This window comes from Anolis sagrei, chromosome 7, assembly GCF_037176765.1.
Source record: "Anolis sagrei isolate rAnoSag1 chromosome 7, rAnoSag1.mat, whole genome shotgun sequence".
Lineage (NCBI taxonomy): Eukaryota > Metazoa > Chordata > Lepidosauria > Squamata > Dactyloidae > Anolis > Anolis sagrei.
In genome coordinates this window covers 21,810,102-22,053,801 of record NC_090027.1, presented here as the reverse complement: position 1 = coordinate 22,053,801, position 243,700 = coordinate 21,810,102, and the positions used below count along the sequence as shown (strand labels likewise).

General features: G+C 43.8%; 5 protein-coding genes across 5 annotated transcripts; 1 reads left to right on the top strand and 4 right to left on the bottom strand.

Moving 5' to 3' along the window:
- Positions 1–51,749: 51,749 nt before the first annotated feature.
- Positions 51,750–86,867, bottom strand: STARD7 (StAR related lipid transfer domain containing 7). The gene is made up of 9 exons (XM_060786951.2): positions 86,728–86,867; positions 77,062–77,514; positions 69,296–69,498; positions 65,943–65,992; positions 64,457–64,567; positions 64,250–64,332; positions 62,611–62,710; positions 62,379–62,463; positions 51,750–55,130 (listed from the first exon to the last, which is right to left on the bottom strand). The coding sequence occupies exons 2-9, from the start codon at positions 77,481–77,483 to the stop codon at positions 54,940–54,942; spliced, it is 1,245 nt and encodes a 414-aa protein (XP_060642934.2). The 5' UTR covers positions 77,484–77,514; positions 86,728–86,867; the 3' UTR covers positions 51,750–54,939.
- A 10,371-nt stretch (positions 86,868–97,238) lies between these two features.
- TMEM127 (transmembrane protein 127) lies at positions 97,239–119,689 on the bottom strand. The gene is made up of 4 exons (XM_060787010.2): positions 119,551–119,689; positions 115,162–115,546; positions 103,694–103,858; positions 97,239–102,492 (listed from the first exon to the last, which is right to left on the bottom strand). The coding sequence occupies exons 2-4, from the start codon at positions 115,403–115,405 to the stop codon at positions 102,185–102,187; spliced, it is 717 nt and encodes a 238-aa protein (XP_060642993.1). The 5' UTR covers positions 115,406–115,546; positions 119,551–119,689; the 3' UTR covers positions 97,239–102,184.
- A 380-nt stretch (positions 119,690–120,069) lies between these two features.
- Positions 120,070–139,233, top strand: CIAO1 (cytosolic iron-sulfur assembly component 1). Its single transcript, XM_060787483.2, has 8 exons — positions 120,070–120,124; positions 123,878–124,043; positions 126,689–126,837; positions 127,830–127,941; positions 129,972–130,060; positions 133,262–133,463; positions 136,514–136,601; positions 138,643–139,233. Exons 2-8 carry the CDS (start codon positions 123,905–123,907, stop codon positions 138,878–138,880), a joined length of 1,017 nt encoding a protein of 338 aa, XP_060643466.2. The 5' UTR covers positions 120,070–120,124; positions 123,878–123,904; the 3' UTR covers positions 138,881–139,233.
- Positions 139,234–140,434: 1,201 nt separating this feature from the next.
- On the bottom strand, positions 140,435–209,974 carry SNRNP200 (small nuclear ribonucleoprotein U5 subunit 200). The gene is made up of 45 exons (XM_067470729.1): positions 209,866–209,974; positions 207,344–207,507; positions 206,206–206,377; positions 204,558–204,750; positions 202,640–202,695; positions 201,252–201,350; positions 199,479–199,631; positions 196,927–197,026; positions 196,556–196,692; positions 195,125–195,208; positions 193,294–193,467; positions 191,234–191,371; positions 190,308–190,463; positions 188,505–188,675; positions 188,100–188,293; positions 185,832–185,955; positions 183,312–183,461; positions 182,303–182,413; positions 181,545–181,676; positions 178,173–178,361; positions 177,771–177,968; positions 174,863–175,015; positions 174,568–174,648; positions 174,326–174,409; positions 171,946–172,052; positions 170,939–171,057; positions 169,268–169,422; positions 168,882–169,071; positions 168,362–168,535; positions 167,061–167,221; positions 164,230–164,457; positions 162,078–162,269; positions 160,205–160,383; positions 158,508–158,659; positions 157,809–157,917; positions 157,424–157,532; positions 156,227–156,416; positions 154,415–154,579; positions 154,158–154,279; positions 147,829–147,972; positions 145,414–145,590; positions 145,126–145,286; positions 143,615–143,696; positions 143,429–143,521; positions 140,435–140,941 (listed from the first exon to the last, which is right to left on the bottom strand). Exons 1-45 carry the CDS (start codon positions 209,908–209,910, stop codon positions 140,798–140,800), a joined length of 6,411 nt encoding a protein of 2,136 aa, XP_067326830.1. The 5' UTR covers positions 209,911–209,974; the 3' UTR covers positions 140,435–140,797.
- Positions 209,975–214,162: 4,188 nt separating this feature from the next.
- LOC132782700 (pituitary homeobox 2-like) lies at positions 214,163–227,597 on the bottom strand. Its single transcript, XM_060787587.2, has 3 exons — positions 226,984–227,597; positions 220,768–220,967; positions 214,163–217,259 (listed from the first exon to the last, which is right to left on the bottom strand). Exons 1-3 carry the CDS (start codon positions 227,084–227,086, stop codon positions 216,744–216,746), a joined length of 819 nt encoding a protein of 272 aa, XP_060643570.2. The 5' UTR covers positions 227,087–227,597; the 3' UTR covers positions 214,163–216,743.
- Positions 227,598–243,700: the final 16,103 nt, after the last annotated feature.

The following is a 243,700-nucleotide window of genomic DNA, read 5'->3' as shown; positions in this document are numbered from 1 at the left end:
GCAGTCCAGGCCGAATCTCCGAACCAAACTGGCAAGGAGTCTAACGTAGATATTGAAAAGAAGAGGGGAGAGAATTGCACCTTGGGGTAACCTGCATAGGAGGGGGGAACTTTCGGAGACTTGGTCCATATATTCCACGCACTGACTCCGATTTCGGAGGAATGAATTGAACCAATTGAGGGCCTGACCACAAACTCCGGACATGGCGAGACAGTGGATCATTAAATCGTAGTCAATGGTGTCAAACGCTGCGGTAAGATTGAGAAGTACCAGAAGCACCGATCCGCTGCTATCAGACTGATGACGAAGTTCATCTGTAATAGCAACCAGGACCGTCTCCGTCCCATGACCCGCGTGAAAGCCTGACTGGAAAGGGTCCAGGCCGGCTGTGTCATCCAAAAATTGCTGCAATTGTCCCAATACAGCCCGCTCTATCACCTTACCTAAGAATGGAAGATTAGAGACGGGATGATAATATCTGCTTTGAACTGGAATAGTTGAGTCCACACTTCCTAATAATCCAGTTCAATGTGAAAATTATACAGCTGGAAGCTGATACGACCCAAACTGAGGTTGTGACACTTTGGAGAAGTCTTAGTAGACTATAGGAGTTGCTAGAAAAAGATGATAGAGCTTCGAAAAGTAGAAGAACACACTAATGGAGAAACTCCATCAAGACTTGTGTCTTCCAGACCTGGATTATGATTGACAGAATGACTTGGAGATCTCTCATTCATGGGGTCAACTTACAAGCCTTATAAGTTGATATGGCCAAAGTCCAACATCCTCAGTGCTCAACTTGCTGTTGAATGTATCATGAGAATATATATCCAAAACAATAAATAGAAAAGTCCCTTGGAAAGGTGAAAGGCAGCTTTAAAAAGGAAGACCACATTCCAGATGGGGAGACTCCATGAAGACCACAACTATGGATGATGAAGTAATTTGGAGATCTTTCATTCGTAGGATCACTGTAAGTCAAAAAAGCCAAAATATGACACCCCCAGGTTCATCATTTTTTGGTTTCAAGTTTGACTTGCTCTTGGATGTATCATGAGAAGACTCATAATATGCCCAAGACAACAATGCTTGAAAAGGTAAAAGGAACAGAAGAAGACCATATTACATTTGCAGAAAGTCCATCAGGACCATGGATGAACTATGGATGGTTTGGTGACTTGGAGATATCTCATTTTTAGGGTCACCATAAGTCTTATAAGTTGATATGACCAAAGTATGACAGCTTCAGTTTCATCATCTTGGCAGCTAGGGTGGCTTCAGGCTTGACTTGCTCTTGGATATATCATGAGAAGACACGATTCACAACATTCCCAAGACAAAAGACAAGGAAAGAAAGATATGAAGAATGCATTCCAGATGAATGGACTCCACAGAAATCTGAGTCTTCAAACCAGAATAGAACTGTTGATGATGAAGGGAGCATGGACACCTTGCATTTATTGCTTCCCATAAATAAGCTGATATGTCCAAAGTACAACAGCCTCAGCTTCATCATCTTGCGTCGTGGCACAGTGGGTTAAACCCTTGTGCCAGCTGAACTGCTGACCTAAAGACCTGAAGGTCAGCGGTTCGAATCTTTGAGATGGGTGAGCTTTGAGAACTGGTCATTCTCAAAGGCTTGTTGAAACCACCAGGTCTTCAAGCTCTTACGAAAGGAGGGGAGGAACGGGGCCTGTCTTATTTCCCTTGGAAGGGCATTCTAGAGGTGGGGGCCACCACTGAGAAGGCCTTCTCTCTCGTCCCCACCAACCATACTTGTGATGGTGGTGGGAGTGAGAGGAGGGCCTCCCCGGAAGATCTTAGAGTTTGTGCTGGTTCATAGAAGGAGATGCGATTGCAGACATATGCGGGGCCCGAACCTTTTAGGTCTCTTCTGAACTTAACTCCACCCCAGGAAAACCAGATCCTTAGGCCCATCATCAGGAGCATCATCTCCATTCCCATTATGCACATCAATAAGAGGATCATCATGAGCATCATTCCTATCATGAGCATTGGACACAATCACAGGCAGAGCAGCCTGATATACAACAGATTTGCTCTATGTGTTGGTCTTTTGGACAGTCTATCGCATCCATCAAACTCTTCTCCCCGTCTCAAAGGGCTTGGTTTCTTCCCTATTTGCTTTCTTTCTTTGTCAGATGGCATGTGCCTTTTGTTGTAGGTGGGAGAGAAGGGCGAACGTACCACAAACAGGGCATCAACAATGTGCCTGAACTGGATTTCTGTGCCGAAAGAAACCAACTCCCTCCTTGTTGGTCTCCCCTCCTGCCTGAAGTCAGTGATTAGCCACTACCCTCAGGACTCTCAGAAGGAAAGGAACCAACACATTGCCATTGTTGTGTGGTGTTCGTTTTCCTCCGAAAAGCCTGTAACGCAAGATGCCTTTCTGATCTCTCTCAAGATAGCGGCGAGGGCGAAGGGGAGGTTGCAGAAAAGGCGGATAATCCTGCATTTTTCTCCCGGAACCGGCTCTGTGGCCTGACTCAGGCCTGAGCCAAAAGGTCTAAAAGTCAAAAGAGAAAACAGATAAACAACTCCCATATCCACCAGGGACACACTTCTGATCTGCGCCTGAATGCACCAAACCATGGATAATAAATAGCGAATCCTGTTGAAATGAAGGTCTCTTAATCCAATAATAACATAGAATCACAGTGGAGGACCTAGAAAATGCCTAGAGGACAAAACTTATCAGATGTGGATAAATGAAACTTGTCCTTCATAAATGTGCACTTAAAACTGAGGATTTCACAGAAAACCTATTACTTCCTTGGATACCTGGTGATTTTTTATTTATTTTTTGGTCATGTCAGGAGCGACTTGAGAGACTGGGATGTATAGTTCACCTGCAATCTAAGAGCACTCTGAACCTCACCAATGATAGTCGCTTCTGGTGTGAGAGAATTGGCCGTCTGCAAGGACGTTGCCCAGGGGACGCCAGGATGTTATTGATGTTTTATCATACTTTGTGGGAGGCTTCTCTCATGTCCCCGCATGAGGAGCTGGAGCTGACAGAGGGAGCTCATCCGCGCTCTCCTTGGATTCAAACCTGCAACCTGTCAGTCTTCAGTCCTGCCGGCACAAGGGTTTAGCCCACTGCGATGCCGGGTTATTTGAATCCCAATTTGCTCTCGATGCATCACCGGTGGGGTTCAGTGTGCTCTCTGGCTGTAGGATAAACTACAACTCCCACTATGGCGAGTCACCCCCTCAAACCCCTCCAGTAGTTTGAGATACTCATAGGAATTCTGTGTGCCAAGTGTAGCCCAGGTCCATCATCAGTGGAGCTCACCATTTCTCTGATGAACTACAATTCCCAGAGAGGAAGGTCAGTTTCCCCCAGACCTTTCCAGTAATCAAATTTCAGCATATCAGGTATGTGTGACAAGTGTGGTCCAGATCCATTGCTGTTTAGGTTCACAATGCTCTCTGGATATAGGTGAACTACAACTCCCCCAAATCAAGGTGATTTCCCCCCAAAGACCTTCAATATTTTTTGCTGGTCATGGGGGCAATGTGTGCCAAGCATGGTCTAATTCCATCTTTGGTAGAGTTCAGAGTGCTCATTGATTGCAGGTGAACTAGAAATCTCAGGGCCTACAACTCCAAAATACCCAGGCCAATTTCCCTCAAAACCCATCAGCATTCAAATTTGGGCATAGCAGGCATGCATTCCAAGTTTGGTCCAGATCCCTCATTGTTTGAGTTCACAGTGCTCTCTGAATGTAGGTGAACTACAATTCCCCAAAATGAAACTGACTTTTCCCCAAAAACCTTCAGTATGTTTTGTTGATCATGGGGGTTCTGTGTGCCAAGTTAGTTCCATGTCTATCATTGGCGAGGTTCAGAGTGCTCTTAGATTGCAGGTGAACTATGCATCCCAGTATCTACAACTCCTATAAATCATGGTGAATTCTCCTCAAACCTCTCTATAGTATGTTTTGTTGCTTAAGGGAGAGACAGTGGGTGGGGTCATGGAAATTCCACACCAATGGAGAGAGTCAGAAACACTGGGATGCCTGTGGTAGAGGTAACTTAGGTAACTTAATGGTATTCTGTTCAACCATATCTATAGGTTTAGCTAACCTCACTCTAGCTAGGAGTATATCCACCAGGTTTTATAGGACTGAGATACAACAGTTAAAGTGGTGGCCAACTGCGTAGATGGACTCATAACTTGCCATCAATCGTGGCCGAGTGGGAAACCTACCAAATTTGATCCATGATACCATGGAAGGCTTAGCCTTTCCCTCGATACCTGGCAATTATAATTAGCGACAGAACCTAATTGCCGCCTTTCTGCTCCGTCTTCTCTCTGCATCTATAATTAGGAGATGGGAAACCGAGAGGAGCAAAAATCAAGTTTCATCTTTGGAAAGTCTACTGGTCAGGAGGAAGGTGAGAGGTCAGTGTCTGGCCCTGCCATCCGACAGCCATCTCCTCTTCTCAAGGTTTGGAAGAAGCCATGGGTCCATGGAGATCCCATGATGGCCTCCATATTGGGTTGCAAGTGAATCCATTGGGGCCATGCATTCAATCATGACCCCCATCTCCTATTTGGTATACAATGCAGTCCTATTGGTATACATATACAGTGCACTCCTATTGGCATACAATACACTCCTATTGATATACAATACACTCCTGTTGGTGTGCAGTACACTTATATTGATATACAATACACTTCTACTGGTATACAATGCACTGTTATTGATATACAATGCACTCCTATTGGTATACTATGCACTCTTGTTGGTATACAGTACAATCATGTTGGTATACTTTTACTGGTATACAATGCACTCCTATTTGTATCCAACATACTCCTATTGGCATATGATACACATCTGTTGATATACAACACATTCTATTGGTAAACTATACACTCCTATTGGTATATAATACTATCCTATTTTATACTATATAGTTCTGTGGGTGTACAATACAATCTTGATGGTTTACAATACACCCCTATTGGCATTACTATTCAGTGTACTTTTATTAGTATACACTCTGATTGTTATGCGATACACTCCATTGGTGTATAGTACGTTCCTATTGGTATATAATACTCTCCTGTTGGTGTACAATACTAACAATTGGTATACAATACCCATCTCTTGGTGTACAACACACTCCTATATAGTATACTTTTATGGGTATATAATATACTCCATTGATACCCAATACACTTTTGTTGGTATACAGTACACTCCTGTTGGTATACAGTATACTTTTATTGGTATACAGTACAATCCTGTTGCTATAAAATCCAATTGTTGGTATACAATACACTCCTGTTAGTATACAATACACTCCTATTGATATACAGTGCAATCCTGTTGGTATACAATCCAATTGTTGGTATACTGTATACTTTGATTAGTGTACAATACACTCCTGTAGGTATACAATATGCTCCTATTGGTGTACAGTACAATCCTGTTAGTATACAATACACTTCTGTTGGTATACAATACATTCCTATTGGTATACAATGCAATTCTTTTGGTATACAATCAAATTGTTGGTAAACAGTAAACATTTATTGGTGTACAATACACTCCTCTTGGTATACAATACACTTCTGTCAGTAAACAATTATACTGGTATACAGTACAATCCCATTGGTCTAAAATGCAATCTTTTGGTATACAATCCGATCACTGGTATACATTATACTTTTATTGGTATACAATACAGTCTTGTTGGTATACAAAACATTCGCACTGGTATATAATACACTTCTGTTGGTATACAATACACTCCTGCTGGTATACAACACACTTCTGTTGGTATACAATATGCTCCTATTGGTATATGGTACAATCCTGTTGGTATACAATACACTCCTGCTGGTATACAATACACTTCTATTGGTATACAGTACAATCCTATTGGTCTACAATGCAATCCTTTTGGTATACAATACAATCGCTGGTATACATTATACTTTTTTGGTATACAATACACTCTTGTTGGTATACAAAACACTCCCAATGTTATACAAAACACTTCTGTTTGTATACAATACCCTCCTATTGGTATATGGTACCATTTTGTTGGTATACAATACACTCCTATTGGTATACAGTACAATCCTGTTGGTATACAATGCAATCCTTTTGGTATACAATCCAATCGCTGGTATACATTATACTTTTTTTGGTATACAATACACTCTTGTTGGTATACAAAACACTCCCAATGTTATACAAAACACTTCTGTTTGTATACAATACCCTCCTATTGGTATATGGTACCATTTTGTTGGTATACAATACACTCCTATTGGTATACAGTACAATCCTGTTGGTATACAATGCAATCCTTTTGGTATACAATCCAATCGCTGGTATACATTATACTTTTATGGGTATACATTACACTGCTGTTGGTATACAATACACTCCTGCTGGTATACAATACACTTCTGTCGGTATACAATACGCTCCTATTGGTATATGGTACAATCCTGTTGGAATACAATACACTCCTGCTGGTATACAATACACTTCTGTTGGTACACAATACACTCCTATTGGTATATGGTACAATCCTGTTTGTATACAATACCCTCCTATTGGTATATGGTACCATTTTGTTGGTATACAATACACTCCTATTGGTATACAGTACAATCCTGTTGGTATACAATGCAATCCTTTTGGTATACAATCCAATCGCTGGTATACATTATACTTTTATGGGTATACATTACACTGCTGTTGGTATACAATACACTCCTGCTGGTATACAATACACTTCTGTCGGTATACAATACACTCCTATTGGTATATGGTACAATCCTGTTGGTATACAATACGCTCCTGCTGGTATACAATACACTTCTGTTGGTGTATTGTATACACTGCAATCCTTTTGGCATACAATCCAATCGCTGGTATACATTATACTTTTATTGGTATACAATACACTGCTGTTGGTATACAATACACTCTTGCTGGTATACAATACACTTCTATTGGTATACAATACGCTCCTACTGGTATATGGTACAATCCTGTCGGTATACAATACGCTCCAATACACTTCTGTCGGTGTATTGTATACAATGCAATCCTTTTGGTATACAATCTGATCACTGGTATACATTATACTTTTATTGGTATACAATACACTTCTGTTGGTGTACGATACGCTCCTATTGGTATATGGTACAATCCTGTTGGTATACAATACAGTCCTATTGGTGTCCAACATACTCCTGTTGGTATACAATGCCATAGTGTTGGTACACACTCCCTTCCTATTGGTATACATGTTCCTTGCCTCTTTAATTGAGAAAAAGGCGAATAGACAGAAGGAGCAGAGGGGAACCGCATGAAAGCAGGTTCACCGAAAGGAGAGGGAGGCGGGAGTGGAAAAGGAAACAGAAGGGAAAGGATTACAGATAAATAACCTAGCAAATCCCCCTCGGTAATCGGATCAGCAACTTCCTCTGCGGTTAAAGTGCCTTTTTCGCTGACCACAGGGCCTCCCTGTGAGTCATTAAGGCACAGCTGCAGGCGGCTATGCCATCCTGAGAGTTGTAGTTTAGCAAGGTCTTGCACCTTCTTTTCCACAGGGCTGAAATGTACTTCCTCATTTCATTAAGTGCATCTACAGTGCAGAATGAATGGAGCCTGACCCCACTTGGACTCCATGTACTTCGGGAAACTACATCTCCCAGGACTCCATGGCATCATGGAAGTACAAGTGACATCGAACTACATTCATTCTATAAGTGTAGCTGTGCCCTTTATCAACTTGTCATTTTGAAATAACTTTAAAAACTACAATTCCCATGCATCCACAGCACTGATTCCACGGCAGCCAAAGTTAAGTGTGTGAGGCTTGGAGGTGGGACTGAAACCGATGTAGTTATTAGGAGGCGCAACCAGATTTTGGGGTGTCGACTGCTGGATCTTAATGATGCCGTGGCCTCATTCCTCACCGTCAATGATGCTCCTGGCTTCCTCTCTTTAAAAGCCACAGTCTACAAGCACGCCATCCTTGGACCCAATGGAGAATGGAGTCATTCCCAGTGCAAACCTCTTGATTATTGCTTCTCCAAACACAATGATGCTATGGAAAGGAAGTCATTCATACACATGAAACAGGTCTGCATGCACGCGCATGACAAATTCGAATCAAATGCAAGTTCAAGAAAGACCAATTGGGTGCATCTATAGAATGAATGCACCTTTCAACCACATGCAATGGAGTGCTGGGAGTTGTAGTTTTGCTAGGGTTTTAACCTCCTCTGCCAAATAATGGAATCTGTTGTTGTCTCGGAGTCCTCTGGGATCTTCTCTTTTCTCTAGATGTTTTAAAGCAGAGGCAGGATGGCCATCCGTCAGGAGGGCTTGGATGGTGTCTATGCCAGGCAGAAGGGTGTACTGGATGGCCTTTGGGGGTCTCTTCTGATTCTAGTGGAAAATAGACTGTCTCTGTGTCTCGAGGTTTATCAGCAGAGGCCGAATGGTCATCTGTCAGGAGAGCTTGGGTGATGTCTTCCTCCATGCTTCTTGCTAGAAGTGAGGAGGAACAACCCAGAACTCCCTGTCTTCAAGCTGATGTGACCTGCAGCAGGGAGTTCCGCAGTTCTCCATTGCCTGCTTGGGCCAGCATCCATGGAAGTGTGGCCACAGCAACAGCTTCAACCCAAGGCTCTCTTTCTGCTTCACTTTCTTCCCTTACCTAACATTGCAACAAATCCCCCCAATAAAGTATCAATTAATTGTAACTTTTCTCTCTCTCTAGTGTTACTTTGTGTCCTTTACTGCCTCCAAACCATTCTTTGCATGCACTTTCTCTCTCCCGGGCTGCAGATGGCAATTTTTGCATCCCGGGGAGGTCGAAACTGCATTCCTCTGAACCACGAATACGGAAACCCATCAGGTCCCCGTATCCGCGAGTCAACAGATTGCTCCAAAATCAGTGCCATTCTTCTCATGGGCTAATTCTAAGACTAATTGCTATCTCGCTTTTGCTCTGATAACCCCTCCGCATTGGGCATAACCTTTTTTGCCCCAAAACTCAACATGGAGCCCCGCTGGCTCCCCGCTGCCACAACCTCACTGCCCCCATCTCTGTTGGCCTGGGGAACCTGCTGCGGTCACCCCTTGGGACCTCCAGGAAACCGACGGGCCATCCTGGTCTTTGACGAGATGGGATCTATAGTTTTCTTCATTTCCCGACTTGGATCTCGACCTCCAGCGCTTGCAATCACTTCCAAAAGACCCAATGGACTCTGGGGAACCCTCCCCAGTTTACCCCCATGGATTCTGCAACTTTTCTTGAACTGGGACAAAATAAAGACAATTTGGTGACTTTTCTTCAACTTGGTGAGACTTTTATTGTGAAAAATCAGGGGAAATTCTTTGGGTGCTTCTTTTTGTCTTGCTAGGGCAAACAGACTCTCTTTGGTGGGTCTGACTGGTCTCTGTCTCCTAGCAAAGTCCCCCAAATTCTTGCTCGATATCAGAAGCAGGCTGGTTGAATTCCCCTTCCAACTCATATAGCATCATATCATCCACACAGTGATACAGAATCCAAGCCCTCCCAACAGATGACCAATCTCTGTTGACAAACCTTCAGCAATGGAGATTCTGCCCCACTTTGATCCTAGCGCTTCAGAATATCCATTGCTGGAGGTTTTCAAAAGAGGCCGGTCATCTGTAGGGAAGGTTTGGATTGTGCATCCCTGTGTGTGCTTCTAGTTCTATTTCACTACAGATTAGAATATCAACAGAGCTCTGAGTTAGTTAGTGATAGTTCTCAGGTGATGGTGAACCTGTCACACACTAAGGAACATATTAAATCTACCATATTTATTTACTCAAATCTAATGCTCACCTCTTCTTTTTTGGCTAAACAACCTTGCCAAAATTGGGATGCGCATTAGATTCGCATCATACAGTCATCTTAGTGCGGAGCCAAAGCCATAGGAGAAGCTGCTTCGAGAGGGACCTCATCTCTTATTTAATGGCCAGGGCTCAATGCTATGCATTGCGTTTTTTTTCATGTCAGGAGTGACTTGAGAAACTACAAGTCGCTTCCGGTGTGAGAGAATTGGCCGTCTGCAAGGATGTTGCCCAGGGGACGCCTGGATGTTTTGATGTTTTATCATCCTTGTGGGAGGCATCTCTCATGGCCCCGCATGGGGAGCTGGAGCTGACAGAGGGAGCTCATCACCGCTCTCCCCAGATTTGAACCTGAGACCTGTCGGTCTTCAGTCCTGCTGGCACAAGAGTTTAATTCACTGCGCCACCAGGGGCTCCTTGCATTGCTGGGATTTGTAGTTTGGTGATCCACTGGCCTTCTTTGGCAGATAAAACACAAGATCTTGCAAAGTTACGTGATTTCATAACATTGCACCAAGACAATTAAAGTGGATTCATTCTACAGCATTGATGCGCAACAAAGTTTTCTTTCTCATCGCTGGAAGTTTTGGTGTCCTAACACAATTGTTTATGACAAAGGAATCCTAAACAAGCAGGCTTTTTTGCTTTTAAAAGCCAAATTAGAAAGAAGACACACTTTTTGCCAGTGTGCATTGTATCTGGGAGGAAATAGAATCATAGACTTGGAAGAGACCTGGTGGGCCAGAATGGTCCAATTCCATTCTGCCAAGATGCAGGAAATACGCATTCGAAGCACCCCCGACAGATGGCCATCCAACCTCTGCTTAAAAGCCTCCAAAGAAGGAGCTTCCACCACATTCCACAGCAAAGAGTTCCACTGCTGAACAGCTCTCACTGTCAGGAACTTCTTCCTAATGTTCAGGTGGAATTGCCTTTCTTATAGTTTGAAGCCAATGTTCCATTGCGTCCTAGTCTCCTGGGCAGCAGAAAACAAGCTTGGTCCCTCCTCCCTAAGACTTCACCTCACATGTTTCTACATGGCCATCATGTCTCTTCTCAGCCTTCTCTTCTGAAGGCTAAACATGCCCAGCTCTTTAAGCTGCTCCTCATAGGGCTTGTTCTCCAGACCCTTGATCATTTTAGTTGTTATTTTTCTGGTTTCAGGGTTTCAGAAATGTAGGCATGCATGAGATTCAATGGCACATTAGACTCAAGACGGGTGTTTTGGAGACTTTTGGAAGCAGCGGTAGGAACTCAAAGCATGTCCAGCCCATAATGCAATTGAAGACCCTTCTGGTTGTAGCTTTCGTGGGACACATTCCCGAGGTTGACTTCACAAGGAAGTCCATGCGCCCTTTGACCTTGCTATCGTTCACTGGGATGAGATGAAACCATTGCACAAGGTGTGGAAAGCACACTGAGGGCCACGTTGGGGAGGAGCAGGGAGCGGCTACCACGTGCGGAGCCTCTCGTCCCGGCCTCCAAATACTGGTTTCTCTGCCCTTGGCCCCGTTTCGCCTTCTTGCAAAGGTTGCGGCACATTCCTTCCTCCCGGAACATGTGCCTCTTGGACGGAAAGGACATTTTGCCACAACGCTTCCCCAGAAACAGGGACACCGCTTGCCCTTCTTTGTTACCTTTCACGTTCCCAACTGCATGCACATCCATTGGATAATTCATGCAGACTGGCACTGCTTGGAGTGCAACAACTCAGTGTTATGGAAGTCTTGTAGTTATTAGAGAAATAGGAGGCTTGGCTTTTAATAATATATCTATCTATCTTATATCTATCTATACACATAATAAAAGTGAAAATCTGTATGTATGTATGTGGCTGGGGTGTCCACTTACAGGGACAAGCTCCTGCCTCCACAAACAGCTATTGTTCCCACCACTCAGGAGACACCAATGGCCCTCCCTCCAATGACATTGCAGGTTATAGCAAGTGCCATGAACATATACAAGTCCTGTCAGTGTCCTCCGCAAACACTATACTGCCTAACACCCAATTCTAGGCTTTCATACGGGGATCATTTCAACCTAGATTTTATGTGTTTATTTATTTATTTATTTATTTATTTATTTATTTACATTATTTCTATCCCGCCCATTTCAACCTGAAGGCGACTCAGGGCCTTCCTCCACCACAGGCATCCCATTGTTCCTTACTCTCTCCATTAGTGTGGAATTTGCATGACCCCGCCCACTGCCTCTCCTTTAACCCTTTCCTATTCTTTTCTATGGCACACAGCAAACAGAGGAATTGTTCAGCAACTGAACAAACTAGAGAAGTTTGGGGTGAAGTCACCACGATTTATAGGAGTTTTAAGTCCTGGGATGTATAGTTCACCTGCAATCTAAGAGCTGCACTCTGAACTCCACCAACAATGGACCTGGAACTAACTTGGCACACACAACTCCCATGACCATCAAAAAATAATGGAGGGCTTTGGGGGGAATTCACCTTGAGTTGGGGGAATTGTAGTTCACCTACATGCAGAGAGCACTGTGATCCCACATGATGATGCAAACGTGCCTGATACACCAAAATTTGAATAGTGGGAGGGTTTGGGAGAGATTGACCTTGATTTTTTGAGTTCTTGGAGTTTGCTGGTCCTACAACCAGAGAAACGGTGAACCCCACCAACAATTGACCTGAATGAAACTTGGCACACAGAACCACCATGACCAACTGAAAATACTGGAGGGGTTTGGGGGAAACTGACCATTTCTGGAAGCTGTAGTTCACTTACGCCCAAAGACACTGTGACCACCACCAATGATGGTTCTGTACCAAATTTGACACACAGAGCCCCTATGACCAACTGAACCTACTGGAGAGATTTGAGGGGACTAACTCACCATCCATCCTGCATCCAGAGAGCACAGTGAACCTCACCGATAATGCATCTAGAGCAGTGTTTCCCAACCTGGGGGTTGTAACCCCTGGGTGAGTTGTGAAGGGGGTTTCAGAAGGGTTGCCAAAGACCATCAGAAAACACATATTTCTCATGGTCTTAGGAACACTTTTGGCAGAGAAGGCTGAAGATCTCTCTGCCTGTCCTTCTCTTCCTTTTTGGTGTTGGTGAACTACAACTCCCAGAATTCAAAAACAACCCCCTCACCCCAGTGTTGAATGTTGGCCATGTAGGTAGTGTGCCAAATTTGGTGCAGATCCATTGTTGCCTGGATTCAGAATGCTCTTTAATTATAGGTGAGCTATAAACCCCAGCAACTACAACTGCCAAATGTCAAGGTCTTTTCCGCCCATATTGAGTATTCATGCCAAGTTTGGTTCAGATCCATCATTGTTTGAGTCCACAGTGCTCTCTGGATGTAGGTGAACTACAACTCCAAAACTCAAGATCAGTGCCCACCAAACCCTTCCAGTATTTTATGTTTATCATGGGAGTTCTGTGTGCCAAGTTTGGTTCAATTCTATCATTGGTGGAGTTCAGAGTGCTCCTTGATTGTAGGTGAACTATAATTCGCAGCAACTACAACTCCAAAATGACAAAATCAATCCACCCCGCCAACCCTACCAGTATTCAAATTTGGATGTATTGGTATTTGTGCCAAATTGGGTCCAGTGAATGATAATACATCCTGCATATCACATATGTACATGACGATTCATAACAGTAGCAAAATGACAGTTATGAAGTAGCAATGAAATTAATTTTATGGTTGGGGGTCATCATAAAACATGAGGAACTGCATTAAGGGGTTGCGATATTAGGAAGGTTGAGAAATATTCTTCTAGAGCAGGTCTCGCCTTTCCTCTCCTCAACCACTCTGCAGTCACTTCCTATGATGATCCTAAATCCATTGGATTAAATTAGATGGCCTCAGTAATCCAGCAGACAGTCTGTCTGTCTTGATGTTGTCTTTATGCGCATTGCATTCAAAGAACCAGCCTTGAATCTACATTTCATGAACCACTCTGGGCTATAGCAAACCATGCCATTCGTGTGTACCTTTTTATGCCATGAGCCTATTGTATATCCTATCCTTCATTTAGCAATCCATTCTTGTCTGGAGTCAAGGCGACTTATGCATGCAGACATTCCCAATCATCGTTTGAATGCAATGTATAATATTCTTTGCTGCTTTGGCGTGATCCAGTTTCTCTCTCCTTCTCCTGCTTTGCTGACTCCAATTGCTGCAAAGTATAAAACAAAAGTATTTTGCAATTCAGCGCAATGAGGGGAAGAGAGAAGATGGTAAAACGTGGCTCTTTTATTTCAAAAGCAAAATGTGCATTGTATCTGGCAGGAAATAGAATCATAGACTTGGAAGAGACCTGGTGGGCCAGAATGGTCCAATTCCATTCTGCCAAGATACAGGAAATCCGCATTCAAAGCACCCCTGACAGATGGCCATCCAGCCTCTGTTTAAAAGCTTCCAAAGAAGGAGCCTCCACCACACTCCGAGGCAGAGAGTTCCACTGCTGAACAACTAATGATGTCGAGCACCCCCCCCCCCCAAAATAAGGGATAGTGACTTATAGTTCTGCAAAGGGCAAGGGCACCAGACTACACAACAAGGGTTAAGTCTTGGTCACATTGCCAAGGCACTGACAACAACAAGGACCCCACGAGGCTTTTGGGAAATGGCTGGATCTTGGGACTTCTGCCCTTTGTGAGAGTTGTAGTTTCCCAAGGACCAAAGCGTGAATCAGTTGCAGGACAGCTGGGGTTTCAATGATCATGGACTCTCTGCCTGCATGTCTTGGACTTCAGTACATACAATCTCCCTCATGAACTTTCCTCAAAGACCTTTTAAAACATTGGACTTCTGGGTTCTTCATGAAAATTAATCCTCTTATTAAATATACTTGGGATGTGGGACAAAGATGGGGTTTTGTTGCTATGAAATGCTTATGATTTGAATGTATGTATCTTGCTATGGAATATTGCCTTTCCCTTTGCCCTTTGCCCTAAAAGAAGTGACCAAGGATTGTTGCAATGCCCAAGGGAGGACCCCTGCCTCCCTCAAAACTCATTTTGATTAACTCATCAGCATGGACAAATAACAATTTAAGATTTCCTTTTTCTCGCTCTCTGAGTCGGTCTGGCGAGATGAGGAAGTCTATGTGGACATGGACATTATAATTGATTTACAAAGGGCAGGGTTGATCCCCCCGAGGTCCCCTGCCCCGATCCTGTTTGTTTCCATCACCAAAACCCATCATGGACAGGAAAACCTTTTTTATGAAGATCGCACCTTGCCAGCCAAAACAAAGCCTCACATTCCAGCTGGCTGGCTATCTATAATCCCATCATTTCCCCCCATTGTCTGCGGTCGTCCCGCCTCCTCTCTTCTGATTCGTCCATCCTCGGAAGCGAGAGAAGCACGCCGATTGGCCCTCCAGAGAAACTTGCTAATTGGCCCAGAGCAAGGCGGGCCGCCAAGCCTCCTCCCAGCTGTTCGGGCTGTCAACCAATCAGTGCGAAGCCGGGCGGAGAGGGGCGGGCGGGAAATTCAAAAGGTTTTGCTGTGTTTTCTCTATAAATATGCTTGTAAATTCTGTAGCGGGATGCTTGTAGTGGAACTATTCCTACAATACATCCTATCTCAGCTGAATCGCTAATAAAGAAACCTCGGTGCCACTTCTTCGCCTTGGCAAGAGTCTCACTTCAATTATTAATAACAATAAAATGGCTGGAATCAGGCTTCCCTGAAGGCTTGCCAAGGTAGCGTTCCCTCTTTGGTGGGAACTAAGGGTCATCTCTCCTTGGAGTTGACCCCCCTAAAGTCTGAGTTGGCTTCATTTTCACAGTCAGGAAGTTCTTCCTAATGTTCAGATGGAATCTCCTTTCTGGTAGTTTGAAGCCATTGTTCCATTGCGTCCTAGTCTCCAGGGCAGCAGAAAACAAGCTTGCTCCCTTCTCCCTATGACTTCCCCTTACATATTTATACATGGCTATCATGTCTCCTCTCAGCCTTCTCTTCTTCAGGCTAAACATGCCCAGCTCTTTAAGCCACTCCTCATAGGGCTTGTTCTCCAGACCCTTGACTGTTTTAGTCACCCTCCTCTGGACACATTCCAGCTTGTCGATATCTCTCTTCAATTGTGGTGCCCAGAATTGGATGCAGTATTCCAGGTGTGGTCTAACCAAGGCAGAATAGAGGGGTAGCAATAACAATAACAACAACAACAACAACAACAACAACAACAATTTTATCTTCCTTTCAGGTAAAGTGAGGTTGGACTAGATTGCCCTTGGATTCTCTTCCAACTCTTGGAGTCTCAACATCATCATCATCCCCACCCCCCATTCCCTTCCACTCAGTCCCATTTTTTTTTGTTAGCCATAGTCTATGGGGATTCCTCCCTTTTTTTCCCATCTACTTTTGGAGAATCCTGTATTTGCCAACAGGGAGTGGAAATTTGATTTGACATCTCCTTTAGACTCCTGATATCTTCTGAGATGTCTCCCAACTTTATTTGAAATTTTGAATATTTTGTCTCTGGATTTTTTGCCAAGGGTCCCATCATGGACCGCTTTCAAGCCAAGTGTCATCCATCCAATATCTGTGCAGAGATGTCTCCCAATTGAGTTATGTTTCCTGTACAGTCCTGGGTTTTATGTACACCGTTTCCCCCATTTCCCACTCGGTGTGGCATGCCCAACACCTCCTGATGCCATGCCTGGCCACATGGAAAGCCACATGGGTTGACAACTCATTATCCTCGCCTCTTGGGACACCACACCCCTAGAAAGTGGCCAGAATGAGGTCACTTTGGAAGATGTCAATGGAGACAGAGATTGCAATAATAGTAATACTACTACTAATAATATTAGTTATTATGCAGCCAGAGGAAGAGTTAGATCAATAGGAAGCAAGGGATGCAACAAAGTGGTGTGAAAATCCCCAGGCCATCACCCTTTGCTTCCTCGCCAAGCTTTGCATCTCCTCCCCAATGCATTTCATAAGGTGCCATTTACACCCACTGGCCGGCAATTAATCCAGGCGTTTCAACCCGGAGCAGCTGCAATGTGGGCACGGCTTTTCTCTTTGTCCCAATGGTGGCTTCACGCCCTTGGCCTCTTCCCCTTTCTGTTTATGACCCGGCGTCAGCTGCATCAACACGTGAGGACACGCCTCACTTTCTCACCCTCCAAAGGCCTGGTTTCATAGAAGCCTAGGATCATAGATTTGGAAGGGGACCCCAAAGGCCATCCAGTCCAACCCTCTCCTGCCAGATAGGGCACCATCAAAGCCCTCCCGACAGATGGCCATCCAACCTCTGCTTTAAAACCCGATACATCACATAGTCCTAGACCAGTGGTTCTCAACCTCCCTCATGCTGTGACCCCTTAATACAATTCCGCATGTTGTGGTGACCCCCAACCATAAAATTATTTTCCTTCCTACTTCATAACTGTCATTTTGCTACTGCTATCAATCGTAAATATCTGATATGCAGGATGTATTTTCATTCACTGGACCAAATATGCCACAAATACCCTATACGCCCAGATTTGAATACTGGTGGGGTTGGGGGGAGTTGATTTTGTCATTTGGGAGTTGTAGTTGCTGAGATTTGTAGTTCACCTACAATCAAAGAGCATTCTGAACTCTGCTAACGATGGAATTGAACCAAACTTGGCACAGAACTCCCATGACCAACAGAAAATACTGCAAGGGTTTAGTGGGCATTGACTTTGAGTTTGCGAGTTGTAGTTCGCCTACATCCAGATAGCACTGTGGACTCAAACAATGATGGATCTGGATGAAACTTGGCACGAATACTCCATATGCCCAAATGTGAACACTGGTGGAGTTTGGGGGAAATAGACCATGACATTTTGGAAATTGTAGTTGCTGGGATTTATAGTTCACCTGCAATCAAAGAGCATTCTGAACCCCACCAACGATGGAATCGAACCAGTCTTGGTGCACAGAACTCCCACGACCAACAGAAAATACTGGAAGGGTTTGGTGGACATTAATCTTGAGTTTTGGAGTTGTAGTTCGCCTACATCCAGAGAGCATTGTGGACTCAAACAATGATGGATCTGGACCAAACTTGGCACGAATACTCAATATGCCCAAATTTGAACAGTGGTGGAGTTTGGGGAAAATAGACCTTGATATTTTGGGAGTTGTAGTTGCTGGGATTTATAGTTTAACTATAATAAAAGAGCGTTCTAAACCCCACCAACGATAGAATTGGGCCAAACTTCCCACGTAGAACCCCCATTACCAACAAAAAAATACTGTGTTTTTTGGTGGTCTTTAGTGACCCCTCTGACACTCCTTCATGACCCCTCCAGGGGTCCCGACCCCCAGGTTGAGAAACACTGTCCTAGACACTTGGGAAGTGTTGGGTATGTGATCAAGTACAACAGCCAGCATAGTGATCTTGTTTGCTGTGTACTAATCTTGTTGTGTTTCAAATAATAACAATGATAATTGGAAGGGACCTCAAATGTAATCTAGTCTGACCCCTTCAGCCATGCAAGCATACACTCCTGAGAGATGTCTATCCGGTCTCCATTTAAAGACCTCCAAAGATGGAGAATCCAGGTCAATCTATTCCAATGTTGATCCATTCTTGTAATTAAAAACACCCTTAATATTTAAATAGAAGCTCTTTTCCTTGTCATTTGGATCCCTGGCTTCTTGTTCTGGTCTTTGGAACAGCCCAAATCAAACTGGATCCATCTACTCCATGATATCCTTATTGAAATACGGCTGTCGTGGAGCATCTATCTACCTATGTTTGTGCATCCATCTACCTATGTTTCCAAACCAGAATATGAGCTTTTGTTCTTGAATACAGGTGTCTTTCATAGTAAATGCCAATAGATTGTGTTGTTGTTGTTGTTGTTGTTTGAAACACAACCAAATGAGTCCACAGCAAACAAGATCACTTTGATGTTGATGATGATGATGATTATTATTATTATTATTTGCTGCTTTTCCCTCTCTCTAAAGAGATACTTCCCAATCCCTTTCCTCCTAAACACCAGCCGTAGCCCTTTGTTTGTTTATACCCAGATGCAATGATTATTCCCGCTCCAGATTAGGCAAGAAGCGAGGCGTCAGAGTCCCATTTGAAATAATGAAATATTCAAATTCCCAGGCTCCTGAGAGATGGGTGAGACAGAAGCCTGTTGAATAAAACATCCTCCAAACCTGCAAGACGGGCTCCTCCAGGACCAAAACAAGGCCTGGCGCTTCGGTGGAGGCCAAGCATTCCGATTTGCATGGCACTGTTGTAAAGAATTAAACTCTCTTATTCTTAGACTCGTAGAGCTGAAAGTGAACCCAAGAGCCATCTAGTACAACCCCAGTCTGCCTGAAAGGAAGATAGAATAATAAATATTATAATAAAAAATATTATTATTATTATTAGACTCTTAGAGTTGGAAGGGAACACAACAAGATTAGCACATCAAACAAGATCCCTGTGTTGGTTTTTGTATTCATAGAATCATAGAATCAAAGAGTTGGAAGAGACCTCCTGTGCCATCCAGTCCAACCCCATTCTGCCAAGAAGCAGGAATATTGCATTCAAAGCACCCCTGACAGATGGCCATCCAGCCTCTGTTTAAAAGCTTCCAAAGAAGGAGCCTCCACCACACGGCAGAACGGCTCTCACAGTCAGGAAGTTCTTCCTCATGTTCAGATGGAATCTCCTCTCTTGTAGTTTGAAGCCATTGTTCCGCGTCCTAGTCTCCAGGGAAGCAGAAAATAAGCTTGCTCCCTCCTCCCTGTGGCTTCCTCTCACATATTTATACATGGCTATCATATCTCCTCTCAGCCTTCTCTTCTTCAGGCTAAACATGCCCAGCTCCTTAAGCCGCTCCTCATAGGGCTTGTTCCCCAGACCCTTGATCATTTTAGTCGCCCTACTCTGGACACATTCCAGCTTGTCAATATCTCTCTTGAATTGTGGTGCCCAGAATTGGACACAATATTCCAGATGTGGTCTAACCAAAGCGGAATAGAGGGGTAGCATTACTTCCCTAGATCTAGACACTATGCTCCTATTGATGCAGGCCAAAATCCCATTGGATCACACATTGGACACTTCCCAAGTGTCTAGAACTGTGTGATGTATTGGCAAATAATGCATACAGATCCGAGTAGGGTAACCTTTTGCAGCTGACAGAAGGTAATTTTATCAGCACCAATTGTTTTTAAGTGCAGGCCAAGGTCTTTAGGCACTGCACCCAGTGTGCCGATCATCACTGGCATCTCCTTGTCTGGCTTGTGCCACAGTCTTTGCAGCTCGATCTTTAAATCCTCGTATTGTGTCAGCTTTTCCAGTTGTTTCTCTTCAATCCTGCTGTTTCCTGGGATTGCATCATTGACGATCCATACTTGCTTTCCCCCCACAATTGTGAGGTCAGGAGTCTTGTTCTCCAAAACTCTGTCAGTCTGAATTTTGAAGTCCCAGAGGGGTTTGATGTGTTCATTTTCTTTAACTATTTCCAGCTTTTATTATTTTTTATTATTGATATTATTGCTAATTGATCACACCAGTACTTTGTCGCAGGCATTCGTGGCACAAGCTCCAGTGGATCATCTGAGCAATGGTATTATACTTCTGCTTGTAGTCTGTCTGCACAATCTTCTTGCAGCCGCTGAGGATGTGATCTATTGTCATCATCATCATCATCATCATCATCATCATCACCACCACCATTATTATTACATGGAACCCAGATAGATGATCTAGACCAGTGTTTCTCAAGCTCCCTGATGCCACGACCCCTTAATCCAGTTTCTCATATTGTGCTGACCCCGAACCATAACATATTTTAGTGGCTACTTCATAACTGTAATTTTGCTAATGTTATGAATCATAATCTGATATGCAGGATATATTTTAATTCACTGGACCAAATTTGGCACAAATTTGAATGCTGGTGGGGTTTATGTGGAGCAGGGTGTTTATATTTATTTATTTATTTATTTATTTATTTATTTATTATTTGAACTTATATGCTGCCACTCCCCTGGGGCTCGGAGCGGCTTACAAGAACAGGCTAAAATTGAACACAATTTAAAAACAATTTAAAACAATTTAAAAACAGCAATCAAAGATCAAAGGCCTGTCGAAATAGATATGCCTTACATGCCCTTGTCATTTGGGAGTTGTAGTTGCTGGGATTTATAATTCGCTTATAATCAAAGTGCATTCCGAACTCCAGCAATGATAGAATTGAACCAAACTTAGCACAGAGAACCCCAATGACCAACAGCAAATACTGGAAGGGTTTGGTGGGCATTGATCTTGAGTTTGGGAGTTGTAGTTTATCTACATCCAGAGAGCACTGTGGACTCAAGCAATGATAGATCTGGACCAAACTTGGCATGAATACTCAATATGTCCAAATGTGAACACTGGAAAATAGACATTTGGGAGTTGCAGTTGCTGGGATTTATAGTTCACCTACAATCAAAGAGCATTCTGAACCCCACCAATGATAGAATTGGGCCAAACTTCTCACACAGCACTCCCATGACTAACAGAAAATACTGGAGGGATTTGGCAGGAAATGGCAGTGATTTAGGGTAGATGCAGTTCTCATACACCCAGAGAGCACTGTGAACCCCCAGGTTGAAAAATGCTGGTCTAGACCCAAATAGGACCTTCCCAAATTAGATGGCTTTCATTTGGCAAGGTTCTATTGGCCAACCCAAATGCGGAGAAAACAACATGCAAACTTTCAAAACTCTATGGGTTTCTTCATCCGCCAAAAGACATTACAAAGTCACGTGTGCGTCTGTTTACAGTCAAGTCATATGTTGGCTTATGATGACCCCATAGATTTGTTGGGTTTTCTTTGGCAAGGAATACTCAGAGGCAGTTTTGCCAGTTTCTTCCTGCTTGGTATTTGTTGTCAGTTTCCCATCCAAGTCCTTATCTGGACTAATCCTGCTTAACTTGCGAGATCTGTCGAGATCTGGTGCATTTATGATATTTAGCACTGACCTAAATAGGATTTTCTTCAACAAAAAATATTCAAGTCATTTCCTTTATATGATAGATAGATTTATTTATTTATCATGTCATCACCAACCATACCATTGTGTTACAATTCTAACAGAACAAAACAAATACACAGTTTAAAAAGAAAAGGAAAAAAAACAAAAAAACTCACAGATTTTGCAAACTTGGTAGTTGGTTAAATGTCCTTTGACTAGTATCTGGCCACTTGGAGTGCCTCTGGTGTTGCCACAAGAAGGTCCTCCATTGTGCATGTGGCAGGGCTCAGGTTGCATTGCAGCAGGTGGTCAGTCGTTTGCTCTTCTCCGCACTCGCATGCCGAGGATTCCACTTTGTAGCCCCATTTCTTAAGATTGGCTCTGCATCTCGTGGTGCCAGAGCGCAGTCTGTTCAGCACCTTCCAAGTCGCCCAGTCTTCTGTGTGCCCAGGGGGGAGTCTCTCATCTAGTATCACCCATGGATTGAGGTGCTGGGTTTGGGCCTGCCACTTTTGGACTCTCGCTTGCTGGGGTGTTCCAGCGAGTGTCTCTGTAGATCTAAGAAAACTATGTCTTGATTTAAGTCGTTGACGTGCTGGCTGATACCCAAACAGGGGATGAGCTGGAGATGTCTCTGCCTTGGTCCTTTCACTATTGGCTGCTACTTCCCAGCAGATGTCCCAGCGAGTGCAATACCGGCTAAGCAGTGTAATAAATAATAGATAGATAGATAAATGATAGATAGATAGATAGATAGATAGATGATAGATAGATAGATAGATAGATAGATAGATAGATAGATAGATAGATATTTGGTCGTGTCAGGAGCGACTTGAGGAATTGCAAGTTGCTTCTGGTGTGACAGAATTGGCTGTCTGCAAGGACTTTGCCCAGGGGACGCCCGGATGTTTTGATGTTTTACCATCCTTGTGGGAGGCTTCTCTCATGTCCCCTCATGAGGAGCTGGAGCTGATAAAGGGAGCTCACCCGCGCTCTCCCCGAATTCGAACCTGCGACCTGTCAGTCTTCGGTCCTGCCAGCACAGGGGTTTAATCCACTGCGCCACCCAGGGCTCCAAGAAGCAGGAATATTGTAATACAGTAGTCATTTCCAGTCTCCCATCCGAGTACTGACCAAGGCTGACCCTGCTTAGCTTTCAAAATCAGACAGGATCTGGTACCTTTAAGGCAATTAAGTGAAAGGCAAGGAATACACAGAGGCAGTTTTTGCCACTTCCTTCCTTTAAAACTTTCCTTTGTATTCATTGGCGGTCTTCCACTCAAACCCTAACCAGGGCCAACCCTGCTTAGCTCCTAAAATCACACAGGATCTGATACTTTTAAGGTAAGTAAGTAAAAGGCAAGGAATACTCAGAGGCTATTTTTGCCACTTCCTTCCTCTAAAATATTGCATAGTATTTGTTGCCAAATACTATACAAGTACAGTATTCACAATCCAAGTACTAACCGAGGCTGAACCTGCTTAGCTTCTAAGATCAGATGGAATCTGGTGCCTTTATACATATTGATCACTGCTCTAAATAGGATTTTCTTCAGAAAAAAAATACTCAAGTTAGTTCCTTCCTTTAAAGTATTGTCTTTTCTTCATTGCTGGTCTCCCATTCAAGTACTAATCAAGGCCAACACTGCTTAGCTTCTAAGATCAGATGGAATCTGGTGCTTTCATGATGGTTAGCACAGCAATAAACAGGATTTTCTTCTGCAAAAAATACTCATTAGTTCCTTCCTCTAAAATATTGCATAGTATTTGTTGCCGGTCTCCCATCCAAATACTAACCAGGACCTACCCTGCTTAGCTTCTAAGATCAGATAGGATCTGGTGCTTTCATGATGTTTAGCATTGCCCTAATAGGATTTTTTTCTGCAAAAAAACCCTTGTTAGTTCCTTCCTCTAAAATATTGCATAGTATTTGTTGCCAGTCTCCCATCCAAATACTAACCAAGACCAACCCTGCTTAGCTACTAAGATCAGATAGGATCTGGTGCTTTCATGATGTTTAGCATTGCCCTAATAGGATTTTTTTCTGCAAAAAAAAACCTTGTTAGTTCCTTCCTCTAAAAAATATTGCTTAATATTTATTTATTTATTTGCTTTATTTCTATACCGCATTTTTCAGCCCAAACAGGCGACTCAATGCGGTTCTAATATTCTTTGCAAGTCTCCTATTCAAGTACTAACCAAAGCTGACCCTGCTTAGCTTCTAATATCAGATGGGATCTGGTGCCTTTAGCACTGCCATAAATAGGATTTTATTCGGCAAGGAATCCTTACTCTGAAACATTGCCTAGTATTTGTTGCCGATCTCCCATCCAAGTACTAACCAAGGCCAACCCTGCTTAGCTTCTAAGATCAGATGGGAGCTGGTGCCTTTAGCACTGCCATAAATAGGATTTTATTCAGCAAGGAATCCTTACTCTGAAACATTGCCTAGTATTTGTTGTCGGTCTCCCATCCAAGTACTAACCAGGCCTGACCCTGCTTAGCTTCCAACTTTAGAATCTTCTACAGGAGAAGAAAATGGCATGACATCAGCATTACAAGCCTACATTCGGTGTCATTTCCATTGTGGTTTGTTTGTATTCCGGAGGGACTGCAAGAGGCTTTCCGATGGACTCCAAAGAAAGTCCATCGGCCGTTTATTATTGATATTATTGCTAATTGCCTAAATAAGAGTGATTAACTCCTTTCTCGTCCTGGAATTGCCTCCTCATTGGGTAGCATAACAGGCCCTGCGGTGCCCTTTGGTAGGATCCCAATTCCTCCTTATGGGCTCTGATCCTATCTGGGGAGGAGGAGAGCGTGAGTCAAAAGTGGGCATGGTTTTGGATCAGTGAAAGTGTTCATTTGTCACTGCCTAGCAGGGAGGTGGTTGGATGCCAGGTTGACTCATCGCCAGTGCCAGCTTTGCCCACATGACTCATGCCAGGGACGCTAAACTCACTGAGAGAGTTCAAAAGTGGAGCTGGGAAGAAGGAACCCTCCAAAGGGACAAACCCAACCAAAAGGTCTCCATTTTGGGCACAAAAAGCCTTCCTGCCTCCATCAAAAGAGGACTCGGGGTCTTATGCCCATATAATCAACCTTTTCTGGCTGCATTGCATTTCACATGTGTTGAGAGCCTTTTCACTATCTGACGTTGCACGCCTTCAAATCCTTTCCAACTCATGCCAATCCTATTAGTTTTTGAACAAGATTTGTTCAGAGGGAGTTTGCTTTTGCCTTGCTTTGGTAGACCTAGACCTAGATCAATATTCATATCTATCCATATCCCTATCTCATTCCTAATCTATCCATATCTATATCCATATCTATATATCCCTATCCGTATCTATATCAATATTAATATTCATATCTATATCCAAATCCATATCCATATCAATCTATATCCATATCCATATCTATATCTATATCCATATCCCTATCTCTATCCATAGCTATATATCTATATCCATATCTATATCTATATCCACCCATATCTGTATCCATAACCATATCCATATCTATATCCACCCATATCCATATCCAACCATATCCTTAACCATATATCTATCTATATGCAAAACATACTTATCTATATCCATATCCCTAAGGTAAAGGTAAAGGTAGTCCCCTGACATTAAGTCCAGTCATGTCTGACTCTGGGGTGTGGTGCTCATCTCCATTTCTAAGCCGAAGAGCCAGCGTTGTCCGTAGACACCTCCAAGGTCATGTGGCCGGCATGACTGCATGGAGCGCTGTTACCTTCCTGCCGGAGCGGTACCTATTGATCTACTCACATTTGCATGTTTTCGAACTGCTAGGTTGGCAGAAGCTAGGGCTGACAGCGGAAGCTCACGCCGCTCCCCGGAATCGAACCTGTGACCTTTCGATCAACAAGTTCAGCAGCTCAGTGCTTTAACCCACTGCGCCACCGGGGGCTCCCATATCCCTATCCATATCCCATATCCCTATCCATATCCCTATCCATATCAATATCCATATTCATATCTATATCTATTCATATCCATATCTATTCATATCCATATCCCTATATCTACCTATATTCATATCCATCCATATACCATCCATCACCATATCCCTATGGCTACCTATCCACATCTATATATCTATATCCATATCTATATCCATATCCACGCATATCCATATCTATTTATATCCATATCCACCCACATCTATATCCACAGTCATATCCCTATCTATCCATATCCATAACCATATCCATATCTATCTATCTATATCCATATCCGTATCTCCCTATATCCATATCCCTGTCCATATCTATATCAATATCCATATTCATATCTATCTATATCCATATCTGTAATCATATCCATATCTATATCAATCTATATCCTTATCTATATCTATATCTATCTATATCCATATCCATCCATATCCATATCTATATCCATAACCATATCGCTATCCCTATCTATCCCTATCTATATATCTATATCCTTATCTATATCCATATCCACCCATATCTATATCCATAACCATATCCCTATCTATTAGGCCTGGGCAATGCATGGTTCTAAATGATTCTAAAGTACTTACAAAACTAGAGTTCTGGTGGTGAAAATTTCAGAACTCTAACAAAACTCTCAAAATTGCATTATAAATGGCAGTTCCTAATTGGTTCTGACATAAAAATCACCAATAATGAAATAATAATTAAATTTTGAAAGTTTTGTTAGAGTTCTGAAATTTTCACCATCAGAACTTTAGTTTTGTAAGTACTTTAGATCCATTTAGAACCATGGATTGCCCAGGCCTACTATCTATCCATATCCATGTCTCTATCCACCTGTATCCATATCCATACCCACATCTATCTATATCCATATCCATATCCACTTTTATCTATATCCATATCCACCCATATCCTTAACCATATATCCATCTATCTCCATATCCTTATTTCTATCCCTTACATATCTATCTATATTCATATCCACACCCATATATATCTTTTTCCATATCTATATCCCCATCTATATCGTGATCCCTATCCATATTCATATCTATCTATATCCCTACCCATCCCTGTATTCCTATCTATATATCTGTATCTATATCCTTATCCTCACCCACATCTATATCTATACATATATCTATATTCTTAGCCATGTCCATATCTACATCTATACTTCTATACCCATCGACGCTACTGGGTTATAGCAATTCCATACCACATTAACCGCAATTCCATACCACATTAACTGCTATGGCTCCATACAATGGAATTCTGGGATTTGTAGTTTGTTATGGCACCAGAAGTTGAAGTGGGGTCAAACTGCATTTATTCTACAGTGTAGATGCACCTGTACTGAACCGATCCTAAGCCTACGGAGGCTTGCCTTTTCCATTTGGGGCCAGAAAGAGCACATATATGTATAGCTTTGTAGCCTTTCTGCCTGGTTGCTCCCAGAAAGTGTCTATTTACAATTTGTCTGCCTCTAATCCCTTGCCTTTTTTTCCAGCTCAGGATTGGCTCTGAAACAACTTGCAATTAAAATCCAAAGACATGTGCAACATAATTAATCATAGGCACGTTTGTTAGGTGCGGAAGGGCAAGCCGTCCCTCTTGCTCTCGCTACACATTCCACACTGGCTGCCAAACCTTGGGATTTGTAGTCCCAAAGTCAAAGCTAATGCTAAGGTGTTGGTTTTGGCCATGTGGTTTCTCGACATTTTTCCGTAGCTGGGGTCTCACTGTGCCTCTGCACTGTAGAATGAATGCCGTTTGACACCACTTTCACTGCTATGGCTCAGTGCTATTGAATCCAGCCGTCTTTGGCAGAGAAAGCAAAAGGATTTATAGAACTACAATTCTCAGAGTTTCATAGCATTGAGCCATGCAGAAAAAATGAAATGCAAAGATACAGAATGGGGGATGCCTGGCTCGAGAGCAGTACGTGTGAAAAAGATCTTGGAGTCCTCGTGGACAACAAGTTAAACATGAGCCAACAATGTGATGTGGCGGCAAAAAAAGCCAATGGGATTTGGCCTGCATCAATAGGAGCATAGTGTCTAGATCTAGGGAAGTAATGCTACCCCTCTATTCTGCTTTGGTTATTTTATTTATTTATTTATTTATTTATTTATTTATTTATTAGTACACTTGTATACCGCTAATATCTCAGCCTAAAACGGCGACTCATTGCGGTTTACAACATTTAAAAACAACAATAATTCCGATTAAAAATATAAAACACATACATATACAATACACAGTATTGGGCCACCAATACAGACCAATGCATCTCTTAATTAAAATCATAATCCAATTTCGTTGTCTATGATTGCCAGTCCTTGATCAAAAACTTCATCGCATCGGATTAGCCGAATGCTTGCTCAAACATCCATGTTTTCAGTTTTTTCCGAAATGCCATCAGCGAGGTGGCTGATCTTATCTCTATAGGGAGGGCATTCCAAAGCCGCGGGGCCACCACAGAAAAGGCCCTGTCTCTCGTTCCCGCGAGCCGCACCTGTGAAGCAGGCGGGATGGAGAGAAGGGCCTCTCCCGAAGATCTTAGGGTCCTGGTGGGCTGATAGGCCGAGATACGTTCGGATAGATATATAGGGCCAGAACCGTTTAGGGCTTTAAAGGCCAAAGCCAGCACTTTGAATTGGGCCCGGTAGCTAATCGGTAGCCAGTGGAGCTGGTACAGCAGAGGAGTTGTATGCCACATCTGGAATACTGTGTCCAATTCTGGGCACCACAATTCAAGAGAGATATTGACAAGCTGGAATGTGTCCAGAGGAGGGCGACTAAAATGATCAAGGGTCTGGAGAACAAGCCCTATGAGGAGCGGCTTAGGGAACTGGGCATGTTTAGCCTGAAGAAGAGAAGGCTGAGAGGAGATATGAAAGCCATGTATAAATATGTGAGAGGAAGCCACAGGGAGGAGGGAGCAAGCTTGTTCTCTGCTTCCTTGGAGACTAGGACGCGGAACAATGGCTTCAAACTACAAGAGAGGAGATTCCATCTGAACATTAGGAAGAACTTCCTGACTGTGAGAGCCGTTCAGCAGTGGAACTCTCTGCCCCGGAGTGTGGTGGAGGCTCCTTCTTTGGAAGCTTTTAAGCAGAGGCTGGATGGCCATTTGTCAGGGATGATTTGAATGCAATATTCCTGCTTCTTGGCAGGGGGTTGGACTGGATGGCCCATGAGGTCTCTTCCAACTCTTTGATTCTATGATTCTATAAGCGGTGGCCAGTGTTTCTCAACCTTCCTAATGCCGCGACCCCTTCATACAATTCCTCATGTTGTGGGGACCAACTACGTCATAACTGTCATTTTGCTACTGTTATGAATCGTAATGTCAGTATCTGATATGCAGGATGTATTTCCATTCACTGGACCAAATTGGGCACAAGTAAATATAAATAAAAATGTAATGTTCGTGTGTGGGATTAACAAAACTCAAAAACCACAGGACGAATTGACACCAGATTTGGACACAATACACCTATCAGGCCAACGAGTGACCATTACTCATAAAACACTGCAAAACACAGCAGAAGACACTTAAAAAGCCAAAAAATAAAAAAAATACATTATAACGCAAGCACACAACCACATATACACAAATACACACATATATACACACACAAAGCACATATACACAGACTGGGCCACAGCAACACGTGGCAGGGGACGACTAGTATATAAATAAAATTGTAATGCTCATTTGTGGGATTAACATAACTCAAAAACCACTGAACGGATTGACTCCAGATTTGGAAACAAGAAACCTATCAGGCCAGCGAGTGACCCTCATTCATAAAAACACTGAAAACATTGCAGAAAAGACTTAAGAAACATAGGCAAACACACATATGTAGACACATGTATGCACATATATACACACACAAAACACACATACACAGACTGGGCCACAGCATCGTGTGGCAAGGGAAGGCTAGCAATAATAATAATAATAATAATAATAATAATAATAATAATCTTTATTTATACCCCGCCACCATCTCCCAAAAGGGGACTCTGTGCGGCTTACATGAAGCCAAGCACAGTAATACTTACACATTTGAATACTGGTGGGGTTGGGGGGGTGGGGGATTGATGTTGTCATTTGGGAGTTATAGCTGCTGGGATTTATAGTTTGCCTACAATCAAAGAGCATTCTGAACTCCACCAACAATGGAAATGAACCAATCTTCCCACACAGAACTTCCATGACCAACAGAAAATAATGGAAAGGTTTGGTGGGCATTGACCTTGAGTTTTGGATTTGTAGTTCACCTACATCTAGAGAGCACTGTGGACTCAAACAATGATAGATCTGGACCAAACTTGGCATGTATATTAAATATGCCCAAATGTGAACACTGGTGGAGTTTGGGGAACTAGACCTTGACATTTGGGAGTTGTAGTTGCTGGGATTTATAGTTCACCTACAATCACAGAGCATTCTGAACCCGATCAACAATGGAATTGGACCAAACATCCTGCACAGACCAAACTTAGCGCAAATACTCAATATGCCCAAATGTGAATACGGGGAAAATAAGCCTTGACATTTGAAAGTTGTCGTTACTGGGATTTATAGTTAACCTACAATCAAAGAACACTCTGAACTCAGCCCACAATGGATCTGCACCAAACTTGGCACACCATTACCTACATGGCTAACACTGAATACTAGTGGGGTTGGGGGTGTGTGTGTGTGCTGTTTTTGAATTCTGGGTGTTGTAGTTCACCAACACCAAAAAGGAAGAGAAGGACAGTTGGAGAGATCTCCAGCCTTCTCTGCCAAAAGGACTCCTATGACCACCAGAAACATGTGTTTTCTTATTGTCTTTGGTGACCTGTCTGAAACCCCCCTCGTGACCCCCAGGTTGAGAAATACTGGTGTAGATGCATCTCTTGCGTTGAATACAGACATTGCATTTGAGATCCGATATGCCTGACCAAATATGTTTGTTCTGTACTGCCATAAAATGCAATTTGAGCTGCATTTACTATAGGACCAATGTAGAACCATATAATGTAGTTTGAATTGTATTCTATGCTGGCCATATAATGCAGTTCAAATTTCATTTTAAGGCAATGTAGACCTAGCTCAGGCTTATCCAATATCAAAGGTCTGTCTATATTCATTATATGGCACAATATGATTTATATGGCAGTGTAGAACCCACCTTAGGTAAGAGAACCTAAGGTGGGTCCCCTGCTTCTTTTGCTGGAGATGCCAGTCTCTGTGGCACATACTCAAGTGTAAGATGATGAGAAATATCATATTTCCCTATATGATCCCATTTGAATAAGATCTTAGGGAGATGGCCTAGGATTTGAAGTTTAGGGAGGCGACTGGCGCTGCGGCGTCTCCACCCAAGGCGTCTTGTGGAGCGTGGCCCGGTCGCTGTGCAAATTAATGCCGCCAGGACTCCGTTCCCAGGGATGTTGTCGTTGGGCTGGTCGGTCAGGTTCTCTCCTCCTTTGCAAGGAGACGCAATGGCGGAGAAGGGCGCCTGGCACAGCCCCCAGGGTCAAGGCCTCTCATGCCAAGGACAGCGCACACACCCAGGTCCCCGCCATGGAGTCTCGGCCCTGCCCAAAGAAGGCAAAGAAGCCCTCGCACGTGCCACATCAATGCAGCAGACCTTGGCTCATTGCATTTGGATGATGGCACGAAATGTGACCTTCCTGGAGATGCCATGGCTCAGTGGCACACACTCTCCAATTGTCCCACTTTGGCTTGGAGAGGCCCAGTTCAGGCTTTGAAGCATTTCATGTGCATGCTCCCCTTCCTTTGGTGGAGATGCCAACCTCTGAGGCACATACTCCCCAATTATCCCAGTATGGCTTGGAGAAGTCAAGTTTGTCCTCGGCTTGGCAAACACCGAACCTTGGTGCATTGCGCTTGGATGCTCCCCTTCTTTTGCTGGGGATGCTAGTCTCGGTGGCACATACTCAACTCAGCAAACCCGAAATCTTGTCGCATTGCATTTGGATGCTGCCCATCCTTTGCTGGAGATGCCAGTCTCTGTGGCACATACTTGGCAAACCCCAAACTTTGTTGCATTGCATTTGGATACTGCCCTTCCTTTGTCAGATATGCCAGTCTCTGTGGCACAAATTGTCCCCATTTGGCTTGAGAAGCAAGTTCATCCTTGACTCTGCAAACCCCAAACCTTGACGCATTACATTTGGATGCTCCCCATTCTTTGCTGGAGATGCCAGTCTCGGTAGCACATACTCAACTCAGCAAACCCAAACCTTTGCGCATTGCATTTGGATGCTGCCCATCCTTTGCTGGAGATGCCAGTCTCTGTGGCATATACTCTGCAAACCCCAAACTTTGGCATATTGCATTTGGATGCTGCCCATCCTTTGCTGGAGATGCCAGTCTCTGTGGCATATACTCAGCAAACCCCAAACTTTGGTGCATTGCATTTGGATGCTGCCCTTCCTGTGTTGGAGATACCAGTCTCCGTGGCACAAATTGCTCCCATTTGGCTTGAGAAGCAAGTTCATCCTTGACTTTGCAAACCCCAAACCTTGACGCATTACATTTGGATGCTCCCCTTCTTTTGCTGGAAATGCCAGTCTCGGTGGCATATACTCAGCAAACCCCAAACTTTGGTGCATTGCATTTGGATACTGCCCTCCCTTTGTTGGAGATACCAGTCTTTGTGGCACAAATGCTCCAATTGTCCCCATTTGGCTTGGAGAAGACAGTTCATCCTCAACTTGGCAAACCCCAAATCTTGATGCATTACATTTGGATACTCCCCTTCTTTTGCTGGAGATGCCCGTCTTTGTGGCACACTCTTTCCAATTGCCCCAGTTTGGCTTGGAGAGGCCCAGATCGTCCTCCAATCAGCAAACACCAAACGTTGGCATACTGGATTTGGATACTGCCTTCCCTTTGCTGGAAATGCCATGTCTCTGTGGTGCACACTTTAGAATTACCCCAATTTGGCTTAGAGAGGCCCAGTTCATTCCTTGGAGCATTGCATGTGCATGTGCATGCTCCCTTTCCTTTGCTGGAGATGCCAGCTTCTCAAGAATATACTCTCTAATTGTCACAATATGGCTTGGAGAGGCCCAGTTCATCCTCAACTTGGCAAACTCCAAATCTTGACATATTGCATTTGGATGCTCCCCTTCTTTTGCTGGAGATGCCAGTCTCTGTGGCACATACTCGACTCAGCAAACCCTAAACCTTGATGCATTGTATTTGGATGCTGCCCGTCCTTTGCTGGAGATACCTGTCTCTGTGGTGCATACTCTCCAATTGCCCCAGTTTGGCTTGGAAAGGCTGAGGTTCATCCCTTCAACCATTGCATGTGCATACTCCCCTTCCTTTGGTGGAGAGGCCAGTCTGTGGCACATACTTGACCCCAGCAACATCAAACCTTGGTGCATTGCATTTGGATGCTGCCCTCCTTTATTGGAGGTGCCCGTCTCCGTGGCACAATGTTCCAATTGTCCCAGTTTGGCTTGGAGAGGCAAGTTCATCCTTGACTCAGCAAACCCCAAACTTTGATGCATTACATTTGGATGCTCCCCTTCTTTGGCTAGAGATGCCCATCTTTGTGGCACACTCTCTTCAATCGCCCCAGTTTGGCTTAGAGAGGTCCAATTCATCCTCCACTCAGCAAACTACAAACCTTGGAGCATTGCATTTGGATGCTCCGCTTCTTTTGCCGGAGATGCCAGTCTCTATGGCACATACTCAACTTGGAAAACCCAGAATCTTGATGCATTGCCTTTGAATGCTGCCCTTCTTTTGCTGGAGATAACAGTCTCTGTGGCACACTCTCTCCAATTGCTCCAGTTTGTCTTGTCGAGACCCAGTTACTTGATTCTGCCATCCCCAAACCTTGGAGCATTGCCCTTCTTTTGCTAGAGATGCCATGTCTCTGCAAGCCCCAGTTTGGCTTGCAGAGGCCCAGTTTATATCTTGGAGCACTGCATTGCATGTGCATGCTCCCCTTCCTTTGGTGGAGATGCCAGCCTCTGTGGCATATACTCTCCAAGTATGGGTTGGAGAGGCCCAGTTCATCCTCGATTTGACAAACTCCAAGACTTAAGCCATTGCATTTGGATGCTCCCCTTTTTTTGCTGGAGATCCCAGTCTCTGTGGCACATACTCAACTCGGCAAATCTTGATGCATTGCATTTGGATGGTGCCTTACCTTTGTTGGAAATGCTCTTTGATTGTAGGTGAACTATAAATGACAGCAACTACAACTCCCAAATGACAAAACCAATCCCCACCAACTCCACCAGTACTCAAATTGACCCAAAGTGACACATTTAAGGTGGAATCAGGTGTCAAACAGGGATGTGTTATTGCCCCAACCTTATTTTCCATCTTCATTACTATGATACTTCGTCTTCTTGATGAGAAGCTTCCCACCGGAGTGGAAATCATCTGTCGGACAGATGGCAAACTATTAAACTTCAGCAGACTGAAAGTCAAAACCAAGGTTACAACATCTGTTATAGAACTCCAATATGCTGATGACAATGTCATCTGTGCACATTCAGAAAAAGACCTAAAAGCCACTCTAAACACCTTTGCAGAAGCATATGAGAAGCTCATTGAACATCAAGAAAACCAAAGTGCTCTTCCAGCAAAAGGCACCAGCCAATCCCTCTCCAATGCCAGAAATACAGCTTAATGGTGTAACATTAGAAACCAGCCAATCCCTCTCCAATGCCAGAAATACAGCTTAATGGTGTAACATTGGCAGCCACCACTCCACAAAAGTCAATATTGACACCGAAATACAACACCGCCTGAGCTCTGCGAGTGCAGCATTTTCCCAAATGAAGCAGAGAGTGTTTGAGGACCGGGACACCCATATGGGGCTTGTTTATAAAGCTATTGTCCTCCCAACCCTACTATATGCCTGTGAGACATGGACTATCTACAGACATCACATTCAACTCCTGGAATGATTCCATCAATGTTGCCTCCGAAAAATCCTGCAAATCTCCTGAGAAGAAAGGTGGACAAATGTCAGCGTGCTGGAAGAAGCGAAGACCACCAGCATTGAAGCGATGGTCCTCCATCATCAACTCTGCTGGACCCAGAGGCAGCCCTAGGTAATTTTCAATGGTAAGCAAACAGTATTTTGCCCCCCCCCCCCCCAACCAATCACTGAAATATATTTTCTGTTCGTAGTTGGAGTTCTATGTGCCATATTTGGTTCAATTCCATCATTGGTGGAGTTCAGAATGCTCTTTGATTGTAGGTGAACTATACATCCCAGTAACTACAACTCGCATATGTCAAGGCCTTTTTCCCCCCAAGAGTGCTTCAAGAACGCCCCTGGGCAAAATCAACTATACTGCAAATACTTATTTCGCGTAATGGGTTGAGCCGCCCCTGGCTGGACTGGCCACGTTATCCAAATGCCCAACCACTGTTTCCCAAAGCAGTTGCTCTACTCCAAATTCAAGAACAGAAAGCGGAATGTTAGAGGGCAGGAAAAGAGATTTAAACATTGGCTCAAAGTCAACATTAAAAACTCTGGCATAGACACAGAGAACTGGGAAGCTCTGGCCCTTGAGTGCTCTAGCTGGAGGTCAGCTGTGACCAGCAGTGCTGTAGAATTTGAAGAGGCATGAATGGAGGGCGAAAGAGAGAAACATGCCAAGAGAAAGATGCGTCAAGTCAGCTTTCCGTCTGGAAACTGATGCCCTCACTGCGGGAGAACATGCAGATCAAGAATAGAGCTCCACAGTCACCTATGGACCCACCGCCAGTACACCAAACTTGGAGGACAATCTTACTCGGTCAATGAGGGATCGACTAAGTAAGTAAGTACTCAGATTTGGCCATATTATTATTATTACTTTATTTGTACCCCGCTAGCATCTCCCAAGGGATTCGATGCGGCTTACAATAGGCCGGAGCCCAACACAATACAACAACACAATACATAGCAAATAAAACAGTTAAAGCAGAAAAACAATAACAATAGCAATACAACAGGACATTATTAAAAACTGAGCCGGCCGGAGTGGGGTACAGGGTTAAAAGTGCTGAAAAAGTGTCGGAGGGATATGGGATTAAGATATAAGTGCAGTGTGTGGTGAAGGTGATCTTGAGTCTACTAAAGTGCTTCTGGGCTTTGGTAGTGGGGTTCCTAATCTGAGAAGGCACGTAGGAACAGCCAAGTTTTCAGGTTCTTTCTGAAAACCGCCAAAGTAGGGGCCTGTCTGAGATCTTTCGGGAGGGCATTCCAGAGGCAGGGAGCCACCACAGAGAAGGCCCTGTCCCGCGTCCCCACCAAACGCGCCTGCGACGCGGGCGGGATCACGAGCAGGGCCTCTCCTGATGACTGGAGTGAACGTGTGGGTTCATAGACTGTGATGCGGTCACGCAGGTAGGGTGGTCCCAAACCGTTCAGGGCTTTGTAGGTAAGCACCTGCACCTTAAATTGGGCTCGGAAAATAAACGGCAGCCAATGGAGCTCCTTAAACAGGAGGGTTGACCTCTCTCTGTAATGGGCCCCCGTTAACATCCTGGCTGCTGCCCGTTGGACCAGTAGGAATTTCCGAGCCGTTTTCAAGGGCAGCCCCACGTAGAGGGCATTGCAGTAATCCAGTCTGGAGGTGACTAAGGCATGGACCACCCCAGTCAGATCAGCCTTAGCGAGGTACGAGCGCAGCTGGCGCACAAGTCTTAGTTGTGCAAAAGCCCTCCCGGCCACCGCCGACGCCTGAGCCTCAAGCGTGAGCGATGAGTCCAGGAGGACACCCAAGCTGCGGACCTGTGGCTTCAGGGGGAGTGTAACCCCGTCCAACACAGGTTGCCACCCTATACCCCGGCCTAGTTTGCGATCGACCAGGAGGACCTCTGTCTTGTCGGGATTGATCTTCAGCTTGTTCGTCCTCATCCAGATGGACACAGCAGCCAGGCACTCATCTAGCACCCGAGAGGCCTCCTTGGAATTAGGTGGAAAAGAGTAGTAGAGTTGTGTGTCATCTGCGTAGAGATGGCACCCAACTCCAAAACTCCGGATGACCTCTCCCAGCGGTTTCATGTAGATGTTAAAAAGCATGGGAGATAAAATAGAGCCTTGCGGGACCCCACAGGTCAAAGGCCAGGGGTCCGAGCAGGCATCTCCCAGCTTCACCATCTGGGTTCGTCCCTCCAGAAAGGACCAGAGCCACGACAGGACCGTGCCCCCAAGACCCATCCCAGAGAGCCGACCCAGGTATCAGGTATTTGTGCCAAATTTGGTCCAATGAATGAAAATACATCCTGCATATCAGATATTTACATTACGATTGATAACAGGAGCAAATTTACAGTTATGAAGTAGCAACAAAAATAATGTTATAGTTGGGAGTCATCACAACATGAGGAACTGCATTAGAAAGGGTGAGATACACTGGTGTAGATGCTCTTCTATTGTCCTAAACTGGTTTTGTTATGCTCCACCCGGAGATGACGGGATCTAGGGCAGGATGTAAATATTTCCAGGCATGAAATGCAAAGAAATCATCATAATAATAAAGAATAAGAGGGTGTCCCTTTTCGGTCACGTTTGAGGCCGCAGGGCCCTGAAGGCGGAGGTGTGCTCTCCAAATCCCAAGATTGCCGATTGCCAGGGCAATCTTGGCCGCTTGCCCTTTTCAAAGCAAAGAGATAGATGATAGGGTTTGGCTAATGACAGCCCTGGCAAACTATTATTTTCACTTCTAGAGCCCAGTGGGAAAAGCGGAGGAGTCGCCTTTCACTGCCGAGATGGGAAATAAATCAATTAGGAGGCAACAAAGCGACGGTGGAGTCGTCATCCGGCTTGGCTGGGTGACCTGCCAGATCCTCCCAGTTCTAAAGGGTGCGTCTACACTGGAGGATGAACGCACTTTGACACCACTTTTGTGGCCTTGGGATCGTGGGAGTTTCACATGCTAATTTCCTTAGTTGAATCTTCAGCATGGAATCTAGCCTTGGAAAAAAAGTATGAGCGAGAGCTGTCATGTCACTCCTATCCACCCAACCTCCATTTGAAATGAAATACGGATTGAGTATCTCTTATTCCGAAACCAAAAGTAATGTGGCTGAGAGAGTGGCGTCTTTGCTTCTGGATGATTCAATATGAACCATTGTTCATGGACAAAATTACAAAAGCTGTGCATAAAATGATGCTATAAGTGGTGGCCTAGGCTGCATCGACATTGCAGAATGAATGCACTTTAACTGCTATGGCTCAACATGATGGGACCCTGGGAATTGTAGTTTGCAGTATAAATCTCTGGGACTTGGCCCTTGTCAAACTACGAATCCCTGGAAGTTTGCCCTTATCAAATTACAAGTCTCTTGGAGTTTCGCCTTGTTGAACTACAACTCCCTGAGAGTTTGGTCTTGAAAAACTGCAACTCTCTTGGAGTTTTTCCTTGTCAAACTACAACTCTCTGGGAGTTTGACCAAGTTGAACTGCAACTCTCTGGAAGCTTGAATGTATCACTCTCATCTCTCTGGGAGTTAGGCCTTGTCAAACTAAAACTCTCTGGGATTGTGTCCTCATTGAACTACAACTCTCTGGGAGTTTGACCATGTCAAACTACAACTCTTTGGGAGTTTGGTCATGTCAAACTAGAACTCTCTGGGAGTGTGTCTTTGTCGAACTACAACTTTCTGGGAGCTTGACTATATCACTCTACAACTCTCTGGGAGTTTGGCCTTGTCAAACTACAACTCTCTGGGATTGTGTCCTCTTCGAACTACAACTCTCTGGTAGTTTGACCATGATGAACTACAGTTCTTTGGGACTTTGGCCATGTCAAACTAGAACTCTCTGAAAGTGTGTCCTTTTCGAACTACAACTCTCTGGGAGTGTGACCATGACGAACTACAGCTCTTTGGGACTTTGGTCATGTCAAACTAGAACTCTCTGAGAGTATGTCCTTGTTGAACTACAACTTTCTGAAAGCTTGACTATATCTGTATCCTGATCTGTATCTGCATTCTGGGGAGCAGTGCACAGATTAAACAAGGAAAGAACAGAAGCTGGTTGACATGGCAGTGAGGAGAGAAGGTTTACTGGTAACTCTCTGGGAGTTTGACCAGGTAGAACTACAACTCTTTGCGAGTTTGGTCGTGTCAAACTACAACTCTCTGGGAGTTTGGTCTTGTTGCACTACAACTCTCTGGGAGTTTGACCATGTAGAACTACAACTCTTTGCGAGTTTGGTCGTGTCAAACTACAACTCTCTGGGAGTTTGAACTTGTTGAACTACAACTCTCTGGGAGTGTGTCCTTGTCGAACTACAACTCTCTGGGAGCTTGACTATATCACTCTACAACTCTCTGGGTGTTTGGCCTTGTTGAACCACAATTCTCTGGGGTTTTGAGCTTGTCAAACTACAATTCTCCAGAAGCTGTGGTTTGACAAGGTCCTTCGCCTTACCTACCAAAGAGTTGTCTTCCCAAACTACAACTTCCAGGCATCCACAGTACTGAGTCATGGCAATGAAAGTGAGATCAGACGTAAGAAACACAGAGGACTGCAAGGTTGACTCTCCTGCTCTGTATTCCCCTCCTTGGCATCTCGGATTCATGTTCCTCATTGTGCTTGTTACACAGATAATATCTAATACAGTAATCATAAAAACGGGATTGGACTGGATGGCCTTTTGGGGTCCCTTCCAATTCTAGGGTTCTATGTTCCAAGACTCACACCTGTTCTAGGCCAACACCAGATTGGTGAATCATCCCTACAGATAATGTCATCATGTTCCTGTTCATTAGCAGGGAACTCTCACTGCTCCTCTTTCGCTTTGTGTCATGGCTCTCTGCAAAACGGGCCACAGATTTAGCCAAGCAAACAAACATTACTAAATAGGCTATGTTTAAAAAGGAAATGTATTGTGTGACCTTGGGGGAGTTACACTCTCTCAGCCACAAATTTGGCCTCATCGGTCAACCCGACAAAGGTCAAAAAAGACGTGAAGGCATGTATGAATGATATCCTAAATCAGCGTTTCTCAACCTGGGGATCGGGACCCTTGGGGGGTCATGAGGAGGTTTCAGAGGGGTCGCCAAATAGCATCAGAAAACATATATTTCTGATGGTCTTAGGAAGCTCTATGGCAGAGAAAGCTGAAGATCTCTCCACCTCTCAGTCTCTTCCTTTTTGGAAATATAGGGCAAATCCTCCCACCAAAAGCACTCCTCCACTGTGAATGGCTGGCCTCTCAACCAAGGGTAGGGCTGTTTCTGAGACTCCAACCACGGAGGGGAGAGCAGGCATGCTCAGCGCACAGCACTATGGTGCGCATATGCGGGCGAGGGAGAGCGTGTGAAGCTGGAGGGAGGCTCACGCCAGCAAGGGGTTCTGTGTGGGAAGTCTGGCCCAATTCCATCGTTGGTGGGGTTCAGAATGCTCTTTGATTAAAGGTGAACTACAAATCCCACCAACTACAACTCCCAAATGTCAAGGTCTATTTTCCCCAAACTCCAAAGTGTTCACATTTGCACATATTGAGGACTGGTGCCAAGTTTGGTCCAGATCCATCATTGTTTGAGTCCACAGTGCTCTCTGGATGTAGGTGAACTACAAATCCCACCAACTACAACTCCCAAATGTCAAGGTCCATTTTCCCCAAACTCCAAAGTGTTCACATTTGGACATATTGAGGATTGGTGCCAAGTTTGGTCCAGATCCATCATTGTTTGAGTCCACAGTGCTCTCTGGATGTAGGTGAACTACAAATCCCACCAACTACAACTCCCAAATGTCAAGGTCTATTTTCCCCATACTCCAAAGTGTTCACATTTGGACATATTGAGGATTGGTGCCAAGTTTGGTTGAGATCCATCATTGTTTGAGTTCACAGTGCTCTCTGGATGTGGGTGAACTACAAATCCCACCAACTACAACTCCCAAATGTCAAGGTCTATTTTCCCCAAACTCCAAAGTGTTCACATTTGGACATATTGAGGACTGGTGCCAAGTTTGGTCCAGATCCATCATTGTTTGAGTCCACAGTGCTCTCTGGATTTAGGTGAACTACAAATCCCACCAACTACAACTCCCAAATGTCAAGGTCCATTTTCCCCAAACTCCAAAGTGTTTACATTTGGGCATATTGAGGATTGGTGCCAAGTTTGGTCCAGATCCATCATTGTTTGAGTCCACAGTGCTCTCTGGATGCAGGTGAACTACAACTCCAAAACTCAAGGTCAATGCCTACCAAATCCTTCCAGTGTTTACTCATATCATCATCATCATATCATATTTAATTACTTATTAATCTCCCTCCATCCGAGAATGCTCTAGGCAATTTACAGCTAAATTGTAAAAGATAAAATACATATACATACAGAAATTAAAAAATAACTGAGATCGAATGCTCTAGTAAAAAGCCAGGTCTTAAGTGCGAGAGTAAAAGGCCCTAAGTCACGCATGGCTCTCATGTAGGGTGGCAAGGAATCCCACAAGGCAGGGGCAGAAAGAGAAAAAGCCCTGCGCCTGGTCCTTTCCAAGTGCACTTCTCTAGGACCCGGTATATAGAGTAAGTCACGTTGGGCTGGTCATTGCGACCTCCGATGATGGAAGAAGGAGAGGCGGTCCCTAAGGTACAATGGACCCTGGCTGTAAAGAATTTTAAAGGTCAGAACTAACATCTTATACAGGCCAGGGTACTTAGTTGGAATCCAATGTAAATGCTGCAGCACTGGTGTTATATGGCATTACTGTTACTGTTGATGATGGAAGTTCTTTGTGCCAAGTTTGGTTCAATTCCATAATAGGTGGAGTTCAGAATACTCTTTGATTGTAGGTGAACTATAAATCCCAGCAACTACAACTCCCAAATGACAAAATCAACCCCCCACCCCAACCCCACCAGTATTCAAATTTGGGTTTATCGGGCATTTATGCCAAACTTGGTCCAGTGAATGAAAATACATCCTGCATATCAGATATTTCCATTATGATTCATAACAGTAGCAAAATGACAGTTATGAAGTAGCAATGAAAATAATGTTATCGTTGGGGGTCACCACAACATGAGGAACTGGATTAAGGGGTCGCAGCATTAGGGGGGTTGAGAATCACTGTTCTAATGGAAATTGAGGCAATTCGTCATAGCCCAAGGATGATAGTCCTCCAAGTGTAGTGTCTTGGCAGTGGGTCAGTAGGTGGCTGTGGAGCCCTAGTCATGATCTGTTTGTTCTCCCACAGTGAGAACATTGGTTTCCAGGTGGAATGCAGTCCTGGTCAGGATTGACTTGGTGCGCCTCCTTCCTCTTGGCCTGTTTCTCCCTTTCACCCTCCATTTGTGCCTCTTTGAATTCTGCAGCACTTCTAGTCACAGCTGACCTCCAATTAGAGCGCTCAAGGGCCAGGACTTCACAGTTCTTGGTGTCTATGCCACAGTTTTTAAGGTTGCCTTTAAGCCCATCTTTCAATCCCTTTTCCTGCCCACCAACATTATGTTTTCCATTCTTGAGTTGGGAGTAGAGTCACTACTTTGGGAGATGGTGGCTGTGTGGTCAGTCCAGCGGAGTTGATGGCGTAGGAGCATATATGGCATATATGGGTATGGGATTGGGAGAGATAAAAAAAGAGTGGTTAGAATTAAGATATATTAGATCAGTGGTTCTCAACTTGGGGTCCCCAGATGTTTTGGCCTTCAACTCCCAGAAATCCTAACAGCTGGTAAACTGGCTGGGATTTCTGGGAGTTGTAGGCCGAAAACATCTGGGGAACCCAGGTTGAGAACCACTGTATTAGATCAATGAGTGGATAATATAGAATGAAGATATTGGTTAAACTGCGGATACGGAAACCCGGGTGGGACTCTGTATCCGCGGTTTAAAGGGCCGCAATCCCTTGCCCTCCGATACGCTGCTAGAGAGGGAAGGTTCATATATTAGAGTCAGGGAAAGACACAATGTATCATGCAGAGAGCTGGAAGTTAGAGAAATAGAAACTTTTTATTAGGGGCTTTGTTACAAAGTGGCTAAGGGAGACCGAAAAGGAGAGAAAGAGGAACTCTTGTTGGAGATGTAACTGGTGCAATTGCGTCGGCTGAAGTCCAGATCAACTTCATACGGTGGAGAGATCCAGGATCTGCGGAACTCCCTGCTGCAACTGGCAGTGGATAGATCAATTTGAAAGCAGGGGTCCTCGTGTTCAGTGACAATATAACAAAATATAACAATAATATAAAAATATTTTTGGACATGATGGAGAGTGTCCGGGATAAGTACCACAGCTACACTGGCACGACCGGATGTTTGGTTTTTGAGGCGCCACGGTGTCCCAGCCGCAGTCACGTTTTCTGACCTACGAAGCTGAGTCCTCACCCTTTGCGTCTCCTCAAACGAATTAAATACGGGTTTCCCCCAAAGGGAAGCCTCAATGGCGACAGGAAGGAGGAAGTCTGTCTGGCCACAGAGGAAGGCTCCTTTTTGCACTTTGGGAACCTGTTCAGCAAAGCAGGGCCCTGAGGCTCAGGCGGCGTTTGGCGACAACGGCTCTGTGTTTTGCACATTGCTTGAGCATCGTACGGCAAGCCAAGAGAGGCAGGAGGCCACATTGATAATGCACCCAAACCAGAATCAGCAGACAGAGAGTATTAGATAAGCATGCCCATAGCCAAGGGGGCGGTTTAGGGGTTCAAGCCAACCCTGAAATTTTTCAGGGCCAAAAATTAAAACAAATCCCTCCAAAACTAGACACAATATCCTTATTGACGCAAACTAGAATGGTGTTGGCTTCTATATAGACTTCCCTAGACACAATATTCCTACTCCCACTAGGATCCACCTAGGATCCTAAGATCATCCGGGGAGGCCCTGCTTGTTGTCCCCCCATCATCATAAAAGCGTTTGGTGGGGACAAGGGATAGGGCCTTTTCAGTGGTGGTCCCTTGGCTGTAGAACTCCCTCCCAAGCGAAATTAGATCTGCTCCATCCCTCCTGACCTTTCAGAAACAAGTGAAATCCTGACTATGGGATCAGACCTTTGCAGGCTAGGCTGACCTGCTGGCAAAGTGACGGTTTTAATGGACTTGAGGGACTGCTTTTAGGACAATGACTTAAATCAGCGACTGGCTGTTTGAGAGTGTTTATACTATTTTTATATTGCTTTTATTTAAACTGTATATTTATGCTTTTGGTTGTTAGTCACCCTGAGACCCTCGGCATAGGTCGAGATAGGACGGGATACAAATGTCCAAAATAAATAAATAAATATTTTTATTGACGCAACCTAGAATGGCATTGGTTTCTATATAGACTTCCCTAGACACTATATACCTATTGACACAACCTAGAATGGCATTGGTTTTTTTAGCTGCTGCATCACGCTATTGCCTCCTGTCTCTGAGTCCACTGTTCATGCCTAGTTTAGCCCAATGGTGCTGCTTGTATTTTTGGGAAAGGGAAGTAAACATTGCAATGCTTTTTCCTCCTCACTTTTCAGAGAGCGCTGGTTTACATGTGCTTTTGGGATCACATTCTGGGTCAATGCTTCCATGTGACACGGATTGTGTGGAAAGACCCAGCTAGCAGAGCCAAATACAGCTGGAATTTATGTGCAACTTCTGGGGCAACTCGTTTTGCGGCTCTCGCCTCTTGCCCAGAATTCAGTTTCCAGGCAAAGCTTCCTTGAACCTTTGCCTTTGATTTCAATGTAATGAACATGGAATGGAGAGGGTTCCTTGAGAGTTTTGGAACTTTTGCGGGAAGAGGAAGTTTCTCTCCAGAGGTCAGGAAAACTACAATCCTCGAAGAATTCCAGGCAACATGAGAGCTGTTGAGTCCAAGAAATCACTCTGCCAAATGCGCTTGCTTTAAAGTATATTCCATCTGACACGAAAAAGCTAAACAAATCCCATCCACTTCCCCTATAAACTCTATAATACAGCATTTCTCAACGTGGGGGTTGCCAAAGACTATCAGAAAACATCTATTTCTGATGGTCTTGGGAACCCCTTTGGCAGAGAAGGCTGAAGATCTCTCCACCTATCCTTCATTTTGGAAACAGATGGTGAATCCTGCCACCAAAAGCCCTCCTCCGCTGTGATTGGCTGATCTCTCATCCAAGCGGAGAGGGGAGAGCAGGCGTGTTTGGCACATGGCAGGGTAGTGCACGTGTGTGGGTGAAGGAGAGCATGCAAGGCTGGAGGGAGGTTCATGCCAGCGAGTTCTTTCAAGGCATGGGGATTCTGTGTAGACCGTTTGGCCCAATTCCATCCTTCATGGGTTCAGAATGCTCTTTGATTGTAGGTGAACTATAAATCCCAGCAACTACAACTTCCAAATGCCATGGTCTGTTTTACCCAAACTCCACCAGTGCCAAATGTGGTCCAGTGAATGAAAATACATCCTGCGTATCAGATATTTACATGACAATTCATAACAGTAGCCAAATTAGTTATGACGTAGCAACGAAAATGGTTGGGAGTCACCACAAAATGAGGAACTGTATTAAGGGGTTGTGGCATTAGGAAGGTTGAGAAACACTGGGCTACATGGTGTAATGTGATTTACTCCTAATGGCACAATGGAGAAGGAAGTTGCAGCAGCCAGATAACGTTTGTGCCCACCTTTCCTCTTGCTGTTGCCCTTTGAAAGTGGGGTCCCCTTTTTCTGATCTTTGTGGGAGGAATTGCCAAACGGACTGCAATATCTGCGGCTTGATGTGGCACCATTGACTCATGTGCTGAACTTTCCCTTGCGCCACAATGGAAACAGGAAGTGAGCCCACACCAAAGGACCCTGTGGGTTTTACACCATGGGGAACATGTTTCCGACATGTATTTTTCAAATTATCTTTACGCCGCCGGCTCATCATTCAGGTGATTTTGCCATTTGGGGGTTGTTGTTGCTGGGATTCATAGTTCACCTACAATTAAAGATCTTTCCGAACTCCACCAACAATGGAATTGAACCAAACTTGGCACACAGAACTCCCATGACCATCAGAAAATACTGGAAGGGTTTGGTGGGCATTGACCTTGAGTTTTGGAGTTGTAATTCACCTACATCCAGAGAGCACTGTGGACTCAAACAATGATGGATCTGGACCAAACTTGGCACACATACTCAATATGCCCAACTGTGAACACTGGTGACGTTTGGGAAAAATAGACCTTCACATTAGGGTGTTGTATCTGCCAGGATTTATAGTTCACCTATATATTTTGGGTCTCCCCGTGTATCATTTTCCAATATTTTTGGGCTTCTTTACAAGTGGAAAAAGCTGCCCTCATGGTCCTGGCATTTCCAACAAGTCTTACTTACGTTTTTATACATAAGTCCTAATTTTTTAGGGGTCATATATCATCTATGAAACATCTTTAAAAAGTTTTCTTCTGCGAAGGTGTTTAGAGTGGCTTCTGAATGCGCACAGACTACGTTATTATCAGCATATTGGAGTTATAGAACAGATATTGTACATCTTCTGAATGCGCACAGATTATGTTATTATCAGCATATTGGAGTTATAGAAAAGATATTGTACATCTTCTTCTGAATGCGCACAGACTACGTTATTATCAGCATATTGGAGTTATAGAACAGATATTGTACGTCTTCTTCTGAATGCGCACAGTTTACGTTATTATCAGCATATTGGAGTTATAGAACAGATATTGTACGTCTTCTTCTGAATGCGCACAGTTTACGTTATTATCAGCATATTGGAGTTATAGAACAGATATTGTTCGTCTTCTTCTGAATGCGCACAGATTACGTTATTATCAGCATATTGGAGTTATAGAACAGATATTGTATGTCTTCTTCTGAATGCGCACAGACTACGTTATTATCAGCATATTGGAGTTATAGAACAGATATTGTACGTCTTCTTCTGAATGCGCACAGATTACGTTATTATCAGCATATTGGAGTTATAGAACAGATATTGTATGTCTTCTTCTGAATGCACACAGACTACGTTATTATCAGCATATTGGAGTTATAGAACAGATATTGTACGTCTTCTTCTGAATGCGCACAGATTACGTTATTATCAGCATATTGGAGTTATAGAACAGATATTGTATGTCTTCTTCTGAATGCGCACAGACTACGTTATTATCAGCATATTGGAGTTATAGAACAGATATTGTACGTCTTCTTCTGAATGCGCACAGACTACGTTATTATCAGCATATTGGAGTTATAGAACAGATATTTATGTCTTCTTCTGAATGCGCACAGACTACGTTGTCATCGGCATATTGGAGTTCTGTAACAGATGTTGTTGTGGCCTTGGTTTTGGCTTTCTGTCTGCTGAGTTAAATAGCTTGCCATCTGTCTGGTAGATGATTTCCACTCCAGTGAGAAGCTTCTCATCAACAAGATAAAGTATCACAGCAATGAAGATGGAAAACAAGGTTGGGGCAATAATAATGCATCACTGTTTGACACCGGATTCCACCTTGAAATGGGCCAGTTATTCATTGAAAAAGTACAGCAAAATGTGCTATAGCAGGATGTCCTGCAGAAACAAAGCTTTTGCAGTTTAAGAAACTTTTTCAGGAATGACAATTAGGGAATGACATTGATAACCCAGGAGCAAAAATCGTGTTGCATAGTGTAATTCAAACACTATGCAGCTCTCCTTGGCCTGGTCTTAAAAACTCTCTGCATTGCAAAAGCACCTTTCCCTTTTGTATCCCTCTCCTTGACAAGTAGTTACATGTCTCCAGGAATTAATTTGGGCATTGATCCAGATTCACAAGGCTCCACAGTTCTCTTAAATAAACCTTCCTAGAATTACTACAAAGTGACCGACTGTGATGATCCTCCATAAAGCCAATTGAGAGGCAGGAAACGGGTCTGACGAAAGCATCCCAGGCTGGAAGGGATCAGCAAGAGTTTCCAGGACAGGATTAACACATATAGCAAAGCCTTTGGGATTATAATGGGATGCCGCCATCAAGCGGCAAAGAGCTAAAATAACGACAGCAAAAAGGAATCATGCACTTGCTGAATGTCTGGGCCTAGTTTCATAGAATCATAGAATCAAAGAGTTGGAAGAGACCTCATGGGCCATCCAGTCCAACCCCCTGCCAAGAAGCAGGAATATTGCATTCAAATCAACCCTGACAGATGGCCATCCAGCCTCTGTTTAAAAGCTTCCAAAGAAGGAGCCTCCATCACACTCCGGGGCAGAGAGTTCCACTGCTGAACGGCTCTCACAGTCAGGAAGTTCTTCCTCATGTTCAGATGGAATCTCCTCTCTTGTAGTTTGAAGCCATTGTTTCGCGTCCTAGTCTCCAAGGAAGCAAAAAACAAGCTTGCTCCCTCCTCCCTGTGGCTTCCTCTCACATACTTATACATGGCAATCATATCTCCTCTCAGCCTTCTCTTCTTCAGGCTAAACATGCCCAGCTCCTTAAGCCGCTCCTCATAGGGCTTGTTCCCCAGACCCTTGATCATTTTAGTCGCCCTCCTCTGGACACCCTCCAGCTTGTCAACATCTCTCTTCAATTGGGGTGCCCAGAATTGGACACAATATTCCAGGTGTGGTCTAACCAGAGCAGAATAGAGGGGTAGCATTACCTCCCTAGATCTAGACACTATGCTCCTATTAATGCAGGCCAAAATCCCATTGGCTTTTTTTGCCACCACATCACATTGTTGGCTCATGTTTAACTTGTTGTCCACGAGGACTCCAAGATCTTTTTCACACGTACTGCTCTCGAGCCAGGCATCCATTTTCCATTGGAAAGTCCATGCAGGGTCTATATCGGCCAGCTCCAGCTCCCCATGCGGGGGACATGAGAGAATTCTCCCAAAAGGATGGTGAAACATCAAAACATCCAGGCGTCCCCTGGGCAACATCCTTGCAGATGGCCAATTCTCTGACACCGGAAGCGACTTGCAGTTTCTCAAGTCACTCCTGACATGAAAAAAAACCAAAACGCAATGCATAGCATTGAGCCCTGGCCATTAAATAAGAGATGAGGTCCCTCTCGAAGCAGCTTCTCCTATGGTTTTGGCTCCGCACTAAGATGACCGTATGATGCGAATCTAATGCGCACCCCAATTTTGGCAAGGTTGCTTAGCCAAAAAAGAAGAGGTGCGCATTAGATTTGAATAAATAAATAAGGTAGGTCCCACCAGAAGCGACTTGCAGTTTCTCAAGTTGCTCCTGACACACACACACACACAAATCTATACACATAATAAAAATGAAAATGTGCATGTGTCTGGATTGTCCACTTACATAAACAGCTATAGCTCCCATTACTCAGGAGAACCCCACTCATGATGCATCGAGCGCTAAACTTGCCCAATATAAAAACTTGTACTGATCGAGTTTTTTGGAGTTAACCTGGCATGATGTGAGTTTTAGTTCAGCCATAACTTTAGGCATTTTGTACAATTACAAAACTGACTTTTTCAAATCACCCGGGCACCCAAGCTATGTCGGGCACGCAATGTATTCATGGTTGTCTTTTGGATTTGAAGAATGGGTTCATGAGAAGATGAAAATGAGTAAGATGATGATGAATATTATTATTGTTATTATTTTACTTACACAAAAGCACAGTATGTCACAGCAAACAAGATCTATATGCTGGATTTCGTATCAAAAAATCAGAAGTCGAACACTTCCCAAGCGTCTAGGACTGTGTGATGTATTTTCAAATGATGTGCGCAGATCCAAGTCAGGTGGCCTTTTGCAGTTGACAGATCATGATTTTGTCAGTATTTATTGTTTCCAAATGCCGTCTGAAATCTTTTGGCACGGCACCCAGTGCGCCAATGACCACTGGGACCACCTGTACTGGTTTATCCTAGTGTTTGCAGTCCGATTTTGAGGTCTTGATAGCGGCTGAGTTTTTCCTGTTATTTTTCCTCAATGCTGCTGTCACCTGGAATGGCGACATCAATAATCCAGACTTTTTTCTTTTCCACAATCGTGATGTCTGGTATATTGTGTTCCAAAACTTTGTCAGTCTGGATTCGAAAGTTGTTGTTGTTGTTATTATTATTATTATTATTATTATGTTTATTTATACCCCGTTTTTTCTCTCCTCAAGGTGACTCATAGGTAAACTGCAACTGGAAAAAGAAGAAGCTATAACTTCCCAATGGACGACTGTATATTAAGGTGCAAATATTGGCAGGGAATGAATTTGGGTCTCTCCTAGTCGCAAGAAGAAGGGGGAAAGCCATCTAAAAGTACCATCGCTGCTGGCTGCATTCAGAACCACCCTCCATTGCGGCTTCCTCAGCATCCGCCATCTTTGATGACGACTTAGGAAGATTGGTCCATGGGATTGAGCTACTTTCGGAGTTGGCGGGTGCCTTCACCTTGCACTTATTTTTACATATTACCAATCTATGGATTGTAGAGATCTTTAATCATAAGATTTTGGAGCAAAAGGTCACAGATCATGAGCTGTTGCATTTTTACTGCTATTCAAACTGGTACTTTAAGGCTTATATATGAATATATTATAGTATTAATATATTACTGATGTGCTGTGCTAATAATATATTGTATACACATATTGATAATGTTATAATGTAATACAATACTAATAATAATACCATATAAGAATTATATATTTTATATTACATGTAATATTACTAATAATATTACCGTACAGAGATACATTGGAGGGAAGGATACTAGAGACAAAGTTGAAGTACTTTGGCCACATCATGAGGAGACAGCAAAGCTTAGAGAAGACAACTATGCTGGGGAAAGTGGAAGGAAAAAGGAAGAGAGGCCGACCAAGGGCAAGATGGATGGATGGCATCCTTGAAGTGACTGGATTGACCTTGAAGGAGCTGGGGGTGGTGACGGCCGAAAGGGAGCTCTGGCGTGGGCTGGTCCATGAGGTCATGAAGAGTCGGAAACGACTGAACAAATGAACAACAAATACTAATATTGTGCTGTGCTAATAATATAATATATTTTATACACATATAATATTGATAATAATATTATAATATAATACAATATAATATTAATAATAATCCAAAATAATAATTATATATTTCATATTGCATATAATATTACTAATATTAGAGTATAGTGGTATAGTGCAATATAGTAATATATACTATAATATTGTGCTGTAATAATATATTGTATAAACATATAATATTGATAATATAATAATTATTATTATTATTTCAGAGTTTTATATACCGACCTTCTCACCTCTTTTGAGGGACTCAGACCGGTTTCCAACCATAAAAACACATACAATTGGTAAAAACATCATAGTTCATATTACAATAACACATTAAAACAACAAATATATCCAAAACTACAGTGGTCAGTCGTCATACTAAAAAACAATTATACATAATCTTCCATCCATGTCTTAAGGTGTTGTCTCACTCATCAAAAGTCTGTCTCCATAACCACATCTTCACCTGTTTCCTAAAAGTCAGGATAGAAGGAGCGGTTCTGATCTCCGGTGGGAGAGAGTTCCAGAATGTAATACAATATAATACTAATAATAATTCAATATAATAATTATATATTTCATATTATATTTAATATTGCTAATATTACAGTATAGTGGTGTAGTCCAATATGGGAATGTATGTTACTAATATTGTGCTATGCTAATAATATAATATATTGCTATTGTTTTAATGTTTATTGCTTGTTTTATGAGTTTATTTATTGTTGTATTTGTTATGCTGTTGTTTTATTGATGTGTTGGGCCTCGGCCTCTTGTAAGCCGCACCGAGTCCTTTGGGAGATGTTAGCGGGGTATAAATAAAGGATTATTATTATTATATAATTATAATTATAATATTTACATATAACTTGTAAGCTGCTGATTCCCCTTCGAGGTAAGATACAAATGTTGTAATAAATAAATAAATAAAATAAAAGCCTTAATTCCCAAGACGACATCCTCAAAAGGAAGGATCCAAAAGCCAGCTGTAACAGTTGTTACCTTTATTGGTTATTCGGTTCTCATAATAAAAAAAAATGTTAAAAGCATCAGTAGTTGTAGTCACAGGCCTGCACCGGCCACAAAAACAGACCCAAAAGGGTCCCACGCACAACTCCACCCTATTCCCAAACCCAAGTGTAACGTACCCTGAACCCGTTACCAAGGTGGGAAGTAGAGCTTCCTTGTTTTAGCACTGGCCCGTCATACTTTCTGCTCCCCAAAAGAAAATCACATGCTTAAACACACAGAAAAAAAGGTGGAAAGAGCCACCTCCTTGTTTACTGGCACAGAAGCGGTTTCCCTCCCAAAGATATTCAGACACTTTGCTTAAGGTTTGTTCGGATTTCTGTTGCCAGCAGACAGTGTGGCTAATGGGAAATTTCCCAGCAGCAGCTTGATTCAATGGGTACGTCCAACGGTTTATGGCGCACATCGTCACTTGGAAAAGGAAAATTCTCCCCATAGAATGCACTCAAAGGCAGTGTGCTTCTATCGCAGGTATGTCTGGAATGATTCCTCTCCCCTCCCAATTGGAGGGACCACCTCCAGAGATAGCAAGCTAAACCTCGCTAGTTTCTGTGGAAGGAAACCAACCCAAGGCAATAAAGAAACCCAAAAGTGTATTGTCGAAGGCTTTCATGGCCGGAATCACTGGGTTGTTGTGCGTTTTCCAGGCTGTTTGGCCATATCCCAGAAGCATTCTCTCCTGACATTTCACCTGCATCTATGGCTGGCATCCTGAGAGGTTGTGAGGTCTGTTGGAAACTAGGAAAATGGGGTTAATATATCTGTGGAATAATGTCCAGGGTAGGAGAAAAAACTCTTGTCTGTTGGAGGCAAGTGCCTGTATGTCGCTCACCGGAGCGACATACAGGGAGCACACCACCCCTCTGCTGTGTCAGCTCCACTGGCTGCCGGTTCAGTTCCGAGCTCAATTCAAGGTGCTGGTTTTGACCTACAAAACCCTGTACAGTTCCGGTCCAGTTTATCTGTCCGAACGTATCTCCCTCTACGTCCCACCCCGGAGTCTGAGATCATCTGAGGGGGCCCTGCTCTCGACGCCACCGCTATCCCAAGTGAGGCTGGTGGGGACGAGGAGCAGGGCTTTCTCAGTGGTGGCCCCTCACCTGTGGAACTCACTCCCGGGGGAAATTAGGACATCAACGTCCCTCCTTTCCTTCAGGAGGAAGGTAAAGACGTGGTTGTGGGACCAGGCCTTCGGGCAATCTGCTAACTAGATAAGGACAACCAGAGGAATAGGACTGACAGGACTGACAATTGTGGAACTGGAATTTGAACTATGAGATAGCGAACGCTAACCAGCAATAAGGAGCAATTGGTTTGTATTGGTTTGTATGGATTTTTATTGGTCTTATTGGTTTTATCGGTTTATAGATGTAATGTATAACTGTGGTTTGATTGCTAATCTATGCTATTTTGTTTTATTACTGTTGTATGATACAGGCATCGAATTGTGCCTTGTTTTTGTAAGCCGCCCTGAGTCCCCTTCGGGGTGAGAAGGGCGGGGTAGAAGTAAACCAAATAAATAAATAAATAAATGTTTCAATTGGGTACCTTGATTAGCATTTAATGTCTTAACAGTTTCAAGGTCTGGATTCTTACTGCCAGGCAGTATTGAGAAACTCTAAAATCCTAACAGTAAATAAAGAACATCATCCAAAACTGGGAAATATGGACAAGAAACAATCAGGGCCAGCTAATCATCTCGCAACAAAGGATTCCCCCAGGCAGTAAGAAGCCAAATCTTGAAACTGCTAGGCCATTAAATGCTAATCAAGGTGGCCAATTGAAACATTCACACCAATCACAAACAGACAAGAGTTCTTTCTCCCACCCTGGACATCATTCCACAGATATATAAACCCAATTTTCCTAGTTTCCAAGAGACCTCACAACCTCTGGGGGTGCCTGCCATAGATACAGGTGAAACGTCAGGAGAGAATGCTTCTGGAACATGGCCAGACAACCCGGAAAACTCACAGCAATCCAAACCCCAAAATGTCTGGGATGAATGCAGGCTGACCGTTGTGCAGCCCTAAGATCCAGCAGTTTGGTTGCTCAGCTTTGTTTCCTTTTCCTTTTCGTGTTTCAATACCTTCTGAACTCATTGCACAATCACGTTAAGGGGGAATCTGAACCTGTAACGTGTAAACTACAGTATTCCAATGCTCTCTGGAAAGACTAGCCAGAAGCACAGCCAACAGTGGCCACAAGGGTGGCTGGACTGATCGGAAAGTAAAGGAAGGGAGCTACTTTACAGCGCCACACATAAGGCCTTTCCCCTTCTAAGACACTAAGGCAGTTGTACATTTTGTCACCGGTTTACAACTACAGAGTCAAATAACCCCACACAGGTGCTGGTATCATAAACTCACGATAGTTGAATACCACCCATCCAAGGAGGAAGAGAACCAAGAATAAGGTTTTCTTTCCAGAGAGGAACACACAGAGCCAGAAGAGGGATATTTATGCCCAGGAGCCCCCATTAGGCCTGGTGCCACCTTCCACTGGTTTGAATAGTGCCCAAAGGAAAACAAGGCACGTTGGCAGCAGATAAAAGTCCTGGCCTAAGCAGAGCGCATGGGATTCACATGCCTGGCCCTCTTCCCCAAAGGATGGGGATCGTGCGGGCGATGTAGAAACAAGAACCGGCCCTAGAAATGAGCCACTTTTCGACTAGCTTCACTCAAAAGCCACGACCGTGAGCATGGCAGAGGCCCCCATAAGCCACAACATCTACAAAAGGTGGAAGGCTGACAGTTTTGCAAGGGTGCCCCCCCCCTCCCCACAAAAGGCATTGATCACGGTGAGCATCATGGCGGTGCAGGGAGAATGATTCCCCCTCCCTTCCTTGAATATGAAATCTCTCTCCAGCACATCCCCATCTGAAAAGAAGCTCACCGGCACAAGAGTGGCTGTGGAAACGTGCTTTTCAACATTGCTGAGCCTGTAGCTGAATGACTAACGGAGGCCCCTTTCCAAGATGGCACCAGAGAAGGGAGCGGCATGGGGCGAGAGGGAATGGAGCAGAGTCAGGCGGAGACTGGCTGAGCGACGGTCCGCAAGGCCTTCCTTTCATGGTCTTTTGTTCTTCCTAGGAAAAGCCCAGGGGCCAAGCGTCTTCGGATGCCACCTCCAAGGAGTCGAGCCTCCACTTTAAACAAAGTCTAGCTGAATGGGGGTACATGCCCCGTCCCGTTTGGGCTCCTGGTCGGGCACGCTGGCCTTCCCCTCGCTGGTGCCACACTCGATGGGCTTAGGGGAGGAGATATAGTCCCTCACAGCAATCTCCATGTTCTTGGCCTTCAGGGCGGCCGTGTGCAGCTTGTCCAAGAAGTCTGGCATCCCTGGGAAGAGAATAATAACAACAATAAACTTTATTTATTACTATTATTTATTTAAAACTTTTATATCCTGATCTTCTCTACCTCTGTAGAGAGACTCAGACCAGCTAACAGCAAAAATTCAATGCACGAATACATCTAAAAACATAATAAAATCACAATAAGTTAAAATACAGAGAGAATAAATACATATAAACCAAATCGCCAAGATAAAATCAAGTTCAACTCAGCCTGCGAATGTGGTCAGTAACTATTAGATTATTAGGTTCTTGTGGGTTTTTTCGGGCTATAGAGCCATGTTCTAGAGGCATTTCTCCTGACGTTTCGCCTGCATCTATGGCAAGCATCCTCAGAGGTTGTGAGGTCTCTTCCTTCCTGATTTCACATCTGCTTTTAAAATGTCTTTAAAATATTAGATTATTGGTTACATCCCGTTTAGATTACTGCAGCGCTCTCTACTTGGGGTTGCCTCTGAAGACTGCCCGGAAGCTTCAATTAGTCCAACGTGCGGCAGCCAGACTACTAACGGGAGCGGGGTACAGGGAGCATACTACTCCTCTGTTGCGCCAGCTCCACTGGCTGCCAGTCAGCTTCCGAGCACAATTCAAAGTGCTGGTCTTAACCTATAAAGCCCTAAACGACTCCGGCCCAATTTACCTGTCCGAACGTATCCTCTCCTATGAACCATCAAGATTGCTAAGAATGTCTGGAGGGGCCCTGCTCTCGATCCCACTGGCCTCACAGGCGCGGCTGGTGGGGACGAGAAACAGGGCCTTCTCGGTGGTGGCCCCTCGACTCTGGAACTCCCTTCCACTGGAGATCAGAACTGCCCCTTCTATCTTAACGTTCAGGAAACAGGTGAAAACTTGGCTTTGGGGATTGGCATTCGACAAATGAGCCATGATCCTGTGACATGGATGGATGACGACGAATAATGATTTTTGATGATGACTGACCACTGTAATTATATGATTGTATTTTGCTATTTTAATGTTTTAGTGTGATTTAGAATATGATGTTTTAATGACTGCTTGTAATATTTATGTTGGAAACCGGCCTGAGTCCCTCGAATGGAGGTATACAAAACCGCTAAATAAATAAATAAATAAATATTGCTGGTCTCAACCAATTATTTTGGGAATGCTTCATCCCATGCTAAAACAGTGGATGTGGCTCTTAATGAGACATGGCACATTATCACAGGGTGTCTGCGCCCTACACCACTTGAGAAATTACACTATCCAGCCGGTACTGCACCACCTGACATCTGCCGGGAAGTAGCAGCCGATAGTGAAAGGACCAAGGCAGTGACATCTCCAGCTCATCCCCTGTTTGGGTATCAGCCAGCACGTCAATGACTTAAATCAAGAAATAGATTTCTAAGATCTACAGAGACACTCGCTGGAACACCCCAGCAAGCGAGAGTCCAAAAGTGGCAGGCTCAAACCCAGAACCTCAATCAATGGCTGATACCAAATGAGAGACTCCCCCCTGGGAACACAGAAAACTGGGCGACTTGGAAGGCGTAACAGACAGTGCTCTGGCACCACGAGATGCAGAGCCAACCTTCAGAAATGGGGCTACAAAGTGGAATCCACGACATGCGAGTGTGGAGAAGAGCAAACTACAGACCACCTTCTGCAATGCAACCTGAGCCCTGCCACATGCATAATGGAGGACCTCCTTGCGGCAACACCAGAGGCACTTCAAGTGGCCAGCTACTGGTCAAAGGACATTTAATCAACTACCAAGCTTGCAAACTTTGTGGTTTTTTTGTTTGTTTGTTAAAAATGCAATACAGCTGTTTTGTTGCTCCTGAAAAAATAAATAAAATAAATCCCAAAGTCAGGATTTCACTAGCTTTCTGAAGGTCAGGAGGGAAGAGGCAGATCTGATCTCCATCAGGAGAGAGTTCCACAGCTGAAGGGCCACCACCAAGAAGGCCCTGTCTCTCATCCTCACCAGACGCGATTGCGAATGTGGCAAGACCGAGAGCAGGGCCCCTCCAGAAGATCTTAAAAACCTTGATGGCTCATAGGGGAGAATATGTTGTCCTTGGGAAGATACATTTACTACCCTATCTTCCCAAGGAGACTCAGGGCGGTTTCCAACATATAAGCCAAAACATTCAATTGACAGAGAGGAAAACCACAGACAAATTAAAAATAAACATCATAAAACATAAAACCTGCTAAAACATACACTTTTTTTAAAAAAAAACATTTTTTTATAGCTCCATCTAATGGGTTCAAAATACCAACGACCAGGATTAGAAAATAGACGTAGCCAACTATAAAAAAGGCCTGGCCAGGGGTAGTACAACAGAATATCAGTGGGCCGGGGAAGTGGATAAAATGCAGAACAGAGTACAGTAGAGTCCCGGTTATTTGACCTCCTCTCATCCAGTTATTCAACCTCCGCTTTAGCCTATAAAGCCCGAAATGTTTCGGTCCAATTTACCTATCCGAACGTATCTCTCCTTACGAACCATCTACCACGGTAGTCCACGCTCTGGTTACATCCCGTTTAGACTACTGCAACGCTCTCTACGTGGGGTTGCCTTTGAAGACAGCTCGGAAGCTCCAACTAGTCCAACGCTCGGCAGCCATGATTTTAACAGGAGCGGAGCGCAGGGAGCATACAACCCCCCTGTTGCGCCAACTCCACTGGCTACCGATCTGCTACCGGGCTGAAATCAAAGTGCTGGCGTTGGCCTTTAAAGCCCTAAACGGTTCCGGCCCAAGCTACCTATCTGACCGCATCTCTGCCTATGAACCCACCAGGACTTTGAGATCTTCCGGGGAGACCCTGCTCTCGATCCCGCTTGCTTCTCAAGCTCGGCTGGCGGGGACGAGAGATAGGGCCTTCTCGGTGGTGGCTCCTCGGCTGTGGAACGCCCTTCCTACGGACATTAGACTAGCACCATCTCTAATGGTATTCCGCAAAAAGGTGAAGACCTGGATGTTTGTGCAGGCGTTTGAGTAATTTAGTGCAATCTGGTAATGGAACATAGGAATTGAACAATGCACGACGAACCTGGACTACGCTTGGATGATGAGAAGATTGGGTACGGTTGTTTTTTGTAATAATTGTGCATTGTAATTGCTTATTGGTAATTTATGGATAATGTGTTAAGTCAATTGTTATATGTTGCATGGAACCACTGCTGTTTCTACTGTTTTTACTGTTTGTGAACCGCCGTGAGTTGCCTTCGGGCTTGAGATACAGCGGTATATAAGCAAAGTAAATAAAATAATAAATAATAAATCTAGGACGTTAAGATCTTCTGGGAAGGCCCTGCTCTTGGTCCCGTCTTCCTCGCAGATGCGTTTGGTGAGGATGAGGACAGGGCCTTTGCAGTGGTGGCCCCTCGACTGTGGAACGCCCTGCCTAGAGCTATAAGATCGGCTCCCTCCCTCCTGAGTTTTTGAAAAAAAAGTGAAAACCTGGCTTTTTGAGCAGGCCTTCCCAAATACGGCATAGCTAAACAGAATTATGGAACTACTTGATAATCCAATGGAATAACAATTTGACATGGAGACGCTCATGATAATGTTTTAAGGCTTTGTACGGTTTTTGTATTTTTTATATCATATGCTATTGTTTTTAACAGAATTTCTTTATTGTTTTTACTTGTTATAATTGTTGAGGCATCAAACTGTTGCCAATCTGTGAACCGCTCTGAGTCGCCTCTGGGCTGAGAGGGGCAGTACATAAATATAGTAAATATAGTAAATAAATAAATAAAAGACACTGTATTCTCTGATGCCATCATGTGGCCAATTGGAAACATTGCACCAAAACACCTGAAGGGGCCAAGTTTGCCCAGGCCTGATATAGTGGAAGACTTTCCTAATTTGTAACATCGTTTAACCTGAGATGTGAAATTCCACACAGGAAGGCAACAGGACTGAGCCACGTCTCTTGTCTAGTAGTAGTAATATTAGTCTTACCACCTGCTTTTTCTCTCTGAAAAAGAGACTCTAAGTGGCTTACAGTAAAACCAATACAGTACAATTTAATAATATAGGTAAAGATAAAAGGTTTTCCCCTGACATTAAGTCCAGTCGTGTCCAACTCTGGGGGTTGGTGCTCATCTCCATTTCCAAAGAAGGAGCCTGATGGAGGCTCCTTCTTTGAAGGCTTTTAAACAGAGGCTGGATGGCCATCTGTCTGGGGTGCTTTGAATGCAATTTTCCTGCTTCTTGGCAGGGGGTTGGACTGGATGGCCCATGAGGTCTCTTCCAACTCTATGATTCTATGATAAGCCGAAGAGCCGGCGTTGTCTATAGACACCTCCAAGGTCTTGCAACTGGCATGACTGCATGGAGTGTTGTTACCTTCTTGCCAGAATGGTACCTATTGATCTTCTCACATTTGCATATTTTTGAATTGCTAGGTTGGCAGAAGCTGGGGCTAACAGCAGGAGGTCACCCTGCTCCCAGGATTCGAACCTGTGACTTTTTGGTTGGCAAGTTCAGTAGCTCCGCAATTTAACCCACTGCGCCATTGGGGGCTCCAAACATTAAAATAGAATTAAATATTAACAGTATTAAAAATTTAGGTGTGGGTACCTTCCAGTTGCCTGTCGGCTTATGGCAACCTCTTCCATTTAATAAAGAGGGTTTGCCAGTTCTTTCAAATAAGGAAAACTCTCAGCAATATACCCTCAAAATGCACTTTACCATTGATTTAGGACTGACTGCGTTCCTTCATCTCTCCTTGAAAATTCTATCCCAGTTATATCCTACCTTGTTCATGACCAGCATTATTTTTAATTTTAATCTATTACATTTGGCCCGGCCATTGGTTTTAAAATGCTTGTGTGTTACTGTTGATTTATTGTGGGTTTTTTTTGTTATGTGACTTATATTAATTGTATTGCTTTGATTGTTTTGTTATTGTTTTGTTTATTGATGTACTGTGGGCTTGGCCTCATGTAAGCTGCACCGAGTCCCTTGGGGAGATGGTAGCGGGGTACAAATAAAGATATTATTATTATTATTATTACTAGCTGTGCCCTGCCACGCGTTGCTGTGGCCTATAGTAAGAATTTTCAAAGTTGAGGTAGATATCTGGACTATTATGAAAGAGAGGTCCCTACCTATTCCTTCCCCCTTTTCCTCCCCCTTTCTCTCCTTTCTTCCTTCTCTACCTCTTTCTTTCTTTCCTTCTTTCACTACTTGGTTTCATCCTTCTCTCTTTCCTTCATTCCCTCCCCCTTTCTTCCTTTGCCTTTCTTCCCTCCCTGTTTGCTTCCTTCTTTCACTTTTTATTTCCTTTTATTTCACCACCATCATAACAATAACAATAATGCAATGCATTGCCTCCGGGACCTGACACCTCTCCCATTCCCCCTAAAAGGGTCTCAGAGGAACAATAGCATAATAATAATAATAATAGAAATAACAACCTTTACCCGCCACGCGTTGCTGTGGCCAACCTTCCCTCTTTCTCTCCTTCTTTCCCTCCTTCCTTCCTTCCCTCCCATCTTTCCTTCTCCTCTTCTTTCTCTATCTCTTTCTTTCCTTCCCCCTTTTTCTTTCTTTTCTGCTGTCTCTCTTTTCTTTCCTTCCATCTTTCCTTTTCTTTCCTTTTCTTCTTCCTCTAACTTTCCTTCCCCCTTTTTCTTTACCTCCCTTTCTCTTTCTTCCTTCTTTCCTTCCTTCCTGTCTTTCCTAGATTTTGACAGGGCGGGAAGGAGCGGGGTGGGGTTTGGAGGTGGCCTGAAGTAAAAGGAGGTAAGATTGGGGCAGGGGAGTGATGGAGCGTGGGGTTGCGTGTGTGTGTGCGGCGGCGGGGGGAGTGATGGAGCGTGGGGTTGCGTGTGTGTGTGCGGCGGCGGGGGGAGTGATGGAGCGTAGGGTTGCGTGTGTGTGTGCGGCGGCGGGGGGAGTGGGGTTGCGTGTGTGTGCGGCGGCGGGGGGAGTGATGGAGTGTGGGGTTGCGTGTGTGTGTGCGGCGGCGGGGGGAGTGATGGAGCATGGGGTTGCGTGTGTGTGTGCGGCAGGGGGTGTGTGTGTGCGGGAAGCGGCGCGGCGGGGCTTGGAGTGGGCACGGTTTCCGCAGAGGGAACGTTGACCGGAAGGCCATGTGCGCGCGCCAGGGAACTTGCGGCTGGGCGCCAATGCGCATGCTCAGTTGTTTTGCCGTTTTGTGAGTATGTTGTTGTGTTGTTTTTCATTTTGAGTAGATATGTTTGTACCTTGTGGGTTGTGTTATGGGCATGGGAATTTTGGTTAAGTTTCGTTGGGGTTTTTTTGAGTTTTGTTGTTTTGCCGTTTTGTGAGTGTGCTGTTTTTCATTTTGAGTAGATATGTTTGTACCTTGTGGGTTGTGTTATGGGCACGGGGATTTTAGTTAAGTTTCGTTGGGGGATTTTTGAGTTTTGTTGTTTTGCCGTTTTGTGAGTGTGTTGTTGTGTTGTTTTTCATTTTGAGTAGATATGTTTGTACCTTGTGGGTTGTGTTATGGGCACGGGGATTTTAGTTAAGTTTCGTTGGGGGATTTTTGAGTTTTGTTGTTTTGCCGTTTCGTGAGTGTGTTGTTGTGTTGTTTTTCATTTTGAGTAGATATGTTTGTACCTTGTGGGTTGTGTTATGGGCCTGGGAATTTTGGTTAAGTTTCGTTGGTTTTTTTTTTAGTTTTGTTCTTTTGCCGTTTTGTGAGTGTGTTGTGTTGTTTTTCATTTTGAGTAGATATGTTTGTACCTTGTGGGTTGTGTTATGGGCCTGGGAATTTTGGTTAAGTTTCGTTGGGTTTTTTTTTAGTTTTGTTCTTTTGCCGTTTTGTGAGTGTGTTGTGTTGTTTTTCATTTTGAGTAGATATGTTTGTACCTTGTGGGTTGTGTTATGGGCACGGGGATTTTGGTTGTTTCGTTGGGGGATTTTTGAGTTTTGTTGTTTTGCCATTTTGTGAGTGTGTTGTTGTGTTGTTTTTCATTTTGAGTAGATATGTTTGTACCTTGTGGGTTGTGTTATGGGCATGGGAATTTTGGTTAAGTTTCGTTGGGGGTTTTTTGAGTTTTGTTTCCTCGTTGGATGCCCCTAACAAATTTATATATATAGATTATTATTATTATTATTCAAATATAAGTCTAAAGACCCTGGTATTTATTGGCAGTTCCCCATCTGAGTAATCGCTGGTGCTAAGTCTTAGCATCCAAGATCAAATGGTGCTTATTGTTTCTCTCAAACTACTTGCAATTCCTACTACTGCAAACCAAAACAAACCATTCACCCCATGACTCACCACTGGAGACCATCCAGTTGACACAGTACCGAGGGAACACGGTTTGAGGGTTGTCGCTGTAGGTGAGCAGGTAGTCAAAGCCATTCTGAGAAGAGAAACGACGTTAGTCCATCCATGCCAGGGCCTACCCCTACCCCTACAAGGCCCAGGTCCCTGCTCTCCCTCCCACACTTCTGACCAGCCTGGACTCTGACATAATGTCTCTCACACACAACAGGTTCCCTGAACTCACCTCGTCGAATGACTTGTGTGGACGGATGACCATCTGGGATTCATAGTTGTGGACACGGACAAATTCAGGATCTTCTGGGACACCGGGATGCTCTACCGCTCTGGCAAAGAAAAAGGAGAAGGGGACATGCGAGTCACAATAATTCACCACCAAGTCTCCCTACAGACAGCACTGTGGGGAAGCCCAAGTCAGCCATGCTCTGCAAACCATTGAAACAGGAGGAGAAGCCTGAAAACCAGGTGGAAAAACAGGCCCAACAGGTGTTTAGGATTTTCTGGCTGTTAGGGATTGTGGGAGTTGAAATCCAAAACACCTGGAGGGCTGAAGTTTGCCCATGTCTGATCTATAGGCATGTTTAAGTGTGTGGCTGTCGCAGCTCAGAGTAGAGTCACCTTGCTCCAAACACCAAACCAAACTGGAAGGGTTTGGTAGGCATTGACCTTGAGTTTTGGAGTTGTAGTTCACCTACATCCAGAGAGCACTGTAAACCCAACCAATGATGGATCTGGACCATACTTGCCACTGATTGGATTTGCAGTGCTTTCATTTGATTTGGCTCCCACAAACCACTGCAAACCCCACAAATGACAGACCTGGGCCAAAGTTGCCATACAGACCCCCTCCATGACCCACTTTACATCCTGGTGTGGTTTGGGGAAGGATGGACCACAAATGATGGGATTTTCAGTACCTTCATTCACATCCAGGGACTACTGCGACCCTCATGAATGACAAGCCTGGACCACACTTGGGAAACAAAACCCATGTGACCGACATAACAACTGGAGAGGTTTGTGGAACTGACCCACCTGCTTGGGAGTTATAGTTCATCCTGCACCCAGAGCACTCTGAACCCCATCAATGATTAATCTGGACCACACTTTGAACACATTGGTGACCAACAGAACATACTGGAGGTGGCTGTGGGGGGACTAATCCACATATGTGGGAGTTATAGTTCACCTTGCATAAAAAAAACACTTTGAACCCACTGAATAACGGATCTGAACCAAATATGGCACACAGACCCAACATGTCCAACTGTGAACACAGGCGGAGTTTGGGGGTAATTGCCCTGGGAATCTGGGAGTTGTGGTTCACCTGCTTCCAGAAAAACTGTGACCCGCAGTGATAGTGGACTGGGACCAAACTTGGCACATAGAAATCCCATGCTGCAAACGTTTGTGGGAATTGACCTTCATTTTGGGAGTTATAGTTCACCTGCATCCAGAGAACCCTGATTCCAGCCAACATTGGATCTGGACACAAAACCCAACATAGCCAATTGTGCATACAGACCTGATTTGGGGAGGATTGACCACAATTCTGGGAATTGTAGTTCACCCACATCGTTATGTAGTTTCTAGTGGGAACATTCATTAAAACGAGCATTTTCTAATGGCTGCATTCATAAAATAGTGTTACCCAAGCTAGTATTATATAAAAACTCTGCACCAGCAGTTAGCAATGGTCATTCCCTTGCCATCCTTCCATATCTCCAATATTTGGTCTGAGAAGTAAAGCTTACTGGGGGCAGAGTTACGCAAACAGCGATTTTAGAGATACCCAGCTTTTATGTGCATTTATATGTATTTCAACCACAACATATCCATTATTCCCTTGTAACAGGATTACTTACCGTGAGACTAGAACCATCAGGTTGTTGTCCCTGTCCACATTGTACCGGCGGACATATACGTAGTCCCGTGAGTACATGGGGTACTGCAGGTTGTTGGGGGGGAGGGGAGACAAAAAGAAGAATAGTTATGACTTTGAACTAGAGCAATACACTCACTGATGGAATATTACTAGAACATCCGACAGGAACTAGACAAAATGCACTCACCGGAAAGTGAGTTACCCAGTGAACAACCTCTGATCCAGTGTCTTGATCTCTCTCAATGACTTCCAGTTTAATGACCAGCGAGTCCCACTTCTTTCGATATTCGGTATCCAGCTAGAAGACAGGGAATCACAAAAGCTTACTTAGAGAAGCTGAGATATGTCGTCCCCTTGCCAAAGCACAAACTGGGAAGTAGCAGCCAATAGTGAAAGGACCAAGGCAAGGACATCTCCAGCTCATTCCCTGTTTGGGTATCAGCCAGCACATCAACGACTTAAATCTAGAAATAGTTTTCTAAGATCTACAGAGACACTTGCTGGAACACCTCGGCAAGCGAGAGTCCAAAAGTGGCAGGCTCAAACCCAGAACCTCAACCAATGGCTGATACCAAATGAGAGACTCCCCCCTGGGCACACAGAAGACTGGGCGACTTGGAAGGCGCTGAACAGACTGCGCTCTGGCACTACGAGATACAGAGCCAACCTTAAGAAATTGAATTACAAAGTGGAATCCACGACATGCGAGTGTGGAGAAGAGCAAACCACTGACCACCTGCTGCAATGCAACCTGAGCCCTGCTGCATGCACAATGGAGGACCTTCTTGCAGCAACACCAGAGGCACTCCAAGTGGCCAGCTACTGGTCAAAGGACATTTAATCAACTACCAAGCTTGCAAATTTTGTGTTTTGTTTGTTTGTCTGGTTTTTTTAATGCAATACAACTGTTTTGGTTCGCTCCTGACACAATAAATAAATAAACAGACTTAAATGAAAAAGGAATGGAATTTGGAAGGTACACCATGCAAAACTCTCAGGAGACTGGGGTATCCGTTTGAAAGAGGAGATATAATGGCCAGCAATGTTGGAGGCACAGAAAATGAGGTGTGAAGCACTACAGCAGTGTTTCTCAGCCTTCCTAATGTTGTGACCCCTTAACTCATGTTGTGGTGACCCCCAACCATACAATAATGGTTGGGGGTCATAGAATCAAAGAGTTGGAAGAGACCTCATGGGCCATCCAGTCCAACCCCCTGCCAAGAAGCAGGAATATTGTATTCAAATCACCCCTGACAGATGGCCATCCAGCCTCTGCTTAAAAGCTTCCAAAGAAGGAGCCTCCACCACACTCCGGGGCAGAGAGTTCCACTGCTGAACGGCTCTCACAGTCAGGAAGTTCTTCCTAATGGGTCACCATAATTGGAATCATAGGATTTGGTTGCATAATGAAAATAAACAGAAATCCTGTGCCAAGATATATCCCAAGTGAGTACCATGAACTCCTGCCACCAGGGCTGTTGCTCCCACTTTCAGATTTGAATCTGAAAAACCGCTCAAGAGAAACCCTTTTAACAGACATCTGAAAAGCACAGGAAGAACAGGTGAGATCCAGGAGCTCCCAGAATATCGGAGGAACCAGATATTCCAATTCTGTTCAACTCCCGTAAATCATTCTTCCTGGGAGGAAGAAGGCGAAGAGCACCAACACTCACCTGAACATTGAAAAACTGCCTTGGAGTTATATCTGTGTATGTCCCAAAGACTGCAAAAAGGAAAAAGAAAAAGAGGCAAATATGACGACAAATTGTTTTCTCAAAGAAAGGCTGCACTAAGATGAGGTAACATGCAAGGAAATACCAGTCCCCTTCAACCACTCTTTGTCCATGCCTGGTTTAAACCAACAGCTTTGCTTTCTCCATATGGGCAAAATGGCCACCAGGGCCTTTTCTGTGGCCCTTGGGGTCATTTTGGTTTGGCCCTCAAATGTCACTGGGGAATTTTGATCACTTTCAGCCAACTTAGGTACAGGAGAGGCCCTTTTTTGAAACATGAGGTGAACAAGAAAATGTTGGCATTCAACCCCACACTGCCCAAGTCTCAAGTCCTCAATGAGGAACAGTTTAGCTTAGTATAGACTAAGAGTTTTCCTTCCCCCATGTCTCCTGAATGACAGTTGGGAAGGTATCTAATTTTTTCTCTCCTTCCTGTTTCTGCTCTCATTCTGACTGGTTGTTTAGAATGGATATTTTTTCTACTGTAAGCTTTTTGAATCTGCCTTCTGCCTTCTTACACTTTTAGTATGGAGAGTATGTGCTGTGTGCTTTGAGATCTCTCTCTGCTTGTATGTCAGGAGAGATGTAGTGATTGAATTTTTCTGTCCTGCTCTGTAGTTCGCTAGACGAAATCACCTCGCAGGGAGACTGGAAGGCTTTTGTTTCTCAAAGCATACAGTACGGTTACAAACAAAGTTCCATCTAATTAAGTACGGAGTCTTTTTATAATGACGTCTAGAGTCCAGAATTTTTCACCCTTCATCATATCCCTCACCCTTGGCCCTCCCCATTTATTATTATTATTATTATTATTATTATTATTATTATATAATTATTATTTATTTATACCCCACCATCTCCCCAAGGGGACTCAGGGCGGATTTCATGAGGCCAAGCCCAACAACACATCAGTAAAAACAAAACAGCAAGCAAGTAAAACATTACAATTAATATAACTTTAAAACCTTATTTACTATATTTGTATACCACCCCTCTCAGCCTTCCGGCAACTTGAGGCGGTTTACAAGGCAAAATTCAATGCCACAAAAACACAAATACAATATAAAAAATGTTAACATCAATAAAATCATAAACAGCGACAATAAAACACGATTCAATAATTACTCATTAAAACATTGTCCAGGAAGAACCTCCAAAAGATACCGGGAAGTCAACACCAGATCCAAACATGCATACCCCACCTCCCCCACTTTTCCCCACAATCCCCTGTTCGTTTTCTACACCTGGCACACTATATATATTCTTCTCAGTAGCCATAATTCAGACCACTCTCTATCTTTCTTATGCCTTTACCCTCCCCACTCCTTTATACCCCTCCTTCTGTCCTACCCACCCAGCTATAGTATGTTTTTATGAAAAATGAATAAAGATTATTTTAAACACAAAACATTGTCCAGTCCCATCGTGTAGTTGTTCAGTTTCTTAGGTCCGTTACTCAGTATTTGCAAATGCTTGCTCGAATAGCCATGTGCAGGTGCTTACCTACAAAGCCCTAAACGGTTTGGGAGCTGCCTACCTGCGTGACCGCATCTCTGTTTATGAACCCATGTGCTCCCTTCGTTCATCCGGAGAGGCCCTGCTCGCAATCCCACCTGCGTCGCAGGCGCGTTTGGTGGGGACGAGGGACAGGACCTTCTCTGTGGTTGCCCCCCGACTTTGGAACACCCTCCCCAAAGACATTAGACTAGCACCCACATTGGCAGTCTTTAGGAAGAACTTGAAGACCTGGCTATTCCGATGTGCCTTTCCAGAATAGGATAACCCCTAGCACTATGTCCCAGAAGCACTTTACTAGAGTTTAACACTCTCTGCACATTGCACTTGCCCAGAAGCCCAACATATCACCTCTCACACCCAGCACTTTTTAATCTGTACCCATCATTGGCCCGGCCCTGGTTTTATTGCATAATAGTGTAATGTTTTGTTATTGCTTATGTTTTTAATTTGTTTTGTATTGTATTATTATTGTCTGTTGTTGTGTTGAGGCCTTGGCCTTTGTAAGCCGCATCGAGTCCTTCGGGAGATGCTAGCAGGGTACAAATAAAGTTTAATAATAATTAATAATAATAATGTCTTGAGTTTTTTTCCGAAATGCTAGAAGCGAAGAAGCCGATCTCATCTTCCTAGGAAGGGCATTCCATAGCCAAGGGGCCACCACTGAGAAGGCCCTGTCTCTCGTCCCCGCCAGCCGTGCTTGTGACAATGGTGGGACAGAGAGCAGGGCCTCTCCAGACAATCTTAAAGTCCTCGATGGTTCATAAGGGGAGATGCGTTCAGACAGATAAGTTGGGCCAGAACAGTTTCATGGAGACCCTCTGTCCTGGTCAGCTCTCCATTGCTTCGGGTGTGCTACAGGCCAAGGAATGACCTACTTTCATGGTTCCCCACATACCAGGGAAGGAGGTCATGACTTCTGTCTTCTTACATTTCAATATGGAGAGTATGTATTGTGTGCTTTGAGATCTCTCTCTGCGTGTGTGTCAGGAGAAATGGAGTGTTGAGCTTTTCCCTCTCTTGAAACCTCAGAAGAGATGGGTGTTAGAGTAGCTCAGACCCAGTTCTTGATTATTAAGAAATGCAGTTATTTCTTATTATTGTAAACAAACCTTTTGTGATTTTTAAAAGGCAAGACTCTGCATGTTTGCCCCCTAAGCTCTGAATTCTTTGCAGCCATTTCACACGGCACTTCATGCTTTGCTTGCTAATGAGCTCATGCTCTACTTTTGTATCCTGTTTTGATTTTTGGATGGTCTGCTTTATTTTAGGGTAGTTTTGTTATGTTGTTGGAAACTGCCCTGAGTCCCCTTTGGGAGAGAGACGGGTTACAAATAAATTATTATTCGTATACATACTTTGTATGTATTATTATTGGGTTGTTGTAGGTTTTTCGGGCTGTATGGCCATGTTCTAGAAGCATTCTCTCCTGACGTTTTGCCTGCATCTATGGCAGGCATCCTCAGAGGTTGTGATTTGGTCATGAAAGCCTTCGATAATACAATTATTATTATTATTATTATTATTATTATTGTAATATAGTATCACAGGCCATATTTATTATTATATTATATTATATTCTCTGATATATTTTAGAGTAGCTTTCCCTAACAGAAATGACTTCTGCTGACTCCCCTCTTCTTAAAAGGGGTCTCTTGGGTCTATGAATATAGCAAATATGTCCCCTGTTTGGGAATGTAGGCCACCTCCACCTCCTTGCTTTGAAAATACTAATCAAAGAGACTTAGTAATCTTAAAAGGGGGAATGGAGAGAGTACCTCTGTACTGGTAGAGATGGCTGCCCTCAACTGGACGTCTCCACAGCTTGAAGTGCTTCTTGTCCATCACCATTTCCCAGTTCTGCTCCTCCAGATCAGAAGCCATATCCTTGCTGGGGGTCGGCTCCTGCGGCTGGTTCTCCCCTTGGTTGTCTTGGAGGAGGTGGTTGATTTCTTCCATGCGCTTCATCTCTTCAGCAGACCTTGAGGGAAAAAAAAGATCGGTTTAGGTTGGCTCACCATGAGGTGAACTTATCTGGACAGGTTTTATGGGAGACTTCTTTGCTCTCAAAGGGTCCAGCGCAGTGAAACTCAGACAGAAGCAGAAGCTTTTGCAATGGGAACTAATGGCCTAGAGAGGTGTCAAGAGGCTGGATGTCTCTAGAATGGAGATGCTGTAGCTGGAGAGCCTTAATGACTCCGTGGTCCCTGGGCCCACTCCAATGGATGAGGAGGAACAAGCTGAGGATCAATCCCGACAAGACAGAGGTCCTTGTGGTCGATCGTAAGCCGGATCGGGGTATAGGGTGGCAACCTGTACTGGACGGGGTTGCACTCCCCCTGAAGTCACAGGTCCGCAGTCTGGGTGTCCTCCTGGACTCATCACATATGCTTGAAACTCAGGCATCGGCGGTGGCCAGGAGGGCTTTCACACAATTAAGACTCGTGCATCAGCTGCGACCGTACCTCATGAAGTCGGATCTGGCCAGGGTGGTCCATGCTTTAGTCACCTCCAGATTGGATTACTGTGATGCACTCTACGTGGGGCTGCCCTTGAAAACAGCCCGGAAATTTCGATTGGTACAACGGGCGGCAGCCAGGTTACTAACTGGTGCTTCTTACAGAGAGCGGTCAACCCTCCTGTTTAAGGAGCTCCACTGGCTGCCGTTCATTTTCTGGTCCCAATTCAAGGTGCAGGTTCTTACCTACGAAGTCCTGAACGGTTTGGGACCTGCCTATCTGCGTAACCGCATTTATGTGTACAAACCCACATGATCTCTTTGATCATCTGGAGAGGCCCTGCTCTCGCTTCCACCTCTATCGCAGGCGTGATTGGTGGGGATGAGGGAGAGGGCCTTCTCGGTGGTGGCCCCCCGACTCTGGAACTCACTTCCCAAAGACATCAGACATGCCCGAACTCTGGCAGTCTTTAGGAGCAGCCTGAAAACGTGGTTGTTCCAGTGTGCCTTTCCAGAATAAGGAAAACTCTTACCAATATGCCCTCAAAATGCACTTTACCACTGATTTAGGAATGACTGTGTTCCCTCATCTCTCTTTGAAAACCCTACACCAGTTATATCCTGCCTTGTTCATGCCCAGCATTATTTTTTAAATTTTAACTATTACCTTTGGCCCGGCCATAGGTTTTTAAATGTTTGTGTGTTACTGTTTAATGTTTATTTTGTTTATGTGATTTATATTAATTGTATTGTATTGTTGTTTTTTGTTGTTGTTTATTGATGTACTGCGGGCTTGGCCTCATGTAAGCCGCACCGAGTCCCTTGGGGAGATGGTAGCGGGGTATAAATAAAGTATTATTATTATTCCATGAGTCTGACCATGCCAGGTAGAAAATAAGAAGAGAAAAAGCTGCCTTTGTACCCGAGATCCACTACAATTTGTTTCTGTATACAGTGATGTATTTCCTTTCCAGCAATACCTGGCCACTCTAAACAAATTCAAGTCCCCAGCACCAGATCAACTACATCCGAGTATTGAAGGAACTAGTGGAAGTTATTTTGAAACCACTGGCAAACACCTTTGAGAGTTCTTGGAGAATTGGAGAAGTCCCAGTAGATTGGAGGAGGGCAAATATGGTCCCTATCTATCTTCAAGAAGGGAAAAAAGGACGACCCAAACAACGGCCAATGTCTAGTCATCCTCACGTCGATACCAGGCAAGATTCTGGAAAAGATTGTTAAAGAAGTGGTCTGCAAACAGTTAAGACAGGAATGCAATCATCACTAATAGTCAACACAGATTCATCAAAACAAGTCCTGCCAGACTCATCTGTTCTCTTTTTTCAATAGTTACAAGTTGGGTAGATGCGGGGAATGCTGTGAGTGGATGGAAGGATGGGATGCCTTCCTTCTACAAGGTCCCCCATGACCTTCTGGCAAGGAAATTAGTCCAAGGTAGTCCAAGGAAATTAGTCCAAGGTAGGCAAAAGTATGGTGAGATAGATCTGTAATTGGTTAAGCGAACAAACCCAGAGGGTGTTTCTCCCCAGTGCTTCCTCTTCATCCTGGAAAGGAGTGACAAGTGGAGTGCCATCAGCAGGGTTCCATCCTGGGCCTGGTTCTGCTCTGGATGTTGATTTATTTGTCGTGTCAGAGCAACCAGTCCATTATATTACATTTCTAACAGAACAAAGCAAACAAACAGACAAAATACAAAACTTGTGAGTTTGGTAGTTGGTTAAATGTCCTTTGACTAGTATCTGGCCACTTGGAGTGCTTCTGGTGTTGCTGCAAGAAGGTCCTCCATTGTGCATGTGGCAGGGCTCAGGTTGCATTGCAGCAGGTGGTCAGTGGTTTGCTCTTCTCCACACTCGCATGTCGAGGATTCCACTTTGTGGTCCCATTTCTGGATGTTGATGAATTACTTAGATGAAGGGTCAGAAGGCACGATCATCAAGTTTATAGACAGGACGAAATGGGGAGGGATAGCCAATACCCCAGAAGCCAGGAGCAGAATTCAAAACGATCTTCACAGATTAGAGAGATGATGGGACAAAACTAACACTCTAAGTTCAACAGAAGTTCAAATGCAAGACTCCCCTTAGGCAGAAAAAATGAAATGCAAAGAGGAATTATGGGGAACGATGCCTGGTTCGACACCAGGATTTGTGGAAAAGATCTTGGAGTCCTCGTGGGGAGGAAGGGGAACAGGAGCCAGGAATATAAAGCGGCAGCTCAAAAAGCCAATGGGATTTTGGTCTGCATAAATTGAAGCCTAGTGCTTAGATCCAAGGAAGTCATGCTCCCCCTCTAATCTATTCTGCCTTGGTCAGACCACACCTGGAATCACACTGTGTCTCATTCTGGGCACCACAATTGAAGGGAGATGTTGACTCTAAGCCAGCATGTGTCCAGACGAAGAGGGAGACTCAAAGGATCAAGGATCTGGAGAACATGCCCAATGAGGAGTGGCTTAAAGAGCTGGGCATTTTTAGCCTGCAGAAGAGAAGGCTGAGAGGAAACATAATGAGGGCCAGAGATCAAGATGGAAGGGAAAGTCATAGGGAGGAGGCTTCCTTTCTGCTGCCCTGGAGATTAGGACACATTGGAACAATGGCTTCAAATACCAGAAAGAAAGGAGATTTCATCTGAACGTGAGGAAGAACTTTCTAACCGGGAGAGAGAGCTGTTCAGCAGTGGAACTCTCTGCCCCGGCGTGTGGTGGAGGCTCCTTCTTTGGAGGCTTTTAAGCAGAGGCTGGATGGCCATCTGTTGGGGGTGCTTTGAATGCGATTTTCCTGCATCTTGGCAGAAAGGAGTTGGTCTGAATGGTCCACAAGGTCTTTTCTAATTCTAGGATTCTGATTCATACAAATGAGGTAATTAAAGCAGGAAACCTAAGCCTTTGAAGCTGTGCAGTCATCTGCCAACAGCTCTATATATACACAGACTCACCACTCACCTCCACCTCACAATCACTTCCAGTGTCCACTCAAAAGGTGGGGGGGGGGGGTGTTTGCAGGCTGCACAAAGAAAACCCCTCTCCCTGAAGCAAATGAGGCTTATGAGATGCATAATTTCCTCCCTGTGTCATATAGCACACAAATCTTCAAATGCTCTGCAGGGAGAATAATGTTGATACTCTCTGCTCTGCTAGCCTGGTCTCTCAGGAAGAGTATGGATTTCCAAACCATAACCATGGCTTACTCCTACATGGGGGTAAATCTTTTTCATCCTAATCTTAGACTGATTAGCATACTCCTGCCCCAAATGCATTAATATCTAGCATTAAAGATACCATCCTATCAATATAAAGCATTACAGTAGCAATGGGCAAGACGAGAAGAGGTCTGGGCGAAGGGAGGGGGGGAGTGGAATCTTCCACTTGCTTATTCATAACTGAATCAGAGAGATGGAAAACAGGAGGGGAAGGGGGGTTAAATGGAATTGGACACAGTAGGCTGGCACTCTGAATAACAGTGTGCCATTTGCAACACTAAGATTTTCACACTGGGCATGCATACTCAGCAGCAGAGTAGCCAAGCACAAGGATAGATGTCTTTACTGTGTCGGGTTGTGATCCCCAAGTTGTGCCAGTCAGCTTTCATATTATTTCTAGCACCCACTTTTTGCTTGATAGTCAAGCAGTGCTTCTTGTAAGTCAAAGCACAGTCCAGTGACTCCCAAATATTTCGGTGTGCTGCAATGCTCCAGTGTCAGGACATCCTCAGAGCATGGGATGCTTGCCTGATATTAAGATTAAAAGCACAAGTCTGCCTTTTAGATGGATGAGGAATCAGCTGGTTTTCCGCTATAGGCAGTAAGAGCACCTAAAGTTCCTGAGAGCTTCTGTTCAACCATTTCAAAGCTCCATGCTTGGGCAGTGATGGCACAATCATCAGCGTAGATGAAACTATCTGTCCCTTCTGGCAGTGACTGCTCATTTGTGTAAATATTAAACATTGAATTAGCAAGCATGATAAAACAGTGGATGTGGCTCTAAATGAGACACGCCGTATAATCACATTATGTCTACGCCCCACACCACTGGAGAAATTACACTGTTTAGCAGGTATCGCGCCACCGGACATCCGTTGGGAAGTAGCAGCCAGCAATGAAAGGACCAAAGCAGTGACATCTCCGGCCCATCCTCTGTCCGGATATCAGTCACCATGCCAACATCTTAAATCAAGAAACAGTTTTTTAAGATCTGCAGAGATACTTGCAGAACACCTCAGCAAGCAAAAGTCCAAAAGTGGCAGGCTAAAACCCAGCACCCCAAGCAGCAGCTGAGACCAGATGAGAAACTCCCCCTGGACACACAGAAGGCGCTGAACAGACTGCGCTCTGAAACCACAAGATGCAGAAATGGGGCTACAAAGTGGAGTCCTCGACATGTGAGTGCAGAGAAGAGTAAACAACAGACCACTTACTACAATGCAACTTGAGCCCTGTCACATGCACAATGGAGGACCTTCTCACAGCAACCAGAGGCACTCCACAGCCCAGGGAGATTAGCCCTGACACCAATAGCATTTCTAGCCAGCTTCTGGGCAAAAGACATTTAGCATAATGCCAACTTTGTGTTTCTAAATGCATTTTAACTGTACTGTCAACTCGCTTCTGACACGATAAATAAATGACGCTGAATTGCAGGTCCCAATTGCAATTCTATTCCTAAACATTTACAGTCTTTCCAAGTATGAAACGGTGCAAACCTGCAAGCTTAAGTCATTGGTGTTAATCCTTCTTGTTAAAGAGGGGAAATAAAGCTGAGAAATCATGGAGTGTATTAAGGCCAACAGAATAAATTCAAAGCAGAGGTGAACACTATATGCTCCTTGCAGCCCAGTATCCAGAGGCCTATCCACTGCCCATCCCTGCTTTAAGGGCAGCCCTATATTGGCATGTTACAGGAATGCAAATGTGATTTAACAAGGTACCATCTTCCACTACCCTATTCCAAATAGTTGCACAGGCGTTTCAGGCATCCTGAAAAATCCTTGGATGTGTCACATCAACAGTTTTAAAAGATGAAGATGGAGTACTGGCAGGCCTTGTCGTATTGAATCACACATAATCACCTGACAAGTGTTTTACTTTAGGGCCGGAGGTTTAGCACAGCTGGTAAATCATCAGCAACTATCAACCGAAAGGTTGCAAGTTCAAAGCCCCGGGTCGGCATAAGCAGCCGACTGTCAGCCCTGCTCACTGTTTACCTAAGCAGATCGAAAATCTTTAGCTGTAATTAGAGAAATTAGGTACCACTAAAGTGGGGGAGGTGTTTAACAATGCCATAAAGAAAAAGAAGATCAGGAAATGCTGGAATGAGGAAGTTCTGACAGCTCTTCATCATAGAGGATGGAGTGACAGCACCCTTCTGGATTCGAGCCTAACCATCCATGGCATCGAAACACCTCCTTCTGTTCTGTGTACTATCTATACAAACGGCATTGAATGGTTGCGGTGTATGTGTACTTGTGATCCGCCCTGAGTCCCCTTCGGAGTGAGAAGGGCGGGTGAGAAGGGAGGAATATAAATAAAGTGTTGTTGTTGTTATTATTATTACATTAATTTTTATGCGGATACAACAGTAGCAACTACTACACAAAAGCTCTCAAAAATATTAAAACATTAATTAGGTTTTTAATTACAAAAATGTGAGTCCCGCAAAGAAACTGTGAGTAGGCCGAAGCCTGTTAGTGGGCCAAAGCTAGTGTTGTCCTGAGGAGTGTGAGGTAAATCTCTGTTTGAGAGAAGCCTCGTGAAGGCTGCTGCGAGTAACGCTACTATGTATTTGTTTATTTGTGTTATGGAAACCTAGTTCTTGTAGATCAGGGGTCCTCAAACTAAGGCCCGAGGGCCGTTATGGCCCTCTAAGGTCATTTACCCGGCCCTTTCTCAGGGTCAACCTAAGTCTGAAACAACTTGAAAGCACACAACAACCCTATCTCATCAGCCAAAAGCAGGCTCACACTTCCCATTGAATTACTTATAAGTTTATATTTGTTAAAATTGTTCTTCACTTTAATTATATTGTTTTTAAGTGTTTTTTGCACTACAAATAAGATATGTGCAGTGTACACAGGAACTCATTCATACTTTTTCAAATTATAATCCGGCCCTCCAACAGTTTGGAGGACTGTGACCTGGCCCTCTGTTTAAAAAGTTTGAGGACCCCTGTTGCAGACAGTGCAACCGTATTATTTTGCTATAGAGAAAAGCCTCCTGTGGAAGAGATAGCATTGTGTGTTTTTGTTCTTTTATCACTTGTGGCTACTGGTGCCAGGTCACGCTGCTGCTAATAAGTTACTCTGTTGTGCAAATATGAAGAGGGTCCTTCGTTAATAAGCCCACTCACTCAACAAAAGCCACAATCAGTAGTACTAACTAAAAATACTTCTGTTTACATTTCACATACAGTGCGCGTGAGAAATTGGGATTTGTAAGGAAAATTAAAAATAAACGGACTATTTGTTTGTTGTTCGTTTGTTCAGTCATTTCCGACTCTTCGTGACTTCATGGACCAGCCCACACCAGAGCTCCCTGTTGGTCGTCACCACCCCCAGCTCCTTCAAGGTCAATCCAGTCACTTCAAGGATACTATCCATCCATCTTGCCCTTGGTCAGCCCCTCTCTCTATTTCCTTCCATTTTCCCCAGAATCATTGTCTTCTCTAAGCTTTCATTTCTTCTCATGATGTGGCCAAAGTACTTAACGGACACTTAATTGCTTCTAAATCCTCTTTCCAACCCATCCAGAGTCAAGTAAGTCAACATTTATGGGATCAGTTACTAAGGTTTAAAATAGATAGCCCAGGGAGATTAGCTCTGACACCAATAGTGTTTCTAGCACTCCTGAAAGCAAAGTGAGTTGAAAACATATGACAATGCTTTTATTCCTTGATTGGAGGCCAACAATGAATTAGTATGAGTTCTAAATACTAATTTTAAATATTCCTAGACACCTCTGCCCAAGTTCAGGATGATTTATAGATTTTTTTTTTCAAATATACATCCAACACAACAGCAAGAGAACTCAAAACAGTCCAATCTCTACATCTAACTCCTGTTTCCAGAGACCTACCTTTTCAATTCCTCTTCCTTGATCCTTTCTTCTTCCCACAGGAACACACCAGTGAGGGCTGCCATCAGTTTGCAGGCATTGGCGTGTCGCCCCTGGAACTTGCGCCACAGAGAGCTGAAGAGGCTCCGGCGCGTCCTCTCCGAGTAGATGTTACTGTACAGCTGTCCAATCTGCTGGGCGCGCCGGACCCGCTGACCAGTCACATAACTGCACTGGTTGGCCAGGAGGGAGAGGAGGCTCTTCTGCCTCGGACATTGCTCAGTGGCTTTTTGCAGCCAGGTGAGCAGCCACAGGTACCGGCCCTTCAAGGCTTTCTCACTCGGCCACAAGCTCCGCTTCACTTCGTAGCTGATGAGGCGGGATGAGTTAACGTAGTAGGAATAAATGCCGGAGGGAGGCCTCCACTGGAGTGGGTGGAACATTCCTGCCAAGCTTCACCAACAAGATGGAGTCCTAGCCAAGGAAGGGAGCAGAGCAGAACATTAGAACAGCAATTGTTATGTTGTTTATTTTATTGCAATTTGTATTGTTATATTGTAATTCTTGTTCGGGCTTGGCCCCATGTAAGCCGCTCCGAGTCCCTATTGGGGAGATGGTGGCAGGATATAAATAAAGATTATTATTATTATTATTATTATTATTATTATTATTATTATTGAGGTTTGCAGCCTTTCACACAAAACACATGCCCATGCCTGTGTTAGATTCATGCATAGGTCAAGGGTGCTTTTGAGACCAAAATTATGGATTTTGATATCAACTTTGTTATGTTTGTTAGAAATATCAAAAATTAACTAGGTATTTTTAATTACAAAAATGTGAGTCAAGCACTGAATGGGTTAAATAGATACAATGACTAAGCAAAAGCTTCTATATAGCTTCTTATAGTTCTATATAAGCAGTTGTGCCTCAAGTTTAGTAGCCTTCAGTCCATGTGAGGTCTCTATGGATGAAGGGCCAAAGTGTGTTAGTAGGCCTCAGTACGAGAAGGCCTCAGTGGTAGTTCATCTCATTTTGAGAGGCATCAGTCTGTTAGAGGTCTCTGTGTGAGAGGGCCTCACTAGGAGAAAGGCCTCAGTGTGAAGTAGGCCTCAGCGTTAGTAGGTCTGGTGTGACAAGCTTCGGTAAGAGAAGTCCTAGGTTGAAGTCTTGGGAAGTCTGACTTGGCCACGGTAGTCCACGCTTTGGTTACATCCCGCTTAGATTACTGCAACACTCTCTACGTGGGGTTGCCTCTGAAGACTGCCCGGAAGCTGCAGCAAGTCCAGCGCTCGGCAGCCAGACTACTAACGGGTGCTGAGTACAGGGAGCACACCACTCCGCTGTTACGCCAGCTCCACTGGCTGCCAATTAGCTTCCGAGCACAATTCAAAGTGCTGGTGTTAACCTATAAAGCCCTAAACGACTCCGGCCCTGTTTACCTCTCCAAACGTATTCTCCCCTATGAACCATCAAGATTATTAAGATCGTCTGGAGAGGCCCTGCTCTCGATCCCACCGGCCTCACAAGCGTGTCTGGTGGGGACGAGGGACAGGGCCTTCTCGGTGGTGGCCCCACGACTCTGGAACTCTCTCCCACCGGAGGTCAAAACCGCCCCTTCTATCCTGATATTTAGGAAACGTGGTTATGGAGACAGGCTTCGATGAATGAGGCAACACCCTAAGATTTGGATAGAAGATGATGTATAATTGATTTAGTATGACGACTGACCACTGTAGTTTTAAATATATTTGTTGTTTTAATATGTTATTGTAATATGAACTATGATGTTTTACCAATTGTATGTTTTTATGGTTGGAAACCGGTCTGAGTCTCTCAAAGAGGTGAGAAGGTCGGTATATAAACCTTTGAAATAAATAAATAAATAAGGCCATTGTGAATGAAGCTCCAGTCTGAAGGCTGCTGTGTGTAAAAACGTAATGTGCAAAGCTACTGAGTTTGGTGTGAGAAGAGGCTCTGTAAGAGCGAATCTGTTTAACTGCATAAGAAGCCCAGCGTGGAAGCAAAGAAGGAAGTATAAAGAACTTTGCTCGTGCTATGGAAACCTAGTTCTTGTAAATAGTACAACCATATTATTTTGCTACAAAGAAAATCCTCCTAAGGAGGAAATAACATTGGTCTGTGTGCTTTTGTTCTTTTTATCACTTTGGGCTAATGGTGTTGGGTCAAACTGCTGTTAATAAGTTACTCTGCTGTATTTTTATGAGGAGGGTCTTTTGTTAATAAGCCCACTCGCCCAACAATGTTAAAGGTTATTAGCAGAGAGGGGAAAGCACTAATGACATCTCAGAGGGCAACCATTCTTCTGCCATCTTTCCTCACCCAGACATTCAAAAAAGGCCAAAAGCAGAAAGAGTAGATATTTCCTTAATGTTCTCCTGGGATGGAATAAGTACCATATACACTCGAGTATAAGCTGACCCGAATATAAGCCGAAGCACCTGATTTTACCCCCCAAAAAACTGGAAAAACGTATTGACTCGAGTATAAGCTGAGAGCATGAAATGCAGGAGCTACTGGTCAATTTCAAAATAAAAAGAGATACCAATAACATTACAATATTTGAGGCATCAGGAGGTTAAATGTTTTTGAATATTTATTTAAGATAAGACTGTCCAACTCTGATCAAACCATTATTCTAACCTTCTTCAAGGTAAAGGTGTCCTTCAAGTTAAAGGTATCCTTCCAATAATAATAAAGAGAGTAAAATAATGGAAATGTAATAATAACAGTAATAATAGAGTAAAATAATACATGCAATAATAATAACAAAGAAAATAATTGAAATGTAATAACAGTAATAATAGAGTAAAATAATAAATGTAAAAATAATAATAATGAATAGAGAGGAGGAGGAGGAGGAGGAGGAGGAGGAGGAGGAGGAGGTGGAGGAGGAGGAGGAGGAGGAAGCTGCTGAAACTTTATTTCTAAACCACCCTCACTCCCGAAAGGCACTTGGGGCAGTTTACATACAAAGACAGGCAAATACAATCAACATAAGAAATAATACAAAATAATGCACAGTAACAATAAATGTAATAATAATGAGGTCTTTGGGGAAAATTCACCTTGATTTGGGGGAGTTGTAGTTTACCTACACCCAGAACGCAATGTGAACCCAAACAATGATGGATCTGGACCAAATCTGGCATGCATATCCACTATGCCCAAATTTGAATACTGGTGGGTTTTGAGGGGAATTGGCCAGGATATTTTGGAGTTGTAGGTACTGGGATTTATAGTTCACCTGAAATCAACGAACACTCTGAACTCCACCAAAGGCGGAACTGGACCACACTTCGCACACAGAGTTCCCATAACCAGAAAAAATACTAGAGGTCTTTGGGTAAAATTCACCTTGATTTGGGGGAGATGTAGTTAACTTACATCCAGAGAGCACTGTGAACCTAAACACATACCTGATATGCCAAAATTTGATTCCTGGAGGGGTTTGGGGGAACTGACTTTCCTTTCTGAGAGTTGTAGTTCACCCACAACCAGAGAAACGGTGACCTCCACCGAACTTGGCACACAAAACCTCCATGACTACTGGAAGGGTTTGAGGGGACTGCTTCACCATCATTGTGGAAGTTGTAGCTTACCCTACAGCCAGAGAGCACACTGAACCCCACAGATTATGCCTCTAGAGCAAAATTGCCCAACATGACAAACTTTAAATACTGATGGTTTCTGGAGGTTAATCTGGCATATTATGTTATTATAAGGTTGTTAATCCAAAACCTTATAATAATATAATAATAACTTTATTTTTATATGCCGCCTTCATCTCCCTGAAAGGACTCGATCTTACAAAGGAAAAATCCCAGAAATATAGATTAAAAACAAGCACAGAAAATACAAACAACAAACAAAAATTAATTAAAAAATAAATAAAAACATCATAATCAAACAACTTCATAATTACCATATGAAGGCTGTGCATCAAATGCCGGGCTTGGGCTCATAATTTCTATGTGCAATAATTCCTACATAGAGCCAAGGAAAAGTGTGAGAGACATAGGGCTTGGCTTGAAGGATAGTGCCCTTAACCATTAATATATCAAATGTGCAAGGAAGGGACCAATCAAAATGCGGAAGCTAGGTAGGGTTGGAAAAATTCTTTAGTGAACTGCCCAGCCAAAGGCACAGCGGAACAACCAAGTTTTTAATTCCTTACAGAAATCCTAGCAAAGTGGGGGCCTGTCTGATCTCCCTAGGGAGGGAGTTCCAGAACTGATGGGCCAACACAGAGGCCCTTTCCCTCACCCCCACCAACCGTGCTTGAAACAGTGACAGAAGCAAGAGAAGAGCCTCACCAGATGATCTTAGAGTGCATATTGGTTTGTAGGGAAAGATGCAATCATGAAGATAGGTGAGTCCCGAACATTATGCATTTTTGTTGTACTGCTCTTTTTACCGACACCTTCGTAAACATTTTATAAATCCTACTAGCCATCCCCTGCCACGTGTTGCTGTGGCCCACATGAGGGTTCTGTGTGGGAAGTTTGGCCCAATTCTATCGTTGGTGGGGTTCAGAATGCTCTGTGATTGTAGGTGAACTACAAATCCCAGCAACTACAACTCCCAAATGTCAAGATTCTATTTTCCCCAAACTCCACCAGTGTTGACATTTGGGCATAATGAGTATTCATGTAGAGTTTGGTCCAGATCCATCATTGTTTGAGTCCACAGTGATCTCTGGATGTATGTGAACTACAACTCCAAAACCAAAGGACACTGCCTACCAAACCCAGTATTTTCTGTTGGTCATGGGAGAACTGTGTGCCAAGTTTGGTTCAATTCCATCGTTGGTGGGGTTCAGAATGCTCTTTGATTGTAGGTGAACTATAAATCCCAGCAACTTCAACTCCCAAATGACAAACTCAATTTTTGAGTGAAGGACATACATTGGGTTGTTAGGTGTCTTGTGTCCAAATTTGGTGTCAATTTGTCCAGTGGTTTTTGAGTTCTGTTAATCCCACAAATGAACATTCCATTTTTATTTATATAGATTTTAGAAAGTTTACCAGGGAGATCTGTAAGGTTTTACGCTGATTATCTTTTGGCTGATCAACACCCCAAAGTTACTGCTAAAGCTGCTAGCTTTCGTGCAGTAGCAATATTTTGTCATCACAAGATGCTGTCACACTCTTAGAAGGCTTTGATATTTATTCCAGTTTTTACCGTTGTCATTTTAGCACACAAATGTTTAATACCATTTTAACTATCATATGCAATACTGGGTTCTAACTTTGTTTTTGACATTGTTTCTTAATGCCTAAATAGATATCTTCTTATTCTGACGTTTGTACATTTCTTGGTGCTGGTCATTGACCGTAAATAAATAATTATTACAATTATGCATTGTGTACAATTTCATGCTAAATTATTTGAAAAAATGACTTTTTCAAATAACCTAGGCAACGCAGGGTACCCAAGCTAGTAGAAGAATAAACCCCGACAGATGATCTGCACTTGCAAGATGACCTGCTTTCAGTCTTTCAACCCATACCTTAATAAGGTGGCGACTCAAATGCAGAATCCTGCACAAATCACTCCTGCACTTCTAATTAGAAAACAGATATGGTCCATGCCTCCTTTTGCAGGCAAGAAGAGAGTTCTGCCCAACCTGGAGCTCCTTCAAACTCTCCAGAGATGGATCAAGTAACAGTCAAATATTTAATAAGTCTTTGCTTCTGGTCTGAGCTTATTAATAACTCGTCAGCTCCACACTGAACAACAGGAGACGAGGAAGAGGCCCAATGGCACTGGCTGCAGCTGTCAGACCAACACTACCCGTTCACCTTCACTGTCATGAGATGCTGGAAACTGGGTTTGAGTTGGGAGGGCAAAATAGATGTAAGCCTTTAGGAGGGCCGAATAGATGTGTGTATACGCACCAGAGGTAACCTGCGTTCAGGACACAATGTAGGATAGATTTCACAGTTTCCAAAAATTAATGGTTGTTAGCTAGAATTGACAGCATTTTCTGGTGGGGTGTTAAAAAGTTATCTATAACTAACAACAGACCAATATGTCAGTATTGGTTTTCTTCAGCACCTTTCCCCCCAACGGCACATTGACCCATCTCAGCATACATGTGCAACTTTCCACAATTTACACATTTAAATAATCTGAATGCTTGCAACCAGCTTTTCCTATCATTTTTGTAGTAAAGGGTGTTTCAAAAAGAGCGACCCAATTTAAAAGGCCCGGCTTTAACCCAAATATGCTGCAAACAGCTTGATTTGATGCCACTCTAATGTAAAAGAATAGATTGTGACTCTGGAAGAGAAAGAAATTCCATGTCAGCTCAGCTTCTCTTCATACCAATTCCAAGATAGACCCTGAGAATAGTCATAAGGTAAAGGTTTCCCCTTGATGTTAAGTCTAGTCATGTCTGACTTTGGGGGGGCGGTGCTCATCTCCATTTCTAAGCCGAAGAGCCAGCGTTGTCCGTAGACACCTCCTAGGTCATGTGGCCAGCATGACTGCATGGAGCGCTGTAACCTTCCTGCCAAGGTTACCTATTGGTCTACTCACATTTGCATGTTTTCAAACTGATAGGCTGGCAGAAGCTGAGCCTAACAGTGGGAGCTCACCCCATTCCCCAGATTCGAACCACCGAACTTTTGGTCAGCAAGTTCAGCAGCTCAGCAGTTTAATCAACTGCACCGCCAGGGGCTCCCTCATACTCAGTGTTTAGTCACTATTAACTTCCCATTGATATCAACGAGTTGACGGAGACTAGTTTTGAACCTAACCCTACTTGCATCATAAACTAATAGTTTTACTGCTTTGCTAATAAGAACTCTCCCTCTTTGAAACTGCCATTGTATATGGCCAAGTTTCATATCAACACTTCTCAACAATACAGCTAAACCAATTTGAGAGTGCTCTATCTCTGCAACCACAAACTGCCCGTAAATGAAACTCTTACCTGTTGAAAATGTGGGGCAGAGAGATTAAAATTATTATAATGTTAAATTATAAAAATTGTAAACTATTGCCGCTAGATGCCTCTCCCAGCACACAAACAGCCCCGAGTCTCAGTCCTTCACAAGATGGCGACCCCTAACATAAGGCTTTATGGGGCCTTCTCAATTTGCAGAGTCCTTTTTCAGATTTGTTTCTGGCTCAAAACAGTTAGTGAACCTCATAAAACAATTCATAGCTTTTTGTGTCATTGCAACATGTTACCGTCATGAAATACGCTGCTTTGACATTGGGTCCATCACTTCGAAACACCCTGTGTATTTTTCCACTGCTGTATTTCTTCAAATGCAAGACGCCATCGGTTTGATTACCGTGTTCCGGTTTATAGACTGATTTTGGAAGAATTGGACCAGTATTTCAGAAAACAAGTACATAAGAATCTATCATTTTTCACACTTCTTAGAGTTTTGTGACACATTCCTCAAACCAAGAAGTAGAGTCGATACTGCTGAATTTCTTCTGTTCTAAGACACACTTCCCCCTATGTAATAATTTCTAAAAATGGAGCATGTCTTAGAATCACAAGTGTATATTTTGGTGGTGCTCCTGGAATGTGGGTGCATCTTACAACCGATGGTGTCTTGCATTTGAAGAAATACAGCAGTGGAAAAATACACAGGGTGTTTCCAAAGTGGTGGACCCAATGTCAAAGGGTAACATGTTGCAATGAGATCCCTTCTACACCGCCGTATAAAATGTTTCGAACTGAATTATATGGCAGTGTAGACTCAGGCCTCTTCCACACAGCTGTATAAAATCCACACTGAACTGGATTATATGGCAGTGTGGACTCAGGCCTCTTCCACACAGCTGTATAAAATCCACACTGAACTGGATTATATGGCAGTGTGGATTCAGGCCTCTTCCACACAACTGTATAAAATCCGCAATAGATTATATGGCAGTGTGGACTCAGGCCTCTTCCACACAGCTGTATAAAACCCACACTGAATTGGATTATATGGTAGTGTGGATTCAGGCCTCTTCCACACAGCTGTATAAAATCCACACTGAACTGGATTATATGGCAGTGTGGACTCAGACAACCTAGTTCAGATATTGTGGATTATCTGCCTTGATATTCTGGGTTATATGGCTGTGTAAAAGGACTCTCATATAATCCAGTTCAAAGCAGATAATGTGGATTATCTGATGATATAACCTGGGTTATATGGCAGTGTAGAAGGGGCCGAAGAGAAACCCCATCCTCAAACATTTGAACTAAGGTCCCTTGTACACAGCCAAATAATACGGATTATCAAAGCAGAAAATCAATATTATTTGCTTTGAATTGAATTATATGAGTCTACACTGCCATATAATCAAATTCAAAACAGATAATTTGTATTATCTGCTTTGATAACCTGGATTATATGGCAGTGTAGAAGGGACCAGAGTTGAACAGAACTTTCCTCCCAGCTTAAAAAACAACACTGGTTTCCAGCACAATTCCAACAATGGCTCAAGGCTGTTGTAGTTTTAGGCTGCAAGGACAGTACTGTAGGAAACTTGATATCTTGGCCTCTCTTTGGCTGGATCTACATCGCCATATACCGTAACGCAGATTATCAAACAGATAATCGAGATATTCTTCTTTGAACTGGATTATATGAGTCTACACTGCCAGATAATCCAGCTCAAAGAAAATAACGTGGATGTTATATGGCAGTGTGGAAGGGGCCTTGGTTCTGTAAAAGTCTGGGCCTTTGCTATGGGATCTTGGGATTTGCTTGGCCTTGAGTCTTCTGTGGTGCCTATCTTTGAAACCAAAAGTGCATCTACAATGTGGAATTAACCCAGATTGATACCACTTTAACTGAGATGGCTAAATGCTATGAGATCTTGGGATTTGGAGTCTTTGCTTGGCCTTGAGTCTTCTGTGCTGCCTATCCTTGCAACCAAAAGTGCATCTACACTGTGGAATTAACCCAGATTGATACCACTTTTAGTGAGATGGCTGAATGCTATGGGATCTTGGGATCTGGACTCTTTGCTTGGCTTTGAGTCTTCTGTGCTGCCTATCCTTGCAACCATAGGTGCATCTACACTGTGGAATTAATCCAGATTAATACCACTTTAACTGAAATGGCTGAATGCTATAGGATCTTGGCCTTGAGTCTTCTGTGGTGCCTATCCTTGCAACCAAAGGTGCATCTACACTGTGGAATTAATCCAGATTAATCCCACTTTAACTGAAATGGCTGAATGCTATGGGATTTTGGGATTTGGAGTCTTGGCTTGGCCTTGAGTCTTTTGTGGTGCCTATCTTTGCAACCAAAGGTGCAAAGATAGGAACTATGGGATCTTGAGTCTTCTATGGTTCCTATCCTTGCAACCAAAGGTGCATCTACACTGTAGAATTAACCCAGATTGATACCACTTTAACTGAGATGGCTAAATGCTATGAGATCTTGGGATTTGGAGTCTTTGCTTGGCCTTGAGTCTTCTGTGCTGCCTATCCTTGCAACCAAAAGTGCATCTACACTGTGGAATTAACCCAGATTGATACCACTTTAAGTGAGATGGCTGAATGCTATGGGATCTTGGGATTTGGAGTCTTGGCTTGGCCTTGAGTCTTCTGTGCTGCCTATCTTTGCAACCAAAAGTGCATCCACACTGTGGAATTAACCCAGTTCGATACCGCTTTAGCTGCTTCCCTGTCTGGCTTACCTGGAGACGGCGCCGGGCCCTCCCATCCGTTCCCGAAGGCGCTCCAGGGCTCTCGGTCTGCTTCGGCCAGCTCTTCTTGGCCCCTTCCTTCACGCCAAAAAGGCCCTCATGAAGCCCGCTGCGCGCGCATCCTCCCCGCCCCGTCCCACCCATCCGCCTAGGCCACGCCCACCCACGGCTCAGCGCCGCCTTCCATTGGTATCACGTCACCATACTTGCGCCCCGATTGGCGGAAGAGGGCGCCTATCTTCCTGCCGCTGCAGCCACTAGGTTAGTTCGCCGCTTTCCTTCTCCACCAAGCTTGAACCTTGCCTTATGACCCACTCAAGGGCGCCCTGGAGACAGTCAGGACCCCTCTGAGGGTGGCCTCTGCGCTGCCCGAAAGAAAGTCTGCAAACTTCCCTCTAACTTTTATATCCCTAAGGATATAAAATTCCAGTGCAGGCACTGCCATGGCTCAATGGTATGGAATCCACGGAGTGGAAATTAACTATTGGACAGATGGCAAGCTGTTTAACCTCAGCAGACTAAAAGCTAAAACCAAGGTTACAACAATATGTTATAGAACTCTAGTATGCTGATGACAATGTTGTCTGTGCGCATTCAGAAGAAGATCTACAAGCCACTCTAAACACCTTCGCAGAAGCATACGAGAAGCTCGGCCTCTAATTGAACATCGAAAAAACCAAAGTGCTGTTCCAGCAGACACCAGCAAACCCCTCTCCAATGCCAGAGATACAGATTAATGGTGTAACATTAGAAAATGTTGACCATTTCCGCTACCTTGGCAGCCACCTCTCCACCAAAGTCAACATCGACACTGAAATACAACACCACCTGAGCTCTGCAAGTGCAGCATTTTTCCAAATGAAGCATCCTCAGAGGATGCGTGCCATAGATGCAGGCGAAACGTCAGGAGAAATGCCTCTGGAACATGGCCCTATAACCCGAAAAACCCACAAGAACCTAGTGATTCCAGCCATGAAAGCCTTCGACAATACATTGAAGCAGAGAGTGTTTGAGGACCGGGACACAAGGTGCTTGTCTATAAAGCTATTGTCCTCCCAACCCTGCTATATGCCTGCGAAACGTGGACTGTCTAAAGACGTCACATGCAACTCCTGGAACGATTCCATCAGAAATTCCTGCAAATCTCTTGGGAACACAAGCGGACAAACGTCACCGTGCTGGAAGAAGCAAAGACCACCACCATTGAAGCGATGGTCCTCCGCCATCAACTCCGGTGGACTGGCCACGTTGTCCGGATGCCCAACCACCGTCTCCCAAAGCAGTTGCTCTACTCCGAACTCAAGAAAGGAAAACGGAATGTTGGTGGACAGGAAAAGAGATTTAAATATGGGCTCAAAGCCAATGTTAAAATCTTTGGCATAGACACTGAGAACTGGGAAGCCGTGGCCCTTGAGCGCTCCAGCTGGAGATCAGCTGTGACCAGCAGTGCTGCAGAATTTGAAGAGGCACTAATGGAGGGTGAAAGAGAGAAACGTGCCAGGGGGAAGGCATGCCAAGCCAACCCCGACCGAGACCGCCTTCCACCTGGAAACCAATGCGCTCACTGTGGGAGAAGATGCAGGTCAAGAATAGGGCTCCACAGCCACCTATGAATCCACAAGAATAGAGATCATGGAAGACTATCCTACTCGTCCAACGAGGGATCGCCTAAGTAAGTAAGTAATGGAATTCACGGCCCATGGGAAGCCCTGGCCTGGGCTGCTCCAGGAGGTCACAAAGAGTCAGAAACAACTGAAGAAATGAACAATAACACACTTTATTTGCAGATGATCCCATAGTTTTCCCGTTTACTACCTTGAATTGTAAAGTTGGACAAACTCGTGGAACACAGAATGCTTAATAATACTCAATTTTAGTAATGTGTATTAACTTCTAACCAACAGAAGGTGGCAATAGGAATATTGTTAAAGCCATTCTATTGACTGTTTTAAACTTCAATCTTCTGCCAAGGCTTTGAACACTTTTCAACTTTGTTTTGTTTTTTATGCCATATATAATGGATAGAGACTTATTTGGCAATAAATCCCAACCGCTGCAAACCAAAATGTAAAAAGTAGGGGACTGTTTAATTGTAAATCCCAGCGCTTACCACCAAATATAATAGATAGAAGACTATTTAAGGATAAATCCCTGCGCTTGCCACCAAGTATAAAGGATAGGGACTAAAAATCCCACAAACTGTACACCACTTGTAATGGAATGTGGCTTCTTTAATTAAAAATCGAGAACTGTAATAAACTGGAATGATCTTCTGGCCAAAAAACCTTTTGAAAGAACACTGGCTACCACCACACTTAAAAGAAATGCTTAGGCCTTGGCTTGATTGGAGGTATCTTTAGGCTAGAATGTGCTGGATTTGTACTCAGGCTTTATGCTGAGGTAACAATGAAAAGATTACTTTTCAAAATATGCGCTACCACTATTTAACCTTTGATTTCTTCAGTAAACTGCTTTAAAACTTCTCACACAGAGGCACATGTGAGGCAGATGTTGTGAACAAATAACAATGTTGTTTATTTGAGAGAACTTGAACAAAACAGGCATTAAGCTTAGCTGCTTTGAAATATTGACATAAAAGCATATGGTTTCTTTAAGCAGTTCAAAACTTAGTTGCACATAACACTCCTCTCTCCCTTCAGAAATTACTGACAGGATTCCCCTCTGCCCAGTAATCCTCAACTCCCTCACAGACAGTCCTTTCCTGGATCTGTCTCTCCACTTCATCAGCTATCTTTCCCAATAGCTGTAAATCCTCTCACTAACTAACTCTGCGGGCTAATTGACCAACTTCAGGCTTCCCTAACTCTTCTATTCTTCACACCAAACTCTAACTCTTTCTTCTTTGACACCCAGAGTCAATCTGAGCTGTCAGATTTTAAAACGTCCCCTAAAAGTCATTTTTTTCCTTTTCTCAAGTTAAGCTCCACCCACTCTCTCCCAGCCAATCACAAACTCCCCTCATTTCCCTCCAAGCTGCTCCTAAGCACACCCCCTTCAGGAAATTCTAAGATGGATGTCCCCAGGCACCCTTCTAAAATGGCTGCTGAACTTCCTGGGTCTACTTTTCTGAGGTTTTCCTACCCTAACAGATAGGGAATTCACCACACTATATTACAGCAATGTAATAAAGAATGTGTACTTTCCAAATTTTCCAAAAATGTTTAAGGATGACACAGCTAACAGTAAGTGGCAGATTGTATTAAGTGTGAAAGAAAGAAACATCTCTTCCATCAGGCTCCTCAAAACAGCATTTTCACAAAGGTGCATAAACATATATGAGTATATTAAGAATGATAGGTTGGTTCAGAAATAATTACTTTGTTAGATATTACCCTTAAGAACAGTGAGTAAATATTAGTTGTGTAAAGACCAGGGATTTTGCCTTTTACTGGCATCTTTGTATGAGGGACATTCATTAAAGATTTCCCCTGACCCAATTCCTGTGGACTGAAAGCACTGAAACCTGGCCCAGTTCTGAGTCCTTCTTCTCTCCATCGGTGCCACCTTGGGACAACCACTTCTCCTATCTTTTTAAGCAACTGTAAACACCTCATTTGTAGAAGTCAATAGGTTGCTCCAAAAGCCATGTTGTGACTTCGGAAATCAGTGTCTCATCGCCTGAGAACGGCTTGTCCTTCAAAAATAACTTCCTTGTTGGAAAGAGGTGGAAGTCCGATGGTGTGAGGTTGGGTGAGTAAGGGGGATGTGGGAGAATGTCAAAGCCACGGGAGCATGTTTCTTCCATTTGGACAACAGGTGAGTTGGGAACTGGTGCATTGTCTTGCAGTGAGCATGCCACATTGTCTCTTGGTTTGGATGGCCTCCCGCAATTCCTGCAGCAGTGAAACACAGTATGCTTCAGTGATCCTGGTCCCCTTTGCTAGGAAATCCATCAATCTGACTCCATGCTGGTCCCAAAATACGGTGAGCATGACCTTGCCTGATGAGAGTTGGGCATGTGCCTTCTTTGGAGGTGTTGAGTCAGGATGCTTCCATTGTATTGACTGGACTTTAGTCTCAGGATCAGAGTGATGGGCCCAGCTTTCATCCTGTGTGATCAGTCTGTTGAAAAAATCCTCCTGGTTTCCATGGCACATCGTTATTTATTTATTTACTACGCTTCTATACCGCCATTCTCAGCCCGAGGGCGACTCATGACGGTTTACAAAACGGCACAATTTGATGCCCACAACAGTACAAAAATAGTTTAAACATTTAAAACATTTAACATAGATTTAAAAAATCATTACAATTAACATCAATAAACATAATAAAAAACCATAAGTCCTCCGCATTTCATTAATCAGTCATTGTCCAGTCACATTGTCCAACTGTTCTGAGATCAGCGTTTCAAAGCTACACTGCTCATATAGCCAGGTTTTACCTTTTTTGCGAAATGTTAAGAGGGTGGGGGCTGATCTAATGTCCCTGGGGAGGGCATTCCACAGCCGAGGGGCCACCGCTGAGAAGGCCCTATCCCTCGTTCTCACCAATCGAGCCTGTGAAGATAGCAGGGCCGAGAGCAGGGCCTCCCCAGAAGATCTTAAATTCCTAGAGGGTTCATAAGGAGAGATATGTTCAGACAGGTAAGCAGGGCCAGAACTGTTTAGGGCAGTGGTTCTCAACCTGGGGTCCCCAGATGTTTTTGGCCTTCAACTCCCAAAAATCCTAACAGCTGGTAAACTGGCTGGGAATTCTGGGAGTTGTAGGCCAAAAACCTCTGGGGACCCCAGGTTGAGAACCACTGGTTTAGAGCTTTATAGGCTAAAGCTAGCACTTTGAATTGTGCTCGGTAGCAGATTGGCAGCCAGTGGAGCTGGCGCAACAGAGGAGTTGTATGCTCCCTGTGCGCCGCTCCTGTTAGCAATCTGGCTGCCGCCCATTGGACCATTTGAAGCTTCCGAACAGTCTTCAAAGGCAACCCCACATAGAGAGCGTTGCAGTAGTCTATAAGGGATGTAACCAGAGTGTGGACCACATCATTGAGAGCATTCGGCTTGTTCCGACTTCTGGAAAGGTGTGAGCAGCCGGGGAACACAGCAAGCGGCTACCTTATACATGGGAAGGTGGTCTTAGGTGATTTTTTACACAGACCCCACACTCATTTTGACATTTTGGGCTATGTGAGAATGGTTATATGGTGATTTTCCAAAATGGCGACCTCCACTTGCTAGATGGTGTGTTCATCAAGAGCAGAGTGGGGTCGCCCTGTAACTGGAGCTGTTTCCACCAAAGTCCGGCCACATTGGAATGGACGATGTCAGTTCTTGACTACAGCATTTGATGGGGAATCATCACCATCAACCTCTTTCATCCAATTGAATGTCTCCTTTGGTGTGTGGCCTTTCAAAGAAAGGAACTTGAAGACTGCTCTGTATTCCGCTGAGTCCATTCTCAAACCTCACTCCACTTCAGCACCTGTCACATCAAGACTGTTCTCAGTTCTGAGTTATCAATTGGCATGTACACCTCAGCAAGCAAGAGTCCAAAAATGGCAGGCTCAAACCCAGAACCTCAACCAATGGCTGATACCAAATGAGAGACCCCCCCCCCCCTTGGCACATAGAAGACTGGGCGACTTGGAAAGCGCTGAACAGGCTGCGCTCTGGCACCACGAGATGCAGAGCCAACCTTCAGAAATGGAGCTACAAAGTGGAATCCACGACATGCGAGTGCGGAAAAGAGCAAACCACTGACCATCTGCTGCAATGCAACCTGAGCCCTGCTACATGCACAACGGAGGACCTTCTTGCGGCAACACCAGAGGCACTCCAAGTGGCCAGATATCGGTCAAAGGACATTTAAACAACTACCAAGTTTGCACTCTTTGTGCTTTTTTTATCTGTTTGTTTTGTTATGTTAGAAATGTAATACAATGGTCTGGTTGCCCCTGACACGATAAATAAATAAATAAATAAATTGGCATGTAACCGACAGAGACTTATATCATGACACATGTGCAGTTTCAACGTCCTGTGATAAATACAAGTGGGTCGGTGTAAATCTTTAATGAACACCCCTCGTACTATCCTTAAGAGCAGAGAGTGAATCTTTGTTGTGTAAAGGCCAGGGAATTTGCCTTTTTCTGGCATCTATGTAGATTTCAATAAATAAGCCAGTGATCAATAAGAATTGCCCAGTTCTGCCATCCTCTTCCTGCGCCCTCAGATCTTCAGATGAGAAATAAACTGGTTTTGTTTTAATTGCTAGCAAACAGGGTCAAGTGTTTTGAGAACAAACAAGCCCAGTGTTTGCTCTGAAACGATAGACTTTCATCCCAGAAGCTGAGCTGGCTACGGCGGAGCAACCCAAATCGCACCAGCTGATAAAAGGCAATTGTGTCCAGTACAAAACAGCTTTCTTTTCCCCTCAGATAAATGCTAAAAGGGGGGGGGGGGGGAGATACTGCTAAGCATTGTTCTGTTGTAAGAACATTTCATTGCTGCCTTTGGACCTCGCAAGAGCACTCTGTACTGACAACCAAAGCTAGACCTTCCTGCTCTTCCAAATTGAGATTGCAAAAAGCAATATTTTTATGGGGTTGTTGTGTGTTTTCCAGGCTGTATGGCCATGTTCCAGAAGGATTCTCTCCTGATGTTTTGCTGCATCTGTGGTAGGTATCCTCAAAAGTTGTGGAACATAGCGATACAGCCCAGAAAACACACAACAACCCAGTGATTCCGGCCGTGAAAGCCTTCTACAATACTTTTATCTCCTCTCTCTATAAAACATACAAGTATTAGTATTATATTAGGACCAGGAAAGTTGTAGCCTTGTAGATGCTGTTGAGCTTCAACTCCCATTGTTCCTCAGCAGAGGCCAACAATACAGTGTTGTCAGGTCAAACAGCACCTTTATAATACTTTCCTTTCCAGAGCAGCCATAAGACCTTTCTGTTCAGACCAGTAGTGCAAAAGGATGTAAAAAATACATCCACTTATTGTGGTTTCCTTGCCTCTTCCCAGACTTCAACAATAACAATTCAATTGGGTGTCCTCCTAGACTCATCACTGGCGTTTGAAGCTCAGGTGTGTGTGGTGGCTGGGAGGGCCTTTGCACAATTAAGACTCATGCGCCAACTGCGACCGTACCTCGCAAAGGCGGATCTGGCCGGGGTGGTCCACGCCTTGGTCACCTCTAGATTGGACTACTGTAATGTGCTCTACGTGAGGCTGCCCTTGAAAACGGCCCGGAAATTCCAGTTGGTACAGCGGCCGGCGGCCAGGCTGTTAACTGGCGCTCCTTACAGGGAGAGGTCAACCCCCGTGTTTAAGGAGCGCCATTGGCTGCCATTCATTTTCTGGGCCCAATTCAAGGTGCAGATGCTTACCTACAAAGCCCTAAACGGTTTGGGACCCATCTACCTTCGTGACCGCATTTCTGTATACAAACCCACACAATCACTTCGTTCATCTGGAGAGGCCCTGCTCACAATCCCACCTGCTTCAGAGGCGTGACTGGTGGGAACAAGGGACAGGGCCTTCTCGGTGGTGGCCCCACGACTCTGGAACTCCCTCCTAAGGACATCGGGCAGGCTCCAACACTGGCAGTCTTTAGAAGGAGCTTGAAAACGTGGATGTTCCAGTGTGCCTTCCCAGAATAAGGAATCCTAAGCAATATGTCCCTAATACACCTTATGAGAGATTTAGAATTGTCTGCACGTTTACCTATCCCAAAACACTCCTCCTATCTCCCTTGAACTCCCCAGTTTTTAACTTTAAATGTCTACATTTGACCCTGCCTCATGTTTTTAAAATGTGTTGTGTTATTACTGGATTGTTTTTTTGCTTTTTAAGTTATTCATTGTTATGTTGTGGTTGTTTTGTGATGTTGTGGGGCTTGGCCTCTTGTAAGCCGCATCGAGTCCTGCGGGAGATGGTAGCGGGGTATAAGAACAATAAATTTAAAAATAAAAAATAAATAACAATCATATATTCTTTTTCTTTGTCATGCATTGGCCTTGATGGAGGGGGAAAAGGCAGAAAGCAGATTAAAAGACTGAGGATTGGTTGATACGGACCCTGCATAGCAGGCATGACTGTTGTGAAAAACCAAATTTAAGAACCACGTTCCTATGTGTCACAAGCAGATTTGATAAATGTGGATTTGATCTGCGTGGGTATGAATGGAAATGTATGGAAGTTGAATGAAACACAGCTAACTATTTTGGAGACACCATTCTAAAAGACCTAAGGCCTGCAATGAAACTACCTGCATAAAGGACTGTAATTAAAAGTTGCTAATGAGAACTGAAAAAGTAAACCATAAGAACTGTGATAATGATAAGAGAAGTGTTTACAATGATAGGAAGGAAGTCTATCGAATGCCAACACCAATTACGAGAGTCAACATCTGGCCCGGAAGCTGAGATGGAGGATAGAAGACATCAATAATTAATTTACAATTACATCAGCAGAATATTCCTATAAAAGACTCGATCTCATACAGTGTTTCTCAGTCTGGGGTGGTCAGGACCCCTGGGAGGGTCACGAGAGATTTCAGAGGGGTCGCCAAAGACCATCAGAAAACACAATATTTTCTGTTGGTCATGGGGGTTCTGTGTGGGAAGTTTGGACCAATTCTATTGTTGGTGGGATTCAAGGGGCTCTTTGATTGTAGGTGAGCTATAAATCTCAGCAACTACAACTCCCAAATGTTAAGATCTATTTTCCCCAAACTCCACCAGTGTTCACACTTCAGCATATTGAGGATTTATGCCAAGTTTGGTCCAGTTCCATCATTGTTTGGGTCCATAGTGCTCTCTGGATGTAGATGAAGTACAACTCCAAAACTCATGGTCAGTGCCCACCAAACCTTCCAGTATTTTCTCTTGGTCATGGATCTGTGTGCCTTGGATCAATTCCATTGTTGGTGTTCCAAATGCTCTTTGATTGTAGGTGAACTATAAATCCCAGTAAATACAACTCCCAAATGACAAAATCATTCCCGCCCACAATCACACCAGAATTTAAATTTGGGTGTATTGGGTATTTGTGTCCAATTTCATCCAGTGAATGAAAATAGATCCTGCATATCAGACATTTACATTATGATTCATAACAGTAGCAAAACTAGTTAGTAAGTAGCAACAAAAATAGTTTTATGGTTGGGGGTCACCACAACATGAGGAACTGTGTAAAGGGGTCATGGCATTAGGAAGGTTGAGAAACACTGATCTAATAATTCTCAAAGTATGGCAGATTAGAAGAGTCTGGCTCACCCGCTATGCTCTGGTGCATGGGAAGGAGAGAGATGGTGTATGGAGTGTCAGATCTGCTATGGGAAAGCAGGATTCTGTAGAGTCTGGGGCTCCTTTTCTCAAGGGAAGAGTGCATTTCGGAGTCTTGGATTTTGTGCAGGGAAGTCGGGTTCTGTTGTAGGGTAAACACAGATCTGATCCTTAGGGAAAGAAGTTTTGGCGTTATGGAAGTTTTGGAACTATGTGTTGGCAGGCTGCAGGGAAGCATGGTCTGGCCTAAGAGGTGTTCTTCTCCAGGTGATAACAGGTGGAAGAATGGTGATGTATGCATGCTGATGGATGAACAAATATGTAGTGTGACTGCTGAGTAAAAATGTAATTGCCCTTTGTTTGTTAGCCAATGGGACTGTAAGTTGTTTGCCAACCCAATGTACAAGGGGTATTTTTAAAGTAAGGTCCGTTTTGTTGTAGACACTAGTAGTTCGCGTGCATACCGCAACGAGCGCGTGCGTTGTGTACCGGCATGCCTCGGGAACAACTGTGTTCAGTTTTCGCTCTGTAGCTAACCTGTTCTGTGCTTTAAAAATGTTTAAAACTATCAACTCACCCTCTGCATGTGAGGTTCGCTCAGTGATACGGTTTTTGTCAGCAAGAAACCTGTCTGCTGCAGAAATTCATCGACAGATTTGTGAAGTGTACGGTGATACTGTTATGAGTGAAAGCAAAGTGCGTAAGTGGGTACGACAATTCAAAGATGGCCGTGACAACATCCATGATGAGGACTGCTCCGGTCGCTCTTGTTTGATTACAGTGAACTCTTGGTTATCGGAGCAGGTGGCAAGATTTTATGAAGAGGTATTTTAAAATTGGTTCAGAGGTATGATAAGTGTTTGAACAAACTTGGCAACTATGTCAAAAAATAGAGTGAAGTATGTACTTTCTGAAAATAAATTTACTTTTTTGAAATAAACTTTCGTTGTGTACTTACGTTCAAACGGACCTTACTTAAAAAATACCCCTCGTAGTTACACAGAATCTGTCTGTTTCTATGTCTAAATGTTGCTGTTCTGTAAAAGTTCTGCTATACCCTCTTACACTGAAAATTGCAATAAAAAGTACCTGGTTTAAAAAGTATTCATGACCTATGTACACGCAAGGAGTGGTATTTGGTTACTGCAAAAAGCAAGTGAAATCTGTGTTTGGTGAATGGTTTCGAACGGAGGGAGCCATGCACAGAACTGCCCAATTTATTTTGCAAGCAAAAGTGGAAATACCCAACAGAGACTATTTACATCATTGTTTTATTGTGGGTGTGTGTGTTTTTGTTTTTGGTAGAAAAACAAATCCAAGATTTTACAGATTGGTTGTTAATCATCAGCAGTGCTTGACGAATTTATGCTCGAGGTCTAAAACGCGTCGCAGTAACCGAGTACACAGATCACATGGACACCGGGTTCGGTCCCGTCCCCTCCTTGGTTTAGGAGAAAGGTGCGGATCCCCTTTTGGCACATGGAGGCGCTGCCCGAGAAGAGAGCGCACAGGATGTATCCCCAGGCTCCATGTCCACCTCTTTGGGACTCAAAAGATTAGAAATTAGGTAGAGAAAGTATCGTTGTATGCACACTATTTACAGCCAACTTCTCTTCTCACAAAGGCTTTATAAACATTCAAAAAGGATGGCCAGGATGAAAGAAAAATGAGGCTATTTCACTGATGAGACTCGAATGGATCAAAGGTCTGCTTGATCTCCTGCAGAGCTGCTGTTTTTATAGTTAGACCAAAGCTTTTTCAAACTGCAGCCCTCCAAACTGTAATAGACTTCAGCTCCCAGAATTCCTGACCATTGGACAAGTTGGATAAGGATTCTGGGAGTTGGAGGCCCAAACACCTGGGGGGGGGGGCACAAGATTAAGAGGCCTATCTTACATCTGTATCTATCTAATTTCTACAGTAGAGTCTCACTTATCCGAACTTCGCTTATCCGACATTCTGACTTATCTGACACCCCCCTCCAGCATTTCCCATTCAATTAAAGGAGCTCCCCAACTCTCTCTCCATTCCCAGTAAGTGAAAAAGGCAAGGGAGGGAGGGAGGAAAGGGGGAAAAGAGGCAGGACCGGAAGCAGAAGCATCTTCCCTCCCTCTCTCTGTGATTTCCACACTCTGGGCACTTCCTGCTGGGCCACTCTAGCCCCAAGGCGTTGCCTTGCCTTCACTCTTTCAATCCCTGTTGTTAGTATTCTAGGAGTCTAGCACTGTGTTGAATGGGTAACAGGAGGAGACTCCGTATTATTCAACATTTTCATTTATCCGACATTCTGCTGGCCCGTTTATGCTGGATAAGTGACACTCTACTGTATTTCATCTGATGCCTCTCCAGAAGCCAACTAAAGCAGACATGGGTCAACTTTGGTCCTCAACTCCCACATTTCCTAATAGTGGCTGTCCAAAATACCTGGAGGGCCGAAGTTGGCCCATGCTTGAGCTAAAGCCCATAGTCCACTATGCCAAATAAGCTCTTAATGAGTGGCTTTGAAACTTCAGGATGTTGTTGAAGGCATAATGGATCCATCCTTCCCCCAACAGCTTACCTAACTGAACGTACCTATCACCTGGGAACCTCAGGAGACAACAATGCAGATGAATTCCTCTACCTAAGAATGGCAAAAAGCTGAAACATGGTATATTTCAAAATATAGATGTAAAAGACAAGGCTACCCTCAGGGTATAGCTCAGGCATGGGGCCAAATGCTAGCACTACCTGCTAGGAGGACTGATTGCCTGGTGAAGGAAGGAAGGAAGGGAAAGAGGAAGGAAAGAGAGAAGAAAGGAAGGAAGGATGAAAGGGAGGAAGGGAATGCGTGGAAGGAGACAGAGGGAGAGGGAAGGAGGGAGCAAAGAAGGAAGAAGGGAAGGGAAGACAAAATGCAAGGAAGGGTGGAAGGAAGGATGAAATGGTGGAAGGAAAGTATGGAAGAAAGCGACGGATAAAGGAAAGAACGAAGGAAAGACAAAAGGGAAGGAAGGACGAAAGGGTAGAAGGGAAGGATGGAAGGTGAAAGAGGAGAGAGGAAAGGAGGGAGGAAAGAGGGAAGGGAGGAAAGACAAAAGGAAAGGAAGGATAAAAGAGTGGAAGGGAAAGATGAAAGGAAGGGAAGGATAAATGAAAGAAAGAAAGAAGGAAAGACAAAAGAGAGGGAGAGAAGGAAGGAAGGAAGGAAGGAAGGAAGGAAGGAGAAAGAGGGAGGGAGGGAAGAGAGGGAGGTAAGGAGGAAGGAAAGAGAGAATGAAGGAAAGACAAAAGGGAGGGAAGGAAAGGGAGGGAGAGAGGGAAAGAAGGAAGGACAAAAGGGTGGTAGGAAAGGATAGAAGGGGAAAGAGGAAGGAAATGGAGGGAGGCAAAGAGGAAGGAAAGAGAGAAGGAAGGAAAGACAAAAGGAAGGGAAGGAAGGAAGGAAGGAAGGAAGGAAGGAAGGAAGGAGAAAGAGGGAGAGAGGACAAAAGGGTGGAAGGGAAGGAGAAAGAGGGAGGGAAAGATGAAGGAAAGCGAGAAGGAAGGAAGGATAGGAAGGTGAGAGTGGTGCGGGCCTGAGAAAAGAGCCCAAGGGGTGTATCCAGCCCTCGGGCCTGGGTTTACCCATATCTAGTATAGCTTCACAAAGTTAGAAGAGCAAGCTTTCTTCAAAACATGTTTCATATCTGAATGAACAGGTGCAAATTAAAATAAAAGGACTTTTTAACCTTTTCTATTTGTCAGTTTTTGTTATATGTCTATTTCTCCCTTAAATAAAACCTATCAGCCTCTCTTTCTCTCTCTCATGCTTTACATGCCATAAAAGCCCTCCCTTGCAATCAAACTGTAGAAAGTACAGGGAACATTTTCTGCTTTTTCTAAGCAGATTTCCCTCTATGGAAAGAGAAAAGGGAAATCAGTCACATTTTCCTTAAATAGAACACTATTGAGACACTCTTTCACCACTACCTGAGGCTTTGAGAAGAATCTGTGCATTAAAAACTGGCCAGATTGACAAATAATGGCAATCTAAATTGTGACTTGTGTTCTTTTTGGCTCCCCCCACAACCCATCTCTGCAAGCAACCTGTCACCATCATTATTGGATTTACAAACTCTAGTTTCCTTTAAGCCATAGCTTGTTGTTGCTTCTCTATCCAGGAATGTACCCTATCCCTGGCTTTCGAAACATGATCGGTCAGGCAAAGCAAGAGAAATACAGACCCAAAACGGGGATTGTTATTTTGGTCACTCATGGCTAAAGCAATAACACATCGTTTCTCAACCTACGGGTGAGGACCCTTGGGAGGAATCGCAAAGGGAGTTTCAGAGGGGTCACCAAAGACCATCAGGGAACACATATTTCTGATGATCTTAGGAACCCTTTTGGCAGAGAAGGCTGAAGATCTCTCTGCCTGTCCTTCTCTTCCTTTTTGGTGTTAGTGAACTACAACTCCCAGAATTCAAAAATAGCCCCCCCCCCCAACCCGAGCAGTATTCAATGTTGACCATGTAGGTAGTGTGCCAAGTATGGTGCAGATCCATTCTGGGCTGGGTTAAGAGTGCTCTTTGATTGTAGGCAAACTATAAATCCCAGCAACTACAACTCCCAAATGTCAATATCTATTTTCCCCAAACTCCACCAGTGTTCACATTTGGGCATATTGAAGATTCGTGCCAAGTTTGGTCCAGATAAATCACTGCTTGAGTCCACAGTGCTCTCTGGATGTAGGTGAACTACAACTCCAAAACTCAAGATCAATGCCCACCAAATCCTTCCATATTTTTTTCTCGGTCACTGAAGTTGTGTGTGCCAAGTTTGGCTCAATTCCATCGTTGGTGGAGTTCCGAATGTGCCAAATTTGGTAAAGTGAATGAAAATACATCCTGCAGATCAGATATTTCCATTACGATTCACAACAGTAGTAAAATTACAGTTATGAAGTAGCAACGAAAACAATGTTATGGTTGGGGGTCACCACAACACGAGGAACTGTATTCAGGGGTCATGGCATTAGGAAGATTGAGAAACACTGCAATAATAAGTTACAGCTAACAGAGACCATGGCTTAGGATGATGTGAGAATGTGGCTAGAAATAATTGTTTTGCGGCTAGAGAGAGGCTTAAGAATGAAAAGTATATAAAAAAAGAGATGGAAAGAGATAAAATTAATTCAACTCAATCCTGGAACCAGGTAATTTGCATATCGTCTTAAGCCCGGTGACAGCTTCCTGTACTCACTATCTTGAGAGGGGCTGCTTATACATTTGTTGCATGTGGGTGGGTGCCAACTGGAATTGCAGCCCTTGCAAAGGCCTTGTTTCTTTAAGTTAAAAGATACTCCCACCTATCAAAAGGAAAGTCAGTAGTGGCAACGTCCTCGAGCTGGTTCCACCAAGTTTTGTTTGTGCTCCATTCCCATTTCCCCATAAATGGTTAAGAGAGGAAAGGAAGGGGCCGTGAGAACGACAAATAAAGTGCAAAATGCTTCCGTTAAGTAGCATGAGGCAGAATGTGGGAGTGGGTGAAGCAATGGTGGCAAGCAAGCTGGGAAGCGCATGGAGGCAACCCAAATAATAGACACCCTTCTGCCGCCCTGCCCCACCGACCAGTGAAGAGCGAAGAAGCCCCACCTTCAGATGTGCTAAATAAGGAGCCCAACCAAGGTGTAAGCATCAGTGAGAGTCACATTCCCCCCAAAAGAGCTGGGGAAAAGCAGGCGAGAAGAAGAATGAGCTGTGCAGGCTTGTTGAACTCACTACTTCTGAGTGCGCACATCTCAGTGTGAAGGATCTAGTTACCATTCAAAAACGAAAACAAGTCCCTCCTAATCAGTCATGGCGTCTCTTTCATGTAGGAGACAAGACGTCCCACCCCATCCCGAAAGATTTCTGTCTCACATAAGAGCACGCCCAAAGGACAATCTGAAAGTTTGCAGAGTCACAGGAAAGCGGAACGCCGCAGCTTGGACTCATGTCGGTCAATTATTTCGGTATATCACAGAAGGGACTTGGGGAAGGAAAAGTTCATCCATTGACCTGCCTCTGGAGGTGAGTGCTCCTGTGTGGGTAACCCTTTCGAGTGAGTCCTCTCCCAACAAGGAGGTTGAAAGAGGGAAGGGAAAACACCAGTGAGTGGCTCTGGGGCGAGGGAATGCCTTCCCAAGCAACTGCAGACTGTGTTCCGACTCAAAGGTCAGGCTGGGCAGGGAAGGTGTTACGGCGTGTAGGCCGGAGGAGGCTGGAACTGGTTGATCACTTCATACTCCGCTGGGTAAGGTTCGTTTTCCTCCATCTCAGAGAGGAGCTCCAAGGCCTGCTCCTCTTCCTCAGTGGGGTAGTGGCGCAGCAGGTTGGCCGCCGTGGCCAGGATGGAGGCCCCGCCCGCTCCGGCCACCAGGTAGAAGCTGACGGCAAAGGTGACGTACACCTGGGAGCCGTGGTACTTTTTGTGCTGCTGCTGCTGCGCCAGGATCAACTCCGAGGCCCAGTAGCAGAACCCGATCACCGTGGCGCACTGCAAGACTGCGAGCAAGAGAGAGGAAGGAAGAGGGGCATTTATCACATACAGCACATCAGATACCACACAATGTGGCTCTCTCAAAGAGGACAGCCATTCTGCCTCTCAGCAATTTCTTCCAGCTTTGTGAAATGCGAGTCTATGATGGGCAGGTGGCAGGAACTGTTCACCAGAATTAAAAAACCTAGTCACGTTATCGACTGCTCCCCACAGGACATTCTTGCCATCACAAACTCCCTTACATTGTTTCTGCTGGGGAATTTGAGCTGTTAGGTTCAAATATACCATATATACTCAAGTATAAGCCAAGTTGTTTTAGGCTGAAAAAGCCCCCCCCCCCCCGATTATCCTTGAGTTATTATTATTATTTTATTACATTTATTATTTTACTCTATTATTTTATTACATGTATTATTTTACTCTATTTATTATTATTACATTTACATTATTTTACTCTAACATAATTATATTTATTATTTTACTCTATAATTATTATTATTGCATTTATAATTTTAATCTATTTATTAATGTTATTATTACATTTATTATTTTATTCCATTTATTATTAATACTAGCCGTCCCCTGCCATGCGTTGCTGTGGCCCACATGGGGGTTCTGTGTGGGAGGTTTGGCCCAATTCTATCATTGGTGGGGTTCAGAATGCTCCGTGATTGTAGGTGAACTACAACTCCCAAATGTTAAGATTCTATTTTCCCCAAACTCCACCAGTGTTCACATTTGAGCATATTGAGTCTTTGTGTAGAGTTTGGTCCAGATCCCTCGTCCTCACCAATCACACCTGTGAGGGAGGTGGGAACAAGAGCAGGGCCTCCCTAGATGAACGAAGAGATTGTGTGGGTTCATACACAGAAATGCGGTCATGCATTATTGGGTTTGGCCCCGCTTGTAAGCCGCACCAAGTCCCTTCAGGGTGATGGTGGCGGGATATAAAGTTATTACTATTAATAATAATAATAATTAGGGGAAGGGGGAATTTCATAATAGGAAGGTAGCAACCCGAGAATATGAGTTCAAGACACCACTCAGCAAACCCATTGATTGGTGAAGCAGTATCAGGGTATGGCTGGTCCAGGAACAAGCTGCCCACCCCATATGGGGAGTTTCTGAATCATATCTTGGAAAAGGACTGAAAACCTAAGTGCCGCCCCAGCAGCCCTCATCAAGGCCCACCCCAATCCGACTTACCTGTGAGGATGTGGGCAAACGCATAACGTCGTGTGATCTTCAGTGCAGGATGCTTGGGTCCAAACACATCCAAGAGGAAGGCCGAAAGACTGCAGACGATTCCCAAGAAGCAGAAAGCAGCAATGACCCGAAGCAGGAGCACTGTCTGGGGGTTCATGCAGTAGTCTAGGAGGGGGCAGAAAAGACTAAGCATTAGCACCTTTAACCTCACAGTTGCTCCTAGATCTTTTCCAGAATTCAACATTGTGGTTTAAGGCTTTGGTTTTGCCATATTTATCTGGAATTCTCTGCTAGACATCTGCAGCTCTGATGAGCTTGATTGAAAGTGCATTTCACTGGACTGAAATGCACTTCCAGTTCCACCATTTCAGTGACACATTAACAGTCTTTACACCGGCTGAACATTCCTTATCTGAAATATGAGGATTATCCAGAAAGTAAGGTTACAAGATTATTTTATAATACAAAGAATGAATATATTTTAATAACACTGACATGGATTGTAGCATTATTTTCCCACATAATCACCATTCAGTTCAGTTTTGTCATCCATGGGACAAGTTTTTGATGCCTGTGTCATAGAAGTTTCCCTCCACCTTTTTCAGCCAGTTTGATTTGCACCTCATCATTGTCAGAAAAATGTTTTCCACTCAGATGTTCCTTCAATTTAGTGAACAGATGAGAGTCACTGGGTGCGCAATCAGGGCTGTGAGAGGGGTGGCTTAAAACATCCCAACCAAAGGAAGTCAACCATTTTTGTATTGCATGAGCGGTGTGTCATGAAGGAGACAAGCTCCTGTCATCAGCATCCCACGTTCGTTTTGGATGGCTCTGCAAAGTTTCTTCGTGGTCTCACAATATATTCTGTACCCATTTTATCACATGCTGTCTTGATATTACGTCCTCTCCATGTTGTTGTTCATTCGTTCAGTCGTCTCCGACTCTTCGTGACCTCATGGACCAGCCCACGCCAGAGCTCCCTGTCGGCCGTTACCACCCTCAGCTCTCTCAAGGTCAGTCCAGTCACTTCAAGGATGCCATCCATCCATCTTGCCCTTGGTCGGCCCCTCTTCCTTTTGCCTTCCACTTTCCCCAGCATAATTGTCTTCTCTAGGCTTTCCTGTCTCCTCATGATGTGGCCAAAGTACTTCAACTTTGTCTCTAGTATCTTTCCCTCCAGTGAGCAGTCGGGCTTTATTTCCTGGAGGATGGACTGGTTGGATCTTCTCGCAGTCCAAGGCACTCTCAGAACTTTCCTCCAGCACCACAGTTCAAAAGCATCGATCTTCCTTCGCTCAGCCTTCTCTAAGGTCCAGCTCTCACATCCGTAGGTGACTACAGGGAATACCATGGCTTTGACTAAGCGGATCTTTGTTGCCAGTCTGATGTCTCTACTCTTTACTATTTTATCGAGATTGGACATTGCTCTCCTCCCAAGAAGTAAGCATCTTCTGATTTCCTGGCCACAGTCTGCATCTGCAGTAATCTTTGCACCTAGAAATACAAAGTCTGTCACGGCCTCCACGGTTTCTCCCTCTATTTCCCAGTTGTCAATCATTCTTGTTGCCATAATCTTGGTTTTTTTGACGTTTAGCTGCAACCCGGCTTTTGCGCTTTCTTCTTTCACCTTGATTAGAAGGTTCCTCAGCTCCTCCTCACTTTCGGCCATCAGAGTGGTGTCATCTGCATATCTGAGGTTGTTAATGTTTCTTCCAGCAATTTTCACCCCAGCTTTGCATTCATCCAGCCCCGCACATCGCATGATGTGTTCTGCATACAAGTTAAAAAGGTTGGGTGAGAGGATGCAGCCTTGCCGTACGCCTTTCCCAATCTTGAACCAGTCTGTTGTTCCGTGGTCAGTTCTGACTGTTGCTACTTGGTCCTTGTACAGATTCCTCAGGAGAGAGACAAGGTGGCTTGGGATGCCCATCCCACTAAGAACTTGCCACAATTTATTATGATCCACACAGTCAAAGGCTTTAGAATAGTCAATGAAGCAGAAGTAGATGTTTTTCTGAAACTCCCTGCTTTTCTCCATTATCCAGCGGATATTGGCAATTTGGTCTCTCGTTCCTCTACCTTTTCTAAACCCAGCCTGAACATCTGGCAACTCTCGCTCCATGTATTGCTGGAGTCTTCCTTGCAGGATCTTGAGCATTACCTTACTGGCATGAAAAAAAAGGGCCACTGTACGGAAGTTGGAGCAGTCTTTTGCATTTCCCTTTTTTGGTATGGGGATATAAGTTGATTTTTTCCAGTCTGATGGCCATTCTTGTGTTTTCCATATTTGCTGGCAAATGGCATGCATCACCTTGACAGCATCATCTTTTAAGATTTTAAACAGTTCAGCTGGGATCCCGTCGTCTCCTGCTGCCTTGTTGTTAGCAATGCTTCTTAAGGCCCATTCTTAAGGTCCTCTCCATATCCTGAAACAATTTTACAATAAATCACAGCGGCGTTCATGCCCTTAGCATTTAGGTAGCATACTAGAGCGCAAACTTTGCACTTGGAGGCAAACAGAATGAGGACGCTCATCTCTACCCTTCGCCACGCCAGTCGATGAGCTAGTGACAACTGGCACTGCTAGTTCGTTTCCGCTGTCTTCCCGCTACACGGCCATAATACCAACTTCCCTCGAGAAAATGACCTGCGAGAGGTATGTACCTTGTAACCATACTTTCTGGATAACCCACGTATCTGGGAACAGAATTACACAGCAAACAGTAACATGGCCTTGTTCTAAGATGGTGAAAAAATGTCTGCTTAGGCTGCTTTTCAATTGAGGAAATGACCTCAGAGTGACTTGTTCACTGTGAAATGGGAACTGTGCTATACCTCTTTTGGCTTTGTTTGGATCAATACTATCCACCTCTTCCAGTGTTAAAATGCTTTAAATGCTGCTTACAATTTATTGGCTATAGAGAAGGGAACTGTACAGGAGCTCAGCCTCTTACAGAGAGCACACACTAATAGCCTGCACTTTTCCCTAAAGATGAGTAGCTGCGAAATTTGTTGAGACCCTCCTCACAAATGTACAGCAGAAAAACTTATCAGCAGCAGTGTGACCCAGCACCAGTAGACCAAAGTGATAAAAAGAACCAAAATACACTGACCAAAGTTATTTCTTCCATCGGAGGCTTTTCTTTATAGCAAAAGAATATGGGTGTACTATTTACAAAAACAAGGTTTCCATAACACAAATAAAATTCTTTATACTTCCTTCTTTGCTTCCATGCTGGGCTTCCTTCTCGTGTAGATAAACAGCTTTGCTCTCACAGAGCCTCTTTTCACACCTAAGTTAATTTCACCCTATGAGCTTCACTACTTCAAAAGTGGTCTTCAAAAGTGGTCCAGAACCTATGTTTTCCCCACCTTGCTCTGGAAGGAGTAACGAAATAAGAAACATGTACTTCCAAACCAGAATCTGTAACCACGTAGCCCACAGATTTGCTTCCACATCCAAATCAGATGGCAAGCATATTCTACACTTGGCTGATGGAAAAATGCACACAATTTGCAAGTTTCTGCTAAAAGCTACATTGATAACAAATAAAATAAGATAAGAGCTACAACGGGGCATTTCATTTAGCCAGAGGCGGGATCTTCCAGTTCACTGCTCGTAATTAGCTTTCTTATAACAGTCAACTGTTTTGGATGTCTTTCGGCAGGATGTCTGACTCAGCCTCAAGATTTATCCAGCTTCCCTTGTAGTTAAGAACTTCCTTCTTGTTTTGACAATGCTGTCCAGTTGGGGATTTCGTCCATTCACGCTCAAAAATGCTGCCATGTTGGTCGAATTGCCTCTCCAGTGTGTTTGCATTCTTCAAAGACCTTTCAACCTAGTTAGGAGTTCCACCCAAACCTGTCTTGTTGCTTTTACTGTGGCAGCAAGCTGCACTACACAGGAAAATATACTTTCAGCAAGAGGAAAAACACCAACCAAGTACACCAAACAAGGCAGTGCCTGTAAACAAGAACTACGGTGACATTGCGGTGACTGTGAAACAGAACTTGAGCTACGTTCGGAGGGGATTCCCAATGCTGCATTTAACTGATACGTCAATGGCTTGACCAACAATTATGAATCTGGCCAGGCTGGGATTTCTTCTCTCTTTTGCAAAAGTAAAATTATGAAGGATGAAGAATGGTGGGGTTCTTTCGAGTCATACAAATGGCCTAGTGGGGTTTCACAAGATATTGTTGTTCGTTCATTCAGTAGCTTCCGATTCTTCATGACCTCATGGACCAGCCCATGCCAGAGCTCCCTGTCAGCCGTCACCACCCCTAGCTCCTTTAAGGTCAAGCCAGTCACTTCAAGGATGCCATCCATCCATCTTACGCTGAGTCGGCCCTTCTTGCTTTTTCCTTCCATTTCCCCAGCATAATTGTCTTCTCTAATAATAATAATAATAATAATAATAATCCTTTATTTATACCCCACTAACATCTCCCGAAGGACTCGGTGTGGCTTACAAGAGGCCGAGGCCAAATACATCAGCAAAACAACAACATAACAAATACAACAATAAATAAACTCATAAAACAAAGCAATAAACATTAAACAATAGCAATAAACATTAAACAATAACACCACAACGTAATTAAAAACTATAGCCGGACCAAATGTAATGATTAAAAATTTTAAAAAATGCTGGACATGACCAGGTGAAATGGATGAGTTTGGCAATAGATGCAGTGTGCAGACAATCTTAAATCTCTGGTAAAGTGCATTGGGACATGATGCTTGGAGTTTCCTATTCTGGGAAGGCACACTGGAACAATCATGTCTTCAAGCTCTTCCTAAAGATTGCCAAGGTTGGGGCTTGTCTGATGTCCTTGGGGAGAGAGTTCCAGAGTCGAGGGGCCACCACCGTGGAGGCCCTGTCCCTCGTCCCCACCAATCTCCGAAAAAAGAGGACTGACTCAAGAAAGTTCTGGAGGTAATGAATATGGACAGGCTCACTTACTGGATCACTCCAAATCAAGGAATCCCAAAAAAACATACAAACTGGGATTTGGTTAAAAACTACTTTAAGGAAGTAAAGATTGACTTATTGATTTGATAATATTAACACTCACAAGAAGACTCGACGACACAGGGATATTTAGTACAGTGCCACACAGAGCCCTTATGAGAGGCCAATTACTATGACTTTACAACCACCGATGAATAGAAGGAAGTCAAATTTTACTTTTTTCCCCTTTCTTTTCCAAACTTTCCTAACCAAAAATTGTTCTCACTCTTTCGATGTTATAACCCAATCTTCTCTGAAATGAAAGAGAAAAAAAGAAAGAAGAGAGAACGTGGAAAGAAGCCGGCCTAACAATCATAAAAGATTAGAAGACTTGTTAAAAAACAATTTATCCGAGATGAAGAAGATCGGAAGCCAAACCAAGCACTCAACCCAATTTTTTTTTCTTTCTTTTTTCACTTTTTTCTTTCTTGGACCTCCAATCTAAACTTTCCTACTTTCCTATATCACCACATGTTCCCCCACTTTTACTGTTATTTGGAAACTTAATAAAAACCTATTTTAAAAAAATAAACAACAATGCACTGCCCTAATTTTTAACATTCACCAGGACTGTAATGGGGTGAAAGGAGCTGTTCTGATTCAGACCATAAACCGAACATGAAATCTGGACAAACAAGTAAGAATTTGCTAGCAATTTTATCTGCTTCCTCGTGTGGCTTGATCCCGCTATGCAACGACTTTAAGATCATCTGGAGAGGCCCTGCTCTCGGTCCCGCCATCATCACAAGTACGGTTGGCAGGAACGAGAGACAGGGCCTTCTCAGTGGTGGTCCCTCGGCTATGGAACACCCTTCCTAGGGAGATTAGATTGGCTTCCTCGCTCCTATCATTCCGGAAGAATCTTAAGACATGGCTATTTGAGCGGGCATTTGAAAATACGGAATAACGGATATAATAATGGAATCACTATATGGCGGAACTGGACATTGTTTTAATGATTATTGATTGAAGTATATTTCATTATGTTTGATTTTATTGTTGCTGATATTTTTTTATATTGTATATTGTCATTGTGTCCTTGGTGGCATTGAATTCTTGCCTTGTAAACCGCCTCGAGTTGCCGGAAGGCTGAGAGGGGCGGCATAGAAATGTACTAAATAAATAAATAAATATTATTGTTTGAAATGTCACATCTAAACAAGAGTTCCAGAGACCTTTGAACTTCTGAATGGTGGGGGAATTTAAATATGTTAAGTTCTCCTATTTTTTATGATGACAACAAACTTGTGGAAAACGAGAAAAAGAATTAGGATGTTTCTAGCAAAGAACATTTCAAGAAGCTTTCCCCAGTTTAATACTGTCCTGTCTAGCTCTATTTTTTCCACCATGGCAACAAGTAGCATTTACTGCCAATTCAATAAAATATGTGCTAAATTTCAGGATGTTTCATTTGTAGCAAGCACAGTACAACAACCTAATCAAAGACCAAGGCGATATTTGCCTGGAGCCTGATGTACCAGGGAACATGCCAAGTTGACAGAGGCACCAGAATGACTCAGCCTCCTCAGAATACAAAACGAACTTCCTCATGCTCTTAATCACAGAATTATCACCTGCAGCTATGTGTCATTGTGGCAACAGGCAGGAAATGTATTTATTATGTTTGGTAACTACATAAGAAGTATACGCTGTTCTCTTTAAATTACTAAAACAGTGCTATGAAATTAATTTTCATATTAACGGGGCACCCCCAGTTGATGGCCATCCAGCCTTGGGTTGGATGCCTCCAAAGAGGGAGCCTCCACCACACTCCAGGGCAGGGAGTTCCACTGTTGAACGGCTCTTGCGATCAGGGAGTTCTTTCTGATGTTCGGGTGGGATCTCCTTTCCTGTCGTTTGGACCCATGGCTTCATTGGGGTCTAGTTTCCAGGGCAGCGGAGGACAGCCTTGCTCCCTCTTCCTTGGGACAACATTTCGGATATTTGGGCATGGCTCCCATGTCTTCTCTCATCCTTCTCTTTTGGAGTCTGGACAGACCCGGCTCTTTAAGACACTCCTCATAGGGATTCATGGTCTCCAGACCTTTGATCATCGCATGGATGTATGGATGTATTGCTGGCATAGATGTGGGTGAAACGTCAGGAGAGAATGCTTCTGGAACATGGCTAGACAGCCTGGAAAACTCACAGCAACCCACTGATTCCAGACATGAAAGCCTTCAACAACACAGTGCCAAAAACCAATGCAACGTGCAATATAATCTGTCTCGGAACCAGTTTTGCTGCGCAGGTGATCAGATTGCTATGCCTGGAACCACACCTCGTCTCCTGTGCTATGTTATATAATATAATATATTGTATATACATATAATATTTATATTATAATGTAATGTGATATAATAATATATTATAATTATATATTTATATTACATGTAATATTACTATTATTATTATTATTATTATTATTATTATTATTATTAAACTTTATTTGTACCCCGCTAGCATCTCCCAAGGGATTCGATGCGGCTTACAACAGGCCGAAGCCCAGCACAACACAATACAACAATACAATACATAGCAAAATAAAACAGTTAAAGCAGAAAACAAAGGCAATAACAATACAACAGGACATTATTTAAAAAACTGAGCCGGCTGGGGTGGGGTACAGGGTTAAAAGTGCTGAAAAAGTGTCGGAGGGATATAAGATTAAGATATAAGTGCGGTGTGTGTTGAGAGTGATCTTGGCTCTACTAAAGTGCTTCTGGGCTTTGGTAGTGGGGATTCCTAATCTGAGAAGGCACGTTGGAATAGCCAGGTTTTCAGGTTTTTTCTAAAGACCGCCAGGGTGGGGTATTACAATATAATACAATATAATATATATTACAATATATTACAATATAATGGTATAATACAATACAGTAATATAATATAATATAATACAATATAATATATAATATATATTACAATATATTACAATATAATGGTATAATACAATACAGTAATATTTAATACTGATATTGTACTATGCTAATAATATAATATATTGTGTGTGTATGTATATATATGTGTGTGTGTATGTGTGTGTATATATATATATATCTTTTAAGCCGCTGAGTCCCCTTTGGGGTGAGAAGGGCGGCATATAAATATTGTAAATAAATAAATAAAAATATAAAGGTTTGAGGGTGTTTGAACGCAACAGCAAAGTATCAGACCAGGACCATTTTAAAATCCTCAAGGAGAACAGATCATCAATGATGGATTGCCAGAGGAGAGTTGCCAGTAATCAGTCAACAACCTGAAAATTAATGTCCCTTTAAAAAACTATATCAGCTGTTTAGTTTCTGATGTTGTCTGTCGTTCAAAAATTTTAAAATCCTACACATTTGGTGGTTTTTTGTTCTTTTGATCTTGTCATCTCTAAAACATCAACATCAAGCTAAGCAACAAGATCAATAATTTGGAAAATGGTGGTGTGGAAGAAGGCAATTCTTCATGAGAGTAAAAGTAGGTTGTCAATTTAGGACTCCAAGGTGTTATGTCAGGAAACAGGAAATACCACATGTCCACACATTCCATGTTGGTGACCAAAGCAGATTTCTAATCATCTCCTAATTTATTTGACAGCAAGCTCCATTGATCTCAGAAGAGCCTAATGCTACATAAGCATTAAAGGAGATTGAAGGTAGATGATGACTCTAAGTTGAAATGTGCCCAGAGGAGGGTGACTTAAAGGATCAAGGGTCTGGAGAACAAGCTCTATGAGGAGCAGCTTATAGAACTAGGCACGTTTAGCCTGCAGAAGAGAAGGCTGAGAGGAGACCTGATGAGGGCCACGTTTCAAGATGTGAGGGGAAGTCACAGGAAGGAAGGAGAAGGCTTGTTTTTTGCTGCCCTGGAGACTAGGACACAATGGAGCAATGGCTTCAACCTACAGGAAAGAAAGGAGATTCCACCTGAACATGAGGAAGAACTTCCTGACTGTGAGAGAGAGCTGTTCAGCAGTGGAACTCTCTGCCCCGTAGTGGAGGCTCCTTCTTTGGAGGCTTTTAAGCAGAGGCTGGGTGGTCGTCTCTCAGGGGTCCTTTGAATGAGATTTTCCTGCCTCTTCGCAGAATGGGGTTGGACTGGATGGTCCACAAGGTCTCTTCCAACTCTTATGATTCTACGAGACGTAAGCAACTGTGGTGATTCGGAGGATTGTTCTTTTAGCCACACAATCCTTTGTGTGCCATAGAGACTGCCCCCCATAAAGAAAAAAAAACCAGATGTGGTCAGAAGTTTACTTCTGCTTTTGGGGGGGGGGGGGGAATATAAGCACCACTGGAGGAAGTTGAAGCCTATTTAAGAGGTGACTTCCTGTTTTTGGAGAATTCTGTGTATAGTATAAGTTATGTTTTAAATTTTTTGTGTTTTTAATCTATGTAATTTATAATATATACTTTCTGTTCATATGTTTTTGACTTTGTTGCACCCCACTTCAGGAGAGGCAGGTAATAAATAAAAAAAATATATAGGCAGGCGGTTCCCAGGTTAGAAACACCTGACTTACAAATAACTCATATTTAAGAATTGGGGGGAGGGTTTAGACAATGGGAAGTGAGAGAAATCTACCCTACAGAGAGGAAATTCACTCCCAAAAGAGTTATTATCAGTGGGAAAAGGTGTCTCAACTGAAGCTTTACCTCCAATTCTTGTTTCCACAAGAAGCCACATTTTTCTATATCCAATTATCACAGGGTCAGAAAGTGAGGTGGAATCTTCTGAACACCTCAAATCAAGGAAACACCACAGGGGTGTTAACCCTTCCCTATACTATCCAAAACGTATGTATGGCTGGTGTTACACTTAAGAAATGTTCCTGTTTCAACTTAACACACAAATTCAATTTAAGAACAAACCTACACAATCTCTCTTCTTGGAGCATGCAAGGAATCAGTTCATGTGTGTGTGTCAACTATAAAATAAGACACATGAAGCTGTTTGGACAGGCTATGCCCAGGGAGGAAGTTGAGCCTAGGACTTTTGGATACTGTTACATTTTTTACACATGTTTTAATGTGTATAGCGCTGATATTTTAATCGTGTTATGAAGTGGCATTGTGTTGTTATTGTATATTCTTTGTATGTTAACACATGTTGTGAACCGGTCCGAATCCCTCTTTGAAGGTGAGAGGGTCGGTATATAAAACCTCGAAATAAAAATAATAATAATAAAATAAATAAATAAATTTTTGTTCAGGCTTGAGCTATGCACATGCAGAGAGAAGAGAGAAGCAGAGAGAAACAGATTGATTTGCTTCTTGGCTGCTGAAAGAAGGTTATTTATCTATTTTATTTTGTATAAAAAGCATTGCATAAATTAGTATAAAAGTGATAAAAATAGGTGTACAAGCGGCTAAATATCTTTTGACCAAAAACGGGCAACAGCAATGGCAGTGTCTGTAGCCTCCAACAATTCCTCCTCTGTACATGAGACAGGGCACAATGGACAAGCGTACAGATGCAGAGTTGTCTGTTCTGCTCCACAGTCACACAAGGTATGGGATTCTTTTAGGTAGTGCCATTTGGCCAGGTTGTCTTTTGATCTGCCCAATCCGCTTCTGAGTGTATTTAAGGACTTCCAGGTTGCCCACTGTTTGTTTGCCCCTGGAGGAAGACCCTCATGGGGGGCCATCCAGTTGGGATTTCCTGATTTAGCTGCCCAGAGGGATACCCTTGCTGTTGCTGGAGGGATGCCAAGAGGAGTGGTAGTTCTCATAAAGCTTTTCCTAGATTTGAGACTGCTGGGAGGAGGCTAGTAGCCATGTAGTGGATGGCTTTCAGTGTTCAACCTTATTTCTCTCACATTTAGTAGCAACTTCCCATCGCACATTGGGGGGGGGGGGGGGGGGGCAATGCCAGCTAGCTTGTAGAGTTTATCAACAGGTGTAGGTTTAAGACATCCTGTGATTATTCTGCATGTTTCATTCAATGCTATGTTCACCTGTTTTGTGTAGGCAGACCTATGCCAGACAGGGCAGACATACTTGGCAGGTACTTTGTGCTTGGTGTTCAAGCAGTGTTTCCTATATGCTAGTGTTCGATCTAAGGTGACACCAAGATATTTAGGATGGAAACAATGTTCAAGAAAGGTTACTCATATGGACACAGAAAGGGCCATTTTGAATTTCTCATAGAAGGACAATATGTGAGTTGGTGAACCTGATCATACTGTACACATGTTGTATGAACCTGATCATACTGTACACATGTTGTTCACTACTTGTTCTTCAATGTTCATATGCATGGCATATTTTCTTTCTCTGGCAAGGTAGTGTGTGGGCTGATCCAACATGAAGTACACTTGGTTTATTTTACATTACGCCACATCTTGTTCGCAATCTGGGGACTGCCTATATTGTTATTACCCTTAAAATATTGTGCTGTTTTTCCAAAGATTGCTTCAAATGTTCATTTTAAAGCTCACCCCATCCCCCATGTCCCTCTCACCTTTGAGTAACTCGGGGTCAACGTATCCGAGCACATCAGCGACGCCCAGCTCCTGGCGCGCGCAAGTGCCCCCATGAATCCGTAGCCAGGCAGGCTCCGCCAGTGCAGTGCAAAGGGCAGTGATGGAGAGTGCGCCAGGCAAAGCCGAAGCCAGGCTCCTCTCCGGCTGCTTTGGCAAGGTGCTCCCATCCTGGCCTCTCCGCCGGCGCCCACCAGGCAGCACCGAGCCACTAGGGGTGTACATGGGGCCAGACGCTCCCTTCCGAGATCAAGGCAAAGAGTCTAAAGACACACGATTGTGTCCAGAAGGAATTGAGATGACAACGAGGCCTTCAGCGAGATCTTGTCAATGCGTTTGGGTCCAGGTCCGGAGAAAGCTGAAGGCCTGCAGACATAACAGATTGTTAAATTGAGAAGGCAATGAGCTAAATGTGAATTTAAAAGAATGTGAACCTTTACCAAAGTAGAGAAATTGTTCATATGAATATTACTCATCTATATATATAAAAATGCTCTGTGCGTAATGAGTACCTTAAAAACAAAAGAACCAATGCACGAAATCACACCAAATTTGGCAACAAAAGGTCTCACAACACAAGGAGTGACCATCACTCTAAAAATTATGATTTTGTCATTTGGGAGTTGTAGTTGCTGGGATTTATTGTTCACCTAAAATCAAAGAAAACTCTGAACTCCACCAACAATGGAATTGAACCAAACTTGGCACACAGAACTCCCATGAAACAACAGAAAATACTGGAAGGGTTTGGTGGGCGTGACCTTGAGTTTTGGAGTTGCAGTTCACCTACATCCAGACAGCACTTTAGACTCAAACAATGATGGATATGATTCAAACTTGGCACGAATACTCAAGTGTAAACACTGGTGGAGTTTGAGGAAAATAGACCTTGACATTTGAGAGTTGTATTTGCTGGGATTTATAGTTCACCTACAATCAAAGAGCATTCTGAACCCCACCAATGATAGAATTGGGCCAAACTTTCCATACAGAACCCCCATGACAAACAGAAAATACTGTGATTTCTGGTGGTCTTCTGAGACCCTTCTGAGACCCCCTCACAACCCCCCCCCAGGGGTCCCGACCACCAGATTGAGAAATGCTGTCTAAAGGCCATCCAGTCCAACACCTTTCCCCAGGGCAAGAAAACATAATCAAAACCCTCCTGAGAGTCATCCAGTCTAGATATAGATAAATAGATATGATTCACACACACACACATATGCCAGATATAGTATCATAGATTTCAAAGGGAACTCTAAAGAAGGATAATGATATGTTGCATGTTCTAGAGTAAGCAAACCAGATAATCTCTACATCAACACTGACAAGAAATACTGTTTACTCACAAGCCAATAGTATTTTCCAGGTCATCAGAATGGGCCACAGCAATGCGTGGCAGGGGGCAGCTAGTGTTTATATAAAAATTTTAAGTACAGGCAGTCCCCGATTCACAAGCATCTGGCTTACAAATGACTCCTAGGTAAGAACGAGGCTGAGATGACAGGAAATGAGAAGAATCTGCCCCTCGAGGGAAGGGAAATTCACTCTTGGAAGAGTTAATATCTTGGGGGAAATGGGTTTCCACTGAAGTTTATCTCCAATCCTTGTTTCCATAACAAGCCAATTTTCCCAAAAACCAATGTTCCCAGGGACAGAAAGTGAGGTGACATAGAATCATAGAGTTGGAAGAGACCCCAAGGGCCATCTAGTCCAAACCCCTGCCATGCAGGAAAAGCACAATCGAGGTACCCTTGACAGATGGCCATTCAGCCTCTGTTTAAAAGCTTCCAAGGAAGGACCTTCCACCAGACTCCGAGATAGGGTTCCACTGCTGAACAGCTCGCATGGTCAGGAAATTCTTCCACATGTTCAGGTGGAATCTCTTCTCATGTAATTTGAATCCAATGTTCAAACCCTAGTCTGCAGGGCAGCAGAAAACAAGCATCTCCCTCTCTCTCAGGACATCCTTTTACATATTTATACATGCCTATCATGTCTCCAGGACCCCCTGGTGACACAGCAGGTTAAACTGCTGAGCTGCTGAACTTGCTGACTGAAACGTTGGCGGTTCGAATCTGGGGAGTGGGGTGAGTTTCCACTGTTGGCCCCAGCTTCAACCTTAGCAGTTTGAAAACATGCAAATGTAAGTAGATTAATAGGTACCGCTCTGGAGAGAAAGTAGCAGCACTCCATGCATTCATGCTGGCCATATAACCTTGGAGGCACCTACGGACAACGTCAGCTCTTTGGCTTAGAGATGGAGATGAGCACCAACCCCAGAGTCAGACACAACTAAATTTCATGTCAAGGAAAAACATTTACCTTTACTACCATGTCTCCTCTCAACCTTCTCTTCTGAGGCTAAACAGACCCAGTTTTTTAAGACCTCCCAGGAATTATTCATGGTCTCCAGACCTTTGATGGTTTTAGTTGCCTTCCTCTGGACACCTTCCAACTTAGAGGCAATATGTCTTTAAAATTGTGCTGCCCAGAACTGGACGCAGTGTTATTTCAGGTAAAGAGGTCTGACCAAAGCTGAATATTACCTCCCTGGATCTAGACACTATACTCCTTTTGATGCAATCCAAAATCCCATTAGCTTTTATAGCTGCTGCATCTCATGTTCATCTTGTTCTCCACAAAGACTCCAAGATCTTTCTCATGTGGGCTGTTGTTGAGCCAGGTGTCACACATCCTATATCTTTGCTTTTGATTTTTCCTGCCTAAATGTCGTATCTTACATTTGTCTTTGTTGAAATGTATTGCGTTAGCTTTGGCCAAATGGCTCTCTCATATGTTAAGATTCTTTTACATCCTGATCCTGTCCTCTGGAGTATTAGCTTTCCCTCCTAATTTGGTCCCATCTGCAAACTTGATAAGAAGCATGCTCTCTACCTCGCCTCTTGGTGCTGAAATGTCCACTATGCTTGGATACTGGTTGTTGCATGATTAATTATGTTTTTATGACGTTGTATATGTATTTGCATTTTTATTGTGTATATTTTAACTCTATTTGACTGGGCTTGGTCCCTATGTAAGCTGTCCAAAGTCCCTTCAGGGAGACAAATAAATAAAACACAGAGGTATAAAAACAGCAGCCTTAAAACTTACTAACATAATACACAACAAAAAAAACCAATAGGAGAATTACTAAGATGGGGATGATCAGATTATAAAAGGAACAGGCATGGAATAGTTTAAAATAGGGGATTGGAAGAAGTGCAGAGAATCTTTGTCCATGTCCTTAATGAAGATCCTGAACAGAACTGGGCCCAGGACAGAGCCCTCTTCATGGCATGCAAATAGTCACCTCTTTGAGTTGTTGTAGGTTTTTTGGGCTATATGGCTATGTTCTAGAAGCATTCTCTCCCGACGTTTCACCCACATCTATGGCAGGCATCCTCAGAGATTGTGAGGTCTGTTGGAAACTAAATAAGAGAGGTTTATATATCTGTGGAATGATGTCCAGAGTGGGAGAAAGGACTCTTGTTGTTGGGGCTAGGTATGAATGTTTCAATTGGCCACCTTCATTAGCATTTGATGTCCTGGCAGTTTTTAGGTGTGGCTTGTTACTGCCTAGGGGAATCCGTTGTTGAGAGGTGATTAGCTGTTCCTGATTGTTTCTTGTCTGAAGTTCCCTTCAATTGTGGTGCCCAGAATTGGACACAATATTCCAGGTGTGGTCTAACCAAGGCGGAATAGAGGTGTAGCATGACTTCCCTAGATCTAGACACTATGCTCCTATTGATGCAGGACAAAATCCCATTGGCTTTTTTTGCTGCCACATGACATTGTTGGCTCAGGTTTAACTTGTTGTCCACGAGGACTCCAAGATCTTTTTCATGGTTGGAGTTTTTATATTTTAACTATCTGTGTGTGTAGGTTTTCTGTCAACCGTATGGCCCAATTGTTGATCTGGATGACTAGAACTTCTAGAAAAGGCCCCTTTCCTCTATTTTCTTTTTTCATGGTGAACTGGATGTTTGGGTGGATGCTGTTGAGGTGGTCTAGGAACCTGTTTACTTCTTCTCCTCCATGGCTCCAAATGGTGAAGGTGTCATCCACATATCTGCCAGAGCTTTAATGGTGCTTCTTTTTTTGAGGGTGAAGATGAGGAACCGCCTGAACATCTTCTAAACTGGGGCACCGGCAACAAAGGAAACCCCATTGGGATGGGATGTTGACCTTTCCTCCAAGCTAGTCTCTCCCATGACCCACACACACCAGTTAGAGCGGTATCAAACAGGTATAATAATCAAGCCGGGAAAGGAATGGGGCCTAGAAGCCTCTCAAAGGGGCCTCGAGTGGAAGAGGCCCCGCCCGGCTCCTCTCCTCCCATCTCCCTCCTTCCCACTCCAGAGCCTCACCTCGGTCCCTCCGCCGCCTCAGGGGCCTCGAAGCCCGGCCATGGGGGCCCCTCACCGCTCTCTTTCTCCCTCAACCCGGCCCTTCCGGTCCCGACGAGCCCAACGAGCGCTTCCGTTTCCGCCTTCCGCGGATCGAGCGTGCGTGTGACGTCAACACGCCGTGCGTCAGGGAGAAAGAAAGCCGACTCTGGCGTCGTGACGTCACGCAGCCTGTTGTTCATAGACTCATAGAAATAGATTGTTACCCCGTTTTCTCTCTCCATGCCGAGACTTAAAGCTTTTCACAGTGGAAAACATTGCAATGCAACTTCAAATATACAAATATCAAAAAAGTATTATGATTATTATATATTATCAGTATTATTATACTTAGTATTATAGGGGACAGGTCCCCTTAAATCGGGATTTTTCCCCCCGCGCAAAGCTTCTTGGGAGTTGTCGTTTCTCCGCCACGAATAACAACAGCGACGGGTGGGAAAAGAAACTACCAATCCCGAAAGGCATAGCGGCGGGCGCTCTTTTGGCTTCTCTCCGAGGCTGCGCAGGCGCAGAGAAAGCCTCAGCCTACACACAGGTAGGAAGTGGTGGATAACTTCTCTGGGCGACTCCTGGGATTCCATAGCGTTGAACCATGGCAGTTAAAGTGGGATCAAACTGTATTAATTCCGTAGTATAGATGCAGCCTTGGCGCTCAGGCTTTAATAATATAATAACAATATAATATAATAATATATGATAACAATATTATTTTAGATGGAGCCTTAGATCTCACAGCTGTCAGGCTTTAATAATAATAATAATAATAATAATTATTATTATTATTATTATTATTATTATAAAGTGAAGAGAGAAGGGCCAGGAAAGCAGTTCCACGTTGTCTTCTGTGCTATACTAATAATATAATGTAATAGTGTATAATATATTGTATATACATATATTTATAATATTATAATGTAATACAATATAATACTACTAATAATACAATATTTTATATATATATATATAAATAACATGTAATATTACTTTTTGTCGTGTCAGGAGCGACCTGAGAAACTGCAAGTCGCTTCTGGTGTGAGAGAATTGGCCGTCTGCAAGGACGTTGCCCAGGGGACGCCCGGATGATTTGTTTTATCATCCTTGTGGGAGGCTTCTCTCATGTCCCTGCATGAAGAGCTGGAGCTGATAGAGGGAGCTCATCCGCCTCTCCCCGGATTTGAACCTGCGACCTGTCGGTCTTCAATCCTGCCAGCACAGGGGTTTAACCCACTGCGCCACCGGGGGCTCCATGTAATATTATGCTAATAATATCATATACTAGCCATCCCCTGCCACGCATTGCTGTGGCCCGGTCTGTTGATCTGGAAAATAAAGTAATGAGAAAGTGTTCGTTTCTAATATATGTAATTTCTTTCTGCTTGTGAGTAAACAGTATTTCTTGCTGTTTCTTTGTCAGTGTTGATGTGGAGAGTGTCTGGTTTGCCTACTCTGGAACATGCAACATATAATTGTCCTCCTTCAGGAGTTCTCTGTGCATGTGTGTGAATCATATCTATCTATATCTATGGCTGCATGACTCTTTGTCAGGAGGGCTTTGATTATGTTTTCTTGCCCTGATGAAGGGAGTTGGATTGGATGGCCTTAAGTATTTTCTGTTGGTCGTGGGGGTTCTGTGTGGGAAGTTTGGCCCAATTCTGTCATTCGTGGGTTTCAGAATGCTCTTTGATTTTAGGTGAACTGTGAATCCCAGTGACTACAACTCCCAAATGTCAAGGTCTATTTCCCCCAAACTCCATCTGTGTTCGTATTTGGGCGTATTGAGTGCTTGTGCCAAGTTTGGTCCAGATCCATCATTCAGTCCACAGTGCTCTCTGGATGTAGGTGAACTACAACTCCCAAACTCCAGGTCAATGCCCATCAAACCCTTCCAGTATTTTCTGTTGGTCAAGGGAGTTCTGTGTGCCAAGTTTGGTTCAATTCCATCAAGTTCAGAATGCTCTTTGATTGTAGGTGAACTATAAATCCCAGCAACTACAACTCCCAAATGACAAAATCATATTTTTTTTGAGTGATGGTCACTCCTTGTGTTGTGACACATTTTGTTGCCAAATTTGGTGTGATTTCGTTCATTGGTTCTTTTGTTTTTAAGGAACTCATTATGCACTGAGCATTTTTATAGATATAGATAATAATATAATTATTATAAAAATAACATTATAGAATATTATAAAAAAAATAAAAGTGAAGAGAGAAGGGCCAGGAAAGCAGTTCCACCTTGTCTTCTGTGCTATAATATTATAATGTAATACAATATAATACCAATACTAATAATATATATAACATATTACTAATAATATTACAATATAATGGTGTAGTACAATATAGTAAGATATAATACTGATATTGTGCTAAACTAATAATATAATATATTGTATGTGTATATGTCTAGTACACCACTCTGAGTCCCCTTCGGAGTGAGAAGGGTGGCATATAAATGTTGCTCTGCATCTCATGGTGCAAGAGCGTAGTCTATTCAGCACCTTCCAAGTCACCCAGTTTTCTGTGTGCCTGTTAGGGAGTCTCTCATTTGGTATCAGCCATTAATTGAGGTTCTGGGTTTGAGCCTGCCACTTTTGGACTCTTGCTTGCTGAGGTGTTCCAGCAAGTGTCTCTGTAGATCTTAGGAAGCTATTTCTTAATTTAAGGCATTGGTGTGCTGGCTAATATCCGAACAGAGGATGGGCCAGAGATGTCACTGCCTTGGTCCTTTCAATATTGCCTTCTACTTCTCGGCGGATGTCAAGTGATGCAATACTAGCTAAACAGTATAATTTCTCCAGTTGTGTGGGGCTAGAAATCTTGTGATAATGCAGCGTTTCTAGCACCCACTTTTTGCTTGATATTCAAGCAGTGCTTCTTGTAAGTCACAGCACACTCCAGAATGACTCCCAGGTCTTTTGGTGTGCTGCAGTTCTTCAGTGGGATTCCTTCCCAGGTCATCCGCAGAGCTTGAGATGCTTGTCTATTCTTAAGGTGAAAAGCAGACCACTGCATTTTAGATGGATTAGAAATCAGCTGGTTTTCCCTGTAATAGGCAGTAAGAGCACCTAAAGCTTAAGAGAGCTCCTGTTCAGCCATTTCAAAGCTCCCTGCTTGGGCGGTGATGGCACAGTCATCAGCATAGATGAAACTGCCTGTCCCTTCTGGCAGAGGCTGATCATTTGTGTAAATGTTGAACATGGATGGAGCAAGCACGCTGCCCTGAGGCAGGCAATTCTTCTGTTTCCGCCATCTGCTTCTCTGGCCCTGGAACTCAACAAAAAAGCTCCTGTTTTGTAGCATGTTTCTTATGAGGCGGGTGAGGTGGTCATCCTTTGTGATATTATACATTTTTCTCAGGAGGAGGCGGTGGTTTACGGTATCATAAGCCGCTGACAGGTCTATGAAGACAGCTCCTGTGATCTGCTGCCGTTCAAAGCCATCCTCTATGTGCTGAGTCAGGTTCAGCACTTACGATGTGCAGCTTTTGCCTTTCCTGAAGCCAGCTTGCTGTGGAATCAGACATGGGTCTATTTTTTCCATAATTCTATGCAAAATAAGTCTCTCCAGAACTTTGTAAAGATGGCATGACAAGGAGATTGGTCTATAGCTTTCTATCATTGCAGTCTTTGCCTGGTTTCAAGATGGCTATGACTCTTGCTTTCCTCCAGATTTTGGGGATCTCACAGGATGCAGTGCAGTTGTTCATCAGTTCCAGCAGCCAGCAAAAGTTCTTGATTTGTTCCATCCGTACATCATCCAGGCCAGCTGCTTTGCCATTTTTACATTTCCTATGAAGTGGGTGGGATGATGGCAATAATGATGTATTATATTTCTTACCCAATTTGAAGAGAGGTGGGGAAGAATAAGAATAATTTTTAATTATTTGTATTTTATTATGATGATATACAACATATTAAACTACAGAGATAAAACCTATACAGTAAGCTTCCAAGTTATGACCCAAATAGGTTCTGTAAGTTTGTTCTTAAGGTGAATTTGTATGTAAGTCAGAACAGAGACATTTCCAAGTGTACAACTGTGAGCTGTATATATATGTGTGTATGGCTTTCACTCTCTTTCTCTCTCTCCTCACACACATACACACACACACACACGCATAGCTGTGAGTGGTGTATATATGAACCACCTGGCCTTGAGTTATGCTCCATCTTTGTACGTTCATCCATTCAGGAAATGTATGACTGACAAGTTGAAACCCTTCTTGGCAATCTCTCGATTCAAATATTTTTAAAATGATGTTTAATTTTTGAAGCAATCTCCTTCCTAGGACCCAGCGCCTCTGTTTGGGGCCGCCATGAAAGATTCCTTGGTGCTCCTGTCCCGCATTGCTGCGCATCCGGACTCCCGCTGCTGGTTCCTGGCCTGGAACCCAACGGGGACCCTCTTGGCTTCCTGCGGAGGGGACCGCAGCATCCGCATCTGGGGCAAAGAAGGTGAGGTTGGAAGAGCAATATAATAATAATAATAATAATAATAATAATGGAAAATGAACACACAAAAATACTGTGGGACTTTCGAATCCAGACTGACAAAGTTTCGGAACACAATACACCAGACATCACAATTGTGGGGGGAGGGGGGGAGTTTGGATTAGCCATATCGGGTGACAGTCGCATTGAGGAAAAACAACAGGAAAAACTCAGCTGTTATCAGGACCTCAAAATCTAATTGCAAAGGCTCTGTCATAAACCAGTACAGGGGGTCCCAGTGGTCATCGGCACCCTGCGTGCCATGCCAAAATATCTCAGCCGGCATTTGGAAACAATAAACATTGACAAAATCACGATCTGTCAACTGCAAAAGGACACCTGACTTGGATCTGCGCGCATCATTTGAAAATACATCACACAGTCCTAGACGCTTGAGAAGTGTTCGACTTGTGATTTTGTGATATGAAATCCAGCATAAAGATCACGTTTGTTGTGACATACTGTGTTTTTGTGTCAGTAAAATAATAATAATAATAATAATAATAATAATAATGTGTTGTCGAAGGCTTTCATGGTCTGAATCACTAGGTTGCTGTGAGTCTGGGCTGCATTGCCACATCAATGCCAGGCTTCCTCAGAGGTTGTGAGGTCTGTAGGAAACTAGGCAGTGAGGTTTATATATCTACGGAATAACGTCTTGGATGGGAGGAAGAACTCTTGTCTGCTTGAGGCATACATGAAGGGAACCACGGACCACTTAGGGAAGCTGATGAAACACAACATACAAACGATCTTCACACCCACTAAGAAAATCCAACAAATACTACATTCAGCAAAGGACAACAGGGATCCTCTCACCCCTGCAGGAGTCTACCGTATACCATGCAGCTGTGGACAAGAAGTCTACAGAGGGAGCACAGTTAAACAGGAAGAACAATTTCAAACCAGAAACAGAACATTTTTCAAATTTTGTTACATAGTGTAATCTCCCAGTTGTGCCACCTGTACAAAGTTCTGGAGAGACTTATTTTGCATAGAATTACGGAAAAAATAGAACCATGTCTGATTCCACAGCAAGCTGGCTTCAGGAAAGGCAAAAGCTGCACATCGCAAGTGTTGAACCTGACTCAGCACATAGAAGATGGCTTTGAAAGGCAGCAGATCACAGGAGCTGTCTTCATAGACCTGTCAGCGGCTTATGATACCGTAAACCACTGCCTCCTCCTGAGAAAAATGTATAATATCACAAAGGACTACCGTCTCACCTGCCTCAGAGGAAAGCTGCTACAAAACAGGAGCTTTTTTGTTGAGTTCCAGGGCCAGAGAAGCAGATGGCGGAAACAGAAGAAAGGCCTGCCTCAGGGGAACGTGCTTGCTCCATCCATGTTCAACATCTACACAAATGACCAGCCACTGCCAGAAGGGACAAAGAGTTTCATCTATGCTGATGATCGTGCCATTACTGCTCAAGCAGGGAGCTTTGAGATGGTTAAACAAAAGCTCTCCGAAGCTCTAAGTGCCCTTACCAGCTACTAAAGGGAAAACCAGCTGATCCCTAACCCATCTAAAACACAGACATGTGCTTTTCATCTCAAGAACAGACAAGCATCCCAAGCTCTGAAGATCACCTGGGAAGGAATCCCACTGGAGCATTGCAGCGCACCCAAATATCTGGGAGTCACTCTGGACCGTGCTCTGACCTACAAGAAGCACTGCTTGAATATCAAGCAAAAAGTGGGTGCTAGAAACAATATCATACAAAAGCTGACTTGCACAACCTGGGGATCACAACCAGACACAGTGAAGACATCTGCCCTTGCGCTATGCTACTCTGCTGCTGTGTACGCATGCCTAGTGTGGAACGCATCTCACCACGCTAAAACAGTAGATGTGGCTCTTAATGAGGCATGCCGCATTATCACGGGATGTCTGCGCCCTACACCACTGGAGAAATTACACTGTCTAGCTGGTATTGCACTACCTGACATCCACCGGGAAGTAGCAGCCAATAGTGAAAGGACCAAGGCAGAGACATCTCCAGCTCATCCCCTGTTTGGGTATCAGCTAGCACGTCAACGACTTAAATCTAGAAATAGTTTTCTAAGATCTACAGAGACACTCGCTGGAACACCTCAGCAAGTGAGAGTCCAAAAGTGGCAGGCTCTAACCCAGAACCTCAACCAATGGCTGATACCAGATGAGAGACTCCCCCCTGGGCACACAGAAAACTGGGCAACTTGGAAGGCGCTGAACAGACTGCGCTCTGGCACCATGAGATGCAGAGCCAACCTCAAGAAATGGGGCCACAAAATGGAATCCACAACATACGAGTGTGGAGAAGAGCAAACCACTGACCACCTGCTGCAATTCATCCTGAGCCCTGCCACATGCACAATGGAGGACCTTCTTGCAGCAACACCAGAGGCACTCCAAGTGGCCAGATACTGGTCAAAGGACATTTAATCAACTACCAAACTCGCAAATTGTGTATTTTGTCTGTTTGTCTGTTTTGTTCTGTTAGAAATGTAATACAATTGACTGGTTGCCCTGACACGACAAATAAATAAAATCCATCACCCTTTGGCTGCCATGGTCAGGAGAAGGCCTTTCCGGGGGATGTGACACTCCACTTGTCTCTTTCCCAATAGGAGATGCCTGGCTGTGCAAGTCTGTCTTGGGCGAAGGGCACCAGCGGACAGTCCGGAAGGTGGCCTGGTCACCTTGTGGCAACTATCTTGCCTCAGCCAGCTTTGATGCCACCACCTGCATTTGGAAGAAGAACCAGGAGGACTTCGAGGTAAGTCGGCAGAGGCATTTCTATTCTGTATGTTGTCGAAGGCATTCATGTCTGGAATCATTGGGTTGCTGTGAGTTTTCCGAGCTATATAGCCATGTTCCAGGAGCATTCTCTCCTGATGTTGCACCCACATCTATGCCAGGCATCCTCAGAGGTTGTGAGGTCTGTTGGAAACGAAGCAAGTGAGGTTTATTTATCTGTGAAATGTCCAGGGTTCGTGAAAGAACCCTTCTCTGTTTGAGGCAAGTATGAATGGTCAGCTTAATTAGCATTGAATGGTCTTGCAGCTTCAAGGCTTGGCTGCTTCCTGCCTGGGGGAACCCTTTGTTGGGAGGTGTTAGCTAGCCCTGATTGTCTGGAATTCCCCTGTTTCCGAGACTGCCTTCCCGAGACTGCTGCGATCCTCATCCAATGACTGATCAAGACCAAACTTGGCACACAGAGTACCCATGTCCCACTCTACATCCTGGTGCTGTTTGGAGGAGGATGGAGCATGGACGGTGGGACTCGCAGTACCTTCACTAACTTCTTGAGAGCACTGTGAGCCACATAAATAACTGATAAAGACCAACCTTGGCACACAATGCCTTTCTCAAATAACCTGGACACCACTGGGTCCCCAAACTAGTATAATATAATAATTTAATAATAATATAATGCAATAGTATTATAATACTATTACAATAATATAATATAATTATTATAATAATAAAATATTAGCTGCATCATTAGATCTCACATTTGTCAGGCTTTAATAATATAATAATTATAATATTATTGTGGGAGTTGCAGTCCAAAACAGCTGGAGGGAAGGCCGAAGTTGGCTCATGCCTGCACTAGAGGCTTACGAATGCAGCATAGCATCACATTGCATTTTTCCGCTGACGCATCCCATCGTTGTCTGATGCTGCACTAAGATTCCCCTTTCCCATGGACTGCTTTTCAATCCAGGTGCCTCCCATCCTATATCTGTGTTTTCTTTTTGTATTCAGTGTGTTGCAACCCTGGAGGGCCATGAGAACGAGGTGAAGTCTGTGGCCTGGGCTCCGTCTGGCTCTCTCTTGGCCACCTGCAGCCGGGACAAGAGCGTCTGGGTTTGGGAAGGTGAGAGCGGGGATTAACGCTTGGGTCAAAGGGAGTGCGGAAAAAGGAGCCTGTATAGCCATGATGGCAACCTTTTAGAAACCAATTTCCTAAACAGGGGGGTTGGAAACCGCCCTGAGTCCCTTTGGGAGACAGGGTGGTATGCAAATAAAGATTTATTATTATTTTAAGTGAGTTCAGAAGCAAATTCATATTCTACAATTGATAGTTGCTTTGAGTCCCCTTCAGGAGAGATAAAGTGGGGTCGCACTCCCCTTGAAGGCGCAGGTTCGCAGCTTGGGTGTGACCCTGGACTCATCGTTGAGCCTGGATCCCCAGGTTTCAGCGGTGACCAGGGGAGCATTTGCACAGCTTCGGCTCGTGCGCCAGCTGCGCCCGTATCTTGGGAAGTCTGACTTGGCCACGGTGGTACACGCTTTGGTCACATCCCGCCTCGACTACTGCAACGCTCTCTACGTGGGGCTGCCCTTGAAGACGGCCCGGAAGCTCCAGCTAGTCCAGCGCGCGGCAGCCATGTTGTTAACTGGAGCGGGACGCAGGGAGCACACAACGCCCTTGCTGTCCCAGCTCCACTGGCTGCCGATTTGCTACCGGGCCCAATTTAAGGTGCTGGTGTTATCCTACAAAGCCCTAAACGGTTCCGGCCCAAAATACCTTGCGAACCGCATCTCGGCCTACGAGCCCACGAGGACCTTGAGATCATCTGGGGAGGCCCTTCTCTCGGTTCCGCCTGCCTCACAGGCACGCCTGGCGGGGACGAGAGAGCGGGCCTTCTCGGTGGTGGCCCCCCGGCTATGGAACTCCCTCCCTGCTGAAATCAGACAGGCGCCTTCCCTCATGGCCTTCCGCAAGGGCCTGAAAACCTGGCTCTTCGAAAAGGCCTTCAACTAAGTGCTATGTCTTTGTTGGAATGACCACCAGAATGGACTATGACTATGAGACTGATTACGACCCCAAACTAGACGAAGCGGATTTTTAGATGTTGTGTTATGTCTTGATCTGTTGTAAATTGTTGTCTTTTCTATGTTCTGTACACCGCCAAGAGTCGCCCTCGGGCTGAGAGTGGCGGTTAACAAGTGCAAATAATAAATAAATAAATAAATATAAATAGATCTATATCTATATAAATAAAAATGTAATGTTCGTTTGTGAGATTAACAGAACTCCAAAACCACTGGACAAATTGACACCAAATTTGGACACAAGACACCTAACAACCCAATGTATGTCCTTCACTCAAAAAATTGATTTTGCCATTTGGGAGTTGTAGTTGCTGGGATTTTTAGTTCACCTACAATCAAAGAGCATTCTGAACCCCACCAACAATGGAATTGAACCAAACCCGGCACAGTTCTACCATGACAAACGGAAAACACTGCAAGGGTTTGCTGGGTAGTGTCCTTTGGTTTTGGAGTTAAAGTTCACTTACATCCAGAGACCACTGCGGACTCAAACAATGATGGATCTGTACTAAACTCTACATGAATACTCAATATACCCAGATGTGAACACTGGTGGAGTTTGGGGAAATTCAAGCCCAATAAAGAACTTTGTTGAACTTATCTTGAATTTATCTTGAGCCTCAATAGAACTTTGTGTTGGGAAGTCTAAAGGGCCCTTCAGCTGAGGCACCCCTGCGTCCCGTTGGGCATACAGAGAGCACGTCCTATAAACAGACATTATTTCAGGCCCAGCGTGCGACATCATAGTAAACATGCCCAAGAGCCCTGCCAATGTCCTCCGCAAACACCATCCTGTGCACCACCCAAGTGAAGGCTTTCATACAGGGACAATTTCTTCCCAGTTCTGAGAAGGCAGCACTTCTCAGAACTGCACACATTCTACGAAAATACCTCTAACATCCTAGGTCCTTGAGAAGAACCCAATATTCAGAGATGAACCCCAGGCACTTGGACCTAATGTGCATTTGTGCTGTGTTGTTATGAACATATAAATAATAAGAATTTTGCTGTAGTTTTCCAATCCTCTCTAAGCTGAATTCACACTGACCCCTCTGTGCTTTGTTTCAGTGGATGAAGAAGATGAGTACGAGTGCATGAGCGTGCTGAATTCCCACACGCAGGACGTCAAGCATGTGGCCTGGCATCCCAACCAGGAGGTGAGTGGACCTTGGCATCCTTGAGCACAAGGCATTTGTGGGAAGGGTCTCCTCCTGAGAGCTTTCGGTCCGCTGAATGATGGCAGCTTGCCCAGTCTCTGTGCTGTTGTATAGTACTATTCTAAAGCCTTTGACAGTGTGGATCATAATAAATTGTGGTAAGTTCTTGGTGGTCTGGGCATACCAAATCACCTTGTCTCTCTCCTGAGAAATCTGTATAAGGACCAAGTAGCAACAGTCAAAACTGACCCTGGAACAACAGACTGGTTCAAGATTGGGAAAGGCATACGGCAAGGCTGCATACTCTCCCCCAACCTATTCAACTTGTATGCAGAACACATCATGCGCTGTGCAGGGCTTGACGAATGCAAGGCTGGGGTGAAAATTGCTGGAAGAAGCATTAATAACCTTAGATATGCAGATGATACCACTTTGATGGCCAAAAGCGAGGAGGAGCTGAGGAGCCTTCGAACCAAGGTGAAAGAAGAAAGCGCAAAAGCTGGGTTGCAGCTAAATATAAAAAAACCAAGATTATTGCAACAAGAATGATTGATAACTGGGAAATAGAGGGAGAAAACGTGGAGGCAGTGACAGACTTTGTATTTCTAGGTGCAAAGATTACTGCAGATGCAGACTGTGGCCAGGAAATCAGAAGACGTTTCCTTCTTGGGAGGAGAGCAATGACAAATCTTGATAAGATAGTGAAGAGTAGAGACATCACACTGGCAACAAAGATCCGCATAGTTTTTGTTTTGTTTTGTTTTGTTTTGTCCTGTCAGGAGCAACTTGAGAAACTGCAAGTCGCTTCTGGTGTGAGAGAATTGGCTGTCTGCAAGGACGTTGCCCAGGGGACGCCTGGATGATTTTGATGTTTTATCATCCTTGTGGGGGGCTTCTCTCATGTCTCCGCATGAGGAGCTGGAGCTGATAGAGGGAGCTCATCCGCCTCTCCCCGGATTCGAACCTGTGACCAGTCGGTCTTCAGTCCTGCCGGCACAAGGGTTTAACCCACTGCGCCACTGGGGGCTCCATCCGCATAGTTAAAGCAATGGTATTCCCCGTAGTCACCTACGGATGTGAGAGCTGGATCATAAGGAAGGCTGAGCGAAGTATAGAATCATAGAATCAAAGAGTTGGAAGAGACCTCATGGGCCATCCAGTCCAATCCCCTGCAAAGAAGCAGGAATAATGCATTCAAAGCACCCCTGACAGATGGCCATCCAGCCTCTGTTTAAAAACCTCCAAAGAAGGAGCCTCCACCACACAGAGAGCAGAGAGTTCCACTGCTGAACGGCTCTCACAGTCAGGAAGTTCTTTCTAATATTCATGTGGAATCTCCTTTCTTTTTTGTTTGAAGCCATTGTTTTGTGTCCTAGTCTCCAGGGCAGCAGAAAACAAGCCTCCTCCCTATGACTTCCTCTCACGTATTTATACATGGGTATCATGTCTCCTTTCAACCTTCTCTTCTTCAGGCTACACATGCCCAGCTCTTTAAACCGCTCCTCATAGGGCTTGTTCTCCAGACCCTCGTCATTTTAGTTGCCCTCCTCTGGACACATTCCAGCTTGTCAATATCTCTCTTGAATTGTGGTGCCCAGAATTGGACACAATATTCCAGGTGTGGTCTAACCAAGGCAGAATAGAGAGGTAGCATGACTTCCCTGGATCTAGACACTATGCTCCTATTGATGGGGGCCAAAATCCCATTGGCTTTTTTTTCTGCCACATCACATTGTTGGCTCATGTTTAACTTGTTGTCCACGAGGACTCCAATATCCTTTTCACACGTACTGCTCTCGAGCCAGGCATTGTCCCCCATTCTGTATCTTTGCATTTCGTTTTTTCTGCATAAGTGGAGTATCTTGCATTTGTCACTGTTGAACTTCACTTTTCCTCTGGGTGGATCTTCGTCTTTATTCTCGTGGCTTGTTCTCGGTCTTGCAGCTCTTCTGATGTCTGAGGTGGAATATCCATTGGCCTGGAGAGCCCAGTTGAGGTGGTTCAGTTCCTCTTGGAGGAGGTTCACAGATTCTTTTTGCAAAGTCTGCCAAGGCTTTAATGGTGCTTCTTTTTTGACTTGGGTGATGGTTGGAGTTTTTATGTAGATATCTATCCGTGTGTGTGGGTTTCCTGTAAACGGTGTGACTCAATTGTTGATCTGGTTTGCGGATGACTAGGACATCTAGAAAAGGCAGTCTTCCTTCATTTTCTTTTTCCATGGTGAATTGGATGTTTGGGTGGATGCTGCTAAGATGGTCCAACCTAGACACAGCATTTTATTTGAGAACACAGAAATGCTGGACCACTCTCACAACCACCATGTCAGGCTACACAGAGAAGCCATTGAAATCCACAAGAAGCATGTGGACAATTTCAACAGAAAGGAGGAAACCATGAAAATGAACAAAATCTGGCTACCAGTATTTAAAAACTCTAAAATTACAACAGCAAAACAACAGAGGGAAAACAATCAGGCACATCTAATCACCTCTCAACAAAAGATTCCCCCAGGCACTGCCAAGCCATGAAATGCTAATTAAGGCGGTCAGTTGAAACATTAACACCTAGCTCCAGCAGACAAGAGTCCTTTGCCCCACCCTGGTCATTCCACAGATATATAAACCCATTTTCCTAGTTCCATCAGACCTCACTACCTCTGAGGATGCTTGTCATAGGTGCAGGTGAAACATCAGGAGAAAATGCCTTTGGAACATGGCCATATAGCCCAGAAAAACCTACAACAACCCGATGTATATAATATTTTCTGGCCTCCGCTCAGGAAAATAGGAGAGAAGCCCCTTTAAGTCTAATCACAAACTGCTAGGTTGGCAGAAGCTGGGGTAACAGAGGGAGCTCGCCCCCACTCCCTGGATTCAAACCACCAACCTTTCAGTCAGCAAGTTCAGCAGCTCCGTAGTTTAACCCACTGTGCCACCACGGAGCCTATATATTTCTATAATTTTTATATCGTTGATATTATATTGTATTATTTCTTAACTACTGACCCGTCAGATAAAGCTCTGCTCTTTGTCAGCTAAGACTTTGTAAAAATCATATATGTATTGCCCTAATGTCTCGGAACGTAAGCTTATGAATATGAATATTGGGATCCTGGGGAAATTGCCTTCCGATGGGATGCAGCGTTGTGTCTGTTCTTGGCTGCTCTGAGTGTGGCCTTTATCTCTCCCTTTCCGCTCCCAGTTGTTGGCCTCGGCCAGCTACGACGACACGGTGAAGTTGTACCGGGAGGAAGAGGACGACTGGGTGTGCTTTGCCACCCTGGAGGGTCACGAGTCCACCGTCTGGAGCCTGGCCTTCGACCCCAGCGGGGACCGGCTGGCCTCCTGCAGCGACGACAGGACCGTCCGCATTTGGCGCCAGTACAAGCCGGGCAACGCGCAAGGTCAGTGGGGAGAACCTCCAGGTGGTAAGAGGACCTTCAAGGGCGGAAAACGCCATGGCCTAGGCCTCTTCTCTTGGAGACCTTCTCTTGGAGATGGCCCTTGAGGTCTCTTCCAAGTCTATGATTCTATAGTATTAGCAGTAGTAGTAATTCTATTCTAGTAGTATTAAGTAGAGGTTGGATAACCATCTGTTGGGAGGGCTTTGATGGTGCCACTGGGACTTTGGCGAGTCAGCTGCATTAAGATCATTACTGACCAAAAGGTCATGAGTTCGAAGCGAACCCGGGTCGGAGTAAGCTCCCGACCATTTGTCTAGCTTTCTGTCGACGTTTGCAGCCCGAAAGACAGTTGCATCTGTCAAGTTGGAAAATTAGGTACAGCTTATGCAGAGAGTCAGCTGCATTAAGATCATTACTGACCGAAAGGTCATGAGTTTGAAGCCAGCCGGGTCGGAGTAAACTCCCGACCATTTGCCTAGCTTGCTGTCGACCTTTGCAGCCTGAAAGACAGTTGCATCTGTCAAGTTGGAAAATTAGGTACAGCTTATGCAGAGAGGCTAATTTAACTACCGTATATACTCGAGTATAAGCCGAGTATAAGCCGAACCGAATATAACCCGAGGCACTTAAATTTTATTACAAAAACTGGGAAAACGTATTGACTCGAGTATAAGTTGAAGGTGGGAAATGCAGCAGCTACTTGGAAATTCCAAAATGAAAATAAATAGATTCTAATACTATTACATTAATTGAGGCATCAGTAGGTTAAATGTTTTTGAATATTTACATAAAACTGTAAATATGTCCAACTCTATTAAACCATGATTTTTCAGTGTAAATATGTTTGCACACCCTTTCAGTAATAAAAGAGTAAAATAATAAATGTAATAATACTAGAGAAAAGTAATAGAAATGTAATAATAACAGTAATAATAGAGTAAAATGATAAATGTAATAATAACAATAATAAAGTAAAATAATAAATGTAATAATAGAGTAAAATAATAATAATAATAATAATAGAATTAAATAATAAATAATCTTGACTCAAATATAAGCCGAATGGGATTTTTTCAGCCTAAAAAAGGGCTGAAAAACTAGGCTTATACTCAAGTATATACAGTAATTTACAACACCATAAAAATCTCTGGCAAGCATGCAAAGAATGAGGAAAGTACTCCATCAATGTCACAAATGGACAGTGAAGGGACAGCTCCCCCGGTGGCCAGAACACCCTCATGAAGCTGGAATGTTAAATGGCCTCTGTGTGTCTGTCTATAGATGTTGTGTGTCTATGGCATTGAATGTTTGCCATGTCTATGTACATTGCAATCCACCCTGAGTATCCTGCGGGGTGAGACGGGACAGAATACAAATACTATAAATAAATTAAATAAATAAATGCCAGGCAGACTGGGGTTGGATTATATGGCCCTTGAAGTCTCTTCCAATTCTAGGATTCTATAGTATTATCATTATTATTAAGTAGAGGCCAAATGACCATCTGTCGGGAAGGCTTTGATGGTGTCCTCATGCCTAACAGATTGGGGTTGGATTATATGGCCCTTGAGGTCTCTTCCAATTCTAGGATTCTATAGTATTATCATTATTATGAAGTAGAGGTCAAATGGCCATCTGTTGGGAAGGCTTTGATGGTGTCCTCATACCTAACAGATTGGGGTTGGATTATATAGCACTTGAAGTCTCTTCCAATTCTATGATTCTGTAATAGTAGTAGTATTAAGTAGAGGCTAGATGGCCATCTGTTAGAAGAGCTTTGATTGTGTCTTCCTTCCTGGCAGGAAGGGGTTGGTCTGGATGGCTTTGGGGATTCCCTTCCAACAATAATGGGAACTGCCCGGGGGTCCCATAGTCTCTTTCTCTGGAGGTTTCTAAGCAGAAGCCAGATGGCCATCTGTCGGGATCCAAAGGCTGTGGCTGCAGAGTTGCTCCTTTTCCCAATGAAGTGATTAAATGCATGCATTTAAATATCTCACTGGGTCAGTGTGAAATGCAGGTATCTTTATCGAATGAGAGTTTGAAGAGCCATCTGATTTAACCTCATTCTGCCATGCTGGAAAACACAACCCAAACCCTCCCAGCAGATCACCATCCCTCCTCCAGAGGAGACTCCATTCGACTCCTCTGTGTTTACTCAGTCCAACATCGGGAAGTTCTTCATGTTTAGATGGAATCTCATTTTCCTGCAATTTGAATCCATGGCTCTATTGTGTCCTAGATTCTAAAGCAGCAAAAAAACAAGCTTCTTGATATGGCATTCTTTCAAATATTTAGGCACTGGATGGCCATCTGTCGGGAGGGCTTTGATGGTGTCCTCATGCCAGGCAGACTGGGGTTGGATTATATAGCCCTTGAGGTCTCTTCCAATTCTAGGATTCTATATCTATATAAATAAAAATGTAATCTTCGTTTGTGGGATTAACAGAACTCAAAAACCACTGTACGAATTGACACTAAATTTTGACACAAGACACCTAACAACCCAGTGTATGTCCTTCACTAAAAAAGAATTGATTTTGTCATTTGGGAGTTGTAGTTGCTGGGATTTATAGTTCACCTACAATCAAAGAGCATTCGGAACTCCATCAGCAATGGAATTGATCCAAGGCACACAGAACTCCCATGACCAAGAGAAAATACTGGAACGTTTTGGTGGGCATTGACCTTGAGTTTTGGAGTTGTAGTTTGCCTACATCCAGAGAGCACTGTGGGACTCGAAACAATGATGGAGCTGGACCAAACTTGGCATGAATCCTCAATATGCCAAAATGTGAACACTGGTGGAGTTTGAGGAAAATAGATCTTGACATTTGGGAGTTGTAGTTGCTGGGATTTATAGTTCACCTACAATCACAGAGCATTCTGAACCCCACCAACGATAGAATTGGGCCAAACATCCCACACAGAACCCTCAGGTGGGCCACAGCAATGCGTGGCAAGGGACAGCTAGTGCATATATAATTTTTCTCAGACTTGGCTGTCAGAGGATCTCAGTTGTCTCAAAGGTAAGAGCCACTTCTCTGTTTCAGGGGTGGTCTGCTGCGGCACCGATCCCACCTGGAAGTGCGTCTGCACCCTTTCCGGCTTCCACACAAGGACCATCTACGACGTGGCATGGTGAGCAAAGTGGGGAAGGGAGAGAGGGGTATCGGTATCCAAAGGAGGGGCAGAACATGAGGATGCAGCTCCCAGATATGGGCAAACTTGGGCCCTCCAGGCATTTTGGACTTCAACTCCCACAATTCCTAACAGCCTACTGGCTGTGATGTGGGGTCTAGACATCCTGTGATTATGTGGCATGTCTCATTAAGAGCCACATCCACTGTTTTAATGTGGTGAGATGTGTTCCACACTGGGCAGCAGAGTAGCAAAGGGCAAGGGCAGATGTCTTCACTGTTTCTGGTTGTGATCCCGAAGTTGTGCCAGTCAGCTTTCGTATGATATGGTTTCTAGCACCCACTTTTTGCTTGATATTCAAGCAGTGCTTCTTATAAGTCAGAACATGGTCCAGAGTTACTCCCAAGTATTTGGGTGTGCTGCAATGCTCCAGTGGGATTCCTTCCCAGGTCATTCTCAGAGTCCAAGATGCTTGTCTGTTTTTAAGGTGAAAAGTGCAGCTAACACTCTTAATTTCTACAGTGGTGTGGAGCGTAGACATCCTGTGATAATGCGGCATGTCTCATTGAGAGCCACATCCACTGTTTTAATGTGGTGAGATGTGTTCCACACTGGGCATGCGTACTCAACAGCAGAGTAGCAAAGCGCAAGAGCAGATGTCTTCACTGTGTCTGGTTTTGATCCCCAGGATGTGCCAGTCAGCTTTCGTATGATATTGTTTCTAGTGCCCACTTTTTGCTTGATATTCAAGCAGTGCTTCTTATAAGTCAGAACATGGTCCAGAATGACTTCCAAGTATTTGGGTGTGCTGCAGTGGGATTCCTTCCTAGGTCATTCTCAGAGTCCAAGATGCTTGTCTGTTTTTAAGGTGAAAAGCCCACATCTATGTTTTAGATGGATTATGAATCAGCTGGTTTTCCCTGTAATAGTCAGTAAAACCACCTAAAGCTTCGGAGAGCTTCTGCTCAACCATTTTGAAGCTCCCTGCTTGGGCGGTGATGGCACGATCGTCAGCATAGATTAAACTCTCTGTTCTTTCTGGCAGTGGCTGGTCATTTGTGTAAATGTTAAACATTGATGGAGCAGAGCACGGTCGGAGCACAGTCCAGAGTGACTCCCAGGTATTTTGGTGTGCTGCAATGTTCCAGTGGGATTCCTTCCTAGGTCATTCTCAGAGCTCAAGATGCTTGTCTGGGCAACATCTTTGTAGATTCTCTCACACTAGAAGCGACTTGCAGCATGCACCAAAATCCATTATTACCTGCTTTGAACTGGATAGTGTAGACTCGTATAATCTGGTTCAAAGCAGGTAATGTGTTTAAACAGAAGCAGTGTAGACTCATATAATCTGGTTCAAAGCAGGTAATGTGTTTAAACAGAAGCAGTGTAGACTCATATAATCTGGTTCAAAGCAGGTAATGTGTTTAAACAGAAGCAGTGTAGACTCGTATAATCTGGTTCAAAGCAGGTAATGTGTTTAAACAGAAGCAGTGTAGACTCATATAATCTGGTTCAAAGCAGGTAATGTGTTTAAACAGAAGCAGTGTAGACTCGTATAATCTGGTTCAAAGCAGGTGATGTGGTGGAACAGAAGCAGTGTAGACTCATATAATCTGGTTCAAAGCAGGTAATGTGTTTAAACAGAAGCAGTGTAGACTCGTATAATCTGGTTCAAAGCAGGTGATGTGGTTGAACAGAAGCAGTGTAGACTCATATATGTTAAACATTGATGGAGCAAACACACACAATATTCTACCTATATATTCTGCCAATGGCTTCTAATTATTTTGAAAACATTGTATTTTATTTTCAAGGAGACAGGTTAATTTATCAAATTCACCAGTTTAGCAGTTTGGCCAACCATTCATTTGTTTCTTTCCAGTGTCTGGCACAAACTATTACAGCCTTTTGAAAGAAAACCATAATAATACACTTTATATATATTCTGCTTTATCTCCCCGGAAGGACTCGGGGACTCGTATTTTTCTTCTTGATGACCGCATTCGCCAGTCTCTTCCTTGTTGGTTCTAATCCCCTTCAGGTGCCACTTGACGGGCGCCTTGGCCACCGCTTGCGGGGACGACTCCATCCGGGTATTTGAGGAGGAGCCCAGCTCGGACCCCCAGCAGCCCACTTTCAACCTGGTGGCCCACGTGGCCCGGGCCCATTCCCAGGATGTCAACTGCGTGGCTTGGAACCCCAAGGAGAAAGGCTTGCTAGCTTCCTGCAGCGATGAGGGAGACATCGCGTTCTGGCAATACCAGCACCCCGAGGCCTGAAGAGGTGCTCTCCCGCCTTTATTACCCTAGGACATATAGGGTTCCCCCAAAATCAACCTGGAAAGCTGGTTCTTCCATAGCGATTCCTGTTATTCCCTGAATTTCTACTGGAGGGGTGTCCTTTTTTTACTAAAACAAACAAGCGGAGGCCTGGGCAAACTTTTGGCCCTCCAGATGTTTTGCACTCCAACTCCCACAATTCTTAGCTGCCTACCGGTGGTTAGGAATTGTGGGCGCTGAAGTCCAAAGCACCTGGAGGGCCAAAAGTTTGCCCAGGCCTGTTCTAAGACAAGGACTAAGAGGTATACTTACAGAAACAAGTCTGAAAGAAATAATAAAACCTAAACATGGTACTCTCTCTGTTTTGTTTCTTGCTCTCTATGCAATCTAGCTTTTGTCAACATAGCTGGTAAATCACCAGCAGCGATAAAATCTACCAACTGAAAAGTTGCCATCTCGAAGCTTCAGGTTGGGGTGAGCAACCGACTGCCAGCCCAGCTCACTGTCGACCTAAGCCAAGGGTCCTCAAACATTTTAAACAGAGGGCCAGGTCACAGTCCCTCAAACTGTTGGAGGGCTGGATTATAATTTGAAAAAAAAAATATGAACGAATTCCTATGCACACTGCACATCTATTATTTGTGTAAAAATATTTAAAAACAATACAATAATTAAAATGAACAATTTTAACAAAAATAAACTTATTAGCATTTCAATGGGAAGTGTGGGCCTGCTTTTGGCTGATGATGAAATAGGATTGTTGTTGTGGTGGTGTGCTTTCAAGCCATTTCAGATTTAGGTTAATCCTGACCGAGGGCTGGGTAAATGACCTTGGAGGGCCGTATCCAGCCCTCGGGCCTTAGTTTGAGGACTCCTGACCTAAGCAGTTCGAAAACAGCTTAAAGCTGTAAGTAGAGAAATTAGGTACCACTAAAAAGCAGGGGAGGTATTTTGCAGCACCATAAAAGAAAAAGATCAGAAAATGCCCAGCGACCAAAAGGAAGAAGGAAGTCTTGATGGCTCTTCATCATAGAGGATGAAGGGACAGCACCCCCTTGTGGCTGGATTTGAGCACAACCTCCAAGGTGCAAAAAAAGCTGGATGTCGACACAACATACCTCTTTTCTGTCTGTCCAAACGGCTTTGAATGTTTGACGAGTATGTGTACTGTGATCTGCCCAGTGTCCCCTTGGGGAGATAGCGAGGAATATAAATAAAGTTGTTGTTGTTGTTGTTATTAAGGAGTCCCTGGTGGCGCAATGGGTTAAACCCCTGTACCGGCAGGACTGAAGACCGACAGGTCGCAGGTTCGAATCTGAGGAGAGGCGGATGAGCTCCCTCTATCAGCTCCAGCTCCTCATGTGGGGACATGAGAGAAGCCTCCCACAAGGATGATAAAAACATCCATTCATCCGAGCGTCCCCTGGGCAACGTCCTTGCAGACAGCCAATTCTCTCACACCAGAAGCGACTTGCAGTTTCTTAAGTCGCTCCTGACACAACAAAAATATATATATTATTATGGCTAACTGGCCGTGACAAAGGGAGTCCCCAGTCTGTTCCTAAAGATGTTTATTTGGGAGATAACAATTGAAAATAAACTCAAGCCACTGACTAAAAATACTGTACACAAAACGAGTGCTGAGTTATACCTCCACATTTTAAAAAAAAATAATTTCTCCTGCTGCTGAAAGGAAATGGAGGGAATTCCTCTAATGCTTTGAGTCTTCCGAACACACAACGAAGAAGGCATGACACACCTCCCTGCTGCTGGCTGAGGATGGAAGAAGCACGGAATGTCCGGTGATCACGAACACACAAGTGATACACCTGGATCAGGAGCCACACTGGACTTCCTGCTCCCTGGTGGCTCTGAACCGCTCTTCGTGGTCCAAACTGAGACGTACCCAATCTCTGCTCAATCTGAATCGCTGTCGCTCTCGGCCTCCTTCACATCCACACTGAACTTATACTCCTGGTCGCAGCCCATGTAAGCGTCGCTCATGAAGTACAGGGTGTAGTTGTGGGTCCCAGTCGCTGGGGCCACAAAGTCCAGTTTCACCTAAAAAAAAGGGGAAGATGTTTCTTAAGTTCCTCCGCTGAAATTCAGTTGGAATGGGCTACACAAGGAGGAGGAATAAGGGAAGCAAGGGCCAAGGAGTGCCTTCCTCAGCTCCCTATGGGCTGAAGCAAGGAACAAATTGTCGCCTTAAAGAGTTAAAAGCACAAATACAATTTGGAGATGATACGTGGCTCCAAAAATTTTGAGTTATAGAAACCATCTACAAAATGGTTGGAGGTGCAATAAAGAAACCGGGACTTACATACAATTAGGGTGGGAATGTGAAAAATATTTTTTTAAAAGAGGTGGGTCCATAAGTAGATGATAGAGGAAACTTGGGAAAGAAATGGATAGGTAATTAGGTAGATAGGTAGGTAGGTAGGTATAGAAAGAAATATATTGGATGGATGGATGGATGCATGGGTTGGTAGATAGATAGATAGATAGCAGGAGCCCTTCCCACTGGCTATATATACTCTATGGCAAGGGTCCTCAAACTAAGGCACAGGGTTCGAATACAGCCCTCCAAGGTCATTTACCCGGCCCTCGCTCAGGATCAACCTAAATCTGAAATGACTTGAAAGCACACAACAACAACCCTATCTCATCAGCCAAAAGCAGGCACTCACTTCCCATTGAAATACTAATAAGTTTATATTTGTTAAAAATGTTCTTCATTTTAATTATTGTATTGTGTTCAAGCGTTTTTTGCACTACAAATAATAGTTGTGCAGTGTGCATAGGAATTCATGTTTTTTTTCAAATTATAATCCGGCCTTCCAACAGTTTGAGGGGCTGTGACCTGGCCCTCTGTTTAAAAGGTTTGAGGACCCCTGCTCTATGGGAAGAGTGGGTGAGGCTACTCCATAAAAGTATCTAAAATAGCGTTCCTCAACCTGGGGGTCGGGAACCCTGGGGGGGGGGGGGCGGGTTACGAGGAGGCTTCAGAGGGGTCACCAGAAACCGCAGAAAACATATATTTCTGGTGGACTTAGGCAGAGAAGGACCTCCCACCAAAAGCCCTCCTCCGCTGTGATTGGTCAGCCTCTCAGCCAAGAGGAGGGCTGTTTTCTGCGACTCCAAGCAGGGGAGGGGAGAGCAGGCGTGCTTAGCTCATGTCAGCGTGGTGCGCATGCATGGGTGAGGGAGAGCATGCAGGATCGGAAGGAGGCTCGTTGAAGCGAGACCCTTCAAGGCATAAGGGTTCTGTGTGGGAAGTTTGTCCCAATTCTATCATTGATGGGGTTCAGAATGCTCTTTTATTGTAGGTGAACTATAAATCCCAGCAACTACCAACTCCCCAAATGTCAAGGTCTATTTTCCCCAAACTCCACCAATATTGAGAATTCGTGCCACGTTTAGTCCAGATCTATCATTGTTTGACTCCACAGTGCTCTCTGAGTGTAGGTGAACTACAACTCCAAAACTCAAGGTCAATGCCCACCAAACCCTTCCAGTATTTTCCGTCTGTCATGGAAGTTCTGTGTGTCAAGTTTGGTTCAATTCCATCGTTGGTGGAGTTCAGAATAATAATAATAATATAATAATAATAATAATAATACTTTATTTATATACCACTCTATCTCCCCGAGGTGGCTCAGAGCGGTTCCCAGGTAACATCACAAAACATACAAAGTAAAAACAACATAACCATAAGATTAACAAAAAAATATATAAGCATAAAAATTGTCACCATAACACACATATATTAAAAGTAATCCTGCCTGTTCAAGACAATTAAAAAATTTAAAAGGCCGGGCCAAGATTTGTGCAAGCCCAAAATTTCTAGGGGGGGGGGGAGGGGGGAATTAAGCGCAATGCCATGGCAGGCAACAACAATACTAGGTACAGGTCTGTGGCTGTTCATTCCAGGGCCGATTAGAGGAAAGAATCTGGGTAACTGGTAGGACGAATAAGGCCGTATTCGACAATGTGTAGGGCTGAGTTAGAACTGGTCATTTTCAAAGGCTTGTTGAAACCACCAGGTCTTCAAGCTCTTACGAAAGGAGGGGAGGGACGGGGCCTGTTTTATTTCCCTTGGAAGGGCCACCACTGAGAAGGCCCTCTCTCTCGTCCCCACCAACCATGCTTGAGACGGTAGTGGGACCGAGAGGAGGGCGTCCCCAGAAGATCTTAGAGCTCGTGCCGGTTCATAGAAGTAGGGAGGGAGAATGCTCTTTGATTGTAGGTGAACTATAAATCCAAGCAACTACAACTCCGAAATGACAAAACCAATCCCCCTCCAGCATTCATATTTGGGCGTGTGGGGTATTTGTGCCAAATGTGGTCCAGTGAATGAAAATACATCCTGCATATCAGATATTTACATTATGATTCACAACAGTAGCACAATTACAGTTGTGAAGTAGCAACAATAATCATTTTCTGGTTAAGAGTCAGCACAACATGAGGAACTATATTAAGGGGTTGTGGCATTAGGAAGGTTGAGAAACACTGTGCTAAAGGGAAAGGGCAACTCTGGCTCACCTTGGCTTTCTGCTGCAGAGTGAGTCTCTTGATGGAGATGAGGCTGTTGGATTTGGAGTCGCCGATCACAACCCACCAGCCCTCTTCGCGTTTCTGCACAAAAAGATGGAATGAAAGGGACAGTAAGAGACCGAAGGAAATGGTGGGCTTCTCATAAGACCCTCTGTTTCCAAGAACCCAACCTACCTGTGGGAAGAGTGGCGCGATCACTGGCCCAGTGACCTCCTCTTCTCGTTCCAGCTGCACCAGAACCACCACTAGCCCCCCACTGGAGAAGCAAACCAGAGAGGAGATATTAGCCATGAATTCACAGATGGTGTAGTTTCTGTTAGGAAAAACTACCTAAAGAACAAAGCAGAGCATCCAAAAACTAACAGGATACTAAAAGCTGCCCAGTGATGGAAGGAAGGACAAAAGAAAGGAAGGGGGGATGGAAGGAGAAAGAGGGAGAGAAGGAAGGAGGGAGGGAGGAGGGAGGGAAGGAAAGACAAAAGGGAAGGATGAAAGGGTGGAAGGGAAGGGGAGGGAAGGGAAGGGAAGAGGAAGAAGGAAGGAAGGAAGGAAGGAAGGAAGGAAGGAAGGAAGGAAGGAAGGAAAAGGGAGAGAGGGAGGAAAGAGGGAAGGAAGGATGAAAGGGTGGAAGAGAAGGATGGAAGGAGAAAGAGGGAGGGAGGTAAGGAGGAAGGAAAGAGAAAGAAAGAAAACAAAAGGAAGGGAAGGGGGAAGGGAAGAGAAGGAAGGAAGGACAAAAGGGTGGAAGGGAAGAAAGGAGGGAGGGAGAAATAAATGAGGTAAAGAGGAAGGAAGGATGAAAGGAAAGGAGAAGGAGGGGGTAAAGAGGAAGGAAAGAGAGGAGGAAGGGAAGACAAAAGGAAGGATGAAAGGAAGTAGGGGAAGGAGGAAGGAAAGAGAGAAGGAAGAAAGGACAAAAGGGTGGAAGAGAAAGAGGGAGGCAAGAAAGGGAGAGAAGAAGGAAGGAAGGGTGAAAGGGAAGAAGAGGGGAGAAGGAGGGAAGGAAGGAAGGACAAAAGGGTAGATAGGAAAGAGAAAGAGGAAGGGAAGGTGGAAGGAAAGAGAGAAGGAAGGATAGGATGATGAGAGAGAGGAGGGCCTGAAAGAAGACCCCAAGGGGGCACATCCAGGCCCTGGGCCTGGGTTTGTGCACACCTGGTTTATACTAAGCTAACTAAACTGTTCCTCATTGAGGACTTGAGACTCGGGCAGTTGAATCCCAACAGTTTCTAGGCAGTAACTTATTCCTCATCTCTGCACAGCAAAAGATCCAGAGGTCAGCAGAGCATTGAAAGGCTTCTGATTCAGGATCCTGACCAGCACAGGTTTCAGTGAAAAACAGGTAATGTTCTTGCCGAAAGGAGCCTTCGTGAGCAGGTAGCATTCATGCAAATTGACAAATCTGGTCTGCATTAAGCAGTACAACAAAGTAGAGACAGGAACAGAATATAGGAGAAGAAAGCAGGAGAGGAGACATGCTTAATGCAGAAGTTAGAAGTAAACAAACCTAGTGATTCTAAAAGAAGTCTGCTTGAATCTTTGCCTGCCCAAAGAATCAAATAAACTCAAGGAATATTCCTCTCAAACTCTGCTATCCCTGATAAGTTGCAATCCTATCAGGTCGTGATCCATTCATTATCCCCAATAGAAGGACTCCCTGTGTTTTCCCTTACTCCGGGCCTTACCTGCGGATGCCATCCTTTTCCACCACTTCGTAGGAAAGCTCAATGTTGGGGTAGCGGTTACAGAAGCGGGCCACGTCAGCAATTTGGGCATCAGAGAGCTGCAGGAGGGCATTGCGGTCCTCATCCTCCATTTCCATGATGTCGAAGACGCTCTCAACTCCCTGCAAAGGAGGCCAGGCATTAAGTGAGCCAAGCTTTGGGGTGCAAGAACTTTGCTTTCCTGGCAGGTGTGTGCCTGAGGAGAAGGGAAAAGGAGGCTCCAGCCCTCCCAGCTAGCCCGGCCCTCACCTTGTCTGTGCAGCGCTTGATGTGCTCCGAGGTGAAGTGTGGCAGCTGCTTGAGGTAGGAGTCCTTGGACCACATGGCCTGAGTGACCATCTGGGCCAGCTCCATGGCGGCCAGAGCAGGGCTCAGCCAGCCGTTGCTGGAGAGGACATCCACGCAGGCCTGGATCAGACGGATGGCCTGCAAAAGGAAGCAAAGTCCCATTGCGGCACTCCAGCAACACATTTCTTATCATAGAATAATAGAGTAGGAAGAGACCACATTGACCAGTCTAGTCCAACCCCCTTCTCCCATGCAGGAAAAACACCATCCAAGCTGAGGAATCATAGAATCAAAGAGTTGGAAGAGACCTCATGGGCCATCCAGTCCAACCCCCTGCCAAGAAGCAGGAATATTGCATTCAAATCACCCCTGACAGATGGCCATCCAGCCTCTGTTTAAAAGCTTCCAAAGAAGGAGCCTCCACCACACTCCGGGGCAGAGAGTTCCATTGCTGAACGACTCTCAGAGTTAGGAAGTTCTTCCTCATGTTCAGATGGAATCTCCTCTCTTGTAGTTTGAAGCAAGAAGCCATTTTTTCTGCACCGGGACTGTGGCGCAGCTGGCTGAGAGTCAGCTGCATTAAGTTCACTACTGACCGAAAGGTCATGAGTTCGAAGCCAGCCTGGGTCGGAGTGAGCTTCCGACTAATTTGTGTAGCTTGTTGTCAACCTTTGCAACCCGAAACACAGTTGCATCTGTCAAGTAGGAAATTTAGGTACCACTTATGTGGGGAGGCTAATTTAACTAATTTACAAGGCCATAAAAATCTCCAGCAAGCATGCGAGGAATGAGGAAGTACTTCATGGACGGTGAAGTGACCGCTCCCCTGGTGGCCAGAAAAAGTTGGAATGTTAAATAGCCTCTGACTGTCTGTCTATATACGTTGTATATATGTGTGCGTGTGTGTAAATATATGTGTGTGTGTGTGTGTGTGTGTGTGTGTGTGGCCGAAAGGCTGATAAAGGCGGTATACAAATACAGTAAATAAATAAATAAATATGTTGGGTGCCTATGGCACTGAATGCTTGCCATGTATATATACATTGTAATCCGCCTTGTGTCCCCTGTGGGGTGAGAAGGACAGAATATAAATACTGTAAATAAATAAATAAATAAGCCAGCATCTGAACTCATGTGGAGTTGGGTTCCCACCAAAGTTGAGGAAGAAAGCCACCTTTGCTTCAGGTAAGCCTTGTCTTAGAATGGACTAGAAATCTGAGTGTGTGCTTGACTCCGGTAGTTTAAGACTAGCCGCTCTGCTAGGGGCACCAGAAAACTGCGTGAGTGTTTGTTTTCTTTTGAAGGTGAGGCTAAGTACTTCAGCCAGAAGTGATTGACAATTTCAAGTCAGCAGTTAAGTGAGTGATTTTTCGCTTTCTCTTGAAAACAGGGACCACTAAAAGCAGCAGCAATACCCAAACTAGAATCAAGGAACATGAAAGGCACTGTAGACTAATCCAACCAGAGAAGTCAGCCATAGCAGAGCATCTGATGAACCAACCTGAACACAGAATATTATTTGAGAACACAGAAATGCTGGACCACTCTCACAACCACCATGTCTGACTACACAGAGAAGCCATTGAAATCCACAAGCATGTAGACAATTCCAACAGAGAGGAGGAAACAATGAAAATGGACAAAATCTGGCTACCAGTATTAAAAAAAACAAATCAGGGCAGTAAATAAAGAAAAACACTCAGAAAACAGAGGAATTCCAGACAGGAAACAATCAGGGCCAGCTAACACCTCCAAACAAAGGATTCTCCCAGGCAGGAAGCAGCCAGGCTTTGAAGTTGCAAGGCCAATCAATGCTAATCAAGGTAGTAAATTGCAACATTCACACTTGCCTCCAACAGACAAGAGTTCTTTCCCCCACCCTGGACATCATTCCACAGATATATAAACCCCACTTGCCTAGTTTCCAACAAACCTCACAACCTCTGAGGATGCCTGCCATAAATGTGGGTGAAATGTCAGGAGGGAATGCTTCTGGAACATGGCCAGACAGCCCGGAAAACTCACAGCAACCCATTAGGAAAGTTTATTAAACTGTTTTAGCGGGACATTCTGCAACACATTTTGTTCTAGTTTTTCAATGAATCTCTCATCATCAAAGCTCAAGCAATTCAACATAGTTTCCGGCATCCACAAAAACCAAGTTTCTGGAGGAGAACAACTACTTTCAAAGTAAGGGCTACATAACAACACTTTCAAACCAGGAACAGATTTTATTTTTCAATTTTTGTCACATAGTGTAATATAATAAATAATATAATAATAAAACTTTATTTATAACCAATCCTCTCTCCTCGAAGGGACTCGGGGCTCAAACAGCAAAACCCCAAAGGCCATGTTTCCATCCCCATTCCATACCTTGCTCAGGATCTCTTCTGTATCCGACTGGAGCTCAGCGCTCAGCTGCATTCGGGTCAAGTGGGCCTGCAGCAGGAGGTTGGTTTTGACGTGGGGGTCATTGAACTTGGGGTTATTCAGCTTGTGGGGCACTTTCTGGGCAAGCTGGAGACGTGGGAGAAACACAGGTCAGCACAGAGCCATTTCATCCATCTGTGGATGCTCAAACCCACATATTAGCTATGTGTGCCAAGTTTATAAATCTATATAAATAAAAATGTAATGTTCATTTGTGGGATTAAAATAACTCAAAAACCACTGGACAAATTGACACCAAATTTGGATACAAGACACCTCTCAGGCCAACGAGTGACCATCACTCATAAAAACATTGAAACACAGCAGAAGAGACTTAAAAGGCCAAAAAACAAAAAACACATCACAACACATGCGCAAAACCACATATGTACACAAACACATATATACACATATACACAGGAGCACTCGGTGGCGCAGTGGGTAAAACCACTGTGCCGGCAGGACTGAAGACCGACAGGTTGCAGGTTCGAATCCGGGGAGAGGCGGATGAGCTCCCTCTATCAGCTTCAGCTCCTCATGCGGGGACATGAGAGAAGCCTCCCACAAGGATGATAAAAACATCAAATCATCTTGGCGTCCCCTGGGCAACGTCCTTGCAGACGGCCAATTCTCTCACACCAGAAGTGACTTGCAGTTTCTCAAGTCACTACTGACACTACAAAAAAAAACATATACACAAATATATACACACACAAAACACATACACAGAAAGGGGGAAGGAAGGAAGAAGAGAAGGAAATAAATAAGTGAAAGTGGGAAGGAAGGAGAGAAGGAACGAAAGAGAGTAAGAGGGAAGGAAGGAAGGAAGGAAGGAAGGAAGGAAGGAAGGAAGGAAGGAAGGAGACAAGGAAGGATGGAACCAAAGAGGAAAGGAAGCGATAAAACAAAAAGCTAGAGAAGGAAGGAAGGAAGGAAGGAAGGAAGGAAGGAAGGAAAGAAAAAGACGAAGGGAAAGAAAAAGAGGGGGGGAAGGAAGGAGAGAAAGAAAGGAGAGTAAGAGGGAGGGAAGTCTGGCCACAGCAAGCAACGTGTGGCGGGTACAGCTAGTAATAAATAAACTTTATTTATATCCCACCACCATCTCCCCAAAGGGACTCAGGGCAGCTAACATGAGGCCAAGACCAAACAAATTACATCAGAGCAAAAGTACATATAAACAAAAACAATGACATCAAATAAAATACTTAATAATAACATAGTAATGAAATGCAAATAACAAAATCATAACAAAAACAAATAATAAAATGGCAATAGACTTAGTCAAGGAGAGTGAAGCCCATGCTGCTCAGACTGCTGCTGCTCCTGCCACAGGGGTCCTGAATCCTTCCATCCAGCTTGGCTGCCCTGGACTACTTGCGAGTAGGAGAAGCCCCAGGCCCTTTCCAACTGGGTGCGACTCAGCAATCCTCCAAGGAGGGAGGGACTATAAAGCTGTGTTGCACCTGCCTTGGCCTAGTCTCAGACTGCTGCTGCTCCTGCCACAGGGGTCCTGAATCCTTCCATCCAGCTTGACTGCCCTGGACTACTTTCCATCGGGCCTTCTTACCAACGCGCCAGCTTTTCCATCTGCTGAGCTATTCATAGCTAAAGGATACCACCACATTGAGACTATAAGTCCATCGCTGGTTGGCTGGAATCATTTTTGGACATAGCTGCTGTTATAGAGTTTCCATCAGCCGCCTCTCTGTGTTGACCACCTCCGGAGGACCATCCGCTATCTCTACATCAGTCGATAGTTTACATCTGAATCATAGCATTTTTGCCAACTGCCAATCTCTTTAATTACTGTGTTTACATATTGCGAACATTGCAAGTTACAGTTCCTTTCTACCTTTGCTGCTAATGTGGTAATAAGAGCATAATATAGCACCTTAAGGCGCCTGCCTCTGTTGCCAACCGTCTTTGCACTTTACCCCTTCCCCGATCCCTCCTGCCGCACTTTAGTAGTATTGAGGGCCAGTTTTTGAGTTTCTGTTGCACTTTAAGATCCTGCACCTTATGAATCGCCCTAGTGGCTCGTAGCCGTGGAGTTACTACTGTTGCACTTTAAGATTCTAGCACTTTAGTTACCATCCTACTTTCGCGGCTGAACGTTTACCACTTGTATCACTGCCATCTACTGAAGTGTACTGCTTTCACCCATGTGGTCCCCCACCCTTCTATGTATACTGTCCCTGATATTATTGACTGGTGAAAGGGGCAGGGGAGGAAGTGGGCTGGAGCCTGTGAAGAACAATGAGGAGGGGAGGGGGGATAAAGAAGACCAAAGCAACTGGCAAGAAAAAACGCCAACATTCCAAACAGCTGGTGAACCGGAGACTAAAACCTTGGTCATGAACTGCGGCACGGAGGAGGGGAGGTGTTCCACTAGCCGAGGGGCCCCCATAGAGGTCGTGGTGGGAAGGAGGAGATGCGGGAAAAGGAGACCTCAAATTTGGCTAAATTCGGACCATTTATCCACATTAACAATTCCAAATCGGTCTCCTAAGGTAAATTGGTGTAACCAGGTGAGCGGACCCTCTGGACTGAAGGTGGTGCTGTTGAACGCCAGATCTGTCAACGGAAAAACGACCTGGATCCAGGACCTAATCCTGGACGAGTGGGCAGATCTGGCGTGCATCACGGAGACCTGGCTGGATGAAGCTGGAGGAGTAAATCTGACCCAGCTCTGTCCTCCAGGCTTCTCCGTGCAGCACCAACTGAGATCCGGAGGGCGGGGAGGCGGGGTCGCAGTGGTCTATAGAGATTCCATCCATCTGACCAGGTGTCCCATCCCGCAGACCACAAATTTTGAATGCGCCTACCTGAGGGTGGGTGACCGGGACAGAATAGGGATTCTGCTAGTGTACCGTCCACCTCGCTGCACTACAGTCTCCCTACCTGAGCTAGCGGGGGTGGTCTTGAGCCTGGCGTTGGAGTCTCAACAGCTCCTTGTGCTGGGAGACTTCAATATCCATGCCGAGGCGACCCTCACAGGTGCGGCTCAGGACTTCATGTCTGCCATGGCAACCATGGGGCTGTCCCAACAAATATCTGGCCCCACCCACTGCGCTGGACACACATTGGACCTGGTTTTCTGCCAGGGATGGGAACAGGGTGGCGGTGTGGAGGAGTTGTCCATCTCTCCGTTGCCATGGACCGACCACTTCCTGGTCAGATTTAGGCTCACTGCGCCCCCTAACCTCTGCAAAGGTGGAGGACCCATTAAGATGGTCCGCCCCAGGAGGCTTATGGATCCGAATGGATTCCTGACGGCTCTTGGGGATTTTCCCGCCACCTCGGTAGGTGACCATGTCGAAGCCTTGGTCGCTCTCTGGAATGGGGAGATGGCCAGGGCTATTGACATGATTGCTCCGGAACGTCCCCTCTCAAGTAGCCGAGCTAAACCAGCCCCTTGGTTTACTGAGGAGCTGGCAGTGATGAAGCGAAGGAAGAGGGAACTAGAGAGCGTGTGGCGCTCGGATCCGAGCGAGTCAAATCGAGCACGGTTTGTGTCCTTTCTTAGGGCATATGCCGCGGCAATAAAGGCCGCAAAGAAAACCTTCTTTGCGGCCACTATTGCGTCTGCAAAGAACCGTCCGGCGGAGTTGTTTCGGATTGTCAGAGGTCTTTTAACTCCCGCCACCTCAGGCGGGAGCCCTGACAATTCGGTCACGCGCTGTGAAGCATTTGCTCGTTTCTTTGCAGACAAAGTCGCCTTGATCCGTTCTGAGCTGGACGCCGCGTTAAATGCAGTCTCCGAGGATGTAACAAGAGCACCTGCTTGTCCTATTTTGATGGATTCTTTTCAGTTTGTGAAACCCGAGGATGTGGACAAGATACTTGGAGGAATGAGGCCCACCACGTCCGTCCTAGACCCCTGCCCATCCTGGCTTCTAAGGGAGGCCAGAGGGGGATTGGCTGAGTGGGTAACAGTGGTGGTGAATGCCTCCCTTCGGGAAGGCAAGATTCCAGCGAGCCTAAAACAGGCTATTATAAAGCCGCTGTTGAAGAAACCATCACTGGACCCCACTAAATTGGACAACTTTCGGCCTGTTTCCAATCTCCCCTTTTTGGGCAAAGTCATGGAAAGCGTGGTGGCCTCACAACTCCAGGTATTCTTGAGAGACACGGATTATCTGGATCCGGCACAGTCTGGTTTCAGACCGGGACATGGTACCGAGACGGTCTTGGTCGCCTTAGTGGATGATCTGCGCCGGGAGCTAGACAGGGGGAGTGTGTCCCTGTTGGTGCTCCTGGACCTCTCAGCGGCCTTCGATACCGTCGACCACGGTATCCTTCTGGGGCGCCTTGCGGAAATGGGCCTTGGGGGCATTGCTTTGCAGTGGCTCCAGTCATTCCTGGAGGGCCGCACCCAGAAGGTGTTATTGGGGGACTCCTGTTCTACACCACAACCTTTGACTTGTGGGGTTCCACAGGGTTCCATACTGTCCCCCATGCTGTTTAATATCTACATGAAGCCGCTGGGTGAGATCATCCGGAGTTTCGGGGTGCGGTGTCATCTGTACGCAGATGATGTCCAACTCTGTCACTCCTTCCCACCTGCTACTAAGGAGGCTGTCGAGGTCCTGAACCGGTGCCTGGCCGCTGTAACGGTCTGGATGAGGGCGAACAAACTGAAATTAAATCCAGACAAGACAGAGGTACTCCTGGTCAGTCGCAAGGCCGAACGGGGTATAGGGTTACAGCCTGTGCTGGACGGGGTCGCACTCCCCTTGAAGGCGCAGGTTCGCAGCTTGGGTGTGACCCTGGACTCATCGTTGAGCCTGGATCCCCAGGTTTCAGCGGTGACCAGGGGAGCATTTGCACAGCTCAGGCTCGTGCGCCAGCTGCGCCCGTATCTCGGGAAGTCTGACTTGGCCACGGTGGTACACGCTCTGGTCACATCCCGCCTTGACTACTGCAACGCTCTCTACGTGGGGCTGCCCTTGAAGACGGCCCGGAAGCTTCAGCTGGTTCAGCGCGCGGCAGCCATGTTACTAACTGGAGCGGGTGGCAGGGAGCATACAACGCCCTTGTTGTCCCAGCTCCATTGGCTGCCGATTTGCTACCGGACCCAATTTAAGGTGCTGGTTTTGGCCTACAAAGCCCTAAACGGTTCCGGCCCAAAATACCTTTCGGACCGCATCTTGGCCTACGAGCCCACGAGGACCTTGAGATCGTCTGGGGAGGCCCTTCTCTCGATCCCGCCTGCCTCACAGGCACGTTTGGCGGGGACGAGGGAGAGGGCCTTCTCGGTGGTGGCCCCCCGGCTGTGGAACACTCTCCCTGCAGACATCAGACAGGCGCCCTCCCTCATGTCCTTCCGAAAAAGCCTCAAGACATGGCTGTTCGAGAAGGCATTTAATTAAGTGCTATAACAATGTGGTAAAGATGACTGGAATGGAACAAGGAATATGAGATTGGTTATGATTCCACTATGAGATGAAGCGGATTTTTAGTGTAGTTTTTGTAATTGTTATGTAGTTTATATGTTGTTGTAATTGCCTCTTTGTAAATTGTCTTTTATATGTGTGTACACCGCCATGAGTCGCCCTAAAGGGCTGAGAATGGCGGTTAATAAATGCATCAAATAAATAAATAAATAAATAAATGGATAAAAATGGATAGAATCTGATAAAACTCATGGGTGAGATAGGTAGAAAGTGCTGTGATTTGTGGGGAGCCAGATCCCTCACTGTTTGGGTTCACAGTGCTCTCTGGATGTAGGGGAACTGCAACTCCCCCAAATAAAGGTGAATTTCCCCTAAAGACCTCCGGTACATTTCCTTGGTCATGGGGGTTCTGTGTGCCAAGTTTGTTCCAGGCCCATCATTGCTGCGGTTCAGAGTGCTCTTAGATTGCAGGTGAACTATACATCCCAGGACCTACAAATCTTAGAAATCATGGTGAATTCTCCCCAAACCTTATTATTATTATTATTATTATTATTATTATTATTATTATTCACTTTCTTTCCTCACTTCCTTTCTCTTCCCTTCATTCTTTCCTTCCCTCATACCTTTTCCTCTTTCCTTTGTCTTCCTTCCTTCCTTTCCTCCTTTTTCTTTCTTTTTCCTTCCCCCTTTCCCTTTTTTGTCATTCCTTCCTTTCTCCCTTCAACAGTCAACCCACTTCACTTTAAAAAGTGCTAAAACTCTGTTGTTTTGCTCCAAAGATCACCACTAAATGAACCAATGGGCCAATGTGCCCTTTGGAAAACTGGGTATGCTCTCTGGAGCCCAGATTGAAGCGTTGCCTCCTTTCCTCACCTGCCGCAGAAGGTTGTCCTCATGGTGCCTGATGGGAATGTTTTCGTACTCTGCGGCGTTGGAAATGATTTCAATCAGGCCCCGCACTTTGGTCTTGGCATTCAGGGACATGCTGAACAGCTCTATAATAATAATGATAATGTTTTGTAATAACAGAAGACAACAACAACAAAAGAGAGCATGAGGCACAACAATGTCTTGAGCAGGGGACCCAACACACAAGATCCCTCCTCCGCCTTAGGACAAAGCTGCCTTACCAATGGTGGTGTAGTTGATGTAGTAATAGGCAGCGATCATGCCCAGGTTGAGCGGTGCCACGTCCATCTCGTCCTCGATGCTGATGCACTTGGACTGCTCCAGGTCGCTGAGGGTCTGCTCCACCAGCTCAGAGAGGTGGTCGGAGAGATGCCTGTGGGACACGCCTGAGCAAAAGCAACACGCTAGGTCAGATGTTGCTCACCTTGAGAGCTTGGGCAAAATCCTGACACTATTCTATAGCTACAACTCGCATCTCTATCTGGTGTTCCCCGGGTGTCATTGGGACCTCTGTCCACCTACTTTCTCATTTTCTCCAGCTCTGAGGAGGCCTCCTTCACAGTGTCTCCAAGGCAACCTCTCTTTGTGGTTCTTTCTTTCTTTCTTTCTTTCTTTCTTTCTTTCTTTCTTTCTTCAGTTTCCCTCGCACACCTTCTCCCTCTCTCTTTCGTTTCTTTTCTTCTTCCCTTGCTTTCTTCATTTACCTTCCTTCCCCTTCTTCTTTCTTCCTTTCCCTTCCCTTCTTTTTTTCCTTCCCTTCCTTCACTTCTTCTTCCTTCCTTTCCCATTCTTCTTTCATACATCTTCATCTTCTTTCTTCCCTTTCTCTTCCCTTTCTTTCCTTTCCACTCTTCCCGTCTTTCTTCCTTCCTTTCCCTTTCTTCTCTCATACATCTTCATCTTTCTTCCCTTCTTTCTTTCCTTTCCACTCTTCCCGTCTTTCTTCCTTCCTTTCCCTTTCTTCTCTCATACATCTTCTGTCAGAGTATTGAATAATCCTGACATCTTCTACATCTTTTTTCTTCCTTTTTTCCTTTTTCCTTTCCTCCCTTGCTTCTTCCTTCCTTTCCCTTTCTTCTCACATACATCTTCTTCATCTTTCTTTCCTTCCTTTCTTCCATTCTTTCTTTCCTTCCTCCCTTCCCTCCTTCTTCTGTCCTTTCCTTGTTCTCATGCATCTTCTTTCTTCCTTTCCCTTCTTTCTTTCCTTTCTTACCTTCCTTCTTCCTTTCCCTTTCTTCTCTCATACATCTTCTTTCCTCCCTTCCCTTCCTTTCTCTTCCCTTCTTTCTTACCTTTCCTACCTTCCCTATTTCCTTCCTTTCCCTTTCTTCTCATACACCTTCTTTCTTCCCCTCCCTTCTTTCTTTCCTTTCCTACCTTCCCTCCTTCTTTCCTTTCCCTCTCATACATCTTTCTTGCCTTCCATTCCTTTCTCTTCTTTCTTTCCTTTCTTACCTTCCTGCTTTCTTCCTTCCTTTCCCTTTCTTCTCTCATACTTTCATTCTTTCTTCCCTTTCTCTTCCCTTCTTTCTTTCCTTTCCTCCCTTCCCTCCTCCTTCTGTCCTTTCCCTTTCTTCTCTCATACATCTTCTTTCTTCCCTTCCTTTCTCTTCCCTTCTTTCTTTCCTTCCCTCATACCTTTTCCTCTATCCTTTGTCTTCCTTTCTTTTTCTTTTTCCTCCTCCCTTTCCCTTCTTTTTCTCATTCCTTCGTTTCCCTTCATCCACATGCCACCTAGAAACAGCTAATCCACTTCACTCCCTTTGTTTCCCAGTGACATCACAGAGGGTCACTTTACCTACCAACAGCCAATCCTTTCTCTATTCACAGCCAATCTGTCAAAGGAGTTATAGATTAAAATAATTTCTGAATATGTTTAGGGAAGTTTTACTTCAGAATTGAGCATTTTGAGGAAGAGCACAGCAATGTGGGACTTGTTCTCCCCTTTTGGCTGCCCTTTCACTTGGGGCAGGAGAACAAAGCCAAGCCCGGGTGGGTATCGGACCTTCCAGGCCTTCTTCTTTCCTTACCTTGAAGGTTGTAGTAGTTGGGGTTCTGGGTCATCCTACGGTACAGGAAGGTCCAGGTGAGGTAATCCACCGCATCCTGCTTGTTCTCAATGGTCTTGGTGACAATCTCTGCGTTGAAGTGGTCGTGCATGCAGTGGTCCAGGTGGGACTCCACCGGAAGGGGCTCGTAAAGGAACTTCTTGAAGAAGTCCTGCAGCAGGAGGAACCAAGGGGATGCATGTTTTGGGATTTTGAATAACCCAGTGTAGGCCTTTAAGGTTCCTATGCTGCACAAATTCAGAAGAGGTAAGGATATAAGCAACTGGCCCTCCACATTTGTGGATGGGATTAATATGTTCTCTCCAGGAATCTCTAGGACCCTGGAGAACATAGTGATTCTAATAGAGGTATCCGGTCAGATAACGCAAAATAATAATAATAATAATAATAATAATAATAATTAATAAATCTCAATGATTTTGTTATTCATTGTTTCTCCATTCTCCTGGAGATTCTGTACCCCTAGGAGCCCTCAACATACACACAAATGTGTAAGGGCTACTATACTCTAAAGCACTGCTTCTTAAACTGTGGGTCCCAATCCTAAATGGGGTCCCCTTGCCTCAATTTTAAAGTTGGCAATAACTGTAATAATAATAATAGAGTAAAATAATAAATCTAATAATAGAGCAATATAATAAATGTAACAAAACTAATAGAGTAAATAAAAATGTAATAACAATAATAGAGTAAAATAAATTTAATAAGAAATACAGTAAAACAATACATGTAATAATAATAATAAATAGAGTAAAATAATAAATGTAATAAAATAATAATAGAGTAAATAATAAATGTAATAACAATAATAGTGTACAGTGATAATTTTACTAATAACAATAATAGAATAAAATAATAAATGAAAATAATAATAATATAATAATAACAGAGTAAAATAATAAATAACCTTAACTCGAGTATAAGCCGAGGTGGGCATTTTCAGCCTTAAAAAAGGGCTGAAAAACTCCGCTTATACTCAAGTATTTATACGGTATGTACCTATAGTTGAAGTCGCACAAAAATTCCTCAGGCGAAAAGGGGTTGTGGGTGGAAGTTTTAAAAGCCCTGCTCTAAAGAACGTACAAGGTGAGGGAATAGGCCAACACATTCAGCAATTCCGAATGGCTTTAAATCAGCAAACACATGCCTTTCACTCACCTTTTTGGAGCCCTGGCACATAATGACACAGCGCCCTTCGTCGTCCTGCAATGGCCGATTAGCATGACCCACCATCTGCAGCACATCGTAGATGGGATAATCCACATACCTGGCACACAGAGAGGAGCAGAATTCATCATGCGAACAGAGGCAGAGGGGGAAGATCTCTCAAATATGTGGTTGTCTCTCAAATATGGCCTCCTAGCCCCATAATGCCCAGTCATTATATTCAGGGATGGAAGTATCTCTCCCTGAGCACCTCTAGGCGAATGGGATGACCACTTTCTGGCCTCATGTCTCTCAAAATCCCACTGTAAGCCACTAAATCTCCTCTCTAGCCTAGTCTCTCAGGGGCCCAGAACCCACAGAAGAAGTATTTACGCACGCGTGGATCTTGCCGTTGTAATACTGAGTGTCCATGATAATCACCAAGTGAGCCGCCACATTCATTCCCCAACAGAGGCTGCGCGAGGCCACCACCACCTGAATGGCACCTGAAGAGCACAAAGGAGGTTTTTCTTTGGAGTCAAATAATTTGGTTGCACTATTTACAAGAACAGGGTTTCCATAACACAAATAAACAAATACATAGTAGCATTACACACAGCAGCCTTCACACTGGAGGTTTTACACGAGGCTTCTCTCACACAGAGGTTTACCTCACAGACAAGCTTCCTCAGACAGACTGAGGAGTTCTCTCACTGAGGCAAATTAACACGGCCTACTCACTCTCCTCAGGGTGACGCCAGCTTTGGCCCACTGACTCTAACAGGCTTCGGCCTACTAACTCTTTCAGTGCTTGATTCACATTTTTAATTAAAAATACCTAGTTAATTTTAAATATTTCTCACAGCTTGTTTTGGAAACAAGAATTGGAGAGAAACCTTAAATGGAGACCCATTTTCCCATGATTATAACTCTTTCAGGAGTGGATTTCCCTTCCTTCCGAAGGGGAGATCCCTCTCATTTCCTGTTGTCTCAGCCCCGTTCTTAACTAGGAATCGTTTATAAGTCGGATGTTTGTAAGTCGGGGACGGGCTTTACTGCATTTCATTCTCCGCCTCGGCTATCATGGCCACTTCACCTGAGGAAAAGAGCTGCTCCACGACCCTTCGCTCCATGGCGGTCAGTCCTTCATGCAGGTAGCCCACCCCGTTGACCAGCGTCTCTTTCAGGGTGTTGTCATTCAGCTTGTCCAGATAGGGAGCCACGTCCTTCTCCGTACAGTGCAGGAACCTGCCAAGAAGCAGCATATGGATTGTCTCAAGATGGAAAATGTCTAGAGTTTACAATAATGGCTAACGAAAATGTGTGAATTGATGACAACTGACAAATTGATTAATTTGATAGGGAAATATTTGTCTAACTGTATGGGATATGCGGGGTTTATTAATTAAGAAGAGGTTGGTGAGATTTATTGATTGTGGGATTTATGTACTAGCCATCTATATAAATTAAAATGCAATGTTCGTTTGTAAGATTAACAGAACTAAAAAACCACTGGACGAATTGAAACCAAATTTGGATACAAGACACATAACGACCCAATGTATGTCCTTCACTCAAAAAAAATTGATTTTGTCATTTGGGAGTTGTAGTTGCGGGATTTATAGTTCACCTACAATCAAAGAACATTCTGAACCCCACCAACGATGGAATTGAACCAAACTTGGCACACAGTTCTCCCATGACCAAAAGAAAATACTGGAAGGGTTTGGTGGGCCGTGTCCTTTGGTTTTGGAGTTGTAGTTCACCTATATCCAGAGAGCACCGTGAACTCAAACAATGACGGATCTGGACCAAACTCTACACAAATACTCAATATGCCCAAATGTGAACACTGGTGGAGTTTGGGGAAAATAGAATCTTGACATTTGGGAGTTGTAGTTGCCAGGATTTATAGTTCACCTACTATCACAGAGCATTCTGAACTCCACCAACGATAGAATTGGGCCAAACCTCCCACACAGAACCCCCATGTGGGACACAACAATGCGTGGCAGGGGACAGCTAGTATGTTAATAAATGCAGGTGCAAGATTATATAGCAGGCATGGGCCGATTTCAGCCCTCCAGGGGTTTTGGACCTCAATTCCCACAAGTCCTCAGACCTCTTCCTCCCCGCCCCCAAAGCCACTTAAGTGACTGAAGGGGAAAAGGAAAGGGCCTGAGGCTGTTAGGAATTGCAGGAGTTGAAACATTAACACCTAGCTCCAACAGACAAGATTTCTTTGTCCCACCCTGGTCATTCCACAGATATATAAACCCATTTTCCTAGTTCCAACAGACCTCACTACCTCTGAGGATGCTTGACATAGATGCAGGTGAAACATCAGAAGAGAATGCCTCTAGAACATGGCCATATAGCCCAAAAAAACCTACAACAACCCAACCCCCATTTTGCCTACACTGTTCCCCAAACTCCCTTTCTGTGGCTCCCAAGCATGAACTACACATTCTGCCTGCTAGTAAGCAGAACAGAACAGCTTCATTATGTCATCGCCTGGCTTTTACAGTTGGCCCCACAGATTCAACCATATTTATTATTATTTATTTACTGCATTTGTATACCACCTTTCTCAGCCAGAGGCGACTTAAGGTGGTTCATAGGCAAGAGGGATATAGTTACTGTCCAAGAATCCACCTTTCACTCCTGCTTTTTGGTAATCACATCTATGTCAGAACACTAGCTGCATTAGAATGCTGCCCCAGAGAATCCACACTGGATTCTCAAAATCCAGCAGACATTTCAGAAAGGAATGGAGTCATCATCAGTCCTTACCTCTGTCTCTGGACATCGGAAGCGCAGGTGGTGAGGATATCAATGGCCGTCAGGCGGGTCTGCTTGCGCGACGGCACAAATACAATGACTGGCTTCTTGGGCGAGTGTTTCATGATGGCATGATAGACCGGCTTGGCCATAGATAAGAGGCGGGTCTGCGTGTGGCTAATGTTGAAACCCTGAAAGGGAGGGAGGGAGGAAGAAGATTGGTGATCAGAGAGTAGAATCTACTTTCTGAGGGAGGACCTCAGAAATAATTGTTAATTATTATTTTACTCTATTTATTATTACTACATTTATTATTTGCACTATTATTGTTATTATTAAATTTATTATTTTACTCTATTTATTAATATTATTACATTTATTATTTTACTTTATTTTTAGTATTACATTTATTATTTACTCTATTATTACATTTATTATTTATTAATATTATTAAATTTATTATTTTACTTTAGTTTTAGTATTACATTTATTATTTACTCTATTATTATTACATTTATTACTTTATTATTGGAAGGATACGTAAGCACATTTACATTGAAAAAGGTTAGAATAACGGTTTAATCAGAGTTGGACAGTCTTACCTTAAATTACAGTTTTATGTAAATAATAAAAAATATTTAACCTACTGATGCCTCAATTAAAGGGTTAAAGGAGAGGCAGTGGGAGGGATCATGTACATTTCACACCAATTGAGAGAGAAAGGAGCCCTGGGATGTCCATTCTGGAGGAAAAACAGAACATCTAGCATGAAATTGTCCCTGAATGAAAGCCTTCACTTGGGTCGGGGGCAGTATGGTGTTTGGGGAAGACATTAGCAGGAGTTGGGCTAAATGTTCTTGGCACTCACTATAACCTGCAATGTCCTTGTGGGAAGGCTTTGGTGGCACTTCAGCACTGTGGGTTCTAACTGTTTGTGGAGGCAAAAGGCTGTCTGTGTAAATAGACACCTCCCGCACATACACACATATTTTCACTTTTATTATGTGTCTAGATTTGTACTTGATCTTTGTTTTTGTTTGTTATTCACACACAATCTATATAAATAAAAATGTAATGTTCATTTGTAGGATTAACAGAACTCAAAAACCACTGGACAATTGCCGCCAAATTTAGCCACAAGACACCTACTAATCCAAGGAGTGACTATCACTCAAAAAATTGATTTTGTCATTTAGGAGTTGTAGTTGCTGGGATTTATAGTTAACCTAGAATCAAAGAGCATTCTGAACTCCACTAATGATGGAATTGAACCAAACAAGGCACATAGGACCCATGACCAAGAGAAAACACTAGAAGGGTTTGGTGGGAAGTGACCTTGAGTCTGGGAGTTGTAGTACACCTACATCCAAAGAGCACTGTGGACTCAAACAATGATGGATCTGGACCAAACTTGGCACGGATATTCCATATGCCCAACTAGGAACCCAGATGGAGCTTGGGGGAAATAGACCTTGATATTTGGGAGTTGTAGTTACTGGGATTTATAGTTCACCTACAATCAAAGAGCATGCCGAACTCCACCAACAGAATTGGGGCAAACTTCCCACACAGAACCCTTATGACCAATAGAAAATACTCAAGGTCATCGAGTCCAACTCCCTTCACCAGGGCAAGAAAACGTAATCAAATACTGTTTACCCACAAGCAGAAAGAAATTACATATATTAGAAACCAACACTTCCTCATTACTTTATTTTCCAGATCACCAGACTAGGCCACAACAACGCGTTGCAGGGGACGGCTAGTACAATTTTAAAATTACAATACAGAAAATATGAAGTCATTAAGTCCGTAGTTTTACTTTGTAGAAAGCTGCTTCAAATTGATTTCAGCATGAGTGGGAGAGAGAAATAGAGCAACTTACTTGGATGTGGAGCTCCAAGGGCACAGGGCGCACATTGGGGTGGAAGTTGAATGTGGCGGTGGCGCTGCATCCCAGCCAGTGAGCCACATCCTTGGCGTTGGAGAGGGAGGAGCTCAGGGCCACGATGCGGATGGGACGCTCAATCTGGGAGGAGATGTAGCGCATCCGGGAACAGATCACCTCCAAGACAGGCTGCAAAAGCAAGTTGGAGAAAGTTATATTAAATTAGTATGCCAAATACACAGATGCAAAGTTTGCGTCTTCCCATTCCAGTCTTCACCATGAAGATCCTGTCCAGTTCTGGACACAAAAAGGATACGGATAAGATAGTGTTGGGAGTCACTATCGTTCCCTCTTATTAATTAGCCATAAAAACCATAAGAGTCTTTTATCCAACCAAACTCTGGAAGCCAAGGAGATAGTTCAGCAACTTCAATTGATCGAGCCACCTTGCTGGGTGACCAAAAATGAGACTCAGCTTAACTTTATAGCCTAAATTTTTGAGCATGCGCACACAAGCTTATTCTTTGAACTTTGCCTTCTCTTTTCCATTCCTTTGTTTTCTCTCTTGGTGCCACCTGTTAATCTATGTCTGCTTTCTCAGCTGCCCTTCTTTCTCAGTAGCTTACATTCATAAAAGCATAGAATCCCAGAGTTGGAAAAAAAAAACCTGGTGGGCCATCCAGACTGTCAACGGCTTATGAGACTGTAAACCACCGCCTCCTCCTGATAAAAATGTATAATATCACAAAGGACGACCACCTCACCCGCCTCATAGGAAATCTGCTACAAAACAGGAGCTTTTTTGTTGAGTTCCAGGGCCAGAGAAGCAGATGGCAGAAACAGAAGAACGGCCTGCCTCAGGGGAGCGTGCTTGCTCCATCCATGTTCAACATTTACACAAATGACCAGCCACTGACAGAGAGTTTCGTCTATGCTGACGATTGTGCCATCACCGCTCAATTAGGAAGCTTTGAGATGGTTGAACAGAAGAAGCTCTAGGTGGTCTTACTGCCTATTACAGGGAAAACCAGCTGATCCCTAATCCATCTAAAACACAGACATGTGCTTTTCGTCTTAAGAACAGACAAGCATCCCAAGCTCTGAGGATGACCTGGGAAGGAAGGAATCCCACTGGAGCACTGCAGCACATCCAAATACCTGGGAGTTACCCTGGACCGTGCTCTGACCTACAAGAAGCACTGCCTGAATATCAAGCAAAAAGTGGGTGCTAGAAATAATATCATACGAAAGCTGACTGGCACAACCTGGGGATCACAACCAGATTCAGTGAAGACATCTGCCCTTGCGCTATGCTACTCTGCTGTTGAGTACGCATGCCCAGTGTGCAACACATCTCACCACCCTAAAACATGGATTTGCCTCTTAATGAGACATGCCACATTATCATGGGGTGTCTGTGCCCTACACCACTGGAAAAATTACACTGTTTAGCCAGTATTGCACCATCTGACATCCGCCAGAAAGTAGCAACCAATAGTGAAAGGACGAAGGCAGTGACATCTCCAGCTCATCCCCTGTTTGGGTATCAGCCAGCACACCAAAGACTTAAATCAAGAAATAGTTTTCTAAGACCTACAGAGACCCTAGCTGGAACACCTCAGCAAGTGAGAGTCCAAAAGTAGCAGGCTCAAACCCAGAACTTCAATCAATGGTTGGTACCAAATGAGAGACTCCCTCCTGGGCACACAGAAAACTGGGCAACTTGGAAGGCGCTGAACAGATGTGCTCTGGCACCACGAGATGCAAAGCCAACCTTAAGAAATGGGACCACAAAGTGGAATCCATGACATGCGAGTGTGGAGAAGAGCAAACCACATACCACCTACTACAATGCAGCCTGAGCCCTGCCACATGCACAATGGAGGACCTTCTTATAGCAACACCAGAGGCACTCCAAGTGGCCAGCTACTGGTCAAATGACATTTAATAGAATACCAAGTCTGCAAACTTTGTGTTTGTTTGTTTGCCAGATGTCTGTTATTAATGCAATGCAACAGTTTTGGTTGGCTCCTGACACAATAACATATATACAGCAAACATTCAATGCCGGGACATAACACTATAAATATACACAAACATTAGAAACACATATATCTACTTTCAAATCAACTGTGATTCTATGACTCACCCCGTTCTCGCCGCCAATGAGGTGCACTTCGTCCACGATGAAGAGGTTGACGTTTTGCACGTTCTTGCGCTGCTTCCAGCGCCGGGAGAGGATATCCCACTTCTCAGGGGTGCTGATGATGATATTGCCTTTGACCAGCAGCTTCAGATCGGTGCTGGTCTCCCCAGTCAAAAGAACCACCTTCTTAAGCAGACGCTCCTGGAACTTCTCGTACCAATCGAGGTAGATCTGCCAAGGCAGGAGAAAGAGCTGAAATCCTCAGAGCAGTTTCAATGCCATACTCTCCCTTTTGGTGCATAGCCTTTTAGATATTTTAGCTTCTAGTGAAACCATATATTTAGCAGGATGCAAATCAACAATTATGCAACTTTCTTCTTCCAGTTCTGCAGAATTAGATTCCTCCAAATATGCAAACTATGGGAAGATGAACTGTTTTAAATCTGTTGTTGAAGGGTTTCATGTCTGGAATCACTGGTAGGTCTAGCAATGGCTTGTTGGGCTAAGAAATACAGGGTCAAATGCTGGTCAGTTGTACTCTGTCCTTTTCTGAAACCAGCCTGTTCAGGGTGAATGATTTGGTTATTAAATTCCCAGTCCTCTAATTTGTTTAACAGATGTTTACTATATAACTTAGAGGCTAATAAGGCGATAGTTGTTGCTATAGTTGCTATACGCCTGCGAGACATGGACTGTCTACAGACGTCACATGCAACTCCTGGAACGATTCCATCAGCGCTGCCTCCGGAAAATCCTGCAAATCCCTTGGGTACACAAGCGGACAAATGGCAGCGTGCAGAAAGAAGCAAAGACCACCAGCATTGAAGCGATGGTCCTCCACCATCAACTCCGCTGGACCGGCCACATTGTCCAGATGCCCGACTACCATCTCCCAAAACAGTTGCTCTACTCTGAACTCAAGAACAGAAAATGGAATGTTGAAGGACAGGAAATAAGATTTAAAGATGGGCTCAGAGCCAACCTTAAAAATTCTGGCATAGACATTGAGAACTGGGAAGCCCTGGCCCTTGAGCGTTCCAGCTGGAGGTCAGCTGTGACCAACAGTGCTGTAGAATTTGAAGAGGCACGAATGGAGGGCGAAAGAAACATGCCAAGAGGAGGGCGAATCAAGCCAACCCCGACTGGGACCGCCTTCCACCTGGAAACCAATGCCCTCTCTGGGGGAGAACATGCTGATCAAGAATAGGACTCCACAGTCACCTACGGACCCACCAGTACACTGATCTTGGAAGATTATCCTAGAAAACCAGAGAGCCAACGGGATGTAAGGTTTGAGTATTGGACTACAACTTTTGAGGGCAGTGTTTGAATCCCTGCTCAGCCATAGAGGGTGACTATTCGGATAATGAGGGATCACCTAAGTAAGTTAGTAAGTAAGTTGTTGGGATCTTGTTTATCACCTTTTTTGTAAATGGGGATAGCTATGCTCTGTTTCCCATCGTGGTCAACTGTGAATCGCACATCCCCGCCCATCCTCCCTGCTGTGGTCATGCCTCCATTTTTCTGGTTGCTTTAGCGGCGGAAGAACTGGAGCAGTAGCCCCTCCCACTGGCTACTTATATGCTCAAGGGGAGAGTGGGCAGGACTACTGCCAAAATGTTTCTAAGGCTTTCTAGAAGGTTCCGAAGCTGTCTGCTCAGGCGCAAAAACCACCATATGTGCGAATTCACAGGTGACCACACGGGAAACTATGGTTACAGTAAGCAACCTATATTTTCCAGCCCTCTGGAATTATGCCTGTGTTATCACAGCGGTGACTGATGGCAGATACACAGGTACCCCTCTGGCTCTTTGTTTATGTGTAGGTGGGGCCCCGGAAATTGAAGCTTTGCCTCACTATTTGTATATAAGGGAGTACGAGCTGCGGTCAGGCACTCGACTTCTCGTATGTCAATGATTCCTACAGTAAAGTTTCCAGTGATACCAGAACGCGTCCTATGTCTTCATCTGGGAGCAGCTGCAGTGAGCTGACATATATCTCTATCTATCTACATCAATGGCTGGATGGCTCTTTGTCAGGAGGGCTTTGATTACATTTTCTTGCCCTGGTGAAGGGAGTTGGACTGGATGGCATTAAGTATGGGGGTTCTGTGTGGGAAGTTTGCCCTAGTTCTGTCGTTGGTGGGGTTCAGCATGCTCTTTGATTGTAGGTGAACTATAAATCCCAGTAACTACAACTCCCAAATGTCAAGGTCTATTTTCCCCAAACTCCATCTGTGTTCATATTTGGGCATATCAAATATTTGTGCCAAGTTTGGTCCAGATCCATCATTGTTTGAGACCACAGTGCTCTCTGGATGTAAGTGTACTACAACTCCCAAACTCAAGGTCAATGCCTACCAAACCCTTCTCGGGTTTTCTGTTGGTCACAGGAGTCCTGTGTCCCAAGTTTGGTTCAATTCCATCATTGGTGGAGTTGAGAATGCTCTCTGATTGTAGGCGAACTATAAATCCCAGCAACTACAACTCCCAAATGACAAAATCAATTTTTTGAGTGATGGTCACTCCTTGGGTTAGTAGGTGTCTTGTGGCCAAATTTGGCGGCAATTCGTCCAGCGGTTTTTGAATTATGTTAATCCCACAAACAAACATTACTTTTTTATTTATATAGATTTAATAATCTGGTTTTCATGTATTTATTTGTTTGCCTTATATGTGAATGACCTAAGGTCTAAGCATCAAATAAACTTGGAAACTTGGAATCACTAAGTTGCTATGAGTTTTTTCAGTTATATGGTCATGTTCCAGAAGTTTTACATCTGTTCTAAAGAGGGATCTCTTCTGGGGAAATAGTAAAGTAGGAGGCCTAGTACCTGCTCGGCAAGGGCCTCCATGGGAGTGATGTAGACGCAGCGACCCTCTGAGTTCTGCAACAGCATCCTCAGGATGGCAAACTCAGCACAGATGCTCTTCCCACTGCCGGTGGGAGCGCCCACAAAGACATTTTCGTCGCTGTTATAGACCGTGTTGAACACTAAATAAGAAAAAACCAAGTAAAATGCCTGCCCAGCAACACCGAAGAAGGATTTGATGTCATCTCATATTACTATTATTGACGACATTTATATAACATTTTTCTCCCTCGAGGGAACTCAAATCAATTTCCAACATAATAAAGGCAAAATTCAATGCCCTACATACATGTGAAAACCGAAAAATAATAACATATAACTATAAATTAAAAACCGAACCATATCTAAACATAAAACATAAAATAACATTTAGACATAAAACATAAAAATTAAATATCAATAATACAATAACATTTATATTAAAACCCAGCTGTAAACAACGTTATTTAAAAACAGTTATTAAAATCATGCCCTCCAAAATCAAATCTGTTCCATTGGTCCACTCACTATTCCTTATTTTCTTATTGCACTAAGAACGGTACTGTTTGAAAGCTTGGTCACATAACCACATTTTTACTTTCTTCCTGAGGGTCAGGAAGGAGGGGGGCGATCTAATTTAGCTAGGGAGGGAGTTCCATAGTTGAGGGGCCACCACCAAGAAGGCCCTGTCTCTCGTCCCAACCAGTTGTGCTTGTGAAGGAGGTGTAATCGAGAGCAGGGCCTCCCCAGAAGATCTTAATCTCCGAGGTGGATCTTAGCGGGAGATATATTCAAACAGATAAGCTGGGCCGGAACAGTTTAGTCATGCATTGCAAATAAATTAATAAATAATAAATTGCTGCAAATAGGTCTATTGGCGTAATTTTTGTGACTACAAGAAAACTGGAGAGCCAATGGGATGTAAGGTTTGAGTATTGGACTACAACTTTTGAGGGCAGTGTTTGAATCCCTGCTCAGCCATTGAGGGTGACTTTAGGCAAGTCACATCCTCTCAGCCTCAGATGAAGGCAAAGGCAATCCCGTTCTGAACAAATCTTGCCAAGAAAACCCCGTCTTAGGGTTGCTATAACTCAGAAACGACAACATGATGGAGAACTTGGCTGTGTCGATGCCTCATGCTGTTCTGCCTCACTTGATCCTAACTATAGGATGCCACCAAACATCCACCATAGACCTTCTTCTTTCTTGGAATCCCACCTACAAGACACCTTTTTTCCTGGGTTCTCCATATCCCACTGACATGCACTTCATGCACTTCTCACCTTGGGTCTGGATGGGATTAAAGAAGGGAAACTTGTCCTGGTAGAGGTTCTCAAAGGCACTGTTTCGTAAAGCGGAAACAGGCAGCGGCTGCAGGTCCAGCAGCTCGGTCGGCGGGGGATACTTCTCAGGAAGGATTAGATGTCGGAAGGAGACGGGCAGCTGGGTCTCGCAGGCTAGAATCAACAAGCACAGAAAAACTGTCAGTAGATAATGACAAAAGCATCTGGTGGTGTGTTTTAAAGTCAGAAGGCTTTTTCATGACCTGGAGTGCAACAGCCCTGCTTTGTGCTGGTCAGTGACTGTAATAAAGTTTTGTATTGTATTGTATTGTATTGTATTGTACTGTACTGTACTGTACTGTATTGTATGTCATGTGTTTATATCAGCAGACATGAAGATATGTGTTGCATGTGCTACGAAGGACAAGCCAGAGAGAGACAATAAAGAGGCTTAATCTGTGCAGGGCAAACCACCGTCCATGTTGAAAGGTCAGCCAAAGAAGCCAAGAATGAGACTTACAAAGCCAGCGATCGGACACCACTCGGATGAAGTACTGTGGGGGAAGCGGTTCGAAGACTGGCACAAAGAAGGTGATGAGGTGCTCATCTTGGGCATATTTGGCCTTCAGGAGGAAATACTCATGGTGTAGGATCACTTCACTGTCTACATCTTCAACCAGAATCCAGAAGGCCTCTGATGAACCATGGACCTATCCAGAGAGAAGGGGGGGGGGGGGGGACAGATTGAGAGCAATGCAGAGAGAACAAGGTCAGACCGAAGGCCTTCACTTCAGGAGCGCAAACATGCCTAACTGTGCTAATCTTCATCCCCTGCTCTGTTATCAGAACTCAAGAAGCCTTTTCTCACTATCAATTCTTCAGCCTCCTCCATGTTACTTGTGTTACCTTTTCATCCCACTGGAAATCTGGGGTGATAGTCAACTCGACTTTCAGAGTAGACCTGGTGATTGGCTGCAAGTGGACCGACAGCTCAAGTTTGGGGAACAAGTGAACGTATTTGTGGATGGTCTTCCCCATCTTCGGCATCCGAATCAGCTCCCCTGCAGAGGAACAACAGTAGAGCAAGGACAATAGGACAAGTGTGTCAACAAAAGGAGGTCTAATTATAGAATCTAACTGATATCTGTGTGTAAATGCATTAATTATTCAAGTAGCCTCATCGCAAAAACTATATGTGATAGAAAAAAAATAAACACAGATCTGAATTCAGCGCAAAAGGACAGTAGGGCACGTGTGTCAACAAAAGGAGGTCTAATTATAGAATCTAACTGACATCAGTGCGTAAATGCATTAAATACTCAATTCGCCTCATCGCAAAAACTATATGTGAAAAAATAAAAATAAACACAGATCTGAATTCAGCGCAAAAATCTCTTCAAGAATAACCTGAAATCATATCTGATGAAAAATATCGGTTAATTTTTGGTTAATTAGAATCTATTGATATCAGTACATAAATGCATTAAATATTCAATAAGCCTCATCGTAAAAACTACACATAGGAGAAAAAATAAACACAGATCTGAATTAAGGGGGAAAAACTCTGTAAGAATGACCTGAAATTATATCTGATGAAAAATATTTGTGGCTTGTGTTACATTAATATGATGTGAAATGTACAGACTTTACAGTAATCTACTGTAATGTACCATTCATCGTATTTTTAATAGTTGATGTGATGGAAAAAAATAAAGACATATTTAAAATCAGCATTAAAATTTATTTAAACTGTGCTACTCTCATTTTTGATTATTACAAAAAGTTTGATTTTATCGGCTTGTGCTATGTGTCCCATTGGTTGCACAATTTGCCAGAACACGAACAAAGTTCTTTATACTTCCTTCTTTGCTTCCACATTGGGCTTCTTTCTCTTGCAGATAAACAGCTTCATTCTCACAGAGCCTCTTCATACACCGAAGTTACACAGGAACTTTATGCAGTTTTATACACACAGCAGCCTTCACACACTTAGGCCTACTGACACTGAAGCCTAACTCACACTGAGGCCTTTCTCCCACTGTGGCCTTCTCACACGGAGGGCTCTCTCAAACTGACACCTCTCATACACTGAGGCAAACTCACACACTGAGGCCTTCTCATACAGAGGCCTACTAACACACTAAGGTCCTTCTTCCACATAGACCTCTCACAGACTGAGGCTACTAAGCTACAGGCACACCTGCTTATACTGAACTACAGCTTTTGCTGAGACATTGTGTCCATTTAACCCTTTCAGTGTTCGGCTCATATTTTTGTAATTAAAAATACCTAGTTAATCTTTAATATTTCTGACATGATTATGTGCCCCATTTCCCAAGCAGATAATAACCAGGGACCCTTTCCACTATTCAGCCCTAAATAACCAAAAGCAAAACTAGAGAGGAATTCTGGGTGCAGTCTATGCAGTCCTTATGAGGAATAGAACTGTTGGCCCTGAAGTTGCCTATTTCAAGGGCAGCCTGCCTTGGATCTGAAACCCACCTTCTTCAAACTAGAGAGAGATTTTGATTTAAATGCACAAATGTTCACAAACCAATCCACCCGCCCTCCACTGACCTATTTCGTTGTGATTTAAGTCATACAGCCGCTCGAACGGGAAGTTTTTCTTCTCAATTTTCTTCACCACCTCTTCAGGGAGCTTCTTGAACTGACGCAAGGGACACATCGACTGCCACCTGCCATAAGAAGAAGCATTCTCAGACCTGCACCACCGGAGCCCCTGGTGGTGCAGTGGGTTAAACCCCTGTGCTGGAAGGACTGAAGACCGGCAGGTCGCAGGTTCAAATCCGGGGAGAGAGCTGATGAGCTCCCTCTGTCAGCTCCAGCTCCTCATGCGGGGACATGAGAGAAGCTTCCCACAAGGATGGTAAAAACATCAAATCATCCAGGCGTCCCCTGGGCAACGTCCTTGAAGACAGCCAATTCTCTCACACCAGAAGCGACTTGGAGTTTCTCAAGTCACTCCTCCACATGAGGGACAAGTCTTAAAGAAAGGGGTGGTCAACATGCCATACCATAACCACGACAAAATAAAAAATAAAACAAATAAAATTAAAGTAACATAAAAATTAAAAATAAAATAGTAAAAATTCACACATTCCTAGCTGCTGCAATGGTGGCGGATGAAAGGATCTGAGGTAGTAGCCCCTCCCACTGGCTATATATATACTCTCAAGGGGAGAGTGGGCGTGGCTACCACCTAAAAGTGTCTAATAAGTTTTCTAGAAGATTCCGAACTGTCTGCGCAGGCGCAGGAAATACCATATGTGCAATTCACAGTTGACCACAAAGGGAAAAAACAAAACAAAACAAAAAAGTCCTGAACTACCAACCACACTGATTGGAAGATGGCAAAAGTCTCAGTTGGAAAGCAAGAGGTCTTCAAGGACAGCACCACTTGTCCAGTTTCCTATTTGGTATGGTTTTTGCCCAAATATCAAGCAAAGAAATTATCCGATATACATGAAAACATACATGCTCCTAACTTTTCAAGGGCAGAAGCTCAATGCATGTTGAGACCCAAGGTACACCTAAACATAAAAAAAGAATAACATGCCACATACATCCGCTTGTCGATCATTTTGCAGAGATTCAACGTCTTGTCGGTCAGTTGTGCCCAGCCTCGGTTTAGGACGATCTCGAAGATTGCCCTCATAAGGCGTCCAGCAGACTGGAAGAGATACAAAAGAGGAGGTCAATATCCAATAACTGAGGAAGGCCATGCATATTCCTCATTAGAAGCAGGTAAATAGCTCCCATTCCCAACATCTCCTTACATCTAAAAACCACTGACCTACCAAGACCTGGGATGTTGTAGGTTTTCTCGGGCTATATGACCATGTCCTAGAGGCATTCTCTCCTAATGTTTTGCCTGCATCTATGGCAAGCATCCTCAGAGGTAGTGAGGGTTGACAGCAAACCTCATTTCCTCTGAGGATGCTTGCCATAGATGCAGGTGAAACGTCAGGAGAGAATGCCTCTAGAACATGGCCATATAGCCCGAAAAAACCTACAACCACCCAGTGATTCCGGCCATAAAAGCCTTCAACAATACATCTACCAAGACCTATTTCACCTTTTTAAACAGTGGCATTGCTCTGGGATTCTTTCCAGTACTGATACTCAAGGAATACTTCCCAGTCCTGAGACTCACCACAAGCTACTTCCAATGGGACAACAAATTCTATGAACAGAAAGATGGAGTAGCTATGGGGAGCCCTCTCAGCCCAGTCATAGCTAATTTCTACATGGAACACTTTGAAAAAGAAGCCCTGGAAACAGCACCAAAAAAGTTCAGATAGGTGGATGACACCTTTACCATTTGAAACCATGGAGAAGAGGAACTCAACAAGTTCCTGGATCACCTCAACAGAATCCACCCAAACATCCAATTCACCATGGAGAAAGAAAATGAAGGAAAAGGGCCATTTCTAGATGTCCTAGTCATCCGTAAACCCAATCAACAATTGGGCCATACGGTTGACAGAAAATCTATACACACGGATAGATACCTATATAAAAACTCCAACCATCACTCAGGTCAAAAAAGAAGCACAATGAAAGCCCTGGCAGAGTGTGCAAAAAGGATCAGCAAAGCCCACCTCCTCCAAGGGGAACTAAACCACCTAAACTAAGCTTTACAGGCCAATTGAGACTCCACCACAGACATCAGAAGAGCTGCAAGGCCAAGAACAAGCCATGAGAGTCAAGACAAATATCCACCCAGAGGAAAAGTGTTCTTGCCATACATCATGTGAACTATTGACTACATAGGGAAGCTGATGAAGAAACACAAATTACAAACTATCTACAGACCCACCAAGAAAATCCAACCAATGCTGTGTTCAGCAAAAGGCAAGAGGGATCCTCTCGCCTCTGCAGGAGTGTCCTGTATACCATGCAGCTGTGGACAAGTCTATATAAGGACTCCCAAACGCAGCATTGCATAAACATGAATCAATGAACATGAAAAGCACGGCAGACTAACTCAACCAGAGAAGTCCGCCATAACAAAGCACCTGATGAACCAACCTGGACACAGCATATGATTGGAGAACACAGAAATGCTGGACCAATCTCACAACCACCATGTCAGATTACACAGAGAAGCCATTGAAATCTATAAGCATGTGGACAATCTCAACAGAAAGAGGAAACCACAAAAATTAACAAAATCTGGCTCCCAGTATTTTAAAAAAATCCAAAATCAGGACAATAAATAAAGAACAACACTCAAAAAACAGAGGAATTCCTGACAGGAAACAATCAGAGCCAGATAACTCCTCCCAACAAAGGAATCCCCCAGGCAGCAACCAGCCAGGCTTTGAAGCTGCAAGGCCATTCAGTGCTAATCAAGGTGGTCAGTTACTACATTCACACTTGCGTCCAACAGGCATGACCCTTTCTCCCACTCTGGACATTATTCCACAGATATACACACTTCACTTGCCTAGTTTCCAACAGACCTCACAACCTCTGAGGATGCCTGCCATAGATGTGGGTGAAACGTCAGGAGAGAATGCTTCTGGAACATGGCCATAAAGCCCAGAAAACTCACAGCAACCCAACTCAAGGTATCATTTTTATTAACTGAGAAAGGCATGGATTTTCAGAATGCGCTTTGTCACATGAGGGGGTGCTTTGGACATTTTACATCTAGAAAAAAGGTCTGCACTTTGTCCACAAAGAGCTAGAGCAGTGGTTCTCAACCTGTGGGTTCCCAGATGTTTTGGCCTTCAACTCCCAGAACACCTAACAGCTGGTAAACTGGCTGGGATTTCTGGGAGTTATAGGCCAAAACACCTGGAGATTCATAGGTTGAGAACCATTGAGCTAGAGCCTTGTCTAGTGAGTTTTGGCAATGGATGTTAGATGCATAACAATTGCTGAACCTGCCAGAAACTACATCCCATGACACCTGGGCTAACATCCTTTTTGGCTCACCTGAGTGACATAAACCATGTCTGCCATGAGAGCAAAGCCTTCTAGCTTCAGCTGAGAGATAAAGGCCTGGAGGAGAACGTTGATCTAAGGAAGGGAAGAAGAAAGAGTGGTTAGCACCCAATGAAGGGCATGACAGGGTTAATCCCGCAGACAACGCTGGGTACCCAATCTAGTGCTTTATAAGCACTCAAACATGGATGAACTCAGAGAACAAAGCCACCCTGAGAGCAGCAAGGGGTTACCTTAGCACTTGGCTCCTCAATGCTCTCTTTCACAGGGATTGGGACCCGCTCCAGCAACTTCTGCAGTTCCAGTTTCTCTTCCTACAAACAAGCAACGCATTGATTAAGCTAAGAAATACAAAAAAGGCTCCTGATATAGCCCAAAAGGCCTTGCTTTCTTCTAAAATCAAGTTAAGGTGATCTGGGGTTTATGCGACACAATCACTAGAGATGCTATGTTGGAAAGAGATCAGGCGTTAACAGATGTTTAGGATGAACAGAAAAGCATACATACACACATGTCCAAGATCCATACCTCTCTCACAGTGATGTTCTTGAACTCCGAAGAAAGTGAGAAAACACGGAAAAGTTCGATTTCACTCAAAGTGGGTTTGAGCAGCTGGTTGTAGGTTTGGATGGTTTCATTGGTAATGTAGTAATGGCTAGCAATGCGACCCAGCTCAGTAACCTAGATAAGGAAACAAGAGGAGAACAGCAACATCAGAAGGACAACCAAGCTTGATCACTGTGGTGTCCAAATACCTTGAAGGTACTGATCTCAGAGGCTAAGCAGGTGACCATTTCAAAGGTACAAAGAAATCTGTTGTCGAAGGCTTTCACAGCCAGAATCACTGGGTTGCTGTAAGTTTTCTGGGCTGAATAATAATAATAATAATAATAATAATAATAATAATCTTTATTAATACCCCGCCATCATCTCCCCAATGGGGACTCGGGGTGGCTTACATGAGGCCAAGCCCAACAGCATATTACAATAAAGTAAAACCAAAACACAATAACAACACAAAAACAATAAAGCAAAATCATACACAATAAAATAAAATAACATAACATAACCATGAGTGGGCCACATGTACAAGATAAAAACTAAGATACTAAAAATACTAAAATCAGGATGAGACAGGGATGGAGCAGATTGTTTGTGGGGGAGAAACTCGTAAAGGAACGGGGTCATAAATATAGACCTTCATACAGGTGGGGAATATACTCTGTGGACAAAAACCGTTGAGGGGGAACAACTGTGTATGATAATATGGCTACTCTCCAAATGCGCATCAGAAAAACCAGGTTTTGAGATACAGATCCCTCTTGAAAATTTCTAAGGTGGGGGCCTTCCTAATCTCACCGGGCAATGAGTTCCAAAGTCAGGGGGCCACAAGGTGCTTACAAGGTGAGCCTGTGATAATGGCAAGGGCAAAAGGAGAGCCTCCCCTGAGGATCGAAGAGCTCGGGCTAGTTCATGGAGAGAGTTCTGGTCACGAAGGTAGGCGGGTCCCAAACCATTTAGGGCTTTGTAGGCGATAACCTGCATCTTGAATTGGGACCGGAAGACAAACAGCAGCCAGTGAAGCTCCTTAAACAGGAGAATTGACCTTTCCCTGTAATTCGCCCCAGTTATTATGGCCATGTTCCAGAAGCATTCTCTCCTGACGTTTCACCCACATCTATGACAGGCATCCTCAGAGGTTGTGAAGTCTGTTGGAAACTAGGCAAGTAGGGTTTATATATCTGTGGAATAGTGTTCAGGGTGGGAGAAAGAACTCTTGTCTGCTTGAGACAGGTGTGAATGTTACAAAAGGACAGCTTGATTAATACTGAAAGGCCTTGCAGCTTCAAATCCTGGCTGGTTGCTGCCTGTGAGAATCCTTTGTTGGGAGGCGTTAGCTTGCCCTGACTGATTCTTGTTTTGAGTATTGCTCTTTATTGACTATCCTGATTTTAGAGTTTTTTAAAAACTGGGGGCCAGATTTTGTTCATTTTCATGGTTTCCTCCTTTCTGTTGAGATTGTCCACATACTTGTGGATTTCAATGACTTCTCTAGGTAGCCCGACATGGTGGTTCTGAGAGTAGTCCAGCACTTCTGTGTTCTCAAATAATCTGCTGTGTCCAGGTTGGTTCATCAGGTGCACTGCTATGGCTGACTTCTCTGGTTGAGTTAGCCCACAGGGACTTTCATGTTCCTTGATTCGTGTTTGGGCAATGCTGCTGCATTTTGTGTCCCTATGGAAACTTGTCCACAGCTGCATAGTATATGGGAGAGTCCTGCAGAGGTGAGATGATCCATCTAGTCCTTTGCTGAATGCAGCATTGGTTGGATTTTCTTACTGGATCTGTAGATAGTTTTAGGTCGTATTTCTTCATCACCTTCCATAAGCAGTCAATAGTTCCCTTGATGTATGGTAAGAACACTTTTCCTCTGGGTGGGTCTTTGTCTTGACTGTCATGGCTTGTTCTTGGCCTTGCAGCTCTTCTGATGTATGTGGTGGAGTCTCCATTGGCCTGGAGAGCCCAATTGAGGGGTTCCGTTCACCTTGGGACTGATCCTCTCAGCTCTGCAGGAATCTATTGTACACCATGCAGGTGCACAACGCAGGAGAAAATGCTTCTGGAACATGGCCAGACAGCCCGGAAAACTCACAGCCACCCAATGATTCTGGCCATGAAAGCCTTTGACAATACGTCTCAGACTATCTGATCAGTGGGAAAATTAATTTTCTACTCAATATTGCAGAGATTGGAACATGCCCTTTAAGCATAACTGTTTCCCTCCTGGAAATTTACTAGGGATCAACAGGCAACAATTAGCACAAATGTAGGTTATACTCAGAGGAAGCGAAGTGAAAACTCCCTCTGAATGAATGTTTATTTATTTATTTATTTATTATTGGCCATATTTATATACTGCCTTTCTCAGCCCGAAGGCGACTTAGGGCGGTTTACAAACGGCACAATTCGATGCCTACAATAACAAAGAATAATTCAAACATTTAGCATAAATAACAATAACATAAATAGCATAAATAACATTGTATGATCTGCATTTTAATGTATTTTATGTATTAATGTAATACGATGCTATTATGTTTTATCCTATTTGTATATGAATTTTCTGCTGTTAGCCAGCCTGAGTCCCTCTTCGGAGGTCAAGAAGACTGGGTTATAAAAGCTCTAAATAAGTAATAAATAAAATTTATTTGATAAAATAAAATAAAGCCAGTAAAAGTATAAATCCACAGCGTCTCATTACTAAAATCATTACCCAATCGCTTTGTACGGTCGTTCCGAAGATCAGAGTTTGTCTGTTACACTGCCATGTTGCCAAGAAAACCCTAGGATAGGCTCAGCCTACACCAGTTGACTTGAAGTTTCCAAAGCTCAGTACATCCCTCACACATAGCTTGTGGCCCTTTTCCATACTCACCTGGAAGTTCCCTGTCTTCTTGTCATACTTGACTAGATTGTTCTTGTCCAGCATTAAGGCTGCGGTGTGCACCAAGTCCAGCCGGCGTTGATCCAGCAATGGATCTCCTTTCAGGTCATCGTGGGAAATCCCATACAGGGTTGGTGAGCGCAGCATCCGAATGTACAGGTAGGTATAGCCGAGCCAGTTCACAGCATCCTACAGCAGCCAAGAAACAGAAGGTCAGAAAGTGCAACACTCCAAGGATGAAATGGCTCCCCTTAAGAACAGGCAGAGCAACCCACAACTCCTGCTCCTCTTACTTGAATGCAGCCAGCCCCTAGACAACTGCATGCTTGCAATTTCGAGAAAGCGACGCTAGCGACAGGACACACCAAATTCGTAATGGGGGCTTCTCCTCACCTTTGCATTCTGGACATTGCCCAACACAACCTCTGCGTTCAGCATGTCAGGGAGCTTGGCCACCATCTGGCTTTCAATTGGAAGCTGCTGGTTGAGTAGCGAAAGGTAATACTGCAGCTCTCCATGAGAAGTGATGAGGATCCCTTCGCCCTTGGTGTCATACTGAGGCCTTCCAGCACGGCCCAGCATCTAATGAAATGAAATCCAAGATGTCAAAGTGAGAGCCAGAAGAGAAATCTACCAGGAAAAGACCTCTGCACAAAAGCAAAGGGGGTAAAGGGCAGCCCACCCAAACTGTTCTCATGATTCTTGGCCTATTCTGAGCCTTCCACGCATTGCTGTGGCCCACATAGGGGTTCTGTGTGGGAGGTTTGGCCCAATTCTATTGTTGGTGGGATTCAGAATGCTCTGTGATTGTAGGTGAACTATAAATCCCAGCAACTACAACTCCCAAATGTCAAGATTCTATTTTCTCCAAACTCCACTAGTGATCACATTTGGGCATATTGAGTATTCATGTAGCATTTGGTCCAGATCCATCATTGTTTGAGTCCACAGTGATCTCTGGATGTAGGTGAACTACAACTCCAAAACCAAAGGACACTGCCCACCAAACCCTTCCAGTTTTTTCTGTTGGTCATGGGAGAACTGTGTGCCAAGTTTGGTTCAATTCCATCATTGGTGGGGTTCAGAATGCTCTTTGATTGTAGGTGACCTATAAATCCCAGAAACTACAACTCCCAAATGACAAAATCAATTTTTTGAGTGAAGGGTATACATTGGGTTGTTAGGTGTCTTGTGTCCAAATTTGGTGTCAATTCGTCCAGTGGTTTTTGAGTTCTGTTAATCCCACAAACGAACATTACATTTTTATTTATATAGATTTTATGTACTATATTTATATCCCGCCTTTCTCGACCTCGAGAGGGACTCAAGGTGGCTTACAGATAGGCAACAATTCCATGGCTTAACAACAATATACAATTAACATTTAAATTAAATCAAGATCAAAACTGAAATACGTTAAAATATTTTTAAAACATCACAATCACTATAAAACCATGCTATCCACAATCATAAACCAAGACATTATGGTAGTTACTGCACATAATTCCAATCCATCTATTGTACTATGGTTCTTCTCCAAAGGCTTGATCCCAAAGCCACATTTTCATTCTCTTTCTGAAAGCCAGGAGGGAGGGAGCTGATCTAATTTCCCAGAGAAGGGAGTTTCATAGTTGAGAGACCACCACGGAGAAGGCCCTGTCTCTCATCCCGACCAACCGCGCCTGCAAAGGGCCTCGCCGCACGATCTTAATCTCTGAGATGGTTCATAGAGAGAGATACATTCAGACAGGTAAGCTGGGCCAGAATCGTTAAGGGCTTTATAGGCCAAAGCCAGCACTCTGAATTGTGCTCGGTAGCAGACAGGCAGCCAGTGAAGCTGACACAACAGGGGGAATGAATGCTCCCTGTATGCCGCTCCAGTGAGCAATCTGGCTGCCGCCCATTGGACCATTTGGAGCTTCTGAACAGTCTTCAAAGGCAACCCCACAAAGAGTGCATTACAATAGTCTATGCAAGATGTAACCAGAGCACATGGTCCACCGTGGCCAAGTGTGACTTCCCAAGGTAGGGGGGCAACTGGCGTACAAGTTTTAATGGTGCAAAAGCTCCCCTGGCCACCACTGAAATCTGGGGTTCCGGCTCAGTAATGAGTCCAGGAGAACTCCCAAGCTGTGAACCTGAGCTTTCAAGGGGAATATAATCTTGTCCAGCACAGGATGTAACCCTAAACCCTGTTTGGCCTTACGACTGACCAAGAGGACCACTTTTTTTTTTGGTCATGTCAGGAGCGACTTGAGAAACTGCAAGTCACTTCTGGTGTGAGAAAATTGGCCATCTGCAAGGATGTTGCCCAGGGGATGCCTGGATGATTTGATGTTTTTATCATCCTTGTGGGAGGCTTCTCTCATGTCCCCGCATGAGGAGCTGATAGAGGGAGCTCATCCACCTCTCCCTGGATTCGAACCTGCGACCTGTCGGTCTTCAGTCCTGCCAACACAGGGGTTTAACCCACTGCGCCACCAGGGGCTCCAAGAGGATCACTGTCTTGTCTTGATTCAATTTCAATTTATTCTCCCTCATCCAGACCAACACAGCTGCCAAGCACCAGAACAGCCTCCTTAGCAGCAGATGGAAAGGAGTGATAGAGCTGTACATCATCTGCATACAGATGGAATCCACTCCAAAGCTCTAAATTATCTTTACCAGTGGCTTCATGTAGATGTTAAACAACATGGGGGACAGTATTGAGCCCTGCGAGATCCCACAAGACAATGGCTGCAGTGCCAAGAAAGGGTTCCCCAACACCTTCTGGGAATGGTCCTCCAAGAAGGACTGGAGCCACTGCCAAACAGTGCCTCCAAGACCCATTCCCACAAGGTGTCTCCGAAGGATACAGTGGTCTACAGCAGGGGTCCTCAAACTAAGGCCCAAGGGCTGGATGTGGCCCTCCAAGGTCATTTACCTGGCCCTCGCTCAGAGTCAACCTAAGTCTGAAACGATTTGAAAGTACACAACAACAACAACAACAACAACAACAACAACAACAACCCTATCTCATCAGCCAAAGGCAGGTCCACACTTTCCATTGAAATACTAGTAAGTTTATATTTGTTAAAATTGTTCTTCATTTTAATTATTGTATTGTTTTAAGTGTTTTTTGCACTACAAACAAGATACGTGCAGTGTGCATAGGAATTCATTCATGGTTTTTCAAATTATAATCCAGCCTTCCAACAGTTTGAGGGACTGTGACCTGGCAAAAAGTTTGAGGGCCCCTGGTCTACAGTATCGAAGGCCACTGAGAGGTCCAGGGAAACCAACAGGGACTCCCGCTTTCGAGTTCCCTGCATAGATAATCTACTAAGGAGACCAAGGCTGGTTCAGTTCATGGCCCGGTCTAAAGCCAGACTGTGCTCGATCCAGATAATAAACGTTCCAGGACTCTGCCCAAGAAGGGGAGACTGGAAACTGGTCAAAGTTGTTCAATTGGGAGGAGTGTTCAGTGATGGTTCTGCCTTCCTAAAGAGACACTGCCTCTCCCGAAACCTTTAGGAGCAACAATTCCCCTTTTCAACAAGTTGTGCAGCCTTGTTTACTGTTTAACATTAAAAAAAAATATCTGGTCACTTTGCCATTCTCATTCTTACAGTCCACACAACCCTCCACTAAGAGTCCTGAGGCAAAAAGAAAGATAAAGAGAAGAGGAATGAAATGGTTCCTGTTTCTGTCACACTTGCCTATCCCTTGTCTAGTTCAAAACCAGAATTTGGAAACACCACCCTTGAGACTTCGCAAGGGATGTACCTGCAAGATGTCCAGTGCTCCCAGCTCAGTCCAGCGTCCCTTTTCGGGGCTGTACACCTGGGTCCCTTTGATGATGACTGTGTGTGCAGGGAGGTTAACACCCCAGGCCAAGGTGGCTGTAGAGACCAGGACCTGCAAAAGAGAGGCACATTTCAGACCCAAATGACTTTCGAAAGCAGGTATGATAAAACTTGGGACCTCCGGGTGTTTTGGACACAATTCCTAACAGTCTAAGTTTGTCCATGCCTATTTTAAAGTTTGGGAGTGTACGGAGAAAAAAAAGAGAAATAAGCCAGACTGCCAAAGGTTGAGAAGGAGGTAAAGGTAAAGGTTTCCCCTAACATTAAGTCCAGTCGTGTCCGACTCTGGGGGGTGGTGCTCATCTCCATTTCTAAGCTGAAAAGCCGGAGTTGTCCATAGACACCTCCAGGGTCATGTGGCCAGCATGACTGCATGGAGCGCCATTACTTTCCCACTGGAGCGGTACCTATTGATCTACTCACATTTGCATGTTTTCGAACTGCTTGGTTGGAAGGAGCTGGGGCTAACAATGGGAACTCATCCCACCGCCCAGATTCGAACGGCCGACCTTTCAGTCAGCAAGTTCAGCAACTGAGCAGTTTAACCTGCTGTGCCGCCGGGGGTTCCTAAGTGACTGTAAATGTACAAGCAAGACATCTTTGATCCTTTTGCTGCCATCTGAGGAAACAGAAGGGGAAGTATAGAAGTGCTGCTGACATGAGAAAGCCCCACCTCACCTGGATATGCTTGTCCGCAAACAGGTCTTCCACCAAGGTTCGGTCCACTCTGGTCATGCCAGCATGGTGAATGGCAAAGCCATAGGGCAGCAAGTCTTTCAGCTCCAAATTCTGCAAGGGAGAAAACCAGAAGACTAAATGGGAAATTGTTCCTGATTTATGGCAACTGGGTGAAGAAACATTTTCAATTTTTTATGACGAGTGTTTGTTTGTTAGCTGACTTCAGTTCCTATGGGGAGAAAGTTATGGTAGAAATAAAGTTAGTAAGAACAATATGTATGCACCTATTGTATTACTGTGGAAAATAACCTTGAAGAAAACAATCAAGGCAGCAAATAATACCAACAAAACTATATAGAGTAGAGCAGGGGTCCTTAAACTAAGGCCCGGGGGCTGGATACGGCCCTCCAAGGCCCTTGCTCTGGGTCAACCTAACCCTGAAATGACAATCCTATCTCATCAGCCAAAGGCAGGCCCACACTTCCCACTGAAATACTAATAAGTTTATATTTGTTAAAATTGTATTTCATTTTAATTATTCTATCGTTTTTAAGTGTTTTTTGCATTATAAATAAGATGTGTGCATGGGAATTCATTCATGTTTTTTTTTTCAATCCGGCCCTCCAACACTTTGAGGGACTGACACGGCCCTCTGTTTAAAAAGGTTTGAGGACCCCTGCTGTAGAACAACCCAAAAGTTGTGGAACTCTCTACAAAGACTTTCCAGAAAACGTGTTGGAAAAATTGTTCTCTCTTCTGCCCTCACACTGCAATTCCTCACACATCTAAGAAACTGCTTTGTTTCAGAGGTGTCAAAGTACGGCCATCCAGCTGTTTGGGCATCCACTTCCCAGAAGTCCTAGGGAGCTTACCCAATGGTTAAAAAATCCAAAACACCCGGAGAGCCACAAGTCTGCCACCGCTGGAAGGTATCAGGATGCTTCCTTTAGTAGCAAAAACTGCTTTGGAAATTGACACAGAAAGGGATTTTGGCTCAATCAACACATACCTTGCACTGCTCGGCTTCTGTCCTCAAGACCTCAGTGGAGGCTGATCCCTCTCTCAGGAAGAGGCCCAGGGTGTCTTTCTCCAAACACATGTCCCTGATGGCGCGAGCGGTCTTCCCAGTCTCCTTCCTGGAGTGGACGAAGACCAGCACCTGGTTTCAGGTAAGAGAAAGCAATGCTATGTTAGGGATTCCTCATCTTCGGAGGAGGAAGGGGAGCAAGGAAGTGCTCAGGAATTGGAGGGAGAAGAAGAAGAATCAGACGATGAGGGTTTGAAAGTGTCCACATTTCTAGAGAGACGAAAAGAGATAGAGCACAAAAGGCATTCTGCTAGAATAGCTGCTAAAAACGCTGAGCTAATTGGGAGACGCCCTAGCACCTCCTGCGTGGCGAATTCAGGGCTATAAATCAGAAGCTTTCACTGGTAATAACGACCCTGATACTGATGTTTTCACTCTAATGGATTTTGCTCTGTGTGCTGCTAAGGACTTAGTTCATTGCCCATTGTCTGATGGAAGACTGGTGTTTCTTTTGGGACTTTGTAAGAGACTTTAATTTGTGTCTGGATTAAAACTTCCTTGCTTTCTTTTGCACTTTTCAATTGCATTTGCTTATCTATTGTGTTTGAAGAAGAAGAAGAAGAAGAAGAAGAAGAAGAAGAAGAAGAAGAGGAGGAGGAGGAGGAGGAGGAGGAGGAGGAGGAGGAGGAAGAGGAAGAACTTTATTTTTCTACCCCGACTCCATCTCCCCAAGGGGTCTCAGGGTGGCTTACATGGGGCCAAGCCCAGGCAACATACAATTAAAAGCAAAACAACAGCAAGTTACAAATTAAAAAGACACTAAACAGCATAACAGTAATAAAAAAGCATCAAGCAACAGCAACCCAATTTTGGAGGGGGGAAGGAGGCCAACATACAAATTGATTAAAAGGTAAGTAGGTCAATAAGGTGGATAGGAACATAAATGGCACAGGAGATATCATGGAAACAGAGCAATTAAACAGAATCATCTCAGTTTAATATATATATATATGAATAATGATGTAATATAGGAATTCAGGTTAAATAGTGAAAATAGATCAGAGTATAATCGTTTGTCATAGGGATTATCAGTCGAAGGCACAACTAAACACCCACGTCTTTAATTTCTTGCGGAATGTGGCTAGGGAGGGTGCCTGCCTAATCTCCCTAGGGAGGGAGTTGCAGAGACGGGGGGCACCACTGAGAATGCCATCTCCCTTGTCCCCACCAATTGCACCTGAGACGGGGGCGGGAGCGACAGAAGGGCATCCCCGGAAGATCTTAAGGACCGTGTGGACTCGTAGGGGAGGAAGCGGTCATGCAGATAGGCAGCATTTTCCTTTTACTTTCAACATTGTCTAAAGGCTGTTTTTGAAGGGCAACTCAGGACAAGCTATTAGAGCCACACAACAGGAAAGCTGAGCTAGACGGGAAGGGAGATAAAGAAAAGGCCTGAGGAAATGGAAGAATCAAAAAGACACTGTGGTAATGCCAAGGAAGAAAAAGCAATCACCATCAAAGTATCTCCTGGTCTAAGATGGGATCAATGGGGACTATGTTATATTAATGGGTTTAATTGGGCATGGGGCATTGACAGTCTGATGCATTGATATAAAGAAAAAAACAATTGCATTTACTCTTCACTCAAATGCCACACAAAAAGGAAAGATGCATTTCCAGATGTGCATCATTTTCATTAAGATGTCATTCTTCTCTGCTCCCTGAACTTTATCCTAGCCTCGGAAAGCAACTTTATGATCCCAAGATAGTCCTGAACACCCTGAGAGATATATACAAGAGAAGTATAATACTAAAAATTAACTCAGTATTTTTAATTACAAAAATGTGAGTCAAGCACTGAAAGGATTAAATGAATGCAATGACTCAGCAAAAGCTGAAGTTCAATTGAAGCAGATGTGCCTGTAGCTTAGTACCCCTCAGTGTTAGTTGCCCTCAATATGAAGAGGCTCCAGTCTGAGAGAGGCCTCAGTGTGAAGTAAACCTTAGTGTTAGTAGGCTTCAGTGTGTGACAAGGCCTGGGCGAGAGAAGCCCCAGGTTGAAGGCCTCGTGTGTAAAGCTCCAGAGTGAAAGCTGCTGTGTGTAAAAAAAAAAAGGCTACTGTGTAAGTTTGTTGTGAGAGGAAGCTCTGTGAGAGCAAAGCTGTTTATCTGCATGAGAAAGAAGCCCAGCGTGGAAGCAAAGAAGGAAGTATAAAGAACTTTATTTATGTTACGGAAAACCTTTCTTGTAAATAGTGCAACCATGTTACTACAAAGAAAAGCCTCCTAAGGAAGAGATAACATTGGTGTGTGTGTTTTTTTGTTCTTTTTGTCACTTTGGACTACTGGTGCTGGGTCACACTGTTGCTGCTAAGTTATTCTGCGGTGCATTTATGGAGAGGGTCTTTTGTTAATAAGCCCACTCACCCAACAAAGCCTTCCTGTAATTCCATCCACAGAAAGACACTGAGATACTCACAAGCGACCCTAAACCACCCCTACCTGGTTCTTCCCAGCATGCTCCATGATTTTTTCATAAACAATCTCATTCATGATCTGGAAGCGTTTGATGGCTTTCTTCTCAGTGATTCCTACGTAGGTCTGCTCCAGGGGCACCGGGCGGAAGCTACAAGGAAAACATTGCAGAAGGTAATTATTTCTTTACTAATGTAGAGTGAAGGATCCAAAAAATGTTTATCTTCAAGAATGACATGCCGGCAGCATCTCAGCAAAACACAGATTTAAGTCAATTTGTATGCACTTAGTTATATGTACTCAGTACAGAGTCCTTATGTGGGGAAACTGAGGACCACAGAAGTAATTGTAAGAAAGGATATGTTTGTGGTCCTCTCTAGATCCCCCAGTGTTATTCTATGGTATACTTAAAGGAGAAGGATACTTTAGGATTGCAGTGGACCACAAAAAACACTTCCAGGGGGCTATAAGTGGGGGGAAAACAATGACTATGGAGTAAAGAAGTCACACTACGACTGCTGTATATATTCGAGTATAAGCAAAGTTTTTCAGCCCTTTATTAGGCTGACCCCCCCCCCTTATACTTGAGTCAAGGTAATTATTTTACTCTATTATTATTATTTTATTACATTATTTTATTCTATTTATTTTTATTACTTTTACATTATTTTACTCTATTATTGTTAGTATTATATTTACATTATGTTACTTTATTATTATTATTACATTTATTTTGACTCCATTATTACTGTTACTATTACATTTACATTATTTTACTCTATTAGTATTATTTTATTACATTTATTATTTTACTCTATTATTGAAAGGATATGTAAGCACATTTACATTGAAGGTTAGAATAAGGGTTTAATTAGAGTTGGGCAGTCTTATCTCAAATTACAGTTTGATGTCAATATTAAAAATATTTACCCTATTGATATCTCAGTTAATGTAATTTTATTGGTATCTATTTTTATTTTGGAACTTACCCATAATTGTTGCATTTCCCACACTTAGCTTATACTCAAGTCAATATGTTTTCCTATTTTTTTTATTATTTTTTTTTGGTAAAATTCGGGTTGGCTTATACTCGAGTATACTTGTATATCTACTTGCAAGTTGGCTAAGCTAATCTCTCAATTAATATGCATAGAACTATAGCTTTATTTTCTACACAAAGGTATGAGGAAAATAGTTGTAAAATAATGTTTAAAAATAATGTAAAAATACATTTTTTTTAAAGTTAGTTTGCCAATTGGCTTTTGCATAAATGTTGGCTCCTGCTAATCATAACAAAATGCTCCCCTTCTTATATATTAATATAATATATTATACTACTAGCTGTCCCCTGCCATGCGTTGCTGTGGCCCACATGGGGGTTCTGTGTGGGAGGTTTGGCCCAATTCTATCATTGGTGGGGTTCAGAATGCTCTGTGATTGTAGGTGAACTAAAAAACCCAGCAACTACAACTCCCAAATGTCAAGATTCTATTTTCCCCAAACTCTACCAGTGTTCACATTTATACATATTGAGTATTCGTGTAGAGTTTGGTCCAGATCCATCATTGTTTGAGTCCACAGTGATCTCTGGATGTAGGTGAACTACAACTCCAAAACCAAAGGATACTGCCCACCAAACCCTTCCAGTATTTTCTGTTGGTCATGGGAGTTCTGTGTGCCAAGTTTGGTTCAATTCCATCATTGGTGGGGTTCAGAATGCTCTTTGATTGTAGGTGAACTATAAATCCCAGCAACTACAACTCCCAAATGACAAAATCAGTTTTTTTGAGTGAAGGACATACATTGGGTTGTTAGTTGTCTTGTGTCCAAATTTGGTGTCAATCCGTCCAGTGGTTTTTGAGTTCTGTTAATCCCACAAACGAACATTACATTTTTATTTATATAGATTAATATATTATTGCTGTGCTAATAATATAATATATTGTATACACATATAATATTGATAATAATATTATAATGCAATACAATAAAATACTAATAATAATACAATATAATACTTATATATTTTATATTGCATGTAATATTACTAATAATATTACAATATAATGGTATAGTACAATAAGAAATGTATGGTACCAATATTGTGCTATGCTAATAATATAATATATTGTATTTACATATAACTTGTAAGCCACTCTGAGTCCCCTTTGGGGTGAGAAGGACGACATATAAATGTTGCAAATAAGTAAATAAAATATGTACGGTATTTCTCCGCCATCTCTCTCTCTCTCTCAGGTGATTTCTGACTCCCTGTAGAAGCCTGGCTTCCCTTACCTGTTGTCAAAGTAGAACAAGCCTTTGGAGGGCTCCACTCTCAAGAAGGTAGCCACGTCCTCATAGTTGGGGAGGGTGGCGCTCAGGCCGATAAGCCTCACGTCTTCCTGGGTCATCTCGATGTTGCGGATGGTTCTGGCTACCAAGGCTTCCAGGACGGGGCCTCGGTCATCATGCAGGAGATGGATTTCATCCTGCAGGAAGGAGAAAGGGTTACCTCCCCTCTTCACGCAGCTCACCAATGGGGAAAGAAATATAGTGAAATGGTGGAGCCCAGAAGCAATGAGGAAAACTCATCACCTGTCTTTTCTCCCAACTAACAAGAAGGGGGTATTTGGTAGATGACGGCATCCATTATGCCCCAACGAGGGAGAGAGAGAAACAGAGACCTCCAGGCCAACTTACCAATATGATGAGGCGCACCAACTGAGTATAAGTCCGCTCCCCTCCTTTGCGGGTGATGATGTCCCATTTCTCTGGGGTGCAGACAATGATCTGCGTGGCATTTATTTCCTCTTTACACAGCTGGTGATCTCCAGTCAACTCAGCCACAGTGATGCCATAGGTGGCCAAGCGCTAGGAAGGAAAACATGTTAATTAGAGGAGCCACTCAGGTAATGCTTACTTGTACTTCATGTCTAACAATCCTGTCAGGAGATAGGGCAGGGTATAAATAATTTTAGTATTATTACAAAGTTATTGTTAGTACCATATTGTTTTTTGTTGACCCACCTTTTCCACTTACAGAAATAGTTTACCGTTTTTTTTAATATGGTAAATATTCAAAAACATTTCACCTGCTGATGCCGCAATTTTTGTAGTTTATTGATGTCTATTTTTATTTTTGAAATTAACCCATAGTGGCTGCATTTCCCACCCTCGGCTTATACTCGAGTCAATAAGATTTCTCAGTTTTTTGTGGTAAAATTAAGTGCCTCAGCTTATATTTGGGTCAACTTATACTACAGTATATATAGTACTAGCATAGCAAAATATCAGTATTATACATTACTATATTGTACTATACCATTATATTGTACTATTATTAGTAATATTACATGTAATATAAAATATATAATTATAATAGCATTTACTGTATATCCTCGAGTATAAGCCTAGTTTTTCAGCCCCCTTTTTAGGCTGAAAAAGCTCCCCTCGGCTTATACTCGAGTCAAAGTTATTTATTATTTTACTCTATTATTATTATTATTATTATTACATTTATTATTTTACTTTATTTATTATTATTACATTTATTATTTTACTCTATTATTATTATTATTACATTTATTATTTTACTCTATCATTACTGTTATTAGAATTATTTTATTACATTTATTATTTTACTTTATTATCAGTATTATTACATATACATTATTTCACTCTATTATTATTTTATTACATTTATTTTATTTTACTTTACTTATTATTATTATAACATTTATTATTTTACTTTATTATTGTTGTTGTTATTACATTTATTATTTGACTCTATTATTGGTGTCATTACATTTACATTATTTACACTGAAAAAGGTTAGAATAATGGTTTAATAAAAGTTGGTCAGGCTTATTTTAAATTACAGTTTTATGTAAGCAGTGGAAAACATTTAACCTACTGTTTCCTCTATTAGTGTAATTTTATTGGTATCTATTTTTATTTTAAAAGTTACCCATAGATGTTGCATTTCTCACCCTTGGCTTATACTTGAGTCAATAAGTTTTCCCAGTTATTTGTGGCAAAATTAGGTGCCTCAGCTTATATTTGGGTTGGCTTACACTCGAGTATATACGGTATATATATTCTTTACTCAAACCTAACGCTCACCTTCTTTGGCTAAATTACCTACCCAAAATTAGGGTACGCATTCAATTTGCATAATATGGTAATTGTAGTGCAGAGCCAAAGCCAAAGGAGAAGCTACTTCAGGAGCTGCACCTGGAGCTCCTCTTTGAGGGATGTCACATCTAATTGGATTGTCACGGCTCTATGCTATGCAATGCTGGGATTCATTGTTTGGGCAGGCCTTGGAATTCTTTGGCAGACCCCATCAACTGAACCAGGGCAGTTCATTCTGCAGAATAGCTGCACCCCAAAGTTTTCTGAAAATTTTGGTGTTGGAACACTTGTGTTGCAAAATAAGAAATTATAAGCATGCAGTCACTAAGTGTGGGTCTGGCGAAAAACCAAACGGCATCCCCATCTTACCTTCCCGAAGCTGCCCACCATCTCCTGCACCAAGGACCTCATGGGAGCAATGTAGATAATTTTGAAGTCATCCACATTGATAGTTCCATCTATGTTGATGTGCTTTCCTATCTCACGCAACATACACATCAAAGCCACATTGGTTTTCCCAGCACCCTGAAATATAAGGAGAGAATCAGAGCAAAAGCGTTAGTTATGCATATATTCCATTTGTGGGATGCAAATGAAGTTTTTATTATTATTATTGTTGTTGTTGTATTATTATTATTATTATTATTATTATTATTATTATTATTATGTTATCGTCGATCCCATATTGTTTTTGTTGACCCTACTTTTCCACTTACAGAGCTAGTATACTGTTTTTCTTTGAAATATGGTAAATATTCAAAAACATTGAACCTACTGACGACTCAATTAATGTAATGTTATTGGTATCTATTTGAGTTTGAAATTGACCCGTAGCTGCTGCATTTTCCACCCTCGGATTATACTCGAATCAATATGTTTTCCCAGTTTTTTGTGGTAAAATTAGGTGCCTCAGCTTATATTCGGGTCTCCTTATACTTGAGCATATACAGTAAACATTTCATTGTATATGAAGCACTTTTCTGTTTACATACTGTATTTTCCAGAAAGAGTGCTCTCAATTCTAATAGGATTGCTACAGATTTTACCACTCTATGTGGAAAGAATTTGGCTAAACTGTTCCAAAGATAGGCCACTTCAAGGTTATCTCTATTCTGCTTTTCGAAAGATAAATACATACACGGATGGAACAGCAAACAGACATATGATGGAAAAAGGAGTCAAAACATTGCTTATGTGACAACCAATGATAGATGTATAGATTAGAAGTAGCAAGGTTAGATATCCAGAACTGTTTCAGAGGCACAGAAAACTGACTCCATGAAAGAGGCACTTACGGTAGGTGCGCACAGAAGCAGGTTCATATCCGTCTCAAGTGCAGCACGATAGAGTTTGCTTTGAATTCGGTTCAGTGTTTTGAACCCCTCAAATCCAGCTTGTGCATACTTGGGGAGCTTCTCCACAGGAAGGAGTTGCTGAGGAAAGGAAACAGAAGTTTTCATTATCAAGATAATCAACCCTAAGCCTGTGGGATGGAACCCTTTCTTCTGGAATAGAAGTGGTTCAAAACTCAGAGAGGCTTTCTGGCCTGTTCACTACTGGAAGAATGTTTGCTGATCATATTTAGAGTCTGAGAAAGAGCAGCCTTAGTAAAAAACAAAAAAAAGGAAACTGTGGGGAGCTATCAGTATGACCACATTTCTGCATATGGATTAAATGTAAAATATATATTGTTCATTCTCTAGAACTTGGTGAGGTTAGAATATCTGCCTGTACTCTTCAGGAGCCCATCAATGCCATTGCTTTCTTTAAAACTTTGTTCAGTTTTAATCTATCCAGGGATTCCTCCCCCCCACCCCACATATCATTGTTACTTTTGAAGCTTGATTTGATCCTTGTTGAAGCACCGAAAAGATTTTAAATCTTATGTAAGCTAGTTAGAGTGCCACAAAAATGCACATTTTTATATAAGGCTTTCTAATCAAGTTTCCCTACTGTGTCTTTTTATGAGGGGTATTTTTTAAGTAAGGTCCGTTTTGTTGTAGACACTAGTAGTTCGCGCGCATACCGCAACGAGCGCATGCGTCGTGTACTGCCATGCCTCGGGGACAACTGTGCTCAGTTTCCGCTCTGTAGCGAACCTGTACGGTTCTGTTCTGTGCTTTAAAAATGTTTAAGACTTTCAACTCACCCTCCACATGTGAGGTTCGCTCAGTGATACGGTTTTTGTCAGCAAGGAACCTGCCTGCTGCAGAAATTCATCGACAGATTTGTGAAGTGTACGGTGATACTGTTATGAGTGAAAGCAAAGTGCGTAAGTGGGTACGACAATTCAAAGATGGCCGTGACAACGTCCATGATGAGGACCTCTCTGGTCGCCCTTCTTTGATTACAGACGATTTGGTGGCTTCAGTTGAAGCGAGGATTCGTGAAGAGGGTATTTTAAAATTGGTTCAGAGGTATGATAAGTGTTTGAACAAACTTGGCAACTATGTCGAAAAATACAGTGAAGTATGTACTTTCTGAAAATAAATTTACTTTTTTGAAATAAACTTTCGTTGTGTACTTATGTTCAAACGGACCTTACTTTAAAAATACCCCTCGTAGCTTGCTGTTTACTCCCTTTTGTAGTTTTACCAACAAGATTTTAAGATGAACCAGCTCTGTCTGAGTTAAATATTAATCACAGTTAAAGCTTTACCTTTGTGTGCAATTTAAACATGTTTGAATCCACGATTGGTATAGTTTACCTTAGCTAACATTCAAGGCTTTGGGAGTTATCTTTTTTTTTCTTTGCTAGGTCATCTTAGCAAATTTTAAAAAAATCCACTGCCCTTGAGTGCTATAGTAAGCCAGAGAACCATTTTTGTATTGTTCCTGGACTATTAGTCTGACTTACTGTGTATGCTAATATATTCCTTTTGTTATAGATTGTCCTAATGGCAGGTAAAGAAATAAAATGATTTAAATTTAAATGGCTTGTTTTTTACTCGTGTTCTATTTTGAAATGGTCATATGACTGATCAAATAAATAAATATTATTATTATTGATTTAAATTCTTTAAAAAAAACTCAGAGAGGCAATAACGGCAAAAAAAACAAACATTGGAATTTGTACACTATCTTTATATGCAAGTAACGAAAAAGCAGAGAAGAGGTCAGAATTGACCAGCCATAACAGACACCCTGCTATTAAACCAAGATACTAAGGAACAAAATGATGTAACACCTCATGACAGGATAACAAAGGCACCTAAAATGGGTTTTAAAAAATATGGAGGATAGCAAACAAAGATGCCAGTTCTCAAAGGAGAAATGGTTCGGTAGAGTGAAGGTTAGGCAAACCTAACCCTGAGTGTAGTTTTGTGCAAAACAAATGTAAGAATATACTGCCAACCTCCTCTGAGCCAAAGGGTTTTGGCTTCAAGGCAGGAACATGGACTTCCTCGTAGCCTTTGCGTTGCCTCCGGAAAGAGCCGTCAGGCAGCTGGCATCGCTTGTTAGCCATGAAGTGGCTGCCTTGGGCAAACACCAGGTCTTCCAGGTCGAGAACTTGCCGAGGGGCCAAGGCCTGAGATTGAAGAAGAGGAAAAGAACAAAATGAGGAAGAAATAATAGGGGATTGCACTGAACACCTGCGTAAGCTCACAAAAGGACTTGTTGCTTTAAAAGAGTCTGGCAGCTTTTCTTAACCTCCACTATTGCGTCTAGATTGAATAGTATATATATTGTATATATATCTTGTAAGCCGCTCTGAGTCCCCTTCGGGATGAGAAGGATGGCATATAAATGTAATAAATAAATAGTATATGCCAACAGCGGAGATGTTTTTGAGCACTTTTTTATTTATTATAATTATATTATTTCTGGCATTTGTACCCCATCTCTGCTCTGCTCCTCCGTCCTGAGGAGTGTGAGGTAAATCTCTGAGTGAGAGAAGCCTCGTGTGAGAAAGCTCCAGTGTGAAGGCTGCTGCATGTAAAGCCACTATGAATTTGTTTATTTGTGTCATGGAAATCTTGTTCTTGTAAATAGTGAAACCAAATTATTTTGCTACAAAGAAAAGACTCCTATGGAAGAGATAGTATTGTTCTGTGTGTTTTTGTTATTTTTGTCACTTTGGGCTAATGGTGCTGGGTCACGCTGCTGCTAAGTTAATCTGCTGAACATTTATGATGGTCTTTTGCTAATAAGCCCACTTGCCCAATAAATGTTTGCCTCTGTATGTGTAAATTGCCCCCGGGGAGACAGGGCAGTCTAAAAATAAAGTTTATTATTTTATTTATTAGCACTCACTATTCATCTCAGCAGAGCATTTCAGGAAAAAAAAGTTCACCATCTTCCTCTAAGAATGTGTTGGCCTAGCCATGAGAGACAGGACAAGTTCCTTTTCTGTGCTCAAAGATTTGGCATAGGAGGGAGAAGCTTTCCTCTGTGCAGATGGGATTCCTTTGTTAATTAAACCACTTGTTTTAAGACCATATCCTGGTGTACACAAATGTTTGGGAACAGAATGGCTCCTAGAGTGTTTTGGCATGGAATCTCTGATGAGGCCCCAATGTTTTATACTGAATCAAGACAGGGAATCTCTTTCCTCAGATCCATAATGTTAGGGAAAACTACCCTAAAATATAGTAGAGCATCCAAAAACAAACAGGATACTACAAGTTTGAGCATCCGCTGTTAGCGAGCAGAGTGTGAAGTGTTGTGTGATGTGGTGGTAAAGAATTCAGAGCTTAGGAGGCGAACATGCAGAGTCCAATCTTTAAAAATCACAAAAGGTTTATTTACAATAATATGAAACTAGCTTCATTTCTTAATAATCAATAACTGGGTCTGAATTACTCATCTCTTCTAAGGTTTCAAAGAGAGGGAAAACCACCAAGTAGTAAATCTCTCCTGGCACACAAGCAGAGAGAGAGCTCAAAGCACACAGCACATACTCTCCATACTAAAGTGTAAGAAGGCAGAAGGCAGATTCAGAAAGGCTTGCAGTAGAAAAGGATCCATTTTAAACAACCAATCAGAATGAGAGCAGAAACAGAGAGAGAAGAAAATAGATACATTCCAACTGTCATTCAGAAAACATAGGGGAAGCGTAACCCTTAACATTTTCTAATACTAACTAACTTCTCCTCAGATTCGGGCAGTGTGGGGTTGAATCCCAACACATAATGCAGGTGCTTTGCAATCTGTTCCCTCGCGAACCTCTGTTAAACCAAACTAACCTCTCCTCCTTGATCTAAATCCATGGTTTCCAGGTCGGTATCCATGCGGGACTGGCGGACCCGTTCCCTGCGTGAACGTTCCTCCTGAAATGAAAAAAATACAGTACTCTAAGTTAGTGGAGCTATTAACACATAACAAATAATGCAGTTACCAATGTATTGTCGAAGGCTTTCATGGCTGGAATGACTGGGCTGTTGTAGGTATTTCGGGCTATATGGTCATGTTCTCGAAGCATTCTCTCCTGACATTTTGCCTGCATCTATGGCAGGCATCCTCAGAGGTTGTGAGAATGTTCTAGAACATGGCCCTATAGCCTGAAAAACCTAAAACAATCCACTGTAGTTGCCATTTGGAATACAGGGCATTGTACATTCAAATCACTGCTTGGCCTTGCAATGTACTGAAAGGTTGTGACTATTTATTTCATTTATCGTGTCATCAGCAACCAGACATTTGTATTACATTTTTAACAAAAACAAACAAACAAACAAAACACAGGTTGTGACTAAGTCAATGCCTCACCATCTCTTTGTCCATTAAGCAATTTGCAATCGACAGATAAAATGGAGCAAAGTCATATTTGCAATTTAAGTGGATAGTTTATAATTTATATTATATTTTATGTATTATATATTATAATGTAATGCAATATAATAATAAATTACTAATTATATATTTATATTACATGTAATATTACTAATAATATTACAATGTAATGGTATAATACATTGTATTATACCGGGATTGTGGCGCAGCTGGCTGAGTGTCAGCTGCATTAAAATCACTCTGACCAAAAGGTCATGAGTTTGAAGCCAGCCCAGGTTGGAGTGGGTTTTCAACCAATTGTGTAGCCTGTTGTTGACCTTTGCAACCTGAAAGACAGTTACATCTGTCAAGTAGGAAAATTAGGTACCACCTTAAAGTGTGGGGAGGCTAAATTAACTAATTTATGAGGCCATAAAAAAGACTCCAGCAAGCACTCCAGCAAAAAGCATGCGGGGAATGCGGAAGTACTTCATCAGTATCGCAGATGGACGATGAAAGCGACAGCTCCCCTGGTGGCCAGAAAAAGTTAAATGTAGCCTCTGTCTATGTCTGTATATGTTGTATGTCAAAAATTGGCATTGAATGTTTGCCATATATGTGTACACTGTAATATGCCCTGAGTCCCCTGCAGGATGAGAAGGGCGGAATATAAAAGCTGTAAATAAATAAATAAATAAACAATACAAAATAGTAATATTTAATACTGATATTGTACTGTGCTAATAATATAATATACTGTATGTATATATATCTTGTAAGCCGCTCTGAGTCCCTTTCGGGATGAGAAGGGTGGCATATAAATGTCAAAAATTAAAAATAATAATATAATAGTGTAAACACATGGGAAAAACTGTACTCTGTATTCTTTCTCCACCAGTCCTTACCCGAATCAAATCTTCTTTCTCAGTCTCATGAAGCTGATACAGGAATTTGGACAGCTCAGGGTCCGACTCCATCTTTCCCATAATCCTCTCCTTCTCAGCTTCACTCTGGGCACTAGCCAGGAGGGTACAGTACAGGACTGAGGAGAAGGGAAAAACCAGTGATTGAAAGAGAACACACCTCTAAATTATCTCTTAAGGTGGCGATATGGACAGCTGGCACTTGCTATAAAACTTCTGGGATACAACTCAGATTCTTAAAAGTCCACGTTATCTTTGGGAAACGACAACCCACATACTGACCCTACCAAAAACACATCCACAAGCAGACACTTCTTATTAGCACAGCAATAACATCAGTGGGTAGCACTCACTCATCATCCTGTGTTGCCTCAGCACTTTAATGAAGTCGAACGTGTTAAAGCCCAAGAGTAGGACCAGCTGATTTTCACATTCTCTGTCATCACTGGCAGTCTGGGAGAGGGGAGAGAAAAGGAAGAAGTTTGCGCCCGCTTCCCATTAAGAATCATCCCTCTTTTTCCAGGGGCTTCGAACTAACTAAGAAAGCGCCAGGATAGCTATGATGTATTAGTCTCAACAGGAAGAACAGCAGTTTCCCCCACATTTCAGGCATTTAACAAGTGACTGGAAAGATCATACTGGACTACACTGAAATAGCAGGCAGATACTAATAATACTGCACTACAGTGGTATAGTACAATATAGTAATATCTAATACTAATATTGTGCTATGCTAATAAATATATTGTATGTACATATAATATTGATCATAATATTATAATGCAATACAATATAATACTAAGACAATATAATAATTACGTATTACATGTAATTTTACTAATCATATTACATTAGAGTGGTATAGTACAATATGGTAATATATAATGCTAATATAATAATATATAATTATATAATATTTAATTATATATATATATATATATATATATATATATATATATATAGCAATGCAGTGGAGCCCCCAGTAGCACAGTGGGTTAAACACCTGTGCCGGCAGAACTGAAGACCGACAAGTCGCAGGTTCGAATCCAGGCAGAGTGTGGATGAGCTCCCTCTATCAGCTCCAGTTCCTCACATGGGGACATGAGAGAAGCCTCCCACAAGGATGATAAAAACATCAAAACATCCAGGCCTCCCCTGGGCAATGTCCTTGCAGATGGCCAATTCTCTCACACCAGAAGCGACTTGAAGTTTCTCAAGTCACTCCTGGCACGACAAAAAAAATGCAATACAGTATAAAACTAGTAATAATACAATATAATTTTATATTATATATTACATGCAATATTACTAATAATATTGCAATATAGTGGTATAGTACAATATAATAATCTAATGCTAATATTGTTCTGTGCTAATATTATAATATATTGTATGTACATATATTATTGATCATGTTATAATGTAATACAATATAGTAATAATACAATATATTATATCATAATTATATATTATATAATATTCCATGTAACATTAATAATATTGCAGTATAGTGGTATAATACAATATAGCAATAAGTAAAGGTAAAGATTTTCTCAATTTCTAAGCCGAAGAGCTGGTGTTGTCCGTAGACAACTCCAAGGTCATGTGGCCGACATGGTGATTTTTGTGATGTCTTGGCCTGTTTATTTCTCAGTTGGACTGTACCATTTTACCAAGTTTAGGGGAGAGCTTAAGTTCCCCCTAGAGGCCGAGTTCGGTTGGTGCAGCCCATTATGACTCAGAGCCAGAATGGGCTGGTTATAGAACTTCGTTTCCCATTCTTTGTTAGTCTTAGCTTATAGATAAGTTGCCAGATAGTGTCTGGTCTGGCCTAGCAATTTGAACAGGCCATCCTAATCACGTACTTGCCAAAGCTTATAGATAGATAGTACATATACATAGAATAGTTATAGCCGTAAATGCCTTATAGATGGATAGAATAGATAGTATTTGCCTTAGAGTTTATAGATAGATAGTTTGTATTTGCCCTATAGATAGATAGTTATAGATAGTTTAGATAGTACATACCCCAGAGTTTATAGAGTATTTACCTCATAGAAATTATAGTTGTTTTTTACCTCAGATTCACATCTTTGTACATTGTTGTAATTCACTTTGATTATTTAGTAAACAATTGTTAAACTTAATCTTGTTTGTAGAGTTTTATTTTGGGGGAATTATAGTAATTAGGGCATACCGATGGTCACTGGGAAAATAGCCAGACACATTTAGGTTTCTCTTTAGATCTTCCTGGTGTGCCATCACAATAGTGGTATAATACAATATAGCAATAAGTAAAGGTAAAGATTTTCTCAATTTCTAAGCCGAAGAGCTGGTGTTGTCCGTAGACAACTCCAAGGTCATGTGGCCGACATGACTGCATGGAGTGCCATTACCATCCCGTCGGAACAGTACCTATTGATCTACTCACATTTGCATGTTTTCTAACTGCTTGGTTAGCAGAAGCTTGAGCTCACAGCGGGAGCTCATACCGCTCTCCAGATTCGAACCTGCGACCTTTCGGTCGATAAGTTCAGCAGCTCAGTGGTTTAACCCACTGTGCCACCAGGGGCTCCCAATATAGTAATACATAATACTAACATTGTGCTATGCTAATAATATAATACAGTGTATGTACATATAATATTGATCATTATATTATACTGTAATATAATGTAATACTAATAATAATGCAGTATAATAATTATACATTATATATATTATTACCAGTAATATTGCATTATAGTGGTATAGTACAATATAGTAATATATAATACTAATATTGTGCTGTGCTAATAAATATAATATATTATAGATACAAACAACTTCTAAGTCGCTCTGAGTCCCCTTTGGAGTGAGAGAGGGAGGGGTATAAACATAATAAATAAATGAATAAGGAAAGTACTTTTAAGATTTCCAAGACTTCATCTGCCTTCTTCTGAGATACGATGGCATCATCATAAAAGCGACTGAGCTGCCGTTGCAGCCAGAAGGCATCAATGTCTCGCGGGTGAAGGTCTTTCTTCTTTGAACTCATCAGCTCACCTGACGCCACAAGCTTAAGACAGAGACAACCATATTAATAAAGGTCAACGATACAACAGAGCCAAAATGAAACTATTTGAAATCAAAAGTGTTCGAGGTCTTTTCCCTGGGAGCACTGAATACACTCTATTGGGTTAAATCAGGGATGGGCATACTCCAGGCCTCAAGGGCCATACAGCATCCTTGAAAAACAGAAGTGATGCCATATTATGCCCAGTGGATTTGGAGAATGTGTTCCAATAGTATAATTTAGTGGGTTGTTGTAGGTTTTTTCGGGCTGTATGGCCATGGTCTAGAGGCATTCTCTCCTGACGTTTCACCTGCATCTATGGCAAGCATCCTCAGAGGTAGTGAGGTCTGTTGAAACTAGGAAAAAGGGTTTATATATCTGTGGAATGACCAGGGTGAGACACAGGACTCTTGTCTGCTGGAGCTAGGTGTGAATATTTCAACTGACCACCTTGATTAGCATACAATGGGATGACTGTGCCTGTATAATTTAGCCTTATCTGTGTAATCCTGTGTCCAATTCTGGGCACCACAATTGAAGGGAGATGTTGACTCTAAGCAGGAATGTGTCCAGAGGAAGAGGGTGACTCAAAGGATCAAGATTCTGGAGAACAAGTCCTATGAGGAGCAGCTTAAAGAGCTGGGCATGTTTAGCCTACAGTATTGAAGGCTGAGGGGAGACATGGTGAAGGCCAGGGATCAAGTTCTTATATGGTCTGGGGCCAGAGTACCTGAGGGACCGCCTTACGCCCTACCAATCCCCGAGATCACTTCGTTCAGATAATCAGAATCTCTTTGAAGTTCCCAATTTTAGGACCATTCACCTGATGCCTACCAGGCTTTCACGGTGGTGGTTCCTTATCTGTGAAATGATTTGCCAGTGGGAACACGAGCTCTCCGTGAGTTACTTGCTTTTCGTAGAGTTTGTAAAACTTATTTATTTAGAGTGACATTTGAATTTTGTTGATCGAAGTTCTTCTTGATTTTATATGTAATGTATCACATGTGTATATTGTAAACGGCTCCGAGCATTCGGGGAGTGGCGGTATATAAAACTGATTAATAAATTAATGTGAGGGGAAGTCATAGGGAGGACAAATCAGGCTTGTTTTCTGCTGCCCTGGAAACCAGGACACGATGGAGCAATTGCTTCAAACTACAGGAAAGGAGATTTCACCTGAACTTTAGGAAGGACTTCCTAACTGGGAGAGCTGTTCAGCAGTGGAACTCTCTGCCACTGAGTGCGGTAGAGGCTCCTTCTTTGGAGGCTTTGAAACAGAGGCTAGATAGCTATCTGTCGGGGGGGGGGTTGAATGCAATTTTTCTGCTTCTTGGCAGAATGGGGCTGGACTAGTCTCTTCCACGATTCTATTATCCAAGTGTTTTGAGGAGTAGATGTTCTGAGACTTTGGGGAGCCTGTTAGAAAGGGCTACTCTGGACTTCCTTCAAGGTTGACATTTGGCCTGCAGGCTGCACAATTCCCAAGCATGTTTTAGAAAATGCTCCTAGACTGCATGAGACTCCCATATAATTGCAATCATTACATGCACTCAAAAGTTACTGTTCCCCATTGCCATCCTACTAAAATGGCAGAAACCCTGCCACATTTGCTGGGCGACTCACGTTGGCTGAAAGAGTGCAACGGACAACGGCCTCGTCGCCTTCCATGTCATCATCAGATGCCTCATCCCGGACCTCACCATAGACGTCCTCATCCCCTTCCTGTTGGAGCAAGATGTGTTTTATTTAATGCAGATGGCAACGTAATTTCGCAAGATGTCCAAAACACAAACATTTCCACTATCAACGTGGCAAGAAGCGGACAAGACAAGCTGCCACAGAAAAACATGAGAACAACTCACCCAGAAGAGACTGCATCCTGCAAAGTCATGAAAAGCCTCTTCCTAGTTAGCTGTTATATTTTAACTGAGCTCCTACCAACACTACCTTTTTAGTGTTTAATGATAGACGGTGTACAGTTACATAAATTTTCTGACAATCTGCCTAGTGTTGCAAGAATAAGGAAAAGAGTATCAGGAGAAAACTGCTGAATGCTTAGGTGCCTGTTATCACATACGAGAGTTGAATGAAAAGTAATGCCTCCACCTTCGTTACTTGGGTTTGGATGGGAATATTTTAATAAATCAAATGCAGAAATCATCCTTAGAATGTGCTCTTTAACTACTACTATTCACACTTCCACATAATCTCCAGATAATTGGATACATTTCTGCCAATGATGAACAAGTTTTCTGAAGCTGTCACGGAAGAAGTCGACACTCTGTTTACACAACCAAAGTCTCACAGTTCTCTCAACATACCCATCATGCACAAATCTTCCTATAGCCAAGCAAAGCAATAATGTGACCCAGACATTCTTGTGAAATGCCAATTATGCTTGAAATTTCTCTCTAAGTGATATGACGATCATCCTGAATCAATCTGCCAACCTTTTGCTTGTGAAACTCGGTGGTTGCTGTCACAGGACATCCAACTCTTTGCTTGTCACGCAAGTCAGATGTTCCCACCTCAACATCTTTAAACTTACTCGCCCAATGATGCACAGTACTCACATCAACACAATCACCATAAACAGCTTGCATTCTCTGATTAATCTCCTTTGGGGTGACACTTTCCACTGTCAAGAATTCAATGACTGAATGTTGCTTAAGTCGCATTGACTGACCATCTGCTCAGGGTTCCATACTTGGCACTTTAACAAAACAAACGTTCAATGCTAAGGCTCCCTGCCAAAATGGAACTGTAGAGGAGATTCTACTGAACAAGCCAGTACCTGCCGCAAACCAGTACGGCCATCTGCTGAGGAGTTACAAAGGTGGAGGCATTACTTTTCATTCAACCCTCGTACTTCAGTGGTCACTTACTCAAGAAACTTTATTTCTCCTCAGCAATAGGTTCAGCCAAAAGGTTTCTCCCTGAATCATCTAGGATTTCCATGTACATTTCCATGCTCCTTCCCCAACCCACATTAAAACAATAAATGCACTCACTTCTTCATCCGACTCAAACTGCACATTTACCCCATAGGTCTCATCAATGTTGTCATCTGCAAAGATAACCAAATGTCAGAAATTACTTCAGGCAATTCAAGAGCAGCAGGTTTGTTTCTGAATGGAAGTGAAAAGTGATGTACTGTATATACTCAAGTATAAGCCGGCCCGAATATAAGCTGAGGCATCTAATTTTACCACAAAAAGCTGGGAAAACATATTGACTTGGGTATAAGCCGAGGGTGGGAAATGCAGCAACTACTGGCAAATTTCAAAATAAAAATCGATACCAATAAAAATACATTAATTTGGGCATAAGTAGGTGAAATGTTTTTGAATCTATATAAATAAAAATGCAAAGTTCGCTTGTGGGATTAACATAATTCAAAAACCACTGGACGAATTGACACCAAATTTGGACACAATACACCTTCTACCCCAAGGAGTGACTATCACTCATTGTCATTTGGGATTTGTAGTTGCTGGGATTTACAGTTCACCTACAATCAAAGAGCATTCTCAACCCCACCAACGGTGGAATTGAACCAAACTTGGCATATAGGACTAACACAACAAACAGAAAATTCTGGAAGGGTTGGTGGGCATTGACCTTGAGTTTGGGAGTTTTAGTTCACCTACATCCAGAGAGCACTGTGGACTCTAACAATGAAGGATCTAGACCAAACTTGCCACGAATACTCCATATGTCCAAATGTGAACACTGGTGGAGTTTGGGGGAAATAGACCTTAACATTTGGGAGTTGTTGTTGCTGGGATTTATAGTTCACCTACAATCAAAGAGCATTCAGAACCCCACCAACGATAGAACTGGGCCAAACCTCCCACACAGAACCCCCACAACCAACAGAAAATACTGTATTTTCTGGTGGTCTTTGGAAACCCCTCTGACACCCCCTCATGACCTCCCCCCAGGAGTCCCGGCCCCAGGTTGAGAAATGCTGCCTAAAGGCCACACAGTCCACCTCCCTTCACCAGGGCAAGAAAACATAATCAAAGCCCTCCTGACAGAGAGCCATCCAGTCATAGATATAGATATATGATTCACACACACATGTATATGATAGGTATAATATCATAGATTTGAAAGGGACCCCTAATGAAGGACAAGAATATGTTCTATGTAGACAAACCAGACAATCTCCACATCAATACTGACAAAGAAAGAAGTACTGTCTACTCTCAAGCATAAAGAAATTACATATATTAGAAACCAACACTTTCTCATTACTTTATTTTCAAGATCACCAGACTGGGCCACAGCAACGCATGGCAGAGGACGGCTAGTATTTACATAAAACTGTAATTTAAGGTAAGACTGCCCAAGTCTGATTAAACTATTATTCTAACCTTCTTCAATGTAACTGTGATTATGTATCCTTCCAATAATAATAAAGAGCGTAAAATAATAAATGTAATAACAGTAATGGAATAAAATAATGTAAATGTAATAATAGCAATAATAATGGAGTAAAATAATAAATACAATAACAAATGTAATAATAATGATAGAGCATAATAATAAATGTAATAATAACAGTAATAACAGAGTAAAATAATAAATAACTTTGACTCAAATACAAGCTTTAAAAAAGGACTGAAAAACTCAGCTTAAACTCAAGTATATACAGTAAAAATTGTATTTATTCTACAGAATACAGCTATTACAAATGGGTTACTCAGAATGTATTTGCTGACATTGCAAAAAGAGGTTTTGAATTCCACCTTGTACAAAGCCGGAAGAAAACCTTGTACAAAAATAAGCACATATGACTCTGGTGCAGGTCACCAAGAGGATTTCAGTATTTGGCTTCAAGGAGAAAACTAAATTAAACAACACAGCATTCCATGCAGAATTAGTCCACAAAGAATGTATTCAGGAAAAGATGGGCAGACATACCCATGTTTTGGATCTCTTTGTCTCCGCCATAGTCTGTGATCTTCTTGCCCAGGTTCACCAGCACATGGTAGCGGGTGTCGTCTGTCTGTCCCAGCAGGAGGTCAATCTCCTTCCGACGCTCTTTGTCTCGCAGTTTCTCGTTCTTCAGAACAGCCAGGACCTCATCGGCTGCTCCACAGAGAATGTCTCGGGGCTGCAAGAAAAGAACAAAAGAAAGAAAAGAAGGAAAGAAAGAGGTTTTAAACCACTGTTTCTAATTGCAAGTACGAGTTGCTGGGTGAGGGAGTTTAAAATGAAAGAATTAATAATATTCTCAAAGAAAATGCCAGGATTACAAAAAATACAAATGAACAAGGAATAAGAAGGCAAGAAAAGCAGCTCTGTGAATTCAGATACCGACAATTAGAATCCATTTTCAAAAAATACTCCTTGAAAAAGACACAAGGTGGGCAGTAATGCTGGCAGCCTTATTTCCTCGGGAAGCGCATCAGTATCTTCCAAAAATCTCAGCACCATAACAGTATGATGCTTGAGTCAAACATTTTCTCTAGCACAGTGCTTTCCATATTTAAATTATCCATAATGTACTGTATATACTCGAGTATAAACCGGGTTTTTCAGCCCTTTTCTTTTAGGCTGAAAGAGGCCCCCTCAGCTTATACTCGAATCAAAGTGATTTATTGTTTGACTCTGTTATTTTTATTACATTTATATTTTACTCTATTTATTATTGTTGTTATTACATGTATTTTTGTACTGTACTATTGCTGTCACTATTACATTTATTACTTTACTCTGTCATTATTGTTATTATTACATTTACATTATTTTACTCTATTATTATCACTAATTTATTAGTTTACTTTATATATTATTATTATATTTATTATTCTTATTCTATTATTGCTATTATTACATTTATTATTTTACTCTATTTATTATCATTACATTTATTACTTTATTCTATTATTGTTATTATTACATTTACATTATTTTACTCTATTATTATATTTATTATTTTGCTCTATTATTATTGTTAGTAATATATCTACATTACTTTAGTCTATTATTATTATTTCTACATTTATTATTTTACTCTATTATTATTACATTATTTTACTCTATTATTACTATTATTACATTTATTATTTTACTCCATTATTATTATTGGAAGGATACGTAAGCACATTTATATTGAAGGAGGTTAAAATAACAGTTTAATCAGAGTTGAACAGTCTTAAAATTACAGTTTTATGTAAATATTCAAAAACATTTAACCTACTGATGCTTCAATTAATGTAAATTTATTGGTATGTATTTTTATTTTGAAATTTACCCCTAGTGGCTTCCTTTTCCACCCTCAGATTATACTCGAGTCAATACGTTTTCCCAGTTTTTTGTGGTAAAATTAGGTGCCTCGGTTTATATTCGGGCCAGTTTATACTCAAGTATATACTGTAATTTCAACAGTTTGCCTATTTAACAGTGAAATTACTGGCACACCTAAAGACTAGGTGTGTCAGAAATACTGGAGTGTCTCATAGTAAAACTTGTTAATCTCATAGGTTTAAGCAGAAAATAACAAACATTAGTATTTCAGTCCTTTATTGAGCCTAGTTCTCTTTGAACGCTTGAGCCCTTCACCCACCTGATCCCCAAGAGCTGCCTGAATGAAACTCAGCAACACTTCATAGGTTTCCCGAGTCTCCTTGGTTTTGGGCTTGTAGATAATGCCCACCATCTCATCAATACCCTCAGAAAGCAGCGTGTAGCCTTTCATCTTGTTAATATCATGTCGGTCCTCATCACGTTTCCGTCTCCTACAGAACAGAGAAAAAGATCATCACACAGTCAGGAAAGGCAGAAGGGGCTCTCTCCCCTCTTTTGCATGAAGAGACATAAAACAAAGGCCAGAGTCATGCTTCCCTTCCCCAATGAGGAAATACAGAAAAGGTATTTGCAGCAGTATTAAGTACTATGTGGTTTAGTTATGTTATGGCAATAACAGCGTTCAAGGTTAGGAAACCAGATTACTGCATTTACTCGAATCTAAGTCTCACCTTTTTGAGCGAAATTACCTTCTCAAACTTAGGGTGTGCATTAGATTCACATAATACAGTCCTTTTAGTGCGGAGCCAAAGACAAAAGGGAAGCTGCTTTAGGAGCTTAAGCGGCTAAGGTGGGAAAGAAAAGAGCCTGAGTTGAATTCCAAAGAAGAAGAAGAACTTTATTTTTCTACCCCGCCTCCATCTCCCTGAAGGCACTCGGGGTGGCTTACATGGGGCCCAAGCCCAGGATGAATACAATTAAAATAAAGCAATAACAATTAAAACAGCATAAAAACAGCATAAAACAACATAAAAATAGCTAGCAACAACAATAACAGCAGACTAATTTTGGAGGGGGGGAGGAAAACCACTACGTGAACTAGTTAAAGGATAAAGTGGTTTAGTAAGGTAGATGACAATGTATAACGGCATAGGAAAAATCATGGAAACAGAGCAAATTAACAGTATCAGTTAATATAATATAGGACATCAGATTGAATGGCAGTTCAAGTCATGATACAGGCCATTTGTCATTTGTCAAAACACCAGGAGGGCCCAAGTCTGCCCATGCCTGGTTTAACATTCAACAAGCAAATATTGTTGTGCTCCTGTTAGCTGGCTGTACACAGCTCAGCTTTCTGAGTGACAAAACAATGTAAGCTCAAGTAGTTTAACAGCTCAGGAACAATAAGCAACATGGGTTTGACTCTAGGTGCAACTGTAAAATGGTCTGCTCACTTTGCTCGTCTCTCCTCCTGCATTTGGGGCTTGGTCCTCTGGGCCTTGTCCCCCATCCGGGTGCCTTCCAGCTTCCCGACAAGCGACAAGACCTCGCCGGTGGGTTCATCACGACGAGTCCTGTCAATCAGGGAGCGGTCAGCTTGGAGTACGAGATTGGAGTTCTAGAAAAAAGAACAAACAAGAAGGCGGATCAGGACACTGGAGAATTCTTACCATTTTTACCTCATTATGAGAAATAACATGTTTGTCGCACCTCAGAGTAGATTCACCATGCTGAAATCACCAAAACTGCACACAGACTGAAGTCTTTGTAGTTTATTGAAAAGTAAAAGATAAAAGTTCTAAAAAGCAAGTAATGTTCCAAAAGACCAATAAAACATAACACTGTAAAGCAGGATTTCAAGAGGCACCAACAAAACAAAATCTCATAAGAACATGATGCCTGTACTGATCTAATCTGGCCACGGTGGTCCACGCTCTGGTTACATCCCGAATGCGCTCTACGTGGGGCTGCCTTTGGAGACAGTTCGGAAACTTCAGCTAGTTCAGCGGGCGGCAGTCAGATTACTAACTGGGGTGACATGCAGGGAGCATACCACCCTCCTGCTATGCCAGCTCCACTGGCTGCCAGTACATCTCCGAGCCCAATTCAAAGTGCTGGTTGTGACCTATAAAGCTCTATATGGTTCTGGCCCAGCTTACTTGTTCGAACATATCCACCCCTACGTCCCACCTTGTAATCTAAAATCATCCGGGGAAGCCCTGCTCTCACTCCCGTCAACAGCACAGATGCGCCTGGTGGGGATGAGAGACAGGGCCTTCTCGGCTGTGGCCCCCCACCTATGGAACACACTCCCAAATGAGGTAAGATCCACTCCCTCCCTCCTGGCTTTTAGAAAGAAATTAAAAACATGGTTTTGGGACCAGGCATTAGGGCAGTAGAACTAAATGTATGCAGCATTTCGAAAAGACAATGACTGGAACGGCGATTTGACGGACGAGACTGTTTTATTGTTTTAATGATTGTTTTATTTTATTTATTTATTATTCGAACTTATATGCCGCCACTCCCCTGGGGCTCGGAGTGGCTTACAAAAACGGCTAAAATCTAACACAATTTAAAAACAATTTAAAACCAGCAATATTAAAAATCAAAGGCCTGTCAAAACAGGTATGTCTTACATGCCCATGGATGTAAGCTCATGGGCTCATTTATTGCTCATGGATGTTTTGTTTTAATTTGATTCATGTCTAATTGTTGTGTATAATTGTAATTGTTTATACTGGCATTGAATTTTTGCCATTACTTATGTGTAAACCGCTTTGAGTCCCCCTCTGGGTGAGAAAAGCAGTATACAAATACTGTAAATAAATAATAAATAATTAAGCATTGGGGAGAATCACCCTCTGGGTTCGTTTGCTTAACCCAGTGGTTCTCAACCTGTGGGTCCCCAGGTGTTTTAGAAGGCATGATCGTCAAGTTTGCAGATGACACCAAATTAGGAGGGATAGCCAATACTCCAGAGGACAGAAGCAGAATTCAAAGCGATCTTGACAGATTACAGAGATGGGCCAAGACTAACAAAATGAAGATCAACAGTGACAAATGCAAGATACTCCACTTTGGCAGGAAAAACGAAATGCAAAGATACAGAATGGGGGACGATGATGCCTGGCTTGAGAGCAGTACGTGTGAAAAAGATCTTGGAGTCCTCGTGGACAACAAGTTACACATGAGCCAACAATGTGATGTGGCGACAAAAAAAGCAAATGGGATTTTGGCCTGCATTAATAGGAGCCTAGTGTCTAGATCTAGGGAAGTCATGCTACCCCTCTATTCTGCTTTGGTTAGACCACATCTGGAATACTGTGTCCAATTCTGGGCACCACAATTCAAGAGAGATGTTGACAAGCTGGAATGTGTCCAGAGGTGGCCGACTAAAATGATCAAAGGTCTGGAGAACAAGCCCTATGAGGAGCGGCTTAAGAAGCTGGGCATGTTTAGCCTGAAGAGAAGGCTGAGAGGAGATATGATAGCCATGCCTAAATATGTGAGAGGAAGCCACAGGGAGGAGGGAGCAAGCTTGTTTTCTGCTTCCCTGGAGACTAGGACGCGGAACAATGGCTTCAAACTACAAGAGAGGAGATTCCATCTGAACATGAGGAAGAACTTCCTGACTGTGAGAGCCGTTCAGCAGTGGAACTCTCTGCCCCGGAGTGTGGTGGAGGGTCCTTCTTTGGAAGCTTTTAAACAGAGGCTGGATGGCCATCTGTCAGGGGTGATTAGAATGCAATATTCCTGCGTCTTGGCCGAATGGGGTTGGACTGGATGGCCCATGAGGTCTCTTCCAACTCCTTGATTCTATGATTCTAAGTCATGGGGAAACCTGTCGAGGGAAGGCCTTCCTGAATTCCACGGCGTTCCCTGCATCTACCTACCTTGTAACTCTATCGGAGGTATCTTAGCTGTAAGTAAATAAATAAACCACCCCCCTTTCAGCCTCCTTTCCTCCACTCACCGCCTTATATTCGTACTGGAGGCTCCGGGCGGTGACGTCCGCCATCGCTGCTTTCCCTCACTCCGTCAAACGCCTCTGGCACGCAAAAGCGCCACTGAGAACTTCCGCTTCCGGTCCTAAGCTGCCTCTTTCCGGCGCGTAGGGGATGCCTCAGCCGCCTTCTCTATGCCATGATGAACTCCTAGAATGGCTGGTCTTGGCGAAGCCTGGGAGGACTTCCGGTTTGAGGGCGGCCATTTTTTTTCAGCCTCGTTTTCAAATGAGTGAAGGAAAGTCAGAAAAGAAGGTATGCAATGTATACGGCAGGCCTGGGCCTACTTCGGCCCTCCAGGTGTTTTGGACTCCAACTCCCACAATTCCTAATAGCCGGTAGATAGTTAGGAATTGTGGGAGTTGAAGTCCAAAACACCTGGAGGGCCCAAGTTGGCCCAGGCCTAGTATAGTTTGTGTGTGTGTGTGTGTGTTACATACTAGCCGTCCCCTGCCAGGCGTTGCTGTGGCCCAGTCCAATGATCTGGAAAATAAAGTAATGAAAAAGTGTTGGTTTCAAATATATGTAATGTCTTTATGCTTGTGAGTAAACAGTATTTTTATTGTTTCTTTGTCAGTGTTGATGTAAAGATTGTCTGGTTTGCCTACTCTGGAACATGCACCATATCATAGTCCTTCTTTAGGGGTCCCTTTCAAATCTGTGATATTACTAGCCGTCCCCTGCCCCTGGAGAGAGAGTTGGGGAGCGCTCTTTTCATCGAAGGGGGAATGCTGGAGGAAAAGGGGGTGTCGGATAAGACAGATTGTCAGATAAGCAAAGGTCAGATAAGCGAGACTCTGCTGTATGTAGTTTTGTTGGCATTGGTATTATTTATTCAAGGTTAATTTCCATAGTAATACTGTAGATTCATATATACCTGTTCCCAGTCCCTTGGCGGAATAAGATTTTTACAGAAGAGCTAGGACCATATTTTTCATAGCTGAAATGAACACCACAAAGTACCAGTCTTTGCCTTTTGGTATAGAGCAGTGGTTCTCAACCTGGGGTCCCCAGATGTTTTTGGCCTACAACTCCCAGAAATCCCAGCCAGGTTGCCAGCTGTTAGGATTTCTGGGAGTTGAAGGCCAAAAACATCTGGAGACCCCAGGTTGAGAACCACTGGTATAGAGTATCTTCATCAGAAGAAGCTTCACGTGAAGGAGGGTCATTGGTGTTGTAGTCTGGCAAGCATCTGAGGATTTTTCTGAATGTTCAGAGGATGAGGGGGGAAATTATTTCCAAAATAAGGTATCCATGAGGGAATTGCAGGCAGACGAGGCTGGTATTTTGAAATTCTTCCGCTCGTTCCTAGGCGATGGGAAAATTAAAGTACCAGTTCCCTTGAGAAAAGGCTTTTGAAAGAAGGGGAGTTTTCAAGGGAGTATAGATTAGACCTGAGAACACAGAGCATGAAAAGCAGGCTAGATATTCTCAGAGGATTCGAGATAAGACTTTGAAGTCCAGGTGTGTTTACCATGATGTCATGGGTGTCTTGGTGGGTTTAAATTAAATGGTTTGGTTTCTTTCCTCAGTCCCTCCTCTCCCTTATGATCCTATCCTTCCTTTCCTATGTCTTTCCTTCCTCCTTCTCTTCCTCCCTTCTCTTCCACCCTTGCTTCTTTCCTCTCTCTCCTTCCCTCTTTCTCCCTCCCTCCATTCCCTTCTACCCTTTTGTTTTTCCTTCCATCTTTCTCTTCCTTCCATCTCTTCCTCCTTTCCAACCTTCCATCCTTCCTCCCCTTTTGTCTCTCTTTCCTTCCTCCTTACCTCCCTCTTTCTCCTTACATCCTTTCCTTCCCTTTTGTTCCTTCTCTCTTTCCTTCCTCCTTCCTTCCCTCTTTATCCCACCCTCCTTCCTTCCTTTCCACCCTTCCTTCTTTACCTCTTTCCTCTCTCTTTCTCCTTCGTTTTTGTTTTTCCATCCCTCTTTCTCCTTCCATCCTCCCTTCCTCCCTTTTGTCCTTCCTTCCTTCTCTATTTCCTTCCTCCTTCCCCTCCTTCCTTCAATCACTGGGCAGCCAGTCCTCTTCGCAGGGAGTCCTTGCACGCAGCCCCAAAATTAGAAAGTTTGCCCATGCCTGCTGTAGATGCACTCACAGTTAGATTTGGGCTGCATTGGCCCTTTCTACACTGCTATATAATCCAGGTTATCAAATCAGATAATCTACATTATCTACTTTGAACTGGATTATATGAGCCTACACTGACATATAATCCAGTTTAAATCAGATGATCTGGATTTTATATGGCAGTGTAGAAGGAGCCTTATTGTGTTGGAAAAATCAACAGTTCCGTCCTTGACCATTTGGTGCCCAATTATCCTTTTTTTATATAGGAAATAAACAGGTAAGATGTATTGTCTTCTAGGGCGTGCAATTCGGCACGAAGTTGATATTAGCAAATGCCAAACAGGGCCAAACAGTACGAATTCACTGGATCATAGGACGCTAAGAAAACGAGAGTCAGGAATAGTTCCTAGAATTAGATGACTCAATTAACCGCAACAAGCAGGACATTTCTGGGCATCCAACGCCGCCACAAATTCCGCAATCTGGCAACATGCTGTGCACTGGAGTATCTCCTTTTATATGTTCTAAATATACCAACGGCACTTCCCAGCAATTCCAACTGGGTAAGGCAGGTGGTCTTCAAGGGCAACCCTATGTCAAGGAGGACCAAGATATGTCCATGAGAAAATGTCCTGAAGAGATTCTGGGAACCAGAATGGAGGCCACCTTACTTGGAAAGCCCCATACCTAAAATTCGTTATGGGGGCATTTGGAACTGGCTCAGTGTTTTCCAAATATTTGGAACATAATCATCAAGGTTGTTTCTTCCAAGAAGTTTCTCTTGGGTTGACACTGGCTTAGCTTCACCTCAGGTTTCACCTTAGGTTTACCTTCACCTAAGGTTCACCTCAGACTGACAGGTCGCAGGTTCGAATCCGGGGAGAGTGTGGATGAGCTCCCTCTATCAGCTCCAGCTCCTCATGCGGGGCATGAGAGAAGCCTCCCACAAGGATGATAAAACATCAAAAATCCGGGCATCCCCTGGGCAACGTCCTTGCAGATGACCAATTCTCTCATACCAGAAGCGACTTACAGTTTCTCAAGTCACTCCTGACACAACAACAACAAAAAAACAAAAACCTCAGGTTTTGGAGTGCGTTAGGGCATGTAAAAAAATCAGTTGGTGAGTGTGTTAACTGAAAATGCAAAGCACGAAGCTGATTGGTCAGGCCAAGCTAGCTGAGCCTGGGAGTTTTGGCAACAGTTACATGTTTAGGCTTTAGCTGTGCAAGAGCTTGCAGACAGAGAAAGACAGTTCTTGCTTCATGAGCTGTTGGAAGAGGATCTTCCACATAGATGCTTAAATGCGATTTGAACCTCAAAAGACATTGTGTGAGTCAATGCAACTGTTCTCGTGATTGTATATATGTCGCTCTGCACTTTATCAATTAAACTTGTGTTTTACTGATCATCTGTATGGCATATTTTCTTTCTCTGGCAAGACAGTGTGTAGACTCGTAAAACGTGAACTACACATGATTTTCATCCTGCCACAAACTGTTCTACTTCCATCAGCACTCTATCTCTGGCTATCTATGTGCTTGGACTACAACTTTAGGTGTTACTTTTCCATTGGCTAAATCAGTGGTTCCAAACATTTTTTGACCAGGGACCACTCCCCAATATTAGTACCAAAAGGGTTACAAATCAGTTTTTGGTCAACTTTAGATTCTGTTTGGTTATTTGGGGTGCTGATTCAGAAAACTACATTGGATAGACCACATCAGCTCTAGTTTCTGATACAGAACATATGTCATCCAGTAGTCTGCTTTCCCACAGAAAACCATATTTGATAAGCCTTGGCACTATAAAAGGGTTTCTGGAGACCAGTCACTCTTGTTGCAATGGTGTAGTAACAGTGAGGCTGTGGACCATATTTTAGTTTTTGCAGACCACTGGTTGGGAACCACTGGGCTAAATGGACTAGCGCCACTGCGTCTTGCAATCCAATAATATCGAGAGAGCCATACAATTCTCACTCCTGGACTACAGGAAGCTTCCCAGGTTTCAGACTATTTTGCAATCCAAGACCAAGTCTTCAAAGAATGCATCTACACTGCTGAATGAATGCAGCTTGATAGCACTTTAACTGCCAAGGCTCAAGGCTTTGGAACCCTGGGAATTCGAGTTTCCCAAGGTCTTGAGCCTTCTCTGCCCAAGAGAGCTGAATAGGGAGCCAAAGTTTGCAGGCATGGTATAGAAAAAAACTAGGTTTATTTTATCACATGGGCATCACACATAAAACCATTTAAAAATCTGGCTTTAAAAGGAGTCTTTACCTCCAGGTGGTAGACAGACAAGGCTGAGATATCTTTGCATGTTTAGAGAGAATATTATTATTATTATTATTATTATCATCATCATCATCATCATCAATGACTTTCCACTTTTGCAAATCTACCATGTTTATTTTTCTCTCCAATGGTGTCACCGAATGTGGTGCCTATAGACTACATGGCAGTGGAGCACAAAAAAAAGGATAAGAGGAGGGAGGGAGGAAGGTTGCACCATGAGAATGCAGAACAACCATCACTGATGGCAAAGGTCTCCATGGTTTCACAATAGGTTTCCATAAGATGCACTTGTCTTAGAGGAGAGGGCTTGGACCTTCCCAACACAGACACCAATAGAGAACTTGGACCTCCCCAAACTAGATTTCTATAAAATGCAATTGTCCTAGGCCCAAGAAGAACCAGGTCACAAAACATTGCCAACATCCATATGGTTTGAGTTGGCTTTGCTCCTCCACAGTTCCCTTCACCTCTTCCTATTGTCTTCCTTCTCATCTGGTATTCTGCTTTTGGTCACAATGAAGGTCCATGCCCAGCAAGACAGGCTATACTGGTTGGCGCTGATGGGAGGTGTAGTACAAGAACATATATCTAGGGCTGAGGATGCAGCACAAGATACAGTTAGGGCTGATAGGTGGTGCGGTGCAAGAAGATATAACTAGGCCTAATGGTGCAGTAGAAAAATAAATAGCTGGGGCCAATGGGAGGTGCGTATGGCTAAGGTTGATGGTGCAGTACATATGGCTAGGGCTGATGGGTGGTGAAGTAAAGAACATATGGGTAGCGCTTATGGTGCAGTACAAGAACATATTGGTAGCGCTTGTGATGTAGCACAACAACTTATAGCTAGGGTTGATGGTGCAATACAAGAACATAAAGCTAGGGCTGATAGGTGGTGCAGTACAAGAACATATGACTAGGTCTAATGGTGCAGTGGAAGAATATATATAGCTAGGGCAAATGGGAGATGCAATATAAGAATGTATGGCCAGGGCTGATGGTGTAGTACATATGGCTAGGGCTGGTGGGAGGTGAAGTACAAGAACATATGGGTAGCACTTAAGTCGCAATACAATAACATATAGCTAGAATTGATGGCACAACACAAGAACATAAGGCTAGGGCTTATAGGAGGAAGAATCATAGAATCATAGAATCATAGAGGTAGAAGAGACCACATGGGCCATCTAGTCCAACCCCATGTTGCCATGCAGGAAAAGCACAATCAAAACAGCCCTGACAGATAGCCATTCAACCTCTGTCTCCAAGGAAGAAGCTTCCACCATACTTTGAGGCAAAGAGTTCCATTGCTGAACAGCTCTTCTTACAGTCAGGAAGTTTTCCCTCATGTTTAGGTGGAATCTCCTTTCTTGTAATTTGAACCCACTGCTCTGAGTTTGAGGGTTCATCCAGACAATACGTTTATCCCAGAAGCTTCCACAGGAAACAGGAGGGTGGCCAGATGCCATTCCCTGTAGATGCGGAAGCAGTTGCTACAAAAGGCAAAAACCGCAAGATTATCAGGTGTGGGAATATCACAGTTTTGAGCCGAATATGCAGATCTTAGCGCATCTGTATATCCCTGCTATCAGAAATCAAGGGATTTTTTTTAATATCTGGGTTTGTTTCCAGGCTTTAGATTATTTGTTCCTGATTGGTCGGTTCATAAAATAAAAGGTGATAGTTAAGTAAAACTCAAAAACTTTGTGTACCAGAAACTTCATGAATCATGTGGAGGGCACATTTTCTCTGGCCAGGACAAAGTTGTGGCCCCCTCATCAACATTGTACATCTTTTCACAAGAACAGCAATCGGGAACAGCCATGTATAACCCAGGATCCACAATCTGTTGTTCCATGCCACAAGTACACAACTAAATCTGTCTGGACAGATGGCAAAGCAGCCAGGCTCTAAAAAGTGTCAATAATGACAAAGTTCTGTTCCTGGCTGTGTATGGTGACTCGGGCAGAAGTGGTCCCACTCCATAAACTTTGTTTATGTGGCAGATACTTCATGAAATGTCTGGAGGGCACAGATTCTCTGACCTATTGATCTACCCACACTTGCATGTTTTCAAACTGCCAAGTTGGCAGAAGTCGGACCTAACAGCGGAAGCTCATTCTGCTCCCCGGATTTGAACCACCAACCTTTCAGTCAGTAAGTTCAGCAGTTTAACCCACAGTTTAACCCGCTGCACCACTGGGAGCCCCTGAGATGCAGTACAAGAACATATAACTAGAGCTGATGGTGTAGTACAAGAACACAAGGCTAGGGCTGATTGGCAGTGCAATACAAGAACATATAGCTAGTGCTGACGGGAGTTACTGTGTAACTCCAACCAGATAATATGTTCACAATGTCTGGCCATGTAGCTGTTGTTTTGATCTTCCATGCCCCTTATTAACAGTATAAAACAAAGAGCCTTTTCTAGATGCTAATTCCAAGAGTCTGTTAGCCATCCAGGCAGGCTCCTTTCGGGTCCCAGCATCACACTGGTCTGTCTTGAGTATACTGGCCGGAGCCGGGGCTGCTGGCTGGATTGGGCAGTGCAGCGTAGCCAAGGGGTGCCTGAGGCTGCTTGGCCCTGAGTCTTAAGCCACCCAGGCTGGCACCACAGGGGTCCCTGTACATGTAGGGTGAAGGGGCACCGGCTCCGTACGTGGAACTGGAAAGCCCTGCTGGGCCGGGCAGGCTGTTGAAGTTCTCTAGTGATGCCGGAACGCCGGGTGCAGAGGAGCTTCCGGCAGTAGGGAAGACACTCTGGGGTGGAAAGGCAGCATTGAGACCCATGGAGTTGAAAAGCTGGAAGCCCTTGCTGTGGATGGGATTGGCGTGGAGGGCCTTGGGGCCCCAGGCACCATAGGTGTAGCTTGAGTAGAGGTCCTCGTACGGGTTGCCTGAGAAGCCGTTGAGCTGTGGGCCGAAGCCCCCTTTGCAGAGCTCCGACTGCTGCTGGTGGCGCTCCTTTTTGCGCCACTTGGCCCTCCGGTTCTTGAACCAAACCTTGAGAAAGAGAAAAAAAAGAAGGCTTTATGCAAAGAAATTGTTCCTTTTGGTGCCCTTTGGCTTTCCTATTCTTAAAAGATTGAAGTTATTATGCAAAGATTTCATCCCTTTTCATGCCATCTGGCTCTCTCATTTTTAAACTTCAAGAGAGAGAGGCTGGATTTACGCTGCCGTATAATCCGGATTATCAATGCAGATAATCCACATTACCTGCTTTGAACCAGATTATATGAGTCCACACTGCCATATAATCCAGTTCAAAGCAGATAATATGGATTTTGGTTGCATGCTGCAAGTCGCTTCTAGTATGAGAGAATCTACAAAGACATTGTCCAGACAAGCATCTTGAGCTCTGAGGATGACCTGGGAAGGAATCCCACTGCAGCATTGCAGCACACCCAAACACCTGGGAGTCACTCTGGACCGTGCTCTGACCGTGCTCTGCTCCATCAATGTTTAACATTTATACAAACGATCAGCCATTGCCAGAAGGAACAATTTCATCTATCCTGATGATCATGCCATCACCACTCAAGCAGAGGAGCTTTGAAATGGTTGAACAGAAGCTCTTCGAAGCCCTGGTGCTCTTACTGCCTATTACAGGGAAAACCAGCTGATTCCTAATCCATCTAAAGTACAGACGTGTGTTTTTCATCTTAAGAACAGACAAGCATCTCGAGCTCTGAGGATGACCTGGGAAGGAATCCCACTGGAGCATTGAAGAACACCCAAATCCCTGGGAGACACTCTGTACCATGCTCTGACTGCTTGAATATCGAGCAAAAAGTGGGCACTAGAAACAATATCATACAAAAACTGACTGGCACAACCTGGGGATCACAACCAGACACAGTGAAGACATCTCCCCTTGCGCTTGGCTACTCTGCTGCTGAATATCCATGCCCCGAGTGGAATACATTAAAATAGTGGATGTGGCTTTCAATGAGGCATGCCACATTATCACAGGATATCTACACCCCACACCACTATAGAAATTAGACTGTTAGCTAGTATCGGACCACCTGACATCCACCGAGAAGTAGCAGCCAGCAAAGAAAGGACCAAGGCATTTACATCTCTGGCCCATCCCATGTTTGGATATCAACCAGCACACCAATGCCTTAAATCAAGAAATAGTTTTTTAAGATCTACAGAGATAGTCACAGGAACACCTCAGCTAGCGAAAGTCCAAAAGTGGCAGGCTCAACCCCAGCACCTTAATCAGTGGCTGAGACTAGGTGAGAAACTCCCCCCTGAGCACACAGAAGAATGGATGAAGGAAAAGGGGTCTTGTGCAAAGAAATAGTTTCTTTCGATATTATTTGGTTCACTGGTTCTTAAAGCAAACTTTATAGAAAGAGAGTGGCCACTTCTACACCACCATATAAAGTCAAGATTGTGAGTGTATGTATGTTTGTGTGTGTGTGTGTGTGGCTGAACTTACACTTTAAAATGTACCTGTTCCAACTTACATACAAATTCAACTTAAAAACAAACCTATAAAGCCTTTCTTGTGTTGTCGAAGGCTTTCGTGGCTGGAATCACTGGCTTGCTGTGAGTTTTTCCTACACAAATGGATACTTACATAAAAACTCCAACCATCATCCAAGTCAAAAAAAAAAAAGAAGCACAATTAGAGCCCTGGCAGAGTGTGCAAAAAGAATCTGCAAAGCCCACCTACTCCAAGGTGAACTGGACCACCTCAACTGGGCTCTCCAAAGAAGGGTCCACCACAGACCTCAGAAGAGCTGTGAAACCAAGAACAAGCCACGAGAGTAAAAGCAAATATCCACCCAGAGGACAAGTGTTCTTGCCATACATCAAAGGAACCACTGACTGCAGAGGGAAGGCTTTTAGGCTGCAATGCCATTAAATGCTAATCAAGGTGGCCAATTGCTACATTCACACTTGCCTCCAACAGAGAAGAGTTCTTTCTCCCATCCTGGACATCATTCCACAGATATATAAACCTCTCTTGTCTAGTTTCCAACAGACCTCACAACCTATGAGGATGCCTGCCATAGATGTGAGCGAAACGTCAAGAGAGAATGCTTCTGGAACATGACCATGAAGCCTGGAAAACTCACAGCAACCCCGAGCTTCTCTTGTTCATAACTTGGGGACTGCCTGTGATTCTAAATCAACAAAAGCAGCCAGACAGTGCAAATTTTTAATGGCCAAATAACATGGAATTTAGCTGATTTTAGACACCAGTGGCTCCAACCTGGTCTAAAATCAGTGGTCTGCAAGAACTAAAGCTCAGCTTGTCATTGAACATCGAGAAAACCAAAGTGCTCTTCCAGCAGTCACCAGCCAATCCCTCTCCAATGCCAGAGATACAGCTTAATGGTGTAACATTTGAAAATGTTGACCATTTCTGCTCCCTTGGCAGCCACCTCTCCACCAAAGTCAACATCGACACCGAAATACAACACCACCTGAGCTCTGCGAGCGCAGCATTTTTCCGAATGAAGCAGAGAGTGTTTGAGGACCGGGACATCCGTAGGGATACCAAGGTGCTTGCTTATAAAGCTTTTGTCCTCCCAAACCTGTGATATGCCTGCGAAACATGGACTGTCTACAGATGTTACATGCAACTCCTGGAATGATTCCATCAGTGCTGCCTCCGGAAAATCCTACAAATCTCTTGGGAAGACAAGCGGACAAATGTCAGCGTGCTGGAAGAAGCAAAGACCACTAGCATTGAAGTGATGGTCCTCCGCCATCAACTCTGCTGGACCAGCTAAGTTGTCCGGATGCCCAACCACCATCTCCCAAAGCAGTTGCTCTACTCCGAACTCAAGTATGGAAAACGGAATGTTGGTGGGCAGGAAAAGAGACTTAAAGATGGGCTCAAAGCCAATCTTAAAAACTCTGGCATAGACACTGAGAACTGGGAAGCCCTGGCCCTTGAGCGCTGCAGCTGGAGGTCAGCTGTAACCAGCAGTGCTGTAGAATTTGAAGAGGCGAGAATGGAGGGCAAAAGAGAGAAATGTGCCAAGGGGAAGGCGCGTCAAGCCAACCCTGACAGGGACGGCCTTCCACCTGGAAACCAATGCCCTCACTGTGGGTGGGATAAGATGCAGATCAAGAATAGGGCTCCACAGTCACCTACGGATCCAGTGCACACTGACCCTGGAGGACCATTCTACTTGGACAACTAGGGACCGCCTAAGTAAGTAGGTAAGTAAGCAAGAACTAAAATATGGTCTGCGACCTCACCATTACTATACCATTGCAATGAGAGCGACTGGTATTGCAAAATCCTCTTATAGTGCTTATTAAATATGGTATTATGTGGGTGAGCAGATGGTGACTACTGGATGGCATATGTTCTGTAGCAGGACCTAGAGCTGATGTGGTCTATCCAATGCAGTTTCTGAATCAGCATGCCAAATCTTTCTCTGTATTGCTCTGTGGCATTCTCTGTCTCATGGTGAATTAAATAAAGGAACCTTTTTAATGCCTTTTAAAGTTAGAAAAGTGTTAATGATGGTGGTCTCACCCGGATCCTGGGCTCGGTGAGGTTGGTCCACCCCGCGATCTCCTCCCTGGTGCTCATGTCTGGGTAGCGATTCCGCTGGAATGTGGCCTCTAGCTCTTGCAGCTGCTGGCTGGTGAAGTGGGTCCGCTGCCTCCGCGGCTTCTTTTTACCCCGGTTTGGCTCCTCTTCGCCACTGGAATCAGAGGACTTGCACTTCTCCCCTGAAAAAGAAGCACAAAAAGAGGGAAAGGTTGGCATCTCTATCAATGAAAACAGACCGGATACTCCCTATCTGTTGTAATGCAACCAATGACTGTGCTTGATGTCAATGAGGAAGTAGATCATGGGATTTCTTCTTGGCCTTCTGAGCCTGCAAGCCAGCATGAGATTTTGGGCAAAGTCCTGGAACGTGTGGTGGCAGCTCAACTCCAGGGATTTCTGGTAGACACTGATTATCTTGATCCGGCACAGTCTGGCTTTAGACCGGGACATGGAACGGAAACAGCCTTGGTCGCCTTGGTAGATGATCTGCGCAGGGAACTGGACAGGGGGAGTGTGTCCCTGTTAGTTCTCCTGGACCTCTCAGCGGCCTTCGATACCGTCGATCACGGTATCCTTCTGGGACGACTCACAGAAATGGGACTTGGGGGTACTGCTTTGCAGTGGCTCCGGTCATTTCTTGAGGGACGGTCCCAGAAGGTGTTACTGGGTGACACCTGTTCGGTGTTATCTCTATGCAGATGATGTCCAGATCTGTCACTCCTTTCCGCCTGTCACCAAGGAGGCTGTCCAGACCTTGAATCGGTGTCTGGCTGCTGTGTCGGACTGGATGAGAGCTAACAAATTGAAATTGAATCCAGACAAGACAGAGGTCCTACTGGTCAGTCGGAAGGCCGAACAGGGTATAGGGTTACAGCCTGTGCTGGATGGGGTTACACTCCCCCTGAAGACGCAGGTTCGCAGCTTGGGAGTGATCCTGGACTCGCCGCTGAGCCTGGAACCCCAGGTCTCGGCGGTGGCCGGGAGAGCTTTTGCGCAATTAAAACTTGTGCACCAGTTGCGCCCGTACCTTGGGAAGTCTGATCTGGCCACGGTGGTCCACGCTCTTGTTACATCCCGGATAGACTACTGCAACGCGCTCTACGTGGGGTTGCCCTTGAAGACTGTTCGGAAACTCCAACTAGTCCAGCGTGCGGCAGCCAGATTGCTCACCGGAGCGACATACAGGGAGCATACCACCCCCCTGTTGTGCCAGCTCCACTGGCTGCCGGTTCAATTCCGAGCACAATTCAAGGTGCTGGTCTTAACCTACAAAACCCTATACGGTTCTGGTCCAGTGTATCTCTCCGAACGTATCTCCCTCTACGTCCCACCTCGGAGTTTGAGATCATCTGGGGAGGCCCTGCTCTCGACCCCACCACTCTCACAAGTGAGGCTGGTGGGGACGAGAAGCAGAGCCTTCTCAGTGGTGGCCCCCCACCTGTGGAATTCACTCCCGGGGGAAATCAGAACAGCACCAACCCTCCTCTCCTTCAGGAGGAGGGTGAAGACATGGCTGTGGAACCAGGCCTTTGGGCAACCAGGCAATTAGACAATGACAACCAAATAAGACAATCAGATGTGTGAGATCGGCAGGATTGTCGAAATGGAACCAAAACAGATCTTTGAGTTAATTGTACACTGATGGGTAGGAGGAAGTTCCAGGTTTGTATTGTTTTTACTGATTTTATCATTTTACTGATTTTATTGGATAATGTTGAATTGTGGGAATTTGTACTGTTATATTTTTTGTGATGATTGTTTGTGTAGCAGGCGTCTAAGTGCGCCTTGCAGCTGTAAGCCGCCCTGGGTCCCCTTCGGGGTGAGAAGGGCGGGGTACAAGAACCCCAAATAAATAAAATAAATAAATAAATAAATTTTAAGTCCTGAAACTGAGCATTCGGTGTCTTCTACAGTTAGTGAAGGCGAAGGTCACATTTCTTTTTTAAAAAAATAATCTTTATTAAAGTTTTTAGTTAAAAACAGAACTAAAGGGAACATAAACCAAGAAAAAAAACATTGATTTAGTTTCTAAGAAAATGATATGTATATATATGTATATGTGTATGTATGTGTGTGTGTGTGTGTGTGTATGTGTGTGTGTGTGTGTGTGTGTATGTATATATATATATATATATATATATATATATATATTTCAAACTTATATGCCGCCACTCCCCTGCGGCTCGGAGCGGCTTACAATATATGAAATAATTAAAATATATATAATCAGAAAATTTGGCGGTCACATTCTTGAGAGGGGCCCAGAGAAGTCTTTTTCTGGGGAAGTAAGTTCAGAGGATGAACTGCCAGATGGAAAGGTTAATGATCTGTTAGATAGGAGACTTTGTTTTTGCAAGCTCCTAGTTGCTGCACAGACTTAGCAAAGGTCACATCATGTGTTAGAGAAAAGGTTGTTATCAGTTTGCCAGGGCAAACGGTATGATTTCATGGCTTTATTAGAGAGACCAAAGGGATTCTTCAGCAGTCTGATCAACACTGCTGTTAGAAGCAACATCTCTTGTCAAGTCCTAATCAAACCTTCTAAGGGAATTCTAGTTTCATGTCTCCAGTGGTTCATGTTCCATGCTTCCAAGTTGAAAAGATTGTTCCTGAAATCTGTGTATTGGATTTTTGGCTGCCTTGTGTATCTTGATTCCATCAGTGCTGCCTCTGGAAAATCCTGCAAATCTCTTGGGTAGACAAGCGGACAAATGTCAGCATGCTGGAAGAAGCAAAGACCAGCATTGAAGCGATCGTCCTCCGCCACCAACTCCGCTGGACCGGCCATGTTGTCTGGATGCCTGAGCACCGTCTCCCAAAGCAGTTACTCTACTCTGAACTCAAGAACGGAAAACGGAATGTTGGTGGACAGGAAAAGAGATTTAAAGATGGGCCCAAAGCCAACCTTAAAAACTCTGGCATAGACACTGAGAACTGGGAAGCCCTGGCCCTTGAGCGCTCCAGCTGGAGGTCAGCTGGGACCAGCAGTGCTGTAGAATTTGAAGAGGCACAAATGGAGGGCGAAAGAGAGAAAAATGCCAAGATGAAGGTGCATCAAGCCAACCCCAACCGGCACCACCTTCCACCTGGAAACCAATGCCTTCACTGCGGGAGAACATGCAAATCAAGAATAGGGCTCCACAGTCACCTACGGACCCACCGTCAGGACACTGACCCTGGAAGACTATCAATGAGAGCTCACTCCACTCCCCGGATTCGAACCACCAACCTTTCGATCAGCAAGTTCAGCAGCTCAGCAGTTTAACGCACTGCGCCACCGGGGGTTCCTAGTTGCTGGGATTTATACTTCACCTAAATCAAAGAGTATTCTAAATTCCACCAACGATGGAACTGAACCGAACTTGGCACACAGAACTCCCATGTCCAACAGAAAATACTGGAAGGGTTTGGTGGGCACTGACCTTGAGTTTTGGAGTTGTATTTCGCCTATATCCAGAGAGCACTGTGGATTCAAATAAGGATAGATCTGGACCCAATTTGGCACGGATACTCAATATGCCCAAATGTGAACACTGGTGGAGTTTAGGGGGGAAAGACGTTGACATTTGGGAGTCATAGTTGATGGGATAAATAGTTCACCACAATCAAAGAGCATTCTGAACCCCACCAATGATAAAATTGGGACAAAATTCCCACACAGAACCCCCGTGCCTTGAAGGGACTCGCTGGTACAAGCCTCCCTCCAGCCTTGCATGTTCTCCCTCGCTGCCATGCGCCGAGCATGCCTGCTCTCCCCTCCCTGCTTAATCTCAGAAACATCCCTCCCCTTGGCTGAGAGGCCAGCCAATCACAGCAGAGGAGGGCTTTTGGTGGGAAGATTCGTTGTCTGTTTCCAAAAAGGAAGAGAAGGTGGAGAGATCTTCAGCCTTCTCTGCCAAAGGGGCTCCTAAGACCATCAGAAATATATGTTTTCTGATTATCTTTGGCAAACCCTCTGAAACCCCCTGGCGACACCCCCCCCCCCCCAGGGGTCCCAACCCCCAAGTTGAGAAATGCTGCCCTAGAGCTTGGGGAGCATCTACACTGTAGAATTAACAATTGACCCCAATTGAACTGCAATGGCTCGATGCTGGGGAAGCTTTGGAGTTGTAGTTTGGTGAAAGATCAGCACTCTTGGGTTTTTGTCCACTTGAAAGCGAACACAACACAGTCAAGTTTCTTTGAAGACAGAATTGTACACAGTTTCAATTTCCAGAGCTTTGTGTATATTTCCAATGAACCTTTTTGCAAGATAATAAACAAACCTGTGCATACTTATCCAAGGAAATCCTGAATTGGTAACACTTTTGGATGAGGAACTCAATCTATCTGTATGATGGAAATTTTCATCTATCTCTGCCCAAATGCAAATATATAACGGGAATTATTTCAGTTGGGGTTTAGATACTTTGGTCCCAACTGGAGTAATGCAATGAGAGGATATGCCTACAACTCAATGCTTGAGTGTATCTATCAGCCTCATCACACTAGAGCATGGATCCACTTTAAATTCGGGTTCTGCCTCCTGCAGAATTCTGGGGTTTGTAGTTTAGTGAGCCCAGGACTTGTTAAGCTGTTTAAAGGCTTCTCCCTAAACTACAAGTCCCAAAATACTGCAGGAGGCAGAAATTAGATTTAAAATGGATCCATGCTCTAGTGTGACTAGGTCCTATGAATGCATCTTTACTGTAGAATGAACACGCTTTGGCACTATGGGATCACGGGAGTTGTAATTTGCACTCTTTTTGCAGATAAGGATAAACACCTTGCAGAACTACGACTCCCAGGATTCTATGGCACGGAGCCACAGCAATTAAAGTGGTGTCAAACTGCACCAGTCCTACAGTGTAGATTGGGGGTTCTCAAACAATGGCCCACGGGCTGGATACGGTCCACCAGGGTCATTTCTTCTCCTCCACACACAAATTTGTGCAAGCCTTCCTCCCTCTGCCTCTTCACTTTGGAAGAAAAGAGGGAAGGGAGGGAGGAAGAAAGGAGAAAAGAAAAAAAGTGAGAATGGAGGGAGGGAAGCAAGAATGGGAGGAAAAAGAGAGGCAAGGTTGGAAGGAGGAGAGGGAAAAAAGGAAGGAAGGAAGGAAGGAAAGAAGGAAGGAAGGAAGGAAGGAAGGAAGGAAGGAAGGAAGGAAAAACAGAAAAGGGCAGGAAGGGAGGGAGAAAAAGGAAGGAAGGGAAGAAAGGAGAGGAAAGAGGGGGGAGAAAAAGGGAGGGAGAAAGGAGGGAGCAAAGGAAAAGAGGAAAGAGGGAGGGAGGGAGGGAGGAAAAAGAGGAAAGGGGAGGGAGGGAGAAAAAGGAAGGGAGGGGGTGAGGGAAAAGAGGAAGGGGGAGGGAGGCAGAAGAAGGAAGGAAGGAAGGAAGGAAGGAAGGAAGGAAGGAAGGAAGGAAGGAAGGAAGGAAAAAGAGGAAAGGGGAAGGAGAGGAAGGAAGGAAGGAAGGAAGGAAGGAAGGAAGGAAGGAAGGAAGGAAAAAGAGGAAAGGGGAAGGAGAGGAAGGAAGGAAGGAAGGAAGGAAGGAAGGAAGGAAGGAAGGAAAAAGAGGAAAGGGGAGGGAGGGAGTAAAAGGAAGGAAGGAAGGAAGGAGAGGTGAAGAGGGGTGAAAGGAAGGCAGGGGAAAGAAAGAAAGAAAGAAAGAAAGAAAGAAAGAGTAAAGTGGGGAGGGAGGAGGAGGGAAAGAAAGAAAGCGAGAGGAAGAAAAAGAGGAAAGAAAGGAGGGAGGAGGAAAAGGAAGAAAGAAAAGTTGGTAGGAAACAGAGGCTCCTTCTACATTGCCATATAACCCAGATTAATCAAAGCAGATAATCCACAGTATCTGCTTTGAACTGGATTATAATCTACACTGCCATACAATCCAGTTCAAAACAGATAATCTGGATCCTATATGGCAGTGCAGAAGGGGCTTCAGAGGAAGACCAAGGCAATTCTCCTTTGAATATATCCTGACATGAAAACTCTGTGAGAGGGTTGCCATAGGATCATGCTAAATCTGGAATGACATGAAGACACACAATAGGAACAACATAGTCCAGCCTCGCAACAGTCTGGGGAATTGTGAACTCTGTAGATGCATCCTCTGTTTGAATGAACCAACAGACTTCCATCTGTGTACTTCCATCCAAGGCCCAGTTGCTCCAGGACTGGACATTTGGAAGCCCTTCAATAATCCGAAAGCAAGCCTTACCTCCGCTCTCTGTACTAGGCGTCCCAGTCAGCATTCTGGATGGCATCCCCTCGGCGCTTCCATCCGTGGTTTGCAGCAAAGCCGACATATTCCCAAGGTTCATAGACAGATTTGCTGCTGCCAACACAGTGCAGGGTGCTGCTCTTTTCTTTGAGCCAGTCAGACGTGAATTGTGCCTCTGTTTTGGGGCCAAGGTGGGAGAACGAAACGTTGGACAGATCAGCTCTTGTGGTTTCTTCCGGCTCTATGATGTTATGATACTAAAATGGACCTAAACTTGGGATGCTCAGAATGGGCACTCTGGACAGCACAGGCTATCAGGTCAACTGGTCAAGCTCTTCCCATTGATAACATTCCTTCTTGAAGCCAAATGAGCCATCCTGCTCTCCAAGGTCCTTCCTCCAAAGACGTCCCTGGCTTCTTAGAGCCTTGGGAAGACCTCTGTTGGCTTTCCTTCTTCACCCACCTCCTTCCTTCGCATGTTTGTGCCTCTTTCCCAGGCCGCAGCCTGCTTTGGCTTGCCAGGGAGGAAGGGAGCGTGCCTGTCTCTCTCTGTGTGTGTCTGTCTGTGGGCATTTGTGTGTGTCAAATATCAGAGACAGCTGAGTCCAGTCTAACCAGGTGTCAATCAGCCATGGTCTCCAGGCTGGACGTGGGGACGGACGAGGGGACGGCAGCTGGGCGGAGGTTGGCGACGTGAAATAGGCCCCCTTTCAGCACCAGTTGTCTCCGCGTTTATACGCTCCATATGGAGTTTCATTCATCCTCAGGGCTCGTCTTGGGCACTGCTTTGGAGAGGGACATGCAAATGGGCCTCTTGGATCAGATCAAAGTGCCTTCAAGAGGAGGACTAAGAGCCAGCCATAGAATACTAGTGATGGAAGAGACTCCTCCAACAGCCATCCAGTCCAACCTCTTGCTAAGAAGGAAAACACAATCAAAGCCATCAGCCTCTATGTACAAAGGTCTGGGTAGGGAGAGACCTTCACACTAGAACTGGAAGAGGCCCCCAAAGGCCATCCAGTCCAACCTCCTAGTATGAATGAAGACACAACCAAAGCACTCTCAATGGATGGCCATCAAGCCTCTGCTTACAAAGGTCTGGATAAAGAGAAACCTTCACACAAAAGCATGCATATCTTCCTCTAGATCTAGAAGAGACTCCCAAAGGCCACCCAGTCCAACCTCCTAGTATGAAAGAAGACACAATGAAAGCACTCTCAATGGATGGCCATCAAGCCTCTGCTTACAAAGGTCTGGATAAGGAGAAACTTTCACACAGAGGCAGTCTATCTTTCACTAGAACTGGAAGAGACCCTCAAAGCCCGTCCAGTCCAAATTCCTGCTATGAAGGAAGACACAAGCAAACAACGTTCAACGAATGGCCATACAGTCTCTGTTTACAAAGGTCTGGATACAGATAAACCTTCACACAAAAGCATGTCTATCTTTCTCTAGATCTGGAAGAGACCCCCAAAGGCCATCCAGTCCAACCTCCTGCTATGAATGAAGACACAACCAAAGCACTCTCAATGGATGCCCATCCAGCCACTGCTTACAAAGGTCTAGATAAGGAGAGACCTTAACACAGAGGCAGTCTATCTTCCACTAGAACAGGAAGAGACCCCCAAAGGCCATCCAGCCCAATCTCCTGCTATGAAAGAAGATACAACCAAAGTATTCTCAATGGATGGCCATCCAGCCACTGTTTACAAAGGTCTGGATAAAGAAAGACCTTCACACTGAGGCTGGATCTACACTCCCTTATATACCAGGATCTGGTCTCAGATTCTCCCTGGACTACACAAGTCTCTTGTGTCATCAAGTCCCCAGTCCTCAATAAGTCGCTAGACTAGAGATAGGATTAGGCTGAGGGATTCCTCCCCTACATTCCTATGCATGTTTACCAAAAGGGCTTTGTCTTTTCTCCTCCTGCTAGTCACTGTATCCTCCTCCCCTTTGAAGATCTAGCAGTGGAATTCTGTAAGCTTTATTGCCCTGGGCTGACCATGTGGTCTTCGTCATTGTTTCTTCTGCCTTTTCTTCCTTCCAGTGAAGATGCATTTTTGATGTCGAGCATGAATTTGGGAGGCCCTGGCAGAACTGAGGCCGGCCAGACCCAAAAAGGAGGATCTGGGACCCTGGCGAGACAGCAAGCACCCTAATTTTTCTCAAATAAAGTCTCACCAAGTTGAAGGAAAGCCACCGAGATGTTTATTTCATTCCAACTGGAATAGATGACAACCGCAATCATTTGCCCAGGAGCCGACATGACACGTTGGGGAAAATAATACAGTTTTTATAGGAAATAGAGAGTTGTCAAATTCAAATTTCCCACGCCTGCCCCCTGAGCCGGTTTCGCACTGATTGGTTAGAGTCATCAGCTGGCTGGGAGGCGTGATCGGCTAGGCTGCACTCTGTCCAATCAGAGTGCTTGCCCCGCTTCAGCTCCTCAGCCAATGAGGAGTCAGGAGGCATGCCAGGTGGGAAACAATGAATGAGATATGTAGAGTGACAAAATTAAGGTGACCAATGTTTGTCCAAGAATAGCTTAGGCCCTCAAGTTGGATCCGAGTTATTGTGTTAGTCCTTTGAATCATCATCTCTGTCTAGCCCTCAAGGGGCTAGGTCCTTTGTTTTACAGTTCTGGGATATGGTGTTCATTGATGAGCTGAAGTTCATTTCGGCTGGTCAAGAGATGACACAATGGAGAAGCTGTGGGGAAATTCCTGGTTACTTGCAGATAGGAAGATATGCTTTGTGTTGAGTGATTTAATATATCCATAGATCATATCATCCCAGATGGCCTGGCTTTGCCCTCCGAGGTCTGGTCTGATAAGAGCCAATTACTGTATATTCCGACATATAAGACGACTGGGAGTATAAGACGACCCCCAACTTTTCCAGTTAAAATATAGAGTTTGGGATATATTCACTGTATAAGACGACCCCTCTTCCAACGCACACCAAATAAATTTTTTAAAATCATCAGATTTGATTTCAATATGAAAATTTTCCTATTACTGTACCTCCTTCTCTGCCTCTCAGATCTCGCACATGTGCACCTGCACCGCTTCACTGCAGTCTTCAGGAGCAAGATCTGAGAGGCAGAGGAGGAGGTACGGGAATAGGATACAAGGGTGGGCCAGGCAGGTAAAAGAGGTGTGTTTGTCTGGGCCCAGAGCCACTTTATCTCTTTTTTCCATACCCCTTGCGGCCATTGCCATTTTTGAGCTCCCCCCACAATATGCGGCAACCACAGATTCTCCAATCCGATTGGAAGTTTCAGCACCCATTCTATAAGACGACTCTTGTGTATAAGACTACTCCCGCGTATAAGACGACCCCTGACTTTTGAGAAGATTTTCTTGGGTTAAAAAGTAGTCTTATACACCAGAATATACGGTACTTATTGTCCATGCAAGTGAGCTTAGTGAAATATTTTGTTCAGAGATTATCAACTCAGGAAGCATGGAGGGGCTTCCAGAGTTATGAGCTGCTGACTTTATGAAAACGGTGGCTTTTCCCTTCATATTTCATATAGACATATACATACAAGGGATGTGAATGGGGCAAGGGAACATACAATAAATTTAAAAAGAGAGGGGAAATCATGCAGGGCCTCAGGGGAAATTATACCAGCCCCCCCAAAGCTTGGAAAAGTTGATAAAAGTCCATAAGAGTCCATAGGGGTTTGGCAAAGAGTTCATGGAAGTTCCAAAAAGTTCTTAAAGGTCCGCAAAAGTTAATAAAAGGCCTCAAAAAGTTCATGAAAGTAGGAGAAAATTTATAAAAGTTCCTGAGGAGTTCATAAAAGTCCATGGGGAGCATATGGGAGCCAAAGGGAGCACTGAGGGGTCGAAGTCCATTCATAAACGAAAAAGAAAACTACAGATCCAATTTTATAAAGGCAAAACAGCCTGCCAGGAGTCCAGGGATCCCAAGGGATCTCACAAGGGGCTCCCCCGAAGTTGACAGGTTTCCCAGTGCACATGAAATTGAGGCATCAGCATTGTTGCAGCATGGAGCCATGAAATGAAGCTTGGTGATCCCCACATAAGGTTTCAAGACAAAAATGGTTTTCCCAGAGCACAGGGCTCTGTTCCGCAAAAAGTGAGATAGCATAGTCTTAAAATTAGTCTAGGAAAAAGATGGTACAAAGATTGTTTGGAGTTGATTGGTTGACCCGCGGATACGGGGGCCCAACGGGTCTCCATATCCGTGGTTCAAAGGAACGCAGATTCAGCCTCCCCAGGACGCTGCAAGAGCGTCCCAGGCGAGCCAGCAGGATCTGCCGCTCAGGAAAGGAAAGGTTCGTGCTAGTTAGCATTTGAGTCAGTAAAGGGACGCAATGTATCATATAAAGAGGAAAAGTTTAGGAAAATGGATACTTCTTTATTACGGGTTGTTACATTAAAACAGGGGAGCTCAGTTCAGTGAGGAAAAAGGAAAGGAAAAGGCCTCTGTTGTTAGAGCTGCTGCTGGAGGCACAGTCCCTTTGTCTTCATTCAATCCAGATGTTCAGGAACTGCGGAACTCCCTGCTGAAGTTCAAATCAGATTGAAAGCAGGGGCCTGCGAGCTTGTCCTCATTTTTGCCTCTCTCTTTAAGTAGCTCTATTGATTATTTTTTTTAACTTTTTACCCTTTTATCTCTTTAGAAGATGAGATTTAGCAAGCTAGTGAGCTCCAAAACCTTTTCTATCAAGAATGTATTTCTTTTACTTCAATAAACATTTTGGAAGCTAAAGTTCTGACTCTGCAGTCCCGTGCCATTCTAATGGATAGAAGCTTATCCCAGCTCATCAAATGTAAATTTCCGCTGGTTATGAAGTTTACTTCTGGTATGAAGTTTATGGTGGAAACACCCCAATTGAGGGTTATTTTGAGCCTAACAGCTCCGATTCCCCAAACAATACCACAATCCGGCATCTCATAGGATTTAATTGGTTTTTCTTAGAACTGATTTAATCACGATATCGTGAATAGGAATCCCTAGGTCCTCCTCTCTCTTGCCCGCTGACCTAAGCCGGCTGTCATCGTCCCACCAGGCCAAAACAGGCCTCCATCTGGCTAATTAGGCCTTGAAAGATGGGCAGGGGGAGTAGCTGTGTTGCTCTCCGAAGAAGGAGATGGTCGGGTTTCCGCAGTTTCCGTTCCGCTGAATGATTGAAGAAGCCAGTGTGTCCTTTCCTTCTTCTCCATCCAAGCCACTCAGACAGGCTGGCTTCTGCAAGCCTCTTGGGACTCTCCGCTCCCCCAGACAGATCGGGTTCTCCTGGAAATCCTTTCGCTTTGCAAACAGCAAGAGCCTCTTTCCATCACAGCCGGCATCTCCCAGATGTGTTGGGTCTGTGATCAGAGTGACCCCCCCCCCCCAGGACTCTGTAAAAGATAGTTTTAAATCAGGAAATTAATAGTTTTGCCAAGGACACCAGGCTGGAAATATCCCATAATCCCGTCTCTCCTGTTTTTATGAATGGACTCCAACTACTCAGTGCTCCCCTGAGCTTCCATGCACTCTTATGAGTTCTTATGAACTTTCATGAACTTTATTTATTTATTTATTTGCAGCATTTATATTCCGCCCTTCTCACCTCGCAGGGGACTCAGTGCGGATTACTGGGGACACATATATGGCAAACATTCAATGCCAATTTTGACATACAACATAGACAGACATAGACAGAGGCTATTTAACTTTTTCTGGCCGCCAGGGGAGTTGTCACTTTAATTGTCCATCTGCAACACTGATGAAGTACTTCCGCATTCCCCGCATGCTTTTTGCTGGAGTGCTTGCTGGAGTCTTTTTTTTATGGCCTCATAAATTAGTTAATTTAGCCTCCCCACACTTTAAGGTGGTACCTAATTTTCCTACTTGACAGATGCAACTGTCTTTCGGGTTGCAAAGGTCGACAACAGGCTACACAATTGATTGGAAACCCACTCCAACCCGGGCTGGCTTCGAACTCATGACCTGGAATTAGAGCTGTTTTCATCGAAGTCCGATCACATTGGAATGGATGATGCCAGTTCTTGACTACAACATAGGATGAGGAATCCTCACCATAGACCTCTTTCATCTCATTGAACGTCTCCTTTGGTGTGCGGCCTTTGAAGGAAAGGAACTTGAGGACTGCTCTGTCTTCCACTGGGTCAATTCTCAAACCTCACACCACTTCAGCACCTGTAGTAAAATCAAGACCGTTCTCAGTTCCGAGTTGTAAATTGGCGCGTAATCTATAGAGACTTATATCATTACACACATGCAGTTTCAGTGTCCTGTGATAAGTAGAAGTTGGTTAGGGGAAATCTTTAATGAATACTCCTCATATGTAATCCGGGATCAGATCCTGGGATATAGGGCAGTATGGATCCAGCCCTAGAGAGCTGTTCTTCCAGGTTTTAAAAAAGGTATTTCTACCCACAGTCAGGGGGGACCTATGCCTCTCACCCAGTGGGTGATTGTGGATGAATGATTGCATTCCGTCTTCTTCTTTGCCCATCCAGGGAATCCAGGAAAGTCTTTCTTTGTCATTCCGACTTCCCTTGGCTTCCCGGTTTGCTCAAGGCAAGCTGCCCCACTCCCTTGCAAGCAATGCCCCAGGCCGTTCCCAGCCCCACATCCACATCCCCCAAGGCCCAACAGCTGTGCGAAGGCAGCTTTAGACAGCCTGGAATTTGTGAGACAGCTGTGACAGCTGAGAGGCCAGCCTCTTGGGAAGCATTCATCCTCTTTGGGGCCCAAAAGGCCTCCAGCTCCGCAGCTCAATGGAAGGCTGGCACTCCTCCCCTTATCTCCATCAGTCACTAAAGTCAAGGGACCGCTTTCCCGTCATGCATGGCTAGGGATTGTCTTTGCTATCGCATCTTTGCCCAAGCTTTTAATCTGCATTTTGAAACTGGGTTATATGACAGTGTAGATCCAGCCTGAGATTCATAGTTGGGAGAGACCCTCAAGGGCTGTAATTCTTTCCAAGGGCTGGAGCCCAGGGACCAATCTGCTCCCCGAAAGCCTCATGGGGATCGGTCATTAGATGAGGGTTGCAGCAGTCTTGGGTAGGGAGTGGAGGTACCTGAAGTCCTATCATCCATGTTCTGTCCTCCTCAAAAGTGCACCGGTATGTAGAATGGGTCATGGGGGTTCTGTGTGCCAAGTTTGGTCTTGATCAGTCTTTGTTGGGGGCCACAGTAGTCTGGTACCCTTGCCCTTTGCAGAACTATGTTACCATCCCTTATTTGGGGGGGGGGGGGCACATGCTTGACTTCAGGGCCATCCAGTCCAATCCCTTTCCGCCAGGCAGAAAGACACAGTCCAAGCCCTCCCGACAGATGACCATCCAGACTTGGACTGAAAGTCTTCAGAGACTCCTGGGAAGCATATTTCATTGTCAAACAACTCTAACCATCAGCTAATGTTTACGTGGAATCTCTTTCTCCCCACAAACCAGATCCTCTTAAACAACAGACAATCTCAGGCTACATTCTGGGTAAGCTACACAATCCTTAGCTAGCACAACGTAAAAAACTATGTATTTGATAATGCTTATGTTATTGTTTTATTGTTTTGTTGTTTTAAATTGCTTGTATTGTTGTTATTGCTTGTATTGTTGTATTTTGGGCTCGGCCTCATGTAAGCCACACCGAGTCCCTTGGGGAGATGGTAGCAGGGTATAAATAAAAAGTTATTATAAAATTTGAAAAACAAATGGGAAAGTGTTATTTCCTGTTTAATTCTGTGGAACTTACTTTGAAAGTCATTGTTCTACTACAGAATGTTTGTTTTTGGGACTGCCCCAAACTTGATTGAATTGGTTAAGACTCAATGATGAGATCTTCATTGACAAACTAGAGCAAAATGTGCTGCAGAATCCCCAAAATCATGTTACAAAATTGTCTAAAATCATGTTACATACTGTAATGGTTATGACTGGAATACTGCTCATACACACTTGGTCTTTTCCACTGTAGTTCTGAAGTCCTTTAGACTACTGGTACTTGGAATAAACTGTATTTATGTCGCACAGAGAGGTGAGTAGTTTAGACTGAAAGCAGTACTGTGCTTAGTAGTTCCTTTGGCCAAAGTTATTGTTTGTTGTCTGTTCAGTTTCAGGACTCAGCTTGCTATCTCACTTGGAAGGATATTGTGAGGTGGATATTTCTGTTATAGCCCACGTTTGGCGCACATGGTTCACTTTCCCTCCTAGCAGTTTAAGGATCGGGCTACAATGCTTCAGACCAGGGTTTCAAATCCCTATTCAGCCATGAAAACTACTCTGGCACCCATACAACAAGTCTCTGCGAGTTGCAGCAACACATGGATTCAACCTTGGAAATCCGAGTGCTAGTCTACACCTCTGGAGACAAGGCTCTGAATCCTTGCTCAGTCATGGTAACCAATTGAGTATACTTGGGCAAGTCATATTCTTAGGACCTCATCACATGGACCATGAGAAGCATTGGGGACCATCCGTCTAGCAAAGGGAATCGTACCGTTAAATCCCCAGTCATCCTGTTCTGGCACGGCTGTACCAGGAGCTCCAACTTACCTTTCCTTTGTTGAGTGTTTGCATGTATTCTAAAGTTCTATGCATTTTACAATTAGGTGGCTTTCCTTAATTTGCAGTTATTGGGCCAATGATCCCTCAGTCATCATTAGGTTCTCTAGTTCCGCCCCCCTTTGGGTTTTGGGAGGGAAAAGGAGCCATTTTAGCTCAGTCCACACAGAGAGGTCTTCGTACAGGACATAAATCAGGTCCTCCTGTAGAAAGCTTCATCTTTTACAGCTTGGCTGGGGCAATACAGTCTCAGCATAGCCTTTGCTGGGAATTTACAGCCTTATAGCTCCTTTACTGAAGGGATCCAGTCCCACAGCGCTACAGCCAGCCATTGCTGGGAACTGAAAGTCTACAAAGGACTCTGTTTGGTAAGGGCCACTCATGGTAGCCAGAAGCAGTTGGTACTGGGTGTAGGGGTCCCATGCCAGCAAGGCCTAAGACAGACTGCCCAGATAGAGGATAAGGATTTCCCCGATAGCGAAGAAACAGTTTATGAAGATAGTTGCCTGTCCCCTGTGGACAAGATTGAGAAAGCCACCAATTGGTTAAGAAAGCTTTGAAATAGTTGTGATTTGTTGAAGACTTTAGCAACAATAAAAAAAACTTTGTTCAACCTTTAAGCAATCTAAAGACTCTGTTTAAGGAAATCCTCAGGCTTCTCATCTGAGGCAGCCCTGGCGTCCCGTTGGGCACTCAGAATATACGTCCTGTCTACAGTCTCTTGCACAGGCCCAGCGAGAGACAGCATACATCCCATTTCAATTTCTGTCTTCCCATCACAACGTTTCTGGTTGAAACATGTAAGGAATCTGTGCTGTCGCATGCTGGGCTCCTATAAAAGACTATAAACAGGACATAAATTCTGTGAGTCCAACAGGACGCTGGGGTTACCTCAAAAACCCCTCTCTGAAGCCCATCTTTCAGGAAAATCCCAAAAACCTTTCAGGAAAATCCCAAAAACATATTATTAGAATACAACAGGATGTAGTTCATCTACATCCAGAGAGCACCCTGGACTCAAATAATGATAGATCTGGACCAAATTTGGCATGAATCCTCAATATGAAGATGGGCTCAATATCCTCAATATGAAGATGGGCTTCAGAGAGGGATTTTTGGGATTTTCCTGAAAGATGGGCTTCAAAGGGGTGACCGCAACAGGTTCCTGAGATTGACAGGCTCTTTGGGCATCGACAAAATGGCAGTAGTGATGTAGTGGCATCGGGGAGTCAAGCTGGGCTCCATGTTGAGTTTTTGGAGGTAAGAACTGTTATTTCCGGGGTGGAGGGGTTAGCGGAGCAAAAGCGAGATAGCCATTAGTCTTAGAATTTGCCCAGGAGAAGAATTGCACCAATTTTGAAGCGATCCGTTGACTCGCGGATACAGGGACCCAATGGGTTTCCGTATCTGCGGTTCAGAGGAACGCGAAAATTGCATCCCGGGCCGACCGGCAGCCATCTGCAGAGATTCACGCAGAGAAAAGTTTGGGGACAGTAAAAGACACAAAGTAACACCAGGAAGAGAAAAAGTTACAATTAATTGGTACTTTATTGGGGGATTTGTTACAATGTTAGGAGAGGGGAAGAAAGTGAAGCAAAAGGAAAGTTTCTTGATTGTAGGTGCTGCTGTGGCCACGTTTCATGGAAGTTGGCCCAAGCAGGCAATTGAGAATTGATGAACTCCCTACTGCAGGTCAGATTAGCTTGAAAGCAGGGAGTTCTGAGTTCGACCTCAGTATCAGGCTTGAGATTTGCACCCAGCTTTTTCCTCTTGCCAGAATGTTTATACCTTTGTCTCCTGTTTGGAGATGATCCACCCACAAAAAAACACTGGAGACTTGGGGCCGAGCCTTGAGAACTGGTGATCCCAAGCCAAGCAACCCAATTGGGAAAAGGGGCTGGGATAGTGGGGTGAGCGAAGGAGAAAGGTCTGTGCAGGGTCCCGTCCTTGCCCCCTTCCTTGCCCCCTTGGCCTTCTCCTCCTTCAGGCGCTGGAGCGCTAAACATGACAACCATTTTAATGGAAGGCTATTTGGAGCCAGACTTTGGGCTCCTTGCCACCTTGACCTTCTCGAGGAGCTAAATTTGCTCTGCTGCAAACAAGTTACTTTATTTATAGCTGTGATGACAGGCATTCTGGGCAGCAAGTGTCTCCCGGTCCAGTGGAAATGGGTCCCTCCATCCCGCCCAGGAGGACCAAGGCCCCCATTGGGCCCAAAAGTAATGAACCATGATGGACAGTAATCCCAGATAAAGAGCCTGGGATTAACTGGCTGTCATTACTGGGAGACCCAGGAAACCCAAGCTGGCCGCGGGGCCTGATTGATGAGGGGAAAATTGGAATCGCTGAATCCTCAGCGCCTCGGCATAAATAAACCCCCTAAAGGTTATTCAATGACTCACTGCATGGAGCCTGGGTATTGCCCTGCCGCAGGCTGTAAATACACCAGGTGCTGTCGTGTTGCACCTTCCGCAAGAGGATCTCTCGGTACCCCCGACTGCGGTGTCCTCCCAGAGAAGGTGGCCAGCTGGGACCAAAGGGCTCCAAGACAGAATCCTCAAGTTGGAAGGGGTCTCCAAATGCCATCCAGTCCCACCCCTTCTGCCAGGCAGGAAGACACCATCCAAGTCCTCCCAGCAGATGACCATTCCAGCTCTGCCTAATAATAATAATAATAATTATTATTATTATTTGAAAATTGAACTGCAAAGACTCTAGCACAATCCAGTAAAGGTGGTCCCAGTGGTTTTGTTTTATTTATTTTTTGTCGTGTCAGGAGCGACCTGAGAAACTGCAAGTTGCTTCTGGCATGAGAGAATTGGCCGTCTGCAATGATGTTGCCCAGGGGACGCCCGGATGATTTGATGTTTTATCATCCTTGTGGGAGGCTTCTCTCATGTCCCCGCATGAGGAGCTGGAGCTGATAGAGGGAGCTCATCCGCCTCTCCCCGGATTCGAACCTGCGACCTGTCGGTCTTCAGTCCTGCCGGCACAGGGGTTTAACCCACTGAGCCACCGGGAGCTCCATGTCCCAGTGGTGATCAGCACACTGGGTGCAGTGCCTAAAGACATTGGCCTGCACTTAAACACAATCAGCGCTGACAAAATTACTATCTGTCACCTGCAAAAGGCCACCTCACTGGGATCTGCACGCATTATTCGCTGATACATCACACAGTCCTAGACACTTGGAAAGTGTCCGACGTGTGATCCAATAGAACAGCCAGCAGAGTGTCTGCTGTGGACTCACCTTGTGTTTCAAATCATAATCATCATAATCATAATCATCATCGTCATCATCATCATCATCATCATCACACAGTCCTAGACGCTCGGGAAGTGTTTGACTTGTGATTTTGTGATATGAAATCCAGCATAGATATCTCATTTGCTGTGACATAGCGTGTCTTTGTGTCAGTAAAGTAAAATAATGATGATGATGATGATGATGATGATGATGATGATGATGATAATAATAATAATAGTAATAGAATCCTAGAGTTGGAAGAAATCCCTAAAGGCCATACAGTCCCATCCCATTTTGCCAGTCAGGAAGCCATTATCTAAGCCAGTGTTTCTCAACCTTCCTAATGTCGCGTCTCCTTAAGACAGTTCCTCATGTTGTGGTGACTCCCAAACATTAAAATTATTTTCATTGCTACTTCATAACTGTAATTTTGCTGCTGTTATGAATCATTGTGTAAATATCTGATATGCAGGATGTGTTTTCATTCACTGGACCAAATTTGGCACAAATACCCGATATGCCCAAATTTGAATTCTGGTGGGGGTGGAAGGGAATTATAAATCCCAGAAATTACAACTACCACATGCCGAGGTCTATTTTCCCCCAACTCCACCAGTGTCCACATTTGGGCATATTGAGGATTCATACCAAGTTTGGTCCAGATCTATCATTATTTGAGTCCAGGGTGCTCTCTGGATGTAGATGAACTACAACTCCAAAACTCAAGGTCAATGCCCACCAAATCCTTCCCGTATTTTCTGGTGGTTGTGGGAGTTCGGTGTGCCAAGTTTGGTTCATTTCCATAGTTGGTGGAGCTTTTTGATTGTAGGTAAACTATAAATCCCAGCAACTACAGCTCCCAAATGTCAAGGTCTATTTGGGACGAGGGGTCACAGCATTAGGAAGGTTGAGAAACATTGATATAAAGGGAGTGTAACCCAATGTGATGAGTTACGTGTAATAGGTATATTTCTCCCTGTTGTAATCCCCTTTTTTTCAGTCTCCAAACCCAGCCCACTCCTCCACAACCTGGCCAGCTGCGGGGGAAAGAGGGTTGTGTTTGTGGAGGTGAAAACAGGCATCTCCTTGAGAGAAGAGCTTTCGGGACACTCGCCTGAATGCTGCAGCGTAGTCCCCTCCCAAGAGGCAGGGGCGGCTCGTCCATTACGCGAAGTAAGCGGTCTCAGAACACTTTTTTTTGCCAGGGGTGCAGAGGCGCCTTTGTAAATGCCCCTCGATTGCCACTTGAGGAGCGCCCCCTCAGCTCACAACAGCCCTAGCAGTCTGGGGGGGGGGGACCTCAGCTTTCTTGCCTCGCTGCTGGGCGAACCTCTTCCCAAAGGAGCCGGGCCCTTGAGCCTCGCCTAGCCCCTCTCATTCCTGCTCCACCCGGCCACCGGGTGCGCGAGCAGAGCTGGCGCTCAATCGTTCTCCGCATTCGATCCCTTCCCCATGACTGGCTCCCTTTTCCGGTCCCCCAGTGCTCCACTCGCCTCTCCCCAATCCGCGGGTGAGCCAAGGGGCAGAGCCGCCACACCTGGCCCGCTTCGGGTCCGGAGGCATGTCTGAAGACCCCAGCGTGTGCACCAAAAGTCGCCTCTTCTCCTGACTTTCTCTTCAGCCATTGGGACCAAGAGAGAGAGAGAGAGAGAGAGAGAGAGCCCCTCCAGCTGGAGGTACTTCGCACCTCCGCTCCCGCCTTTGTTTTTGCGCCTACCTTCAGGAAAGGTGAGCATCTCCACCTCTGTCTCTCTCTCTCTCTCTCTCTTGGTCCCAATGGCTGAGGAGAAAGTCAGGAGAAGAGGTGACTTTTGGTGTACACACCGGGGTCTTCAGGCACGCCTCCGGACCCAAAGCGGGCCAGGCAAGGGAGCAAATGCGGCAAGTGTAGTTACTGGGATGTATAGTTCACCTACAATCAAAGAGCATTCTGAACTCCACCAGTGATGGAATTGAACCAAATATGGCACACAGAACTCCCATGACAAACAGAAAATATATATCAATGATTGGTTGGAGGGGGTGGGGGTGGGGGGCAAAATACTGTTTGCTTACTGTTGAAAATTACCTAGGGCCGCCTCTGCCAAGAGGCAACATATAATTTGAATATCTGAATTGTTGTGAAGCGGATTTCATTTGCATATCACATTTCTGCAACGTGGTTCATATCCATCTGCATGCATTGCTTATAAAAGTGAGACCCTGTCAGCCATTGGAAACCCTGAGCAAGCGGGTTTGAAGGTCAAGTTGGACTTCTTCTTCCTTTGTATTCATTATATTGCATTGCATTTCCACAAGGAAACATTTTGTTTTGCTTTTCCAAATAGGACTTCACAACAGTTGGAAAAGCACACCTGGGTCTCTTCCAGACAGGCCCTATATCCTAGAATCTGACCCCAGGTTTCTGCTTGAACTGGATTATATGAGTCCACACAGACAGATAATTTGGGATAAACAGAAAACCTAGGTTCAGATTCTGGGATTTAGGTCCTGTCTGGAAGGGCCCCTGGGGTGTTGCATGTGGATTTACTGATTATTAGCTATGTGCAATCCATGGTTTTAAATGGTTCTAAAGTACTTACAAAACTGTTTTGCCCCAGAAAAAGCCTTATAACAAGGATTAAAGCAACTAAAAAAACTTTGTATTGTCGAAGGCTTTCATGGCCGAAATCACTGGGTTGTTGTAGGTTTTTTCGGGCTGTATGGCCATGGTCTAGAGCAGTGGTTCTCAACCTGGGGTCCCCAGATGTTTTTGGCCTTCAACTCCCAGAAATCCTAACAGCTGGAAAACTGGCTGGGATTTCTGGGAGTTGTAGGCCAAAAACATCTGGGGACCCCAGGTTGAGAACCACTGGTCTAGAGGCATTCTCTCCTGACGTTTCGCCTGCATCTATGGCGAGCATCCTCAGAGGTAGTGAGGATGCTTGCCATAGACGCAGGCAAAACATCAGGAGAGAATGCCTCAAGGCCATGGCCATACAGCCCGAAAAAAACTACAACAACCCACTAAAAAAACTTTACTTCAGCAAACTGATAATACTCTAACAAACAGCAGCAAATGAACAGAAGGGAAATCCCAAAAGCAAAGCAAAAGTCTTATATCAGACATGAAACCAAAGTCTTTGCAAGGCACTTGCTTGGAGCACAGAAGTACTGAGTAGTATAGTTGCTGCCAGCATTAACCCCTTGCTTTACTACTGATTTATAGCCCTCATCTCCTAGCACAGGTGTTCCTAGGTCGAGGTCTGATTACTCAGCATCCTTGCAGCATTTCTAGCTGACTTTCTCCTTTCTTCTTTTGCCCTTCGTCATTCCTTAAAGGTAGGAACTGGCAGTATGTTTTCCTTGTCCTCTTCTTCCTCCTCAATACTTGGCCCCAAATCTCCAACTCCTACATCTTCAGCCTCCTGTTCTACCTCCTCTTCCTCAGAAGAGAAGTTCATAACAGTTGTTTAATAGGCTTTTCCTTGATCCCTCCTTATTATCCAACATTTTTGCTTATCCAGCATTCTCCCGGCCCATTTATGTTGGATAAGTGACTCCTGAAACTTCATTTTTGTGGTTGTCACAATGTTGAATTGGTTGAGATATTCATGGAAAAACTACAGCAAAATGTACTGCAGGATGTCCCTCTCTCCCGCAAAAACCAAGTTTTTTGCAACTTAATAAACTTTCCCCATGTTTTTTATGATAGAGCCAATTAGGAAATGATATTTATAACCCAGGAACAAAAATAATTTTATAGTGTTATTTATTTCCCTGGTGTTTTACTTCATTGATACTCTGCCTGTCTCCCAAGATGGGACCCAAAGTGACTGTAGATGGATGTCGATCTTTGTCAAGTGCCTCCGGTGTTTCCCAAAGGGCCATTGACACCTGAAGTAACAGGAGTGTAAATCTGCAGCAAGCCATTAAAGCCGACTGAATGCCTCTGAATGTAACTCAACACACTGCCTGCCCTTGTGTTCCCCATCCTCTGCGTCTTTCTTCCTCTGACCCCAGAGTCACTCTCTTTGCGTTCTTAGGAGGTGTCACATTGCGGAGGTATAAAAGGGCGATTACAGAGATGACATGAAGGGATTAGACTGCAGAAGGGAGACCAATGTAGCCATGATGAACCCACACTTGATCCCAAGGGCAACTCTGGGGAGTGGGGAGGATCTGACCCTCTGCCTCATCTATCTTCTGAAGAAATGGGGAAATGTCTTAAGAGAGTGTGTTGTTGAAAGCTTTCATAGCTGGAATCACTGGGTTGCTGTGAGTTTTTCAAACTATGAAGGATATCTGAAAAGTAAGGTTGTAACGAGGCGCGTATATGATCAAGGAGGGAATTAAACTCAGGCCTCACTTATTGGAAAGAATATATTGTAGGGGAGGCCAATTATTTGTAAACTAGGGTAGCTGCCACCAATCGTGAGGTATATGGGTAATCAATGATAAGATTTGGCTTCACAGACGCAGACTGACTGAGATGAAACGGTCTTCAACAAAAGAGAACAAGTTTATTTTGTACAAAGCGTGTGGTTACGAGTTGTTGAATGACTTCTGGAACTTTAAGTAACACTTAGTTTGTAATACAGTTCACTCTTTCAAATGATACAACTTATAGCAACTGTTAGTGAAATGTAGCACTTTGCTGAGCAATGTTTCCTGAGGTGAATAGCTTTCTAATTTGATCTGTCCTTGATCAAACTACTGATCTCTAGTCTTCTCTCGACTAGCGATCTTAACTAGCTTTCTTTAGCCTTACCTGACTAAAGAAACTATCTAGGTTTCTCCCTCCCGCCTTCCTAGGCTGGAAAACCTACTGCTATTCCCTCTCTCTGCTCTTCCACTAAACTACTATCTCTGACGCCTGACTGAAACGACCTCCTAACTGGAACTGCTCACTCCAAGTTCCAAACCCTAACTGA

What these genes read in the sequence shown, in the direction of transcription:
- STARD7 (XM_060786951.2), bottom strand. Translation starts at nt 77,483, where the DNA reads ATGTTCCACCCACTCCAGTGGAGGCCTCCCTCCGGCATTTATTCCTAC. An exon ending in GGCAGTTTTTCAATGTTCAG is followed by an intron (nt 64,568 to 65,942) that starts GTGAGTGTTGGT and finishes CCTGTCTTCTAG; the next exon opens with CTGGATACCGAATATCGAAA. An exon ending in ACTGGGTAACTCACTTTCCG is followed by an intron (nt 64,333 to 64,456) that starts GTGAGTGCATTT and finishes AACAACCTGCAG; the next exon opens with TACCCCATGTACTCACGGGA.
- SNRNP200 (XM_067470729.1), bottom strand. Translation starts at nt 209,910, where the DNA reads ATGGCGGACGTCACCGCCCGGAGCCTCCAGTACGAATATAAGGCG. An exon ending in AGAACATCACTGTGAGAGAG is followed by an intron (nt 174,649 to 174,862) that starts GTATGGATCTTG and finishes GCTTGTTTGTAG; the next exon opens with GAAGAGAAACTGGAACTGCA. An exon ending in CAGAAGAGATCCTGAGCAAG is followed by an intron (nt 145,591 to 147,828) that starts GTATGGAATGGG and finishes TTCCTTTTGCAG; the next exon opens with GCCATCCGTCTGATCCAGGC.
- CIAO1 (XM_060787483.2), top strand. Translation starts at nt 123,905, where the DNA reads ATGAAAGATTCCTTGGTGCTCCTGTCCCGCATTGCTGCGCATCCGGAC. An exon ending in AGAACCAGGAGGACTTCGAG is followed by an intron (nt 126,838 to 127,829) that starts GTAAGTCGGCAG and finishes TTTTGTATTCAG; the next exon opens with TGTGTTGCAACCCTGGAGGG. An exon ending in GAGCGTCTGGGTTTGGGAAG is followed by an intron (nt 127,942 to 129,971) that starts GTGAGAGCGGGG and finishes GCTTTGTTTCAG; the next exon opens with TGGATGAAGAAGATGAGTAC.
- LOC132782700 (XM_060787587.2), bottom strand. Translation starts at nt 227,086, where the DNA reads ATGAACCTTGGGAATATGTCGGCTTTGCTGCAAACCACGGATGGAAGC. An exon ending in GCCTAGTACAGAGAGCGGAG is followed by an intron (nt 220,968 to 226,983) that starts GTAAGGCTTGCT and finishes CTTCTTTTTCAG; the next exon opens with GGGAGAAGTGCAAGTCCTCT. An exon ending in TCACCGAGCCCAGGATCCGG is followed by an intron (nt 217,260 to 220,767) that starts GTGAGACCACCA and finishes CTCTTTCTCAAG; the next exon opens with GTTTGGTTCAAGAACCGGAG.
- TMEM127 (XM_060787010.2), bottom strand. Translation starts at nt 115,405, where the DNA reads ATGTACACCCCTAGTGGCTCGGTGCTGCCTGGTGGGCGCCGGCGGAGA. An exon ending in TGACCCCGAGTTACTCAAAG is followed by an intron (nt 103,859 to 115,161) that starts GTGAGAGGGACA and finishes GCCCCCTCCTAG; the next exon opens with ACTACTGCATGAACCCCCAG. An exon ending in GTTTGCCCACATCCTCACAG is followed by an intron (nt 102,493 to 103,693) that starts GTAAGTCGGATT and finishes TCTTGCTCGCAG; the next exon opens with TCTTGCAGTGCGCCACGGTG.